Raw genomic sequence first — 276,270 nt, 5'->3', positions numbered from 1 at the left:
TGGGAGGATGGGTTAGCCTGGTGATGGGTATTGAGGAGGGCACGTTCTGCATGGAGCACTGGGTGTTATGCACAAACAATGAATCATGGAACACTATATCTAAAACTAATGATGTAATGTATGGGGATTAACATAACAATAAAAAAATTAAAAAAAAAAAAAGAGTGGATGAGAGTGAGATCATAAACAAAGATAGAAAATATAAAAACAATCAGATGAAGAATTCAGTAACAAGAACAAAGAACTAGAGGGAATCAAGCATATTAGAGGAGACAAAAGCACAGCTCACTGATCTGGAAGACAGGGTAATGGAAGAGAACCAAGCTGAACAGCAAAAGGTGAAAAATAATAGGTTAAGGGAACTCAGCAGCATCATCAAGCATATAAAATTCACATTGTAGGAATCCCAGAAGGAGATAAGAAAGGGGTGCAAAATTTATTTGAAGGTATAACTGAAAACTTCCCTAAACTGGAGAAGGAAACAGACATCCAGATCCAGGAAACAGAAATCCTAACAAGATGAATGCAAAGAGGGCCACATCAAGACACATGAATACCAAAAATGGCAAAATGGAATAAGAGGATTGTAAAAGCAGCAAAGGGAAATAGTTACATATAAGGGAAACCCCACAAAATCATCAGCTTATTTTCTAGCAGAAACTTTGTGGGTCAGAAGGGAATGGAATGGTCTATTCAAACTGCTAATAGGAAAAAACCTACAACCAAGAACACTCTACCCAGCAAGGTTATCATTCAGAATAGAAGAGATAAAGAGTTTCCTAGACAAAAGCTAAGGGTGTTCATCACCCCTAAACCAGCCTTATAAGAAAGGTTAAAGGGAATTATCTGAGTGGAAAGAAAAGGCCATAACTAGAAGAAAATTATAAGAGAAAAAAAATTCACAGTAAAAGTAATAATTAGGGTAGTAGATTCAACTATAAAGCCAGTTTGTTCGCACACAAAAATAGTAAAATCTGCTATATCTACAAAAAACCAGCCAAGGATATACAAAATAAGAAGATGCAAAATATGACACCATATACAGAAAATATGGAAGGGGGATGAAAAATTAGGTGCTTTTAGAATGTGTTCAAACTTAAGTGACTATCAACTTAATAAAAATTGCTATATACAAAAGATGACAAATGAACCTAATGGTAATCATAAATCAAAAACCTCTAATACACATACATAAAAAAAGAAAAAGGAATCCAAGCATAACCCTAAAGAATGCCTTCAAAGCACAAGGGACGAAAGCAGAAGATACAACACTACAAAAACAACTGGAAAAGAATTAACAAAATGTCAATACATACCTGCAATAATTACTTCAAATGCAAATGGACTATTTCCAATCATAGGGAAGATGGAGTGTAAGAGAACCCTAAGGTGACCTCATCCCACAGATAAAAATGGCAACAACAGCATAAATAACCCAGAAAACAACCTGAAGACTGGCACAACAAACTCCACAAAAGTATAAAAGAGGCCATATTGGAGAGGATAAGAAAGTCAGTGGGGAGCAAAACTGACTGTAGCCTTTCATGGGGGGTGGGGAGACCCAGAAATGGAGAGAAATCACACCAGGGATCCCACACAAAAAAGATGAATCCCCACAACAGCAGGGCACACACAACACACATATGGGATACCTCCTGAAGCACCAGGTTCTAGTGAAGAGGGGACCCTGCACTGCAGGATAATACAGAACGTTTCCTTCATAAGGCTTTTATTTTTAAGAGCAGGAGACATAGCTGACTTTCCAAACACAGAAACAGACACAGAATTAGACAAAATGAGACAGGAATGTCCCAAATGAAAGGACAGGTAAAGACCACAACAAAAGACATAAGCAAAGTGAATATAAGTAATATGCCTGATAAAAAAATTTAAAGTAATGATCATAAAGATACTCAATGCACTTAAGAGTGGAGGATATCAGAGAGAACATTAATGGAAAGATTTTAAAAAACAAACAAAAAAACCACCAGAGAGGCCCATGGGTAGTGCAGTTGGTTAAGCATCTGACTCTTGCTTTCAGCTCAGGTTGTGATCTCAGGCTTGTGAGATCAAGCCCTGCATTCGGCTTTGTGCTCAGCATGGACTCTGCTTGTGACTGTCTCTCCCTCTCTCTGCCCCTCCCCCCACTACATGCATGCACATGCACTCTAAAATAAATAAATCTTAAAAGACGAAAGAAGTGGAGATGAACATAATAAATGAAATTTAAAAATATACTAGATGGAATAACAGGCTAAAGAGAGGAGAGGAGCAAGTTAACATGGAAGACAGTAATAATGGAAAGTAATCAAGTTGAGCAGGTGAGAAAAAAATTAGGCAAAATAAGAACAGACTTAGGGAGCTCAGTAACCCCATAAAGCATAATATTCACATTAAGAGATCCCAGAAGGAGAAGAGAGAAAAGGGGGCAGAAAAGTCTATTTGAAGAAACCACTAAAAATTTCCCTAATCTGGGGAAGGTTTGAAACCTATCCAGATGGCAAGAGAGTTCCCAACAAAAATAAACCCAAGGAAGTCCACACCAAGATACATAGTAATTAAAATGGCAAAATGTAGTGATAGAGAATTTTAAGAGCAGCAAAATAGTTACATATATATCAAAAAAAACCCCATAAGGCTATAAGCTGATCTTAAGCAGAAACTTTTTAGGCCAGAAGAGAGTGGCATGATATATTCAAAGTGCTGAAAGGAAAAAATTTGCAACCAATGGTACTCTATCCAGCAAGGCCATCATTCAGAATAAGAGTTTCCCAACTATCATAATCAATAAACTGGCCCTACAAGAAATGATAAAGGGGACCCTGGAAAGAAAGACTCTAAGTAAGAATAAAAGAATGAAGCACAAAAGTAGTAAAAATAAGTATGCCTGAAAATCGGTCAAGGGGAGGTGGGCGGAGCAACATGGTGGAGGAGTAGGAGACCTGGATTTCGTCTGGTCCCAGGAATTCAGCTGGATAGGGATCAAACCATCCTGAACACCTACAAACTCAACAGGAGATAGAAGAAAGGAATAGCAACAACTCTCTGAACAGAAAAGCGACCACTTTCTGGAAGGTCTTTTCTGATTTGTTTCGAGTATATTTTCTGGGGACGTTGTTACCCTGTTAGCATTTTGTTCTCTCATTCATCTATTCTCCTCTGGACAAAATGATAAGATGGAAAAAATCACCTCGGCAAAAAGAACAAGAGGCAGTACTGACTGCCAGGGACCGACTCAATATGGATATTAGTAAGATGTGGAACTAGAGTTCAGAATGATGATTTTAAAGATACTAGCTGGGCTTGAAAAAAGCATGGAAGTTATTAGAGAAATCCTCTCTGGAGAAATAAAAGAACTAAAATCTAACCAAGTTGAAATCAAAAAGGCTATTAATGAGGTGCAATCAAAAATGGGGGCTCTATCTGCTAGGATAAACGAGGCAGAAGAGAGAATTAGTGATATAGAAGAACAAATGATGGAAAATAAAGAAGCTGAGAAAAAGAGAGATAAACAACTACTGGATCATGATGGCAGAATTCGAGAGATAAACGATACCATAAGACGAAACAACGTTAGAATAATTGGGATCCCAGAAGAAGAAGAAAGAGAGAGAGGGGCAGAAGGTATATTGGAGCAAATTATAGCAGAGAACTTCCCTAATTTGGGGAAGGAAACAGGCATCAAAATCCAGGAGGCACAGAGAACCCCTCTCAAAATCAATAAAAATAGGTCAACACCCCAACATCTAATAGTAAAACTTACGAGTCTCAGAGACAAAGAGAAAATCCTGAAAGCAGCTCGGGACAAGAGATCTGTAACCTACAATGGTAGAAACATTAGATTGGCAACAGACCTATCCACAGGGACCTGGCAGGCCAGAAAGGACTGGCATGATATATTCAGAGCACTAAATGAGAAAAATATGCAGTCAAGAATACTATATCCAGCTAGGCTATCATTGAAAATAGAAGGAGAGATAAAAAGCTTCCAGGACAAACAAAAACTAAAGGAATTTACAAACAAGAAACCAGCCCTACAGGAAATATTGAAAGGGGTCCTCTAAGCAAAGAGAGCCTAAAAGCAACATAGACTAGAAAGGAACACAGACAATATACAGTAACAGTCACCTTACAGGCAATACAATGGCAGTAAATTCATATCTTTCAATAGTTACCCTGAATGTAAATGGGCTAAATGCCCCAATCAAAAGACACAGGCTATCAGATTGGATAAAAAAACAAGGCCCATCGATATGCTGTCTGCAAGAGACTCATTTTAGACCCAAAGACACCCCCAGATTGAAAGTGAGGGGGTGGAAAACCATTTACCATGCTAATGGACACCAAAAGAAAGCTGGGGTGGCAATCCTTATATCAGACAAATCAGATTTTTTTTTTATTTTATTATGTTATGTTAGTCCCCATACAATACATCATTGGTTTTTGATGTGGAGATCCACGATCCATTGTTTTTATATAACACCCAGTGCTCCATGCAGTACATGCCCTCCTTAATACCCATCACTGGGCTAACCAATCCCCCCTACCCCCTCCCCTCTAAAACCCTGTTTGTTTCTCAGAGTCCATAGTCTCTCATGGTTCATCTCTCCCTCCAATTCCCCCTCCCCATTTTTCCCTTCCTTCTCCTAATGTCCTCCATGTTATTCCTTATGTTCCACAAATAAATGAAACCATATGATAATTGACTTTCTCTGCTTAACTTATTTCACTTAGCACAATCTCCTCCAGTCCCATCCATGTTGATGTAAAAGTTGGGTATTCATCTTTTCTGATGGCTGAGTAATATTCCATTGTATATAGGGACCACATCTTCTTTATCCATTCATCTGTTGAAGGGCATCTCGGCTCCTTCCACAGTTTGGTTATTGTGGACACTGCTGCTATGAACACTAGGGTGCATATGGCTCTTCTTTTCACTACATCTGTGTCTTTGGGGTAAATACCCAGGAGTGCAATTGCTGGGTCATAGGGTAGCTCTATTTTTAAATTTTTTTTTTTTTTAAGATTTATTTGCGAGAGAGAGAGAATGAGAAACAGAGAGCATGAGATGGGGGAGGGTCAGAGGGAGAAGCAGACTCCCTGCTGTGTAGGGAGCCCGATGTGGGACTCGATCCCGGGACTCCAGGATCATGACCTGAGCCGAAGGCAGTCGCTTAACCAACTGAGCCACCCAGGCGCCCTATTTTTAAATTTTTGAGGCACCTCCACACTGTTTTCCAAAGTGGCTGTACCAACTTGCATTCGCACCAACAGTGTAAGAGGGTTCCCCTTTCTCCACAACCTCTCCAACATTTGTGGTTTCTTTCCCTGTCCATTTTTGCCATTCTAACTGGTGTAAGGAGGTATCTCAATATGGTTTTGATTTGGATTTCCCTGATGGCTAATGATGATGAACATTTTTTCATGTGTCTGTTAGCCATTTGTATATCTTCTTCAGAGAAGTGTCTTTTCATATCTTCTGCCCACTTTTTGACTTGATTGTTTTTTGGGTGTTTAGTTTGAGAAGTTCTTTATAGATCTTGGATACCAGCCCTTTATCTGTAGTGTCATTTGCAAATATCTTCTCCCATTCTGTGGGTTGCCTCTTGGTTTTGTTGATGGTTTCCTTTGCTGTGCAGAAGCTTTTTATCTTGATGAAGTACCAAAAGTTCATTTTTGCTTTTGTTTCACTAGCTTTTGGAGATGTATCTTGAAAGAAATTGCTGTGGGCAATGTCAAAGAGGCTACTGCCTATGTTCTCCTCTAGGATTTTGATGGATTCCTGTCTCATATTGAGGTCTTTCATCCACTTTGAGTTTATCTTTGTGAATGGTGTTAGAGAATGGTCGAGTTTCATTCTTCTGCATGTGGCTGTCCAATTTTCCCAGCACCATTTATTGAAGAGACTGTCTTTTTTCCATTGCATGTTTTTTCCTGCTTTGTCAAAGATTATTTAACCATAGAGTTGAGGGTCCATACCTGGGTTCTCTATTCTGTTCCATTGGTCTATATGTCTGTTTTTGTGCCAGTACCATGCTGTCTTGGTGATTACTGATTTGTAATATAGCTTGAAATCAGGCAACGTGATGCCCCCAGCTTTTTCTTTTTCAACATTTCCTTGGCGATTCGGGGTCTTTTCTGATTCCATACAAATTTTAGGATTGTTTGTTCCAGCACTTTGAAAAATGTCATTGGAATTTTGATTGGGATGGCATTGAAGGTATAGATTGCTCTGGGTAGCATAGACGTTTTAACAATGTTTATTCTTCCAATCCATGAGCATGGAATATTTTTCCATCTTTTTGTGTCTTCTTCAATTTCTTTCATGAGTGTTTTGTAGTTCCTAGAGTATAGATCCTTTACCTCTTTGGATAGGTTTATTCCAAGGTATCTTATGGTTTTTGGTGCTATTGTAAATGGAATCATTTCTCTAATTTCTCCTTCTACAGTTGCATTGTTAGTGTATAAGAAAGCAACTGATTTCTGTGCATTGATTTTGTATCCTGCCACATTACTGAATTTCTGGATGAGTTCTAGTAATTTGGGGGTGGAGTCTTTTGGGTTTTACACATAAAGTATCATGTCATCTGCGAAAAGAGAGAGTTTGACGACTTCTTTGCCAATTTGAATACCTTTTATTTCTTTTTGTTGTCTGATTGCTGTTGCTAGGACTTCTAGTACTATGTTGAACAATAGTGGCAAGAGTGGGCATCCTTGGGGGCGCCTGGGTGCGCTCAGTCATTGAGCGTCTGCCTTCGGCTCGGGTCACGATCCCAGGGTCCTGGGATTGAGCCCCGCATCGGGCTCCCTGCTCGGCGGGAAGCCTGCTTCTCCCTCTCCCACTCCCCCTGCTTGTGTTCCCTCTCTCGCTGTGTCTCTGTCAAATAAATAAATAAAATCTTTAAAAAAAAAAAAAAAAAAGAGTGGGCATCCTTGATGTGTTCCCGATCTTAAGGGAAAGGTTCTCAGCTTTTCCCCATTGAGGATGATATTCGTTGTGGGTTTTTCATAGATGCATTTTAAGAACTTGAGGAATGTTCCCTCTATCCCTATACTCTGGAGAGTTTTTATCAGGAAAGGATGTTGTATTTTGTCAAATGCTTTTTCTACATCAATTGAGAGGATGATATGGTTCTTTTTCCTCTTCTTATTAATGTGTTCTATCACATTGATTGATTTGCGAATGTTGAACCACCCTTGCATCCTGGGGATAAATCCCACTTGGTCGTGGTGGATGATCCTTTTAATGTACTGTTGGATCCTATTAGTTAGGATTTTGTTGAGGATTTTGGAATCCATATTCATCAGGGATATCGGTCTGAAATTCTCCTTTTTGACGGGGTCTTTGCCTGGTTTGGGGATTAAGGTAATGCTGGCCTCATAGAATGAGTCTGGAAGTTTTCCTGTTTCTATTTTTTGAAACAGCTTCAGTAGAATAGGTATTATTTCTTCTTTGAATGTTTGGTAGAATTCCCCAGGCAATCCATCAGGCCCTGGACTCTTGTTTTTTGGGAGGTTTTTGATCACTACTTCAATCTCTTTACTGGTTATTGGTCTATTCAGGTTGTCAATTTCTTCCTGTTTCAGTCTTGGCAGCTTATAGGTTTCCAGGAAGGCCTCCATTTCATCCAGATTGCTCAGTTTATTGGCATATAGTTGTTGATAATAATTTCTAATAATTGTTTCTATTTCCTTGGTGTTAGTCGTGATCTCTCCCCTTTCATTCATAATTTTATTAATTTGGGTCCTTTCTCTTTTCTTTTGGATAAGTCTGGCCAGTGGTTTATCGATCTTATTAATTCTTTCAAAGAACCAACTTCTAGTTTCGTTGATCTGATCTACTGTGTTTCTGGTTTCTAATTCATTGATTTCTGCTTTAATTTTAATTATTTCTCTTCTAATGCATGGCTTAGGCATCGTTTGTTGCTTTTTCTCGAGTTTTTTAAGGTGTAGAGTTAGTTGGTGAATTCGGGATTTTTCTATTTTTTTTTGAGTGAGGCTTGGATGGCTATGTATTTCCCCCTTAGGACCGCCTTTGCAGTATCCCATAGGTTTTGGACAATGTGTTTTCGTTGTCATTTGTTTCCATGAATTGTTTAAGTTCTTCTTTGATTTCCTGGTTGACCCAAACATTCTTGAGCAGAGTGGTCTTTAGCTTCCAAGTGTTTGAATTTCTGCCAAATTTTTTCTTGTGATTGAGTTCCAGTTTTAGAGCATTGTAGTCTGAGAATATGCAGGGAATAATCTCAATCTTTTGGTATCGGTTGAGACCTGATTTGTGACCCAGTATGTGGTCTATTCTGGAGAAAGTTCCATGTGCGCTCGAGAAGAATGAGTATTCTGTTGTTTTAGGGTGGAATGTTCTGTATATATCTATGAGGTCCATCTGGTCCAATGTATCATTCAAAGCTCTTGTTTTCTTGTTGATTTTCTGCTTAGATGATCTGTCCATTGCTGAGAGTGGAGTATTGAGGTCTCCTACAATTAACGTATTGTTATCAATAGGACTCTTTATTTTTAATAAGTTGGCTTTTTAATAATTAAGTTGGCTTATGTAGATGGCTGCTCCCATGTTTGGGGCATAGATATTTACAATTGTTAGATCTTCTTGTTGGATAGACCCTTTAAGAATGATATAGTATCCTGGGGCGCCTGGGTGGCTCAGATGGTTAAGCGTCTGCCTTTGGCTCAGGTCATGATCCCAGGGTTCTGGGATCGAGTCCCGCATCGGGCTCCCTGCTAGGCGGGGAGCCTGCTTCTTCCTCTGCCTCTGCCTCTCTCTCTGACTTTCATGAATAAATAAATAAAACATTAAAAAAAAAAAAAAAAAGAATGATATAGTATCCTTCCGTGTCTCTAATTACAGACTTTAGTTTAAAATCTAATTTGTCTGATATAAGAATTGCTACCCCAGCTTTCTTTTGAGGTCTGCTGGCATGGAAGATGGATCTCCATCCTTTCACTTTCAGTCTGGATGTATCTTTAGGTTCAAAATGAGTCTCTTGTAGACAGCATATGGATGGGTCCTGTCTTTTTATCCAATCTGCAACCCTCTGCCGTTTTATGGGAGCATTTAGGCCATTCACGTTGAGAGCGATTATTGGAAAATATGAATTCACTGTCATCATGTTGCCTGTGAAGATGTTTTTATAGATTGTCCCTGTAAATTTCTGTTGTATATCACTCTTGGGGTCTTTCTCCTTTTATAGAAACCCCCCCCCTTAATATTTCTTTCAGGGCCGGCTTAGTGGTCACATATTCTTTCATTTTCTGCCGGTCTTGGAAGCTCTGCATCTCTCCATCCATTCTAAATGACAGCCTTGCCAGATAAAGTATTCTTGGCTGCATGTTCTTCCCGTTTAGTACCCTGAATACGTCTTGCCAGGCCTTTCTGGCTTGCCAGGTCTCTGTGGATAGGTCTGACGTTATTCTGATGTTCCTCCCTCTGTACGTAAGGAATCTCTTCCCCCTAACTGCCCTTAAGATGGTTTCCTTGGTTCTAAGATTTGCAAGTTTTACTATTACATGCCAGGGTGTTGGCCTGTTTTCCTTGATCTTGGGAGGGGTCCTCTCTGCCTCTAGGACACGAATGTTTGTTTCATTCCCCAGATTAGGGAAGTTCTCAGCTACGATTTGCTCAAATACATCTTCTAGTCCTCTCTCCACTCCCTCTGGGATTCCAATTATTCTGACACTGGAATGCGTCATGGTGTCACTTATTTCTCTGATTCTATTTTCATGGATTCTGAGTTGTTTTTCCCCTGGCCTCCTCTTTTCCCTTTTTATCTATTAAATTGTCTTCCAGGTCGCTTATTCTCTCTTCTGCCTCAGTTACCCTAGCCGTTAGATTATCTAGATTGGATTGGATCTCACTGATAGCATTTTTAAGTTCTGCCAATTCAGCTTTTATTTCTGCCCTTAGAGACTCTATGTTGCCATTGATTGATTTCTCCATTCTTGCTATTGTCTTCACAATTGCTAGCCTGAATTCCATCTCCGACATCTTGGTTATAGCTGCATCCATTTGTAAATCTGCAGCATAAGTCATAATCTGAGTCTTTTCTATTTTGGGGGCTCGTCCTCCTAGTCATTCTGTTGATGGGTGTTTGAGGGAATGTATAGAGTCCAAATTATTGACCAGAACCCAAGCAAGATGCACCTGTTTTCTTGGGACCTTAGGGTTGCTGGCCTCTTGTTTTCCCAGCCTGTCTTCTGCGGGAGGGGCCTGCCATGCTGTTACTCAGGCAACCCTGTTTGGGGGGGAGTTGCCCTGCCCCCCTGTGGCGGGGGATGGGCTCAGCGGGAATCAGTTTTGGGGGCTTTTGTTCTCTGGCAGCTTTCCCTGTCGGCTTTCCGCGTCTCTTCCACGAGTCAGAGCAGAAGAGACCATTTCCAATCCTCTGCCTCAGAGCAGAGAGATTGCAGTCTGTTCTTCAGTGAGCTCTCCAGGCCACACAGTCTCCGTTTCTGTCCGTGCTGCTATAAACTGCAGCGGCCTGGGTTGTGTGCCCCTCCGCAGTGCCCCCAGTCCTGCCTCCAGGTCAGGGCACATCTCTGCCCTTTGTGTTTTTTTTTTTTTTTTTTTAAAGATTTTCTTTATTTGCAAGAGAGAGAGAATGAGAGACAGAGAGCATGAGAGAGAGGAGGGTCAGAGGGAGAAGCAGACTCCCCGCTGAGCAGGGAGCCCAATGTGGGACTCGATCCTGGAACTCCAGGATCACGACCCGAGCCGAAGGCAGTCACTCAACCAACTGAGCCACCCAGGCGCCCTGCCCTTTGTGCTTCTAAAACCGCCAGCCACTCCCAGTTCGTGCGCGCGACCCCGCCGCTCTGGGTTTCCACCCTGGGGGCTGCAGTTCGCAGGCGTGACCCCGCCACTCTGGGTTTCCGCCCCGGGGGCTGCCCTAGAGTCCTTTCCCTGCCGCTACCAGTCTGCGAGTCTGAGCCCCGTCCACAGCGCACGAGGCTGTCGCACACCAGCAGTGTAGGATCCCATGGCCAGGCACCCTCCTGCTGCCGTTTATCCTATCTGCCCGCAGAATCACAGCTCCCTGCTTCGTACCTCAAAACCAACCACCTACAATATTCTGTTTGTAGAGATCCAGATCTTCTTACATCTCAGGCTGGTTTTGTGGGTGCTCAGAGTGGTCTGGTAAATATCCAGCTCAATTCCGGGGACCAGTTGAAATAGGGTCCCCTACTCCTCCACCATCTTTCCCCCCCTCCCTGACAAATTAGATTTTAAACCAAAGACTGTAATAAGAGATGAGGAAGGACACTATATCCTACTTAAAGGGTCTATCCAACAAGAAGATCTAACAATTGTAAGTATCTATGCCCCTAACATGGGAGCAGCCAATTATATAAGCCAATTAATAATAAAAGCAAAGAAACACATCAACAACAATACAATAATAGTGGGGGACTTTAACACCCCCCTCACTGAAATGGACAGATCATCTAAGCAAAAGATCAACAAGGAAATAAAGACTTTAAATGACACACTGGACCAAATGGACTTCACAGACATATTCAGAACATTCCATCCCAAAGCAACAGAATACATATTCTTCTCTAGTGCCCATGGAACATTCTCCAGAATAGATCACATCCTAGGTCCCAAATCCGGTCTCAACCAGTACCAAAAGTTTGCGATAATTCCCTGCATATTTTCAGACCACAATGCTGACCACAAAACTAGAACTCAATCACAAGAGGAAAGTCGGAAAAACTCAAATACATGGAGGCTAAAGAGTGTCCTACTAAAGAATGAATGGGTCAACCAGGAAATTAAGGAAGAATTAAAATTCGTGGAAACAAATGAAAATGAAAACACAACTGTTCAAAATATTTGGGATACAGAAAAGGCAGTCCTAAGAGGAAAGTATATAGCAGTACAAGCCTTTCTCAAGAAACAAGAAAGGTCTCAAATACACAACTTAACCCTACACCTAAATGAGCTGGAGAAAGAACAGCAAATAAAGCCTAAACCCAGCAGGAGAAGAGAATAAAGATCAGAGCAGAAATCAATGAAATAGAAACCAAAAGAACAGTAGAACAGATCAATGAACCTAGGAGCTGGTTCTCTGAAAGAATTAACAGGATTGATAAACCCCTGGCCAGACTTATCAAAAAGAAAAGAGAAATGACCCAAATCAACAAAATCATGAATGAAAGAGGAGAGATCACAACACCAAAGAAATACAGCAACTCTATGCCAGCAAATTAGATAACCTGGAAGAAATGGATGCATTCCTAGAGATGTATCGACTACCAAAACTAAACCAGGAAGAAATAGAAAACCTGAACAGACCTATAACCACTAAGGAAATTGAAGCACTCATCAAAAATCTCCCAACAAGGGCGCCTGGGTGGCTCAGTTGGTTAAGCGACTGCCTTCGGCTCAGGTCATGATCCTGGAGTCCCTGGATCGAGTCCCGCATCGGGCTCCCTGCTCGGCAGGGAGTCTGCTTCTCCCTCTGACCCTCCCCCCTCTCATATGCTCTCTCTCATTCTCTCTCTCATAAATAAATAAAATCTTTAAAAAAAAAAAAAAAAAAATCTCCCAACAAAAGCCCAGGGCCAGATGGTTTCCCAGGGGAATTCTACCAAACATTTAAAGAAGAATTAATACCTATTCTTCTGAAACTGTTCCAAAACTAGAAATGGAAGGAAAACTTCCAAACTCGTTTTATGAGGCCACCATTACCTTGATCCCAAAACCAGACAAAGACCCCATCAAAAAGGAGAATTACAGACCAATATCCTTGATGAACATGGATGCAAAAATTCTCACCAAAATACTAGCCAATAGGATCCACACTACATTAAAAGGATTATTCATCACGACCAAGTGGGATTTATCCCTGGGCTGCAAGGTTGGTTCAACATCCGCAAATCAATGTGATACAATACATTAACAAAAGAAAGAACAAGGATCATATGATCCTCTCAATAGATGCAGAAAAAGCATTTGACAAAGTACAGCATCCTTTCTTGATCAAAACTCTTCAGAGTATAGGGATAGAGGGTACATACCTCAATACCATAAAAGCCATCTATGAAAAACCCACAACAAATATCATTCTCAATAGGGAAAAACTGAGAGCTTTCCTCCAACAGCAGCGATGTCCACTATCACCAATGCTATTCAACACAGTATTAGAAGTCCTAGCCACAGCAATCAGACAACAAAAAGAAATCAAAAGCATCCAAATCAGCAAAGAAGAAGTCAAACTCTCACTCTTTGCAGATGATATGATACTTTATGTGGAAAACCCAAAAGACTCCACCCCAAAACTGCTAGAACTCATACAGGAATTCAGTAAAGTGGCAGGATATAAAAATCAATGCACAGAAATCAGTGACATTCCTATACACCAACAACAAGACAGAAGAAAGAGAAATTAAGGAGTCAATTCCATTTACAATTGCACCCCAAACCATAAGATACCTAGGAATAAGCCTAACCAAAGAGGCAAAGGATCTGTACTCAGAAAACTGTAATACTCATGAAAGAAATTGAGGAAGACACAAAGAAATGGAAAAACGTTCCATGCTCATGGATTGGAAGAACAAATATTGTGAAGATGTCAATGCTACGTAGAGCAATCTACACATTCAATAAAATCTCCATCAAAATACCATCCACTTTTTTCAAAGAAATGGAACAAATAATCCTAAAATTTGTATGGAACCAGAAAAGACCCTATTTCAAATAGCCAGAGGAATGTTGAAAAAGAAAAGCAAAGCAAAGCTGGCGGCATCACAATTCTGGACTTCCAGCTCTATTACAAAGCTGTCATCATCAAGACAGTATGGTACTGGCACAAAAACAGACACACAGATCAATGGAACAGAATAGAGAGCCCAGAAATGGACCCTCAACTCCATGGTCAACTAATCTTTTATAAAGCAGGAAAGAACGTCCAATGGAAAAAAGACAGTCTCTTCAACAAATGGTGTTCGGAAAATTGGACAGCCACATGAAGAATGAAACTGGACCATTTCCTTACACCACACACAAAAATAGACTCAAAATGTTTGAAAGACATAAATGTAAGACAGGAGTCCATCAAAATCCTAAAGGAGAACACAGGCAGCAACCTCTTCGACCTCAGCCACAGCAACTTCTTCCTAGAAACATTGCCAAAGGCAAGGGAAGCAAGGGCAAAAATGAACTATTGGGATTTCATCAAGATAAAAAGCTTTTGCACAGCAAAAGAAACAGTCAACAAAACCAAAAGACAACCGACAGAATGGGAGAAGATATCTGCAAATGACATATCAGATAAAGGGCTAGTATCCAAAATCTATAAGGAACTTCTTAAACTCAACACCCAAAGAACAAATGATCCAATCAAGAAATGGGCAGAAGACATGAACAGACATTTTCCAAAGAAGACATCCAAATGGCCAACAGACAGATGAAAAAGTGCTCAACATCACTCGGCATCAGGGAAATCCAAATCAAAACCTCAATGAGATATCACCTCACACCAGTCAGAATGGCTAAAATTAACAAGTCAGGAAACGACAGATGTTGGCGGGGATGCGGAGAAAAGGGAACCCTCCTACACTGTTGGTGGGAATGCAAGCTGGTGCAGCCACTCTGGAAAACAGTATGGAGGTTCCTCAAAAAGTTGAAAATAGAGCTACCCTATGACCCAGCAATTGCACTACTGGGTATTTACTCCAAAGATACAAATGTAGGGATCCAAAGGGGTACATGCACCCTGATGTTTATAGCAGCAATGTCCACAATAGCCAAACTGTGGAAATAGCCAAGATGTCCATCGACAGATGAATGGATAAAGAAGATGTGGTATATATATACAATGGAATATTGTGCAGCCATCAAAAGGAATGAGCTCTTGCCATTTGCAACAACATGGATAGAACTGGAGGGTATTATGCTGAGCAAAATAAGTCAATCAGAGAAAGACATGTATCATATGACCTCACTGATATGAGGAATTCTTAATCTCAGGAAACAAACTGAGGGTTGCTGGAGTGGTGGGGGGTGGGAGGGATGGGGTGGCTGGGTGACAGACATTGGGGAGGGTATGTGCTATGGTGAGCACTGTGAATTGTGCAAGACTGTTGAATCACAGATCTGTACTTCTGAAACAAATACTACAATATACATTGAGAAAAAAAAAGAAGATAGCAGGAGGGTAAGAATGAAGGGGGGGAAATCAGAGGGGGAGACAAACCATGAGAGACAATGGACTCAAAAACAAACTGAGGGTTCTAGAGGGGAGGGGGGTGGTAGGATGGGTTAGCCTGGTGATGGGTATTAAAGAGGGCACGTTATGCACGGAGCACTGGGTGTTATACACAAACAATGAATCATGGAACACTACATCAAAAACTAATGATGTAATGTATGGTGATTAACATAACAATAAAAAATTTTTAAAAATGTCAAGGGATTCACAAAAGGATGTAAAATACGACATAGCAGGGGTGGGAGGAAAGAAATAAAGAATGGGTTCAAACTTAAGTGACCATCAACTTAAAATAGACCATTGTATGCAGAAGATGTTATATACAAACCTAATGGAAACCACAAATCAAAACCTAGTAATAAATATACTTAGATTCCTTTCTAGTTTTGACATATCACTAAAGACAACTAATTGTGAGAGAAGAAAGCAAGAAAGAACACAGAAAAACCATAGAAATCACCATAACAAGTAACAAAATAGGAATAAATACATACCTATCAATAATTACTTTGGACTGTCTAGTCCATTTATATTCAATGAAAAGACACAGGGTGATGGAATGGATAAAAAAAAAAAAAACAAGACCCATCTATATGCTGCCAACAAGACACTCATTTCAGACCTAAAGACACCTGCAGATTGAAAGTGAGGGGATGGAGAAATATTTATCATGCAAGTGGATGTAAAAAGATGGGCTAGCACTACTTATATAGGAAAAACTTTAAAACAAAAGCTAATAAGAAACCAAGAAGGACACTATATAATCATAAAAGAAACTATCCAACAAGAAAATATAACAATTGTAAATATTTATACACCCAACATGGTATAACCCAAATACATAAGTCAGTTAATAACAAGCATAAGGGAAGTAATCAATAATACAATAGTAGGGGACTTAACAGCCCACTTACATCAATGGACAGATCATCAAAACAGAAAAAAACAAGAAAATAGTGGCTTTGAATGACACACTGGACCAGATAGACTTAACAGGTATATTCAGAACATTCTATCCTGGAACGCTTGGGTGGCTCAGTTGGTTAAGCATCTGCCTTTGGCTCAGGTCATGATATCCAGGTCCTGGGGTCAAGTTGTGCATTGGGCTCCTTGCTCAGCAGGGAGCCTGCTTCTCCCTCTGCCTGCCACTCCCCCCTGCTTGTGCTCTCTGACAAAATCTTAAGAAAAAAAGAACATTCTATCCTAAAACAGTGGAATATGTATTCTTTAATGCACACAGGACATTCTCCAGAATAGATCACATATTAGGCCACAAAACAATCCTCAACAAATTCGAAGAGACTAAAGTCCTACCATGCACCTTATCTGAAACTAGAAATTGGCCACAAGAAAAAAAAAAATCTGTAAAGAGCACAAATACATGGAGGTTAAACAACGTGCTACTGAACAATGAATGAGTCAACCAATAAATCAAAGAAATAAAGACAAATGAAAATGAAAACATAATGGTCCAAAATCTTTGGGATGCAGCAAAAGCTGTTCTGAGAGAGAAGTTTATAGCAATACAGGCCTACCTCAAGAAGAAAAATCTCAGACATAACCTTATATCTAAAGGAGCTAAGGAAAAAACCCAAAACAAACCTAAAACCAGCAGAAGAATAAATATTAGAGCAGAAATAAAATGGAAACTAAAAAATAGGGCAGATCAATGAAACCAAGAGCTGGTTCTTTGAAGAGATCAACAAAATTGATAAACCTCTAGCTAAACTCACAATAACAGCAACAAAAACCCAAATAAACAAAATCACAAGTGAAATAAACAGCACAGAAATACAAACAATGGTAAGAGATTATTAAAAAAATATGCCAACAAACTGAACAACCTGGAAGAAATATATAATTCCTAAAAACCTAACCTTCCAAAACTGAATCGGGAAGAAATACAAAATTTGAACAGACCAATTACCAGCAATGAAATTGAAGCAGTGATCAAAAAAAATTCCCCCCAAAAAACCAAAATTCCACGACCAGTGGCCTCACAGGAGAATCTACCAAACATTTAAAGAAGAGTTAATACTGGGGCGCCTGGTCAGGTGGTTAAGCATCTGACTTGATTTAGCTCAGGTCATGATCTCAGGGTCCTGAGATCAAGCCTGGTGATGGGCTCTGTACTGGGCATAGAGCTTGCTTAAGATTATCTCTCCCCCATCTCTCTTCCCAACCCCCAACCCCCGCCACCGACTCACGCTAAAAAGGAGGGGGAAAAAAAAAAAAAAGAAGTGTTTACACCTATTCTTCTCAAACTATTCCAAATAACAGAAGAGGAAGGAAAACTTCCAAGTTCATTCTAGGAGGCCAACATTCCCCTGATACCAAAACCAGATAAAGATACCACATATACCCACAAGTGTAAACAAGCCAATTATCTCTCATGAACATGGACACAAAAATCTTCAAAACAATATCAGCAAAGAGAAAGCAATATTAAAAAAAAAAAGGTCACTCACCGTGATCAAGTGAGATTTATTCCTGGAATAAAAGGGTGGTTCACTCTTTTACAAATAAATGGGAAATAAAAACATTTTAATAGATGTAGAAAAAGCATTTGACAAAGTACAACATCCATTCATGATAAAAAAAAAAAAAAAAAAAAAAAAAACCCTCAAGAAAGTAGGTTTAGAGGGAAAACACTGCAACATAATAAAGGCCTTTTATGAAACACCCACAGCTAACATCATACTCAATGGGGGAAAACAGAGCTTTTCCCCTAAGCTCAGGAAAAAGACAAGGATGTCCACTTTCACCTTTTATTTAACATAGTACGGGAGTCCTAGCCACAGCAATTAGACAACATAAAAAAATAAAAGGCATCCAAATTGGAAAGGAAGAACTAAAACACAGTATTTGCAGATGACAATACTCTATATAGAAAACTCTGAAGGCTCCACCAAAAAACTAGAACTGATAAATCAACTCAGTAAAGTTGCAAAATACCAAAAAAAAAAAAAAAAAAAATCAATGTACAGAAATCCATACATTTCTATATAATAATGAAGCAACAAAAAAGAAACATTAACAATCCTATTGACAACTGCCCCAAACAAAATACTTAGGACTAAACTTAAGTGGTGAAAGACACATACTCTGAAAACTAAAAAACACTGATGAAAGAAATTGAAGAGGACAAGAACATATGGAAAGGTATTCCATGCTCATAGATTGGAAGACTCCTAAAATGTCCATAGTACCCAAAGCAATCTACAGATTTCTGCAATCCTTATCAAAATACCAACAGCATTTTTCACAGAACTAGAACAATTCTAAAATTTGTATTGAACCACATGAGATCCCAAATCGCCAAAGCTATCTAGAAAAAGCTAGAGGCTTCACAATTCCAGTTTAAGTTATACTACAAAACTGTAATAAACAAAACAGTAGGTATTGGCACAAAAATAGACACACAGATCAATAGAACAGAGTAGAAAGTCTACAAACCCACAATCATATGGTTAATCTTTGACAAAGGAGGCAAGACTATGCAATGGGAAAAAGATAGTCTAGTCTTTTCAGCACATAGTGCTAGGAAAACTGGACAGCTACATGTAAAAGAATGAAACTGGATGACTTTGTTTCACCATACACAAAAATAAACTCAAGATGGATTCAAGACCTAAATAGGAGATGTGTAATGATAAAAACCCTGGAAAAGAGCATGTGTGGTAAGGCCTCTGACATCAGCCATAACATTTTTCTAGATAGTTCCCCTGAGGCAAGGGAAACAAAAGCAAAAATAAACTACTGGGACTTCATCAACATAAAAAGCTTCTGCACAGTGAAGGAAACAACCAATGAAACTAAAAGACAACCTACTGAATGGAAGAGATTTGCAAATGACATATCCAGTAAAGGGTTAGTGTCCAAAATATATAAAGAACTTATACAACTCAACACCCAAGAAATAATCCAAAGCCAGTCATAGGAAGACAAATACCATATGATCTCACTCCTATGTGGAATTTAAGAAAACAAAGGAAAAAAAGACAAACTAAAAAAACAAACTCTTAACTGCAGAGAACAGGGTAGGTGGGCAGGGGGATGGGTGAAATGGGTGAAGGGGATTACGAGTATACTTATGGTGAGCACTGAATCATGTAAAGAATTGTTGAATCACTATATTGTACACCTAAAACTAATATAACACTGTATGTTAACTATACTGAATTTTTTTTTTTAAGAAGGGCAGAAAAGCTGAAAAAAAAAAAACTATCAAAAAACAAATTCACAAATTTTCAGGCTACAAAAAAAAATATGTAGACGTCTGTTGTGTTTCTATACACTAATAATGAGCTAACAAAGGCAAATTAAGAAAATAATCCCATTTATAATTGCATTAAAACACTTAGGAATAAATTTAACCAAGGAGGTGATAGACCTGTACTCTAAGAACAGTAAGATATTAATGGGAAAAAAAAAAAACTGAAGACACAAATAAATGGATATACTGTGCTCATGGACTGGAAGAATATTGTTTAAATGGCCATACTACCCAAAGCAATCTACAAATTCAACGCAATTCCTAGCAAAATACCAATGGTATTTTTCATAGAACTAGAACAAATAATCAAAGTTTGTATGGAACAAAAAAAAAAAAAAAAAAAAGATACCAAATAGCCAAAGCAATCTTAAGAAGATGGAGAGATCATGCTTCCAGATTTAAAACCATATTACAAAGCTACAGTAATCAAAGCAGTATGGTACTAGCACAAAAATAGATGCATAGTGCAAAGAAGAGAACACAGAGCCCAGGGATAACTCCCACTCATCTAGTCAATCTACAACAAAGGATGCAGGAATACACAAGGTGGATGTTGGTGAGGATTTGGAGAAAAGGGAACGCTTGTGCACGGTTGGTGGGAATGCAAGCTGGTACAGCCACTCTGGAGAACAGTATGGAGGTTCCTCAAAGAATTACAAATACCACATGATCTAGTCATTTCACTACTAGGTATTTACTCGAAGAAAATGAAAACACTAATTTGAAAAGATATATGCACCCCTATGTTTATAGCAGCATTATTTATAACAGCCATGCAATGGAAGCAACTCAAGGGTCCATCAGTAGATGAATGGATAAAGAAGATATGGTATATACTATGGAATATAACTCAAACATAAAAAAAAAAGTGAGATCTTGCCCTTTACGACACGGATGGACCTAGAGAGTATTATGTTAAGTGAAATAAATCAGAAATACCGTATGATTTCACTTCTATGTGGAATCCAGAAAACAAAATAAATGAACAACAGCAACAACAAAAACACAAAAACACCAGATTCTTAAATGCAAAGAACAAAGGTGGTTGCCAGAGGGGAGGTGGGTGGGGGGATGGGCAAAACAGATAAAGAGGATCAAGGGTTACAAAGTTTCTGTCACAAGTCACAGAGATGAGAAGTGCAACTGTAGGAGTGCTGACAATAGTAACAGCATCTTGGCCTTCCCTCTTGCTCCTATCCACACAATGACCTGCCTCGGGGCCCCATGCTCCCTGCCCCATGGAGGATAAGCTGTGTCCTGGCTGGAATGCGCACAGTCTCGTTCTGACCATCCCTGAAGTAACGCACAGAAGGCCCCGCTGCAGAGAACTAGTACAGATCCTCTGGCAAACAGATGGCACCACTTGAGGTAACTAGCCTGAGACCTCACCACCATGCCCCTCACTCTATACAGGCTGGGGATTAAGGTCCGGACTTGGAAGCGAATAGCTGCATAGCTCCGGGATCCTTTGTCTGCCCGATCCCACCCCCCACCCCCATCAGTAAGTTATCCTGAATAAAACTGTGTCAACAGTAGGGAGTGCTTGCTTTGTTTTTGGTCTCTGAGTGCCTTCTCAGACTGGAGGATATAAACCATACTGCAGTAATGTTCTGTGATGACAGAGCGGCTACACTCATTGTAGAGAGCATTAAGGGATGTACATAATTGTCAAATCGCTATGTTGTACACCTGAAACTATAGATCAACTGTACTTATATTAAAAATATTTTTCTAAGGCTTTATTTGACAGAGTGCTCACAAGAAGGGGGGAGTGGGAGAGCGCATGCTGAGCAGGGAGCCCCATGTGGAAATCAATTCCAGGACCCTGGGATCATGATCTGAGCCCAAGGCAGACACTTAACCAACTGAGCCACACAGGCGTCCCTCATTAAAAATATTTAAGACAAAATAAAATGGACCTCAGACAAACCAAGACATACTTTACAACAAAATCTCTACGTGGCCATAGGACTACCCTGAGATGGTGAATAAAGCCAAATACTGAAACCTGTTTTACTTTTATATGTCATTTAGACAAATATTTATATCAGAATATTCTAATGAAGAGTAAATAGTCAATTAGTGGTAAATAATATACTTACCTTTACTACTACTCCTGGAAATAATCTAGAAGAAAAAGTAAAGCTTGTATTATTTTTAAAAACCATTATCAACTCTAACATTAATTCATTAGTGCTGATAGTTCTCTAACAGGCAGGAGTCGACTTTCCTTAGTAGAAAAAAACTGAGAAATCCTATTTGACCTTCAGTCACTATTAAAATCAGCTTATCGCCCTTAAACAGTTGAATGACGTATGCATGAAAATAAACCACTTCATTTTTCTATAGCATTGGCTAGATATGGTTTCTACTTCATATAATGTTCTAATAAAATAGGAGAGTCTTGGTAAAACCCACATCTTAGAAAACATAAGTTTTATAAATAACTTGAAGATTCCTACAAATAATCAATGGTATCTGTTCAGTGAAGCATCCATCCTCATCCTTACCAAGGCTGTGTCAAAGAAGTCTTCCGTAACATCAGTCAGGGATGTGTCGGACACTAGATCTGCCATGGTCAGAAATTCTGTTGTTTTCTCAAACCAGGAAACCATGTACATAAGAGAAAAAACACTGATGGAAAATTCTATGACCATATAACAACTGCCTATTCGATAAAGTTTCATAAATCTTTTACCAGAGCAAAATATTTTTAAAGACTGGTTTCTCTAACATTTCAATTAGACCTAGCTCTAAGGCCTCCATCTAGAACTCTCCAGAATGAAGTCCTACTGCTATGAAGTTGTACTAGTAAGTTCTCAGATACCAGCAAGAGTTGGCCAAGATTGATGCCAGAAAGTCCTATATAGGGGCTAGTGATTAAAGATTAAGAGGTACATGAGCCTCCCCAACACTGCAACAATTCTTGTCATCTGGGAGGCTGTAGAAAACAAACTAATCAAAGGAGATGCAGAATTTGGAAAGCGCTCCAGAAGTATGTTAGTACAATATATGTCTCAAGCCTTTCTTTTGTCAAAAGCTTCCAGCTAATTGGAGATTTGTTTTCCTGTAGGAACGTATATCCACATTCATATTAAGTTGCTAGGATTGATAGGATTTAAAATAAACTCATATAAACCCTCCAAGAACATTTATTCAAAAAAGCAAAGGCCATCTTTGGACCATTTTTTGCTTATAAAAAGAAAAAAAATTCTGCATGCATAGTTTGAAATTATCAGTTGAACATGTAGTAAGAGGAGTTTGTAATGAAAAACGCTTACAGGAGTGAGCCTTGGAAACTTGGTCCACTTTGGAGCCAAGAACCCAAAGCACCCCACTGGGGACCATGGACAAACCAATCTATTCACAACCTTGACTGCACATTAGGAAAACCTGGGGAGCTTTGAAACACCCTGACGCCCAGGACCCATCACAGACCCAGTATGTAGCAATCTCTGGTGGTGGGACCCAGAGAGTGCTTGTTAAAGCTCTCCAGGGGATTCTAACGCACAGCAAGGGTGGCGGGCCACTATTAAGTTCCAAGTGATGTTTCTTTGATCTCAAATGAGGCAAAGATTTGTGCTAGATTGCATCATCCACTTTCTGAGGCAAACTATTCTCCAACAGCCTAAGGGGAAAAAAAAAAAAATCCTTCTATACAACGGAACTCACCGCTAAGGTGATATCCCCCCCCTTCCTATATTCATACTCTGAATTTTACACTTTTAAGTAAATTTTTGTCACTATTCCATTTACCACCCCAAATCCTATCCCCCCCCTCTCAGCATACCAAAATATATTGAGCATAGGTACAGAGGAGTGAGGGCAATGCCACATTTGATCAAGACTTGGGACTAGAAAGTCACTCTGGACCTACTTATGTGCCATGAGCCTACATGTCCCCACAGCTGTGTGATTACCAGAAGCCAGACAAAATAGTTATTTACAGATATAATAGGTACTACTCATTATGTATATCTTATAGGACAAGTTGCTTAATCCTCCAGGATCTTATAAATACGTTCCTTTCCATAGGAAATTCTTACTCTGGGGAGAATAAGTTCCCAGTACATTTTGTGTTGACCTGCAAAAATGATCGACTTTACAAGTATAGAATCTAGTATCCCATCACTTTGATAGTATCAAAGTATTTTTCTTGGCCAAAACCTACATGAAACAGAACATGCTTTAGAATGTGCCTAAGTTCTGGTTCTGAAATTTCCATCACCAACTGGAATTCCAATGGAATATGGAAATTCCCATTTGATTTCAAAACTCCGGTGGAAATTTGATCTGACCCTTTAAATCTTGGAAGGGTATTTTAAAATCTAAATAGAAAATTCAGGTTGGGTCAGATCCCAACTCACCTCGGGGCCCCCCCACCCCCAAAACAACCACCACCACCACCACCACCACCACCAGCTTAAGGTTCCAAATTACCCCTGGGACATCCTGTTCCATTTCCTTTGAAATGGTTTTACCTCCTCTTCCCGATTTCCTGTTAACTGCATATGTATACGAGGGAGTTCACGCAAAATGAAATATATACAGTTTGCCTAAGCAAAATCCTTAGCTCTACCCCCCACCCTGCAAACAGTTTTAAAGTCCCTGAGAGGAGTTAGGGAAAGCCTGGTATTTATTTGTTCTCCCCAACCCCCCAAGAGGGGCCACATAGTTAGAGGCATTTTACAGTTAAAAAAAAAGGGGACAAACAGATCTCCCTGAGTCAACCTGGTCTTAACAAACTTCAGGTACTAGAGTCCAGGGGGTGGGGGGGAAAAAAAAAAAGGTTTTAGAACCAGCCAGATCACTCTCCTGCCCCTCTATCTTCCCTCATCTCCTCACCAACAAATCCAGCATCTAAGGGCTGAAAATCTCCTTGTGAAAAGAGGGGTATAACAAGAGATTACGTAAACTCTGCTTTGCTTTCAGATGCCATTGTCAAGGCACTCATAATATTACCCTGTGGCTAACCCCTAACAGGATAAAATGTCACAACCGCATAAATTAGAATAAGCAAAAAATGTTTTGCTTTTTCAGGTTCAACTGAGAGTTTCAAAATGGAAAAATGGGCTGTGCACTCTGAAACACAGTATGGAGGTTCCTCAAAAAGTTGAAAATAGAGCTACCCTACAACCCAGCAATTGCACTACCAGGTATTTACCCCAAAGATACAAATCCGAAGGGGTACATGCACCCCAATGTTTATCGCAGCAATGTCCACAATAGCCAAACTATGGAAAGAGCCAAGATGTCCATCAATAGATGAATGGATAAAGAACATGTGGTATATGTATGTATATGTATATATGCACGCACAAGCGCGCGCACGCACCCATATGTGCATGTGCGTATATATGCTTACATATGCATATGCACATATATGCATATACATATACATACAATGGAATATTATGCAGCCATCAAAAAACCGGAAATCTTGCCACTTGCAATGATGTAGATGGAACTAGAGGGTATTATGCTAAGCGAAATAAGTCAATCAGAGAAAAACAATTATCATAGGATTTCACTGACAGGAGGAATTTGAGAACCAAGAGAGAGGACCATAGGGGAAGGAAGGAAAAAAATGAAACATGACGAAACCAGAGAGGGAGACAAACCATAAGAGACTCTTAATCTCAGGAAACAAACTGAGGGTTGCTGGAGTGGAGGGGGGTGGGAGGGATGGGGTGGCTGGGTGATGGACATTGGGGAGGGTGTGTGCTATGGTGAGCGCTGTGAATTGTGTAAGACTGTTGAATCACAGACCTGTACTCCTGAAACAAATAATTCATTAGATGTTAATAAAAAAGAAGATAGTAGGAAGGGAAAAATGAAGGTGGGGGGGAAATTGGAGAGATGAACCATGAGAGACTATGGACTCTGAGAAACAAACTGGGGGTTTTTAGAGGGGAGGGGGTGGTGGGATGGGTTAGCCCGGTGATGGGTATTAAGGAGGGCATGTATTGCATGGAACACTGGGTGTTATACACAAACAATGAATCATGGAACACTACATCAAAAACTAATGATGTAGGGCATGGTGACTAACGTAACATAATAAACTTTAAAAAAAGTAAAGAAAAAAAAATTGGCGGTGGCAAGGGGAAGTATTTGATCATTTATCTAGATTCAATCTTGTTACTAATGTCTATTAAAAGAGTTTTAGAGCCTTTGGTGGGGGTTGTGAGGGTGGAGGGGGTATATAATAATTTATTCCCTACTCATTCTCTATTCCCAAGTTAAATTCACTAAAATAATTAAAACATGTGATTACAGCATTGTCTTGTCAAGGGGAGAAGAGGGTAAGTCTGATTCATTCCTGCACACTCCCAAAGTGCTCAGCACATACCAGGAAACCTATACTGAACTTCATCTTTGACTGATATAGGCAATAAGCATCGTGACCAATTTCTTTTCAAATTCGGTTTCAAAGGAAAAGAAACTATCAAACTAGATAACTAGTTTCATTCCAGTTCTTTAAATGACCCAAAGCCATACAAAATTAAAACAAGACACTTATCTTTGGGATCAGTCCCTGCTGAATTAGCAAAGGTTCATCTTCTTTGAGGCCATCCATGAAGAATCGCTGAATACATTTCAGCAACAGTGAAACATACCGAAACTCCTTTTTCTCCAGTTCCTGGGTATTAGACCACACTAAGTTAAAGCCTTACAATGAAAGTTATTAAGGGAGTGGATCCTAAAAGTTCTCATCACAGGAAAAAAAAATTTTTTTTTTTTTTTTAGGTTTAAGTAATCTCTATACCCGATGTGGGGCTCGAACTCGCGACCCCTTGCTTTTCTGCCTAATCCAGCCAGGTGCCCTTCATCACAAGGAAATCTTTTCTCTATTTTTATCTATAGGAGATGATGGATGTTAACTTATTGTGGTGATCATTTCATAATACACGTAAGTCAAATCACTATACTGTACACCTTAAAGTTACAGTGCTGTGTGTCAATTATACCTCAATAAAACTTGGGGGCAGGGAGAGGGGGGACCTTCCAAATAATTACACATTGGTATTCTCCCCACAAAAACAAAACAACTTTACTTGCCTTATTTATTGATCTGTCAAGATGAGAGAATACAAGATGATTGTATTTTTGAGGAATGTGGCTTGCTCTCTGTTGAAAATATTCTTCTATTTTCTGAAATCCTTTATCATGGAATGTATCAATAATAAGTGATTGAACCTGGAAAGTTAATAGTTTGCAGATTATTTTCCCCTAAGAACATTTACTTCATAGTAATATTTCTACCATCAATAATTCAGTGTGGAATTAATAGAGGATAAATAGTTATATCTTGAACAGATCATTTAGCCAATGATTGAGCTTGTTGGATTAAGACAGTTTGCAAAATGTGGTGTGTGGACCACCAGCAGCATGGGCATCACCTGGGGACTGATTAGGAATCAGAAACACTGGGGGGGGGGGGGTGGCCCGCGGGTAGCCTTCAGGGGGTTCTCTTGTATGCTAAGTTGGAGAGCCACTGACTTGGGGAGAACTACATTTGAAGTACAGATATCTGGAGAAGAGACTTTATCCTCAGTAATGTTAGAAACTCTAAGACACTAAAAAAATGCAAACCTATTATAAGTGACATAAATGATCAGAACTGAAGAAAATGAATTCCACAATTACAGATAGTTAAGTATGCAAATTGTCATAACAAATGAAATTTTTTCCACCTGAACATCAGCCAAGACCTATTTCTAAACACATTTGAACAGACACTTAAGTATCTGTACTAAAAAGACAGGATTTTTTTCATTTTTAAAAATTCAGTTCATTCCTACAGGCTAAATTACCAATATACAATATTATTTTAATGAGGCATTTTACTGTATACAGCTCCAAATTCCACATATTCTTAGTACTGATTTAAATGGAAAGATAGCATTTGAAGTTAAACACGTGAACAGAATATTTTTAAGTTAGCACATTTTTAAGTGAACCTTTTTGTGCTAAGAGTGTTGAGTGTTCCACAGATGTTCTCATGTGATCCTTACCACCACCCTGACAGGACAGATTCTTTATCTGGGGAGAATAGCAAGGCTGGGAAAGGTTAAGTACTTGCATGAGATCACCCAGGTGAGATTTACACTCAGATTCTCTGACTCAGAAGCTCAGGCCTCTGCCTGCTTAAAACTCCACTTGGCTTCCCTGCACTCAGAATAATTCCAAACCCTTTGCCTTGGTCTTCAGGGCTCTGCATGATTTGATCTGTCAACTTCTTCTGACTTCCCTACTAATAAGTTAAAAACAACAACAAAAAACCAAAGTTAAATTACATTAAAATTTTTAAAAAACCATAAATCAAATTCTGCCTTGCCTCAGGGCCTTTGCACTGACTGTTCTATGCCTAGACTGCTTCTTCCCTCCACTTTCTACCTGGCTGGCTCCTCATCATCCTCCGATCTCAGCTTCAATGTCACCTTTTTAGGTCGGTCTTCCAGGACTACTTCAAGTAAGGCAAGTGCCTCTCTCTGCTCGCAATTCTCCATGATGATACCCTCTTCCTTTTCTTCCTACTCCTTCCCTTTGGTTGGTAACCTGTTTCTTTGGCTCTGCACCAGGCTGTAAGCTCCATGTGGGCAGGAATTGTATCTGTTTTGTTCAATACTGTCTACCTAGAATAGTATGTGGCCCAAGAAAATTTAGACTAAGATATTGGTAGGATACTCAAAGGCATGGTGATAAACTGAATGCAGATTAGGGAAGGAGAAGGAGCAAAGATTTCTCTGCCTCTGGCTTGAGCAACTGAGGAACAATTGTGCTGATAGCCCAGCAAACACAGAACTAGAAAGAGGGTGCACACACACCCTCTCCCTCCCCACCCCCCAAAAATAAGCTTGATCTTTACATAGAAAGCATCCAGAGCAATTCCACTCCCAGCGTCTTCCTTAACAGACTGCAAAGGATCTTCCTCTTCCTGTGTACAAAAAGATTGTTTAAAAAAAGGTCTCAAAGAAATGCATCTCAACTTTTAAAAATAAAAGGAATGAAGCTTCATATTGTCATCCTGAACAAAAACGTTTTGTTTGCTCATGCTGCTGATTATAGGTCTAAGTAACATACTAGTTAGAAATAATTTTTCTAACTTTCTTCAGTACTATGACAAAGACAGACTATCACAAGAAGCAAAGCAAACATCGGTGTAATCAGCAATCACACAAAATAGACAAACTCTATAGTGACAACTATAAAATAGAAGGCTTTGGATTAATGAACCATTTTTAGAATGAGAGTTTGTAAAATGAAATTTTGGAAAGTGTGTTTCAAGCCCAGTCATGAGATTGAGCTTTAGGTTTCTGACTTTGGTGAGTTTTAAATACTCCTCTGGGACTTCTACCGCAGCTTCAAGGATCAAATATTAACAACCACCACAAGAGAATTCACAAGACATTTAGTAGTGGATTGTTGCACCTTTTCCTCAAGAGTAATCCCTGGGTCTGCCACGTTGGTTTTCACAACACATTATGCTACATTAAATAACAGCACTTCATCTGCTCACTTCATCCCAACAATTATTTAAAAGTACAATACACCAAAAAATAGACTTCAAATATCTTCTAGAGAGGTTTTTAAAAAATCTAGCTTGGGCTCACAGTCTTACTTCTATATGTACTTGACCAAGATCTTTGAACGTCAGCATATGATACAATATTATCATGATTATTTAGAAATACGAAAAGTTGGGTGAATTCAAAGACCCAAATCCAGACTTGTTTATCTATTTTTTTCACCAGCAGTGATTTGGGTTAAACGAATGTTGAGAGGAGGAAGCACTGGCGGTACTAATCCACCCCCAAATCCGGGGCCGCGGGCGTTTTAAGGACCTTTATCTACAGTGCAAGCTGCCCAAGTCCCCGCACTTGGGACCGTAGGTCTGAGGCCCAGATGGGTTAATGTCACTGCAAGGTCTACGCAGCAACAGGGGCTGGGAAAACATCCGGAGCAAATCGAGAACGATCTCATTGCCTTCTAAACATTAATTCTCCAGTTTCCTCTTCTCTGAGCAAGGGATCAGAGGCTTCTATCCTGCCTGGTTGCCTCACTGAAAGCTCCCAATAAACTCCAAGCAAACCTAAGGAGGTTGAAGGGTTCAAGAGGCCCCCCCAACACGCTCTCCCTCCCACCCCACCCCCGCATCCCCACCCCCGGCGTCAGGGCATGGTAGCAGGTGCCGCGTCTCTGGGGGAACACACCAGCCTCTGCACCCAGAGCCCGACGGACCACGCGCCCTTGGGCCCCCCTCGAACCGCGGAGAAAGGGCCCGGACTAAACCCGGGCCCTCCCAGGCTCACTCACCGCCTGCATCCCGAGGCTCCCGGCCCAAAGCGCGCCTCGCAAGTGCGCCGCGTTCCGCCTCCTGCAGTTGTGCTGCCGGAAACCCGGGTGGGGTGGGGTGGGGTGGGGTGGGCTGCGCTGCGCTGAGACTAGGGCCGGGGTAGCCCCGCGGCTTTTGAGTTCCAATCCTCGCCCGGAACGCTAATCAATTAATCCGCACCTGAATTTTACTAAACCCCTATTTGAGACGCAAGATACCCTTGCAAGTAATTAGCAATCCTGGTCAGGCCACCTGGGCGCACGCACGCACAGCTTAAAGCGATTTCTCAGAGTCTGTGAACAACGTCATGTAAACATTCTTTATTTGCGGAATTCGAAACTGATAGATATGCCCTTTGAGGAGCCGGCCGTTTTCTCTCCACCTTTAACAGCTGGGTGAGCGGTCTTTGGTCTATTGATATTGATATAGACTAAAACTGGATTTTCCCCTAGGAAGCATATATGTACCTGAAATTGTGAGAATATTCCTGAATTCACAAAAGGTTTTTTTGTTTGTCTGCTTGTTTCATTAACCTGGTGTACTCAGTCAAAAACCAAACCAAACAAAACGGGGGCGGGGGGAAGCAAACAAATAATTCCATCCACTCTGCTTGTTTTCTACCTACTTCTTTTAATCCAACTAGAGTGTGTACTAATGGCCAGGTTTCCGCCGCTAAGTAGCCTGTTTATGTGAACACTGTGGCAAAAATAAATTGGATTGGCGTTTTCTTAAAAACAAACAGAAGGACCCCTCAGATCTAAGCTTTCCTTGTGTAAAAATCAGTTTGTGTTCTGATTACAAACTATGGCTATTTCATGTCAAGACATTTACAGAAGATACCTGTTTACATCAAAGCAAGACCCAATAGAACCAGAATCTCTGCTAGGTCAGCCCAGGTCAGCGCATACACCTGCGGTCCATTCAAAATGATACTTACTTCAAAGACCATGATGTCTGTTTCCTGGCCAATACGATGTAAATATCCTTACATTAATTTCCTGATTTTCATCTAAACCTAGCAAATGCAAAGGCTTCTTCCTTTGCTTTTGAATTAATGAGCCTTTAGTATATCAAAATAGTAATGAAGGCAGAGCCAGCCGTGAATATAAAGTGTTCTGAATCAATGAAAATACTAGTGCAGAAAAAAAAAATGGAAGGATAGTAACAAACAATAATCAAAATACAGTTTAAGTGCATTTGATTTTACAGAATAAAATAATATGAGAATATAATAAACAATATAATAAAATTACAGTTTGCTTAATAATAGGCAAAAGCTTTATAATCAGTTATTTACAGAGTTTGGGGGGAAAACCTATCCTTCCAAACCAACCCTTCCAAGGGTTGCTAATGCATTCAAATTTTCTGGAGAAATGTAAGACGACGCAATAGACAACACCACTACTTATTTATTTTTATTTTCAAATTTTCACTTCAATCAGCTTTTTAATTTTTTTTTAAGTAGGCTCCATACCCAATGTGTGGCTTAATTAAACTAACAAGGCTGAGATCAAGACCTTAGCTGAGATTGAACCAGATGCTCAACCAATTGACCCACCTAGGCACCCCTCGATTAGCTTTTTTTACTAAGATGTTTTACTGAAACATACTTTTAGAGCAACTTGGAATAAAGATTTTAATTCTTCTGAAACTGAATATGGCAGAGTCTGTGACATTTCTTTGGACACCAGAATCCATTTAGAAAAAAAAGTATATAATTAATTGATTTGGCTTTAACGTTAAAAAATTGTATGCATTTGTATTTTTAAAGGTTAAAGACTCCTTAGGAACATTCCAAGATTATAGAGACAAGAAAGATTCTAATAATCTGTACAATAAGACCCGAAATTAACGTCTATATCGTCTCAGAGGTGATTTTGAATTATTTCTGACGTTATGTTAAACATTTTAAAGTATACATTATCTTAACCTATCACAATTAACGAAATATGTACGTAAAAGAAAAGTGTGAATAAGTTTAACGTTTGGAAGACAAACAGCACAAAAACAACTGAAGGGCAGGAGTGGCCAGACCTTCGGCAGTCAGTTAATAACGATGAAAATCTGCCGACAAAACTCCTGGGGGAAGAGTGGACACTCTCTTCGTTTCCTCCCCGACCCTCGTGGCGACTACGCGAGAGTGATTTTAGTCGGAAACCCTGACCTACACGATCTTTCAGAAAAGAGAACTTTGGGGGAAGAGAGGCAGGAGGATGACCAAGTCACTTTTTTTCTGCGTGGACTTTCCGCCTCTGGTTGGGAGGAGCAGCCAGCTTGAAACTAGAGAAAGAAGAAAATTCGTGAAACTGCCCAAAGCTGGCATTTTCCGTCACCGGAGTTCTCCGCTGCCCGTAGCTGGCGGCTCTGAAAAGCATCTCACTATTGGATTGACTTTCCTAACAAACCTGACTGTGCCCTTGACCGGAGGTGAGAGAACAGCGAGCGCGGACAATTTATTTAGCGCAAGTTGTGGGTTTAAGGAGCATCTGCTTTCCCCGCCTTTGGCCAAAGGGAGAGACTGGTCCGGCAAGAGGCGCTGGCCTGGGCGCACTCCCGGCCAGGTCCCTCGCAGCATCAGTCGGTGCGCCCGGAGCCTGCTGGGCGGCGCCCAGGTCCCTCGCGCGCCGGCTTCGGGGTTTGGAGGGATAGAGGTCCGAGCATCCCCCTCTAACAATGATTGGCCTTCGGGGGCGGCTCTTCTCTGGATGCGGCTGGGAACCGAAGCGTGCTGCCTGCAGAACAAAGGCACGAGAAAAAACTCCGGGAAAACACTTCCCTCGCCGCTCAGACTGACTACAAAGAGATTGAAGTCATTTCAAACGATTTCTTTTATTGGACGCCTCCAGGTACCGGAATCACCCTAATGAGTTGGAAGAACAGACGAGGACTTGGTGTCGGTCCCGGGGGATCGATAGCATCCTGCGGATGGCTCCTCCAGGCTCCAGAAAAACTCCCCAGATGGAATGGGGTATTTCCACGACAATACCGATAAAGTCGATCTTTAAAACGTTGTTTCCGGTGGGTGGCTACTGAGAATTCACTGAGTCCCAGTCCCCTTTTTAAGCAGATAAGGAAACTGATGCCCAGAGGGAGTTGAGACGAGAGAGAGAGAAAGAGCGAGCGAGCTAAGTGTCCTGCTTACGCGCCTGGGGCCCGCAGAGCCCACCCACCCGCTCCTCGTCCAGCTACCCTTAGGTCACCTCCCCCCTCCTTCTCCAGGTTCACTTTCAGGGACTTTCGTCCCACTGGGCCACGTCCCTTGCACAGCCCCTCCGGAGCAGAGGTACACCTAGGCCCGCGAGCTCACGGGGACCTCCGGCATTCCTTCGGACGCCACTCCTCCACCCCCACCCCCACCCCATCCCCCCGGAAAAAAACACAGACAGCTCTGACAAAGCCCGAGAGCAGAAGCCCAAAGCTAGTTGGCGCGGGCGCAGTTACCCAGACTAGGGCGCGCGACGGCCAGGGTCCTACAAACGGTGCCTAGGAATTGAGGGTCGGTTCTCGGGGGACTTTGCTGGAAAGCCTCTGTCTCAAAACCTTCCGTCTAAATGCAATCCGAAACCCCAGAGGCGAGGCGAGGTTAGGAAAGAAAAAAAAAAAAAAAGATTTCAACTTAAATGAGACATTCCAACTCCCCACCCCCCACCCTCCCCCTTGACATCTTGCCTTCTGTTTCCCGAGGGCTCGGGTCAACTTCCCCCTCCGTTCCTAGGTCTGTCCGGGTGGGGGTGACCCGCCTTGCTGGTGCCGGGAGGGTGGGAGCGGGCGAGGGGCGAGGAAAGGCGGAGCCTGGGCAGGTGTGTCATTATAAACGTGCGGGCGCCGCCGCGCGCCGCCGCTGCGGTTTTCAGCACCCGGGCTGAGAACAGAGCTCTTAACCCTCGTCCACCACCTCTGGATTACTAAGTAAATTCTCTCTCTCTCTCTCTCTCTGTCTCTCTGTGGCTCTCTGTCTCTCCATCTCCGTCCAGTTCATTGTTAGAGGGAAAACATCACCTTGCCCATCTAGGTTTTTTCCTTCTATCTTTCAGGATCGTTGGCGGAGAGCGCAGGCAAGGTGGGGCAGATGGTGGCGGAAGTGGGGCAGAAGGCAGACCGCGTGTGCTCCTACGGGATGAAGCTCAGCTGGGACATCAACGATCCGCAGATGCCTCAGGTGCGTGAAACCGGGTGTGCGCGCACACATGGCTCTGTCCATCCAAAGAAGGGCTGGTGGCATTCAAGTTCTTGCAGAGACTGAGGAGAGACCTCTTCCCCACACCCCCACATCCCTAAGAGTCCTCGATTGTTAGAGGGATGCCACAAACGGCAGAGTTGGGTTTAGTGATGTGTCTTCTCCTTGCACTTGTCTGAAACACACCAATAGTCCCGAGAACTGTCGATTAGGCTGCAAGTTCCCAGTCATCTGGTGAGAGCAGGACACCTGTCCTTCGCTTTCCTTTATCCAAGGTGGAAATCAGGTGATTCTCTCGTCCATTCTTTGAAATCTATGAGAAGGGTAGTACAGCGAATGTAGATACCACTGCTTTTTACGCAGCAAAACTGTAAGATACAACTATAAATCACGGTGACCCGAATTTTAACAAATAGCATGACTTGGGTGATTTATGCAGACGCCCACGGCTTGCCTGGATGGTCATGCTAACCAGACCATAGGCGACAAGAGAGCCTCTGGAATCTGGATTTTGGATCTAACTTCTGATCTTACTTCTCTAACTTCTGATCTTACTTTTGATCTTACTTCTCCTTTTAGGGTGATTTTGTTTTGTTTTGTTTTGTTTTAATGGAACAGAGTAGTTTAGAGCCGAGTCCAGGGAATGAGCTGGACAGTTATGCTTGGTCATACTGGTTTGGGGCAGAAACTGAGGAGTGATTTTGAAGTCCTGGGTGTAGGTAGAAGGTGAGAGGAGTGGCTTCCCAAGTATTTGCAAAGGTGGGCTTCCAGCAATGTTGTGGCCCAGGGAAAGAGACTATCACGTGCCATATAGATTTTCAGACAGATAGCAATTCATTACCAGGGTCACGCACCCTCTCAAAGAGATCAGTACTTTTTTTTTTTTGGATATACATATGTGTAGTAATTTGTTCTACTTGTTTGTTTTAAAGTCTGCTACTTTACAGTCACCCGGTACCATTTGTGGGAAAGTGGACCATAGCACAGCAAGGACACCTCATTCGCACTGACTTCCATCCAGAAAATCTTCATAAGAAAATAATCTTGCATATTAGAAAAGAGCCACTTCCAAATAATGGAAATATGGGTCTTCTTTCATGCCTTTTCTAGATTTCCTGTGCAAATGTGAACTATTTTTCCTTTGCAAGACTGGTTCTTAAGCAGGGAATGTGTGTAATATCTCAAAAAGGCAGGTGCGCTGGGAAACAGAAGTGGAGAAACAGGATCCTAGCCTTGCTCCAGCTGACTGAAGGAGAAAGAGCTAAACTGGCTGCATGACCTTGAGATAGTTCCTGAATTTGCCTTAGTTTCAGGCTAAGATGATCTGTCATCGAGTGGTGGAACTAGATAACAATCTTAAACTATCAGCCAGATTTTCTGTCATGTTCAGTGTGTGCATGCTTGTCTGAATGTGGACATGTGCGCATTGGAATAGAAGCAACCCAATCCTTGAGTCCTCCATTTCTGTTTTGATTTAAAAATAGGGTCTCGGTGGCTTCATTTTCAGTGTTGCTGCTTTAGTAGCTGGTATGAGACATGGAGGGTGATTCTCTACCCTTACAGGGGGACACTAATGGAATACTCTCCTCTGGAAAATTGTCTAAGATCCTTAGATTGAAATGTTCACTTTAAAAGCAAAGATATTAGCATTTAGCACAAACTTGGAGTTAATAGTACCTCATTATATATTTCATTTGTGCCTTACCTTAAGTCAATGTATTAATTTATGGCAATTATAATATTTCTGAGAAAAGATAAATGATATCTATTAGTAATAACAATGATTTCAACAATATCCCTGTGGTTTTAGAAACAAAAGTGTCCATTTACCTATTATTGTTAGAATGCATAATACTAACTGATGTATCCAAGTCTGAATTGCCCGACTGAGAATGTTCGATCTAATGTCCCTGGGGTGGTGGGAGGGAGAGAAGGTGCAAATGGCTTATTACTGTGATAATACTCTTCTGAGCCTCTATCATAGCAGGAAAGCCAGTGGAAACTGGCTGCCACAGATCTGTTTGAATCCCAGGTAATGCCAGTCTAGAAGGTTCTCTCTCTAACTTCCACTTCCTTATCTATGAAATAAGAGTAGGGATGCCCATCATGGAAGGTTGTCGTGAGGATTACTGATACTCCATAATGTGGCTTTGTGGCCATGCTGTCTCTGTGCCAAAAGCCCAGTTCTGCCGTAGAGAGAAAACAGCCGTAGCCAGTATTTAGACAGATGTGCTTGGCCATGTCCCAATACAACTGTATTTATGCATCTTGAAATTTGAATTTTAGATAATTTCCATTATGTCATGAAATCTAATTCTTTGGATTTTCCCCCAACCATTAAAAAATATAAAAGTCACTCTTAGCTTGTAGACTGTACTAAAACAAGTGACACGCTGGATTGGGCCCGGGATTCCTAGTGTGCTGACCCCTGCCCTGGAGAGTACCTGCTAAATATTAAGTGCTTAGTAGAGGGCAATTTTATATTAAACTTCTATACAAGAAAGACATTGCAGTATAGATAATGCATATCATGGGCAAAGACCACCAATGATGGATATTGAAGCAGTGCTCAGTTTTTTAGATATAACTTATTATTTCAGCCAGGTGGCTCTTTGTTGAGAACAGCAACAATCCACATTGCTCTGGGGAGAGGTCCAGGGCTCAGCAGGTTCCACCCCATGCTTGGGTTTACCTTTATAGCCAGGTCCTTCATCACCGTGCCCTATAAACTGGGAGAGCTAAGTTGGGAGGAGCAAGGGAAGCTGTTCTTGTCTCTCTAATGTTGCTTTGGGTATCACTGCTGATGTAACTCACAGGTTTGGGGTAGAGGCAAGAGCTTTAGAAGAAAAAGCATTGGATCAAAGTGGAGATATTTACAGACTGAATTGCATTTCAGTGATAGAGCATTGCAATCACTTTTTGCCCAGGCACGTTGATGCTTAATTTGAAAATGTTTTCATTTGTAACTTAACATTTAAACATACCCAGAAGGGGTCTACCACCATGGTAAGGAAAACAGGCTCTGGAGTCAAACTGCTAGGGCTCAAATCCTAGAGCCAGGTGTTAACTAGCTGTGTGACCTTGGGCAAGTCATTTAACCTCTCTGACCTCTGTGTCCTATTGGATTAACTACAGATTATAATAGTACCTATTATCTGTGTGAGGTATGAAGGCTAGATGAACGAGTACATATACAGCATTTAGAAGATAAGAACTTTATAAACATCAATGAATGGCCAGTTGTCAGAACAGCACGCACAGACAGGATGGGTGACGTTTTGTGATGGCACAGTTTGTGGGTCTTAGGACACTTCTGGAATTAAAAAGAACCAGTTTTTATTCGAATGTGCTTGGGAAAAATGAAAAGCGTGATGTGCCCGGCTGGGGCTTGATCCGCTCGCCCATCCTTCCCTTTCGTGCGCCCTCCCAGGAGCCGGCCCACTTCGACCACTTCTGTGAGTGGCCCGACGGCTACGTGCGCTTCATCTACCGCAGCGACGAGAAGAAGGCCCAGCGCCACCTGAGCGGCTGGGCCATGCGCAACACCAACAACCACAACGGCCACATCCTCAAGAAGTCGTGCCTGGGCGTGGTGGTGTGCGCTCAGGCCTGCGCCCTGCCCGACGGCTCCCGCCTGCAGCTGCGGCCCGCCATCTGCGACAAGGCCCGCCTGAAGCAGCAGAGTGAGCGCCCCAGGCCGGGACCCGGGGCGGGGGAGGGGGCTGGGGGGGTGGGAGGGGTAGCTTGTGGCCCCGAGTTCCCTTTTCCCCAGGAATTGTTTTCCCTTTCTTCCTTCAAAAGCACCTGGGGTCCTAGTTGTTATTAATACTTCTCTCTCCCGCTGGCTTGGCAGAGAAAGCATGCCCCAACTGTCATTCCGCTTTGGAGTTGATTCCCTGTCGAGGGCACAGCGGATACCCTGTAACCAACTTCTGGCGGCTTGATGGCAACGCGATATTTTTCCAAGTAGGTGGAGGGGACATCACAGTTTGCGGTGGGTATTTTCATCATGCCATACGGTCCAGACCACCTGCCGTGTGCCTTAGGAACTCTGGACTCACCAAATAGAGCTTCGTGGTCAGAACCCGGGGCTGGGGCTCCCAGAGCCTTACCGGGCTCCGAGGAATAAGCTCTGCTTCCCTATGCTCTGTAAGGGTGAGAGATGGTAAACCAAATTATAGTTAATATGGGGAAAGGATTGTTAGGTAATCTTTTAAGATTTCTATTATCCATGCTGTTTTATTAGTTCAATAATTTTTTCTCTGTCATTTTGGAAAAACAAAAACAACCTGAGATCTTGGGAAAGAGAATTTATTTTTGACAAACATCACCAGCTTCCTTCAGCAGGATAAATATATGATTTATTTCCTTATTAATGCAGGCCAAGGGAGTTCATGATCACCCAAGACCAGAGAGCAAATCAGAGACAGAAGCTAGAAGAAGTGCCATCAAGAGACAAATGGCCTCTTTTTACCAACCCCAGAAAAAGAGAATTCGAGAACCAGAGGTAATGGGGAGCTGACATGACACTGTGGTCTGTGTTCATTTTCATCACAAAATACACTGCTGATTATGTAAAATATGAATGTCATAAATTAGAAAGGTTTTATGTGAAAATTATATCTCCAAAAAAATGGCATTGAATCCACATTTTGGATACGGTTCCTAATTTCTTCTTCTTAAAAAAAAAAAAGCAAACTCTCTCTATAGTCAATGATAGGGTGAGGGTGTGTGCTGACAGCCTGATACAAGGGCAGCTATCCAGTTTTAATAAAGAGAGAAACAGGTGCATACCAACAGTGAACTAATTAGCAGTACATCCTTGAGAGCATCCTTTGCATTATTTACACAGAACAAATAAAACTTCTTGGGGCAACTTGATCCAGTTTGGCTTTTCAACCAAAGCATGCCAAGCAGACAGTGCTAGTCCGGAGATAAGAGAAACTGGTATTCAAGCGCTTTCTACATGCCAGGCACATAGGAGCTAAGAGTTTTGCACATGAAACGGTCACAAAGACCTTAAGAAGAGGTGGTTGTTATTGTAATGTTTACAATTAGGAATCTGAGGTTCAGAGAGGTTAAGTAACTTGTTCCATTCATGAGGGACAGAGTCAGGACTTGAACCCAGGTCTGTCAGGCTCCTTGGCTCCGGTATTATGAACATAGGATGAGGAAACACAGAGCCATCTGCCACTCAGACCCACCCTGCCTGGCTGCCATGAACTCTCTTTGTTTGGCAGTGTGGTATTCATGCCTGAGCAAGCTCAAGTTCTGCAGCCCTTGGACCCTGCGCCTAAAATCACATACCTGAGCAGTGCAGTGTTCACAACACACAATCAACCCATTGGAAGTCTGTCTTTATTTGGTTGGTTGGCTACTGTTACTAATGAGGGCACCCATGTGATTTACATTTTTATTTACAAATAAAAATTTACATCATCTTTTTTTAGGCCGGAGAGAATCAAGACAACAGTGGACATTTCAACAACATGCCTCCCTTGGAAAATCCAGAAGAGTTTGATCTAATTGCTGACACCGGCTTCCCCATCCCAGGGCAGGCTTGCTTTTCCTTCCCAAGCTCCGAGGCTTACAAAGCTACCTGTGACCTAGCCACCTTCCAAGGAGACGTAATGCCACCCTTTCAGAAATACCCAAACCCAAGGATTTTTTTGCCTAGGCCACCTTGCAGCTATGAATTGGCAGGTCCTAGTTACACAAATTCAAGCTCACATCCCACCCTTTATACAAATTCCAGCACCATCCCTAATGACACGGACTGGGTTCATCTGAATGCACTACAATATAACGTCAATTCCTACAGCAGCTTTGAGAGAAGCTTTGATTTCACCAGTAAACAACACGGCTGGAAACCAGCTCTTGGAGCACCTGGCCTTGGGGAGAGGCCAGACCATGGACAGTTCCAGGCCGTGGCCGCTCACCCTTATTATAACCCAGAGCTTCCCTGCAGGTACCTCACGGCTCCCCCAGCAGGTCCCCCAGCCCTACAGACTGTGATCACCACCACCACCAAAGTGTCCTACCAGGCCTACCAGCCCCCTGCTCTGAAATACTGCGACAGCATACAAGAAGTGAAGAGCCTTTCAGGGTGCAACTATGCTTCTGAAAACATCCCCCTGTCCATCTATCCAGAAGGCTTGGACTTCCCAGCCACGGTAGCTAGGGCAGCCTCGCCAGCTGGGTCACTTCCTTTGAAAATTCCAGGCGATTGCCGAGCCATCAGACCCACGCTGGCCTTTCCTCAGGAGTCCGCTCCCTCCAGGACAGATGGAGCAGAGACTTGGGATGTGTGTCCATCGAGGTCGGGGTCTGCAATCAGTTATCCAGATGGGGTTAGTCCGTTCTTTAGCTATGACAATGAGGACTTTTGAACAACAGTCCTGGGCACGACGTAATAGTGGTGTCCATGCATGCAGTGAAATGTGGAATAGAAGCTATCTCTTGTTTGAGCTGGGGGATTGATCTAGCGGACATATGTAATAATAATAATGCTGATCAGTTGAGAAAATTATGGGTTGGAAATGTTTAGATAGTATAGGGAAGTTTTTGCACAGCATTTTAAAACCTACTACACTACAGGGGCGCCTGGGTGGCTCAGTGTGTCAAGCCTCCAACGTGATTTTGGCTCAGGTCAGGATCGCAGGGTTGTGAGATCAAGCCCCATGTCGGCCTCCACACTCGGTGCAGAGTCTGCTTGAGATTCTCTCTCCCTCTCCCTCTGCCCCTCTCCCTGCTCCCTCTCTCTCTCTCAAATAAATAAATAAATAAATAAATAAATAAATAAATAAAATCTTCAAGAAAAAAACAAACAAACTACCACACTATATAGGATTAGGTCTGAAATGTGACTCTCCCAAATGAACAAATAAGCAAGTTGGATACCATGATGAGTAATAAGCTAAATTCACTGGAGTAGAAGCCAAGAATTCTGGTTCTCATTCTAAGCCCTTTCCCATTTGACCATAGGGAATTTTACAAATCCTTATCTGGCCTTTAGAGGTTGTCAAAATAGTTTCAGGAAGAAGTCTTTACAATCTTATCTCCTGAGTCGTTTCTTAAAATTTTTATTTAGCATTTACCATCTATTACAAGAGCTTCAGGAAATAAATTTGACCATTTTATCTCCAAGTATATAACTACAACTTTAAAAAAAAATCTACAATATTGCAATGATAATGTGCAATTGTTTTTAAGAGAATTTTGTTTTCCAGTGTCAGCTGAATACCTTTTCTTAACATCAATGAATAATGTTTTCATAACAGAAACAGCGTAACAATGATGTGTATTTAAGATTATTATTGTGCTAAAATATGTTTTTTCTGATTAAGTTTCAGAATTAGAATTGAGATGTTTTATTCAAATACAGGTTTACTGTTTGTTACTCCTTATAAATGTAATTGATAATATTTGGTTGAATGTAATAAAGAAGTTTTAAGGTAATGTTGCTGATGCTTGAGTTATTTCAAAAAGGAGACAGGAAAAAATTGTGTTCATATTATGACCTGCAAAACTGTTGCTATAATATACAAAAACATACTAGTTCATTTAACAGTTTTATAGTTTATTTCATTTTATTTTTTGTACCTTTTGACCCCCTTGACCCATTCACCCATTCTGCTCACTCCCCTCCCCCACCTCTGGCAACCACCAATCTGTTCTCTGTATCTATGAACTCCCGTTTTTTGTTATTTTAGATTCCACGTGTGAGTGAGACCATATGGCATTTGTCTTTCCCTGTCTTATTTTACTTAGCATAATGCCCCAAGATCCATCCACGGTGTCACAAATAGCAAGACTTCACTCCATTGTATCTATATGCCACATTTTCTTTATCCATTCATCCCTAGGGAGACGACTACTTAGGTTGTTTCTGGGACTTGGCTACTGTAAATGATGCTACAATGAACATGGGGGTGCATATAGCTTTTCAAATTAGTGTTTTCATTTTCTTAGGATAGATACCCAGCAGAGGAATTGCTGGATCACATGGTAGATCTATTTTTAATTTTTTGAGGAAACTCCATGCTGTTTTCCACAGCAATTGTACCAATTTGCATTCCCCCCAACAGTGCACAAGGGTTCCCTTTTATCCACATCCTCACCAGCACTTATTTCTTGTCTTCTTAATAATAGCCATTCTAAAGGTGTGAGGTGATATCTCATTGTGGTTCTGATTTCTATTTCCCTGATGATGGGTGATGCTGAGCATCTTTTCATTTACCTATTGGTCATCTGTGTGTCTTCTTTAGAAATGTCCATTCAGATCCTCTGCCCATTTTTTAATTGGATTTTTTTTTTTTTTTTTGCTATTGACTTGTATGAGTTTTTTTATGTATTTTGGGTATTAACCCCTTATTAGATATATGATTCGTAAATATTTTCTCCCATTCAGTAAGTTGCCTTTTCCTTATGTTGATGATTTCCCTCGCTGCACAAAAACCTTTTAGTTTGATGTCATTTCACTTGTTTATTTTTGTTTTTGGTGTCAAATCCAAAAAATTATCACCAAGACCAATGTCAAGGAGTTTATTGCCTCTGTTTTTTTTTCTAGGAATTTTATAGTTTCAGGTCTTATATTTAAGTTCTGAATCCACTTGAGTAAATTTTTGTGTATGGTCTAAGACAGTGGTCCAGTTTCATTCTTTTGGATCTAGCTGTCCCAGTGTGATTTATTGAAGAAACTGTCCTTTCCCCATTGTATATTCTTGGCTCCTTTGTTATAAGTTAATTGCCCATATATGTATGGATTTATTTCTGGGCTCTCTGTTCTGTTCCATTGATTTATGTGTCTGTTTTTATGCCACTACCATACTGTTTGTTTACTATAGCTTTGAAATATAGTTTGAAATCAGAGAGCATAATGCCTTCAGCTTTGTTCTTTTTCAAGATTGCTTTGGCTTTTGAGGTCTCTTGTGGTTCCACACAAATTTTAGAGTTGTTTTTTCTATTTCCGTGGAAAATGCCATTGGAATGTTGGTAGGAATTTTGCACTGAATCTGTAGATTGCTTTGAGTAATATGGATATTTTAACAATATGAATTCTTCTGATTCATGAGCTTGGAATATCCACTTATTTGTGTCTTCTTCAATTTCTTTCATTAATGCCTTATAGTTTTCAGTGTGCAGGTCAGGTCTTTTACTTTCTCAGTTAAATTTATTTCTAGGTATTTCAGTAGTTTATTTTAGAAAGAATTATTTGCCATACTGATAACAAAAAGCCTATTCAAAACATTCAGAATGCATGCACACACACACACACACACACACACGCACATTTTGCACAGCTCATATTTACTAAAATCATTCAGTTTTCAAATTAATACAAAGTACATAAATTTCTTTTGAGAATGGAAAGGAATGAAATGGAATTTGCATAGAATACTCAATTTGCATAACTAAATGACAGCAAGTCAGATAGATGCCATTTTAAATTATTGAGTGTTATATATTTTTTACCTGATTCATAAAGCCCTGATGTAATAAATACATGGAGTCCTGGCCTCCAGATTAAATAAATATGAGTACACTCCTATGATTCCCTAGCCAACTCTTTCTCCAAGGAAAGGATGCCTAGCACACTCACAGACTACTTTTTTCTTTCCACTTCTGTTGCCTGAACTCACAGCTTATAATAATGTCTAATATTTATATGGCACTTCCAGGGACCAGACACTGTTCCAAGCTCTAAACATATGCCAATGTGTTTAATCCTCACATCAGTTCTCTGAGCTACCTGAGAGACACGCAGTGACTTACATAGTAAGTAGCAGCTGGGATTTGAATTCAGGTCACCTCCAGAATTTATGCTCTGAACCACCACATGACGTTAGCTTTGACTGGAGTCATCTATCAGTGAAATTCCATTTGTACTTAGCACATGTGTAGTTGGCATCGAGCAGGGAGTCCTAAGTACAAATGTCCCAACACAGGACCTGCGGCATCCATGTAGGACAGGCAGAAAGGGGCAGGGCAGGGGTGGGAGTGAACACACTCGGGGTGGAGGCCCTGAGGCAGACATTTCTCAAAGTGTGGTACAAGGGTGCCTTGGTTCCGGGGCAATTCTAAATAGTCTGCAGATACTTTATGTGAATAGTTGTGGATTTATCTTAATGTGTAATAGGGAAAGATATAAGGAACACTTCAAATCTATGATTTCAAAATATTTTTGCCTAGGCAAAGCAAGATAGTATGGGGGATGTTTGCTTGTTTGTTTGTTTGTTTGTTTGAAGGCAAGGCAACTTACGAAGAGATATTACACAACCAATAGTGCAGATATTGCAAGGAAATGCCAAAGAGTGATTAAAATGGATCACAATGAGTGAGAACTACTGACTAGTGAGACACATTTTCCTGGAGCAAGGGGACAGTGGGTGGCTCAGGTAGAAAGGGTCAGTGGTGATGACAATGAGATTGTAGAAAGCGGGAGCCAATGAGGAAAACAAACACATACGTGACTTTTGGCATCTGGAAGTTTAACCACAGTGCTGAAGAGTCTAGACAGTGGGCAGTACTCAGGAGCCAGGATGTGGGAGTTGATCCCAGGAGAGGTGGGTGAAGAAACATACCTCAATTGTCAGCCAGGGCCCCCCAGCCATGCCACCCTCCAAGGAGCCAGGATATAGGGCAGGGTGGCTGTATAGCACAGATCAGTTCTTGTGAACTGGGCCAACTGAGGAAGGCACAAGAAGGTTTAGACTCTGGGTCATATTTACTGCTTAGAAAAACCGACTGGTTAGCGAGCAACAAGTTTTGTGGAAAATGCATGGAAGTAGGAAACTTACAAAGGCCTAGCTGCCATACTGTTATTAATATGAAATATTAATTATGAATGCTAGTTATTAATAACTCTTTGCTTACAAATTTATTATCAGTTTTCAAATACGGGGAGTATCAGTTAGAGCAGCCAAAGTTTCTGACACACTTTGCTCTGCTCAGCTGATGAACCAGGAGGGGCCCAAGCCTGCAGCTAGACCCATGACAACATCAGCTGTTGAGCACAGAGGGAGACAAAGCAAAGGAGGTGAGGCCAGGCTGGTAGCTGACACCTTTGATCAAGGCAGAGGACAGCAATTAGACTTAACCAGAGCCAAGGGACACTAAACAGAAACATGACTTATTCACTTGCTAATCATTCATTCCTCTTCATGAATAGTGCATAGGCTGGAAGTGGACTTACCTGGAAGAATCTTAGATATTGAATCCAACCTCTGACAGTTTCAATGGAACATTTGTCAGAAAAGCTAATGGGCTTTTCTCATAATTAAAAATCTTATAAAACTCTATTAGCTAATCTGTGAGACGTTGCACTAAGAACAGCATAGCAAATAGAATTCACAACTGACAAAATAATTTGACAAACAGTTTCTCCCCGCATCCATCCTTCTTTGGTCCACAACTTTGCTCTGTGATATGCAACGTGGCTACACGTTAGAATCTCCTGGGCAGCTATAACAGTCCTAGCATGCAGGATGCACCTCAGACCAATTAAATCTATGGGGATGAGACCCAGCCAGCATATTTTAAAGCTTCCCCGATAATTCCAAAATGCAATCCTTGTCTATAATTTACCAGAAAAGTACTGGAAACCTCTTTAGTGTCTCACTAGGAAGCTGAAAGCAATATGGTCCTGTGGAGACTTGAAAGACACTATTCTCAGTGTAATTAATCTTTTATTACCTCTGACTTTTCCCTGGATGCCATCGTTGTGTTCATTGAATGAAAATGGGAAGATGTTGGCAGGAGCCAAGTCATCCACTTGTTGCCATTTAAAATACAAATTAAAAACTGGATTTTGAAAACAATAAAATAAGATATAATACCCTGTGTATAAGTCAAAGCATGAGCTCATTCATTCATTCATTCATTCATCATTCAACAAATATTTATCGAGTTCTACTATGCATCAGTGATGTGCTACTATTAGATAGATGCAGGGAGTTACATAGAAGCCTCTGCCCTCTTGGAGCTCATAGGCTGGTGTGCTACATAGACATTAAAGAGACAAGCACACAATGTAAAGGAGAAAACAGTCTCTATGCTGACGTGGAGAATAAGGAAATGGAAGTGAACCCATTGGGATAAGTGGTTAGGGGAGAGCTCCCTGAAGTACTGAGTTAAGAACCAAAGAGTAAGAAAAGGCTGTCCAGGTAAATAGCTGGGGAAGACACTGCAGGTGAGAAATAGCAAGTGCAAAGGCCCTGGGGCAGCAGAGCATACGTTGTCCCAGAAGGTCTAGTGCAAAGGGACAAGAAGAAACTCAGAATAAGGGTTGGAAGGGAAAGCAGGGCCCAGATTCTTGAAGTCCAAAACAAGGAATTGACATTTTATTCCAAAAGCAATGGCAAAACATGCAAGAATCATAAGCAGAAAAGTGACATGATCTAACTCACATTTTGAGAGGATTATACTGAAACTATGTAGATAGTGGGCTGAAGGGGGGGTTCAAGAGGCAGGGAGACAATTGCGAGTCATCCAGGCAGGATATAATGATGGTTTGGATGGGTGGTAGCAGTAGAGATGAAGGGAAATGGACAGATTCAAAACGCAAGTTGGAGGTAGACTCAATAGAAGTTACTTACAGTTTGGACGTGAGATAGTAAGGAAAAGGAAAAAAATCAAGAACAACTCTCATTTTCTAGGTTCAACAAACCGAGTGCCATTGGTGCCATTGTCTGAATAGCGGCAGCTGAGGAAAGAACAGTTATGATCAGTCAGTGCTTGTGAGTCATCCGAGTTATCAGATGAATATAACCCTGCAGCTCTGTGGGGAGATCTGAGCTACAGATAAAACCCAGGAACTTGCAAGTCTAAAGCTGTTTTTTAATAGCTCACCTTGTAAGATAGCCTGGAGTTGTGCTGTCCAGTATGGTAGCCACTGGCTTTATGGGGCAATATAAATTAATTAAATAAAATTAAAAATTAGTTCCTGAGTCATACTAACTGCATTTCCTCAGCAGCCACGTTTAGCTAGCCGCTGCTGCGTGGATAAGTGCATATATAGAATATTTCCATCCTCACAGAAATTTCTATTGGACAGTGTTGGTATAGAAGGAGAAGAAAGGGGAATCTGGTATGGACCATAAGGAATTCCCAATTTGTAGTTAGAGTAAGAGGATCTGACAGAGGAATGAGAATTAGTGGTCAGATAGGGAGAAAACCAGGACAGAGAAGGGGGTCACAGAAGCCAAAGATGAGGACAGAAAAGTGTTCATTGGATCTGACAATATGCAAATCATTGGTGACCATGACAAAAGCCATTTCTGGGGTGTGATGGGGCTCAATGAGGTGGATTGGAATGGGCTGTGAGCCAATGAGATGCAAGGAGTCGGACACCTCTACTCCATGGATCACATAAAGTTGATTTCACAGTGTAAATAAAAGCCAATGTGTTTTATTAAAAGCTATGTTGAGGGGCACCTGGGTGGCTCAGTCATTTAAGCATCCAGCTCTTGGTTTCGGCTCAGGTCATGATCTCAGGATCGTGAGATCAGGGCCCACAGGCTTCTCGGTCAGCGTGGAGTCTGCTTGTCCCTCTCTCTCTGCTCCTCTCCCTGCTCGCTCTACCTCTCAAATAAATAAAAAAATAAAATCTTTTCGAAAAAAAAGAAAAAAAGAAAAAATATAAGTAAAAGCTATGTTGATAGCTTCAAATTTCTTCCAGAAAAATTTGCCTTGGTGATAGGGTTGCCAGAGTTAACAAATAATATAAAAGATTCCCTGTTAAATTGGAAATAAGACAAATAACAAGTACATTTTGAATAAAAGTATATCCCAAATATTGCATGGACCTACAGGAAATATTCACTATTTATCTAAAATTCAGATTTAACTGGGTATCCTTTATCTGGCACTCCTACTTAGTGGGGATATTTTAATTTCATTGTTGTTCAAAATATGGTAAATGAGATTTGATGAACTAGGAAATTAAAAATGTCTTTACGGGGCACCTAGGTGGCTCAGTCAGTTAAACGTCTGCCTTTAGCTCAGGTCATGATCCTGGGGTCCTGGGAGCGAACCCTACATCAGGCTTCCTGCTCAGCGGAGAGCCTGCTTCTCTCTCTTCCCTCTGCCTGCCATTCATTTCCTCTTGCTTGCGCTCTTTCCTTCTGTCTCTCTCTCAAATAAATAAATAAAATATTTTTAAAAATAAAAATGTCTTTACATAAAATGATTTCGTTGTTGAACTTCTACAAGGAAAAAAATATTTATTTTAACTGTGTAGTCTACTTAATGGGAGAGGATGTATTTTTTATTATCTTTTTTTAAAAGAATTTATTTATTTGAGAGAGAGAGATAGTGAGAAAGAGCATAAGTTGGTGGGGGCGGGGGAGAGGGAGAAGCAGGCTCCCTGGGAGCCCATCCTGGGGCTCCATCCCAGAACCCCGGGATCATGACCTGAGCCAAATGCAGCTACATAACCAACTGAGCCACCCAGGTGCCCCATATTTTTATTATCTTTTAAAGTATAAATATCATAAATAAACTTAGTAAACACTTCAAAAACCAAAAATCACCCTTTAACATTTCTATTTACAAACCACACAGAACAGACAACCAGAGTTCTTACCACTAACTTCTTCTGCTGATAGTCACCCTATTTATTCATATTTCCATACCACTTGGTTAAAGCAAAAAAATATTCTTCTTATCCTACATCAGTAATGGATTTTCCATTAATCAGCCCATTAGAGCTGGATCTTCTGATCCTCTCTCAGACAGCTGAGCTACCCGTATAACTTTGTGTTTTACAATTGGTCTGATAAGTCTTTTGAAACATGAGGCATTCTGGGGCCATGGAGGGGAGAGAAGAGGTTGAAGAAGCCTCTTTCTGACCATAGCCACCTGTGACTCTCCTGACTGATGCACCAGAAGGGCACTACTGAGTAAAAATGCCACCTGGCTGCCTGTGGGGACCGCTGCATGTGGAAAATAAACATTCTCTTTCCTAATGCTTCTTAAGGGTGAGGTTTTAAAAACCCCAATTGAAAAAGCCTTGTGTCCCCAGATGGCCTATTTAATAAACTATACTACTGATCCAGGTTTCCAAAAGCCATGTGAATTCCTTCTCTTAACCACCCTAAGCACTAGGCTTTTAAAGATCTTTTCTGGCGATGGCCAAGATGGAGCAATAAAACCCCTTAATTCAAGGGCACTCAGAATTACGACACCAGAAAGGGATGTACAGAAGCCATCTATGGAGGTCTCTGTCTTCAGGCTCGAGTGCTGGCCCTGCGGGCTTCTGAACAGAGACCCATCATCCATTTCTGCTTTGGGTGTCACTATCCTTGTTGCAAGAATATCACAATCATCATGGAACTCTAACAGAGCCTTTTAAAATAAAGGTACAACCTTAAGTTTTGATTTTGTGATTTAAAAAAAAAATGAAGTTCATCTTAGAGAACATATTTGCCAAAATGATTGAAAAAAATAGTGACATATTCAACAGAATATATTCTTTCACCAGCTATATGCTAAGTGCTCAGTATAGGAATTATACAAAGAAGCACAAAATGTAGTCTCTGCCTTCAAGAAATTTCTAGTAAGCAAGAGAAGTAAGACATGCCAAATCTCATGTTACATAGCAGTGAAGGCTCTCCATTATCACATGCATTTATAATATTTTAGAAATTTAAACATATAATGATGTCTATAAGAATTTTCCCTTGCTAATTTTAGAGTGGACACCCACTGGGCACCCACCCCTGGTTGAAGCTGAGACACTTGAGAACTTGTATTGCAAAAAGGAGAAGAGAAAGGAGACCACTAAAGGCTGCCCACGGTCAGTCTGGAAGTAGAGGAGAGCCTTTCAACCATGCTGTTGGATTTGGTTAAGGGGATCTTAGCCTGCTGCCCATGTGCCAAGGTCTTACACAGCTTCAGGAGACAGCTCTCCTCCACTTCCAGGTGGACAAGACGAGCCTGGAGCATTTCGTGGTGGTAGAAAGTAAGTGCTAAACTAACAAACCAACCAAGAACAACAAAACTCCACAACAATGGGATCATGTCAAAAGGACACAAAAGTCAACTGAAAGAGGTCCCAATGGCCAAAGCTGGAACAATTTTTTTAAAAAATAGTCTTGTATTGGGTGCCTGGGTGGCTCAGTTGGTTGGGCGACTGCCTTCGGCTCAGGTCATGATCCCGGAGTCCTGGGATCGAGTCCCACATCTGGCTCCCTGCTCGGTGGGGAGTCTGCTTCTTCCTCTGACCCTCTCTCCTCTCATGCTCTCTCACTCTCTCTCTCTCTCTCAAATAAATAAAATCTTTAATAAATAAATAAATAAATAAATAAATAAATAAATAAAAATAAAAAATAGTCTTGTATTATAATGCAAAATATTTTTACAAATCCATGAGTCCATCCTGATATAAATATGATCGAATAAATAAATAAACTAACAAATGGGAGAAGAGACAAATGCCCAGAATAATTCCAAATAATTTATGTAGATACTCCACCCTCAAGAAGATGGAGCATAACTCCCCATTCTTAACTGTGGGCTGTGCACTGTGATTTCCTTCCAAATAATGCTATACAGAAAGGGAAAAAGAGTAACTTTATAGTGGAAAAGTCTGACAAGCTCTCCCTCAGCCAGGTGAGCAAGGCTAAAATCAACAATGAGCAGTCATGTTGATAGTATGTGCTCTTGATATGATGTGATGAAAATGTCACTTCACCTCTGTGCTTTTCCTCCCCTCCAAAATCAGAATCCCAATCTAATCATGAGAAAAACAACAGATGAGGGGCATTGTACAAAATACCTGACCAGTCTTCCTAAAAACTATCAAGGTCATCAAAACAAGGACAGTTTGAGAAGCTCACCATCTGGAAGAGTCTAAAGAGAAATGACAAGTAAACATAATATGGTAATCTGGATGGCATCCTGGAAAAAAAAAACAACAACAGGACACTGGGTAAATATTAAGGAAGTCTGAATAAAGTATGAACTTTAATTAACAATAATGTATCAATTAATTATAACAAATGTACCACACTAATGTAAGATGGTAATAATCCAGGAAACTGAGGATGCCTGGGTAGCTCAGTCGTTAAGCGTCTGCCTTCGGTTCAGGTCATGGTCCCAGGGTCCTGAGATCGAGCCCCGCATCGGGCTCCCTGCTCAGTGGGAAGCCTGCTTCTCCTGCTCCCTCTGCCTCACCCCCCCACCCCCCACTCATCATGCTCTCTCTCTCAAATAAATAAATAAAATCTTTAAAATAAAAATAGGGGAAGCTGGGTGCTGGCATATGTGAACTTTATACTATTTTCTCAATAATTTTGTAACTCTAAAGCTGTTCTAAAAACTAAGGTCTATATAAAGTAAAATATAAACATTCCTCCTTCCTGGATCCCAACTTTGATAGCAGAATCTCATGCACAAAGGAATGATAGAGCAGAGCCTTTCACTAGAAGGGCAAAAATGTCCTTTGCTATGTGCCTAAAACCTTATTATTTCCCACTTCAGTGTCTATTTGAAGGCATTTTCCCATCTAGGATTTTGATCAGACTAGGGCACTGGACCAAATTTAGCAAGATGAAATTTAATGTGGTACAAGTCTTACCCGGCTATTTGGGTGGGGGTCCAACAAACAGACGAATGCAGGTTGGAATTGGTGGGTCATCAGCAGCCCCTGTGCAAAGAACTCTGGGGTTTAGCAGGCACTGTGATTCAACAGTGTAACAAGGCTACTCGCCGACAGCATGCTTGTGAAGCAGACAGGAGCATGGCTGGACAAGATGTGGCCACGGTTACAATGAGCCCCTATTGTCCCGATCATCCTCCTTGGGGGACGTTCCTCTATCTTGTCACCTCCAGGCCCAGTTGCATGTCGGTCATGCCCCAGATATGCCCATTTTGTGTGGGGGTGCTCCAGACAACCAAAATGTCATTCCCAGGCTGACAGCCTTTGTTATCGAAAAAGCCAGAGCAACCTTAGAGGACACGAATAGAATTACACACTCAAGATAACAGCTAACATTTCTTAAGTGATTATTCTATGCCAGGCACTATGCTAAATACTTTTCACATATGACCCAATTTTATCCTCTGTCAAAAGGTATGACCACTCATCATGGAATGTGCTTGAGATTTTTCTCTTCCTCTCCCCGACTCTCCTGCTATGCTCTCTCCTTCTGTCTTTCTCTCTCTCTCTCAAATAAATAAATAAATCTTAAAAAAAAAAAAAAAAAGACATGACCACTGCTCAATGCCTGAAACAAAAAGCTGAAATTACTGCTGAACAAGGGATAGCTGTGCTTACAAACCGCACAGTCTCTGAGCAAGGCTATGAGCTGCACTTGCATAGGGTTTGGGCAAATGTCAAGTTCAGGGACAGCGCGTGTTCAGAAGCAGAGGTCTTAGGAATGGGTTGTTATTTAGCTCTGGAGACAGAGTAATTCAAGTAAGACAGTTGTTGGTTGGCTGACCTTCAGAAGTATGGTCTGTGCTGTGAGGCTGTTGCTAGTTGGCTGTTTTGGAGAACTGTGATCTGTCACTGATTGGTTTACTGGTTATTGTAGCAAGTTGTCATTGATCAATTAGGATTACCTGTTGCTAAAGCCACAGAATGACTGGTACTTCCCTTAAAGTGGAGTTATCTTTTTTATTCTCACACCACAAAATACCATGATGCAGTTCCATTATCATCCTCTTCCAGAGATTTAAGAAACTGAGACTAAAAGAAGTTAAGTAACTTGTTTCAGTCACAGAATTATAAGATGGAGGCTTAAATCCAGCTCTCTCAATTGCCAAGGCTCTGTTCTTCTTTTTTTTTAAGATTTTTTAAATTTATTTGACAGAGAGAGACACAGTGAGAGAGAGAACACAAGCAGGGGGAGTGGGAGAGGGAGAAGCAGTCTCCCTGCTGAGCAGGGAGCCCGATGTGGGGCTCGATCCCAGGACCCTGGGATCCTGACCCAAGCCGAAGGCAGACGCTTAACAACTGAGCCACCCAGGGGCCCCAAGGCTCTGTTCTTAAGCAGTAAGTTATATACACTAACTGATACCAGAGCTAGGATAAGGTGGAAAAGATACTGCTCTACCTGGCACTCATCATACCTTGAGTATACTAGAGGAGGTAATAGTAACCTGGATCATATTCAGAAAATAATGAGGAAGGATGGGAAAATGAAAATAGTTTGTTGTTTGGTGTATTAGCCAGGGTTCTTCAGAGAGAAAGAACCAATAGATAAATTTCTAGAAATATATAAGAGAGAGAATGAGAGAGAGAGAGAGAATGAAAGGGAGATATTTTAGGGAATTGGCCAACATGATTGCAGGGCCTGGCAAATCAGAAATCTGTCAAGCAGGCCCACAGGCTGGAAGTTCTGGCAAGAGTTGATGTTGGAATCGTCTTGAGTCCAAATTCCACAGGGCAGCAGGCTGAAAACTCAGGCAGGGTTTCTATGCTACAATTTTGAGGCAGACTTGCATCTTCAGGCAACTTTAGTCTTTCCTCTTAAGGCCTTCACCTGACTGGTTGAGGCTCATTCACCTGATGGAGGGTAATGTGCTTTACTCGAAGTCTACTGATTTAATGTTAATCACATCTATGAATACCTTCACAGAAACATCTAGAATAATTTTTGACCGAACAACTAGGGACCATAGCCTAGCCAAGTTACTCATAAAATTAACCGTCACCCTTGATAAAGGTGGATTCAAGGGACCAGGGATATTTAGCTAGAAGAAAAGACTTAGATGGGACATGATAAAGTCTAGAAATATTTAGATGTAATCTCACCCAGAGATGGGATTAAGTACTATAGTGCGGAGTTTAGGGGCATGGTCTTCACACAAAACTGCAAATAGTGAGCATAAGAAAGGATGCTGCCCATGCCTGCACAGCTGTTTAGTGGGGGCTGGTGTTTGGGCCCAGCACTTTTGTGCACTGTGAACATGGGGCAGGCAGCTCCTTTTGTGGGAAGACTGGAGGGCTACAGCCCCTTTCCCTCAGGGTATCTCGAATCTCTCCTTCTTGCTTATGGACAAATGTCCTAAATTACTTGGAAGACTTGTATGGCAACATAGGAAATATATGCTTTACAATCTGAAATAAGTAAGAGTGAAGGTGGGACAGAAAACAGGATGTCTTCTAGAAGTTTCCTCAGAAGCAACCCATTGAAGGTAAAGAGGAAAAGACTGGAGAAAAATGCATCAGACTAAGCAAAAGTATTTTGTTATCAAAGAGCCTTTTCCATGGGCCTTGGAATCCATGAGTCAAGCTAAGCCCTCTGAAACTCAGCACACATCCTTAGAAGGAAGATAGGAGGTGAGACTCCAACATTTCAAATATCGATTTCCATCACACACCCCCTGTTTTGTATTCCTTCATGACTCATTCAGTACAAGAGCTCAGCTCCAACTTACAAACTGCCTATCCATAAAACACAGCTTAAAATACTTACACTTTGAAGTTTGGATATATTTTGACAAAATTTAATTAGCATAACATAAGATTAGATAAGATTATGCATTGTAAAAACTAAAACATTTTATACGGAGAAGAAAAGAGGACTAATAATATGCAAAGGTAATATAGAAGACTTTGTCTACTCATCAAAATGGTAAGTTTACTGTAGTTATCTGTAATTCTTACTCTGCTACTAGCAGTCTGGTAGCCAATGACATTCTTCTACACTCTGCACTGCTGGTGGAAATATTGGAGATACATCTGTGATTGTCAGCTACGGCCAGGAGGCCCCTGATGTTCGGTTCTCTGGTGAGAAAGTTGCCTTGAGTCTGAAATGAGCCATTTGCTGAGTTTGAAGGGAGCAGCAAGTGGTGACAGAATACCAAATGCTATCGGCGACCTGTATCAGTTGTGCAAATGCCAGGAAAATAATTTCAAGCTGATTTCTCAGGTATTTGTAATAGATTATAAATCAAAAATGGCTGCTGGCTGATAACATCATGCACTTCACCTTGAGCGTGTAGGGTATTCTTTGGACTGTAGATATGGAAGCTCTCAAAAGACATAAACATGTCTATTTTAATCCAGCAAAGAATGGAAAAATCTAATTTGAACTTCTATAACTACCTCTTCTTCTTTAAACTGTTCTCCAAGGGAAATTCTAAAGCAAGAAACCAATTCTAAAATGTAAAAATAGAGTAAGAGATGAAATCTCCATTCTTTTACTGGATATTTGCAATGGTAGGTGACTCTGCTACACTGCAGGATTCAATAGACAGCAAGGGATATCTGTGAAGTAGGAACACTTTCTAAAAGTTGCATTCACAGCTTTTTGGTTCCCTAAATAATTCTGGCATCGTAACCTGTTAGAGTCTCCTCTCCTCTCCCACTCAATCGGCTGTGGAATCACAGATTCTTCATGCCAGGTTATGCAGAAGCTCCCAGAAAGAGGTCTGTGAAAGTCAGGGTTCTCCAGAGAAACAGAACCACGAGGATGTGGACATAGGTATATATGTGTGTATATATGGATGCGGGTACTACACACACACACACACACACACACACACACATACACACATACACATACACACACATACACACACATACACACACACACACACATACACACACACATACACACACACATACACACACATACACATACACACACACATACACACATACACATACACACACACACATACACACACATACACACATACACACACACATACACATACACACACACACATACACATACACACACAGATTTACTTTGAGGAATTGCCTTGTGTGAGGTGGGGGCTGGCAAGTCTGAAATCTGTAGAGTAGGCTGGCAGGCTGGAAACTCAGCAGGATTTGATTCTACCTCAGTAGTCTTGAGGTAGAACTCCTTCTCAGAGAAACTTGTTTTTCCTCTTAAGGCGTTCAACTGATTAGATGAGACCCACTCACTTTTGGAGGGTAATCTCCTTCAAGGTTAACTGATTGTGAATGTTATTCACATAGACAAACTATCTTCACAGCACATCCAGGTTAGTGTTTGACTAAACAACTGGGCATCAGAGCCTAGCCCAGTGGACACACACTTCAAATGTGACCCCATCACAGGATCATTGGCTGAGGGTGCTCCAGCGTCCACTCTTGTACCAACTGCCTGGAATACCCTTCCCTGAGATACTCACATGGCTGGTTCTTCTGGTCATTTCATTCTCAGCTCAAATGTTGTCTTCACAGGAGCTTCCATGACCACCTATTCTTATCCAGCTCCCTTTCCACCTCCCTTCTTTCTATCCCCATGCCGTTTCATTTTCTTCGTGGAGTTTTTTTTTTAATTGTTTCTTAATTACACCAGAATGTAAGGTCTATTACAGCAGGTCCATGACTATCTCATTCATCATTTGCTCATGTCCAGAACAGTCCTGGCATAGAACAGGGACTCACTCAGTCAATATCTGTACAATTAATCAATAGAGCCAACGAGGCACGTAACTCATTCTATTGTTAAATAGCTAATTTACAAGAAACTTATGAAAATGTTGTTACTTATGCTAACCTGAAATCGCCTCTAGATGAAAAGCCATCCCTTTGTCCTAGATTTATCTTTTGGACCACCCAAAATTATTCTGTTTCTCATTCTGTATCTTTAAGCATTTGGATACAGTATTCTTGGCTCCTATTAATTGTTTCCTATCCAGGCTAAATGCCTTCAATACCTCCTATATTATGGTTTCCAGAGTCTCCCCTGATTTGTTTGTATCCAAATGAAAGACTGCTCTCTTAAGGCAAGCCTGCCAGAGTGGGACACATTATTCTGGGCATGTTGTGAGCAGCACAAGTAGTAAGATTGCTACTTCCAAGACCTGAGCATTATAGCTCTATTAATCTGACCTAATGGATCATTATCATTTCTAGGAGTCATATCACACTCCTAAATACACAGAAACATGCCTCTTGATGGTGACTAGAAATCTACTGAACACCTGTCTGTGCTGAGCACAGTACATTGTGGGATTTTAAAATATATGTATCTGTCTCAAGAAGTTTATAATCCAAGAAGAAGAAAAAACTACTACACATAATCAGAATTTTCAGAGCTGGAAGAAAGTTTCAAGGACATCTAGTCTCATCCTCTCTGTTGATGGAAAAGGCAGTGGGGCTCCAGGGCAGCCAGTGATGAAATGATAATGAGCAAGACAGAAGAGAATGTAATTGAGTGATCAATCATGTGGTGTAGACAATAAAAGCAGTAAAAGAAATTCAGAGGGGTAAGAAAATCAGTGGCACTTTGAGTTGCTGGTAAGAAAGAACCTCACAGAAGAAGGAAGCCTGGGCCTTGGGGTATGGAGAGAATTTGACAGATGGAGGACAGAGAAAGCTTTTGGGAAAAGTGAGCCCCTGAGAGGCCACCAAACAGGACAGAGCATGGCATGTTCTTGAGACAAACTCACAAGAATAGACGGTATATTTATATAAAATACCAATATGTTATATAATATGTAATTAATTAAATTATAAAAATAGACTTTGTAAATGTAATATTAAAGTTTTACAGAAAGCCTACAGACTAGGGAGAACCCTTAGCAGACACCAGATAATATGAACTAAACTCTATGGATAATTCTAATATAAGTATCAAGAAGAAGCTGTGAACAGTAATAACTAACCACATATAAAAAATGCGTGTATCACTGTGTTATTTATATGATATTTTTCTTCTAAAACCCTAAGAGTACTAGAGAGTAGCAATAGTCCAGTGAACATGGTAGAAAAATAACAGTGTTTAGAAAAGAAGAAACTGATTCACAGAAAAGAATTTGGGTTCTCTAAGTTTTCTTCTGACTTTATTCTCTACAATTGTCATAGCACAATCTGAAAAAAGAAAGAGAGAAAGAGAGAGGAGAGGAGGAAGGAAGGAAGGGGGAGGAAGGGAAAGAGGGAAGGAAAGAAGGATTTAAATCCTGTATTCTAGAGGTGGTTGCACAACAATGTGAACGTATTAAGTGCCACTGAACCATTGTTCATTTTAAAATAGCTAATTTATATTATGTAAATATCAGTTCAATTTTTTAAAAATCTGTGTTACAAGTTCAGAGGAGGTATTATAATAATAAGGAAATAGAGACACCTAAAATTTTTTCTCTTATTGGTTTATAAAAACAATGCCTACATTTACTCATTGGATTCAGATGATTCAGTAGTACACTGGTCTCGAATTTGGGGTGGAGCAGTATAGTGCTATGGAAATACCTCTGAATCCAGAATTTTTAAAAAAAAAACCTGTATATAATTATGGTCTTGAAATTGGCTATGTACCTTAGATTGAGTCATGTAATCACCTTGAATGTACTTTCTGCATTAGTACAATGGAGATAGAACTGTTGTAAGGATCAGCTCTGGCAATGCTATGTATACTCATTCAACAAATGTTTGGAGCTCCTACTGTGTGCTAGACATTGCCTTGACACTGGAGATAGAGCCGTGGACAACTGGCTCAAATCCCTGCCCTCACTGAGTTTACATGCCAGTCATGGAGATTGATGATGCACAAGATCTCAATACGAAAATATATAGTATGGCATCTAGTGATAACTGCTAAATAAGGAAACAGGGCAGACAAGGGAGATTGAAAAGTATGTGTTAGTAGGAGGTGTGCACATTTAGATGGAGAGGCCACTAAGAATGAGCCCTTTGGGTTAAGATCTGAAGAAAATGCTAAAGCTGGCTGTGTAGATAAATGGGGTAAGAGCATTCCAGCAGAGAGAATAGCCAGTGTTCAGCATGTTTGGAACAGCGGTGCTGAGACGTGGTCAAGTTCAGGGCATATCACCAAGGTAAAGCCTTTCGATTTTGCTGTAAAGAGGAGGAGAGAGAAGATTCGAGGATGACACACCAAATATTTAATCTGACAACTGAAATCATGGGGTTGCCATTAGCTGAGATGGGGAAGGCTGATGGAGGAACACTTTGGGTAAATGCAGAAGGAGAGAGTATCAGGAGCTCAGTTTTGAACATGTTAAGCTCAAGCTATTAGATTTCTAAGTGAAGCATTGAAGAGGCAGTTGGGTATATGAACCTAGAGTTCCGGACAGAGGCACAGGCTGGAGACACAAATTTGGGAATTGTTGGCATATAATGATACTTGGCATTCATAGATTGTAAAATGCTATTCCCAATATACAGCATTGTTACCTAGCCATTACTCATGAATATAACACAACAGCAATCACTGCCCTGCTGACCCCTCTGTTGGATCACCAAAGACACTTTTTAAAAGATTATTTTTTCTTTCTGGAAAACAGGGCATATGCAAGTGTTAAGTTTTTCTTGTTCTCCTTCTCAACTACTTTATTGCTGATCTTAAATACTAAGAAGTTCAGAGGTTCATAATTAGCTTTAGGCTTGCAAAGTATTATCAATTGGAAGTTCTGAAAAGGCCCTGTAATGTCATCCTCTTCAAGAATGCTTATCTTCCTAGGGACTGAAAAGCTCAAATGTGAAATGCACAGTCTTAAAGAAGCATTAAGCTGCTAGATCAGCCATTGTCTTGATAGTAATCATGTACCGAAGGATATACTACCAATCTTTGATAAGAAATATGCTGGTAGTAGAGGGGAGGGGGGTGGGAGGATGGGTTAGCCTGGTGATGGGTATTAAAGAGGGCACGTTCTGCATGGAGCACTGGGTGTTATACGCAAACAATGAATCATGGAACACTACCAAAAAAAAAAAAAAAGTACACACTTTTGAACATTCTATCCCATAAAAAGAATTGAAAGAAACCTCTGCTAAGATTTAACCACTGAAAAAATGATGATTTGAGTATGAAACAAAAATGTAAAACACAAGGATGAGAGTATATGGGGGAATTCCAAGAATACTGATTCTATTAAACCACTGAAATCTTGATTTATGTTGAGAATCAGAATATATATTTTGCCATTTTGCTATTATAGATCTACATGTCAATTCATAAAAATACAAATAGAAATATTTGGGGATCAGAAAATACAATATTGTTCTGAAATTGTTGAAGTATCACTACTTAAAAAGCAAATTCTTGAATTTCTTGTTCTGGAAATGGTGGAGTGGCTTGTATTGGACTCACTCTCTTTCAGGTAACAGTTCAAAACTCTGGGCAAATACAAAGTTTAATTATGTGAAGGTCCTGGAAAGTCACCAACGTTAGGCAGATATCGGAGGGCATTGGAGCCTGGAGAGAAAGGACCCACGCTGGCTGTAGTTCTTGTTAATACAGCTCCTCTCCTGAGAGCACACCCTAGTCCACACGACGAGAAGCAGCTAGAACCAGAGCATGACGCTGTGATGTTTTTGGCTTGTCAGAGGATGGAGTGTGGGGCTGGCAAAGCAGCTGGAAATTGAGGGCGGAGTCTTGGAAACTCAGGAGCCACAGAGAGTATACCCCAAATCTGTATAAACTCACACTGAATTCTTGCCTGAACCCTGAACTGTGCTTGCCTAGATGAGACACCAAGTAGACCAGCATAAAGCAACAGATGGAAACTTGTAAAAAGCTGAGCAAAGAATCCTCTGCTGCCCACTGCACGGGAGACCAAATTCGGAGTTTGCATCTGAGCAAGTTGGAAGGATCTCATAAACACTGTATGCTTTCCAACAAAACCCTACAAGGGCCACAACGAGTAAAGGTTATAACCTAGTTCTAAAGAATTTACCCTAAAACTAATGGCAAAACTAAAACAAACCCATCTTTGGCTTCAAGGATAAATTAAGTCCATATGTACAAAGCGAACGTGGAAATGAAGCAATGGGTGATAGAATTCAAGTTGCCCCAAAGTTAAAAATCTGGAACTGTGTTTGTCAAGGAGGGGTAGTGGGGAGCTGTTGAATTGGTTGCTCTCTTCACTTCTAGTAAAAATAACAGCAACATGCTTTCAGAACTGTCATTTCTCATAAGTAATTGTGGGCCATCTTTGCTTTATTGTATAATCATGGTTAGCTAGCAGAAGCAGCTTAGTCTTAGCTCAGCAGCAAATATTTCCAGTTTTCAAACTCTAAACATATTTCAGCTGGCTCTAAGATGATTCACTAAGAAGCCAGAAACATAAAGAATTCCTTAGAATTAGTATTTTGACATAACCAAATCCCCACTGCAATAGGCAATGTGACCAGGAAGCCATTACATTTTGAAAGCTTTTAATTTATTTTCTAAAAGTACTTTTTTCTTTATATATCCTATATAAAATATATGTATTTTATGTAGGTCTTAAAACTTAAATAAACACATATCAAAATAAATACTTCTAAAATCTCTGCATGAAGCTGATTAAAAACTATGCTTACCAATCAAAGACTTGTGTGGTATTTTTAAAATATGAATTTACCTCCTGTGCCTAAAAAAGCTGCATTGATTTCTTGAGGGTTTTTTTGACATAATCTGCCCCAAATATGACCCAAATCAAGAAGTATGCTTCTTAAGAAATCAAAAAAAGCTAGGAATAAATTTGGAATTTCAATAGTCACTTGTCTTGATGATGTCCCACTAGCATTTTTAAGATTTTATTTCAGAGGTTTTAAACTTCTTTTTGGGCAAGACCTTGATGACATATCATATTACAGTAAAATCGTCTAAGTCAGTGAATAAAACATATAAACAAAGTTGCTGGACCTAGAAACATACTGATAAAGATCTGTTCCACGAATCTGTTTGACAGAAGCAAACATACTTGAGGTGATATAATTTATTACTTCCTCCGAAGCAGGACAGTCTCTAGACTTTTTGTGACAGAAACAAAGTGAACTGAAGAGTCTGTTTAAAACATAGCGCAGTGAAGTGGTGCTTCTTGACAGATAGGCCAGATCTCAGGTTCCCATCCCTGCCCTGTGGCCCTTCAAGGCAGTTATGGTCATCCACAGGGATGTTTTGTGCCTGAAGCTCCAATCAAGTGTTGTGGGTTTAATGTCTTTTGATCTCCTAGATATGGGCCCCCCTGGAAACCTCTGGGACCTCCCTGAGGAGGGTGCAAAGGGTCCCAGTCCTGCAATGGCGCTTAACCAAGATGCTGTTGTGTATCACTGAGTGACACTGATATCCTTGGTAAAAACCAACACTTCCAAAAAAACCAAACCAAACCAAACAACAACAAAAACAAAACAAAAAAACACAACACACTCACACATATTCTTGCTTTTGGGGAAAATCTACTTACATGGTGACATAGAGTGGTTTTCTTTGTTTAGAGTGGAAAACTGTTTGTTTAAGGAACTGGGTTTCTTCAGTGATACCAGCTTTTATTTTATAATAAAATTTTTGTTTTAAAAATAAAGTGGAAAGGGGTGCCTGGGTGTCTCAGTCGGTTAAGCGACTGCCTTTGGCTCAGGTCATGATCCTGGAGTCCCAGGATCCAGTCCTGAATCAGGCTCCCCGCTAACTGGGCAGTCTGCTTCTCCCTCTGACCCTCCCCCTTCTTGTGCTCTCTCTCTCTCAATCACATAAGTAAATAAATAAATAAATAAAATCTTAAAAAAAAAAAATAAAGTGGAAAGAAATCCAGCAAAATTAACTGTAAACACAGGAAGATAATATTTATTTTCTCCTTTTAAACTTGCCTGTGTTTTCCAATTAGTTTATATTTGAAAAAGTGAAAATAAATGTTAATTTTTTAAATAAAATTTTAAGTGCTTCTAATGCAAAGCAGTTGCTCAGAAAAACAAATCCAAGAAGGAATTTGTTAAGAATATCTCTATAAAAACATAAGTGAATCAAACCTAAAAGATGTAGCACTTACTAAACTGTACATTTCTCCAGAAAAATGCAAATTCCTTTTCTAGAACATGAGCTGCTAAAGGACAGAATCTGTATCATTCATTCATTCATTCAACAAATGTTTATTAAGTACGTACTATGTGCCAGGCACTGTTCTAGATGTTATAAAAACAACAATGAACAAATCACATGAAATCCCTGCCCTCTGAGATTATAATCTGGTGGGGATGGAGGGGAAAACAAACCATAAGCAAAATGAAGAATTAATTATATAGTATATTATAAAGTGGTACGTGGTAAGAAGAAAAATAAAGCAAGTAGGGTCATTCTTAAAATTATGACCATGTAAAATTTGCTTTGAGTTTAGCTAAAATTTGACCATGCTCTTATATAGTTGATAAATTTCTGTAGAAAATAATTTAATTTAAATTCAAATCATTTGAGGTTAGCTGGGTCAGAGTTGGGAGCTGAGGAAAAAGTTAAAGAGGACAGCATGGTAAAAAGTGTATTAAACCAGGAACATTCTGAGCCCTCAGTCACTAACTGAACTTCAGGTCGCGTATTTGGCACTGAGACTGAGGGAAGAATTGAATGGTGGGGGGAGGGCTGGACTGACTGGATGGCCCTACATCCTGCATTCCGGGGTGCTAGGGGAAGGCATGGAAAGATGGGGCAGCTAACTTCAAACACTGGAAAGGTTAACATGTGAGAGAAAATGTAAGTCTTTTCTATGGTCCTGTATAAGTCAGGAACACTTGGAACTGTAAGTGGAAATGAAAATCAAATGACTAAGCAATAGGAGGAATTTTCTGGCTCTTAACAGTTGAAAAGACCAACAGATTCAGGCATGACTCTCTGCAGGTGCTTAAATGCTGTCGTCTGGAGGCTGTCTCATTCCCTCAGAGCCCTGCATTCTGCTGTGTTCGTTCTCAGCAAGGACATGAGCAAAGATGGCCCCCAGCCAGTCTGCCCTCATTTTATGCTAAGGATCTGTAGCAGAAAAGGAATACCTTTTCCCCAGTATCTCACAATCCCGTGCCCATCTACATAATCCAATCTCTGAGAGTGAGTAGCTCACATGTCATCCCTAAAGCTGAACCACACAGACAAGAGTCAGAGGTGTCTCCCCAGGAAGACCTGATGGGGAGAAGTAAATGCTAGACAGGCAAAAACAAGGGATCCACTGCAGATCATACAGGGTGAAATTCAGAGTAAGCTCAGGATCTACAAAGTAACGTGCTGCCATTCAATAAAAGGACAATGTAAGCCATCAGAACCCACCCAAATTCAGACTAGAGGAGACAGTGAGTTCTGTCAGAGGAAGTTCAGTCAAAGACTTCATTTCTAAGATTGCTAAGGTTTCACTCAGTCCACTGACTCAATCAACCTATCAATGGACCACTTTGTGATTGGACACCGCAACACCTACCTGTCTCTACTGCTGTTACCCTTCTCCATCCTAGCATCATATCTTACTGCAAATGTCTCCTGGCCAGCCTCCCTATTCCCCGCTTGTCCCCCTACAATTCATTCTCCACAGGGCAGCCAGAGGTAACATCCTTTTATTCACTCAACAAATATTTATCGAGCGCCCGGTGTGTGTCCGGTACTGCTCACGGGAAAAGTACATTCGTGACCAAATACATAAACCTCTGTCTTCAGGGAGTTTCTGTTCCAGCGGGGGAGGCAGAAAGAAAACAACATAAGCCAGTAACATATATGATATATTAAATGGTGAGAAGTGCTAAGAAGAAAAAATAGTGGCGCCTGGGTGGCTCAGTCGGTTAAGCATCCGACTCTTGATTTCAGCTCAGGTCATGATCTCAGGGTTGTGGAACTGAGCTCCTCATCGGGCTCCACACTCAGCATGGAATATACTTCTCCCTCCCCCTCTGCTCCTCCCCCAGCTTGTATTCTCTCTCTCTCTCTCAAGTAAATAAATAAAAATAAATGAATGAATGAATGAATGAATGAATAAATAAATAAATAAATAAATAAATAAATAAATAAATAAAATAGAAAAAAGAGAGCAAATGGGTGTGCATGAAGTATTAGCAGTGGGTAGTAAGGATGGTCAGAGGAGACTTCACCGAGAAAGCTATTTTTTAAACAAAGACTAAAAGGAAGTGGGGGACTGAGCCACACAGAAATCTGCGGGACGAGGATTCCATGCAGGGGGAAAGCCAGAGCACACACCCAGAGGCAGGAGCTTTATAAGCAACAGTGAGAAGGGCAGTGTGGTGAAGCAGAGCAAATAAAGGGAGACTATGAAGAGATGAAGTCACCCAGGAAAAAAGGTGGCCAGAGAAACTTTAAGGTTTTAGAAGTCATGATAAGGACCACAAAACGGAGAGGGGAGCTGTCACAGGGTTTTAAACAAAGTGATGAAATCTGTCTTGTGTTTTAACAGGAGCACTTGACTCCTGTGAGAATAAACTGGAAATGAGCAAGGGTGGAAACTGATGTCCAGTTAGGAGACTATTGCAATAATCCAGGTAAGGGCTGAGGTTGGCTTGAATTAGGACAGTGACAGTTGGCAGGGAGGGGAGGGGGCTGGTGTTTAAAATGTAAATCTGATTCTATCACACCCTACTTAATTCCCTGCAAAATGAATTTATCTTATGACACACACAAAAAATCTAAACTCTTCTCCAGACCCACAAGGCTCTATGTCATATAGGTCTTGCCTCCTTTTCCAACCACGTCCCCTACCGTTCTCCCCGCTCTAGCAGATGCCCTTCCTGTCCTTTCCTCTGCCATACCCTTCCCCCTAGTCTGTCTCCTTCTGTCCTGCAGGTCTTGCCTTACGTGTTTGTCTCAGACAGGACTTTGAGAGTAAACTTCTTGGAGTCTTGTTCAATATTGTACTCCCAGTACCTAGAACAGTGCCCGACACATAGTAGATGCTCAATGAGGTCTTGTTAAATAATTGTAGATGGATAACTTTATTTTCCCTTTAGCTTCTCAAGAAATAGCACATAGGGAGGTAGACAGATAGATAGAGAGATAGACAAGGAGGAAATGACATCACGGAGGATGCTTCCATAGGAGACAGAACACAGCTGTACGTACTGCAAACTGTGAATTTATAAAATGCAAACACAATCAGGACCATAATAAATGCCAAGTTCTCCACACTTACTTCAGAGGAGAGTTGTTTTTCCCCCTGTCCAAGGCTAATTCTTCCTCCAGCCCCAGTTCATCTCCACAGCCCCACTCCCTACTCCAGGTTCTTGCTCAGTTATTCTTCCCCCTCATATGCCTCCATTGTCTCTCTCTACCAGTTATGCTCCCAACCTTCTAAACATCCTGAAATCTTTCTTTTTGAAGAAGAGTGTCTTTTCTCCCCTTTACTGACCAATTCATCCCTTTTCCCTTTCTTCACAACAAAACTATTTTCAACTCCTCGTACCTTGTATACTACCCAACCCACTCCAGTCTCGCCTCCATATCATTAAAATAATGAATGAATGAATGAATGAATGAATAATAATTAACGATGATGATGGTGATGTTAACTGTAAGAGTCATGATAGATATTAAGGTCTGACTAGTATGAGCTGGGCAGTATTCGAGTTCCTCTCACAACTTTCAAAGTTATGCATCATTAGCCCATTTCACAGAAAAGAACATGGAGCATCAGAGATACTAAGTACTTTGCCCAGAGAAAAACAATAACTATAGTCAGTAAAAGGCAGTAGAGAGATTAAAACAAAAGTCTACATACCTTCAACCAAACCATCTGTCCCCACTGAAATTTTCATCCCTGAGGTCATCAACAAATTCTAGATAACAATTCTAATGAACACATTTTATTCTGTTTGCAAGCTGTGTCCTAAAGTATCAGGAAAGTCTAAGAAAGCCTATTTTTTTTTGGGCTGGGAATGTTTAAAAATTTTCCATATAAATTAATGGTAATTGTTTCTTTGCTTTATGCCATTTCGGTTTACAAAAGCTTCATAGGAATGCTCTACTTTTGGATAGCAGGCGAAACCTGTATTGTGGTTCATATTATTAACTCCATACGTTATTTTTTTTTATACTTTATTTTTTTTAAATTTTATTATGTTATGTTAGTCACCATACAATACATCATTGATTTTTGATGTGGTCATCCACGATCCATTGTTTTCGTATAACACCCAGTGCTCCATGCAGTATGTGCCCTCCTTAATACCCATCACCAGGCTAACCCATTCCCCCTCCCCCCACCCTTCTAAAACCCTGTTTGTTTCTCAGAATCCATAGTCTCTCATGGTTCATCTCTCCCTCCAATTCCCCCTCCATACGTTATTTTTAATAATAGTTATTAATAACTTGTTTTACACCAAGAATATTTTTACATTTATACATGTATCGGTTTCTTTGCTCATACTATCTTTTTGCAGCTCAGCCCTTCCTTCTGGGATTACATGCCTTCTTCCTAAAGTACAGTTTCCCTCTTCCTAAGGTACAGTTTCTCTTTCAGAGTAAGTCTGTTATAGAAGGTCTCATTTTTTTTGTTTAATCTGAAAATGTGTCTATTTGCTGTTGCTCTTGAAAAATAGTTTTCTTAGGTACAATTCTAGTTTGACAGCTATTTCTTCTCATTACTTTGAAGGAAAGTGTTCATTATTTTCATTTTCATTTGAGGGGGAATTTTTTTAAAGATTTATTTATTTAATTTTAGAGACAGCAAGAGCACAAGCAGGGGGAGGGACAGAAGGAGAGAGAGAATCAAGAAATCAAGAATGGGACAGAGCCACCCAGGCACCCCATGAGGCGGAATTTTCATGTCATCTTCCAGCTTTCATTTTTAATATGGACAGGTCTGCTTGTCAGTCTATTGCTCTTCCTTTCTAGGTCATTTCTCTTTTCTTCCAGGCTGCTTTTAAGTTTGCTTTGTCTTTGGCATTCTCTAGTTTTGCTACTTTGTGACTCAATGTGACTATCTTTTAACTTGCCCTGCTTGGCATTCATTGTGACTTCTTTATCTGTGGATTCGTATCTTTAATTGATTGTAGAAAGTACTCAGCCATAATTTTGCAAAAATTGCCTCTCCTCTGATCTCGTTATTCTCTACTTCTTAGACTCTACTTAGATATGTATTAGACTTTCTTGTTCTTTCCATCATATCTCTTAGCCTGTCATTAACATCTCCTATCTCGTCTTTGTGCTACATTCTGAGTGATTTTTGCCGATTTTGTTCCAGTTTCCCAACTCTTTCTTTGGTTCTAATACACTGTTTAACTAATTTGCTTTTTAAAAAATGTATGTTAATAACTATTATGTTCATTTTCAACAGTTTTTTCTAATATTCCTGGTCAATCTTTTTCCATTTTTGTGATTCTGTATGCTTTCCTGTATACTTTTCACAATTATTTTATATTCAAGCTGATATCTCCAATTTCTGAAACCCTCAAAAGTCTAAACATATTATTGCCTTTTCTGCTAATTCTCATTTGAGGGGGTTCATTTTTCATGTGGTTATAAGCTGATACTTCGTGAAAAATCTGGGTGCCTAAATTGAAGATGCTTTCTCCAGAGATGATTTGTGTTCTTCTGGGATTTAGATGGCACTACTGCCCTGAGACCATTTTGACCCCTTCCCAGTTTCTCTGGTTAATTTTCTAGTTTCTGGTTCAGCTCAGCCCCATGGCCACTGGTCCAGGGCTTCATCTTCCATGTTGCTGAAAGTAGATTTGCCTTTGGGCCAGTTTAGCCTTTCACATATGTTTATTGTTCCTACTCGAGTATCAGGGACCTCTTAGAAGGAGTTGGGAGTGCTTGGAGATCTGTTCTTCCTATTGCAACAACGAGTTTAAAACCCGTGCCTTAAGCACAATGGCCTTGTTTCAAATCAAGAAGGCTCTTCAAATGATCTAGTCTACCATCATATCCTCTTCTTGCTTTCCTCCTGGCTTCTTTTTTTTTTTTTTTAACCTACCTGTTTTCATTCTGAAATACTTTTTTTTTTTCAGGACTCTGCTACTTCTCTGAATTTTCTTTTTCAGTCCTTCTCTCTCCCACATCTCCATTTTTCTTTCCCACCCTTTACAGTATTTTTAAAATATTTAAAGAGTTTTCCAGAATCCCAGTTCTCCTTTCTTCTTAGCTTATCTCATCCACACCCTTGGACTTCAGCTATAGTTTCAGCTCTTCCAACTCTAAATTATAAATATGTTTCAAATTACCCTCTTGTAACCTCCATTTGGATTTTCCTCAAACTCAAAATTTTCACAACTGGCCTTATGATCTCTCCCATACAGTACCTACAAATCTGCTTCTCTTCCAACATTTCTAAACTCAGTTTTGGACACCACTGTCCACCACTCACCTAAGCTGGATGGGCCTGTTGATTTTAACACCTAAATATCCCTTAAATTCTGTCCCTTTCTCTTCTGTTTCCATCATCCCTGCTGCAGTCGGATCGTCATCATTTCTTCCTGATCAACTGACATAACCTGCTTTTCTTTCTCTTGCCTCCAGACTCACAGCTGAAATTTGCCCTACCCACTGCTGCTTTTGTGATCTTTCTGAAATGCAGATATGAACACATCACTCCTCTGTGGAAAATTTTTCATTAGTTCCCCCATTAATGCATGGTAAGTCCTAGGCTTCATACTTGGGCATATAAGACCTCCATGATGTAACTTTAAAAGCTTTTTACTTTTCTGCCTATTTTTTCTTTATACTGCAAGAGGGCGGAGAGCATATCTGTCTTGTTTACTGTGGCATTATTCTAGTGCAAGCCCAGGGCCGACACCTCAGAGATAATTATTAAATGGATACATCACTGCCTCATCTCTCATGCTTCTGATTCATGGACCCTTCTTGCTAGCCAATCTGGACGTTTTTTTGCAGTAACACAAGTTTGTCCTCTTCTCACAACTCTAGACTAGTTACTATTTACTCATTTATTTACACAAACACATTAGTTTATCTTGGAATTACCACTAACACTCTAACTGGTACTTACTAGGCTCTCTGAATGAATATATGAGAACAAACTTAGAAGTGTGGCCTAGGAGGTGACATACCTGAACAGTTGACTGATACAGGGGACTGCAATCCAAGAGCAATTTTCCCCCAGGTGGTATACGCATAAGCAAATACAAGTGTAGGCCAACATGTATCTTTCTTCTGCCCTTTCCAAATCTGCAAACCAGATTTAACGAATCAAATTCTTTTGTAGAATGAATCCAAGCAAAACCAAAACAGAATAAAGGGCAAACAAACCAACTTTCTACAAAAAAACCTGTAAAGGTAACCAAGACTTTCCGAAGCCCCAATTACAGAGAGCACTAGCTCTAGAGGTGCCCAGGTGTTAACGGAAGCCCTGCCCCGAGAGAGGCGGGGCTCGCGGGACAGGGCGGGGTTTGTCCGGGCTGACCACGCCCCCTGTGAGCGGGGCGTAAGCAGGCAGAAAGCTCAGAAGCCCGCGCACGCCCCCGCCGTTTCCTGGGAGACGAAACACACAAGACGCCTGAGCTTCACACCGGAGCGAAAGAGGTAAGCGGCCGGTGCCGGGCAGGTCATCCCGAGCGGGCTGCGGGGCCGCCACCCTCTGTCCGACCCAGCCCGACTCTGTCCTGCGAGGCCCGCCCGGCATGTCCCCTCGGCGCCCCGTCCTACCTGGGCCAACCTCCGCCGAGAGAAGTGGCCTGGACACTGGTAGGGGGAGGGACGGGAGGGAGAAGGACCCGGGGGACGAGGGCGAAGCGGGGGAGGGTCCTTCTGCGCCTACTTCGTTCCTTGCTCTCCAAGGTCCCCTGGACCACTTTTCCGCGCTCCTTGACCGCGGGCTAGATTCCGGGTGGGAGGAAGACGGCAGGCATCCCTCAGTGTGAGGACCCCGGCCCCGGAACCTCTCCGTTTTGATCCCCTACGCCCCCGATCCCCCGCCTCCACCACTCGCTCTACTGCTGGGGCTGGAGGGGAAACTACTTTAGGAGTGAGAATAGGAGTGAGAAGCGAGATCGCGTCTCGGGAAGGCAGCGGAATTGAGTTCAGAACTACTACAAAATAAAAAAGGAAGAAGGAAGAAAACGGTCTAAATTCCGTGCTCATTCGTGCATCCCAAATGACTCCCAGCAGAATCCCGGCGCAGGGTGGCCCTGGGGGGCGGCTAGCAGTGGCCCGCCAGACCGGCTGCGGGGATGCTGGGGGATCACCCGCCGTCGGCGGCCGGACACACAGGGCCCGGGGGACGACCCCTTTCCGGCACACCGGCAGGACCAGGACCCCAGGAGTCTTTTAAAGGGCGCTAGTTTGCGAAAAAGGATGGGAGAGTGGGCGTGATGAAAACTTTCTTACCGCAGATAAGACATTTTAATTTAGGGACAGAGGAGGGGGCAGGGAAGTGGGGAGCAATAAAACTGGTATTAGGGGCTTGTAATTTCAATTCTAAAGGAGATTAATTATATTTAGATAATCATTTTAAATGAGCAGACATCTGTCCTAATGATAACGATGTTCTTTGAGCCAAAGTAACACATTACTGTCCAGCCTTCTGACTTTCCTTTACGTCCGCCGTCTCCCAATTCACTGCAGCGTCGGGGGAAGGGAGAACCCCCACCCCAAGGCGGCCACTTAACTGCTTATGCAAAGTTAGCCTTGCGCAAGGATGTTTGACCTCTTCGTTGGGGTGGTTTTTTATTTTGTTTAGTTTTAGAATAATGTGTGAATGTTAGCACAAAGCACAATGCTGTTATTTTTTTAAACACGGAATCTTTGTTGTCCCACTGTAAAAGCTCTCCTTTCAATTTCTGTAAACATATGTCTTGGTTACTTTGAGATCTTTTTTTGTTTTGCTCTTAAACAACTTAGTGATTCTTAAAACGTTATTTTTTAAACAAACGTTAATGTCAGCGTTGGAGTGATATGGTTACAGTAGGTTCTGCAAAAACAAGTTGAAGATTTCCAAACATTATCTGTTCAGTGATTGGCAGACACAAGTTTACCCTCCATTTGCCCTCTGTGTTTAATCTTCTTTAACCCAGTCTAAATCCCTTTTAGCTGGCAGAAGCTACTGAGAATACAGCTTAAGTTTACAGTAATTGTGCACTTAGATAAAAACAAGAAAACTATAATGGGAGAGAAATTATAAGGGTATTTGTTTAATGTAGGTCTATAATTGAGTCTCTAAATCTCTTCCTTTAAATCAAAATATAAGGTTTGTTTAGCCGTAGGAAAGTCACTACATATTGTAACTTAATTGTAGAAAATTCCAAGTTCCTAATAGTTCTGCTAAATTAAGGATCATAGGTGTATTACATTTACTTGTGTCCTGCCTTGTTGCATGTATATACATATATATGGAAATATATATACAGTTGACCCTTGAACAATGCAGGGATTAGGGGTGTGAACCTCCTCACAGTCAAAAATTCTAGTATAATTTTTGACTCACCAAAAACCTAATAGCCCACTGTCCTCCAGAAACCTTACTGATGACATAAACAGTTAACACACATTTTGTATATGTATTATGTACTGTATTCTTCCAATAAAGTAAGCTAGACAAAAGAACATGTTATTAAGAAAATCGGAAAGAAAATACATTTACAGTACTGTATGGTATTGATCAGAAAAAAATCTGCATATAAGTGGAGTACAGTTCAAACCCATGTTGTTCAAGAGTCAACTGTAGAGATGGAAATATTCACATACATAAGAAGTCATGCTAACACATCTCTATTCGGCAGAATTTGTTTTCTGTAGATCGACAGAGAAGAATAAATGTAACCTGTAGAGACATATTATTGTGTGTGAACTGGGGACCCGTAGGCAGCCTATGTTTTCTTAACTTAAATCTATTGCTTTTAACTAGTAATTTGTTTAGGAGCTTGCTGTGGTACATCGATTAAAGTAGTTGTTCATGTGCCATCAGTGAGTAGAAACATGGGAATAATGATTTAAAAAAAAACAAAACTCTTCACCTTGATATCTGTGCCTCTTTACACGAGGCCATTCTCTTTATATTTTCAAGGAGGATTTCAAGGAAATGGTTGGCTTCTAACCCTGGAAAACGATCTGTTTTGTAATTAATACGTCTCAAAAGAGGCCTCTCTAAGGTTTTTGTTTGGGAGCATAGTATAGTAAAACAAAACAAGTTTTTGTTTTACTTAAAGGTTAGGTAGGGCTTAAACTGGACAGATTCTCTGAGAACCACAAATCAGACCTTTTTAAAATCTATGTCATGTCCATTATCTTCATCACTCCACCCCTTAAATGATAGAAGCTGAGAAATGGCTGTGTCCCCTGTTTATTCTTCCCTGAATGTAAGTAGACCCTATGCTGTAGCCACCCTGACTTGAAACAAACTGTGTTTCCAGTGTTTATTTGGAAAGTGGTTGGTTAGACTTGGCATAAAGTTTCTACAATTTCCACTCCAAAAATGGTTGGGTTTCCAGGCCAATGCAGAAAGTCATCAATGAGTGAAGATCTGTAGTGCTAATAATACTGGTGATGGTGGTGGTTGATGGTCTTAATGGTGGAAGATAAAGAGGCAATTAATTCCACTTTTGGAGGTTAAGTCACTGCAAGGTAAAATTTTGACTATTGTTTCTTGCACCCTGTCACCTCTGCATATATATATTCTCTATATTGTCACTTAACCAGAAGGGATCAGTAAACCTACAGAGAGCAAAAAGGCAGGTGTATGTCACCTCAAGTAAGATAAGCTAGAAAAGATGTCAAACAATTTAACATGTTGATAACAAACTGCAAAATACTGATTTAATAAAATTCTAAATGATAAGAATAAATACATTTTAGTCCGTGTTTTGTTTAATCATAACACATAGTACAAAACAAACAACCCAGAGGTGCCCAGCTGGCTCAGTTGGAAGAGCATGCGACTCAAGAGTCGTGGGGTTATGAGTTCAAGCCCCATGTTGGATGTAGAGATTACTTAAATATAAAATCTTAAAAAAAAAAAACCCAAAAGATCTTTCAAAAATATTTCCTTATGCAGATAAAGGAAAAAATTAAGAAAAGCCAATTCATGTGTGGGTCAGGAACCATGCAGAAGGAGTGATGACTTCCTTTCTATAAATGCCTTAATATTTCGATTCCATGTATATGTATAATGTAAAGACCACTTTCAAAAAATTCTATTTCCAGGCAAAGGGGGAATCATTTGCTGGCATCTGTTAAGACCATTTGCTCAGACTTAAGCTGAAAAAGAATACCTAAATAGATACGGAATCTACTACTGTGATCTCTTTTTTAAGATCCTGGCCACAGTTAGCACAGCCTAAATTAATTCATACATGACTTTCAAAGGGGTATTATCTATGTGAAGTAAAATAAATGATACCCTAATGCACCCCCACCCTGACTTAAAAGTCCCACAGGGCTCTTCCCATCTTTCCTATGGACAAATACATTCCCGTAATAGGAATAAACATAGTTTTATTGTCCTTCCCTGCACTTTTGCTTCTTCCTCCTGAAAGCCTGCTTTTGGAAGTCTTAGGTACTTTGATGACCACGTCATAACCTGTGGGTCCTAAATTTCTGCATAGAATAGAGAAACAATTTCTATGATTTTATTTTGTGGAAATGAAACAGTACTACAGTGAAAGAAATCTTTGAATGAAGCATCAAATTATAAAGGCATTTTAAAACGAACTATTTTAACTGTGCCAAGCATTTTGTTACCATCTGCAACTCAGCATAAAGCCTTGTAACAGAATGACAGAGATTTTTAAAAGCGATCTAAGAATGAAATGAGAAGCAGTTCCTTGAAACAGAACTAAGACGGAAGTGAGGAAACTATTGAATGTCATAATGGGGTACACAGTAAAGCCAGCACTTCGTTCTGTTTTTCTTTAACTGCAGTAATAAAATCAGAACCTGCTGAAACCTGTACCCTTCTAATATATACAGATCCACAGTCCCTCATCTGTAGTTTCAAAATTCACAAAGCTCTGAAAAATGAACATTTTAAAATAAATTTATACAACATTGCAACGTAACACGACCTGAATGATGTGATGCCAGTGTAGCCTTCATTTATGTTACTTAGTGGACTTTCGTGCTCTTTTCTGCAGCCATATTAAGATGCTGCTTGGGAGAAATGGGCAGAAGACATGAACAGACATTTTCCAAAGAAGACATCCAAATGGCCAACAGACACATGAAAAAGTGCTCAACATCGCTCGGCATCAGGGAAATCCAAATCAAAACCTCAATGAGATACCACCTCACACCAGTCAGAATGGCTAAAATTAACAAGTCAGGAAACGACAGATGTTGGCGGGGATGCGGAGAAAGGGGAACCCTCCTACACTGTTGGTGGGAATGCGAGCTGGTGCAGCCACTCTGGAAAACAGTATGGAGGTTCCTCAAAAAGTTGAAAATAGAGCTACCCTATGACCCAGCAATTGCACTACTGGGTATTTACCCCAAAGATACAAATGTAGGGACCCGAAGGGGTACGTGCACCCCAATGTTTATAGCAGCAATGTCCACAATAGCTAAACTGTGGAAAGAGCCAAGATGTCCATCGACAGATGAATGGATAAAGAAGATGTGTGTATATATACAATGGAATATTATGCAGCCATCAAAAGGAATGAGATCTTGCCATTTGCAATGACGTGGCTGGAACTGGAGGGTATTACACTGAGCGAAATAAGTCAATCAGAGAAAGGCATGTATCATCTGATCTCACTGATATGAGGAATTCTTAATCTCAGGAACAAACTGAGAGTTGCTGGAGTGGTGGGGGGGTGGGAGGGATGGGTGGCTAGGTGATAGACACTGGGGAGGGTATGTGCTATTGTGAATTGTGTAAGACTGTTGAATCACAGACCTGTACCTCTGAAACAAATCATACATTATATGTTAAAAAAAAAAAAAAGAAGAAGATAGCAGGAGGGGAAGAATGAAGGGGGAGAAATCAGAGGGGGAGACGAAACATGAGAGACGATGGACTCTGAAAAACAAACTGAGGGTTCTAGAGGGGAGGGGGGTGGGAGGATGGGTTAGCCTGGTGATGGGTATTAAAGAGGGCACGTACTGCATGGAGCACTGGGTGTTATACACAAACAACGAATCATGGAACACTACATCAAAAACTAATGATGTAATGTATGGTGATTAACATTACATAATAAAATTTTTAAAAAATCTTTAAAATAAAAAAAAAGATGCTGCTTGGGAGGTGTTACATAATGTATGCTATATCCACCATATTACTTTTCTAAAATGCACAGATTCCTGGATTCCAAACACATCTGGCCCAGGAGTTTCACATAAGGGATCATGGGCCAAATTAAATGTAATGCAAAAAGTGATTCAAAGAATGGATATAGTATAGTTGTCTGACTTTCCAGTGTCTGATTTGGAATAATACAGATTATATTCAGTATAAAAGGAATCCTACAAATCATTAAGCCAGTATTTACTGAATATAATGGGATAAATAGCACAGCACCATGTAAATGAAGCAGTCATAAATGAATATTATCAGTCTGTTACATGTGAACCCCATTCCACATAGCACAAACGACTTACTGACAAATGTTTAGCCCACCAGTATTTATAATTCTTCCCCGTGCTTAGGTTACCAGTAAATTTTTTGAAGAGATTCTTCAATGAGAATTTTTTATTCTTGTTGTTTGTTTGTTTATAGGGTGTTCATAGGAATGGAAGCACTGTTTCCTTGCCAGATTCCTTATCGCTATATCTCATGAACCTACGTAATCCTGGGGAAGAGCCTGCGTCTAATGATGACAAACCTGTCACCGGTGTAGCAACAACAGTCTGAGGGGAAAAAAACAAAAATAAAGAAGCATTTAAGTTTATATTCAACAAAGAAGTCATTTCAACCAACAACTTCTGTTGCACTATTTTTCCAAGATGAACCGATACACAACCATGAAACAGTTGGGGGACGGCACCTATGGGAGTGTGCTGATGGGCAAGAGTAACGAATCTGGGGAGCTGGTGGCCATCAAAAGGTACGGTGTGCGACACTGCAAGGTTTGAAGCTCTGATCTTTCTTTTCCCTTTCTTTAGAAAGACGTTGAGTATAGACCCTGCGCTTGTTTGGCTCATGGGGAATGCCATTCTGGAGAAACACTGCCAGAAAGGAGGTCTGCTTCTCCCCACATATATTGTTACCGTGTTTTCTGGTTTGTCCAGCTACATTGATACATCAAAAACTATAAGTGCTCTGCTTTTTATGCATAACAAATTGGAGCCGAAACTGAAGGCCATGTTTGAAAATGTTTTAGAATTTAAAGTTGAGTGCAGAGTAGAATTTATTATTTCCTTAAAACAACGGACCTCAGAATCAGATGGTGCTCCTAAGATCAAATTGAGTTCTGACTGGTATGTGCTATTCTCCTAAGCTTACCAGTGAAATAGAATTATTATTAACTTGATTGTTTCTTCTGAATCTACAGTATTTGTTATCTATGACACATAAACAAATTACCCCAACGCTTAGTGATTTAAAACAAGAACAAAGAGTTATGAATTCACCGTTTCCGGGGGTCAGGGATTTAGGAGTAGCTCAGCTGGATAGCTCTGGCTGCAGGTGTCTCCGGGGGGGGGGGGGGGGTGGTCAGCAGAAGGCCGGCCCGGGACGGCAGCATCCCCCTTCGAAGGTGGCTCATTGGGTCAGTGGGCTAGGGCTGCTGTAACAAAGTACCACAGACCGGATGGCCCAAACAGAGATTGCTTTCCTCACAGTTCTGGCAGGTGCGTCATCAGAGATTAAGCTTTCAGCAGGGGTGGTTTCTTCTGCAGCCTCGCTCCGTGGCTTGTAGACGGCTCTGTTCTCCCGGTGTCCTCACAGGATCTTCCCTCTGTGCACGTCTGCGTCCTAATCTTTTCTTATAAGGACACTAGTAATATCGTATTAGGACCCACCCTAAAGACCTCATTGAACCTTAATTAATTCTTTAAAGTCTATCTCTAAATACAGTCACACTCAGATATTTACGACGTCAACATATGGATTGGGTGGGGGAAATTTAGCCGAGACGAGGATGCTGTAACAAAATGTAAGCCACAGACTGTGTGGCTTCAACAAGGGAAACTTACAGATTTACAATTCTGGAGGCTAGAAGTCTAAAATCAAGGTGTCAGCGGGGTGGGTTCCTCCTGAGGTTCTATTCTAGGTCTCTCTCCTTGGCTTATGGATGCCATTTTCTCCCCCCGTCTCTTCCACATGGTCTTCCCTCTGTGCCTATCTCTGAATCCAAATTTCCCCTTTTTTTAAGAACATCAGTCATTTTGGATTAAGGATCACCCTAATGATTTCATTTTAACTTCACTGCCTCTGTAAAGACCCTACCTCCAAATAAGGTCCCATCCTGAGGTACTGGGGGTTAAGACTTCAGCATATGAATTTGTGTGTGGGGGGCACAGTTTAGCCCACAACACAGCACTCAAGCACGTGGTTGACAAGTGGCCTGTTCACGTGGGCCTCTACAGAGGGTTTCGTGAGTCCTCTGGTGACACAGCAGTCGGCTTCCTCCAGAATGAGTCCTGGAGACCGATGACCACATCAACCAAATGATGACAATCTAAAATTTAAAATGCTTTAACAAATGCTCATCAAATGTTAAAAACTTTGAAATAGCATGATCCAAAGCATTACATTTATAAGGAAATAACTTTATAAAATATTGTCAAGAGCCATTATTGTCAAATAAACATACAGTGTGCAATAACTGAAATGAAGTATTTACCGAATGGGCTTAGTAAAATTCAATATCCACTCATGACTGGGAGAAAAAAGCTCTTAGCAAATAGGAATAAAAAGAAACTTCCCTAACCTGATGAGACTTATACAATTCATCATCTTTATGCTGAAACATGAGAAGTACTGCTAGTAAAGTTGGTTTTAAGGCCAGACTGCCTGTGTATCCCTACTAATTAAGGTTGCTTTGGTGATACTAATTAATGCAATAAGAGGGGAAAAAAAATGACTCCCCCTTACATCTTATTGGCTAGAAATGGATCACACAGTCTCCCTTATGTACAAGAGGGGCTGAGAGGGAAGAATCTACTCTTCCAGCTTCTATACTAGGAGGCAAAGCGGGGGGAGCTAGAAATGGCTTTCTGGTATCCAAACAGATACTGGTGTTCTTTGGATTTGGAGAACATGGCATAATTAGTGGCTGTGGTGAGAGGTGTTCTAGTGAAATAGAAGAGGAGATAAGCCAGATTGCAGTAGGGCAAGGAGTAGTAAAAAAGTGGGGTAGTGGGGCGCCTGGGTGGCTCAGTCATTAAGCGTCTGCCTTCGGCTCGGGTCATGATCCCGGGGGTCCTGGGATCGAGCCCCGCATCAGGCTCCCTGCTCGGCGGGAAGCCTGCTTCTCCCTCTCCCACTCCCCCTGCTTGTGTTCCCTCTCTCGCTGTGTCTCTCTCTCTGTCAAATAAATAAAACCTTTAAAAAAAAAAAAGTGGGGTAGTGGAGGCATTGAACTTTGAATAGTCATGGAGTACATGTCTCTTAGTTGCTAAAAAAGTCATAGAAGGCTTTCTTAGTACTGTCAGAATCTGCTCTCAGAATCCCAGAGTACATGGGATGAATACTAAAGTGGAGCTTCTGGCGGTGTGTACATGACTTTGTACAGAGTCTTCATGGATTTGTACAGAGAGCAGAGACTGAAGGATGGCAGGGCAGCAGTGGTAGAAGGTTGGGAGAGGGGGACATCAGAATATATAGGTACTCTTGAGGGGGACAGTGGTGGGAAGGCTGACATGGGATCCAAGCTGGAGGAGGCAGGCAAAGCCAAGTGTTGAATAAGTGGACGTATACAGTACATCCAATGGTAATGATGGTAAAAAAGAGAGGAGGATGTGGTCAGAGTGAAGCGTTAAAGGTTGAGATCTTAGAAGGGTAGAACAATTCCTCATGAGAGCAAGGTGCTTATGAGTGACCACGGCATCATAGAAGGGAGCAGCTCTTTGGAATGAAGAACTGTGTAGCCAAGCTACTGGCAGGATTATCAATATGAATGTTCACTCATCACTCCTAAAATTCTGGACAAAACATAATCTTAGGATGGTTTTTGACCTGCAAGAGTCATGCAGAAGGCAATGCCATTTCTCTCAAGCCTGATGAAAAGCCATAAACTTGGCTTGAGGTAGCAGACCCCTTATTCTCCATTCTCAGTGTATCCCTATTTGTTACCAGAACAACCTACATTCCATAATATCCAATCAGGACCATCATCTTATGCTTCATGGCGTAAAACTTTAGGCACTGCAAATTCAGGCCACAAATACTGTAGGCATAACACTTTAAATCCATCCATGTTGGATTAAAAATTCTAAATAAATTCCATGTTCAATAATTTTCTGTAGCAGATGAAGAGCTGCCTATCTTTAATCTTCAAAGTGGGCAATAAGCATGTCCTCTTGAAGGGAAACAAATTATCTGGAAGAAGGTATTTTTCATTCTGAAAGCCTTTTAAGCAGAAGAATCAGGAGTCGGATGCTGGGGATGGCTATTAGATTAGACAATTAAGAATGATGGTTGAGGAGTGAAGTGGAGAAGAGTCTGAGCACTAGCACAGTAGGGAGTAACCAGGGTGTGGCATGGCAGCTGGTAGATGTCAGATAGAGTGGTATAATTTGAGACGTGAACATGGGAAGGAAGTCTGTACTTGGTTCAGTAAGCAGTGGGCAAGGCTTTTGAGCAGTCTTGAAATGCCATCAAACTGGCTAGGATAAATTGGTGGATGAGTGCTTAGAAGTTGGGAGAACACTATAATGAACAAGATAAAAGGTACTTTTTTGAAAATTTCCTTTGGGAAATTTTAATTTACATCACTGGCAAGAAACCTTTTATTATCTGCTGCCGTTAAAAAAGAAAAAAAAGCTGTAACACAATTCATTCTAGTGGATGGTAGTATGATCCCCTTAACTCATTAAATTTAAAATATTTATTAAGCTCTCTTCTTTTTAAGAACTTGGAAGGCAATTCTATTTTGGAGGGTCTCCTGTTTGTGGGATAGTTCCTCATGAGCCCATCTGTGAGTATAGAAATTCATCTAGTCATTTAGTAAATATTTATTGAGCACTTACTGTATGCCAACAACTGATCTAGGCATGTGGGGGTGTCCTCAAGGAGCTTACATTTGAGGAGGGGGAGGACTGTATAGTATGTTAAAGGTGGTAAGTGCTATGGAGAAAAAGCAGAGCAAAAACAGTTACCTAGTAATAGTGCTATCTTTTTCTTTAGATGACTAGCTGGGAATAGATAGGAAAATTAGCTCACGGCACGTTAATAATAAGGATCGGCCTGAAATGGTCTTTTATTTCCTTTGACCAGCCAGTTCTTTCTAGCTCTGTCTGGCTGGTTGAAACTTCTGTTTTTTCAGTCTTGAGGTTTTTCACCTGCTGGTACCTTCTGTCTTTCAGGTCTCAGCTGACATACTGCCTTATCAAAAAGGCCAGGCCATTAAATTTTTTAAAAGAGTCCCTTTATCTCATGGTCCTTGTAACTACTTTGTCTGTTTCGTGTTCACTAGTCTAAAGCCTATTTCGTGTTAGATGGGAGGCACCATGGTAACCGTCGCTGGTTCTCGTTCGTGCATTGCCCTGGCACATAGTAGGTGTTGAATAAATGAATAAATGAAAGAGAAAATGGCAGGGAATCTAAAAGGAGGTGCCTTTTCTTATCATTCTAACAAATTGGCTTAATTTCTTAAAATTAAAATAAGTTCTTCACATTGGTTGAGGAAAATAAGAACATCCGGTATTTACTGAGCACTGAACTAAGCAGTTTGCAATAGGGTTTTCATATGCAGTAATTTCTACTTTGTAACTATGGAATTTGAGGCACAGAATGGTCAACGGGGAACCTGTGCAAGGTCACACATCAGTGAGTCACTGAGCAAGGATTTGAATCCAGTAGGGGAGTTCCACAGCCCATATTCTTAACTACCATGGCGTGCTGCCAGTTCTTTGTGCTGCCATTCCTTTACTCATTTCCTAACCCTTGTGTATTACACTCTTGTAGGGACTCTGAATACTTCTTCTAGAAATTAGTTTAATCAATAAAGATAACTTTAAGCTTCCTGAGAATCTTCTAGAACATCTCAATAGATTATACTACTAAATGAAAACAGTAGGGCATATACGGTCTTCATTTTTTAAAAAAAAGACTTATTTACTCATTTGGGAGAGAGAGAGTGTGTACATGAGTGGGGGAAAGGGGAAGAAGGAGAGGGAGAGAATTTCGAGCAGACTCCTGCTGAGCATGCAGCCTGAGGCAGGGCTAGATCCCACTATCCTGAAATCATGACCTGAGCAGAAATCACGAGTCAGATGCTTTACTGACTGAGCCACCCAGGTGCTCATAGGGCCCTTATTTTCATAATCCAGCTTTGTAATTTCTATACTTGAAGAAATATTTTTTAGAATATAAATCCTCTTTTTTCTTGTCTCTCATTTTGCGTGGTGACTAAAAATCTGTTCATAAAAAAATACAACCTGTATCTGTGGTGTTTACGGTGGAATTATTTTGTTACCTTTATTACTTTTGGTATATTTATCTCTAATGGTAACACTGGGATGGAAAAGGGAAAATAGAGAATAAAATGCAAGAAAGCAACCTTCTAAATGGGAGAAGATATTTGCAAATAATATATCTGATGAGGGATTAATATCCAAAATATATAAAGAACTTACACAACTCAACACCAAAAAAACCCCCAAAATAACCCGATTAAAAAATGGATGAGGACCTGAATAGACATTTTTCCAAAGAAGAAATGCAGATGGCCAACAGATACATGAAAAGATGCTCAGTGTCACTAATCATCAGGGAAATGCAAATCAAATACACAATGAGATATCACCTCACATTTGTCAGAATGACTAAAATCAAAAAGACAAGAAATAACGTGTTGGTGAGGATGTGGATAAAAGGGAACCCTTGTGTACTGTTGGTGGGGATGTAAATTGGTACAACCATTACGGAAGACAGTATGGAGGTTCCTCAAAAAATAAAAATAGAACTGCCATATAATCTAGGAATTCCATTACTGGGTATTTACCCCCCAAAAATGAAAAACACTAATTTGACTAATTTGACAAGATATATGCACCCCTGTTTACTGCAGCATTATTTACAATAACCAAGATATGAAAGCAACCTAAGTATCCACTGATAGATGAATGGGTAAAGAAGATGTGGTGTGTGTATATATATGTAAAGGAATATTACTCAGCTATAAAAAAGAATGAAATCTTGCCATTTGCAATGACATGGGTGGAGCTAGAGAGTATTATGCTAAGTGAAATAAGTCAGAGAAAGAGAAATACCATATGATTTCACTCATATGTGGAATTTAAGAAACAGAACAAACAAGCAATGGGAAAAAGAGAGAGAGAGAGAGGCAAACCAAGAAACAGACTCTTAACTATAGAGAGCAAACTAACGGTTACCAGAGGGGAGGTGGGTGGGGGATGGGTGAAACAGGTGATGGGGGGATTAAGGAGTGCACTTTTTGTGATGAGCACCGGGTGATGTATGACAGTGTTGAATCACTGTATTTTACACCTGAAACTAATATTACACTGTATGTAATTTAAATAAAAACTAAAAAAAAAATGAAGATGAAGATCTGGTATATATACATAATGGAATATTACTCAGCTATAAAAAAGAATGAAATCTTGCCATTTATGATAACATGCATGGGCCTAGAGAGTACTATGTTAAGTGAAACAAGTCAGAGAAGAACAAATACCATATGCTTTCATGTATATGTGGAATCTAAAAGAAAATGAAACAACTGAACAAAAAAACAGACTCACAAATATAGGGAACAAACTAGTGGTTGCAGGGTGGGGGGGCGGAATGAGAGAAATAGGTGAAGGGGATTAAGAGGTGCAAACTTCCAGTTATAAAATAAATAAGTTACAGAGATGAAAAGTAGAGCAAGGGGAATATAGTTAACAATACTGTAATAATGTCAGATGGTGACTACAATTACCATGGTGAGCATTTCACAGCGTACATAATTGTTGAATCACTATCTTATATACCTAAAACTAATGTAACATTGTATGACAACTAAACTTTAAAAATAAAAATTAAGAAAAAAATTTTTAAAAGAAAGCTATTTCTAAAGTTTGGTTGCTTCTAAATTTTTGTTGACCTGAATCACTTAACTTTATGTGCTTCTTGTTTAAAGCAGAGGTAATGATATAGAAGTTGTCAGATAGAATTATATCACTAAATTCGCTACCAAAATTTGTGATTTTCTTCTCCTCTCCACCTTAGTGTTTCATATTTTTCTGTTTAGTTCTAGAAAGAGGAAATTTGGAAGGGGACCCTTTTAGAAAAGCACAATTAAACTGATCAGGGAAATAAGAGAAGGCACCCAGAAAGGAAGATTAATGATAATCCTTTCACCATTGCGTTTAAAGCAGAATTTCAGATATAACGTAATTGTGAACCTGTACCAAACAGCCTTGAGATACACAGAAGAGAGGTGACTTCCTTATAAGGAGGAGGGAGAGATCACAGCTTACCCAAAGGGAATACTAGAGTAAGAAAGTCAACAGCGTAATTTGTGTTTCAAATCCTCTGTCCCTGTACACTAAACTTTTCTTGTTTGATTTCAGAATGAAAAGAAAGTTCTATTCCTGGGATGAATGTATGAACTTGAGAGAAGTTAAGGTAAAATCCTACATATGAAAAGAACTCAAGGAGGCTTTCGCTCTGCCTCACCTCTCTCATTTCTGAGGACGGTAGCTAAAGGATTGTTCTGTTCTTTGTGGGAAGCATTCCAAAGATAATTATATTTCTTTTTTTTTTTTCTTTATCTTCCTAAGTAATTTCTCATTTCTCATCTGAATGTCAGTGGAGAACAGAAAAAAACTATACCCTCATATGTGAATGTATACGCTCACTTTTAAAAGAACATTTTAATTCATGTTATCAAAGGAAAGGCAACTTTTAATTACTACATACTATTTCTATTTTATGCTATATGATTTGTATAAATTTTTGCATACCTTTGTATGGAATTTCACATAGTTAAGTCAGAAAAAACTTAGGCCTATTGAATAGAATGAGAAAAAAAGTAACAGACTGAAATGTTCGGTAGGTATTATTGACTTGGTTTATTTTTGTACTCACATTCATTACTTAAAACAATTACCACTTATTATAAATTGTGTCCTAAGATGTTCTTAGTCATGTAAAATATTATAGACATTAAGACTTAATTCACTCATGAATTCAGAAGAAATGTAAGATTATTTAAGGTAATTATCATAGAGATTGATGAGATTTTGCCAACTTCTATAACTTTGCCTTAAGAATTTTAATGCTTATTTGTTGTGTTACAGTCTCTGAAGAAACTTAATCATGCCAATGTGATTAAACTAAAAGAAGTTATCAGAGAAAATGACCATCTCTATTTTATATTTGAATATATGAAAGAAAACCTCTATCAATTAATGAAAGACAGGTATGTCTTTATTTTATAAAAACCATAATGTTTTCCCTGTTATCTCCTCTATGAGTTCTTTGGATCCCTTTAATATGTCACACTTTTTGGTGAACAGATTTTTCACTCCAAGAGGTGGATCTAAATTAATTAGCTGTTACCTTTATAACCTTGAAGAAGAACCAGCTATGACATAGTCACCATTTTTCTGATGTAAACACACACACTATCTATCTATACTTTTTGAAACAAAATCTATCTATAGTTTGGCTTATTCGTTTGTTTTTTAAGTAAGCTCCACGCCCAGCATGGAGCCCAACATGGGGCTTGAACTCACGACCCTGAGATCAAGAACTGAGCTGAGATCAAGAGTCGGACCCTTAACCGACTGGCCACCCAGGCACCCCCAAAATCTTTCTAGAGTTTTAATACTAATAAAGCTGGCCTTGAACAAAATTGAGATTACCTTCATTGCTCTTGCAAGCATTTTGTGAAAGGTTAATGGAAAAAGGGAGGAGGGAATGAGGCAGTTTTCATGAAAGAATCTAATAAATTCATTCATTACAATGTTTAAGTGAATGATAAAACATAATGTGTTACCAAACCCAAAGAAATTCTCATTTTCATTTTTAAACCCATGAACAGAATCTCTAAAGAGGGAAAGCTTCAGTCATCTGCCTTGAGCTTGGGGAGGTTAATATTTTGGTGGTAGCTGTCGGTCATACGTGGGAGATTAATGTCCATTTTACCTGTTTTTAAAGCCAGAGTTGTTCAACAAAAGCTTCTAAAGTACTTTAGAAATAGATTTCCCAGTGGAATGATGACTGCTCTCTCTGTATTTCTTTCATACACATACATGTACACACTCAAGGTAATCCTTAGGGATGTCTGAGTGAATTTTTCTTTAATCGTATTTTTCCTTCTTTCAAAAAGTACTTATTGAATGCCTGTTAGGTTCCACAGGCTGATATCATTATAACATTAATAGCAATTAAAATAAAAGTAAAGAAAATTTCTGCCCCTCAAATCAGTGTTTATTTTTCTAGAGTTCTTTCTAGCCCTTGGATCCAGCCCTGCCTGTTTTTTATATAGTTGCAATTTTAATGGTGATGATTTTTTTTATTGATTCACTTACAAGCATTTTGTTATGCTGATATATAATCTTCACAGTTACTATAGTTAGTATGTTCTGTTAAATGACTATAGCACGCTTCACTTATCTCTTTAAAATACTTAAAAGAAATAACTATCAGGACAATTTTTGGTAATGATAGTTTATAATATTGATGGGATTATTTTGTAGCCATTAAAAGTGATAATTATGAAGATTATGAAAAATGCCTATGAGTGGATAAAAAACAGAAATCAAAATTGTAATTATGTGACATTGATACCTAATATAAAAGTTATACATGTAAATGGATTAGGACTGAATTAGAATACTGAAAAATCTGAATAGCTTCTTATTTAGGTGATGGGCAATCTTAAATTTTTGGCTTCTAATAATTGTGCTCTTTAAAATGTATGAAGTGATAAACCTATGCCTGATGTATTAAGATATAGGTGTTAAAAATAAATTAAGTAAATATAAATATTTGAAATGTTATACTTTTATCTGATTTAAAAAATATATATATATGGGGCACCTGGCTGGCTCAGTAGGTAGAGTGTGTGACTCTTGATCTCGGGGCTGTGAGTTGGAGCCCTACATTGAATGTAGAGATTACTTAAAAATAAAATCTTAAGAAAAATATATATACATATATATATAAATCTGTTATTGGAAGTGATTAATGCAACAGCAAATGAACACTAAAAAGAATCGACTTTGGAATTTCATGATTCAATTCCGGATTTCTAAATTAAGTGGAAATAAAAATGATATTGCTTGAATATTATTCAATGTCAAAGGTTTAAATTTAACAATTAACAATTATACATGGTAAAGAGCTATCTGAGGTTAAGTGGTATTTTTACACTTTGTTTTTGGTAGCTTAACTTCCTGAACATTGTTTTGAGGATGAAGATTAATTTAAAAGTCTTTTTTATTCAAAACTTTTTTTCTATTTTAACTGAAGGCCAGTATACATAAACCTCTGCTACAATGCTATACCTATACCTTTAATTTATAGCATTCCGTTTATAAAGTTAAATTGTTGGCTAAATATAGGATAAAAATATTTTGTTTCTTTTAAAATTTATTTTATAGTTTATGAAAATGAGTTTTAAAAATATTTCAATAATATGTAATCAATACTATTTTCAAATTTGCTATAAGACCAGTGTTTGTCTGTTGTGTGTTCTTAGCCCATTTGGTGGGGTATCTTAAAACATTACATAAGCATATGATATAGTTAACAATATTCAAAAATAAGCCATTTTCTACATGTTGAGAACATTCTGAATAAACACCGTAATCTAATCAATCATGCTGTAATAAAGATGTTAGAAAATGTTGAAATTATGATGAGCTTTCAAAGTTTAAAATGATTACTTCCAAAACAGCATGTTTCAGGGTCAAAGAATTAATTCAGGGTCAAAAAATTAATGTGCTGGTCACATTAATTTGTGGCATGTTAGCAATTAATGTTTGTCTTAATTTAGTCCTTATTAGGATCTTACTTTAGACTTTATGTAAATTCCACATAAAGCCGCTCTGTCTAGTAGAGTAGCTACTAATCACATGTGACTCTTGAAGTCTTAAAAATGTGGCTAGTCTGGATTGAGATGTGCTTTAAATGTAAAATAAAAATACACACCAGACTTTGAAAACTTGGTGCAAAAAAGGAAATTCATTAATAATTTTTATATTGATCACATGTTGAAATAATATCTGGTATATATTAAATAAAATATATTGTTAAAAATTAACTTCACGTGCTTCATTTGCTTCTTTAATGTGGCTACTAGAAAAAATTTAAATACATAAGTGGTACTCATTTGTGGCTCTTACTATATTTCCATTGGACAGTACCAGCAGACAATATAGAACTGAAGCAGTTATGCCCCTAAAACTCTTAAAGCCTACATGATACAGATTTGCACACTTGGCTTATCTGATGGCTATCAGTTTTCCAATTTACTTTGCTCCTCTCGGGACAGCTTAAAATTTAGCTGTTTGAATATTTGTGCAATATGTTCATTATTGGATTTGAGTTTTTACCAAACATCAAAACAGACAAAAATTCTAATTGTCACATTTTAAATTTATAACCTTTAACAACTATAAAGCTATAAATCACACCTTCAACCATTATCATGAAGCCAACAGGGGCTCCAAGGGAGGAGGAATATCTGCTGTCTTGTTTTGATTGGTTGGTTAACAGAATTACATGACTGTTTATTTGTTCCTGTCTTCACAGAAACAAGCTGTTCCCTGAGTCAGTCATCAGAAATATTATGTATCAAATATTGCAGGGGCTGGCATTTATCCATAAACATGGTAGGTTTAAATTTCCTTTCCCTGCCTCTTTAGATTACTGTCAAGGTCATACACAGGAATTATATATAAGCAGTTAGATAATGTTATACTGAATAACTACAAATTTGGAGTATGGGGCTACACACCCTGACATTTTCATTTTAAAAACTTAGAATTTCTGGGGGCGCCTGGGTGGCTCAGTTGGTTAAGCGACTGCCTTCGGCTCAGGTCATGATCCTGGAGTCCCTGGATCGAGTCCCGCATCGGGCTTCCTGCTCAGCAGGGAGTCTGCTTCTCCCTCTGACCCTCCCGACCCTCCCCGCTCTCATGTGCTCTCTCTCTCAGTCTCTCTCTCTCAAATAAATAAATAAAATCTTAAAAAAAAAAAAAAAACTTAGAATTTCTGTAATTCTCTATAATGCAATTTCTGTAATCTATAACTGTCTTCCTCTATAGCGAATTTGTTAACACTTTGACCATCAGCCTTTACTCTCAGTTATCATAAACCCATCCTACAACCTCATTCCCCGATTTTACCATGGAAATGAAAACAAAACAAACAAAATGCCCTTCTTTTGAAAAAGATCGGAATGCTTTGATCACATGACCACTTATTAACATTTAAATAGTTTAAAGCACCAGTGCTATGGTATTTTATAGTTTTCTTAGTATGTACCTTTAGTTGTTTCTATTCTTTGAGTGGAATTAAATAAAGTGCTTATTCCTATTTTTATGAATTTCTTATTTATGTGATCCACACTTCTAGTTTTTTATGTATCTATCAAACCAAAATAACTTGTCCAAAAAGTTAACGTGATTATTATGAAAATTTTTGGCAAACATTTGTCTAGAATCCCTAGATGTTTAGATATTAAATTGGAAGAGTTTGTGCCAGACCACTGCTGCATTATGAACAGAGGCAGTTGGAAATCACCATTGTTAGCGTCTTTTCATATTTCATCCCATATTTTATATTTTCTCCTTTTCCCTTTAACTGTCATGGGAAATAATTTATTTTCTAAAAATGCTATTTATCGTTTATTCCATACAAGCATTGTCAGAACATTCCTGAATCCCACTTTTTTTGTCCTTTAAAAGTCTAAAGCCTAATTAAGGAGGGCACGAGATGTGATGAGCACTGGGTGTTACATGCAACTGATGAATTATTGAACTCTACGTCTGAAACTAATGATGTACTAGATGTTGGCTAACTGAATTTAAATTAAAAAAAAGAAAAAGAAGATGTTAAAAATAAAAAGTCTACAGCCTATGATAATATACTACAATCCATTGATAAAAGTCAGTCATTTATTAATTACATGGAAACAAAGGATATATGCTATTTTAATTGTTCATAATGGATTTCTGATCTTCAACCCATTTTTAAACACTGGCCAGCATGGTAACTCATGATATTTGCCTGAGTTCATTTATGCCAGTAGAAACAAGTGTGGTATGGAAAAATCAAAAGTATTATGACTTATTTGACTTTTGGAAACAGCTTTGTGATTTATTGATATTTTTTAGGCTAGTAATAAAACTGATTTCTATTCCTTGGATATAGATGAACTACCAGCAACTTCAGAGCATAAGTGGTTGAAGGAAGAAGTTAGTTAAAAGTTGCTATTAAAAGTAAATAATACGAATAATGTACAGTTGGTTATACAAGTGATGACAGTGATTTGGGACACCAGACTCCAAAAACAATAGACATTTTTACAAAGGCTACATTATTCTTGCTATAGTGGATAAGATCTCAGATGTAATACTTTGAGTAAATATTTTTAAAATAGTAGCTGTCAAAAAAAAAAGACTAATATTTTAGTTAAGATAGGACCAAGTTACCGATATATTTATATTAGTGAGAATGGGGAAAATCTCAACTGTACAAATATGCAATTGGTTTCATTTTGTACGATTTTATGGATTATGTCGCTTTACTCACCACGACATGTGCTCCTGTTCCTGTCTTCATGTTACAGAAGTGCAGTGTATTTCCCTTAAAAGTTCATGAAATGGATCTCAACAACTAGTTTGAGTAAGAAGTGCCAGATAAGGGACGCCTGGGTGTCTCAGTTGGTTAAGCAACTGCCTTCAGCTCAGGTCATGATCCTGGAGTCCCTGGATCGAGTCCCGCATGGCATTGGGCTCCCGGCTCAGCTGGGAGTCTGCTTCTCCCTCTGACCCTCCTGCCTCTCATGCTATCTGTCTCTCATTCTCTCAAATAAATAAATAAAATCTTAAAAAAAAAAATCAAAAGAAGTGCCAGATAAACTGAGTACAAAACTGTTGTAGATGTCACAAACGTAGAGCCCACACTGGTTAGAAGGAATCAAAAAGCTCAGGCTTAAAATTTGGCTTAAAAAGTTTAGGCTACAGCTACATGAAAGTCCCCTCACGATGATCACCTACAACAGATGACCAGGCCCCTTCTGGATTCTCCCACCTTGCAAGATCATTAGAAAACAGGCCATCTGTTTACCAGCCAGTGAGCTTTAGATCCCCCTTAGAAATGTACGAAGAGGGCTTTCATGTTCTTCTTGCTGGGTTTTCTGCCTCATTTTCATTGACCTGCCTCTTAGCTTCAGTAAACACTTATTTTACATACTGAATTGGTAAGTAACCATGATAATTATTGGGTTTTTCAATAAAGCAGCTACCAGGGGAGAACTGAGCTGTTAAATAAAATAATTGTAAATGAAAGAATTGGCTAAAATGTGTGCAATTCCATTTTTGTTTAATGGACTTTTCAAATAAGTGACATAAGCCTGATTATGCAGCTTTCTTCAAGCTTTCACTAGGCTCCTTCGCTCCCGGCCTCTACCTCCTCATTTACTACACAATAGTGACCATAATATCTCCTTAAAGTTGTGCAAATTACTGGAGATAATCCTAATGCAGCAGTATCTAGCCCAAGTGCTTGAACTTCCTGGATTCACAAATAGAAATGTGTTAAGTGGGTATTTTTAATGACCTCATATACTGTGTGAACTTTCTTATCAAATTATTTTGAAAGCAGGGTCCCTACCTCCATCACTTTTTACACAAGAAATACAGATTTTTTTCCCCCTAAGTTCACATCCCTAATTACAACAGAGAGGATCGGTTATAGTTTGTTGAGAAGTCAAATGTGTTTAAACATAATGCTCAATTACTGTTTTTCCTCTGTTACCAAGGTTTTTTTCATAGGGATATGAAACCAGAAAACTTGCTTTGTATGGGTCCAGAACTTGTAAAAATTGCTGATTTTGGACTTGCCAGAGAATTAAGATCACAGCCACCATATACTGATTATGTATCTACCAGATGGTGAGTAGTTTTATGCAACTCTGTAGAGGTAGAAGTAGGTCTGTGTTGAAGTTTTACTACAGTGGATCGTTACATAGCTTTCTGGAGGTTCCATTTGAGTATTTAAAACAAAATATAGAACTGAATTTTGCATTCTGTGGAGAGAGAAGGATTGGGTCATGACTATTCTGAAGGAAAAGGGATTTCATTCATTCATTCATTCAACAAACACTTGTGGAAACCTACTATGTGCTAGATACTATTTCAGGCATGGGGAACACAGAAGTGAACGAAACAGAAAAACAATCTGTCTCCTGCCACTTACACGACATCCAAAATACAAATAAGCAAGATGTTTAAACTTTGTTTTTACTAACAGAAAGACATACATGTGTTCATCAAAAGATATGTAATAGTCCCAAACTGCAAACTACCCAAATGTCCATCACATGCAGCATAATATATTCACCCAGTGGGATGCTTTACAGCAATGAGAACAAAAGTCTACAACTACACGCAACAATATGATTGAGTCTCACAGATACAATGAGGAGAGCAAAAGGCCAAACAGAAAAAAAGTGCATATGGTATGATTCCATTTCTACAAAGTGCAAAAATAGAGAAAACTAATCTCTGCTGTTAGAAGTCAGGGTAGCCGTTACTTGAGTAGTGACTGCAAGAGTGCAGGAGAGGGGCCTCCTGGGATGCTGATAACACCCAGTTTCTTGATCTTGGCACTGGGTCAATGGGTGTATTCTATTTGTGACAATTCATCAAGCTGTCCTCTTACAATATGTGCATTTTTCTGCATGTGTATTACATTCCAACAAAAACAAGAATATTTGTATATCAGGTGGTGATACATTATTATGGAGAAGAATAAAATATGGAAAGTGACAGGGAGTGGGGGGGGGGCTGGAGGAGGGAAAGGGCATGCTGCTATTTTAAATAGAGGGTCTCGCTGAGAAGGAGATGCCAAGGCAAGAAGGAGCTTTCAGGCAGAGAAAATGCTGAGTGTAGAGGCCTTGAGACAGGAAAGCCATGTGTGAATTCTGCAGAGAGCAGAATAAATCAGGAGGGCTGTAGTAGGAAATGGGGCTGGAGAGTTAATGGAGGGCAAGATCTCAGGTCCTTATAGGTCATCATAAGGACTGTGGTGAACTGGGGAGCCCCTAGAGGATGTTGAGAAGAGGTGCAATGTGATCTGCCAGATCTTAAAAGTATCACTCTCACTGCAATGTTAAAAATAGATTTTAGAAAAGCAAGGGAAGAAGCAGGGAGACCAGGTAGGAGACTGTTACACAATACAGTGACTTGGATCTGGTGGCTGTGGAGGTGGTATTTTTAAAAGTAGAGCAACCATGATTTCCTGATGAATCAGATGTGGGGTATAAGATAAAGGAGTCAAAGATTCTAAGGGGGGTTTCGTTTTGTTTTGTTTTGTTTCTTGAGGAACTGGAAGGATGGTGTCAGCACTAACTGAGATGGGGAATACTGGGGAGCTTTTGCGGGGGAAGAAGCACAGTTCCATTTTTGGTTGAGTATTTTCAACTGGGTAAATTTAGATGCTATACTGAAATGGAATGCAATTAAGAAGACTTGTTTTCAACATCTAAACTTGGCAAGACATTCGAAACTATTAATTTTATCTCATAAAAGTATCAAAACATAGTAACAAGTATTGGCAAGGATGCAGAGAAACTGGATCCATCATACATCTCTGGGGTGAATGTAAAATGGCACAGAAGAGTCAACAGTTCCTCTGGTTAAACATATAGTTACCATGGGATCTGGAATTCCATACCTTGGTATATGTGCCCCAGAGAAAGGAAAACACACATCCACATAAAAACTTATACATGAATGTTCAGAACAGCATTACTTACAATAGCCAAAAACTGGAAACAAGCCAAATGCCCATCCACTGATGAATAGATAACTAAAGTGTGCTATAGCCATATAATGGAATATTATTTGGCAGTAAAAAGAATGAAGTACTGATAGGTGCTACAACTTGGATGAACCTAGAAAACACGTTAAGTGAAAGAAGCCAGTCCACAAGGACTGGATAGAATATGGTTCCACTGGTATGAAGTACACACAATAGACAAATCTCTAGAGACAGAAAGTAGACTAGCGCTGGGGATACAGGGATATTGGAGAGGTGTGAGGTTTCTTTTGGGGGCAATGAAAATGTTCAAAATTGATTGTGATAATGGATTACACACTCCACGAATATATTTAAAGCCCTTGAGTCATACACTTTTAAACGGATGAGTTGTATGTTATTCTAATTATATCTCAATAAACCTGTCAAAGAAAGGTACTCAGAATAGAAGCAAAAAGACAATACTGTGAAATATTTGGGCTGATAAATCTACACATTTCAATGTGAAAAAAAAAAGTTAGAATTGAGAATATTTTCCACCAGGTACCTTTGCTCTCATAAATAGGGTATTTTTGGGGCACCTGGGTGGCTCAGTCATTAAGCGTCTGCCTTTGGCTCAGGTCATGATCCTAGGGTCCTGGGATCGAGCCCTGCATCGGGCTCCCTGCTCCGCGGGAAGCCTGCTTCTCTCCCACTCCCCCTGCTTGTGTTCCCTCTCACTCTCTGTCAAATAAATAAATAAAATCTTTAAAATAAATAAATAAATAAATAAATAGGGTCTTTTTCTCCATTAAAGATATTGTCAGTTGGGGGAACTGAGTCCACTGAAGGAATCAGCACTTTCAATCTGATAAGTAAAAAGAAGAAGAAAACCCCACTACTTAGGGATAGTGTTTGTTAATCTTTTGTTTTCTATCCTTCATATACATATATCATGGATATAATGCTTTGTAAAATTATACAACCGTTCTCATTCAGAATATCTCTGCTTCCGCTCAGAGCTCCCCCCGCAACCCTGTCTTATAGTACTTATTTCCATATTTATTCATTTGAGTTCCTAACTTAGGCCACTTGGACATTTCATTTATATTTGTCTCCAACTCCACCGTTTGTGGTCAGGGAAAATGTGTTACATCCGATTGAGCCCCCAACACGCTGTGCAAATGTGGGACACGTAGAAGGCACTTAATACTGGTTCCTTGATTGAAATGTATGACCAAACCCCACCGCCTCTCTATCTTTCCAACTCCAACCAAAATGGCCTGTTTTGTTTTTTGTTTTGTTTTCTATTTTCATAGGTATCGTGCCCCTGAAGTTTTATTAAGATCTTCGGTTTATAGCTCTCCCATTGATGTGTGGGCTGTTGGAAGCATAATGGCTGAACTATATACATTAAGACCACTTTTCCCAGGGACAAGTGAGGTCGATGAAATCTTTAAGATTTGCCAAGTTTTAGGGACTCCCAAAAAAGTGAGTATTCTTGTCCTTAAGTTGTTATAACTTTTGATTATTTATAACTTTTACCTAGCTATCTGATATTTTTGTTTTCAAATAGGCTTACGCTTTAATGGTTATTTTTCTTATCTTTTTTTTTTTTTAATTGGGTGGGATGAGAAGCCAGAATCCCTACAAGACTGAAGAAAAAAGGGTTCTTGCCTTTAAGAACTTAAGGGAACATTCTCTATATTTAGAATTTTGTATATTTAACTTTGGGTTGATGACCAGCTGATGACCTCGTAGCCATCCTTGCTTAGACTCTTTCCCATTTGCTCTGGTAATGTTCATTGGCATCAACTCTTGAATCCCAGGTGTCCTGGGCCATTTCCTCTTAACCTTTCCTGTTTCCTTTTACATACCTCTGCCATGGATATTTGATCCCTTGAACTGAATACTTCTCATTAACTACTGCATTCAGCCAGACCTTACTTTCTGATACGTACTTAATAAGTACATATAATTACATCCTAATTATGTTAGTATGTGCCTTGTAGTTAAAATTAGACAAGTAAACATAGTTATTAAAGCTTCATGTAATTTGTTATTTCCTAGCTATATACAGTTTTTAACAGTGGATGCAATGTCTAACATAATGAGGGTCTTTGTAATGATCAGCTGCTTTGTATACACCATTTGTGCTTATTTATTCAAAGTCAGCTGGGTGTCATCATCAAAATCCAAAAAATGGACAAGAGTTTAATATTCTTTCTACACTATTTATAGCACTGAGTTGTATATGTGGTCTGGTATTTCATTCTGCTTATATGAATCAACACTAAAATTTTCACCACCAGTGATTTTTATATTATACCCGTGTTTTTAAATTGATTACTAAATTGATTACATTTTCTTTTTGTTCTTCCGTCCCACCCACTTATATATTCCTTAAACAGAGTGACTGGCCAGAAGGGTACCAGCTTGCATCCTCTATGAACTTCCGTTTTCCCCAGTGTGTTCCTACAAACTTAAAAACTCTTATTCCCAATGCCAGTAATGAAGCTATTCAGCTTATGACTGAAATGTTGAATTGGGATCCAAAGAAGCGACCAACAGCAAGTCAGGTAAGATGAATCTCCCTGGTAGAGTGGTTTTTTCTTTTTCTTTTTTTTTTTTTTTTTTTTTTGCTTTTGAGATTTTACAATACCCCAAGAATATTTTCATTTACAAAGCAAGTCTGTTCTCAACCAGGGTTTTACCAACCTGTAAGTAAGCTCAAAGCGTGAGGCATCCAATATGTAATGAATTCATTTCTAGGCCTATAACATCCCTGGGAGGATTGAGAAAACAGCCACTCCAATGATTTTCTGTGTCTTGTGGTTCAAATGAGGTTGAGGCTGCAAGGAATTAATTCCTTTAATGATAAAAATTCAGGCATGTGACAGCTAATTAGGACGAAACTTGTCACTGGTAGTAAAAGGGCAGCTCTTCAGTTGTGCAACATAGGAGACTTTCTATGCCTTCCTATGGTTTAGAGGTGGGTTCTTGTTCACTCCACGCAAGGGCATCACGCCTCCACAGGACTGGAGTATTGTTCACTCTCCAGCTCCCACAAGAGGCCAGCAGGTGGCACCCTTGCTCAGCTGCTTTGTGACCAGCCCTTAGACATCTACAGATACTCAGGTCATGATCCCAGGGTCCTGGGATTGAGCCCCGCATCGGGCTCCCTACTTGGCGGGAAGCCTGCTTCTCCCTTGTGTTCCCTCTCTCGCTGTGTCTCTCTCTGTCAAATAAATAAATAAAATCTTAAAAAAAAAAAGAGTAGACAGAGAACCCGACTTGCAGAAGCTGTAAGTCAGCCGTAGGTAAACATGGCATCACAAATTGGGGGGAGGGGACTGTCACGGGCACAATTAGTTAATTCTCAGGAAAAAAGTAAATTTAGGTTATTTCTTACCATACTTTTCAAGTAAATCACAGAAGGTTTAAAAAGTAAGAAGGACGAACTAAACTATTGAGAACTAAAGAAAAGTATAGGTGAGTAATCTCAAGCTAAGAAATAGATGAGTATAAAAGTAACAGAAGAAACCACAAAGGGAAAACTCAGATTTTTTTTTTCATCATAAGTGCACTCCTCAGGCCCCATCGCCTATTTCCCCCATACTCCCACCTATCTCACCTCTGGTAACCATCAGTTTGTTCTCTGTAGGGAAAACTCAGATTTGATCACACAAAAATTAAATTTTTTTCTCTTATAAAAATCTTTTTATTTTTAAAGATTTTATTTATTATTTATTTAACAGAGAGACACAGCAAGAGAGGAAACACAAGCAGAGGGAGTGGGAGAGGGAGAAGCAGGCTTCCTGTGAGCAGGGAGCCTGATGTGGGGCTCGATCCCAGGACCCTGGGATCATGACCTGAGCCGAAGGCAGACGCTTAACGATTGAGCCACCCAGGCACCCCTTCTCTTATAAAAATCTTAAGGTTGGAAGACAAACAGCAAGAGTTCTTTTTAACAAATGAGACAGTATATTTTCTAATGTTTCTAAATATTTGTTAACTTTTGTAATAAAAATATAATAAAAGTCTTTAACTCTTACATAAAGAAGAAAAGTGGGCATGAGACATTTAAAAAAATCAGAAAAAGAAATTAAAATTACCAAAAAATATTTTTTTAATGTGCAGCCATTTTTCATTATGGTAAATGCAAAAACAACAATAACAACAACAAGAAACCAACAAAAAACAGCTGAAAGGCTATTTCTCTAAGTAATGGAAAATAGTTTTGCAATGTAGTATATCAAGAACATTGAAAACATTCATAAAGTTGGATAAAGATTTATGCCCACAGATGTTCAAAGCTAATTAAAAACTGCCCATTGGAGGTATAAACCTAATGTTCTAGGGAACATTTAAAGTATATATATCCTTAATATAGACTACTTTGCCCCCATTAAAAATGGAATTTTTAAAATAAAGTAACCATTTTGGAGAATTCTCAAGCCCAAATGCTAAGTTTAAAAGTAGGCTAGAATATTATACACACAATATGATTTTATTTAAATATGTATATATATTAATTTACATGACTAGAAAGAAGTACAAAAAAGCAAAACATCAAAATGTGAGCAATAGTTTTCTCCTGGTGTTGGCATTGGGGATTATTTTAATTTCTTCTTGAGAACTTTCCATACATCCTTATTCTATGCAATGATCAAATATTCCCCAAATAAACACGAAAAAACAAATTCTTTCTTAAAGACTCACCTCTTCTTGAAGGATGGTAACTGATATCTTGAAGAGGAAGAATTGTTATAGATGAAGCCTTGAAATTGCAAATCACATTTATAAAGGTTCTAGCTCCAAAATATAGTACGTTTTTAATTTAGGAGTATTGGCATACTAATTAATAGGACTTAATTAAGAAGTTGAGGGCTTTCTGTGCATCAGGTACTGATGTATTTAAATTGCCTGTATTTGTAGAGCTCCACTTAGCAATATCAGTGTAATTAACACATACGTCAGTTGTGGTAGGGGACATCTCACAATAAAGATTCTTCCTACCTCTGCGGAAATATACCTCCCTGCCCTTACCCTCTTTCTTGTCCACTATTTCATCGTCCTGCTTTTTAGTGGAAGCTGGGGACCGAGTTAGGGAGAGGTGAATTTATAGGATACGGGATCCATGTACAGAGCTACTTCTGTCCCTCCAAAAACTGCCCTTGCATACCTGAGAAGTTAACTGTGGGTCAGAGCTGTGTTCACACATCGGTGGGTACCGGCTTAGGGCAGGATGTGCAGGGTAATAGGGCTTGGCTACCTTAAGGTGCCCTCCCAACCTCCCCCCCTCCATACACACAAACCGCAGAACGGGGAACTTTCCTCCTTAATCCAGGCATATGATTACTGGTAAAGGGATCAGCATCCACAGCTGAGCTGCACAGAAGGCTTCAGACATTCTCTAGACCAATTTTCATCAACCTCGACACTTGTGACATTTGGATCGGATCATTCTTTGTTGTGAGGACCATCCTGTTATCGTAGGATGTTTAGCAGCATCCCTGGCAACATGCCTAGATGCCAGTCACACCTCCCACCCCCAGGTTGTGACAATAAAAATGATGTCTCCAGAGGGGACAGATCGCTCCCAGTGCAGAACCACTACTGTAGACTGTGTCACCCATCAGTCATCAGGCCTCCGCTCCAGCCCCCCACCTCCACGCAGCAGCAGCTACTGGTTGACTGATACAGTTAACCAGTGATCATGATAAAAAGGATCAGTGATCATTTTTTATTATTTTTATATTTTCTTCCCATAAATATCTTCTCTTTGCTGGTATATTGCTATAATAAGCTCTAACACATATATATTTGTAATCTCCTTTCTTAGAATTATTTTTATTGCTAGTAGGTATGTAGCTATCCTTAGGCTAAGAGTAGCCCTGAATTTTATATAATGTTCAAGTTAATCATTTAAAATGAACTCCATAAAAGGTTTTCTTAACTCATTTCCTAATGGATGGACTCTAAACCATGATCAGTACCTAGCATTTTAGTTTGAATTAATCACATCAAATTTAGCCCATGTTTATAAGCTAGGTTTTGTTTTCATACAGAATCTTTAAATACAACAGTTGCTTTGCCTGGACGTTACACATGAGTTTTACATTCTTCCTACTATGTTGTACCTATTTTTTAAAAGAAATTTATGTCCTAAATCATTATTTCCTGGTTACCTTTTTGAAGGTACCACATAAGGGGAAAACTGGACGCTTTCTAAGTCTTTGAAGCTGATCTAGGCTAGTGCTGTACGCCGAGCCCACTGCTAGTCAGTCTTTTATGTGCAATAAATTTAGGCGCAACCATTTTAATAAGCATTTCTTATTTCCATGCTTTTGTAGGCATTGAAACACCCGTATTTTCAAGTTGGTCAAGTATTAGGCCCTTCCTCACATCATCTGGAATCGAAACAATCTTTAAATAAGCAGGTGCAACCACTAGAATCAAAGCCATCTTTAGGGGATCTAGAATCTAAGCCTCTGCCGGACATAAACGATCAGACGGTCAGACAGCCCCAGCCGAAAAACCGCCACCAGCCACTGCAGTCCATCCAGCCTCCACAGAACACGAGTGTCCATCCAGTGCCAAAGCAGCCGGGTCAACAGAAAGAGCCACAAACACTGTTTCCAAGTATCGTCAGAAACATGCCAACCGTAAGTAGCCCGTAACGGCACTTTAGATGCAATAGTTTGGCTCAGTTAGGATTTTATTTTCTAGGCATTCCTAAAAATGCGGGGGAAGATATAAAAGACTATTTATGTTACAGTCCCTGCTTCCTTTGGCAGGAGCTTAGCAAGAGATAACCTAAAATTTTCATATGGGTTATAAAAAGAAAAACAGCCAAAATGAATGCAATAAAGTTTGGATGCTACATACTTTCTTTAACAGTTACTTAAATGCAGAAGAACTCAAAGAATTTAATAGAATCTGGGACTCAAGAGAGCTGATCCTAAATCTTAAGGATTTTAACATTAATTTAATACTGTTTTTAAATACTAATGAACATGAACAGAATGGGTTTTTTAAGTATCAGGCATAGTCTAAGACTTTCTCTTCCTACTTTTGTTCAGTTCGGGGAGCTTGTCAGGGGCCGTATTAGCTGTCTCCTCAAGATGTATACTCACAAATGCATTTGCATGGTGGGCATTTTAAGGACTGAGAGATCTCAACAAATACTGTCTAATTCCTTATCCATTCCTGCCATCCTTATATAAGCAAGCCCTGCTCCCAATAGCACTAATCCTATCCTACCATACTATTAATTACCTGGTTCTTATGTGTATTGTTTATTATCTGGCTCTTCCTATAGAATGTAGGCTCCGTGAGGTCAGGGATGTTTGTCTGTTTATCAGTACAGGCCCTGAACCCAGAATGGTGCCTGGCACATGGCTGAATTCTCAGTTTATCTGTTGAACAAATGAATTAATAGTTCATACTACAACTAGGAGTCTATATCATCTAGGGGCATTTCTTTATTTTTTTTATAAGATTTATTTATTTTAGAGAGAGAGAGAGAGCACATGAGCAGGAAGGGCAGAGGGAGCGAGAATCTCAGATTCCACGCTGAGTGTAGAGCCCAACACAGGCCCAATCCCACAACCGTGAGATCACTACCTGAACCCATACCAAGAGTTGGACGCTTAACCAACTGCACCACCCAGGCGTCCCCTCTTTGGGACATTTCTGACTGTTCAGAAGTTCTTTCTTATACTGAGCTAAAAATCTGGTTTTCTGTAGCTTTTTTTTTTTTTTTTAAAGATTTTATTTATTTATTTGAGAGAGAGAACACGCAAGCATGAGGGAGAGGAAGAGGGAGAAGCAGACACCCCACTGAGCAGGGAGACCAATGCGGGGCTCGATCCCAGAACCCTGAGATCATGACCTGAGCCACACAAGCACTCCTTCTGTAGCTTTTAATAAGTTAATTACTCTTCAAGAAAGGAAGCCATTCAGATATTTGAAAATAGCCCTTATATTACCTGTCCTCTTCTCTAGGAGAAACATCCCCAGATCCCTCACACTTCACACATGACATCATTCACCAATGACTGAGTAATCCTTGATTCCTGTGTAGGAAGGAGACTTTGAGTCCCCTGCTTCCCATTTAGCATGAGGCTGCCAGAACTAGAGGCAAACCACGGGCAGGGAGTATAAACCATGGTAAATCACCTCCAACATTCCAGAACCATATGTGTTCTCATGTCACCAAAGATTATATTTTTGTTTTTTTGTTTTTTTCTTGGAAGGCACATCAAATGTTGACTCATACTGAGAGGAAAAGAAAAGAAATGAATATTTATTGAGTATCTACTAAGTGCCATGTACTATGCTAAGGCCTTGTATGCATTCACTAAGTTAAAGTACCCAGTATCCTAGCACTAAATTTTTAGATAGCTAATAGGTTCCAGAGATGGGATTAAATATTGTCAACTAAAATTCCTAAGTCTATTTTTTACAAGTGCTTTTGCTAAATCACATATTCTTTACTTCTTTCTTGTGCATTTGATCTCTAGGATTCAAAAAATCGCAAGACCTTACTTTTACCTCTCCAGTTTCTAAATTATTTTTGTCTTGTCAGTTTAACCATTCTGCCTAGCATGTCACTAACTATGCATTGGTTTAGTTGTTCAGTTGCTTTTTTTCTCCTCTACCTTCATGATGAACAGAATGGCAATGAGCCCTTGGGCAGGGCACTAGGATCTTCTTGTAGGATGACTCTGATCCACTGAGAGTACTCTTGGTCAGACTATTGAACAATGTATTTCATCTGCTTGGGCTGCTATAACAAAATACCAGGGGCTGGGTGGCTTTAAGCCAGAAATTTATTTTCTAGATGCTGGGGAGTCCAAGATCAGAGTGTTAGCCAATTTGATTCCTAGTGAGGGCCTTCTTCCCGGTTTGTAGAAAGTGCCTTCTCGCTTTGTCCTCTCATGGCAGAGAGAGAAAGCAAGCTCTCCAGAGTCTCTTTCATGAGGGCACTAAGCCCATCATGAGGGTCTCATCCTCATGACCTTGTCTAATCTCTAGTTACCTCCCAAAGGCCCCTTGTCCAAATACCATCACATTAGACACAGGGTATAAATTTGGGGGGAGGGGCGTACAAATTTCAACATATACATTTTGGGGGGAAATAAACATTGAGTCCGTAACAGTACTGACCCACATTTGTTGTCCTTTCATCACTTCACTTCACTGACAGCCCCAAAGACTCTGCCCCCTACTTTGTTGAAGGCCACAGAGACCACGTGTATTCATTGTTTTTTATAAAAAATGGTGGCCTATACTATCTACCCACATTTTTTCCCTCGGTGCTCAAACTTTCCCTTTAATAACTGATTCTAGAATCTTTGCCCTCATCCTATACCAAACGTATTAAAGTGGAGTTTGCGAAAATCCACCTTCTACTTTATACACATTATTTATATTTGCCCTTTTCCCATCTTCTCAGACATAGACTACTTGATATTACTGACATTGCTCAGCAGCATAGAGCATTAGCACCCTAAAAAAACAATTCAGCTGAAACTCAGCTACATATAACCCTTGATTAGCTCTACTTATCTGGGATCTTAGATCGTTTTATTCTCCTTACTCTAGAGTTAGTTCTCCCTGGCAAAGAAAACAGCGGTCTAACAGAGGTTGGCAAACACCATTTCTGCCATCAGCTGCCACTAAGACCCACGGGCTCCAAGCAATAGCATATCCATTCTTTAAACATCTTCTTGCCCCAAACACAGCTGCGTTTGCTTCCAAATTCCCTGGTTTTCAATTGCCTTTGGATTTTTCAGTTTACGTACCCCAGACCGCCCCAGATCGATTTGAATAAAACCCCGGTCTGGTCCAGGCCAGGTCTTCTTCCTCATTCCTTATTTTTATCAACAGAGCCACCATCCTGACACAAGCAGGCTGAAACCTTCAAAGTCATCCCTGCCCTTCCTTGTCTGCATCCATTAGGATTACATTCTGTGACTTATGATGGAGACCTGACCACGGAGGTCAAACAATAACGGGTTGTTTTCTGACACAACAAGAAGTCAGGTGGTGGGCCAAACCAGGGCTGGTGCAGATTGTAGAAGGAACCAGACTGCTTCTGTCCTCCTGTCCTGCCATGCTTAGTGGGTGACTTTCATTCCTGTGGCCACCAGATGGCTGCCACTCCTCTGGGGTGGCTTCTGCATTCTAGAAGAGGAGTGAAAGCCACTGGCATGCCAAGGGAGTCCAAAAATAGCTCTCCTGGAAGTCCCTCCAGTAAACTTACACCGACAACTCATTGGCTAGATCGTGTCACACGGCTACATACAGCCGCGAAGGAGGCCGAGATTTCAGGTATTTTAAGTAGGCATATTGCTGCACAGCACCAAGTCTATTAGTAAGGAAGACAGGAAGAATGACTACTGAGTGGACACCTCACAGGGTGTGCCACACTGGCCTCTGACCTCTGTTCAGGGAGATGCGAAGTCCAGGCCTTTTATTCCTTGTTAAGAGCAAATGTATTCTTTCATGAGCATTCCAGTATAACTGCAAAGGCCTCCTATCTGAAGAGCCTGGCCTTCTAGAATGCTACCTTTATCTTCCCACTTTTTAGCTCAAAGACATCCGATGTTCTTCACTGGCCATGGGAGAGCTGCAACTCGTTAGACAGACACACTAAAGGCCTTCAAACGCTGGCACCAGTCTGTCTTCGCAACCCTATCCTCCACTACTTCTAGTAGCAACCATCTGCTTTGATAAGCTAGGTCCACACTTTCTTGCTGGAACAAACTTTGGCACTTTTCTTTTTTTTTTTTTTTTAAGTAGGCTCCATGCCCAGGATGGAGCCCAACATGGGGCTCGAACTCACAACCCTGAGATCAAGACCTGAGCTGAGCTGAGAGTCAGACGTTAACTGACTGAGCCACCCAGGCTCTTTTCTACTAAAAGTCGTACTCTGTATATTTCCTCTTCCAAACTCTGGAACAACAACAATAATAGTAATAACTGTACCACCTAACCTTAGTAACTCCTGTTATGTGTTAGGCCTTATCCTAAGGACTTTCAAGGTATTTTACTATTAAATTCAGAAACACTAATTAGAGAAATACTGCTTATCTCCATTTGAGGAGGAGGAAACCAAGGCTCTGAGAAGTTAATTCAATTGCCCAAAGAGACACAGTCACACATGACAGTTTTCCAAATTATACATCAGTGAGGTGTCCATTCTGATTCTCACCCCAACCCAAATCCAGAGATCTCTCCTCCCTCTGAACTCCTATCATATTTTAACATGGGCTACCTGTTTTTGTTAGTACTTTTCAATGTGTATATATGTATCTTCTCAACTATATGGAAGGCTCCTTGAGAATGGGCACTCTTAGTACCAAGTAGAATAGCTTGTGCATAAAAGGCAGTCAGCAAACGATTACACATGATGACGACAACCGATCTCCCACCACAGAAGCCAAATGGCGCACTGGGTCATAAGAGTTCAAGGAGGCGCTGGGGTCAGACTCTGTTCAAGTCTGGAGATAGCTGGGAAGAGCTGGAGGACTGTGACCTTGGAGCCTCCCATTCCAAGAAGCCAAGCATGAGCGTATTCAAAGAAAAGAGGAAAAAAGATTCTCCATTTCGGTAAGATTTCACATTCCAGGAAAATATATTTTTATCATGCATCAACTTTGTATTACTCATTATATATAAATGAATGAAGGTGTTAAAAGACCGTAAGTAGCTTACTATTGTTTTCTTCCACACACCCCAGATCTCTACGCATACCTCTGGGAAGGTAAGATTCTTGACTTCTTGCAGTAATGATTCTCAGTATTAACGGCTGAGTGTTGTGTGTGTGTGTTGGGCGGGGGGGGGGGGGTTCTTGTGAAGTTTTCAGTGTGCCCTACTGAATTATGATCACCATCATTCCCATTTGAAATCCGCATGCCTATTTGAAGAAAAGCAAAGCACAATCTACAAAGGTAATGGTTTCCTCTGATGGTGTTCAGATGCACTAATTTGTTTGCTATTCTAAACTTTTTGATCATTTCCTAAACTTTTTCTGGAAGTTTCGTTATCTCCAGCAGTCCCTTTTCTTTCATAAGTTAAGTCATCATTAGTGCACTATTCAACTTTGAAGTGAGGGTGGGTTAAATCTTATGAAAAAAAGCTTGGAAAAATATTGTCTTCCTTTTTCTCTTTGGAACAGAAGAGGGAGAAAAATATTGGCAGGAGGCAGGGCATTTTATCTAATAGCTGTCTGGCATTTACTTTGGGACACACATGTCTCTGAAGGTACATGGAAGATTCTGTTAGGAGGACTTATGCTTGGATAATTCTTAGTCAATAGGTTTCCAGGTCCTCAAGTTCCATAGGTACTCTTCCCTAAAGTACACGAACTTGAGAACAAACATGCTTAACCCCCCTCCCACTTTATGCCAGAAGGTCACACTCTCAGCGTTTTCAAATCTGGAGTGGCATAAAGGCCTAACAACCTTTGAGATGCCAAACAAAGGGAGAAGTCAGAAGACTGCCACCTTCAGCTCAGAAGGCTTTGCTGTCCTATACGTATTTCTCTTACGGGAAAAAGAAAAAAAAACCCACATTAGAAATAGGGTATTTTAGCCTGTGTTGGAAAGCACAGGGATTCAGAACCACTAAAGCACCAGAGCCTAATGATGCTTATTCTTTTAAATGTACTAGAATGTTCTGTGAAACTGTTTTTTTTCAAAACCTATGGATATATGTTGTACATAATTTTTTGAAGATTCAGTGTTTGTGGAATAAAGTGGTTAAAACTTTATCAAGTCATACCATGAAATACTCCAATTATAGTTAATCCTCATATTTCATCTTAAAATTATTTACTGTTTTCTATCTACTATTAAGAAACAAGAAATAAAATGATTTAATTTATGATAAAAAATTATAGATGTTAACTTAAAGATAATATAGAGAGCTATGTAGTTGCTTTTTTAAAACAAATAATTCTTTGTATCTGCATTAGTGTACTATGTAGATGACTTGAAAACTTTTTTTTTTAAACCCATTTCATCCTAATTCCAGCTGAATTTTATCATGTGTTTTTAGGTGGAAGAGATTTATTTATTTTTATTTTTTTTTAAAAGGAACCAGGGCTCCTTTTTTTTTTTTTAAAGATTTTATTTATTTGAGAGAGAGAGGATGAGAGACAGAGAGCACGAGAGGGAAGAGGGTCAGAGGGAGAAGCAGAGCCCCTGCTGAGCAGGGAGCCCGATGCGGGACTCGATCCCAGGACTCCAGGATCATGACCCGAGCCGAAGGCAGTCACTTAACCAACTGAGCCACCCAGGCGCCCGGTGGAAGAGATTTAAATCAAAATCTATAGTTAAAATCAAGTTTGTAGTCCATATACTTAAATTCTGGCAAGTGAACAACTGGTAAATGTCTTTAATATCATTTATTCCTTTTCTCCTGAAATTCTTTAGAAAAACTGTATGACAATGAATTCTTAATGTTTATTTCTTCCATTTTTATTTTTTAGTATCTTCAAATGGCTTTATACAATTTAGACATATAATTATTATTATTATTAATATACTTCCATATATTAAGCACCTACCTAAATTTTAATTTATAATCTTCATACTTCAGTAAAAATAGCGTAGCACAGAATACTGAGAGTCAGATAGGTTGGATAAACAGGTTGCCTAAAGTCAGGTGAGGCCTAATTCAAAACTGTCTAGATCTCTGCCTCTCTTCTGTCCCGCACTATTTCTTAAGCAATAGGAGCCCAAATACTTGGTGGACTGAATGCACTCTGCTATGCTTTGCTCAGTTTCGCAGGCAGCCTAGGCTGCCTCGTAAAGAATACAACAGACCAAATACTAAAATGTAAAACTTTCACTTATTAGATTGTCTTTTTTTTTAGCGAACAAAACAAAAGCAAGATATTTATACTTATACTTGTATGCATGCCCGGTAGACAGTTACCAAATACCTAGACGGTATTAAGCAAAGGTATGAACAGGATGTAGTCTGTCTTCATCCCATCAAATGTACAGCAGTGGAAATAAGACCTTCAAGTCAGTATAACACAAGATCAGAGAGTGTATTAGGTTCTGCTAATAAAGGAGCTCTAAGGAGCTCAAGAGTTCTGCTTATGGGCAGATCACTTTGAGGAGGAGAGCAAAGTCTTTTTGGAATGAGCCATTTTGAAAACCGGTAGGATTCTGGCAGTTGGTAGGACTACAGTGGGCTGAGGGAGAGGGAAAGAAGCCAGAAATGGGTGGGGCTCTTTCTAATGGAAGGGTCCCACCTGTGTCGAGGACTACCCCAGAGCAGGTGGGGGTAGCAAGAAGTTCAAAGGGCCAACCAAGTCAGTGTCGGTCTCTGAGGGGGTCCCAGGCAACCTTACTGATCAGACATTACTTTCATAGGTGAATGTGGCTATGATTATCTTCCCTTTCACCGTGTCACCCTCCACTCATAAATCCACAACTGTAGCTGTGGCCGGAAAGCTAGAAACATTATACACAGGCAATTTGCTCCTCAGTTATAAAGCTTTCTGTCACATAACGTCTAGTATTAAAAATGATTGTGTGGACGGCCCAATATCTGTTGGGGGAGAAGTTGTCATTTAGCATCCCTATCAGCAAAAGGACTCTGATGGAAACCATTTAAGTGAGCTGACCTTGCCCTTGAAAAGATGAGCAGGGGGTGGGTGAGAACACAGTAGCTGTCATCTTCACATTTTTTCACATTGTAATGCCGCCTTCTGTTGACTTTTAAGGCTTCCAGAGTCCGTACCCTCAGGCTCCAACCACTCCGCAGCAGGGGAAAATAAGAGCTTACCTGCTGCTTTTCCCCTAAAATCTGATTCTGAACTGTCAACTGCCTCAACAGCCAAACAGTACTACTTGAAGCAATCAAGATACCTTCCAGGTAAGCAGAGAAAATAAAATGTTTGCTGCCAACTAGAGTAGAGGTCAGGCTCAAGTGCCTTGGAATCTTTGCAGGAAGGGCACCCTAAGACAAAAAGCATAATCACGGTGCTCTTTACTGGCTCAGCCCGGTCACTACTTGTTCCCAAGGACTTTTCTGAGTCTCCTGCTTCTGTGAAGTGTGCTCAAGAAATGCCTTGTCAAAAATCAAGATGAGAATAGGCTTCCAAAAAATACCACTCTCGCCCACCAAAGCTATGCCTGTAAGTGTTAAATTTTGTTAAAATAATTCTGCACCCCCATTACACCGTTTCATAAAACGTGAGATTTTACACTGTGTCCTAAATGATCTGGATTATGGTTTTGAAAGATCATGGTGGGTAGAGCATACTAGGCGCTCAAGAGGGGCAAGGAGGCTGGTGGAGAGCCCACTGCGTATGTCTGGATAGAGAGGGTAATGGCTTGCTCCAGAGTGGTGAATGTGGAGACAGAAATGGGTAAAATCTCAGCGTATTTCAATAGTGGGAAGATAGGACTTGCTGATAGATCAGCATGGATAATGGTAAAGAACAGAAGGAATTAGTGTTGGGTTCTGGGTTTTTGACTTGGCGATGACTGGGGGGAATGGTGGTAACTTTAGCTGAGAAAGGGAAGATTAGGAGAGGACAGGAGGTGTGGAAGTGGAGAAACGGGAGTTGAGGTTGGGATGCCTAGCAAACATCTGAGTTGCTCTATCTAGGACGACTGATGGTGGGGAGTTTATGTTGTGCCTGTAAGCAGCATTTTCTCCTCAAAATCCACTTTAAAAAGTTTAAATTCAATGGAGTCTAAAAGGAAATCAATTTTTAAGTGACTGTGTATCTATACAGATCTATCTTTAGTCCAAAAAGAGGGAGAGATGAAGTTTTTCTTTTGTGAGCATGGCCGTTTACAGCTTTCTGAACATAGTAAACAGGCCACTGGGTTCACATGAGGAAGTATCCAGAAGCAGGCCATGGTTTTTATCTCCCAGGAGTTTGTTTGGGAAGGAGGAATAAGGAAGACAAGAGACAAGGTTGAAACTGGACTGTTAGCAAGAGATTGCTGCATGACATTTTTCTGTATACCTTTTGGGCAACCATTTAAATTTCAGTTCTAGGAATCCAGTAGAGATCCATTCCTACTGTCAATAATTGAAAGGAAAAAATGAAATTACAGAAGTCTTTAGAAATGAACAGGAGAGAAATAGGAGGCACAGCAGCTGCACAGGTTCAGCCACACATGTTGAAGAAGTTGAAGTAACAGGGAGAAGGGAGAACAAAGCCAGGCTTCTGGACTGCACTTCTCTGCTGAGTAGTAAGAAGGAAGATACTGTCCTGTCCAAGGTAGACTGAAGAGATTGGCATGAAGTTATCCAGGAAGGAGCTAAAACTATAATCCTGGGTATTTGGAGATCTGTGGATTCAGTGTTTGTTTTGTTTTAGCCTTTAGAGAGAAGGTGACCCAGCTGGTCCTTAGTGGATGAGCAGCATGTCTCTGTGCAGATGGAAGGGCAAGACATTGTGGGACCCCTGGATAGGATACACATTCATTTGAGGAGGCTGTTGATTCCTTTGTTTTATTCATTCACTCAGTAACACATATTAAGCACTTAATATGTGCAAGGTACTTAATGATCTAGGCATTGAGATATCTATGTAGCACTGAACAAGACACACAAGGTCCCTGCTCTCCAGGAGCTTCCATTCTAGTGGACAGAGAAAAGGCAAATTCACAGGTGGTGATGAGTGTTGTGGAAGCAGAGAGACGACCTGGAGTGTGGCTGCGGGGGGGCACTCCCCCATCCCCTCACCTTTGACCTGATACCAGAAGGATGAGGAGGAGGCAGGCAAGTGGGGAGCTGAGAGAAGAGGTTTTAGGTGGAGGGAACGACACTGGCTTGAGAAGTAGATCAACAGGCTGCAGATCTGGAGCTTAAAGAGTTTAGGGGAGAGAAACCAAAGGGGAGGAGGGGGAAAGCCCGCAGGGTTCAGATGATGCAGCACCTTGAGGGCAGGGGAAGGAATCTGGGGTTCTTTCCAGGTCTGACGGAGGCCTTTGAAGGAACCTCAGGAGGTAAGTGACACATGACACATGCATGAAAAAGACTCTGTGTAAAGGATGGATTGCAGCAGGGCAAGGCTGGATGCAGGGAGGCCAGCTGGAAGTGACCGGAGTCCTCCAGGGGAAAGATGATGATGACCTAGAGGGAGCTGGGCTCTTGACAGATTTTGGAAGTGGACCTGCTGATAGATGTTGGTAGAAAATAAGGGAAAAGCGAGTTTGGAGCTTGAATCCGAGCTGGATGGTGGTGCCATGCTCTGAGTTGGGGAAGAGTGGGGGGGAACAGGATTGGGTGGGAAAGAGGTGGACAGTCCTGTGCGTGGGCTGTTCTATTTGAGATGCTTGTGAAACATGTCAGTGTGGAGAGGCCACGTGGGCGGAAGGAGGGAAGAGCCAGGAACGCTGAGGAGGGACCGGGGCCAAGGAGAACAGATGTAGGAGTCCTCAGCGACTCCCAGACAGTATTTAAGTCCATGGATTGAATAGGATCACCTCCAGAGAGATTGTGAGCGGCAGACGAGGAGGAGCTGAGAAAGAGGAAAGGAAGGAGCCTGGCAGATGAGGGGGAGACCAGGCACAGGTGGTTTCCAGAGGCCAAGGGAGAGTTTACCTGAAAGAGTTTACTGCTGAGCAGTTATAAGAAGGGAGAGAAATGCCTGATAAAATTTGTCAGTGGAGAAGTTCCTGATGACCCTGGGAGTTCAGTTTCAGTCTGGAATGGTGAGGGAGAACTAGGCTGGAGTGGGTTGAAAAGTGATGAGAAGTGAGAAGTTAGCGACTGAACAGGCAGACTACTCTTAGGAGACGTTGTGCTGTGAAGAGGAGCTTAGAAACAGAGCCATACTGGAGCGGGCTCGGAGCACATCAGTGGTAGGGATTCTGGGTCTTTGGAGCTCGTTCACATATGGACAGGAATGATCGCCTACAGAAGGAGGGATTAGTCATGCAGGAGGGGAGGTGGATGCCTGAGGGAGTGAAGTCCTTAGGAAGGTGAGGAGAGTTGGAATTAAGATGATAAGAGATGGGGGGCACTTTTGAGGAAAGCAGCAAAGACACTTCCCTTGTAATCTCGATCTAGATACCTGTAGGTTTGTAAATATTTGTGTTCATACTATGAGGGAGTTCTGATCTGACTGCAAAAGCAGGGATGTAGCAAAGTTCCCAAAACACAGATTCATGGGGGATACTTTTCCCTGTTTAAAAAAAAAAAAAAAAAAAGCAGCAAATTGATATTTTCTTATCTGTACAAGGGAGCCCTCTGGTGGTGGGAAAGGCAACTGTAAATTTTTGTTAGGCTAAATGGATCCAAGGTACCCTGTTTTCGTATTTCTGCTCCCTAATGTGGTTTTCGGGGACATATTTTAGGGTATCTGAGATTGGTCTGGTCATTTCCTTTTTAAGAGAGATCTAACAGATTCTGCAAATTACTCTGGGTCAGAAGCATAGCTATAATTGAAACTTAATAAACAGACTTGAAATTAGAATTACCGTTCCCCTGTTGGCATTTTTTGTCTTGAGGATGCCCCTCTAGAGCTGGATGAGATTTGAAACTAGAATTGAGCTCAGTTCAGTCACCTGGACAAACATTTACTGAGCACCTATCATGAGCCAGCAACTACAGAGGACAGAAACCATAATAAGAAGTGATCCTTGACATTTGTGATCCAAAGTTATTTTTATAATTGAGTATTTTTAGGAAGAAAAAAAAAAGAGAATAATATCTTTGGGGGCCCTCTTTTTTTTTTTTTACCATAAATCCAAGCATAAAAGGTCTTATTAAACATCAACCTTTAGGATCATGGGAGCTCCAGAAATGTACCATATACTTTCAGGGCAGCATGACATTATACTACAAGAACTGGCAGATCTGTGACACTGGCCGTCAGGGAGAGACGCGAGAGTCATAGTTATTGACCTGCTACTGACCGGCTGTATACTGGAGCAAGACTTTGAGATTCTGTTTTCTGTTACTTACAATGGGACTGCAGTCATCTCCCGGCTCACCCTGTAAGCCTTAGGTACTTAAGTATAGCAAGGTAGTTGCAAGTAGAGCGTGCGATGCAAGTGCAAAGCATCTCTCAGAGGTGTCCTCTGGTCTCACGCCCTGCTCCTGGCACCCCGACCCCAGCGCGCACGGGAGCCGCCACGTTGGCAGGGAGAGCGGCTCCCTCCACAGCACTTTTGAAACCCTGCTCCTTCTCAAGTCCCCTTTATCACTTCTGTCCTTCCTTCCCCCACCCTGTGTCTTCAATGTCCCATGTCATTTCTACACTTGCCTTTCCTACCATATTTTCTTTTTTTTCTGTTTTGTTTTTTAAGATTTTATTTATTTGACAGAGGGAGACACAGCGAGAGAGGGAACACAAGCAGGGGGAGTGGGAGAGGGAGAAGCAGGCTTCCCGCCGAGCAGGGAGCCCGATGCGGGGCTCGATCCCAGGACCCTGGAATCATGACCTGAGCCGAAGGCAGATGCTTAATGACTGAGCCACCCAGGCGCGCCTCCTACCGTGTTTTAAATTTCTTCACAGGACACACACATCCCTACGTGATTTGACCCCTACTCCCCTCTCCAGCCTCATTTTGTGCCAGTCCCTGTTCTTTCTCTGTCTGTGGACTGTCTCCCAGGGCATCCCTACCCCGGGGCCCTGGCCTACATGCGGTCTCTTCCAGGAACACACCTTCCACCCCCTCCCGACCCCTAATCAGATTCACAGTTCAGCTTGAAATTACTATTTTTTAAAGAAAGAGTGGTGGAACTTTAAAAAAAACTTGCTTCTGTTATTTGCCTGCCCCCTCAGCACCAGATTCTTTAAACAGTTTACACAGCGCTCATTACCTATTTATAACTTTTAATGTCTCCCTTCCCATTAGAGTAGATTATAAGAGCCAAAAGAGTAGAAACTAGTCTGCTGTGGTCACCACTTTTTGTCCAACGCCACTCACACTACCTGGCATGTGATAGGTGCTCAGTAAATATTTGCTAACTGATTTAATCTCCTCTGAGGCAAGGGATGATGGATATTCATTTCTACCTCTATCTATCACAGTGTTTGCTATATAGAAGGTGCCCAGTAAACACTTGTAAACTAACATGTAAATGACTTAACAGTCTAGATTGTGTCTATCTCCAACAAATCTGGAATCTTTAAAAAGACAGAATTAAAGCAATTATCTTTGCTAATGGATATATTTACTTAAAAAAACTGTTTAGGGATATCACAAGGCTAACTGGATTAACAAAATAATTTAGGTACTCAAGAGCCCATTCTTTGTTGAACTACACTTATGAAAACAGTTCATTTAAGTGATTTTTAGTTTGTCCCCCTACCTTGCCCTTTCTTTTGGGGGTAAGGGATTTTTTTTTTGGTGAAGATTTTTTCATATGAGTTATTGCTGTCTTCTTTAGTAAGTGCATCTTCTTTATTGTCAGGTAATTGCCTACTATAGTTCAATTTGTAAGTGTTTTATCAGAAACCAAAATCCGTAAGGAGCTATATGGCATAAGAAAGGCAAATTATTTACCTGGAGGAGTGTTTCACTAGAGAACTGGTGACCAGTAACCTTGAGTTACAGAACAACCTGGCTTTTGTCTGGCTTCAAAACGAGGGATATTATTATATGTCTCATAAATGGGAAACTTTGCTAAGGAGTTCACTCTGTGAAAAGCAAGAGCTCATCCCACCTGGAAAGAATTGCTAACTTCCTACATTAATGGTAGTCCTCAGTGAGGATTTTCCTTGTATTAGCTTAAGAAAACACTCCATGTACAACCCAGAGGCTTCCACTGTGTGATGTCTTTACCATCCTGTATGTTGCATCCAATTTATTGTCAGTAAAAAGAAAGCAAGTTCAGGAAGTTTTCAAATCTCTTAAAAAGTAAGTTAAAACACCACCCTTTGACCACTAGTACCAAAGTTCAAAGTTGACTCCATGTGTCACAGATTTCAGAAAATCATAAATACTTTGTTTAGACTTTCCTATGTCTTATTTACAAATAAGCTTCACAGATAGATCTTGACACATCTACTTCCAAACTCTCAGTTCCCCTGAGTTCTTGGTCACACGTCTGTTTTCCTGGCCACAGTAAGTGTTCCTCCAGGGTCTGCCCCAGAGTTCATACTGAAAACAAGTAAATGACAAGGAAATATCTTTTTGAAGAAAATTTGGGTACCACCTCCATTTTTACAAGACATTTAGCAAGAAATGTCCAATGTTTAACTATTATTACTTGTATGATAGAAAACACCTTATGTTTATAAAATACACTGTGAGGATTCCAGGTTATTGGAAGTATTCCAGGTGAAAGCAGTTATCTGCTATATTGCAACATAAATTTATTTCCATTCTCCTCCTCCATGTTATTTCTGATCCTCATTTGAATGTATTATATATTTTTCCTTCAAGTTAATGACCACACGCTAACCTCTGAAATGACTGTTTTGCTCTTCTAAGGTGTAAATCCCAAGAATGTGTCCTTGGTAGCCAGTGGAAAGGATATAAACTCATATACATGGAGTAATCAGTTATTTCCTAAGTCATTGGGACCCATGGGGGCAGAACTTGCTTTCAAAAGGAGTAATGCAGGTAAAGCAAAAATACATTTAAAGTATAAATTTACATTGTTTTCCTTCTGCAGATTTTTACTTTTAACTACATTGCAGCTGCCTCTTCCAACTGAGATAACTTTGAGGGTACACAAAAGTCTTCTAACTGGTACTTGAGCACAGATAATTTTAAGGCAATCAATTTGCCAGATCTCAACTTCCATATGGATTCTGTCCTAATAAATGCATCTCCCTGAGCAATGGGTCTCTATTCTCCTACTTTACAAAAGAAAAGACAAATTCTGTTTATTAGGGTGTGTTTCCTGTTCCCCAAAATATAAAAATCTCTGGGGTGCCAGTCAGAGAGACAGTTTCATATGTTGGGATCAATGTCGAGAACGTGAGTAACTCTGATGATTGGGGAACAGAGCCTGTTTAAGTCGCGTGGTTTCCAGTTCTTAGCCTTCAAAAAATTGAAGGAGAGCCTAATTGAATTATTAGCTGACAGATAATGAAAACTCATTTTCAAACTCACTGTATGATTTTTGATCTAGAACTCTGAAAAGAGTTCAAAGCCTGTTGTGACAAAGCTGTAACAGAACACCTTTCGTTAACCAAGGTTTCTCAGTGCTCCAAAAAGGAACAAGAGAAAAAAGGAATAGGATTGGTGCTGAAACTTGATTTTAGCAATAAGCAATACTCATTTGTGGATACATGGGCAGCCTGAAAAGGTGCCATCTTTCTCAGTGAGATAAATTTCTCTAAAAAACAATGCCTTTTAATGTTCAGTAATCAAAATTTATAGTACTCATCTGTTTTGATTAATTATATACAATGAATTGTTGTAATTATAACTAAACTAATCTAGAAAAAAAAGTATTTTAACATACTTATGGTTATAAGAAATTTTTTTAAAGGTTTCAACTTAAACATACTTTTCAGCGGTCAACTTAAAGACTTTTAAGCCTAAAATTATATTTGGATAAAATTTGGGAGTTGACATGAATGAAAATAAAATTTTAGAGAGAAATGAGATTAATGTGAAATTTCCAACTGTTAGAAAGGAATATATTCATGTGTATTTTGTAAGTCAGTATTGGTAGGCATAAAACCACCATGGTATTTAGATTCCATGGCTTATAGTTAAAGCAGAGATGTTAACAGTTTTATTTTTAAATGTCTATGATTACAATATGCTACAAATGACAACTTTACAAACTATAAAACTTATAATGAAAAATTTTACATATCAGTTTAAAGTGTGTGAAGAAGTAAAGAGTTCTTTTAAAAAAATAGATAGATAGATGGATGGTATTGGTCCAAAAAAAATGTGAGATCACAGATGTAGCAAGTGAGTAGTCTACTGGGGTATTCTGATGTGACACTAACACACTCTGGACATTTTAAGTTTTCCAGATGCTCTGAGGATTCAATTTATCTATTTAATAGTGCTGAGGTATCAAACACTGCAGCACTGTAATTTATTTACTTATTTTTTCCACTATTTTAAAGTAATAGTCACTGAACCAGCTGGTTAAGTACAAATAAGTTTAAATGATCACACTACAACTTTGCGTCTCGGGGGAATGTATAATTGACTGGCATCAAATGAAAGCTGTGACCACACATGAGAACAGTTTCTCATGTTAAGGGTTCTTCCTGATTTTTTCATGAATCATCTAACCATTGTTTCTCTGCTTTTCCTAAAACATTCTTCTTATTCATTCTTTCTTTCCACTTGCCTTCTCTTCAGAGGAAAGCATAATTAAACCAATTGAAAAACTATCATGCAATGAAAGTTTTCCTGAAAAATTAGAGGACCCACAAGGTAATTTCTGGGCATTCTAGATGAGTACAACTTGTTCTTTGAATATCTTCTCCAATTTTCTTTTCCACATTTGCCCTGAATCCTGTCATACAAGGCCACTATGAAGGCCAACCAAGGTCACCTGCTTTTAGAAGTCAGACCAGGGCTGGGAGATAGAGAAGCATTCCACGACATCAAAAACACCTTTCTTCAGTAGTCGGGATTCTAAGACTAACTTGCTCTCAAAAAGCCCTAGGTTCATCTTCTTAAGTCAATATTGACAATTTATATAAATGAAGCAAATCTACTGAGAATAAGAATTAAAAGAATATTTTCTAATTTTGTAATCAATATTCCTGGAAAACCTTTTTTAAAGTTCTGAAACTCATTTCTTACGCAGTAACCATCATTTAAAATTTAATCAGGTTAATAGAGATGGTGGCTTTCCTAGAGTTTCATTGTTGCTGGTTTAAACAGTGCTAACTATTGGCTCCAGCCTAAAAATTCACAGCTCACAAGGTACTTCAAAAATAGTAAGCCAAAATAATGCATTTTCTGTGCATTTTTCCTTAGCAACCTTCTCCCTGCAGCCTATGAACTGCTCAGCACATGGCTTTTACAATCTGATATATCTCCATTCCCCATTCTGTCACTCAGTAGCCTTGGGACTGTGGACAAGTCGGTTAGGCTCCCTAAGTCAGTTTCCCCATCTAGAAAATGGAGGACGTGATATTTACCAGGGTATTATTATATAATCGTCCCTAGGACTTCTGTCACAGTAAGCACGTAGCGTCTGCTCTGAGGAGGAGGAGGAGGGCTACAGCAATGTTCTGACGCTGCCATTGAATGTGATCACTGCATGAACTTCCTTTCAAAACTCTTTTGACGTAAAGGGCTGATTAGTGATTCAGAAATGGGTACTCGGGGCTAAAAGAAAGGTCAAATTAGGCAGCTATGCTTATGCAGAATTCGATAGTGCTAAAAACTGCAGCAACTGATGTGTTCACCGTATAAAGTCTCACTTCTGTGATGACACTGCTGTTTGGCATTTGCTTGTTCAAGAGCACACACTTACTGAGGGCCTCCTGTGCACAGCGCTGTGAGAGACATCAGGGACAAGAAGTTCAGAGGCCAGACTTGTGAACCAGTAACACTGGAAGAACTGCTTCAGTCATAGCTGCCAAACAAGCAGTTCTTCGAAACCACCATCATGATCAGAGCCCTGTTCCACCTCCTTGCTGACTAACGTGTCTCCTTTCCTGCACAGTGAGGCTCCTTGAAAGAAATTATATTCCTTTTCCTCTTATTTCCAGTTTGCTCCTCAACGCACTGTGGTCTGTCCTCAGCTGGCCTCAGGCCACTGAAACCGCTCCTGCCAGGTCCTGACATGATCTAGTGGCCAGATCCCACAGCCATGCTAATCCCATCAGATCTCTGCCACCTTTGGTTTTCCTTCTTTCTTCACACACTGTGTTCTCCTGGATGTTCAGACCCTGCTCCTGTGATCTACCCTCTCTATCCCCTCTCCTCCATGGGGTCCTTTTCTTTCCTGTCCCTGAATGCTGGTGTTCCCTGGGCCTCTGTTCCGGATCTTTGCACATCCCACAATCCCTCTGAGCCCCTCCATACCTTGCTAATTCCCTATCTCCAGGCCGGCTCGACCACTACAACTCCAATATCCCACAGGTACGATGTCTTTCCAACAAACCAGTTGCTGTTCTTAGTCACCTAAGATACAAACTGAGGGGTTTATATTCCTCTTTCCCTACCCCTCCTACCCTATACACCCACTCAGTTCTCTTCTCCATTGCCTCCGTGACTCCCTTAGTTCACTCTCATACTCTCATTTCAGCTCTAGCAATGACCTTTAGTTTTTCCCCCTTTAGCCCATCACTCTATTGGCCCCAGGTTGATCATTCACTAACAGTGATGAGGATGAGGATGATGAGAGCTGACATTTACTGAACACCAGATTCTATGCTAAGTACTTGCATGCATTTCATTAAATCTCTACAGCAACCCCATGAGAACAGGTGCAGTTACTATAGTGATTTTGCAGAACGAAGAAAAGCCCAGAGAGCACTGCAGGGATGGGGGCTTCCTGGCAGGAAACACACTTAGATTAAGAGTGGGAGTCATAAAAAAAAACTGGTATGTTCAGGGCCAACAGCCTTGGGTTCACATTCTAGCTTGGTCACTTACCGTGATCATTTAGGCAAGTTCTAAGAGCCACAAGGTGTGGATAAAATAGGCATCTAAAAGGGTTGTTATATGGCCTGAATAGGATTATCTGCAAAGCTATAATGCAGCACTTGAAATAGAGTCGATACTCGAAAAACAGAATCTGGAATTAGGAGGGGTGTAATATTCGTTACTCTGTGGTGCTTTAAAATATTCACCTTCTGACTATGCAACTTTATGATACCTCACTAGGAAATCTTGGAAGTTATGCTACTTACAACCAGTCGGGATATATTCCTTCCTTTCTCAAAAAAGAAGTGGGGTCAGCTGGCCAGAGGATACACTTCGCGCCTCTTGGTGCAACAACCTCAGGTAAGGACAACTTTATAGTTTTTGAGATTTCTGATCAGAAAGGAGCTCTAAATTTATACCATCACTTTCCCCAAGTGAAGACTTTTAAATTAGCCTCACCTTATTAACACAGTGCTGATCATTTTTGGCAAAATGTCCTTTCTTCTTCTGAAGATATGGTTTGAGGGTCTGTCATAAGAGCTACCTCTAGTTAAGTGGTTCCTCTCTGCCAGGCACACATTACGCCATTTAATCTTCGCAGGACTGGATGAGGTAGCCCTTCTACGGAGGAGGAAACTGACATGAAGTGGTTTAGTTAGGGTCACACAGCTGGTAAACGGTGGGGCTGGGAGAGCAACTGGGTCTGTGTAATTCCAAGGACCATGCCGTGCTAGCCAGCAAGATGGAAGATGGCATTCTTCAGAGCTTCCCACCTAGCACAGAGGGAAAGGTTAATAAATGCTGAGACACTGTCCGTGTGCCACTTCACAGGCAGTCCCTCTGCAGTTCCCTTGTATTGAACTGAATGGTGGCGGGACTTCCACACCCTGTGCTTGCTTTGCAACAGTAGTAGGTGGTGAAGGGCTGATTCCTCCGCCCTCCAGTGATGACCAGTGAGGGTGCTTCCTCTGCGGTAGTGTGGCATGACAGCCACGTTCAGGGGTGTGCTCTTGAAAATCAGAGTCATGATTCTGTACTTGAGCTTGACTAGATCTGGCTATGAACGTTCTGGAAATTATTCTAACCTAAAATAGAGGTCCTCATGAAAGCACCTAAAGTTAAAGGCTAAGGCAGATAGTCAGAAGTTTGGTAAGATACAAAGCTGTAGTGTAATATCAAAGTCCATTCAAAAAGTAATCTTGCAACATGTCCTAGCCAGGAGCTCAACTTAAAACTCCTGACTTGAGCTGCCAGTTTTTAAAGTTCACACTGTTGGAGCTAAAACTGTAAAAAGCACTGGACTTCTATAATTTACAATCTCTTACCACAGAGTAGAACTGGTAAGTAGTACTCAGTTACCTTATCTGTGAAAAGAATTGCTTCCTTATCCCTCTGCTGCAACAAAATATGTAAGCGAACACTTGATATACAGCAATGATTTTTTTTTTTTAAGCCTCAAGTATTTTAATCCAGCCTTAGAGTAAGTCACCAGCCATGGCTTAGGAGCAATTTTTAAAATAAAAGCGGAAAATCATAATGTTTCAAATTATTTTGTTATCTGAGTACCTGCTCTGACAAAGTGAAAGTGGGTATTTTTAAAACTATTTTTGTAAGATATTGAAGACCTTTACATATTAAGTATTGTCAGATTAGCATGCATAGTCCTGTTTACATTTTTTTAGTAAATGCTTTCTCCTAACTTTTCATCTCTTCATTTACCCTGCTCATCAGATTTTCCAACAGATGGTGATAGGAGGAAGGGTAGAAAAAAGAAGTAAATATTAATCACTCTCAAGTGGTCAGTGCAAATCCTTAGGAAAACACTGTTCTGTACGAGATGTGTCTTCCAGTACTCCCACTTGTGTGGCAGTTCCCCACAAGAAAATAAAACCAGGTCATTACCGTATTTACTCAACTATTTCCCCTTCTCTTGTAGCCTGCCTCCCTCTCTGCTCCTCCTTGTCCTTACCCTTATGTTTTGAGAAAAAAAATCAAATTAATTTCTTCCAGCTTTCCCATGTAATCTCTCATCCCAGACTTCCTAACACCTCCTTCTCCCCTTGCTCTGATGGTAACAAGGACTTTGAGGAGGGACTTCTTTCCTAGATAGCCACCCTTCACCAGGGCAGGGAGGGCCCTGATCTAAGTGCGCTACATTCATGAACTCGACTGCAGAAGGTACTATTATCATCTCTGTTTTATAGAGGTTTTATTTCTTGCTAAAAGTGACACAGTGGTGGCACTGATTAAATTCTTAACTAAAGAACACCTTTCCTTTAGCAAACATTTTCTACAAGAAGTCAAATGCCGATAGGACACATGTGGCTTTTAAAATAAATGCACAGCAAATCTTAGAGGGCTGTCTGCCCCATGCTCAGGAGGTATGGGGCCTGGTCTGGCTAAGACACAAAAGCATTTCTTGCTCTGCCACGAGATCTCAGCTCCTTTGTGGGCTACTAAGTTCTTCACCAAGGGTGCTTGAAACCTAAAACTATTATCTCTCAGACAGGAATCCTAAATGCCAGCACTATACCCTTCTTGGCAAAATGATTCCCTCTTCAAAGAAGGTTTTAAAAGTATTTGCCTGGACAAGGTTTCTCTCAAATGCATTTAGGACTTGATGGAGCTATGTCATCACCTGGAGAAAAGCTGTTACTCCCCAAATCCCTCATTTTGTACCCCAAGGGCCTCACCCTATTAGCTGAAGGGGTTCTCTGAATCACCAGGGCTTATGGCCTCTCCCATCTCCCTCCCCTCCCACCCTCCCACATGCGCTCTCCTCCACGCCCGGTACCATTCTGGCCTGCAGACCTCAGGTGTGGGTTCACAAATTTAACACACTGGTGCTTTTCTACACTCCCATGGGTTAGAACTAAAGGGCCATTCCTGGAAAACTTGGTTAGCGGTTTAACCGGTTTTTCCTTAACAGTTAAGGGCTGACTGGCTCTTCTAAACACTTTGTCCCTGCCTCATTAGGTAGCTTTTTATTGGCTTTAACCTGGAGAATTTTAAACCTGGTAAGAGTGAAAGGATAGGACAGGGTGACTGTCCCCAGGGCAGTTCCTCACTTAAGGCTATGTTCCCGTTAGGCTGAGGTCAGCAGCACACTGGACCCACACTGCTCCTGTAATTTCCCCTCCGCTCCCAGTTTTACAGAGAAAGTATATATATAAACACCACCACCACCACCACCACCACCACCACCCAGGGAAACCACACAAGTGAATACAGTATAGTGCTAGGTGTACAAAACGGCTAGACTCGTTTCAAAATTGAAACTTAAGAGTTTAATCCAAGAGTGACAGCCACCACACAGTGTGGAAGGATGGAAAGATCAAACATCCCTCTTTAGAAAGAATACCTGATAATCAGCTGTAAATGTGAAGTGAGGGCGAGTGAGGAAGGACTGGAGAAGAGATTGAAGTTCTCTGTAAAATGATTTACTGCTTTGTCATTTGAGATGTTTAAGCAAGTTTGGCTTGTAAATTGTCTAGATAACAACAAATATTTAACAAATTAAAATTTCACAAATATTTAATCAGCCAAATGTATGAATAAAACAAACCTTATGAAGAAAGGTTTGGAATCTTAGGAATGGCTCACCTTTTAAAGGAATTCTGTTTTCACCCATCATTTTCCCACTTAAAATAATGAAGTTTCCTACCTCTAAAAACCCCATTTTCATGTAAGAAATCTATGATGGGATCCCATCCGTGCAGCTCCATAAAGCCGAACCTATAAGATTCATAATTACAAATAAATTTTCTGTAGTGGGTTTTACACTTGAACATTAGTCAGATGTAACCACTGTGTGATTTTACAAAGTCACTGACACTGCGGGTATTGCCTGCTGAACCTGAACCAAGAATTTTCTTGGTCACCCTGGTCGATGTTGCCTACCTAAATGTGTTAAAGGCATTTGAGTGAACCCAAAAAAGAAACAGTAGCAGTATCAGAACTGTAAACCAGAAATATTGGCTCTTAAGCTACTGAGAATTCTGTATCAACATGAATTTTTCATTTTAATATTTAAAAAAAAAATCTTAGAAACCACTGAACTAATCTTTTAAAAATAAACTCTAGACTTCCCCATAAAATAAAAAGATAAATTGCTTGATTTTAAATCTGATAATCAAATGAATAAAATTCTATCTTCCAATTCTCATTTCTTCCAGAACATACCTGGAACACAAAACCTGGTCGGGGGCAGTTTTCAGGACCTACTTACAATCCTACAGCCAAGAATCTAAATATTGTGAACCGTGCACAGCCAGTTCATTCGGTGCATGGAAGGACAGACTGGGTGGCCAAGTACGGCGGCCACCGGTAGGAGTCTCGTGTGAAGCCCCACAGCATTGCTCCATGGAATCCGTGCAAGTCCCCTGACCCTGGGAAATGTCTACAGATGTCTATTTCTACTGAGTTCTGGAAGAAATATGCAGTAGTGGGTACTCTGAAGAGCAAAAACCATCTCCTTTTTCTTTCCTAGAAATGAAATGCATTTTCTTAACATCAATTGCCCACAGTGCTGATATATGGGTAGGACTTTACAAAGTATTGAATAAATTATTTGCCAAAGCATCAAGTATTTGATCTACAAATTAATAGTTACTAAGTATGATAAGAATCTTTTTTTAAAAAGGCCTTCAAAAAGTGTTTAGAGTGTTTTAGTTTTCATCTGTTATTTGCAAAATTAATTTAACATTTCATCAGCTGGCCTCAAAGGTTTGTTTTTTATAGCAATTAGGTAGACTTCTGTAGGCTGTCAGTTACGGTTCTTATTTGGCTAAGGCTCTACCCTACCAGTTTGGCAATGGCAAAATATGCTCATTTGTCATATGCTTTTCTAATTATGGAAGCGACGGTAATTCCATCTTGAGCAGGATATCTTTCTTAGGAATAAATTTATCTTTAACATAAAGATCTCAATATTATGTCACCCAATTTTAGTGGAGAGTCTGTTGTTTGATTTTGACCAACACAAATCCCGTGAATTCATGGTGACTGTCAAACCCAATGGCCTGAAGACTCCTAAATCAACCAAGTCAAGGTTCTCTCATCTTCACATCATTAAGAAAATTCTTGAAACTGTGACGTGTGTTCATCAGACTTCCAAAATACTTTGCTTCCATGTTCCTACTAGACACAAAAATGAGGTGTGCCAGCTTGTGCCCCAAAGCAAACTCTTGCTGCTGCAGATCACTGACCTGGCTCTGACCTTGACATTTACTCTGAAGAGCAAATGCATTCAGTTGCTATAGCAGTGATTTCACTTAGTACAATTTTTTTTGTTTTAATTTCTAAACTGGTACCTAAAATATTTTGACATTTGAACTTGGGACTACTCTATTTAAACCTGCCATTTTATGGACTGGACATTAGTACCATATATTCTTTTTAAAGAATAATAATGTTATCAACTGCTATTTTTATGTATTTTCTGACTTTGTAACAAATGCTAATGTAATTGGTGGACATCTTGTATCTTGTGGACATTATCCAAAGACATCATAAAATGATAGTAATATGGTATTTTTGTATAGAAGATTCAGCTCACCTTGTTGAAAAATGTTAAAATCTGAAGTTATTTATGTTGATGGTAATGGTTATATATATTTGTACAGTTTTCATTAATGTCTTAAAGCTAAAAACTTATTTTGTGTTGCTAGGAAGCTTTTATACTTCTCAATAGATATTAAAATAAATATGGTTAATTGGTGTGTTTTCTTTATACTTTTAAACTTTATACTTATACTCTGAGGGCTATTTGTCGTTTTCATTATAGACTTTTGTTTTTCTAGCAGTTTTAGGTTTATGGAAAAATTCATTGGAAAAGTACAGTTTCCATATACCCCCCTTCAGACCCCTTCCCCAAGTTTCCCTATTATTAACATCTTACACTAGAATTGAACACTTGCTGTAACTGATGAGCCAGGATCAGTACTTTAGTCCACAGTTTACATTAGGGTTCATGCTTTGTGTTGTATATTCTGTGGGTTTTGACAAAATACATAAGGGCATGTATCCACCATTACAGTATCCTAGAGATTAGTTTCATTGCCCTAAAAATCCTGTGTTCTACCCATTTATCCTTCTCTCCCGCCCCCCAAACCTCTGGCAAACGCCAATCTTTTCATCACCACCACCGTGCTCAGGTTCCAGAATGTCATGTAGCTGGAATCATACACCGGCTTCTTTCACTTACCAAGATGCATTTTAAGTTTCTTCCATGTCTTTTCTTAGCGCAATAGCTCATGTCTGTTTATTGCTAACTAATATTTCATTGTATACATGCACCACAGTTTATTTATCCATTCACCTACTGAAGAATATCTTGTTTTCAAGTCTGGGCAATTATGAATAAAGCTGCTCACCCCAGTAGCAATAAGCATATCTAGCATCCAGATCTTGATTTCTAATACCATTGTCCAGTAAAGGAACCAGGGCTTTCTGGAGAGATGGCAGATTCCAGTACTGAGCATGAAATACACAAGCTGATACTAGAGATCTTAAGAGTGCTAGAAAGTAACAAAGTATTAAAAAAAAAAAAAAAAAAGCAAAAGCCAACAAGCAGAAGCAACCCACATTGATGGGCTTGGTGAAAGAGACACAGGAGCTAAATGAAAGAGCTCCTAATGGCCAAAGCTGCAACAATTTGAGAAAGAAAATTAATAAAGAAGTAATTGTATTATAACCCAAAGTGGGAAATACATATCCTGGAGTCCATACTGATATACATAAGTGAATGAATAAGTAGGGGAAAGGAGACAAATCTCCCATGCAGAATCCCAAATAATTTATGTAGATACACTCTGCCCTCAAGGAGGAAGAGTACAACTCCCCAATCCTTAAATACAGAATGTGCACAGTGACTTCCTTTCAAAGAATACAGTATGGGAAGGGGGAAAAAGGAATAACTTCACAGTGGAGAAGCCTGACTGAATACTACCTCAAGCCAGATGATTAAGGTCAACATCAACAATAATACCACATTCATATATGTGACCTTAATATTATGTGATGAAAACAGCACTTTACCTCTGTGGTCTTCCTCCTAAAATTTCATAACTCCATTCTAACCATAAGGAAAACACAAGACAAATTCTAACAGAAGAGCATTCTATAAAACACTTGGTCAATACTCCTCAAAATCATCAGTCACTGAAAACAAGGCAAATCTGAGAAACAGTCATAGCCAAGAGGAGCTTAAAGAGACATGACAACTAAATGTAATGTGGGATCCTAGGTGAGATCCTAGAATAGAAAAACAATATTAGTTTTTAAAAACTTAGAAAATCTGAATAAAATATGGACTTTAATTAACCAATATTGACTCATAAGTTCTAACAAATATTTCATGCTAACCTAAGATATTAATAATAGGGAAAACTAGGTGTGGGATATGTGGGAGCTCTGTACTGTCTTCTCAAAACGGTCCTAAAAAGTCAACTGTATTTTTAAAAAGTAGATTTGATCAATCTATAAATTCAGCAAATATTTACTAAGTGCCTACTAAGTATATTATATATGGTAGTGACAAAACAGTCGTTTTCCCTGACCTCATAGAACATACATTCTGGAGGCAGACATTAAATAAACACACATGAAATTGTATACTGGCAAACTATGATGGGGCTAAGAAAAAGAACAGGACATTAAGGAGACTAAAGAAGAAATCTAAATGTTGAGAGACAACTGAATGGTTTTAAGTGTAGGAGTCAAAATATACGTGAAGTATGCCTCTCTCACCTGCTGGGTAGAGAAAGAATTGTTGAGCCAAATGATGAAAACAAGGAGTCCTATTAGAAGATTAAAAGATGGTGAGGCTTAGACTTGGGTACTGGTAACAATATGGAAGAGAATTAAGTATGACTGTTAATAGAAAGCTACTGGATTTTAGTATTATTCTTTCTTGCTGCTTTATAGAACTTTCTCATTAGTTCAATATGGTTTTGGTTACTTGTCTTGGATTTTCAAGATAGACAAATATATTAACTGTTTAAAATGTTTAATTTTCTTTTTCCAGTATTTATACCTTATTTATTTCTCATGTTTTATTGTTTTGTCTGGTGTCTCTAGAACAATGTTGATCTTGTCAGTAACAGCAAATATATTATTTCTAATTTTAACATAAAGCCACAAGACTAAATAAATGGTAACTAATAAAAACCTAAGGCACATAATGTGCTCGAGTGAGTCAAAAAGCACTTATATTAGTGTCAATTCATTTTGTTTAGATTGCTACCTAATTTAAAAATACATATGAAAAAGTTCCCATTCATCATCATAACAAAAGCATAAAATATCCTACAACAATCTTAATAGAAATTCAAAGAACTAAATGACTACTAAGACATTAAAATATTAAAAACAAAACTAAACAACCAGAAAACAATGTACAAAATGGTAATAAGTATGTATCAATAATTATTTTAAGTTACTTTAATTGGTCTTAATGCTCCAATCAAAACACAAAGGGTGGCTGAATGGATTAAAAAAATAAGATCCGTCTATATGCTGTCTACAAGAGACTCACTTCAGAGCTAAAGACACATGCAGACTGAAAGTGAAGAGAGATGGAAAAAGATTCCATGCAAATGGAAACAAAAAGCTAGAGTAGCAATACTCATCAGACAAAACTTTTAAAACAAAGACTGCAACAGAAGACGAAGGCATTATTACATAATGATAAAAGGGTCAATCCAAGAAGAGGATAGAACATTTGCAAATATTTACATACCTAACAGAGGAGTACCTAAATACATAAAGCAAATATTAACAGAAATAAAGATGGAAATTGACAATAATACAGTAATAATGGGAGACTTTAAAACCCCACTTACATTAATGGACAGATTAGCAAGACAAAAAAGTCAATAAGGAAACACTGTCCTTAAATGACAGATCAAACCAGATAGACTTATTAGATATACACAGAACATTTAATCTCTAAACTGCAGAATACACATTCTTTTCAAGTGCACATTGAACATTCTCCAGGATCACAATAGGATCACATTAGGCCACAAAACAAGTCTCAATAAATTTAATAAGACTTAAATCAAATAAAACATCTTTTCCAAGCACAACAGTATGAAGCTAGAAATCAATTACAAAAGTAAAACTGAAAAAAACCCCACAACACATTGAGACTAAACATTATGCTACTAAGCAACCAACAGGTCAACAAAAAAAGAGAAAAATCAAAAAATACCTTAAGACAAATGAAAATGGAAACAAGACTTTCAAAATCTATGGGACACAGTAAAAGCAGTTTTAAGAGAAAAGTTTACAGCAATAAGCAAGAAACAAGAAAAATCTCAAATAAATAATCTAACTTTACACCTAAAGGAACTAGAAAAAGAACAACAAAAAAGCCCAAAGTTAGTAGAAGGAGGGAAATAATAAAGATCAGAATGGAAATAAATGATCTAGGGAGGGAGGAAGGGAAGGAAGGAAGGGAGGGAAGGAAGGAAGGAAGGGGAGGGGAGGGGAGGGGAGAAGAAAAAAGAATTATGAAGCTAAAAGCTGGTTCTCTGAAAAGACAAACAAAATTGATAAACCTCCAGACTCATCAAGAAAAGATGAGAGAGACCAAATAAATAAAATCAGAACTGGAAGAGAAGTTAAACTGACACTACAGAAATACAAAAGATCATAAGAGAGTGCTACAATTATACACTAACAAACTGGAAAGCCTAGAAGAAATGGATAAATTCCCAGAAACACACAACCTCCCAAGACTGATAATGAAGAAATAGAAAATATGAACAGACCAATTACAAATAATGAAATCAAAACATTTAAAAAACCACCCAAAGCAAAAGTCCAGGACCAGACAGCTTCACAGATGTATCCTACCAAACATTTAAAGAAGAGTTAGTAACTATCCTTCTCAAATTATTCCAAAACATTGAAGAGGAAGGAACACTTCCAAACTCATTTTATGAGGCCAGCATTACCCTATTACTTAATAGTACTTAATAACAGACAAAGACATTACAAAAAAAGAAAATTGTAGGCCAACAGCCCTGATGAACAAGGATGAAAAAAATCCTCAAAAAAATATCATCAAACTGAATTCAGTAATACAATGGATCATACACCATGATCAAATAGGATTTGTGCCAGGGATGCAAGAATGGTTTCAACATCCTCAAATCAATCAACATGATACACATTAACAAAACAAAGGGTAAAAATCATATAATCATCTCAACAGATGCAGAAAAACCATTTGACAAAATTCAACATCCACTCATGATAAAAACTCTCAACAAAGTGGGTACAGAAGGAACACACCTCAACATAATAAAGTCCATATATGACAACCCACAGCTAACACCATGTTCAACAGCAAAAAGCTAAAAGCTTTTCCTCTAAGACGAGAAATAAGACAAGAATGCCCACTCTCACCGTTTTTATTCAACATAGTACTGCAAGCCCTACCCACAGCCATTAGGCAAAAAGAAGAAATAAAAAGCATCCAAATTGGAAAGGAAGAAGTAAAACTATCACTAGTTGCAGATGACATGATAATATACATAGAAAACCTGAAGACTCCACCAAAAAACTATTAGAACTAACAAATGAATTTCAGTTAAGTTGCTGGATACTAAATTAACACACAAAAATCAGCTGTGCTTTTTACACACTAATAACAAGTTATCAGAAAGAAACTTAGAAAACAATCCCATTTACAACTGCATCAAAAAGAATAAAATATCTACGAATAAATCCAAGGAAGCTAAAGACCTGTAGTCTGAAAACTATGAGACACTGATGAAAGAAACTGAAAATGACACAAATAAATAAAAACATATACTGGGCTCACAGATTGGAAGAATTATATTGTTAAAATGTCCTTACTACCCAAAGCAATCTTAGAGATTCAACGCAATCCCCATCATAATATCAAATGCATTTTTCACAGAACTAGAACAAAGAATCCTAAAATTTGTATGGAACTACAAAAGACCCCAAACAGCCGAGGCAATCTTGAGAATGAAGAACAAAGCTGGAGGTATGTTCCCTGATTTCAAACTATACCACAAAGCTACAGTAACCCAAACAGTATGGTACTGGCACAAAAACAAATACATAAATCAACGGAAGAGAGAGCCCAGAAACAAACCCACACATATATGGTCAATCTAGGACAAACGAGGCAAGAACAGACAATGGGTAAAGGACAGTCTCTTCAAAAAATTGTGCTGGGAAAACTGGATAGCTACATGCGAAACAAAACTGGACTACTATCTTATACCATATACAAAATGAATTCAAGATAGATTAAAGACAAACATAAGACCTGAAACCATAAAACTCCTAGAAGAAAACCTAGGCAGTAAGCTCTTTGACATCAGTCTTAGCAATATTTTTTGGACCAGTTTCCTATTCAAGGGCAACAAAAGCTAACACAAATAAATGGGATTACATCAAACTAAAAATCTTTTTGCACAGAGAAGGAAACCAACAAAATGAAAAGGCAATCTAATGGAGGAAGATATTTGCAGCAAATCATATATCTGATTAACGCGTTGATATCTAAAACATATAAAAAACTTACACAGCTTAATATCAAAACAACAAATAACCTGATTAAAAAACAGGCAGAACTTGAATAGACATTTTTCCAAAGACATACAGATGGCCAACAGACACATGAAAAGATGCTCAACGTCAATAATCATCAGGGCAATGCAAATCGAAATCACAATGAAATATCGTACCAGTCAGGATGGCTGGTATCAAAAAGAAAAAAATAACAAGTGTTGGCAAGGATGTAGAAAAAGAGAACTCTTGAACACTGATGGTCAGAATGTAAATTGGTGCAGCCACTATGAAAAACAGTATGGAGGTCCCTCAAAAAATTAAAACTAGAACTACCATATAATCCTGCAATTCCACTTCTGGGTACTTACACAAAAAACCCCAATCTAAAGAGATATGTGTACCCTTATGTTCACTGCACCATTATTTATAATAGCTAAGATATGGAAGCAACCTGTCAAGATGATCACAGAAAGGCTAGCTTAGAATCCAAGATGTATCTGATCAATTAATATACAAGTATTGCTTTTTTCTTTAATCTTTTTCTGTGCCTCTGCTCTTATAGTTCATATGATTGAAACACCTGGGGAACAAGAAGTCAGAACTAATGTTCACTTTTTTTTTTATATATATTTTTTAATATTTTATTTATTTGACAGAGAGAGACACAGCGAGAGAGGGAACACAAGCAGGGGGAGTAGGAAAGGGAGAAGCAGGCTTCCCGCAGAGCAGAGAGCCCGATGCGGGGCTCAGTCCCAGGACCCTGGGATCATGACCTGAGCCAAAGGCAGACGCTTAACGACTAAGCCACCCAGGTGCCCCTAATGTTCACTTCTACCTGGCCCTCACACAGCAGGTTTGGGGAAAAAGCATAAAGGTTAGCTCTGTGAACAAAGATAATACAGACTGCTCCTCACTGCTCGAGAGAACACCCAGGCCACCTGTGGCGTTCTGACCTTTGTAACACTAACTATAACCAGTTGTTTTTTTCCCAAACACATTTCCATAAAAATCAGTTTTTAAAATATCAGAAAGATAATGCAGTGCTCTGCCTACTTGATTTTCTTTGTCCGTTTTCCTTCGGACTGCACAGGACTAACGTTTGAGAAGTTCACAATCATCTGATTCACCAGAGCATGAAGTCATACCACAGACCAATGAGCTATTTGTAAATGGATTTGTCCTTATAATTTAAACCATGAATTTGGTGCAACTACATTATAAAAGGCAATTACTGACTATGCCAGGAACTACGGAACATTTTTAATTTAATCAAGTATTTGTAAGTATGTGACATCAAGTACCAACCCTTTCCTATTTAGGAGTAGTCATTATTAATAATGTGTACAAGAAAAAGACCTGAAGTCTCAGTAGCCCAAAAGTTTAATGAGTCATTGCTGTAATAAGACTATCCAAAAGTCTGATTTTGATCCCAGCTGTATTAACAGAAATGCATGGTCTAGAATACACTACCCTGGTCACACCCAACTTGTGCAGAGCTCTGGACATTACCGTTTTTTTGGGTTTTTTTGTTTTATTAAAGATTTTATTTATTTATTTGACAGAGAGAGACAGCGAGAGCAGAACACAAGCAGGGGGAGTGGGAGAGGGAGAGCAGGCTTCCCGCCAAGCAGGGAGCCTGATATGGGACTGGATCCCAGGACCCTGGGATCATGACCTGAGCCGAAGGCAGACAGACGCTTAACGACTGAGCCACTCAGGTGCCCCTGGGCATTACCGTTTAAGAATGGGCCCTGGCAGACATGTCAAAACCACATCACATAAAACAAGGATGAGAAAACCAGGACTCCTTTCAAAGAGTTTAAGAAAACATATAAATTTGATTAATAAGTGCTTGAATTATACTATAAATCCAACCGATACCAGTTAGGGAGAAGGTAAGTAGCCAATAACCTTTTTCTTTTGAAATAGGAGGAAACTAAAGTAAGGACTACCAGAATGAGTTAATGCTCAGGGCTGAAAACAAAAGAAAGTGAGGTGGAAATGTGTCAGTGTCCAGTTAAAGTGTACAGAGACCAAACCTGGTAATTCAAGTTTCAGACAGGTCTTTTAGTTTCACATTTATAGATTAGCTAGTTAACCACATTTTCATTTTTTATTTCTTTTTTTTTGTTACACAGTCCTAATTTTAGAAATCCTCACTAAGGGATCATTTCTAAAACGAGCTTTGGTGCAATATATAATCAAATCATAAATAACTTTCTTTGGTCCTTATTCAAAATTGGTAATTACTAAATAAAATATTAACAGAAGACTTTCACATTCCTATAGCTTCCTGCTATTCACATCTCATTCTACATTCTAGACAGCTCTGGCAACGAAGACACCATAGAAAATATTACTTACAGTAAACTTTATTTTCATTGATATTTCATTTGACATAATTTCAAAGTAGGTCTGTGCTCTAGGATAAGCCAAAGAAAAGAAATCCTAAAGTTCCTAAGAGACTTTTTTCACACTGTTCTGAGTAGGGCATGGGGTTTCAAGGCCCTCAATGTTGATACCTAACATTTTACCCCTTGAGACTTTACCCATAGATACAGAAAGAAGAGAGAACAACACGTACAAGAATCAAACTGTATGAGAATATATAAGAAGCTCATGGGTTACATACCACCCACCTCTTTAAGGCTGTAATGATAATGACTGATTTCTTCTGGAAAGTTCAATGTTATTTTTGTTCTGTTTTGTTAAGTAAAATGTCAGAATATGTGAGAATGCTGCACTTGTTTCTCTTAATACACTAAAAATAGTGGAAGTTTTTAAATTCTTCATGAGTCCAAGCGGAACATGACTACTATTGATGGGGTCTATTCAACACACTAAGTCCAAGTTTGGCGACCATCAGCAAACTGTTCAAAAGAAACACATAAACAAAAAACATCAGGTAAAGGACAGAATAGGCGCTCGACTATTTTTTCAAAGAAACTAAAACTGCAGGTCCTTCACAACTACATGGTGAGGAGATGCCAAAGCAGAGCAGGCACAGGTGAACCCCCATCCCTGGAAGTACCAAAGGAATAACATGCCAAGGGGCAGTCTCGCACCCCAATTGCCTTAAAATAGTACATATGAATCGGGAGTTCCTAATCTAACAGCCAATAATTCAAAGAGATGAGCAAACTGAAGGCTGGGAAGAGCAAGGTCTCTCCAGGGTCACAGAGCTAGTTAATGGTACATTTCCAGCCTCCCAGTTCACTGCTCTTGACCTTGGTCTACGCTGACTATAAAGCATTATGCTTGACAGCATCATAACTATGATCAAAGTCAGTAAGGGATCTTCTTCCAGATGTTTAAAAATTCTGTCCTCGGAATACGTTTTTAAAATAATCTGGTTCGAGTTTCATAACCAAAGTTCATTGGACAGCAGGATTTAATCAAAATTCCCTTTTAGGAAAATGTTCATAATAAAGGGTGCCCACACAACTCAGAAATATGGAACTCATGCTGAAAGTCACAGAAAGAGCTGCAGTCATGGCTTTGCATGAAGCTCCTTCCATTGTAGGCAGGAGAGGGGATGGACCAGACCGCAAATGTGAGAGCAAAATCATGAATGCACTTACTTCATTTTGCAGCCTTTCCTATTTGTGTGTAAATTACATCACTTCAGTTGATGTCCAGCACCAGGCATACCAGAACAAGTAAATTTTTGAATGTACAAAGTCTAGGGGGGGGGGCATGAAACTAAACTCCATATTGGTGAAGAACAGCAAGAGAAAAGAAAATACCTGGCACCAGCGATTAAGCCCGCAGGCATAAATTTTCCAGAGTGGTAGAATCTCATTCCCATAATGCCAGCTAACGTTCCAGATGTAGCTGATGAGGATGAGAAAAAGAAAAAGAATCAAAGATCATTGCATCTTATATGCGGGAGAACCAAAGTCCCAGCCATCTTTCAAGGGCCAGACCCCATCTCCTATGATCATTTCCTTCCCCATGGCCACCCACGCTCTATGGGGCTAAGAACAAACACTGGAATGTAAGGCCCTCACAGTCTGGGCCAAACGGCCTTCCTGGCCTCACCTCCTACCACTCTTCAGCCATAGTTTTCTCCAAATTTGCCGCAGGTCTTTTTTTCCTATACCTTGCTGATGTATTTACGCCGTATGCTCTTCTCTTCAACATCAGTTACAATACCTATTATATGTCATGCACTGCACTAGGGGCTGGAGGACAAAACTATCATCAAAAAAGGTCTTTAAACAGGGGTGCCTGGGTGGCTCAGGTCATGATCCCGGAGTCCCAGGATCGAGCCCCCCCCATTAGGCTCCCTGCTCAGCGGGAGTCTGCTTCTCCCTCTGCCCCTCATCCCGCTCGTGCTCTCTCAAATAAATAAATAAAATCTTAAAAAAACAAAAACAAAAAAGGTCTCTAAACAGCGGATGCAGCCTATTCAGGAAAATCAGAAAAGGATTTGCAGATTAAGTGTGAAGATCAAGCCAAGATCTAAAAAGTAGGAGTGAATGAGCTAAAGGGTTAAGAAAGCACATTCCAAGCGGAGGGAATAATACACGCAGGGCCTTGTGGTGAGAGGGAACTGAAGGCTAAGATATGGCTAGCGAGGAAGAGGGGCCAGACCACAGAGCCTTGACAGCAATACTAGGGACTGTGGTCTTCATCCTCAGAGCAATGAGAAGCCATTAAAAGATATCAAGCAGAGGGATCATGAGAAGAACAGAACTGTAAAAACAAAATTCTAGCTGTTCTATGGAAAACAAACTGCAGCGAAACTAGAGCATGTAGGGATACCAATTTAGAGACTTCCTCAGGAATGCAGGCAAAATACAGGGATAACTGGGATGAGGATGGTGGCCTTGGAGACAGAGGAGACAATCTAGGCTATGGGCTGGAGGTAGTGTCAATAGGACTTACTGGTGAAAGAGATATAAAGATGGAGGGGAGGAGACCAAGACCCAAATGGATGGAGAACACCAGAAGACCAATGTTGTGAGGACAAGAGGTCAGGTTTGGGCAGATGCCTTGAGACAACTAATAAAAGATTTCAAGCACGCAACTGTATATAGAAGAGTAAAGCCTGGAGGAGAAATCTGTTTGTGAATCAGTGACCTGTTTCAACGGTAATTTAAGGCCTGGGCTCCAATGAGCCAAGAGGGTTAAAAAGAATATAAAAAGAGCCAGGTCTTGGGGCACCTGGGTGACTCAGTCAATTAAGCAGCCAACTCTTGATTTCAGCTCAGGTCATGATCTCAGGGTCCTGAGATTGAGCCCTACATCAAGCTCCATGCTCAGTGGGAAGTCTGCTTGGGATTCTCTCCCTCTCCTTTTGCCCCTCCCCCTACTCACCCGAGCTCTCAAAAAAAAAAGTCTTAAAAAAAAAAAAAAAAAAAGCCAAGGAAGATGGGTCAACAAAAGAGAACAAGAAAATAAAAAAGAAAACAGGAGAGTGGAAAATGGATTGGTCCACTATGCTGAGAAAGCTAACAGGCTACTAGAATGAGGATTAAAAAATGTACACTGCAGGGGCGCCTGGGTGATTCAGTCAGTTAAGCACCCAACTCGATTTCGACTCAGGTCACGATCTCAGGGTCCTGGCATTGAGCCCCACATCAGGCTCCTCCGTGCTCAGCGGGGAGTGTGCTTGAGATTCTCTCTCCCTCTGCCCCGCCCCCTGTGCGTGTGCATGCGCCCTCTCTCTCTCAAATAAATAAACAGATCTTAAAAAAAAAAAACACACACACACACACACTGGATTCTGAAAAATCCAGGTCACTAGCACAATCAGGGAAAGCTATTTCCATGGACAAAGGAGACAAAAACAGAGACTGAAGTGGGTGGAGAATGCGAAAGGGGAGGAAATAAAAACAAGCAGTATAACAGATTGTTGTAGAGAAGTTTCTGAAGGGGAAGAAGGGGAGCAGGTGGAGAAGGAAGTGGGGTCACAAGAGGTCTTTTTTTCTTTACTGGGTGAGAGAAGACATGTAAACATGAGCAGGAGGGATCTATCTGCACGGTGGAATCCAAGTTAAGAGATGGCATCTTTGGCAGAATAACACTCCAGAAGGTGGGGGACATAGAGACCCAAAGCCTGGATGGAGGGACCAGCGTGGAGAGGAGAGAAACAGCACAGCAGAAGGCATGGATGCTGACAGCATGGTGGAGCCCCCATGTGATGACTGTTGCTGTTCTTTAAGTAGGCACTGAGGTCATTTGCTGAGAGTGGAGGAGTGGAATCAGAAATGGGAAAAAAGAACTCTGAAAGCCTTTCAGGAACTTGAGTGAGGGAGCCGTGAGGCAGAGCTGAGAGCTGGGTACCTCCTCCTTCCGCAGCACACCCCACATCAGCCATTGCTGCCCTCTCCCGCCCAGCCCGCGGCAACTCGTGCAAACCACTGTTATAAAGGCCAGAACTATAGGTTTTCCGACTCTGCGGGTTTGTGGAGACAGTGAGATGCCCACACTCCTAGCACAGCGTCTGATACATGGGTGGAGCTCAATAAATATGCACCCAAAGCCACCCTGATAAGTAGTAATCTTCCCTTCCTGGCGCTTCTCACTGTCCGTGCAGCTCCCAGGACACTTCAGCAGCCCCACAGACTCATGTTTCATGTCAGTCAAGGTAAAGGCTCCTTGAAGGCAAGGCCTATGCCATACATTTACCTTAGTGCTAAAGGGCTAATAAATGATTTTCAAATGTGAAAAATGCAAACCTAAGCCTGACATGTGATCCTATGCTCAAGCATACGGTCTTCAGTGGGCAATCATAATGATTAAGAGACATATACTTGCCTTGCACAGGTTTATTATTAATTTCATTGGCTAAATCTAAATTCATGAGGCATGAAAACCTTTCCATATTCTGTACACAGAAAATAAACAGAAGCCAGCACAACTCCCCCCACCCCCAATTTTAAAACCTCCCTAGCACTTGGCAGAAGTAGTAGAACTGTCTTCATGTGAAGAACCTGCCATATTCCACCAATCCAGAGCCTCCTGGTAGAGCATTCGGGATACATAACTGTAGGAGGGAGATAGTGACGTTGACATACCTAGAAATACCCAGATGTTCCTCGGATCGTGAGACAGCTGATAAGCACCCAGGCCTGCTAAACTACCAAAAAGCAGCCCAGCAGCCAGTGACGGGACACTACCTGTAGGGAAGCAAACAGTTCTGCATTATAATGTCAGACACTCATTTTCTTAACAGAATTCACAAGATTTCCTTTTCTCACAGAGGAAAACCGCAAAGAAAATTTCTCTCAACACAGCTCATAACCAAGGAGCTCTCAAGCAGGAAAATGTTTTGGGGAGGTTGCTATTTTACAGAGAAGGCACGGTAATATCACACTAATCCTCTCTTTTTTAATAGACAGATACTTCCACCTGGGGCGAAAAGAAGGGCTCCTAACCAGGCCTGACTAACCTGTCAAGGGCTGGAACTGTATATAGGCAGGAACTCAGGCAAACCCCCAAAGGAGAGGGAAATAAGGGCAGTGAGTTAAAAAAAAAAAAAAAAATGGAGAGTAAGAATTCTGGTGTGTGTGTGTGTGTGTGTTGGGGTGGGGATGCAGGCTAGAAAGGAGGGAGAAACAGCACATTTACTGCCAGATCTACGTTTAAAGAGGAGACTTCAAAAAATGAGCATGGAAAGAAAAGAGGTTTCTTCCTACTGAGAGAGCACAGAGATGACACTCTGGGGTCAAGGCTAATGTGTGGTAGTCAGTGATAATAACAATCTACTACCACCCCTGCCCCGCAGCTTTAGATAAAGAAGCCAAGAACAAGTGAGTAGACAAGAAGCCTGACTTTTAGGTGAACCAGATAACGGAAAAGCAAGTGCAGGGGCAGCCACGGGACTGAAATAAGCCTGCACTCAAGCTAGAGGGCTTAAAGCAAACTTGACTCAAACGAGATTGCACTCTGGGGAACCTGGGGACTCACTCTTTACCAGCAACAATGTGAAAATCTTAGGAGATTAAGTCGCTACAAACCATACCTGCTTTTGCATAGCCAATGATCCCACCAGAAGCAACGAGTGCTGCATAGCCAAAGCCAATCCAATGTAAAGGTACTCTGAAAATGAAAGCGCAAGAAATCAGTGCCAACCACGGCTAAAAAAATTTAAAGAACCAATCACAGGATGGGACTAAAACATCATCATTCCAGAACAGTCTTATCACGGTACAAATGAACATAACTCCCAGAGGTTAGACGACTTGCCCTAGTCGGTGATGGAGTTGGGACTCAAACCCAGGTCCCTGGCCTACATGTCCATCCTTCCATACCCTGTGCTGCCCAGCAGTCTACTCTTAGGGCCCTTTCCAGATAAGGAAAGAAGCCCTGGTTTTGAGAAGTTGCTGGCAATTCCTCTCCCATTCACTGTACTTACAGTGGGCCAGAGTCCTTCTGCATTGTTCTCTTTCACTCTGACCAGACGGAAGAGTACACCAGGCCTGCACCTGCAGAGGAGGGGCTGGATAGGAGACAATTAATTGCACGGCTCTCCAGCAGTCAGAAGGAAGTGGACCCAAGTTCTAACTCCACCTCTTAGTAGCTAAGAAGTAACAGGCAAGCTACCAACCTCTATTAGCCTAAGCCTCCTTCACTGTACCACGAGGGTAAGAATGGTACAAATTTCCTAGGGCTCCTGTGAGAATTAAAAGCGGTAACAAGTAAAAGTGCTTAGCACGTAGTAAATGCTGAGCAGACACCAACCGTTTTGGTAATAACCTCCATTCTAGTAACACAGGCCTACAGAAACTGAATGCAATTCACTGACGAGCTCTGTACAGGTAATGAGTTTACCTTTTCATCAGCTAACCAACTTATTACTAAATCGGAAACTAAGTATCTCCTGGGCCCTTAATTCAACTATTTTAATTGCCCCTTTCTACCCTTGCCCAAAGAATTCAATTATTGCAATACTCAACATCTGCAAAACTTTTAGATGGCATTTACTTTTGCATCCAAACAGCTCGTTAGACTGAGGTCTGGGAGGGGGTAAAATACTGGAAAGCCCAAGTCATAATTAACGTGGGACACTTCGCTCTTGGCGAAGTAGGGTATAACTCCTACTTTCTTATAGATGGATCCAATTTAGTATCCAATTAGGTTTAAAGCTTGAAACAATTCATACCTGTTTGGGGCGGGGGGGGGGGGGGCGGTGCTCGGAATTGTGCCTGTTATTAATTCCAAGTAGCACCGAGTTACTGGGACTTTCAAGGAGCTGGAGCAATAAAATCCACAGGAAACTAATCACCACTACGCTACATCAGTAAGCATTTGTCTCAAAAGCACAGGGATTCTGCAAGATTCACAATCTATTTTAAGGAAAGCACAAAATGCGCGACTAGAAAGGCAACTATGACGCAGCCTAACGCTCCTGCCTGGATCTGAGGGACGAAGAGTGGGCGGCAGCAAAGCCTCTTATGTAACCCCCAAAAGTCAAAAAGGTATAGAAAAATAATTCCCAAGTACCGAACCGCTTTGCCGTAGGTCTGCACCGGTCGACAAGGGCACGCAAGCCGTGAGGCGGGCCGTCGGGGTCCCGCCGGAAACGTCGCCGCGCGCTCTGCGCCCCGAGGGCAAGGCGGAACGTGGTGCGGGGCGAGGCCGGGAGCCGGGCTTGAGGGGTGGAGTCGCGCCGCGCGCAGGCGTCTCGGAAACGGTAGACGTATGGGGCGGGGCTTGAGGGGAGGAGTCACGGCGCGCACAGGCGTCCCGGGGAAGGGAGACGCATGGGGCGGGGCTTGAGGGGAGGAGTAAGGGCGCGCGCATGCGTCCCGGGGAAGGGAGACGCATGGGGCGGGGCTTGAGGGTAGGAGTCGAGGCGCGCGCATTGGGTCGCGGAGACGGGGCGGGGCGGGGAGTCGCGCTACGCCCCCCTGGATCCCTATGCAGCCGCGCCGAAAGGGCAGTTGACCTTCGAAGCTCGGGTTTCCGAAAGCTTGCCTGCAACCCAGAATTTGAGTCGGGTCCTGCAAGAGGCATTGGGGGGTGGTCCCGGCCTGAGGTGGGGACCACGGATACGAGAGAAGGGCTTCTGAGGATGGACTCCGAAAGACCCTATTAATGGAGGGACTTGTGGTTACCTGGTGTAAACCGGAGGCATGCCAACCGGGAGGATTGTCACTCTAACCAGATCACGTTTTTTGCCTACAATGGTAATAACTACTTTCTCCCTGCAGAGATGGTGACTGCAAGCCAGGGTGTTTACTTTAGGGTGTTTACTTGAGCAGTATCTTAAAGGAGGAGAGAGGGTAAGTTAAATATAATTTCCTGCTACCTCTGTATGCCCCAGTGTCCACAAAACATTATCTCCATTCCCTCTACAGATCTGCTTCTCCTCCTTGCGTTTCCTGCAGGACCACTCAATTGCTGTACACCAAAATTTGTGTGTTTATCCTTGAAGTCTTTCTCTTCTTAATCTCCTACAAGAATCAACACAGATAAATCTTATAAATACAGTCTTGAGTGAAAGAAGGAAATTGCAGCTCATACATAACTCCCAAACAAAAACTTTCCAGTTGCAGCAGCTCCTGCCTTTGAGATACCAAAACTGAAGCCTGTGTTTACCATAACTGATTCTAACCAGGGAAAGCAGATAAGGACTAAGAAGAACTTGAGTAATTCCAGTATGCCAGACCCTCACCGAATTACTGCAAGATGCTGAACAACTAACAATGGGACTTAACTTAAATCCAGCTCCGAATGGATTTAGGGATGTGTTCCTCCCTATTCAGGTGTAAACTTAAACCTTAGTTATAACCACCGTGATCTGACCCCTGCCCTTTAGACTTAAAGAAATTGAACCACAGAGAATTAAGTAAATTACCTATGATCCTAGTCCTTGCTGGAGCTGTTATTTGAAGTAAGGTCTATCTTTCAAAATCTATACCCTTAACTTCACATTATGTTGCCTCTGTGTCATTCCTCAACCAAAACACACAGCATTTCTGTGTGTGCAGTTTCAGTTACCGTAAAATAAATTGATCTCTGCCCTGTTTCAGTTACAGAGTAAACCAAGTCAATGATTTGTGTTCAGTAATGTTTCTAGTTGGCTTTAACATATTTTAGGAAATAGCTCAGCTCCAAACTAGGAGCCCACTGGATTAATTACTGGAACCCTGAACCACAAATGCATCAGTGGAGTGTGACCAAGATTGTGTAAGGGGCAAGATTTTAGTCTCTGGCTAATCAGTAGGTTGTTTTGTTTGTTTGGGTTCTTGTTTGTTTCACAGAGGCCTAGAGTCAGGATTATGTTTGGTAGACACAAATGTATACACACTAATAACCAGAGCAGTAAAGACCATCTGCCACAACAGCTTGTGAAAAAGGAATAGTGCTTCAATTTCAGCATTATTCTATCATTTTTGGAACCTTGTATGTGTGACTTTACACACTAAGAAACCCCCAAACAAAAATGTCAAACAAATTCCTGGTTGCAGTGTTTCACCTAATGTCTACTGAGTGTCCACAATACCAATTTCTAGGTCTTTAGGATAGATTTTATAGCTTTGAAGAGCAACATCATCTATTCAATAAATCTTTCTCCAAGCTCCATTAATAAATTTCTCCAGCTCAATTAATAAATGAGATGAAAAAATACTGCCTGTGTTCTCAACCAACCCTATCTGCCACATCTTCTGGGACCTCATATGTTAGAGCCATAACAATAGCAGAAAAAACATGAAGTGTACTAATTATATGCCAAACACTGTATGAAGTGCTTTACATAGATGAACCCATTTAATCTTCATACTAACCCTAAGCACTAGAGACTATTATTATCTCTTGCTTTTACACAGAGAGGAATTAAGGGAGAAAGAGGTTATCTAACAGGGATAAGGCCACACAGTTAATACACAATAGAGCTGCCCTTTAGTCTGTTCTCAATACAGTAACCAGAACATTTCTGTTAAAGTCAATGGTGTCATTCCTATGCTCAAAACTCTCCAGTGGCCCCCTTTCTCATGCAATGGCCTATAAAGTCCTACATTACATGTTTCATGAACCAGACTACACATCTACCTCCCAGCTTTCAGCTCACTTTCATCTCCGCTTTGCTCATGCTGCTTCAGCCTCCTTGTTTCCACCTCTGAGCACTTGCACCTGTTGCTTCATCTGCCCAGAATTTCCCAGATAATCTCCCAGGTCACTACCTCATCTCCTTTATGTCTTTATTCAAATGTCACTTTCTCAGTGAGGCCTTCCTGGATCATCTTGTTTAAAATTGCAACACACAGGGGCGCCTGGGTGGCTCAGTTGGTGAAGCGTCTGACTTTGGCTCAGGTTGTGATCTCAGGGTGCTGGGATCGACCCCTGCATCGGGCTCCCTCCTCAGCGGGGAGTTTGCTTGTCCCTCTCCCTCTGCCTCCTGCTTGTGCTCTCTCTCAAATAAATAAATAAAATCTTCAAAAATAAAATAAAATAAAATTGTAATGCATATGCACTTCACAGCTTATTTTTCTCCATGGCACTTACCTCCATATTTAGTGCTATATAACTTACTAATTGTAAAATCATCTTCCCAACCTAGCATGTAAGTTCCTAGAGAATGAGGTTATTGTTTATGCAGCACTTAGAATAGTGCTTGGCACACAGTGGATGCTCAATAAGCATGTGTTGAATGAATGAGCAGATGTGGAATAAGAGAGGCTGGTCTGCAGAAAGAAGAACGAAGACAATATGCAGAGAGGAGACAAGAGGGAGGGATTGCCCTGACCGCACCCTGTCCCTATCTGAGCTCTGGTTCTCTTCCTACCCCAGCTTCTGTCAGATGTACTTATGTCTGTTATAAAACCATCCCCATGCCCTCTGTTGAAGTTTGGAATAACCAGAGTTGCTTTTTGTTTCTTGCAATCAAAAGTCTCTCTTAGCTGAGATAGCACCCAATTTCTTCTTCCAGAAATACCTTTTTATCCTTGCCTAAAAAATCTCATTTTTTTATTAAAGTCATCAGTCAAGCTGCCCCTGACTATCCCAGGTCATTGCATGTGTTCTGTGAGAGGGAGGTGTATGCAAAAGGACCTCCTATGTAAAGGAGTCATAAGACCAAAGAGAAAGGCTGACAAGTCTAGCTTGACAAGAAATGGCTTATTAGGGGGACAGAGTGTTTCTTTGGCTGCCACAATACAAGTAGACTTGCATGTGTCTCCTATTTCCTGGGCAGATCAAGGATGTTATACCCCAAGGGTATACTTAAGGAAAGAATGGGGGACCGGTGCTCAAGAAGGTTCACGTCACAGAACAGTCATCATGGCAGATTTGTCCAAGATAGAATTAGTCTGGTTCATGAAACATGTAATTATTTACCAAAACTTTTGTCTTTTGGGTAGGGATCACACTTTCCTTTCAGTCCCCAGAATCTAAGGTAGTGCCTGGCACATGGTGAACACTGAATACACGGCTACTGAATAAACAAAGGAGTGGGGACATCTAGGTAACATGGCACAGTCTGAATTGGGAAAGAGTGAATTTGTCATGAGAATCTGCTCAGACGCAAGTATCAAAGTAGATAATCCAACATTTAGATGGTGAAGACTATGCAGACTATACATGTCTATGTGGAAAAAAGAAACAACATGAACACGAATCCCCCCAAATAAATTATATAGTTTTATATGACCAATTGTCAATGTAATGGCTTCCAAGGATACTACCAGGTAAGTTCTGCCAGAGGTCACTGAGCAGAGAGGCTCATAGACTGACCTAAAATGCTTGAATCACATGGTTTATTAAATCAATTTAAAAGATGAGGAGGAGAGAGGTGGTTCAAGATGGTGGCATAGGAAGACCCTGCACTCATCTTCTCCCATGGACACACTGAATCTACACCTACATATAGAGAATGACTTCTGAAGAACTAATGTTGATTGAATAGCCTCTGCACAACAAATAAAGGGACCACATAGAGAAGGGTGGAAGAGACAGAGACATGGTAACAGTGACCCACCACCAAAGCAACAACACGCGGCAGGGAGTAATATCACTGAGGAACCCACATGTGGATTTCCTCATCCCTGGGGCACAGCAAAAAAACCCAGCAATTTGGGCGCTTGGGTGGCTTAGTTGGTTAAGTGTCTGCCTTTGGCTCAAGTCATGATCCCAGGGTCCCAGGACCGAGCCCCACATCGGGCTCCCCACTCTCTCCCTCTTCCTCTGCCCTTCCCCTCCTCCCCGTGCCTGTACTCACACTCTCTCCCACACACTCTCTCTCTCAAATAAATAAAATCTAAAAAAGAACCAGCAATTTAAAGGCAACTAAACTATTAAGTAAAGGAAATTCATTTATTAACCCTAGAGTGTCTACCAAATGGTGGGAGAACTACTAGAACTCCCTGGGGTTGGAGGTGCCAGTGAGAGCCATGGTTTACATTCCCCCTCCACCCGGATAGCACAGAAGGGAGCAGAGTCCAGGTGCTCTAGCCAGCCTGCTTGGGCTCTCCAGTGAGCCCTGGACTCCTAACACACCAACTCCAGCTGTCCACCAAGGTGGTCCCAGCACAGGGTGCTCTGGGACCCCACAGGCCTGCACCCGACTCAGCATTTCACCAGGAATGCCCTGATACCTCATGCACTGGGACTCTCCCAACCAGCACCCGCTCCAGCTCAGCCATCCCACCAGGGAGGTCGAGGCACAGGGCATCCCAGCATTCCCAACCCTTGCCAGATACAGCTCCAGCCATCCACCACAGCAACCCCAGCACAAAACACTTTGGGATCCTCTGTTGCATACCTGTTCCAGGTCCAGCAATCCTGCCAGTGCAGTCTGCACTCACTATAGCCCCAGCTGTCCTGCCAGGGTAGCAGCGACACAGAGTGCCCCAGGATCCCCTGGCCTGCACCTGCTCCAGCCAAGCTACCAAGCACATGCAGCCTAGAGGGGACACTGCCACACACAAAGCCACTCCTTCAAGACCAAGATAAGTAGCTGTTTTGCCTAATTCATAGAAACACAGAAAGTCAAAATGAGGAGACAGAAGAAAACGTTCCACTAAAAGATGATAAAACCCCCAAAGGGGAAAACCCTCATGAAATAGAGATAATTTACCTAATAAAGAGTTCAAAGTAATGGTCATAAAGATGCTCACTGAACTTGGGAGAAGAATGGAGGAACACAGTGAAAACGTCAACAAAGACAAAATATAGGAAAGAACCAAAGAGAAGTCACAGAAGTGAAGGTTACAATAACAGAACTGAAAAATACACTATAGGGAATCAACAGCAAATTAAAAGATGCAGATCAGCAATCCGGAACACAGAATAATGGAAATCACCCAATCGGAACTGCAAAAAGAAAAGAATTTTTAAAAATGAGAATAAGGGACCTCTGGGACAACATCACATGGACTAACATTCACATTATAGTGGTCCTAGAAAAAGGAGAGAAAGGGGTAGAAACTGATTTGAAGAAATAATGGTTGAAAATTTCCCTAACACTTGGGGAACTAACACCAAAGTAGAGGAATCTCAGAGAGTCCCAAACAAGATGAACCCAAAGAGATCCATGCCAGGATATATTATAATTAAAATGGCAAAATGCTAAAGAGAAAATCTTAAAAGCAACAAGAGAAAAACAAAGAGTCACATACAAAGAAAACCTGTATGAGGCTATCAGCTGCTTTTTCAGCAGAAACTTTGCAGGCCAGAAGAATGTGGCATGATATATTCAAATTGTTAAAAGGAAAAAAAAAAACAAAAACCCTACAACCAAGAATACTCTATCCCGCAAGATTATCATTCAGAACTGAAGGAGAGATAAAGAGTTTCCCAGACAAGCAAAAGCTAAAGGAGTTCATCACCACTAAACTGGTGTTACAAGAAATGTTAAAGGGTCTTAAGGGGAAAAGTAGTGGTTATAACTAGAAGTAAGAAAATATATGAATGAAAACAATCTCACTGATAATGGTAAATATATAGTAAAGGCAGTAAATCAGCCACTTAAAAAGTAAGAAGGTTAAAAGAAAAAAATAGTAAAATCAACTATAACCACAAGAGTTAAGGGATACACAAAATAAAAAGATGTAAAATAAGGCATCAAAAACATAAAATGGGTGAGGGGAGTAAAAATGTAGTGCTTTTAGAATGTGTTAGAACTTATCAGCTTAAAATAGACAGATACATATATATATATATCAATATCTGTATCTATCTATATTTATATATATGTATATATCAATATATAGGAATTTCATAGTAACCACAAACCAAAAACCTACGATACACAAAAAATAAAGAGAAAGGAACCCAAACATAACACTAAAGAAAACCATCAAACCACAAAAGCAGTAAGATAACAAAGGAACAGAGAACATGGGGAAAAAAACAAAACAATTCACAAAATAGCACTCATATCAATATTTACTTTCATTAATTACTTTAAATGTAAATGGTCTAAATACTAAATATTGAAGCAGAACAAAATTGGAGAACTGATGCTACACAACCTCAAGACTTACCTTCCTACTGTAATCAGGACACTAAGGTGTTGGCAAAAAACAAAACAAAACAACAAACCCACAACAGATCATTGGAACAGAATAGAGAGCCCAGAAAAAGACCACCATAAATATAGATGACTCTTAAACAGCGCATTAGGGATGCCGACCCTCCACGCAGTCAAAAATCTGCGTATTAACTTTTCACTCCCCTCAAAGTTAGCTAAAAGTCTACTACTGACCAGAAGCCTTACTGATAACACAGTTAACACATATTTTGTAATGTGTGTTATATACCGTGTTCTTACAATAAAGTAAGCTAGAGAGAAAATGTTAAGAAAATCATAAGAGAAAATACATTTACAATACTGTACTGTATTTATATAGAAAAAAAAATCTGTAAGTGGACCTCTACAGTTCAAACCCATGTTGTCCAAGGGTCAACTCTACAGTCAACTGATCTTTGACGAAGGAAGAGGCAATAAAACAAAGCAAAGATATTCTCTTCAACAAATGGTGCTGGAACAACTGAATATCCACACGCAAAAAAAAAAAAAAAAGTATCTGGACACAGACCCATAACACCTATCACAAAAATTAACTCAGGATGGATCATAGACCTAAATGTAAAATGCAAAACTAGAAAACTCCTGCAAAGAAACCTAAGAGAAAACTGAGATGATATTTGGATATAACGAAGCCTTTTAAGATAGATCAAACACATGACCCATGAAAGAAATAATTGACAAGCTAGACTTCATTAAAATTAAAAACTTCTGCAAAAGATATTATCAAGAGAATGAGAAGACAAGCCAGACAGGAAAAAAAATATTTGCAAAAGACATCTGATAAAGGACTGCTATCGAAAATACAAACTCTTAAAACTCAATAGTAAGAAAACAATTTTATTAAAAAGCCAGATACCTTGACACCTCACCAAAGATAGACAGATGGCACATAAGCATATGAAAAGATGTTCTCTAGTAGGCGAAGGGTAAATACTGTGGTACATATAGACAATGGAATACTGTTGAGCTTTAAAAAGAAACGAGCCATCGAGCCATGAAAAGACACAGAAGAAACTTAAATGCAGGTTACGAGGGAAAGAAGCCACAATACTGAAAAGGCTACAATACAGATTCTAACATGTACATTCTGGAAAAGGTGAAACTATGGAGGCAATAAAAAGATCAGTGATTATGGGAAGTCGGGTAGGGGAGATATGAATAGACAGAACACAAGAGTTGTTTCAGGGCAGTGGGGATATTCTGTGGATTGTATTAATATGTCATTGCACATTTGTCCCCTACAGTGTACAACACGGAGTGATCCCTAAGGTAAATTACGAACTTTGGGCGATTAGGATACATTGATGTAGGTTCATCCTTGGTAAAAAGTGTACCATTCTTGGGAGTGATGTTGATCGTGGGGGAGGCTATGCATGTGTAGAGGCAGGGGATATATGGGACATCTCTGTGCATTCCTCTGTTTTGTTATAAACCTCAAACTGCTCTAAAAAATACTAAAAACGTAACAAAAAACCCCAAACCATATGCATCTTTGCTTGTAGGCCTGAAGTTAACAAAGAGGTGGACTGACATGTCGGGACACAGTAGTTGACTCATTTCCTAGATGGTTTCCTTCCTGTGAAGGGGCAATGGCAATTCCAGCGCCCAGATGTGAGAGGTCTCAATCTGCCTGAACGGGAGGGATTCCCTGTCGGCCTCAGGTATTTGACATCCGGTCAGCTAACTCAAATCTACGAATCCTCTATTAAGGTGTCTTTTCAAAACACCCAGGAAATCTACTGAGGAATAAAATGAGAGATGACAAGATTATAATCAACAGGCTGAATTTAAGACTCTTTGTTAGATTAAGTGAATTTTTGTTGACCTGAAACAGATGAAAAAAACCTTGGAGGGCACCTGGGTGGCTCAGTCGTTAAGCGTCTGCCTTCGGCTCAGGTCATGATCCCAGGGTCCTGGGATCGAGCCCCACATCGGGCTCCCTGCTCTGCGGGAAGCCTGCTTCTCCCTCTCCCACTCCCCCTGCTTGTGTGCCCTCTCTCGCTGTGTCTCTGTCAAATAAATAAATAAAATCTTTAAAAAAACAAAAACAAAACAAAAAAAAACTGTATATTTTAGGGGCGCCTGGGTGGCTCAGTCAGTTAAGCATCTGCCTTCAGCTCAGGTCATGATCTCAGGGTCCTGGGATCAAGCCCCGCGCCGGGCTCCCTGCTCAGTAGGAAGCCTGCTTCTCCCTCCCCCTACTCGTGCTTGCTTGCTCTCTCTCAAGTGAATACATAAAATCTTAAAAAAAAAAAAAAACTGTATATTTTAAACTACAATATTTTGAAAAGATCTTTATTTGCTTTATACAACAGTAAAAATTAATATATTACACATTAACATAGTATATATCACCATGATACATAATTAATAAAATGTTGCCTAACCAAAAATAGTTTCACCACTGTTAAAAAAAATAAACACAAAAAAGTGGTTTTTTTTTTAAGCTATACATTTTCTCCAAAAGAAGAAATTTCTAGCTTTTACTTGGGGGGGAGGGGGGTAAAGGGTACATGTGAAAAGAATGATTCCATCTAAGAAGTTTTTCTCATAGGAGAAATGTGGGATTCACTGTGTCATTCACATTTTCTTCTCTTTTCTCTTTTTTTCCAACATTTCTACCATTTTCCTCTTCTTAGTTGACACCGAGGTATTTCCTTTCGTTGGCTTATTACTATCACCAGTTAAATCACATTTCTTTGCGTTATGTATGGACTGCCTTTTTTCTTCCTGCACTACATCGCCAGCTTCCTTTTTGTTGATTTTGGACTGTTCTTTACTCACTAAAACACAAGAGACGGTACATTTAAAGACCGCTTTTCCCCTCTTGAAATAAACAAGGCTGACAATAAAGTGAAGTTACCCGAATCTCCTCCATTTCAACAATTCAAGAGCTAATAAATTTTCTAAAAATGATGACTTTCACTTACCAGGAGAAGGCTCTGCAGCTGAAGGCAGGCTTTCTTGTGTGTCTGTCACTCTGTCTAGCCACACCCCAAGACATGTCAGTCTGGCATTAGTTTTTATTTCACAAAGCAAAGATGGGGGAACTTTCTAAAACAAAAGAAAAATTGATGATAACATAGGGGAATTTTCAATAATTTCTTTTTCCTTAATCAAGTGAACTTATTATTTTTTTAAGAGTTTATTTTTTTAAGTAATCTCTACACCCAACATGGGGCTCAAACTTACAACCCCAAGATCAAAAGTTGCATACTTTTCTGACTGAGTCAGGCAGTTGGAATTTTAAGTTTTTGATTTAAAAGTTATATTATTTTCTTGAGAATAAAACATGCTGCTTAGAAGAAATCTAATATCTTGATTCATGTTTGGTTTGACTATGTCCTTCACAGAGCTTGTTTCTGAGTATTCAGAAACTGTAAATTCATTAAGGAAAAGGACCATCATTTCTAGGTTTTAACACAGAACCTTGCATAGACACTCAACAAACCACATTCACAGAATTGTCTATAAATAGACAATCAAGAATAATAAACCAAGAGGGTCTGTAAGAGTGAGACTACTGAAGGGAATTTAATTTTCCAAGTATCTGGTTCAAAACTATTGTTAGTTCCATTAACAATCAGTAATTTTCTCAAATTTTTAGTAATGGCAGTATTTTTATCTAACAAAATCTTACAGAGAACATCTATATACAAACAAAAGAGAAGAAAGCAGCGCTTCTCTGATTGAAAAAGCAGGAGTTCTGGGACCCTGCCAGCTCAGACTCACCAATACCAACCCCCAAGGTAGCTCTTGGAAGCCTAACTTTAAAACTACGAATATCAACCATGCATGGAAGAGACTTTAAGTTTATTTAAAGATTTCTGCCTTGAAAAACAGTCCACCTCCCTTAACTCAAAGCAATACTGGTAGTAAGACGTGCATTAAAGTACATTTATATTGTGTTAAGACACTGACCTTATCCTGCTTAAGCTTCCACATTTTGATGAAACCATCACTCGATGCTGTAATAATAACATGATGCTCTGGAACTTCAAAACTGAACATGTCTTTTATCCTAGAATAGAAATATGAACACCATAAAGGCTCCTTTCTCCCAGATAGTATGATATTGTCATAAAGCTTCTATGCACACAGTCTCTTGATTTTTCAATGTTCCAAGTGCTTCCAAACTGCTTAAGGAACAGTGCTAAAATCTAACTATGCTTCACATTCCCATGAGTCAGTGAGTCCTTTTCAGGGTCCAAATTCCAAGATATCAACCACTACTATCACCACTGCTGTTCAACATAGTACTACAAGTCCTAGCCTCAGCAATCAGACAACAAAAAGAAATAAAAGGCATCTGAATCGGCAAAGAAGTCAAATTCTCACTCTTAGCAGATGACATGATACTATGTGGAAAATCCAAAAGACTCCACCCCAAAATTGCTAGAACTCATATAGGAATTCAGCAAAGTGGCAGGATATAAAATCAATGCACAGAAATCAGTTGCATTCCTACACATTAACAATGAAACAGAAGAAAGAGAAATTAAGGAGCCGATCCCATTTACAACTGCACCCAAAACCATTAAGACACCTAGGAATAAACCTAACCAAAGAGGCAAAGGATCTGTACTCAGAAAACTATAGAACACTCATGAAAGAAACTGAGGAAGACACAAAGAAATGGAAAAACATTCCATGCTCATGGATTGGTAGAACAAAATATTGCTAAAATGTCTATGCTACCTAGAGGCGCCTGGGTGGCTCAGTTGGTTAAGCGTCTGCCTTCAGCTCAGGTCATGATCCCAGGGTCCTGGGATCAAGCCCCACATTGGGCTCCCTGCTCTGCGGGGAGCCTGCTTCTCCCTCTTACTCTGTCTGCTGCTCCCCGCTTGTGCTCGCACTCTCTGTCAAATAAATAAATAAAATCTTAAACAAACAAACAAAAAACCCCTATGCTACCCAGAGCAATCTACACATTCAATGCAATCCCTATCAAAATACCATCAACCTTTTTCACAGAGTTGGAACAAATAATCCTAAAATTTGTATGGAACCAGAAGAGACCCAAATAGCCAGCGGAATGTTGAAAAAGAAAAGCAAAGCTGGTGACATAATTCCAGACTTCAAGCTCTATTACAAAGCTGTTATCATCACGACAGTATGGTACTGGCACAAAAACAGACACATAGATCAGTGGAACAGAATAGAAAACCAAGAAATGGACCTGAACTCTACGGTCAACTAATCTTTGACAAAGCAGGAAAGAATATCAGTGGAAAAAAGACAGTCTCTTCAACAAATGGTGTTGGGAAAATTGGACAGCCACATGCAGAAGAATGAAACTGGACCATTTCCTTATAGCGTACACAAAAACAGACTCAAAATGGATGAAAGACCTGAATGTGAGACAGGAATCCATCAAAATCCTAGAGGAGAACACAGGCAGCAACCTTTTCAACCTTGGCCGCAGCAACTTCTTGCTAGACATGTCTCCAAAGGCAAGAGAAACAAGGGCAAAAATGAACTATTGGGACTTCATCAAGATAAAGCACAGCAAAGGAAATAGTCAACAAAGCCCAAAGACAACCGACAGAATGGAAGAAGATATTTGCAAATGACAAATCAGATAAAGGGCTAATATCCAAAATCTATAAAGAACTTATCAAACTCAACACCCAAAGAACAAATAATCCAATCAAGAAACGGGCAGAAGACATGAACAGACATTTCTCCAAAGACATCCAAATGGCTAACAGACACATGAAAAAATGCTCCACACCACCTGTCATCAGGGAAATACAAATCAAAACCACAATGCGATACCACCTCACACCAGTCAGAATTGCTAAAATTAACAAGTCAGGAAATGACAGATGTTGGTGAGGATGTAGAGAAAGGGGAACCCTCCTACCCTCCTGTTGGTGGGAATGCAAGCTGGCGCAGCCACTCTGGAAAACAGTATGGAGGTTCCTGAAAAAGTTGAAAACTGAGCTACCCTACGACCCAGCAATTGCACTACTGGGTGTTTACCCCAAAGATACAAATGTAGTGATCTGAGGGGGCACCTACACCCCAACGTTTATAGCAGCAATGTCCACAATAGCCAAACTATGGAAAGAGCCCAGATGTCCATCCACAGATGAATGGATAAAGAAGATGTGGTATATATAATATACAGTGGAATATTACGCAGCCATCAAAAAATTGAAATCTTGCCATTTGCAATGACATGGATGGAACTAGAGGGTATTACGGTAAGCGAAATAAGTCAATCACAGAAAGACAATTATATGATCTCACTGATATGTGGAATTTAAGAAACAAGGCAGAGAATCATAAGGGAAGAGAGGAAAAAACGAAACAAGATGAAACCAGAGAGGGAGACCAATAAGAAACTCTTAAGCATAGGAAACAAACTGAGGGTTGCTGCAGGGGAGGGGGGTGGAGGGATGGGGTAACTGGGTGATGCACATTAAGGAGGGCATGTAATGTAATGAAGCACTGGGTGTTATATATATAAGACTGATGAATCACAGGCCTGGACCTCTGAAACCAATAATACATTAGATGTTAATTGAATTTAAATTTAAAAAACATTAAAAAAAAAAAGGTCAAAAGAATGATCATGATAACTATAATTAGGTTATCATAAAGGAAATAAAGATACTTAAGTCCCTAATCTCAAGAGACTCCAAGTTCAGGATGAAGAGACAAATAGAACAGAGATGAACCATGGCTTCCACCTACACACCCATTTCTCTCACCTCCAGTGCCACCACCTTCGTCCAAGCTACTGCCATTGTTCTTCTAGACTACCGAGTAGCCTAAGTGGCTAAAATTATGAATCAAATCATGTTACTCCCAGGCTTAAAATCCTACAAAACAGGATCCTTCTAAAAGTAACACAGGACAGGAGGAAGGGGCTGAGGACGTATATAAAGCAAGTCTGGCTATAAACGGACAACTGCTGAAGCTGGGTGGTGGGTCTATGGGGGTTGCCTCCTTAAACTGGTCTGTATGCCTTTAAATTTTTCCATAGTAAGAAATAAACAAAACAAAATCTACAAAGGCCCTCAGTGTAAAATCTAAACTCCTCACCAGTTTACAAGGCCATGCACCGTTTGGCTCACTCTGCACAAAGCTCTTTCATTTGTTGCTAAAATACACCCAGCTCCTTCCTCCCTTAGGTGCACTATGCCTGCCGTTCTCTCCTCTCTTTAGAAACAGCTCTCTTCATCTGTGAAGTCCCACCCTCCCCCCTCCCTGAACATACTAAGTTACCACTGTCATTCTCAAGGCACACCTGTTTCCTTCCAAATTATCTGCTTACATGTTTATCATCTGTCTGTTGCTCCACTAACAAGAAACACAAATGCAAGCCCTTGTCTTTTTTGTTCATCATTTAAAAACTTAGTGCAGTTCTTAATGGATTCTCATGAATACCTGTTAAATGAATGGATGAACGGCAAAATATATGAAGTGTTATCTTAAGTGTTCCAGTTTTACTAGTACATTTGAAATGACCTTGAATGAACACTTCCCAATGCAGGAAAAAACCAGGGCCTGTACACTGGTAGTACTCAGACCATTCAAAGAGAATTATTTAGAAAATAAAAACTAGGACTTATTTAAGACATAGAAGAGGGGCGCCTGGGTGGCTCAGTCGTTAAGCGTCTGCCTTTGGCTCAGGTCATGATCCCAGGGTCCTGGGATCGAGCCCCGCATCGGGCTCCCTGCTCAGCAGGAAGCCTGCTTCTCCCTCTCCCACTCCCCCTGCTTGTGTTCCCTCTCTTGCTGTGTCTCTCTCTGTCAAATAAATAAGTAAAATCTTAAAAAAAAAAAAAAAAGACATAGAAGAACACGCAAATGAAGCATATTAAAGTGTAACTGTACATTATCACCTTTTCCAAAACAGTAGAAAAAGCAGAGGCAGATAGAACTGGATTTGGGTCCCAGTTCCCTCACCCAACAGTGGGTTAATCTTGGCCAAGTCACTTAGCCGTTTACTCTGAGAATCAGTGTCTACCCCTAGAAATACAGTGAGCAGTAACAGGTTAAGAAAGACTGGCACAAAACAGAAGTCAATCCTGTCACATATTTCTCCTGTAGGAAAAACAACTAGTGTACAAAGAGGGAAGAAGTGGACAAGGGGCATAGAGTAAAAGGACAAGAGAGGTCCTGGCAAAGCTCAATTGTTTAATTTCTTTGTTCCTCTTCAAATTTGGTTGATTTCAGGCCCCAAGTTTAATAGTATTACTGGAAAAATATCTTGTGCAATCACTAGTCCTGATGCCAACTTCCCCACTTTTGCACTAGTTAAGGCCAAGAAGACATTTCCACCATCCTCTCACACTCCAGAAATCATATATATGTAGAAATGTCTATCTCTGCAGTTGTTCATGAGAAAACATGTACCCTGCTTTATGAAACTACTGCATATGTAACATTTATTGAAGACTCTACACATACATACACATAGAGACTGGCAAAAAAAAAAAAAAAAAAAGTACCTGTTTTCATGAGCTTTAAATTCACAGAGGCACATTAGTGAATCACAGTCAAAAAACCTTACAACTTCTTCATCTCCAGCCACTGCAAGGACAGACTCCTAGCAGAGAGAAAAAGAATATCCAGAATGTCATCAACAATTCCAACCATCATCAAAGACACTAAGATTCCACCACTGATTTCTGGCCACTTACTGAAAGAAACGTAACAGAAGATATTCTCTTTTCATTTGTGATGGTGCCACTAACAGACGCAGTGTTAAGTTGGTAGACATCTATTTTATTCAGTATGACAACTATGTATTTCTCTCCTCTTGGGGACCATTCCACTATGTGAGCATCTGTAAGTTAAAAACACAAAGCTTTTCTATTTCATAAACAAGAAATGAAATGATCAGAGTAGTAATAAAAAGAACAAATAGTTGCACCATGCATTTTCACATCCAAGACCCTATTTAACCTTCACAACGAACTTTTGGTACATATTTTGCAAGTTAAGTTTTAAAAAACAAACCGATTCAAAAGCATCATTAAGTCATGGACCTGGTAGGTGACACAGTCATGATAAGAATTCCAGTCTAAAATGGGAAAGGAAAGGGGCACCTGGGTGGCTCAGTCAGTTAAACGTCTGCCTTCAACTAAGGTTATGATCCCGGGGTCCTGGGATCGGGCCCCGCATGGGGTTCCCTGCTCAGCAGGGAGCCTTGCTTCTCCCTCTCCCTCTGCCAGCCACTCCCCCTGCTTGTGCTCTCTCAAATAAATAATCTTTAAAATTAAATAAAATAAAAATGGGAAAATAACCTAAATCACTGCCCTAGGAGGTAACCACCATCATGCAGAGAAATAAAGGTGTATATGTATGTATATATATTCATATTCCATCAAGTTATAAAAAACATTCCAAATAAAGTACTCACTTTGTTTTATATTTTTTATGAATGCTGATCTTCCTTCTACAAGATTCCACGTTCTGCAAAACACAGGAAGTTCACTTATGGCATGATCACTAACTTTTACTAGGTGTAAAGGGAAGCATAATGAAGACCTACTCAAACGACAATTTACTACATTAGGCAGCTAGTTAGAATGATCATGTTTCTTACAGCAACACTGGAAATATTTACTATCAAGCAAGATCAACTCATCCATTCCTAGACCCCTTTCGCATACTTAAAATGTTTAATATATTCTCCAAATATTTCACTTCCTAAAACATTTGTTTTTAGGACCACCATCCTCTTCACTTCACAGTTTACAATGACTGGGATGTACGGTGTACATGTGAACACAAAGCTTGTCATTTTTTCTCTGCCACTGTGAAAAGGTTCACTAGCTTTCCATCTTTTCTTACACTGCAATACCTTTAAATAGCTGACAGCCATGAGATGAGACAGAAAATGAATCTAATTATTGTACTAAAATATACCCTGATGGTAGCTTCCTGTTGTCCCTGGAGAACAAAGACCACAACTTAGAAAAGATGCTCTCAGCATTAACGACTTACCTTAACGTCTTATCCGTACCCACGGACAGGGCCAACTTGCCAGATGGGTGAATGGAAAGGAAGGTCACATGTCCTCTAAAAGGAAACCAACAGTTAGCCCCCAACTTGACTGGCACCTAGAGACCCCCAACAGGAAAGGGCTACACTCACTTGTGAGCTTTAATGGACTTCAGGCACTCCCATTTCTTTGCATCCCACACACAAATGAGTCCATCTTCTGCCCCACTGATTAAGTGCCTGTTGCCATAGAATTTTAGGCAAGTTATTGTGCCTGTGGAAAAACCAAGACAGGCAAACTTAATATTCATTTTGAATGCAAACCCCATTTCTGGTTTGAAGGTTCTGCTGTGGCAGGTAAACATCTAAGGTCTTAGTATTACTGAAATATACCTTAAAGTCTTAGGTGAAGAGATTCATTTTTTTCACATTAGAACATACAGTTTCAGGGCTATGCAAATATTTTCAGCAGAATTTCTCTAGCTGTAGACACAGAGCTAATCAGTTCACCTTCTGGCTCTGTATCTCCACAATCATAAATTTAGGAGATGGCTGGCTAGGATTGAGTAGAAGTCAAACAAAACCAACCAGAAAACCAGCTGATCTGGGGAACAAACCAAGATGTACAGCCATATGACTTCTACTTTCGAAACAGTGAGTTAGTGACCCAATCATCCACAATCCAATTATTATCACTCCAGACCTGCTTTTGATTTGTACACAGTTCTCATTCACTGTCATAAGAATTTATTAGAGGGGCGCCTGGTTAGTAGAGCATATTGACTCTTGATCTCGGGGTTGCGAGTTCAAGCCCACACTGGGTGTAGAGATTACTTAAAAATAAAATTTAAAAAAAACTTAATTTAAAAAAATTTAAAATCTTTAAAAATTTATTAGAACAACTTTATAATTTGTTCCACTATTCAACTATGCCCTCTGTAATCTCCCTTCCATGGTTCACACATTTTCCTGTATCTTTTCAACTTCACAAAACACTCCACTTCCCTCTGCCCAAACTAAAGCCTGACTCTCCCATGAATTTCTCCTACAGCTCTTGGGATGGGGAAACATAACATATTCACTGTCCTCAAATATAAACCTCGCTGTAAGGAGGTAAGGTGGTAGAAGAACCCAGCATTCTTTTAACTCCCAAAAGCAACGCACAGCATTATACATTTACCCTCAAGTAAAATTCCCTATCCTTTGAAGCCTGTCACCCAACTTAACTGCCCTATAGCTCAGCGGTCAACAGACTACTGTCTGTAAGCCACACCTGGTGGCCTGTTTTCATAAATGCAGTTTTACTGGAATACAGACTCCCTTGTTCAGTTCCAAAATGTCTATGGCTGTTTTTACACCACAAAAGCAGAGCTGAGTAATCAAAACCGAAAACATACAGACATAAAGCCTAAATGTTTACTATTTTGTCCTTTTCAGAATAAGGGTATGAACCCTGGGTTCACTGCTGTTCACGTGCCACGTCCTACTCAACCCTTCACATTGTCCTTTATATTGAAAGAGTCAAAGATCTTTGATGAATAATTTTGCACCCCCCTACCCCAAAAAGCACTAATAATATATGTGGTTACATACGACTTTATCAAAGTGGGAGTTTTCAGCCATCTTTGCCCGTTTTCCTCTTTCCTATTATCCTATTTCCTACTCTGGAAAAGAGCTTATCTATTACCAACTGTTAGAAAAACAGGAGTTAGGGGCGCCTGGGTGGCTCAGTTGGTTAAGCATCTGCCTTCAGCTCAGGTCATGATCTCAGGGTCCTGGGATCGAGCCCCACATCGGGCTCCCCGCTCGGAGGCGGGGGGATGGGGGGGAGTCTGCTTCTCCCTTTCCCTCTGCCCCTCCCCCACCTTACGTGCTAATAAATAAATAAAATCTTGAAAAAACCCAAACAAACAGGAGTTAAACAAGGAATGAAGGAAATTAGGAACCACACTTCATCCCCATCCAAACTCCTTCTCAGTCAGTCCTTTTCCTGCTGGGGAACACCTGAACCAGTGGCTCTAGGCAGACAATATTTGTTTAACTTATTTCTGCCATGCCCAAGGGAGAGAGAAGACTTTCTTGTATGAACTGGGATCAGGAGACAGAATGGAAAAGGAATGTATGTTGAATCCACTTAAAGCCTAGCTTCTGTTGAAAAGGAAAATGCTTGTCAAAGTAGCTAAAGGACCTAAAAAAGACACTGACCACTCCAAATTTACTGCCAGAACCAATGCATGGTGGTCTCATCTGCCTTTAATTGCAGGAAACCAACATCCTTAGCAGTGTCCCTGGGAAAATACAATAAAAACACCATAATGTTCAATACTGGAAAAAAACTCACCTCTTTAGTCTCCCTACTTGTTGATCCTACCACTATCCTGGACAACTTCACTATCACTGTGGAAAACCCAGGCATGACTTGAGAATCACCAGTCCCGACCTCCTCAACTCAAGTGGCCTTTGCCTCCTCTCTGGTTTAGTCCCTCACACCTACACCCCAGACACAGTTACCACCTAGAGCTGCTCCACATTACAACTCTTGAACTCTTAAGAGCCTCACCCCTGCCCACAACCTCACCACTCACCAGCCCATTCATGCCCCCCTTCATTCACAGTCCATCTGCTCTTTTATTTCAGAGATCTGTAGACTCTTCACACCCCATTTTCTCTAGACCAACAAGCTCTTCTTTCACCAAAATCCTGAATTCCTTTGTATATCAATCCACCTATTGCACACACCAACTAGCTTTCTGCTCCCCATAAAAATGCCGGTAGCTTACTGCAAACGGATGTTACTCGATCCAGAGCCTCCAACTTCAATCAGGCAGACTCTCATCAGTCTTTGGCTTGTTCTTGGTCAGCATCTCTCTCATATCCCGGATGCCAGCACTGTCCTCAAGCCCGCACAGCCCCTCCCTCCCATTCAATCCCTAACCTCTTCTTCTCAAGGACCACCCAGGACCCGGCCCATCTACTTCTCCAGTCACCCCAACCTCCGTTTTAACCTTCTCATAATACCGACTTGCTTACAGTTCCCTATGCACATAGTGGTTAAAAACATGGGCTCTAGACCTAGGTTTGAGTCTAGTTCCATTGTTTTGTAACCGTGGGTAAGTCAAGTTAACATCACTGATTCTCAGTTTTCTCTTCTATGAACTGAAGGTACAAGTGTAGTTTCTTGGCACACTGCTGGGCACGTGGTACTCCCTCAATAAAGTTAGCTATCAACATGAGGCTGTTCCTGTGCTCCTCATGCTTCCTGCTCTTCCTGGAATGCCCTTTCTCCTGCCTAGCTAACAACTGGTACTTCCCTTTCAAGACAATTCAGTCAGATGTCATTTTGGGGAAGTTTTCAGTGAAAAGTCGCTTCCTCCCACTGCCCCCAGAGTGAGTGAAGTGCCTCCCTTCTGTCTCCCAATATGGACTATGAAGAACTTAAGGATAAAAAAAATCACACTTTTCTCATTTCTGTATTCCCTAGCACAGAACCTGCTACATAATAGACACCTAATGAATTATTCAACTGAAGTCAAATTGTAAAGTAATGATACCTCAACATTATCTTAAAGGATAGAATTTTCTCACCATTGTGATGCACTAGAGCCCCATGGTCTATCTTCTTTTTCATGTCATATATGTGAATTGTTTCATCTTTGCTCCCAGTGACTACAAAACGACTATTCACAGCCACCGCCGACAAGGAGGCAGTGTGGGCGTGGTGAGTGAAGTCAGCCACAGGAGTCCATTTTTGCTGAAGAGTAAAACACACAATCAATGTCACAATCATATCACAGTTCTCTAGAAACACATAAGCGATTCCACAACTCATGAAAACTACCAGTAGATACTTACGAACGGAGAAAAAATTATGCAATGATAGCAGATTAAGAAAAACAAAGAACCTGAGAAATAAGGCAGGCAGCAAGGAAATCAGAAGGCAATGCTGGGTATCATGACTCCAAAACAATTATGGAGACCAGACTACTTTAAGGTCCTATCCAAATCCTTAACTGCTTAATATTTACTTATATGTGAGACTTGCAATCCGTTCATTCATTCACATGTTCAGATTTTGAATTGAATTTATTCATTCAAATACTAAATGACTACTATGCGCTTGGCACCATTTTAGACAGTTGATACAAAGCAGTGAAGAAAAGAAAGTCCTTATTCTAATAGAACTGCCATCCCTGTGGGAGAGACAAACAGTAAACAAATATGTCACATACAGATGAGTATAATGACAAGTCTTTTTTTTAAGATTTTATTTATTTATTTGTCAGAGAAAGAGCAAGCACAAGGGGGGGGAGCGGCAGGCAGATCCTGGGATCATGACCTGAGCCAAAGGCAGACGCTTAACGACTGAGCCACCCAGGCGCCCCTAATGACAAGTCTCATAAAGAAAAATAAACAGGATGAAGAGTATGTTTCCTTCCATTAGTACCAATATAAGCCCTAGAGAATGACCAATGATGAGGTCTCAAGAACTCTATGCTTATTGATAATGCAACTTTTGATTGAGTAAGTGAGATTGGTTGAGTGCAAAGAATGACTGACAGCTGAATACATATACATACCTCAAAGTGAAGGAGATGCATCAAGACGTATTAGCAAAACAAACACACCAAAGAAGAAGAAAAAAAAAACCCATCACACCTCTCTGAACACACTTAAGATGTGTTACTGCAAAGTAATTTCTTTTTTTTTTTAAGATTTTATTTATTTATTTGACAGACACAGACACAGCGAGAGAGGGAATACAAGCAGGGGGAGTGGGAGAGGGAGAAGCAGGCTTCCCGCAGAGCAGGGAGCCCGATGCGGGGCTCGATCCCAGGACCCTGGGATCATGACCTAAGCCAATGGCAGACGCTTAACGAGCCACCCAGGCGCCCCTGCAAAGTAATTTTTAAATAACTACACCAGCAGACACTGCTTCCCTCAACCAGGATCAAGAGAGCCTCTTCTGAGTAAAGGCACAATATTCCTTAGGGGCTGCTATGGCCATAAATCAAAAATAACCTTTGCCTATATCTAAAACTAATGATGTAATGTATGGGGATTAACATAACAATAAAAAAATTAAAAAAAAAAAATAACCTTTGCTTGTGCGTATTACAGAAGGAATGTTGATTATCTGAGCTACTGTCTGTCTAGGTTTAGCAGTAGTAGTGGACAGTTTAAGAGCTTCGTGTTTCAGAGACACCTGGGGACTTGAGTCCCAGGTCTCCCAATTATTAGCTGTGTGACCTTGAGCAGGTCACTTACGGGATCTCAACTTCAGGCTCCTCATCTGTAAAACAGGGATAACGGTATCTGCCTCAGGGGGTTGCTGTGAGAACTACTATGTGTCTGGAACAACGAGCAACTTTTTTAGAATGAGTAACACAATCAATAGCATCATCTTTAAGCATACAAGAGATGTCACCTTTCAGCCAAAAGCAGATAGAAACAAAATAAACAAAACTAATTAGTCAAGTTATATACTTCCAGTTTTCTGGTTCATTCAAGACTGACACCTCGACTTCATAGAGAAGTACTGATAAAAATAGGTTTCTAAAAGATTTGTAGATTTGCTTAGGGAAAAATTTAGCGGGTTAAAAGTTAAATCTTATTTCTAGTCCTGGATATGTCCTAACTACCTGTTTCACTAACGGAAATTTACTTAACCTTTTTGCTCACACATCTAGTAAAAATACTTTATTTTGTTGTAATTTTCTCCATGCATTTGTCTCCTCTGCTCTCCTCATGTTGGCAAGCTGTCTAGCACTGGATCCATTCCTTTGGCTTCTCTGTAACTCCACTGCCAATTAACGGCCCCATGGTAAAGGGTCCAAAAATACCGAATGAATCGGGACACTTTTTTTCCCCCTTTTTATCAATGAGGAGTTTATCCTGATCCAGCTCTAATATTTTGTAAAATTCCAAGACAAAACTCAGTAAGAGGGCGAACTGTTCTTTCATTAAATCCTGAACACGGAAAACTGGCTGTCAACTTACCGGAGCGAGGCTTAAATCCATAACCTAGGACTCATTTGCCTGTTGGCAGGAATGCCAGCTTCCTTCCTGTAAAGTGGTCAGGATGTCTACTAAAACCAACAGACATGATCTCATTTTATGAAATGCCTACTCTCTGTTTTAAAAAAACTAAATTATAAGTTTGATTCATCAATTAATCCCTAAGAGATCAATGTGTTTACTTACCTCTAATGATGTGCCTACTTCCGCCGTGTGGGAACCCGACCAGACTTACCCGCGCACCCTCTTACCTCTTCGTGGTCGCCGCCTGCATCCGGCTCCGGGTGTATAGCGAACCCAAAAAGGACCTGTTCGTAGCAACCAGCTACCAGCTCCATTCAGCAGCGCACGTGCCTCTTCAACTACCCCGCTCAGCTGAGAATGACAAAAGCGGATGCCAGAGGAAGTAGGGTCCTTCCTGCGTCGGCGCTCAAATTTACGTCACGAGCGCAGGCTGCCTTTTGGGCGCCTGCCTCCGTGAAAACGGTTTCAGAGCTCGAAGATCACGCGGAGCTTCCAAGAGGAGAATAAAGAAGAACGCCACATGAGGAAGTGCTCATGACGAGGAGAAAAAAGTTAGGGGCAAGCAGGCATATCCTAGGTGGCTGCGAGCTAGGCACGTCTAAGGGGAGTAGGGCGGGACATCCTCTGCGGAAGCCCCCTCGTTTGTGTGACGTCACGGAGAGGCGGGGCCTCTTTCAGCCTGGGCGGGGCTTCTGGCGGTATCGTGGGTTTAGTGTGGAGGCGGCTCGCTTGTGGGTTGTGAGACGGGGGACAGGTATTGGGTTTCCTTTTTGTGCAGGAAGCACAAACGAGCCTTTCTCTCTCACGTTCTCTCTTAATAGGGCAAAGAGGGGGTGGCGTTCAGGGTTAGCGGTTTCTAGAGCCGACCGCGAAGAGGCCCTGGAGCTCCGCTTCCCGCGCTTCTATCTGCCCGCCGGGTAATCCTGCCTCGCGCACCTTTCCTTCCAGCTGGATTCGCTTGTCTGATTTTGGGGTCGCATGGCCAACGTTGCCGCACACCCCGGGGAGGGAGGAGGACGCTTTACTTGAAAGGGGTAAAGACGGACTGATTGAGGAAGAAGGGCGCAGTCATCCTACATGAACATTCCAGAAGGAAATCTCACATTTCACTTTTCACCACCTCCCGGTTCAGGTGCAAAATGAAACATTCATGAAAGCAAAGATTGCCTTGATTGACGTTTTAGGTTTTCATAAGGTGTGGAGATTCAGAAATGGCAGCTTTGTACAAACCTAATGGAATACATTCTGGAGCGTCATAATTTGTCTCATAAAGGCCACGGCAGGTGGATTTGACAAGCAGGAGGTAGATGGCACCCGTCGGTGTCAGTTCTTCAACCCCCGTTTATCGCTGATCCCTGTAGCACTTTGACCCTTTTGTTTTCAAGAATATTTGTTCTCTGGGATTGTGGATTGTCACCACGTATCTAACTCGGGTTTATTTTCATTTACACTGGTTTGAGTCTTGTAGAAATGATTCTGCATGCTTTAGTTGTCATTGCAACCCGAGGAAGGCCTTGTCTTCTGCGCACTTCGGCGACTCCACCTGAAGCCCTTCTCAGGCACTGAAAATGCTGTAGTCAAACTCTCGGTCTTGGAAACGCGTGTAGTCGTTCACTGTTTTATCCTAATTCCTTCACTTTGTGCTAATTACCTACAAAAAGTCAAGTTATTTTACTATTTATTTTCTGTTGACTGCTTCTTGACTGTTTCCACTGGAGAACCACTCAAGTGAGAAAAGTGTGAATTCCTGCAGTGGGTGTCCCCTGGGCATGGGACAAAGAATAAGCAAGACATTTCTTTGAAGTCTCATATTTTATCTTGAAAAATATGACTTACTGCATTTTACTTAATGATAAATCCATTTATTTTAATGTAAAAGTGATATCCTCTCATCCAAAAAGAAATCTTCGAACAAACCTGTTTCAAGGGTCACCTGCGTGGCTTAGTTAAGTGTCTCCTTCGGCTCAGGTCATGATCTTGGGGTCCTGGGCTGGAGTCCACATGGGGCTCCCGGCTCAGCGGGGAGTCTGCTTCTCCTTCTGCCTCCCCTCCCCCCGCTGTGCTCTCTTTCTCTGACAAATATATAAAAAAAAAATTTTTTTTTAAATCTTTTTCTATGTATTTTTGTCTCTGGAAAGCCCCTGGTGCTCTTCTTCTTTACTGCCAGGGAAATCTCAACTACTGTTTGATAAGAATTAGTACTCATTCAGTACGTTTTTTGAAATTAATTTTAGCACTGTAACAGGGTAATTTACTATATTCAGCATCTACTACCAGATTGTCACATTTTTACCAGCTTGTCACATTTTAACGAAGAACACTATGGCTTGAAAAAGTCTTTTGCTCCAACCAGGAATCTTTTAGAATATAGCTGGTTCTAGAATGAAAGCCATAGTGTAAACAACATAAACATAACTCAAAGTGGTGTACTTTTTCTTTTTTTTAACTGTTAGAAATTACTGGAACCAATTAGAGCTTGAAAGACCTTAAAGAGCATTTATCCAGGTAATCCCAATCTAAGGGAGTTTATGGATAAGTCTTGGAGGCTTTGAATCCCCTGAAATTATATGCAAAATTGTGTATGTACATTTTTGGAGGAGAGCACTGATAAAAGTTCATTACATTTTCAGAAGGATTAGTGTCTCTACAGTTAAAATGCACTCATCCAGTATGAGGTTATAAATGTGAAATTGGTCTAGAAAAGTAACTTTCAAAACCACACAGCTAAGTAACAGGCCTAGTGCTGCTGCTTTTTATATTTCCTTGGGCTCAAACTTTCTTTTTAAGAGAGAAGAAAACAGTTTTTCACTCTCTAAAGAAAAGCAATACAAAATTACATACTTGTTCAACTGGATTCAAACTGAGCATACTTCCTGCAAACCTCCTGTTCTCTTAAGGCAGGATGCAAAGAGCCATTTAATCTCATTCTTCTGAAAACTACAGTTGCCAAGAAACAACCGTTAAAAGTTCATTAACGCTAAAGCACAACAGGATTTTGTTGTTGTTGTTTTGCTTTTAAATTATTGATTGAAAAGCCTTCTACACTTGAGCCATGCATTGATTTATTCATTCATTCAACAAATATTTATTGAGTGCCTGGCTTTGGTTGGCTAAAGAAAAAACAGTTTGTTTTGGGAGTGGGGGGAGGCAGCAGTTGGTAAGGTGGATATACTGGGCTAAAAGCAGGATATAGCAGAGAAAATCAGCCTTGTTAGAAATATGAGAGTCTAATACTCCTCCTCAATTACCCTCCTTTCTCACTGTGGCAGGTAGCAAGTCTCCACTTTTAGGAAGACAGAGGTCATGTGCATATTCCCAGAGGATTTTGGTCTCTTTTTCATGTAGAGCTAAGGGAAGCTAAGAGTGGGTTACCTCCTCTGGACACTGGCCAATTGTCTGCCCTGGGATAAATTTGCTTCACCTGCTTCATGGGAATAATGCAGGTGAAATATGATAAGTCGGCATTTGGGGCTTTTAAGAGAACAAAACAGTATTTATGAACCCTTCCTTGTCACTGTCATCAACAAAGCCCCTGAATGTCCATCTTCTCTGGACCTTTGCTCAGGGTCCTCTGTACCCAGCTCCCACCATCATGCTGGGTGATTTCAACATGCATCATCGACATCCCTTCCTCAGCCTCCTTACCACCTTCTTATCAACGTCTAGCCTCTGCTTTCCTTTCTAACTATAGCTTGATCTCTCACCCATTCAGAGCAAAAATTGTGATTTTCCTTTTATAAAATACAGCTCTAAAATAAGAGAAGGAACAAAAAACTCATTAAAGTTTTACAAAAAGAATCCTTAACTGGTATGTTTTATTTGATGGCCAAGCTGCTATAGTAGTTAGGAATTGAGTTTAACTTCATACAGTAACCTAAAACAGCTGTGGCTTAACCAAGACATTGATCTCTTAGGTAAGAGAAATCTAGAGGTAGCCAGGCTAGTGCTGGCACAAGGAGTCCACAGTCACCAGAGACCTAGACCCGTTTTCTCTTTCAGATCCTATGTTCTTGTGCATGACTTCCTCCATGATGTCACCTCATAGGCCAAAATATGTGCAGAGTTTGGGTTCCAGCCATCATATCTATGATCTCAGCACTCTGTCTGGGGAAAGGGTGGAGGACAATAGGCCTCCTTCCAGCTAAACAAACTCCCTTGGCCCACACAGCTTTCCTCAACCCCCTTATAATGTTCTATTTACATCTTACTAGCCAGACTTTGGCCAGTTGAGCGCATCTACCTGTGCAGGGAAAGCTAGGAAATGTCTTTTAGTGAAGCCTATCTCTGCCCCCCAAATAAAGTCAGGGTTCTGTTATTAAGGAAGAAAAAGAAACTGAATAGTGGGTGGTGCCTAGCAATGTGTTCCACAGCTGTTCATCAATACCATCTCCCAGGAAGCTAGGGGAGATCTAGAGTAGGGACTCCACCCTGCTTTGTGTAAGGAGGCGTTCAATAAATAATGGTGAATGAATGATTTGAATCCATGCTGATTATTTTTTACATTCCAGGTAAATACAGACTACATACATCAAGCACTTTTTTTTAAGATTTTATTTATTTGACAGAGAGAGCAAGAGAGGGAACACAAGCAGGGTGTAGGGGCAGAGGGAGAAGCAGGCTCCCCACTGAGCAGGGAGCCCGATGAAGGGCTCGATCCCAGGACCCTGAGATCATGACCTGAGCCAAAGGCAGACGCTTAACGACTGAGCCACCCAGGCACAAGCACTTATTAATACATACATCAAGCACTTATTAATAAGCTGCAGGGAAATGGCCAGACCCGAAGTGCCCCTATTTGGACTCAAAAGTTACCTTCTTACATTTTGACACGTTGCATAGGCTTGCTACTTAGAAAAACAGAATCTGAGTGAGGTCTAATCCAAATCTACTGAATCGGGACCTACCTTTTAAACAACATGCCGAAGTAATTCTTCCACACGTTGAAATTTGGGAAGGCATGCTTTATTGTGTTTTTAAAAATGATACTGAACCACAGAAAAATTTCTTTAAAATATTTTCTTGTACCGGCTTTAAGTGGGGGGTGGGTGGGACGGGTGCACGTGTTTGTGTGTTTTCCTTCAACTTCTTTCCACCAGCTGGTCAGCGTAATAATTTCAACCTGTAGAGGCTATAAAAAAGAGTCCATTAATTGCTGGTTCGAATAGTTAGCAGATAACTGAACTGAGGAAGGAAACGTCAACTTGTGGTTTCTGTCTTAAGGTTTTAGTTATTACAAGTGACTCAATTATTGTAGGGGGTGGGATGGAAACTTCAGTCAGTCCCTCAAACACATACTCCTCTCTGTCCCCACTGGCTTCCGGCTACCTTCCCTGGGGCCAGCATTTGGTAGAGGGGGGCTAGCAGGCTTAAAGCCAGCTCCTTAGTTTGCAGAAGTCCCCCCAGGTGACCCCTATGGACTCCTGCTCCAACCACACCTTAACCCCATTGTAATGAAAGTCAAGCAATTCATTGCCTAGCAGGAATTGTCACTAAGTGTAATTACTATTCTCAGGCAGTTGTGAGAGGTATTTGCTGGCGTGAGAGGTGTTAGCCCCCTTACCTGGAATTTCCGATACAGGAATAAAAACTGTGGAGACCTGGTCTCATTCTGCCAAGTTTCTGGATAAATGGCGGGGCAGGAGAATTTTGCAGGTTTTGGCAGAGCTCAACAAAATCATTATTACTGGTACTGGCAAAGGTAAGCTGTTTTTTTCCTACTCTGAATGAAAATGAAGGCCATCCGTGCTCTATTTCTTACATGATTTTTGGCAATTTACCAACTATTGCTTTGGAAATAGGTGTTCTTAAACAGTTAACGCAGAAATCATCCTTACCCTTACCCCTTAGCCTCCGGGGAAAGAAGAAAGAGTCCTGGGGTTCTGAATGATTCTGCCTTGGTTGGTGAGGTCATTCCTGTTGTCTCCTCTCCACTACTAGGGGGAAGCCAGTGTTCCAACCCTGCCAAGCTTACCACTCCGGCAACTGGTTTGAACAACAGCACAGCGGTTACTCCCTTTCTGTCTCCACCTGTGGCTGTGCAGCAGATGGAAATGGACTCGACCTTTCTGTGCGGGAGACCTCTGGACCCCCAGCTGAAACTCTGGTCCTGCCTAAGGTATCCCTCCCTGAAATGATTCCTAGACCATCCGTGTGCCCAACATAGAAGCATCTTTTTCCTGTCTTCACGCCTCCAGATGCTCTCATTCCAATTCCCACAGCCGTGGCTTTTGCTCCGCATTTTAATACCAGAGAGTAAAAGCTGATGACTGAAGAAATTCGGCGAACAATTTAAGTCATTACTATCTTCCAAAAACAAAATCCTAGGCTGATGACGTCTGTGCCTAAATTCTTACTACTAAATTTTAGATGACCATTCAATTGATTTTACTCTTAAAATAGGACTAGAGGTAGTTTTGCAGTAGCAGAAAACATTAACACGCTTTTCAAAGATATTCTAATATTTTGGTTACTAAAGTAAGCTATTTCTGAATCACACAGAGGGACTAGAGTAAGGGAAAGCTTTCTCCATCCTTTTCCCCATCCCTTCCCTCTTCCCCATCTCCTCCCCATTTAGAAGAAAGTCCTGTTCAAGTACATCTACGTCCTCTAGATTTTTCCCTTCTACTCTTCGTAAATCAGCGTGATTGGGCTTTATTTTTGTTTAGGGAGTTGGGGGAGACTTGAGTAAGAACAGACTGAGTAGTACATACTGGTTTACTCTTTGCTTCTGCTTATAGGTTGCATTAGATGTCCCTCCCCCCCCCCACCCACCCAGTTCACCCTTTTAATAAAGAGCTTTCTTTAAAAGTTGCCCATTTGGATGTGCTGTGATATTAGCTCATCCCTTATTGACTAACATTTTGAATGTTCTCAGTGCTTTAAAAACTTTTACCTATCTCCAAGTAGTTGAGTGGTTTTTGGCTAAGAATAAATTTCTAGAGGGGTGCCTGGTGGCTTAGTCTGTTAAGCGTCCTGACTCTTGATTTCCGCTCAGGTCATGATCTCAGGGTCGTGAGACCGAGCCCCGGGTTGGGCTCTGGGCTCAGCGAGGAGTCTGCTTGAGATGTCCTCTCCCTCTCCCCTCCCCCTGCTTTCACACTCGCTCATGCACACACTCTCTCTCAAATCTTAAAAAATTCTGGAAGTGGAAGGTCTGGATCAAAGGATATAACATTTAAAATTTCAGACAGCAAATTACCAAAAAGCTTGCCTAAATTTATACTTTTCATGGCTGCTGTGGGTATGCTTGCCTCTCTCTGTTTCTGTGTGTGATTAACCAATGTGACAGGTGAGGAAGCCATATGTCTATTATTGAGGGCAAATACCTTTTAAACTGTTTCTTGGTATCTGTGTTCTGTGACCTCATTGATGTCCTTTGTCCACCTTTTTTTCTGTTGGTTGTGCCCCTTTCTCTGACTGTGTAGATACTTACATATTATGGAAATGAGCCCTTAGTCAAAGTGTTAGTTTTCTCTCCAGTCTGTTTGGTAATGTCCTCCTTGTGGGATGGCCTGTGCCTTAAACCCAGAATTAGATTTAATGTTTAAGCCCTCAGTTTTTAAAACTTGCATTTGTTTTTTTGGGTTTTTTTTTTTGCCCAAACTTTTCATTTTCAGTTTCTCAAGTCTGTTTGAGGTGTGCCTTCTTCTATATAAAATATCTTGTTAGATTTCTTGGCTTTTTCTTTTTAAACCCAAATCGGCCTTTTAGCAGATGTTTGATATTGCATCACTTACAAAAAAATAAAAATCTTTTGCTACATTGCCTGAGGTTTTAGCACATTTTTTTCTTCTACCCCTTCCCTTTTTTGACCTTTTGGAAAATGGTCTATGTGTCTTCTGGTGGTCCTCTATCTTAAATAGAGAAGTGTAGGTTTGAGTATATTAACAACTTTGGGAATGAAAGTGATTCCTGATTTCTGTGTACTAGTGAGAAAATGAAGAAATTAACACTGGACAAAGAAATAAGACAGACACAACAACAAAAGAACAAAGAAACATAAGTAACATTTTAAAAAGAAATTAATACCCCTTTTTCTCTTCTTGTCCCCACCCCCCTTCTTTTCTCCATTTTTGTTGACACCTTCTGGGATTTTCATCCCACTCTCCAGGCATATTATTACTATAACATGCAGTTTCAAGAATTATAAATATATTCTTGTGCCACCTGCCTGCTTTCCTGGCGGGAGTTTGGTTATGAAGCTGATCATCAAAATTCCAGATGGTAAGGCTGTGCCGGGCATCTTTTGCTCACATGCCCTTGCTTTAGTCTTGCCTAAGGAAGTGTGACCTCTGCCAGATGTCACAGTTTATTGCCCGTTTCCCCTACCATAGCACGCCTGTGTTCTTAGCTCTTATTTCTCCAAGAGCTTAGCCTCCTGAGAGCCCTCTGCATTTTGACATTGTGTCTTAAGATCAGGGGATGTGAATATCTTCAAAATGATTCTCAGGTCTTTGGGCTCCATCAGCGCATCTGTCCCAAACTCCCACTAGCAGAGGAAAACAGTTACTAGATGTGCCCTTCTTCAAGGACACCAGCACTGCCCAGGTGCCCCTCACACAAAGAGAAACCTCCATCTCCAGAGAGCATCTGTTCCCTGAACCCTGGTAATGTAGGATCCACATTTACCAGAACACATGTTGAAAAGGAGGAAATGTGAAGTTATTTGGAAACTGTATTATACGAAATGCCTCATTCAAGCACAGACTCTGGCTGTCTTAACCCTTTCTAAATAGGAAAAACATGCCAATGGTGAAATTAAATTTATGATAACCATATAATTTATTTTCGAAACCAGGATCTATTTCTGACGGAAAGGGAGGCATACTTTCAGATAGATTGAAAAGAAGAGCTAGGGGTTCTTTGGCTTTCAATATAATCTCAACCTTCTTAGCAAGGGAGGCTTAATTGAGTTCATTGGTGCCAGGAACTACCAGGGCTCTTCCTGGATTGGTTGGTTCCTTGGAACAGCTGTACATCCTTAACAAAGACAGTTCCCAACAGGTACCTATGGAGAGGAGTCATAGAAACTTACACTGTCCCAGGACAGCCAATAGGGTCTGGGTTAACCAACCAAGATTTATTTGGGGAGTGCTTCTGGAATTTACTTCTTCGATTGACTGGTTTGCTTTTCTATAGTCTCTGCATCTGCTTAAGCACCTATTGTCCTGGTCCTTATCTGAGCCATGGGCTTGGGGTATGATTAGAAGGCCACAGAGAGAATGTGCTCATGAAGATTTTGCAAGTTGTCATCTGGAAGGAAGGGTAGACCACCAGGTAGAGAATTGAGCATTTATTTAATGCAGGGACTGTGGAGTCTGGATACCTGGGTCCCTGGTGTCTGGTTCATATTTGAGGCCCCAGGAGGCCAGTTAGTTCCCAGAAGCTTCAGAGAGCCCTGAGGTCTTTGTCAGGCATGTTCCTCCTTTATGATTTTTTCTTCTGTTGACTTCACCTATTTTATAATTATAGTCCTTCATCATTTTGACAGCTAATGTTTTCTTTAAAAGCATGTGTTGATAATAAACCTTTAAGAAAAAAATTTTTTCTTAACATCCTGATTTCCTTATAGGAAAGCAGAGCTCTGGCAGAGAAGCAAGATGAAGACCCACTGGAAGGTAACAGAAACCCTATGTGGCCATGGTCGAAAACAAAACTAACCCATTCCAGGTTACTCATTACTCAGCTGGCTAGAAGCTGAGAGATTCTACTGGAAAATTCCTACATAGGTCACATAAGCAGTTTTCTTCAGCAATTTGTCTGGTCTTGGGAAACTGCTTCTGTGGGAAGCTTGAGTAAAGCCACCTGTTTGGGTCTTTCTGAAGGACTAGGAAATGGGTACGTTTCCAAACAATAAGACAATAACTTGTTTTTAAGATCTATTTCTTCCATAAATGTAAACATTGGGATTAATTCTGCTTTATTTTTTATTTTTTTTAAGATTTTTATTCTATTTATTTATTTATCTAATTTATTTTATTTATTTATTTATTTGATAGAGCGAGAGCAAGCGAGCACACAAGCAGGGGGAGGGGCAGAGGAAGAGGGAGAAGCAGGGTCCACACTGAGCAGGGAGTCTGACATGGGGCTCAGTCCCAGAACCCTGAGCTGAAGGCAGACGTTTAACTGACTGAGTCACCCCGGTGCCCCTTAATTCTGCTTTAATTTTGATTGTTAAGGGGAAAAGTATCAGGTGATCACTGTGGCCTGGCCTCCTAGCTTCCTTCGGGGTTATTTGTTCCTGGAGGACATCACAGGCCCTGTCTGTGGTGTCAGGCAGTGCTCCTTGTAGTTCTTGATCTGTTTTGAAAAGAACAAAGTGCATCTGCCCAGAGCAGGACCTGTTTCTGACTGTGTCTTCTTCGAGGAAGGGAAGAAAGTGTCTGGCCTGTTTTACTTAAGTTATGGGAAAGAGAAGTGGGACAGACAGGCAGAGATAAGACCGTTGCCTACTTCTTATCACTTCCCCCACCTCCAGGGTTCCCCCACCAGACCAAACCCACCCACTGCCTTGTGACTTTGTAGTCCCAGTGACTAAGTCAGCAGGTTAACAGGTGCTCAGTGTTCAAATGAAATGCAACTGATGTTTAAAAGAAATCTTTAAATGCTATGGGGTAGTTCTAGTTTTATTGAAATATATTTGGCTGACACATAAATAAAAGGTGCCTATTCCAGCTCTCAGGGGGATTTCATTCTGGTTAAAGCATGAGTCAAATCTCCCTGCTTTCATCAGTCCTGCAGACATTATAAAGATTAGAGGAAAACCTACAAAGAGTGTGCTTTCTGGATGCAGACTGCCAGGGTTCAGATCTCACTTATGAGTTCTGTAATTCCAGACAAATTCATCTCCAGGGCATCAGCCTATAAAATGGGATGTTAAAACCGACCTCGTAGAAAGTGTGAGGACAATAGCTCTAAAGTGCTTTTAAGTGTTTTAACAGCATCTGGCAGGTAATAGCCACTTCAGCGGTTAGTATAAGCTCTTCGTAGAGCTGGAGCAGCTCTGTCCAGGGGAAATGTGATTCGAAACACAAATCCACCCACGTAGACAGTTTTAAATTTTCTAGTAGCCAAATTAAAAAAAAACAAAAACAAAAACTAAAAAGAGATAGACAGATGAAATTTCAATATTTGTAAACTAATATACCCAAAATATTTCATTTAAACATATAATGAATATGAAAGTGAGATTTTTAAAAATCTTAATAGTAAGTGTTCAAAATGCAGTGTGTATTTACGTCACATCTCCATGAGGACTAGCCTTATTTCGAGTGCTCAGTAAGCACATGTGGTCAGTGCCTACTGTGGTGGACAGCGTGGTCTCGAGGGCCCACAGGTTTAGGGAAGATGTAATTAGTTTGTCTTTTGTGGGTTTCTTTACCACTAGGGCCAACGTCACTGGAAGGGCCTAGATCATTAATCTGGGGTTCATAGCTGACCACAGTGTGTCTGTTTTCTAGGCCGTAGATGACAGGCAGTGGTCTGCTCATAAGCATGGTGGTGCTGACACCTTTCCTGCCACCAGGAACCTGCAAAGCCAGGAGCCTTTTAGCAAACAACTGCGCATAGCAGTGAAGGAAAGGACCCTGGGGCTTGACCTTAAGAAAGAATTTCACGGGGCGCCTGGGTGGCTTAGTCAGTTAAGCGTTGGACTCTTGATTTGGCTCAGGTCATGATCTCAGGGTTGTCAGATGGAGTCCTGCCTTCAGCTCCATGCTCAGTGGGGAGTCTGCTTCCCCCTCTCCCTCTACCCCTCCCCCTGCTTGAGCACTCTCTGTCTCTCTCTCAAAATAAATAATCTTAAAAAACTTTTTTAGAAAGTTAAGGAAAAAAAAAACAAAGCAATAGAAGCATCTAATTTTATGACCAGAAGCTCTCAAAAGAAATGTAGTTCAAAAGAGATGGGAAGCTCTAAAGAATAAGAATTGGACAGCATAGTCATGAATGACTCCAGAGAAGAAAGTAGGAAGTAGCTCATGAAACCTATATGATGCATTAAGCCTACTTGGTGATCTTGGTTCTAAAATAAGTATAGAAGGATATTAGTCAGCTTAGGCTGCTATAACAAAATGCCACAGACTGGGTGGCTTGAATAACAAAGTTATTTCTCATAGCTCTGGACACTGAGAAGTCCAAAATCAAGGTGCTAGCTGATTCAGTGCCTGGTGAGAGGTCTCTGCCTGGCTTGAAGATGGCCACCTTCTCATTATATCCTCACCAGGCAGGGGGAGAGAGCGCACCAGTACTGGTATCCTTTTTTGTAAGGGCACTAATCCCATCAGACTAGGGCCCAACCCTCATGAGCTCAACCAACCCTAATTATCTCCCAAAGTCCCCATCTCCAAATACCATCACATTGGAAGTAAGTGTTTCAACCTATGAATCTGGGGGGGACACAAACATTTAGCCTATAATAGGCATACAAATACAAAGGAGTAGCATGATCCCATGTATTAGGAAGTAAAAAAATTACAGTCCTGAATGAGCTAAGGCTTGCAAAAATTACAAAGGAAGAGAGGGCTTCTTTGGTTACATTCAGTACAGGGAGAGAAAATAAGGGATGGCATTAAAAACCTTGGAAACCCGGCAACTTGGAAGTAATATCTAGGTCTGATGCTTTCATGATAACTTAACACCACCTCATCATAGGGTTCCAGGTTTTAAAGAAGAAAGGCCAGGCCTCCCTCTGTTTCTGAATTAATTGCTCTATATAGTTTGCATCACTTACATCAATCTGTTAATTAAGCAAATAAAGCAACATGTTTATTGTTTCAAAGCCCCATCCTATGGGTTTGGTCTGGGCTCCCTTGCACTGTGTCCACCCAGGTGCTCATGCTAGAAACTCTGGGCTCGTCCTTGACCCTCCGTTTCTCTTTAGCCCCAAAGTGAGTCCATTTCCAAATACTGTCCATTCATCTCCCAAACCTCTCTTGAGTCCATCCATCTCCTCCATCTCTTCCACCACAGAGATGCTCGTTGAGTCTGGTAGTGGTGCTTTTCCAGCTTTAATTTCTATTTTCAAATCTTATTGAAAGGAAACATGCAATTTAAAAATTCTAACATGAAATGTCTGCAATATTTTCCTGCTCATTTTTTTTGAAACTCTGATTTTAAGCCATTGCCAATATGTGTCCTATAAAACATATTTTTTTCATATGCATTAATTGGCTCCTGCAGATCCAAACCTTCATGTGAATATTGAGGAATTAAACAAGGAGTTTATGATGAAAAGTGAGGAACTCTACGACTCTCTCATGAGTTGCCACTGGCAGCCTTTGGATACGGTTCACTCTGAAATCCCAGATGAGCCCCCAGAGAAGCATGATGTTCATTAAGCTACCCCACTGTTCTATTGATTGCCTCCTGTTTTGTTTTTGTTTTTGCAAAAAAAAAAAAAAATTCTCCCAGGAATGTACTGGATGCTATATGTAAATGCAGATCTCCAGGTCTTGATTGTGACTGACATGATAAAATGTGATGTAAATAAACTTTACCAGCACATCCATTTCTGGAAGTGTGTTATATTAAATAAATGCCAGAAGAGATCACATAACTATCATGGTAGACCAAGCTGAACTATAAGACATTTGAAAATAGGTCTAATAGGAAAATGGGCCTGACGTGAACTGGTTGGGGCATTAATGGATAGACGTGTAAATATATAAAGAGTATGGTAGCACATAATCTGTCTTGATGGGAATTCATAGCCAGAAGTTGGCAGGTGAACAATGATCCTTTAAAGTTTGGGGCAGCTTTGTAATGAAACTCAGCTTGGTGGGGCAATATATATCCTAACATGCAGAAATTGAGAATATTTGATTAAGAAGGCCTAGATTTAGAATAAGAGAATTGAGTGAAAGATAAAATGAAACTATCAGCATAAATGTATATATTGGAAAGGCTCCTGCCCTGTTGCTGGAATAGCCCACACTGCCTCTGATCTCCTGCTTATCGCTATTAATCCTATGAAAGGATAAACATCCGGCTTAAGCATGAGGATGTCTTTACATCCTCTATTACCAAATGGGACGAGGGTACAATGGGAGGTAGCAAATGCTGGGTTGTGGGGCAGAGAAGGCAAGAACGACCACATATCTCTATTGGAGATCAATGATTCTTCAGAATTTTCAGGTTAGCGATGATGGGGACAAATTCGAATGTGAGCAGAGGACTCCTCGTGATAGAAACCAGATAGTGGCAAATGCAGTATGAAAAGCAATGATTACTGCCAATTGGGACCAATGATAGCTGCAAAAAGGGGCAGGAGCTCTCCATTCTAAACAAGAGAGAAATGGACAAAAACACAGATGTTTACACTGTTGACATTGGTGTAGTTGGATGCCTCTAGTAAATTTCTGGGTAACGGGTCATCTGTCACTGGCTGGTGTGGCCCTGTGAAGTCCTCAGACCTATTCAAGTCCTTCTGTTGAGAGTTAACAGTGACCTGATTGGTTGTGATAACCCCCATTGGGCCTATGTTGTGGATCAATGTGGGTCATAGATAACAGTGACTTTGCAGTTCTGTTTGTGGTTCTTGTGTCCATGCAGATGAGCACCCGAGAGCAAGGGCAGGAAGTATTTCTGTGCTGCAAGCAGAGAGCTAAGAAAACCAAAGATGGAACCTTGTGCTCACCACTGACTGATGACCACTACTTGGAAAAATGTTTTAATTTCTGGTACTACGATGTTTTGCTGAAGAACAAGAAAACCATTGGGCCGATAAGATGGATCCCCAGTGTCTGATGAGGCAACTTTAGGATTGTGTGGACCTATGGACCCTTGCTTCTGATCGAGTAGCCTTCGTGGAGATGGGGACTGGGAGGATTAGGCTCTTCCTTATGATGGAAGTGCTGTGAACTGACTGCGGGGTGGGCCTGTGGTACTGTACATTGATTGTTGTAGGGTGCTTTGAGACCTAATGGTGTGCTTCAGTTTTCCTTGAGTGAACTCCATTGGGGTTTCAGCAGGAATCTGCAGGCCAGCAAGAGTCCTAGAGTTACTGAGATGTGACCTGTCTTAAAAACAAGAGGGAGAGGGGATGTGGCTGGCATCACTACTTCCTTTATCCACTGTGCCTTCGGTAAACAGGCTTCTGCCTCAACAGTCTGCATGTTGTATAGTTGGCACTTGGTTTTGTCTGTCAGCCTATCTTTTCTAGGAGATGCTTTTCTGACTCAAATCTTGGGATTCTTCTTTTTTTTTTTAAGATTTATTTATTTATTTGAGAGAAAGAGAACAAAAGAGAGAGAGAGCGTGCATGAGCGGGAGGGGCAGAGGGAGAAGAAGAAAGAATCTCAAGCAGACTCCATACTGAGCGCAGAGCCCAACACAGGGCTCAGTCCCACGATCCTGAGATCATGTCCTGAGGTGAAACCAAGAGTCAGATGCTTAACGGACTGCACTAGTCAGTTGGTATTCAAATCTTGGGATTCTGGTGAGGTCTTTTCTATCCTCAATGGCCCTTCTTTTTTTTAATATTAATATATAATGTATTATTTGTTTCAGGGGTACAGGTGTGTGATTCATCAGTCTTACATAACACACAACACTCACCACAACACATACCCTCCCTAGTGTCCATCACTCAGCCACCCTGTCCCCCCTCCAGCAGCCCTCAGTTTGTTTCCTGAGATTAAGAGTCTCTTATGGTTTGTCTCCCTCTCTGGTTTCATCTTGTTTCATTTTTTCCTCTCTTCCCCTATGATCCTCTGCCTTGTTTCTTAAATTCCACATGTCAGTGAGATCATATGATAATTGTCTTTCTCTGATTGACTTATTTCGCTTAGTATAATACCCTCTAGTTCCATCCATGTCATTGCAAATGTCAAGATTTCATTTTTTGATGGCTGTGTAATATTCCATTGTACATATATATACACACACCACATCTTCTTTATCCAGTCATCTGTGGATGGACATCTGGGCTCTTCCCATAGTTTGGCTATTGTGGACACTCAGTGACCCTTCTTCTTGATCACAGCTGATGACTGTTCTATTCCTGGGCTCTGATACAGCCTAAGCCACAGTACCTGCCTCAGTAGATTGGCCAGAATGATCTCATGACCTAGTTGAACCATCAAATCTTCGCTCAAATTTTCGAAGACACTCAGCCCTCTGGTGGTGAAGCTAGGAGAGATGGGGCCCAGGAGCTGCTGCAGCAATGTCTCCTATTCTGGGATAAAAATTTACAGAGAGAAGCAAGTAGTCATGCTAGCGGGAGAGAGTCAGGTGGTGTGTACTCTCTAGTTTTTGATTTTTGTACCCTATCATTTTCAGGAATCATTAAGTTTCCCATACAATTCCATTGTTGGTTCAGTTTCCCTCATTGCAACCCAGTGTGTCCAAATTTAAATCAAGTTCTTAATTTGGTCATCCCATGTGGGCAGGTTAGAAAGACTTGGGTGGTGGTCTCCATTTTCATTCTGCTAGTTAACAACCTCCGAGGGCTGCATGTTCTGTCTTACATTTTTCTCAGGGTAAACTCATCCACTCCTATTCCACTCTATGCATTCTGGGCAAGAAGCCACATTTATGTTTGCAGCACAGACCTTTCTTTTGAGCTCCACATTACGTGTATCTTTATCTTACTGCTTACTTGATTATTCACCTTGCATGCCAAATAGGTGTTCCAAAATTACCAAATTTGTAATGGACTGTTCTTAGTTTTACCTCTATTAATAAATGCCACGTTCAATCAAGCAATGCTTGAGCCCCATGTACTTCCCCTGGAGGGATTTAGAGGTGGGAGAGGGGAGATGGATAACTATATGAATTTACTGCTATTACTGGAGGGTAAATTTTGGGCTCTCAACTCCAGAGAAAGGTAAAGATTTGGGTTGCAGGGTGGCAAAGCACCCACCCACACTAGTGAAGATCTGGCCCAGGTGGGGTGGTGGGAGCTGACCTTCCTGCAGTGGCTGCCCTCACAGGTGCTGGAATAGAACACTTTTGCAGCAGGGTTAAAAAAAAAAATTTTTTTTTTTGCTGGTAAAATACACATAATGTAAAATTTACTATCATAACCATTTTTAAGGTACAGTTCAGTGATATTAAATACATTCATATTGATGTGCCACCATCACCACCATTTGTCTCCAGAACTCTTTCAACCTGCAAAACTGACATTCTGTACCCAGTGAACAATACCTCCACATTTCCTACTCCTTCCAGCCCCCCAGAAACCATGGTTCTACTTTCCGTCTCTGTGGATTTGCCTCTTTTGGGTATTTCATATAAATGGAATCATATAATATGTCATCTTTTGTGTCTCGCTTATTTCCCTTAGCATAATGCCCTCAGGGTCCATCCATGTTGTTGCAAATGGCAAGATCTTTCTTTTTTATGGCTGAGAAATATTCCATTGTTATGTATACACCAGAGTTTGTTTATCCCTTCATCCATCAATGGACACTTGGGTTGCTTCCATGTTTTGGCCATTGCAGATAATGCTTATATGAATGCAGCAGGTTCTGAAGGCTGGGAGTTACATTCTGTTACCAGGGCATCTTGTACAAAGAGGCCTGAGCTCCAAGTAATAGGGCTTTTGGCAATCAGTGTTCTTAGCTCACTAGCACATTCCCCAAGGTGCCATCTGGCCAGGGAGGACAAAGACCACTGCCACCTCAAAAGCCAGTTCCACTGTCTTTCTTCTTGGTAACCAATGCTTCCGCTAAGAAGTGAGACCAATTTTCACAAAGCTCACAAAATTCAAGGGGTTTGGTTGCACCTTTCTCCTGGGAGAACAATGCTCTTGGCCTATAATTCCATGCATGTTTAATCCTTTAATGATTTTTGGCACAAGAAGGATCTTGCTTAGCTTTACGGTGACTTTCTATGTATGAAATAGCTGGACCCTCCTCTCGGAAAGATGGGGAAAGGTACTTAGTTTTATCTCCTTCATTGGGGCAACCCACAAAATGCGTAAGGACTTTGATTAAATGGACTAGGAAACGGCCACTTGCGACAAGGTGCCAAGTGCAGAAGATTGAAATTTGTTCCAATGTCATCTGCCTTCAGAGTGACTTGAGGATATTCTTACTGCAAGTTCACAGACTGGTCATAGGTCTGCAATATGTTTTAGGCAAGATCTAGGATGAAAATAGGGCATGTATTCCAAAATGAGAATTATTGGTTTTCCTATTGCAGTATATTCTAGTATATTCTTATTTGTAGGATATTCTTTAAAGTAGCTCATAATTTAGGAGCAAATACCAATCTGGTTCCACTGGGACTTCACTATGATTTAGGGCTCTCATGAATCCTCAATTCTAGGCATTCCTATGGATATGACTCCAGCTCAAACTTGTTAGCAAACATGCTGGAAGATTTATAGATCCTGTAAGTAACCGGGTCCATAGACACTCATATCTTAACAGTGACCACGAATGAACAAGACATCAAGAAACACAAAGTAAGGGATGCCTGGGCGGTTCAGTCAGTTAAGTGTCTGCCTTTGGCTCAGGTCATGATCCCAGGGTCCTGGGATTGAGTCTCACATTGGGCTCCTTGCTCAGCAGGGAGCCTGCTTCTCCCTCTATCTGCCGCTGCTCTAGCTTGTGCGATCACTCTCTCTCTCTCTCTCTGACAAAATATTTAAAAAACACAAAAGAAAACAATAACCCAAAGGAAAACATTTTACATTCCTGAGAAGGAAACCATTTTAGATTCTTTGGACTCTCTAAAATGAGTGCTTATTATGTAAGATATGCTCTTTCTTCGCTTTTCAATGAAAAGGTCATTGCAAGGGAATCTATCAACTGCATTCATTTGCATGAGCAACAGGGTTGAATCTGAAAGAGAATTTTGTGGGAGAATGCAAGTTTCAAACTGAGAAGTTACAGAAACTTATAGCACTAATTTATTCAATAAACAAATATTAGACATCCCACTTCAGATTTGCAGCATGAATCAGGCATCTGGTCATACCTGGAGAGGCTCATAAACTTAAAGAAACTTCCCAAACTGCTAAAATACAAGATAAAATATAATGCATGTCCCAGAGACGTACAGAGTACTATGGAAGTTATAATGAGATCAAGATGTAGAAATAAATCTCTATGCAAGGTGGTGGATTTTATTTTTTATGGTCTCAAATTGTACCTTTTTTTTTTTTTTCTGCACCTAACCATCTTTGTATAGTCAAGAAACAAGGGTTTGGATGACTCAGTTCATTGTGAGGGGATTTCCTTAAAGTCATCCATAGCTTCATGGCCGCTATGACCATCCTTCATGACCTCACTACAGTTATGCTATGTGTATCATTAGAAGTTTTGGAAGTGAAGGATTTCCCTTCTCCCAGTGGATCTGCAGTCAATACATCCTTCCCAAGGAACCTACTCCTTTTCTTCTTGTCCCTTCTTGTTGAGTACCTCCTCTGTCCAAGCTAGAACTTTAGAAGCCACACATTCCTTTCTTCCTCCCCACAACTGTTCACCTTGACAGAAACCTAGGGTACCCCACAGGTCATGCTGCCAGTCCCTTGAGAAGCCTGATCTCACAATGTCCTGTTCTCCTCCAGCCTTTTTTCAACTCTCTTACTCCTTTAGCTGCCATCCTACCCTATGGGAAAACATGCCTGAAGCGCTCCCGGGTTCTGAGCACACAGTGGCTGTGGGGGCGGTGGTGGTGGTTCAGGGTTGGGAGGCACAGGGCTAGGATGCTCTCGTCCCTTGTCACAGGACTCTACTGAGAAGGTAGGGAAGAGTTGTAAGCAGAGGCGTGGCATGCTTGGATTTGTGGCTTTAAAAGAAGGCTCTGGCGACAGGGTAAAGGAAGAATTTGAAGGATAAAGATGGCTTTACCTGCAAACCAAGTGGTGAATTCACGGGCATAGGAGGAAAGGATGAGGGAAAACGGCTACAGGAAGGGGCTAGTTGAGCTAATTAAAGAAAGGCGAAAGGTACTGATAAGGAAAATCTGTGTCCTAAGATGGCCAACCCAGCCAGCAAGAGAGTCCCAGTCCTTGCCCCGGGGCTCTTCCGGGTTCTTCTCCCTGCCCCGCTTTGCGCACATGCGGAAAGTGCCAAGTATGCGGAAGTAGAAGTGTATAAATTACCCACCTTGTGCTCGCGGCTCAGACCTTTGGATACCACTCTTCTCTGAGCCCGCCGGCGTTAAATAAACCTCCTGTCCTCCAAGATCTCCGAGTGCCATGTGGTTCTTCCGTCGGGCGATCCAGTCCAGTTCTGTAACAGTATCAAGGCTCAGGAGTTTCACTGAAACAGCAGGTGGAGGTCATAGGAATGAGGCAAGGTTCAGAAGTGATATCCGTTGGCACAGGGAGAGGAAAACACTGGACTAATTTTGCTTCTTAATGAAGTGCAGTCATGGGAAGAAGTGTGGGTACACCAACACATCCACACATTTCCAGTATGGCTCATTTCGGAGTTCCAAATGGAAAGTTAGCATGAGGAAGGTGACATTAGTGGTCTCTTCCAAGTCACGGACATATGCTGTGTTTCAGAGCACTACTTCCCAAACTGTGATCTATGGAACAGTAGAGTTAAGAGAAAGACATTGAAAAAGATACTTGGGGCACCTGTCTGGCTCAATCAGAAGAGCATGGCACTCTTGATCTAGAGATCGTGAGTTCGAGCCCCATGTTGGAGGTGAGAATGTACAGTGGTGCAATCCCTTTGGAAAACTGTTTGGCAGTTTCTTAAAAAATTAAATATAATTTTAAAAACAATAAAAATAAAATCTTAAAAAAAAAAAAGATGAACTACCAAAAAAGGGAATGGTGGTTCTGTGGCCAAATAAGTTCAAGAAATACTGGGACGCCTGGGTAGCTCATTAGGTTAAGCATCTGCCTTCAGCTTGGGTCATGATTCCGGGGTCCTGGGATCAAGTCCCGCATCGGGCTCCCTGCTCATCGGGGAGCCTGCTTCTCCCTCTGCCCCTCCCCCTGCTTGTGTGCTCTCTCTCTCTCTCTGACTAATAAATAAATAAAATCTTAAAAAAAAAAAAGATAAAGAAATACTGCAATACTATTCCCCATATAACCAGATGAAAGACGCTGAACATTTCCTGAATGGATTGGACCATAGAACCCCTTAGCCCATCACACCTTTGCAGGGCGTGGTGTTGGAAAGAGTGTGATGTTGTAAATGAAACATTTAGTGTCCTGAAAATGTGCTCTGCAGACTGGAGCTGGTCTGCTGATGCTTCATCAGTCTGCTGCAAGGTTAATGAAGAAAATGAGCAGCTTTTGAAACTCGTATAACAATCTGATATCTCTGTGGCATCCAAGCAGCATTTTATTTTTCTAATTTATTCATTGTCTTTTATAAAGACATCACTCCACAGCTGGTTGGAGAGGAAAAAAAACTGGCTTTTCATCACAGATGGTTAACAAGCACTTTTTTTTAAAGATAGATAGGTTTGTTTGTTTGTTTATTTATTTATTTATTTATTTATTTATTTATTTATTTAGAGTGAGAACATGGGGGGCGGCAGGGAAGGGCAAAGGGCGGCGGCGGAGAGAGTTCCAAGTAGACTCCACACTGAGCACAGAACCTAAGGCGGGGCTTGATCCCACGACCCTGAGGTCACAACCTGAACCAAAACCAAGAGTTTGACACCTAACTGACTTTGCCAACCAGGCTCTCCAATGAGCACTTTGGAAAAGAGCAATGGCCTAGAGACGTTGTTCTCACAGCCATTTTGATTTCATGGATTAAAAGAATGTTTTTAAAGTGAAATCTATAATGGCCAACTTTTTGTTTTATTATTTATTTGTTTGCCGGTTTTATTACTTTTGGATTTTCCATCATCCGTTCCCATCACTTCGTTTTTAAATAGAGCATCTTAGTATAAAAATGAAAGAGGAAGAACTTAATTTCAAAGAAAGGATAGTACTTCATAGCTAAGAAATCTAGCTTTAAGAAAAACTTGCTACACTGGTTTTTTTTCTTCTCATTAAGGACCAGTGAGACCTTGTCACACGGTGGCATTCTGTGTAGACTAAGCTGTGAAAAACACTGACAGAGATGGGTTCCGTGTTCTGGCACAGAGAGGAAAAGGGAGGGGGGAGGAAGGGCTTTCCACAGACTGTTGCCTTGAAGGTGACTGAGAACAAAACCAGAGTGAATCTCTGTTGTGGTTCACAAATAGAAGGTCATTCTCATACCTGCATGTACATTAAGGATGATGCATGAGCCAAGAAGACAAAACATGCCAAAGAATTTTGTAAATGGTCCTGCATCAAACAAATACGTATGTGAGTGGGGAAGGCTGGTCAAATGTTAACACTTAAAGTGATCTCCTAGAACCTCTAGGATTTCTAGATTCTATGTAGTTATCACTACAAAAAACTAGAGGAAGCGGGTGATAGGGACAAAACCCTAGACTCAAAGTTAGGATGGCCACATTCTGTTCCCAGTTCTGCCTCTCACTGGCTTGTCATTTAGTCTCTCTGTTCCCATGTCTATAAAATGAGGGAGATTAGAGGATTTCCAAAGCTCCTTAGAGTCCTAAAACTCTAAATCTCTAAGACGAAATAATTACTGCAGATCTGCGGGCATGTTTTCAGAGCTATTAATTTTTGACCACTCACTCTGTGACCCAGACACAATTACTCTAGCTAGACACTCTCTTTCTAAATGCCATTCCATCCCCTCCCTTCATTCTAATGGCAAAAATGTAGTCCCAATGAGGGACAAAAAAAAAAAAAAAAGAGAGAGAGAGAGAGAGAAAGTGTTCCCATGGCAACCTTTATGAATATTTTCCTGGAAAATCCACTTCATGGGTCTAAGACTCATATCTGAGATGCCTTGGGCCATGGGTCCAGGGACACCTGGAGAGTCAGTGAAGAGAAAGACAGAGGGACTGAAATAAGTCACTGGAACTTGTGGAGTTTCCCTGAACAAACCATGTTTTGGGGGACCTTTTATGAATTGGCATGTTTTCTCGCTTTGTTGTTTGCCCTTCCATGGGCTCTTTTTCTTTAAAAAACAAACAGACTCACCAACCAACCCAGAACCACTCTCTCCTTGATCCACCTCTGTTCATCTTTTACTTAATGAATTACTGAAATTTAGTACATTAGAGATTTCGTTTGTAGATGTAATATGTTACTAGCATTTTAACAAATATGACAACATCCACAATATGGATTGAAACACATAAGCTATTTGTTTGAATTTCTCATGAAACAATAAAGGAAAATGTTAGCCATGACAGCAGTTCTCAGAGGTCAGCATGCATCATAGTATCACCTGGCTGGCTAGGTAAACAAACATGGCTCTCCTCATACCCCTAGGGTCTCTAATTCTATAAATCTAGGATGGAACCTGAGAATTTGCATTTCCAGTAAGTTCCCAGGTGGGTGCTGATGCTTTTCCAGGGAACATACATACTCTGAGAATTGCTGGGGTATAAAAAACCCTACATCTCGATGAATTCTTATAAAACGTGTTGTACACACTTATTTTGTAGAGGAAGAGAGATGATCCCAACAATACCCCCCCCCCCCCCCCCGCACTGGAAACACACCGTCTTTCTAAGACAAAGAATGTTTGAGGAGTTGGGGAGATTGGGTCTTGTCAAGTTCCCTTTTAACTAGGGAGTTTCACACATAATACTAAATCTGTCACTGCACCATCTTCTTTCTCTCTCCTGGTATTTCTATGGCAGCAACGGTGAAGTGGTCTGTCCTCAACTCCAACTCCCCTACCCATCCTCCTCTCCCTCTTTTGTAAACTGCCTCTCATCGATTTATAATTGCCCTCTTCATATAAAAGAGAATATTAAACCTTAGTCACACAGGCTAAAACTGTTTTTCCCACCTTGCATTTTATCTTGAACATTTCTCATTCAGATTATCATGTGTACTTCATGTTAGTGGGAGCTTCCCCCATTATATTTCTTAGAGATATTCCGAGAAAATGATTGAATTTCTTATGTTTTAGTTGGTTAATTTGGCCAACTTCACAAACTCTCTTTTTATTTCTAAGGCAGTTAACTTAGCCCAGTAAGATGTACTACTATCCATCTTTATAGGAAGTCATGTAAGGGTGGGAAGAAATCAGTAGTCACTGGGGTTCCAGGTAACTCAGAGATTGCCCAGCCCTCTGACCAGTTCTAACACAACCATTTGCTCAGCCTCAGCTCTGCTAAAAAAAAATGAGTATTCAGTGGACAGTATGCAAAGGAGTCCAAGCTTGAAGAAGAGGGAATTTGTATCATAATACCCTGGTGTGTTGTGATAGCTTACTAATGTTCAGCCAGAAGGAAGGCCATTGACAGCATTTCTATATCTAGTCCCTGCGTGTTACTACTATCTGTGAATGAATTGCTGGTCTTTCTGAAAGCTCCCTAGACTACACGGTCCCCAGGTTTAAGGAAGATATAATTGGTGTGTCTCTTATTGGCTTCTCCATTTGTGGTCACTGTGTGTGACCAACATTACCAGAATGGAAGGATTCAGGTCATTAATCAGGGGTTCATAGCTGACCACACTGTCTGTTTTCTAGGTTACAGGTTACAGGAAAGAGAGTGCTCATCATCATGTGGTCCTCACATCTTTCCTGCGACCAGAAGCACACAGAGTCTGAGGCCTTTTAGCAAACCGCTGCGCACAACAGTGAAGGAAAGGACCCTAGGGCATGACTTCAGGATAGAAAATTTCAAAAAAGTTCAAGGAAAAAAAAACAAACGTCTAATTTTTTTTTTTTAAGATTTTATTTATCTATTTGACAGAGAGATACACAACGAGAGAGGGAACACAAGCGGGGGCAGAGGGAGAGGGAGAAGCAGACTCCCTACTGAGCAGGAAGCCCAACGCAGGGCTCGATCCTAGGGCCCTGGGATCATGACCCAAGCCGAAGGCAGACGCTTAACGACTGAGCCACCCAGGCGCCCCTAGAAACATCTAATTCTATCACCAGAAGCTCTCAAAGGAAAGATGATTCAAAAGGGTATGGGGAGTTCTAAAGAACAAGAGTCAGACAACATGGTCATGAATGACTCCAGTGAAGAAGAGTGAGAAGTAGCTCATGAAACTTGGATAAGGTCCATTTGATGATCCGGTTCTAAAATGATAGGTATAGAAGGGCATACAAATAAAGGTGAATTGTGTGAGCCCATGCGAGCATTGGGAAAACAAATTTTGATCCTGAATAAGCTAAGGCTTGTAGAAATTTGAAGAAAAACAGAAAGGGCTTCTTTAATTTTGTTTAGTTCAAGGAGAGAAAGAAAGGAATAGATTAAGCTTAAAAGGCCAATGATTCCAGAATAGCCAAAACAATCTTTAAAAAGAAGAACAATAACATCAGAGGACTTATACTTCCTAATTTCAAAATTTACTACAAAGTGACAGTAATCAAGATGATGTCATATTGGCACAGAGTAGACATATAGATCAATGGAAAAGAATCACCAGTCCAGAGATAAACCCTTATAATTATGGTCAATTAATTTTCAATAAGGTTGCCATGATAATTTGATGGGAAAGAATAATCTTTTTTTACAAATGACACTAGAATTGGGGCACCTGGGTGGCTCAGTTGGATAACTGTCTGACTCTTGATTCCAGCTCAGGTCATGATCTCAGGGTCATGAGATCAAGCCCTTTGTCCGGGCTCCACACTGGGTGTGGAGCCTGCTTAAGATTCTCTCTCTCTCTCTCTCTCTGCCTCTCCCCTCTCTAAAAAAAAATACTAGAATAACCTAATATTTACATGTAAAAGAATGAATTCAGACTCCTACCTCACATCACTAATCACAAATTAAGTCACTTCTTGATAAAATTTTACATCTTCATGGTCAAAGGCAAAATCCTAAGATTCTGTATAGAGAAAGAGAGAGAACAGATTACCTATGAAGGTAAAGATCTCATTGGTAACAGATTCCTCATTAGTGACACTTGACGCTAAAAGTGATCAAAGCAAAGCTCCAAGGGAAATTATTTTAAATTTAAAATTATCTATCCAACTAATTTGTCATTCAAGAGTGAAATCAGTGCAGTAACTCAAATAGTGTATGCCACTTTCAGAACATTTATTAAAAAATTGCCCAGGGATATACTCCAACTCAATAAAATATTAATCTAAGAAAAATGGGGGGGCCCTGGCTGGCACAGTTGGAGGAGCATGGGACTCTTTTTTTTTTTTTTTTTTAAGATTTATTTATTATTTGAGAGAAAGCGCATGGGGAGGGGCGGAAGGAGAGAGAGAAGCAGACTCCCCTAAGTGCAGAGCCCTATGTGGGGCTCCATCACATGACCCTGAGATCACAACCTGAGCTGAAATCAAGAGTCAGTTGCTCAACCCTTCAACCGACTGAGCCACCCAGGTGCCCCAGAATGGGGGACTGTTGATCTCAGGGTCGTGAGTTCAAGCCCCACGCTGGGTGTAGAGATTACTAAAAATAAATTAATTAACTTTAAAAAATAAGAGAGAAATGGCATTTAGGGAAAAAAATAGCAGAGACATTAAACTCGTAGTTAAGTCTAAGTAGTTGCTAATGACGTTGCTTTGAGGCTCAGGGCAATTCTGAAGAAAATTTTCCTAGAAAGTAGTAAAGATTGGATAAACATGTGGATCCTCCCCTTCTGCCCTAAATCCTACCCATGACAGAAAAGATTTCTTTCTTTCTTAGAAAAGATATATATTTTCAGATATAATTAGTTATTGACAGCACTGTTAAATAATAAGGGTACCATCAGGATGTCGTTTGGAAGACAGAGAGCAGTAAATCAAGTTCAAAGCTTATAGAACAGATGTGTTCTGGTTGGAGTAGGAAGGGTCCTGGGATGGCATCAGGCACAGAAACAGGAGGAGTGCTCAAGAAGAAGAAGGTAGGGCCCTGGGCAAAAGCCAGAGTAATTGCTTGGAAAACTGAATTAGGAGGTACCTGATAAGTAAGTCCTCTCTTTCATCTCCACTTAGGTTAAGCAACAGGAAATAGGGATTTGTCTCAGGTTAGGGGAACGAGGGTAGAATTAGAGCAAAGGCCAGCAAAAACCATGGTCCACAGGCCAAATCCACCTGTGGCCTATTTTGTATTTTGGATTGTCTGCAAGCTAGCTATGGTTTTTCCATTTTCCATTTTTACATTTAAAACATTTTTTAAAAAGCAAAAAATACATGACAGAGACCCTGGTGGCCTGCAAAGCCTAAAATATTTACTACTGAGAATTTTACAGTTTGCTGGCCCTTGGTGTAGATGTCTGGGAAAAAGTTGTGTTATTATCTGAATGACTAATGATGCTCAGGAGGAGTAAGAGCAAAGACTTAAGTGAAAGCGTACAATGTCCTCTAGCTTCAAGCTCATCCTGCCATCCCATAATCACAGGCCATGATGACTATAACCAATGTGCACAGACAGGAGGAAAGAATCTTTAAAATAAGGAAGGAGACATACCAACAAATATAAAAAACAATTGAAGAAAATGGAAACATAAAGAATCCCCAAGTTCAAAAAACAAAAGCACTAACACCTAAGAAGAACAGCTAATAAAGAAAAGACAACTAGAGAGACATTCAGTTTGGGGTTCTTTTATTTGCAAATTAGTAGTAGTAACAGCTTATAAAGTTCTGTTAGGAATCCTGCTGTGATTTTTATTGGAACTGCCTGGAACTTGGAAATTAGGGGAATTGCCCTCCTTAAAATACTGAGTCTTTCAATCTATGAAAATTGTATATCACTCCTTTAAAAAAATTTTTTTTAAGATTTTATTTATTTATTTGACAGAGAGAGAGAGACACAGTGAGAGAGGGAACACAAGCAGGAGTAGTGGGAGAAGGAGAAGCAGGCTTCCCGCCGAGCAGGGAGCCTGATGCGGGGGCGGGGGGGGGGGGGGGGGGGGGGGGGCCTCGATCCCAGGACCCTGGGATCATGACCTGAGCCGAAGGCAGACGCTTAACGACTGAGTCACCCAGGCGCCCCTCCTTTTAAAAATTTTAATAAAATTTATAAATTTATCTGTTAAGGTCTTGTACATCTTTTGTTAGATTTATCCTTAATGACCTATGGTTCTTATTGCTCTGAATATTCTTTGCTGGCATATATGAACACCATTCACTTACATATAATGATCTTTATGTGCAGCAAAGTACTGACCTTGCTTATGGATTCTAAAAGCTTTTTTGTAGATTCTTAGTATCTATGTATTATATTTTCTTTATTCATCCATTACTGGACACTTGGGTTGTTTCCATATTTTAGCTATTGTGAATAATGCTACAATAAACATGTGAGTGCAGATATCTCTTTGATACCCTGTTTTCATTTCCTCTGAGTATATAGACAGACGTGGAATTCCTGGGTCATATGGTAGATCTATTTTTAATTTTTTGAAGAACCGCCATATTGTTTTCCGTAGTGGTTGAACAAATTTACATTCCCATCACCAGTGTAAAAGGGTTTCCTCTTCTCCACATCCTCACCAGCACTAATCTCATCTTCTTTGTGATAGTCATTTTAATAGGTGTGAAGTGACATCCCATTGTGGTTTTGATTTGCATTGCCCTGAGGATCAGTGATATGGAGTGTCTTTTCGGGTACCCGCTGGCAATTATATTCAGCTGATCTAGGGTAACTCTAGTTTCTCTCTGAATATGACCATGAACTTTGTGGAGTTCTATGGGCCTTAGAGTTAATTGTAGTGTAAGAGCTTGACATAAGCTTTTTGATTGTGAAGTAAGTGCCTGACATTAAGCTTTTGGTTGCTGAGGCAACCATTTCAAAAAGCATCCATATTGAATATTGCCATATATTGCCAGTTAGATAAACAATCAAGTAAGGAATTAGCTGTCCCCATTCATGAAGTTTCTTCTTTCAGAAAGCCCTGGATAACCTAGATAACTGACTTCTTGAGTGACCCTGCTTCTCCCTTCCTATACCCTAATTCCTGCTTTTATACTTTAAAGTAGCTAATGAAGAGTGAACTCACAAAACCCTAGATACCCCACCCTTGGATCCTAATAAAGGCAGCTCCCCGGGCCCTCTGTGTATTTGTGTGTGTGTGTGTCTCTCTCTCCATGACCTTGCTCTGTGCCCCTCAGATGTACCATGTACCATGAACCTATGAGTAATAAATCTTGTTCCTCACTGTTTAAAATGACATGGATGGAACTAGAGAGTATAATGCTTAGAGAAATAAGTTAGTCAGAGAAAGGGAAATACAGATGATTTCACTCGTATGTGGAATTTAAGAAACAAAACAGACGAGCATAAGGAAAAAGAGAGAGAGAGAGGCAAACCAAGAAACAGACAGACTCTTCACTATAGAGAACAAATTGTTGGTTACCAGAGGGGAGGGGGTGGGGGGATGGGCTAAATAGGTGATAGGGATTAAGGCATGCACTTATTGAATGAGCACCAGGTCATGTATAGAAGTGTTAAATGACTATATTGTACACCTGAAAATAATATAACACTGTATGTTACTAACTGGAATTAAAATAAAAACTAAAAACAAAATCTTGTTCCTCAAAGTTCCCTGATGGCTTTTGCTGAAGTGCATCCTGTAATCATAATAAGAATCACAAGGGCGGGGCGACTGGGTGGCTCAGATGGTTAAGCATCTGCCTTGGGCTCAGGTCATGATCCCAGAGTTCTGGGATCGAGCCCCACATCGGGCTCCTGGCTCAGCTGGGAGCCTGCTTCTCCCTCTCCCTCTGCCTCCCTCCCTGCTCATTCTCTCTCTCTCTCTCTCTCTCTCTGTGTATCTCAAGTGAATAAATAAAATCTTTAAAAAAAAAAAAATAAGAATCACAAGGGCTAGTGGGGCTTCTGGGTGGCACCTGGGGGGCTCAGCATCTGCCTTCAGCTCAGGTCGTGATCCCAGGGTCCTGGAATGGAGCTCCATGTTGTCCGTCTCTCTGCTCAGCAGGGAGCCTGCTTCTCCCTCTCCCTCTGCTGTTCCCTCTGCTAGTGCTCTCTCTCTCTCTGTCAAATAAATAAATAAAATCTTAAAAAAAAAAAGAATCACAAGGGCTGGTCCAGACACAACATTGGCCCTGTGAGTAATACAGTTGGGTGAGTGGCTCAGGCATTACTAGCCGATAGCATCGTTATCAGTAGACTGGGACCCACACCACATTAACACTCCAAATGTGGCCCCACATCTTCCTGAGCATCCTTGTTCTAGTCTGTAAAATATTAGGTTGTAAATTTTTTCCTACATCTTACATCAGGCTAAGATTACTAGCATAAAACTGAATTTAATATTTTAAACATTTAAACATAGTTTAATATCTAACAAAAAGAGCTGGAAAATATGCCACTTATTCAAATACTTATACTACTTATTCAAATGTTAGTATTGCCTGTAAGGGAAACATTCATTCAATGGTGACCATTTAATGTAACCAGGTATAAGGAATTTAGGGCATTGAATAAAATTTAGTTTCCTCTAAAAGGATTTCTACCCTGGATATGAAGAGAAATAGACATTATATATATATAATGGGATAAATCCAATCACAGAGGAATAACAAAAGTGCTGTGGAAATAGAGAAGGATGATGATTATCCTGTCTGGGAGAATCAGAGGAATGAATCTGTGTCCTTAGTTCTACTTATTTCAAGCCTACTCAAATATCTCCGTTCTGGAACCTTCTCCAGCTAAGGCAGTGTGGTGTACATAGAGAAGAATCTGATATAAGAAATGCTCCTTGTTTAGAAACTAACTGGAATGTGAGAACCAGTGGAAAGGGAAGAATGCTAGATGTCTCAGAACATTTTGCCTTGAAGATGAATAAAGGAGGAAGAACAGTTTGCGGGGGGGGGGGGGGGGGGGTGGTGGATTCTCCTGGGGATATGTTCGTGGGGCAGTTAAAGGAAGTGAATCTTCCTGAAGTCACTTGTGAATTTTTGCATCCCTAAAATGGATCCAACCAGACATTATATGTATCCTGATTCCATGCAAGAGGATCCCCTTGCACTTCTGGACAAGCTAACCTTAATTTAATCAAGCTTTTAGATCTAACTTCCAGTCTGTAAGAAATGCGTGGCATAGAGAAACAAATGAAAATCAAAACAAGAAAGCAATCAGTCAAATCTAGAATGTGGGATGTTCTACATAACTAAAGATCTGTTCTAGAAGAAAAGAAACTTAAAAGAGCTTTGGTGGGTGAAACTTGTTCAGATCCTTATTTCAACAAACTAAGAGTATGAACTTTTTTAGACAATTAGGAAACTTGAATTTGAATTGGGTATTCAGTTACATTGAAGAATTATTGCTAATTTTCTTGTATGTGTTAATGGCATTATGTTGAATAAGAAAATGGTGGGGTTTTTTTTCTTTTGAGTTGCATACTGAAGTTTTTAGAGGTGAAAAGACATAATGGCCTGGGATTTGTTTTCAAATATTGAAGTTAAGGAAAATGTGGAGGAAAATAACTGAATCAAGTATAGATAGCATTATATGGATGGATCATTCTTTTCTCTTTTTTTTTAAGGATCTTATTTATTTGAGAAAGAGAGAGTGTATGTGTGAGGGAGCCGGGGGGGCAGAAGGGGGGGAGAGGGGCAAACAGACTCCTCGCTGAGTGCAGAGCCATTGTGGGGCTCAATCTAACGACCCTGAGATCATGACCTGAGCTGAAATCAAGAGCCAGACCCTTAACCGACTGAGCCACCCAGGAGCCCCTGGATCATTCTTAAAGCTGATTGATACGATTTATGGGGTTCATCATACTCTATATTTAAAGTATGTTTGGACACTTTTATATTAAAACATTAAAGATAAATTGTACCAGAAAAAAGGCTGGACGTGGAGCTGAGTAGAGAGGTGGGGCCAGTAATAGAAATACAGGGCAGGGTTGCACCACTTAAAGTGGACAGCTTCAGCTTTATAGTACTAGTCAAGGGTGACCCTGAAGGATAGTGCTAATGGGAAATCCTCCAATAGGCAGAACTTTGAGTACATTTGGTAGTTCGCTTTGTCTGGAGGGAGAGATGGCCAGAAGTATGGATCTATACTCATTACATCGGCAGTTGCATAGTTGGGCTGGATGTTAGGGATTGGGAGAAAAAGGATGGATGATTGGTGATGAAAAGTCTGGGGAAGACGTATGTGGATGGGTCTCTCACAATGGGAAAAGACTATGAAGATATTTGTGTCTAATGTGAATGCCCACCAAACGGCATAGACTACAGAGGAGGCTCTTAATTATCAGGTGAAGCAAATGACACATTCTGTGTATATTAGCACACCACTTTCCCCTGTCATCCAATCCTTCGTTGGGCCCATGAACAAAGTGGCTCTGGTGGCAGGAATGGAAGCTAAGCATGGGCTCAACAATATGGATTTTCCATTAGCAAGGCTGACCTGGCCAATGCCACTGCTGAATGCCTAATCTACTAACTACAGAGTCCAACACTGAGCCCTGAAATGGTACTCCTCTCTAAAGGGCCAGCCAGCTATCAGGTGTCGAGGTGATTACACTGGACCTCTTTCATCACTGAAGGAGTAAAAATGTGCCCTCACTGGAATAGACATGGAATATGGATTTGCTTTCCTGCCTGTAATGCTTCTGCTAGCACCACAATCCATAGACTCATAGGATGACATATCTATCATCATGTCATTTTGTATAAATAATCAAGGAACTCATTTTAGAGCAAAAGAAGTTTAGCAATTCGCTCATGTCCATGGAACTAACTGGTCTCACCACATACCTCATCAAGTACAAGTGTCTGGCCTAATTTAAATCTGTAATGGCTTTCTGAAAATTCAGTACTAAATTTCCCTTGCCTTTGGAGATGTGTCTTGAAAGAAGTTGCTGTGGCCAATGTCGAAGAGTTTACTGCCTATGTTCTCCTCTAGGATTTTGATGGATTCCTATCTCACATTGAGGTCTTTCATCCATTTTGAGTTTATCTCTGTGTATAGTGTAAGAGAATGGTCGAGTTTCATTCTTCTGCGTATAGCTGTCCAATTTTCCCAGCACCATTTATTGAAGAGACTGTCTTTTTTCCATTGCATATTTTTTCCTGCTTTGTCAAAGATTATTTGACTATAGAGTTGAGGGTCCATATCTGGGCTCTCTATTCTGTTCCATTGATCTATGTGTCTGTTTTTGTGCTGGTACCATGCTGTCTTGGCGATTACAACTTTGTAATATGGAATTCTCCTATACAGGATGCCACAAATACTTTGAATCAGAGACTATTGTATGGCAGTCTTCTCCATAGCCAGAATACATGGGTCTGGGAATCAAGGACTGAGTTGAATTCTGTGATTTGGAAGTCTTGATTTCTAAAGTGGAATGTTCCCTCTAAGGGGCACAACAATGGTTCCACTGAATGCAAAGATGAGATTTCTACTTGGTCATCCTGGATTCCTTATGCCACTGAACCAACAGAGAGAAAAAAGTATCACTCTAAGAAAGAAAGAAAAAAAGCACATCACTGTACTGGCTGGAGTGATTACCATTTTCAAAGGTAATTGCATCACACTACCCATAGGGGCAAGGTGGATACTTTCGGGAACCAAGGAAATTCTCTGGAGGTTGCCCCTTAATATTTCTATGCCCAATAGTAAAGGTTAATGGAAAACTACAGCAACCAAAAGAGGTAAGGTGATAAAGGACTCATACCTTTCAGAATTGAAGATTTGGATCACCCCACCAGGTAAAGAACCCTGACCACCTGAAGTTCTAGCTGAGAACATGAGAAATATGGAATGGGTAGTGGAAGAAGAAAGTCATAGCTATAATGTGCAAATTTATAACTGATTATAAAAGTGAGGACTGTAGTTGGGAATGTAAAATGGTATAGTCACTATGGAAAACAATATGGAGTTTCCTCAAAAAAATTAAAAATAGAATTATTGTGTAATCCAGCAATCCCACTTATGGGATTCAAAAGAATTAAAAGTAGGATCTTGAAGAAGTATTTTCATACCCTTGTTCTTTTTAGCATTACTATTCATAATAGCCAAGAGGTGGAAGCAATTCAAATGTCCATCAATGGACATATCCAATGCTACAACATGGATGGACCTTGAGGATATTATGCTAAGTGAAATAAGCCAGTCACAAAAGGGCAAACACTGTATGACTCTACTTATATGAGGAATCTCTAAAGTAGTGAACTCATAGAAAGAGGAAATAGGATGTTGGTTGCCAGAGGCCAGCAGAAAGGGAAATGCAGAATTGTTGTTCAATGGGTATAGAGTTTCAGTTTTACAAGATGAAAAAGTTCTAGAGCTCTGTTTCACAATAATGTGAATATACTTAACACAATAGAACTGTACACTGAAAAAATGGTTATGATGGTAAATTTTATGTCATAGATGTATTTTTAAAGATTTTTTATTGATTTACTCATGAGAGAGAGAGAGAGGGGCAGAGGGAGAAGCAGGCCCCCCACAGAGCAGGGAGCCTGATGCGGAACTCTATCCTGGGACCCTGAGATTATGACCTGAGCCGAAGGCAGACGCTTAACTGACTGAGCCACGCAGGCGCCCTATATTTTTATTTTTTTTTAAAGACTTTATTTATTAGAGAGAGGGAGAGAGAGTGTAAACACGCACAAGCGGGGGGGGGCAAAGTGAGAGGGAGAGAATCTCATGCAGACTCCACGCTCAATGCAGAGCCCGACGTGGGGCTCGATCTCATGACCCTGAGACCATGACCTGAGCTGAAATCAAGAGTCGGACGCTTAACCAACTGAGCCAGCCAGGTGCTCCTGTTATATATTTTTAAACACAATTTAAATAAATGATAAAAACATTGAGGATGCGGGCACCTGGGTGGCTCAGTTGGTTAAGTGACTGCCTTCAGCTCAGGTCATGATCCTAGAGTCCCAGGATCGAGTCCCGCGTCGGGCTCCCTGCTCAGCAAAGAGTCTGCTTCTCCCTCTCACCCTCCCCCCTCTCATGCTTTCTCTCTCTATCTCAGTCTCTCTCTCAAATAAATAAATAAAATCTTAAAAAATAAAACAAAATTGAGGACTATGGTAGCTTTGCATGTTTTCTTATTGCTTGTGTTTATTTGTACGTACTAACCAGTTTTTCTCATTCTTCCCACTATTTTTATTATTGTACATATTTTTATGTATACAAGTTATTTGAAAGTTAACTTTGCAGTGTTTTCCTTAGGCAATGGAATATTCAGTGGGACTATGACTGCACTTGAGGAGTAATTAATGTAGCCAGTGATGGACTGTTTACACTGTGTCTCCCGATTTTGGAGAAGTGTGAGGTCCTCTTACACAAAGCGTAGCCAGATCTTGTTGGGTGGAAGCATAGAGTTATTTCATTGTTATAGGGAAGTTCAAATGTGTGTAGAAAAAATTGCCTCTAAGCTCCAAATGCATCCTTTGTGATCCTAGAGCTGGACCCTCACTTTCTCTCATCATTTAGCTAATTCAGCTCTGACTGAAGACTTGAATAGTTCACCTAAGAATATAAAGAAGAGGCAGATTTTCCTTCATAGATGTGTGTGCCTGTGTGTCTGTGTAGGTGAGAGTGTGTGTTCCAATTTCTTGACACTGGCATGGGTAGCCAAAAAGACTAACTACATAGACTCCAGATTAGTGAGGTGTTACTCTACATGGATATTTAGTTTTCAAATAGTCTCAACCCCAGGATATCTTTTCCTCCCAGCAATCATGGCTCCCAAGTCTACTGCTTTACCTCTCCCTTTCTTCTCATAACAGAGTCCTTATTAAATAGCACTTTGAGCAGATTCCAGAACTTCCAGGTTACCCTCAGTGATGAAAAATCCATTCCCTTTAAAGCCACAATCTCATTCCAATCTAAGGCTTTCCTTCCCCTGCCATTGAAAAGGTCCCCAAACTGAGGGAAGCTGAAGTGTGGAGGAAGGCAAGGTCTGTTCTTTGAGCCCCCTTCACTCCTCCTCACCTCTGAGTGTGTGGTTTGGTAGGGAAGAGAGGACATGTGCTCTTGTCCTCTCTCTTCTTGGGAACAGATGAGTGTCTCCTACAGATTTAGCTAATGGTGTGGCCTTTTGTTGGCTGTGGCTACTTCTCTTTTTCACTCCAACTGGTTGTGGATAACTATTTCATGGCAGGTCACCAACCACTCTCCCTTTGTGGCATCGCGTGCATTCTTGGGAAAGCCTGGAAGCCTCCCTATTGACCAGATTCTCTGACCTGGGAAGTCTGGTCCCTGCTCAAACTCTTTCACAACTGATTGGGTCATCTTTGGGCCAGGATGCAAGTTCTTTTAGATAAAATTAGGGCAAAACCAATCAAATCCAGTTTCCTTCCATCATGACCCCTGGAATTAAGGGAATCTTACACGTCTTTGTTACAGCAGATTGTTGCTCCTTCCTCTGCTATACTCCCTCTCTCTGCCCTGCCAATTCTCTCCAGTTCATTTCCTTGTTTAGCTAGATGAAGTTCAGAGCTGTAAGTTCACTCTTTGGAAATAGATCTAACTAGAGTAGAAGATGCCAGTCTTCTCTTTGGGCATAACTTGTATTTTCAAGTGATTCTCTTGTCTTCCTCACTTTGCTTAGAAATAGGAGGTGGGGGGCAACAGCATTCCTGTTGGGCTGATAATTCCACGTTTATGATGATGCTCTTTCTCCTTCATCAGTCTTAGCCTGATATTAGGGAAGAGGGAATGTTTAGATCAGGAGTCGGCAAACTACAGCTCATAGGACAAATCAGGCCCACTGCCTGTTTTTGTAAATAAAGTTTTATTGGAACACAGGCACGTTCACATATTGTCTATGGTTGCTTTTGCACTACAATGCAGAGTTTCATAGTTTTAACAGAAACCATACCCACAAAGCCTGAACTATTTACTATCTAGCCCTTCACAGAAAGATTGCTGACCTCTGAGTTAGAGAATCATGGTTCATAGTAATAAGACTGGTTTTGGGGGTACCTAAGTGGCTCAGTTAAACGTCTGCCTTCAGCTCAGGTCATGATCTCAGGGTCCTGGAATCTGGCTGGCATCGGTCTCTCCGTTCAGCGGGGAGTCTGCTTGTCCCTCTCACTCTCCCTCTGTGATGTCTCTCACTCTCTCTCAAATAAATAAAATAAAATAAAATAAAATAAAATAAAATAAAAAAGACTTGTTTTGCCATGTCTTAAGAATCTCTGATGGGGATTTATGACCCCAGTAATGTGGAACTTAACGCCCCTTTGACCTCAGTTCTGGCTCTTGTCACTAATTCCATGGACAAGAAACTAAATCCTATTTAATATTTTGTTACAGTTGCTTAGACACACACACACACACACACACACACACACACCCCATTTGAAGTTTGACTCTTTGCTTAATACTTTATTCTTTGGCTCATAGACTAAAGTGCCCCATTTAAATAATATTAGTTGAATTTTTTTTTTAAAGATTTTATTTATTTATTTGAGAGAGAGAGAGAGAGAAACAGCATGAGAGGGGATAGGGTCAGAGGGAGAAGCAGGCTCCCCGCTGAGCCGGGAGCCTGATGTGGGACTCCATCCCAGGACTCCGGGATCATGACCTGAGCCGAAGGCAGTCGCTTAACAAACTGAGCCACCCAGGCGCCCTAGTTGAATTTTTTTTAAGATTTTATTTTTAAGTAATCTCTACACCCAATGTGGGGCTGAAACTCACAACCCCGAGATCAAGAGTCACGTGCTCTACCAACTGAACCAGCCAAGTGCCCCTAGTTGAATTATTTATAGCCAAGATTCAAAGTGAGTTTCAGAGACAGAGAGAAATAGAATTATTTCTCACTTTGTTCCTCTATCCACTCTATCTAAACTTATGTCTGAGATCTCTGAATAACAAAGAATTAGCCCCTGATTTTGTTGACTGTCTTTATTGTATATTGTTTCCTATTTCATTAATTTCTGCTACCTTTATAATTAAATTTTCAGGTACTTATCTTTTCTAATATTTGCATATATTCCTTATAAATTTCCCCCTTAGCACACTTTAACTACACTCACATTTTATTTACATTATCAAAATATTAAAAATATTTTCTAATTTTCATTTTGATATTGTCTTTGACCCATGGGTTATTTAAAAATGAATTGTTTAATTTCAGAACATATGAGGATCACCTAGTTACTTTTCAAACATTTCTTGCTTCATTGCTTTTTTGGCCAGAATATATACTTTGTATATTTCTAATTCTTTGAAATTTGTTGATTCTTATTATATGAGAGATAAATTATTGTAAATGTTTCATTGTATGTATATATCACATTTTGCTCATCCATTTATCTGCCAATGGACACTGAGTTGCTTTCCCCTCTCAGCTATTATGAGTAGTGCTACTATTAACATGGGTGTGTGCAAATATCTCTACTGCTTTTGTTCTATAATGGCAGAGTTGAATAATTATGACAGAGAACCAGAGACTATATGGTCTGCAACCCTAAAATATTTAACATCTGCACTTTTAAGAAAAGTTTTCAGACCCCCGTCCCAAGCCAATCAGACTGTCAATGGTGCCGTTCAGCCTCTCGGCTGTTTCTCCCAGATCAGAAATCTTTGGATTTCCATTTCTCTGGTATCTTGGCTTAATCCTGCCTCACTATCTTGCTGTCTCTTTGATGCTGTTAGGAAGGACATATTTATATTTCATCCAGCTTTCTTAGTTGTTTTCAGCAGAAGGGTTGGTCTGAATGCCCAGTCCATTAAATGTAAAAGTCAGGGGCGCCTGGGTGGCTCAGTCGGTTAAGCATCCAACTCTTGGTTTCAGCTCAGGTTATGATCTGAGGGTTCTGGGATTAAACCACATCAGGCCCTGGTGCTTAATGGGAAGTCCGCTTCCCCTTTCTCTCTCCCTCTGCCCCTCCCCCAACTCGTGTACACACACTCTCTCTCTAAAATAAATAAATACAACTTTAAAAAAAAAAAGTAAAAGTCAGCTTTTAAAAAACTACTTTTCTATTTAAATCAGCCAGAATCAGTTTCTGTTGATTGCTGGTAAGAACCTTGTGTGATAAACACTTTTTCTACTGGAGATGTAAAAACAATTATACTGAGAACAATACCCAGCTATTTTGGATTTTTTTTTTTTAAGGGGTTTTATTTATTTATTTATTTATTTATTTAAATTTATTTTATTTTTTAAATTCAAATTCAATTAATTAACCTATAGTGTATTATTGGTTTCAGAGGTAGAGTTCAGTGATTCATCAATCTAATATAAACACCCAGTGCTCATTACATCACATGGCCTCCTTAATGCCCATCACCCAATTACCCCATCCCTCCCCCCACCTCCCCTCCAGCAACCCTCAGTTTGTTTCCTATGATTAATAGTCTCTTATGGTTTGTCTCCCTCTCTGGTTTTGTCTTGTTTTATTTTTCCCTCTCTTCCCCTATGATCCTGTTTTGTTTCTTAAATTCCACATATCAGTGAGATTATATGATAATTGTATTTCTCTGATTGACTTATTTCGCTTAGCATAATACCCTCTAGTTCATCCACATCATTGCAAATGGCAAGATTTCATTTTCTTTTTTTTTTGATGGCTGATACTTTGGATGTTTTATGCCACTGGGAAAACAGGCCAAAAAAAAAAAAAAAGATTATGGTTTTGGCTAGATTGATAAACACTGATTACAAAGTATAAATAAGGTTTCTGCTGCAAGTGAAGGGCTGAAAAGATTATACTTGGAACTTGGCTTCTGGTACTACCGTGTCCAGGGGGATGAGTTAATAGGAATTCACTTCCATCTTATACTGCTGTGCAATTAATTGTCAGAATTCCTGCAGGAATGATAACTTCAATCGTACCACCAGATGAAGCAGCTTAACTAACTGCGGTTTGGGGTGTGTTCGGTTGGTTGGTTAGTTGGTTGGATTTTTGGCAACTTTTCGTATTGATATATTTTCATACTTACAGAAAAACTGAAATAATAGTACAAGGAACTCCCTTATACCATTTACCCAGATCCACTAAATGTTTGCATCCATCCCATTTACCATTCTGTGTGTATACATTTTTTTTTTGAAACTTTTGAGAATATGTTGGAGACATCATGCTACTTTATACTCTAGACACTTTGGTACAAAGTACAAAGAAAAATTTTTTTATATAATCAGGAAATTTAACATTGATGCAATAGTATTATCTGATTCATAATCCACATACTATTTTTCTCTATGGTCCCAGGAATGTCCTTCATACCTTTTCTTTATCCTTCCAGTTGAAAATCCAATCCAGGATCGTACATTGCATTGATTTTCATTTCTCATTAATCTCCTTTAGTCTAGAAAAATTCATCAGTTTTTCTTTATATCTTTGAAGAGTACAGGCCAGTTATTTTGTACAGTGTCAATCAATTTTTGTTTGTTTGATGTTTTCTCATGACTACAACTTCAGTTTATATACTTTGGTAGGAATACCAACCACCACAGGGATGTCATGTTCAACTCTGCTTTCTTCCAGGAGGTCTGTGAGTTGACTTGTCCCAGTGTTACTGATGTAACTTCACTCACTTGACTGGGGGATATCTCCAATTTTTTTTCACTGTAAAGTTACAATTGTACCTTTACAACTAATAAATAATCTGTGGGAAGATATTTTGAAACTGTAAATATTCTGTTCCTTATCAAACTTTTGCCCACTAGTTGTAGCAACCATTAATGATGTCCTAACTCCATCATTCATTCTGTATTTATTAGTTGGCCTTTTACTGTAAGAGCTTTCCTTCCTCCTCCATTCATGTATGTATATATACATGTAGGGGTTCATGAACTCATTTTATTAATTGGGTTACAATCTATTACTTTCTGGGGCGCCTGGGTGGCTCAGTTGGTTAAGCAACTGCCTTCGGCTCAGGTCATGATCCTGGAGTCCCGGGATCGAGTCCCGCATTGGGCTCCCTGCTCAGCGGGGAGTCTGCTTCTCCCTCTGACCCTCTTCCCTCTCGTGCTCTCTATCTCTCATTCTCTCTCTCTCAAATAAATAAATAAAATCTTTAAAACAAACAAACAAACAAACAAAAAACAATCTATTACTTTCTAAATATTTATTTCGATGCTCAGAGTGTCCCATGTTAGCTGGTAGGAGCCCCTTCAAGGTGACTCTGGTGCTTTTGATTTGTTCTCATCGTTCTTTGAGTACTATCTACTTTCTGGTACCACGTTATGGTGCAGACTCATACTTTCCCTGCCCAAGCTCCGGATCCAGTCTTTTCTCCAAGGAGCACTTGACTGTGAAATTTTAGCAAAGCCAAGGAATACATGGGTAAAATCGAGTCCTAGCATCCAGCTACAGCCTTGGTGATCAACTGCAGATAGCGAAACTCTCATCTCAAAAAGTCCCCTCTTGAGGAGAGGCCTTGCCTGACAGCCTAATGTTTTGTTTTGTTTTGTTTTTAACAGGGTCTTTTTCTTACTTGAAGTATAGTTTATATACAATAGTATATTAGTTTCAGGTGTACAGCAGAGTAATTCCACATTTCTATGTGTCACTAAGTGACCACCATGATAAGTCTAGCTAGTCAGCGTACAAATATATTACAATATTTTGATTATATTCCCTACATTATACTTTATATCCCTGTGACTTATGTATTTCATGACTGGAAGTTTGTACCTCTTAAACCCCTTTACCTGTTTCACCCATCCTCCACCGCCCTCCTCTCTGGCAACCACGATTTTATTCTCTGTATTTAGGACTTTGTTTCTGTTTTGTTTGTTCATTTGTTTTACATTTTGGATTTCACAGGCAAGTGAAATCATGGTATTTGTCTTTCTCAGTCTGACTTATTTCACTTATAATACCTTCTAGGTTTATCCATGTTGTCAAAAATGGAAAGATTTCACTTTTTTATTGCTGAGTAATATTCCATTGTATTTATATACATATACATCTTCTTTATCCATTCATCTATCAATGAACACTTAGGTAGCTTCCATATATTGGCCATAGTAAATAATGCTGCAATAAGCATAGGGGTGCATATATCCTTTCGAATTAGTGTTTTTGTTTTCTTTGGATAAATACCCAGAAGTGGAATTGCTTGATTATATGGTATTTCTATTTTTAGTGTTTTGAGGAACCTCCATACTGTTTCCCCATAGATCCTGCACCAATTTACATTCCTACCAATAGTGCACAAGAGTTTCCTTTTCTTGGTGTTACGCTGAGCGAAATAAGTCAATCAGAGAAAGACATGTATCATATGACCTCACTGATATGAGGAATTCTTAATCTCAGGAAACAAACTGAGGGTTGCTGGAGTAGGGGGTGGGGTGGGAGGGATGGGGTGGCTGGGTGATAGACACTGGGGAGGGTATGTGCTCTGGTGAGTGCTGTGAATTGTGCAAGACTGTTGAATCACAGATCTGTACCTCTGAAACAAATAATGCAATATATGTTAAGAAAAGAAAAAAAAGAAGATAGTAGGAGGGAAAGAATGAAGGGAGGGAAATCGGAGGGGGAGACGAACCATGAGAGAGGATGGACTCTGAAAAACAAACTGAGGGTTCTAGAGGGGAGGGGGGTGGGAGGATGGGTTAGCCTGGTGATGGGTATTAAAGAGGGCACGTTCTGCATGGAGCACTGGGTGTTATGCACAAACAATGAATCATGGAACACTACATCAAAAACTAATGATGTAATGTATGGTGATTAACATAACAATTAAAAAAGTAGAAAAAAAAAGTTTCCTTTTCTCAACATCTTCACCAACACTTGTTATTTCTTATCTTTTTGATACTAGCTACTTTGACTGGTATGAGGTGATACTTCATTGTGGTTTAGATTTGCATTTCCCTGATGATGAGTGATGCTGAGCATATTTTCACACATATGTTGGCTATCTGTATTTCTTCTTTGGAAAAAATGTCTATTCAGGTCCTCTGCCCACTTTTTAATTAGATTGTGGTGGGGTTTTTGGTGGGGGGGGGGGGTTGTTTAATTTGTTTGGTGTTGAGTCATATGGGTTCTTTATATATTTTGGATATTAACCCCTTATCAGATACATCACTTGTAAATATCTTCTCCCATCCAGTAGGTTGCCTATTTCATTTTATTGATGGTTTCCTTAGCTGTGCAAAATTTTTTTAGTTTGCTGTAGTCCCAACTGTTTGTTTTTGCTTTTGTTGCCCTTGCCTGAGGAGATGATCCAAAAAAAAAAAATATAGCTAAGACTCATGTGTAAGAGTTTACTGCCTGTTTTCCTTTAGGACTGACAGCCTAATCCAAAGGAGCCCCTCTCTCTCTATGTCTGTTGATCTCTATCACCTCACTTTGTTTTCTTTTCTTCACAGAACTTAATCACTATCTCAAATTATCTTGTTTGTTGATATATTCTTGTAACTTTTCTATCTCTTCAACTTGAATATGAAAGATCTATCAGTCTTAATACCTAGATATATTACCAGAAACTGAACCTGGCACAATTTCTTTGTTAAATATATATGAACAAATGGAATCTTCCTACTTAAAAATCCTATGAAAACACAACATATTTCTTTACCTTTATTTTATATAATGAAAGTTTTTCAAATGACATTTGCCCTGATTCCCACCTTTCCTTAGAAAAGTTTCCTAATTACATATCCAGATAGGAAAATTTTGATGTATGATAATGACTACCACATTAGTATTTTAAATTTCCTACATTTTCATATATTTGTCTACCAGTCCATAATGTATTTAAAGTCACTCTGTTGCTTTTTGTAACTGTATCCCCAAAGAATCCCATGCTATTACTGTGGTTACTCTTTAAACCATTCTTCTTCCACTGGGTCATCTCTGATACACAGCCATGCAGGTGGAAAATCTAATTTAAATACTTCTTGCTGAGTCCTCTGTAAAGGCCACCACATGAATGCTAATTGTGGAGCTTCCATGCCTGGCCCACTCAGAGGTATGCAGAAGGGGATCACCAAAGGTGTTAAACGTCAGAGTTTAAATGTGTAGACATGGCAGTAATCAGTGCTTTTCCTCTTAGCTCTTCATGACCCATTAAATCTATTTAGTGAAATCCTGAGAAAATGAATCTAAATTAGAGTTTTCCAACCAGTGAACTGTAAGATACAAGATACATTTTAACCACCATACACCTGTTTTCTTCTCCACCATTTTCTTAGTGATATGACTATGGATCTACTCTTCTTTTTCTTTTATCTCACTTCCATAGTCTGGAATAGAGAATGTACAGAATTTTCCCCTCCATAGTACAATTTTCATCGGGAAATATCACTTGAGACCGGTCCCTCGCTTTCATTTGGTCTAATATGATGGTACTACATGTTATTGGGACTCACGACATACCATCTGGTCTGTCCTGTGCAAAGGTAAAAGTCAGCTGGCCACAACTCTCAATACACAGCTGGCGCAGAGTTAAAAACCAAACCGGTTTTGATCATTAAACTTTGATTATGTAAGATGTTAGCATTGGAAGTAGCAGGTTGAAGGATATACAAGAACTCTTTGTCATTTTTGTAACTTTTTCTCTAAGTTTAACCTTATTTCAAAGTAAAAAATTTTAAGGAAGCCCTCTAAAACCCTACATTTTTGCCTTGTGTACCTGGCCTGAAGTTCATTAATAATTCACTTTAGCTGAAATAAATGGCCTGAATTTCATAAATAATTCACTTTAATCTTGCACTAACTTTCTTAACTGTTTCTCCTCATATCCTCAGCTCCTGATGACAGTTATGCCCGAGATTCCCTCCTACCGTTTGACACTTGATGCTGTGCATCGGTTTCTGAATTCTGTCCTCTTTTCTTAAGAATCATTTATTTTTGGATCATTCAGCCCACTTATCTGATATAGACCCCAGGATCCTTCCCAAGATATAGGTTAGGCTTCCTGGGCTCACAACAGGACTTGCCAAGTTAGTCTTCCAGATAGCTACGGTGGGTACCCCACTTTCTAAGTTTGTGGATGTTCCTCATGGAAAAGTGAGCATGGGCAACTTCACCTCTTACCCTCCTCCTCTCAGACATATTGCTGTTAGTTCTCTTGCCAAAGTCAGAACTTGGCTCTGAGAGGTTGACCTCTGGTCTATTTCCCATTGGCGCTTAATCCCTAAGCCATCCTGACCAGAAGAGGGAGTAGTTACAACAAGGAATCTTCCAGCTCAGTCATTAGTAGTCTTCTCAAACTTCAACTGTTTGCTTAGTCTGTTCAAATGGATCCCTGCTCCAGTTTCCCACTTGACATCAACTACTATACTAAATTCTTACTGTTTAAAAAGTTTAGGAGTAGTGACTTTTTATCCTCATTTTTTGAAGTAATATATGCAAAGAAAATTTTAAAAACCAGTCACCCGTAATTGTATCATGCAACAAAAAAAGAGATAACAACTGGGATATATATATATATTAGAGTCATAATATATTTCAATGTATCTTTATTTTCTGGTATTCTTTTTAATAAAGAGTATCTACCAGAAACCTATATCAAACCTCCAACATCATGCACAAGAGTTAACATGCCCTTTAATGTTGGGAACAACTCAAGGGTACCTGCTATCACTGCTACCCTTTAAAATTGTGTTGCAAATTTCTGCCAATGTAAGAAGACAAAAATAAAAAAGAAACAAGATGATTTAATTTAGGGAAGGAAGAGGCAAAACTGGTATTTATAGATAATTTTCAGAAAATGTGAGGTATAATAGATTGAGAAACTATTAGAGAACACATTTTGATGACTTTAACAATTTTGACGGGGTACTAGTGGGCTATTTTGTAAAGTGCCCCACTGGTTTTGTCTCATGTTTTGCTCATGATTAGATTGGACTTCTGGGTTTGGAAGAGGAAGACCACAGGGTGGCTCAGTTGGTTGGGTGTCCAATTCTTGATTTCAGCTCAGGTCTTGATCTCGGGGTTGTGAGTTCAAGCCCTACATTGGGCTCCATTCTGGGTGTTGAGCCTACTTAAAAAGAAAAGAAGAAAAGAAAACACAATGAGAAACTATTAGGAATAATGAAAAAGTTTAATAAAATCCACGTACATGATCAAAATCAATTGTTTTTCTTTATGCTACCAACAACAAAACAAATATATTTTAAAGCTCCCATTCCCCCAAAAAATAAAAAATAAAAAATAAAAAACCCATCCCAGTAAGCACAAAGAACTCTTTAAAATACAGGCAATTAAGGGCACCTGGGTGGCTCAGTCGTTAAGCGTCTGCCTTTGGCTCAGGTCATGATCCCAGGGTCCTGGGATTGAGCTCCGCATTGGGCTCCCTGCTCCGCAGGGAGCCTGCTTTCCCTCTCCCACTCCCCCTGCTTGTGTTCTCTCTCTCTCTGTGTCTCTCTCTGTCAAATAAATAAATAAAATATTTTTTAAAAATACAGGCAATTAATAATAACATGATATGTGCAAGACTTGCATAAGAAAACTGTATGAGTAAAATACACAACAGGGGACCTGAATAAATAGACATATTACAGATCAATATTGTCAAGGTATAATTACCTCAAAATTAATCAATATGAATTCTGTGCAAATTCCATTAAAATCCTGATAGGATTTTTCAAGGAATTTGATAAGCTGTTTCTGACATTTGCCTGAAAGTAAATGAGCAAAAATTACCATGAAAATGTTGAAAAAGAGCAGTAAGGGATTCTTTGTCTTGCCACAGAGCAGAGATTTACTGTAATTTTTGAAATACAATTTTGCCATGTGGATCGACAAAAAAATCAGTAGAGCAGAATAGATTCCAGAAAAAGACTCCCAAATATATGAGAATTTAATACATAATCATATTGGCATTTCCAAGCAATGGGGGAAAGGTATTGGGATAACTGGTTTTCCTTAGCAGAATAAGAATTTAGGTGCCTACCTGAAATCATATGACAAAATAAATTCTAGATGGCTAAAATCCTTAACAGTTAAACATAGAAGAAAAAAAAACAACTATGAAAGTTAAAAAAGAAAATATAGGTACAGTTTTGTATCATCTTTTGTGTGGGGAACATGTTACAGGTGAGGTTCTCCAAAAATCAGGCTCTAAAACGATTAGTGTGCAAGGGAGCTCTTCACATTCAGTATTTATGGAGGAAGAGAAGGGATTAGGATTAAGGAAAGAAGCTGGGCTGTGACACAATAAAAATAAGGCCTCATTCCACCCCAGAGAGCTCATCAGGTGCTATGGGCCCAAGTTAAGGTGAGAGCATTGGGCCTTTATAGCCCCACACCCTCCTGGCATTGGGTGTAGGCTGACCCCAGATGAGAGTAATTTCCAGGGAAGGCTGACAGCTTCAGTCCTGAGAAGATCGCATTTGTCCAGTGCACCATCCACACTTGAGCAGCTTGGATCAATTTCGTCCTATAAACTGAGAGAGCAGCTCCTCCAAATCCTGTGAGTGTCTTTTCTTGGGGAAAACTTATAAAGGGAAGATTAGTGGAATGACCTACAGCTTCCAGCACTGCAGCTGGTCTTGAAGTCATAACAGATACCCAGTGTCTCCTTCTTCTCTTTCCCATTTCAGATTCCCCATATCCTTCACTAGCACCTCTGCTAGTCTGTATGGCTTACTTGGTGAGGTGACCCAGACCCTCATCTGAGAGTCTGAGCCTCTGATCACCATGTACTTCTCATGCCATGGCTATTATACTTGTCATTTATCCTCAAAACTGAATAAGGGAATAGTAAGAGAGGCTTGACTGGAGCATCTTGCAATGCCAGAAAATAAGAAAGTGTTCAAGGAAAAACCCACAGTGATGGGGATGTGTCAAAGACTTGGAGCCGACTGAAAGAACTACCTATGGCCATAGCTGGAACAATTGGAGAAAAAAAGGTAGTACTGGATTATTTATTTTTTTTAACATTTTATTTATTTGAGAGTGAGGGAGAGTGAGAGAGAGGCCACGAGCAGAGGGGAAGCAGGGAGCCTGACGCAGCACTCGATCCCAGAACCCTGGGACCATGACCTGAGCCAAAGGTAGACACTTAACTGACTGAGCCACCCAGGCGACCAAGGTAGTATTGGATTATAACCTGAAGTTTAAAATAAACATCTATGAGCCCACGTTGATGTAAATAGATTTTTTAATAAGTAAATTGGGGGAAAGAGACAAATCTCCTTTATAGAAGAATTCTAAATAATTTATGTAGGTATTCTACTCTAAAGAAGGTGGAGCATAACTCCCTATTCCTTATATACAGGTTGCAAATAGTGACTTCCTTCCAAAGAGTACTGTATGGAAAGGGGAAAAAAGAGTAGCTTTTCAGTGGAGAAAACTGACAAACAGTACTTAAGTCAGGTGATCAAGGTTAGCCTCAACTCTGATAAGTCATGTAGAAAGAATGGACCCTGGCTCTTCACCTCTGTGGTCTTCCTCTTCCAAACCCAAAAGTCCAATCTAATAATGAGCACAACATGAGACAAAATTGGGGGGGCACTTTACAAAAGAGCCAACTGGTACCCCTCAAAACTGTCAGGGTCATCAAAACAAGAGAAGTCTGAGAAACAGTCATAGCCCAGTGAAGTCTGTTGACTAAACATGATGTGGCATTCTAGATGGGATCTTGGAACCAAAAAAGGACATTAGGTAAAAATTTAGGAAATCTAAATAAAATGTGCCATACTAATGTACTATGTTGATAATGGGAAACTGAGTGGGGTGTATATGCGAACTTTCAGTACTATCTGCAATTTTTCTGAAAGTTTCTATAAAACTAAAGCTATTCTAAAATTAGAAGTTTAATTATTTTTATGTATGTATGTATTTATTTATTTGTCAGAGAGAGTGAGACAAGCAGTGGGAGTGGCAGGCAGAGGGAAAAGCAGACTCCCTGCTGAGCAAGGAGCCCAATGTGGGGACTCGATCCCAGGACCCTGGGATCATGACCTGAGCTGAAGGCAGATGCTTAACCTACTGAGCCACCCAGGTGTCCCTATGTATTTTTTTTTTTTAAAGATTTTATTTATTTATTTGACAGAGAGAGACACAGTGAGAGAGGGAATACAAGCAGGGGGTGTGGGAGAGGGAGAAGCAGGCTTCCCACCGAGCAAGGAGCCCAATGTGGGGCTCAATCCTAGGACCCTGCGGTCATGACCTGAGCCGAAGGCAGAAGCTTAACGACTGAGCCACCCAGGCGCCCCTGTACTTTTTTTTTTTAAGATTTTATTTTTAAGTAATCTCTACACCCGACATGGGGCTCAGACTTACAACCTTGAGGTCAAGAGTCAGGTGCTCCACTGACTGAGCCAGCCAGGCACCCCTCTGTTTGTATTTTTTTTGTAAAAATGCTCGAAGAATTACCTTGTTAAACATGGTCTTTAGTGGATATTAACCAACCATCAGATAAAAATACACAATAGCCCCAAAGGTGAAAACAATATATTAATTTATTTCCAAGATAACAACATGGACCATCATTGCAAACAAGGACGGATTTAGTAGTTTCAGCCATCCCCATGGGCTAGCGGAAACCCACTTGCCCAAACACTACAATCTTCCAATATTAAAGTATTTAAGACACAGAGATGACCAGCAACAGACATGTAAACATCTTCTATTCCAAAAGAGTTCTCGTTCTAGATGAGAAAGATCCAGTGTAAAACATTTCTTCTCAGGTGGGGTCATTTAAAGAAGTTGAAAAAAAAAGAAGATGATTCTTAGACTCCACCATTAGCTCTGGGTGTGTTCCCTACGCTTCAAGCCTTTACCACTCTGTACAGCTCCATCTTTTTCAGTAGCAGGGAAAAAAGGCTTTATTTCAAAGGCATTCCCTTAAATACGATTAACATTCAACAGGCACAGTCACAGAAAAAAAATAATAAAAATAGTGTGAATTAAAGGTATCATTAGTTGTAGTAACTTTTTTTTTTGTTAGAATAAATAAATATTAAGGAACTCAATGGATTTAGGAGTACAAAAGTAGACTTCACATTTTTCTGAGGTGACAGCACATTTTCTCATATTAACACTGAGACCATTCTTAAAACCTACCCTCTCTGTTATACTAAATATGGCTTTATTTCACGTTCTCTAAATATTCTCAGGAAACTGAACTAAGGAGACCAGTAAGAACATCCCAATCCTCAGAGAACTCGTTTTCTCACGCTTATTAACAACTTCTCTAAGCCTCACTTACTTCATCTGCAAAATGGAGGTAATCATGTGAGCCTCCCAAGAGTGTTGTAAGGTGTTAATGCAAGGAGCCATAAGGGAGCTATTCGGATGCCTACAACACAACAGGATTTAGCTTCTGTCTATTCCTTCCTTTCTCCCTTTGGAATGATCTCTGATTTAGACCTTGATTTCTTTTTTTTTTTCTTAAGATTTTATTTATTTATTTGAGAGAGAGAGAACGAGTGGGGGGGGGGGCAGAGAGATAGAGGAGAAGTGGACTCCGCAGTGAGCAGGGAGCCCGACATGGGGCTCAATCCCAAGACTCCAGGATTATAACCTGAGCCGAGCACAGACGCTTAACTGAGCCACCCAGGCGCCCCTAGACCTCGACTTCTAATTACTCATATTCTTGGCCTGATATCCCAGTCTATAACTCTGCATATGAATGCATTAAAATACAAGCAATCCGTGAGATTCTCTAGAGCAGCCTTTCCAACGTTGATGCTATTACCAAGAATTTTAGAGTGAAAAAGCTTCTCTCTTCATTTTCTCCTTGTGTCAAACGGGTCTGGTATACAATAGGCACTCAAGAAATATTTACTGACTGCATGCTGAGTGAATGAATTGGATAAAGGATAAGGGGTAAGTGTAAGCACAAGGGATAAGTGACACAGATGCTCACTCACAATGGAAAGCTCTTAAAAATCTAGGCACTCTGATCAGCACTAAGCATTGTAAAGCTACTCAGAGAATACTCTCTTGAGAATAAGCTACTCAAAATCCTCTGGAGTCCTTAAAGCCTTCATGGTGTAGAATTTGGACTCCATTTTGCAGGTAAGATCACTTTGGTGGGGGTGGAGGGTGGTGACCGAAGAGTAAAGTGATTCATTCTGAGGTTAGAGACCTGGGACAAGATTCATGCAATAGCACCTCTCTTCTAGAAATATCTTCATTCTGTGGGAACGTTTCAGCGTTCTCCATGGAAAGCAATGGCAGAGGGACTAGTGAACATTCTGACACACCACAAGAAATGTCCTGTTTCCCTGGGATTCCTTTGCAGAAACAGGAGGTAGTGGCCGCTGTTGGAAAGCATATCCCGCCTCCTGTCAATGACTTCACATTCTATACAGGACTTCAGACACAGTAAACTGGAAAGGCTAGTGTTGAAACCCGGGAACAAGATCTAGTTCTCCCTTCTGGTAGCTCAAGTTTTAAAGGAGATTGCTGAGTTGCCCAGAAAGTTGTTTCTATGCCTACGTGTGGCTGAGCAAAGAGGAGTGGTGTCCACGGATGTGTGGCTATAGATCTGTCATAAAAGATTCCTTCAAAGAAACACAATTCCTATTTTCCTAAACAGTATTATCTACAGTTCTCCTTTTCATGAGAACATTTCTCTATAATGAGTATCCGGTGCAAAGGTCTGACATCAGTTCAGTTGATCACTGATCAGAGAGTTAGCCTGACGCAGAAGGAGCATCAGGAGGCCGCCATTGTGGCCAAAATGCCGGTGTGGCCCTGTGCAGCCGTCCCGATAGCGGAGTTCACAGGGTCCAGTGGATGGTTGCACACAGAATAACATGGCCAGGTCCTGCAGCCGTAACCTCATTCTGGCAACTATTCACATAAGCAAGGCAAAGTTCTCTCACAAAGAAAGGCTCTTCTTCCCAGCTGCGAGCGCCCGTCGAGCCCGTGTTACAGTGGATCAGAAATACCAGCTGGGCTGTATTACTGTTTCACTCTGATTTAGGGTTCTTTCTCGAAGCCTCAGTTCGAGGCATTCCACGGTGAGGGGGTACGTGGAAAGCTCAAACTTGTTAGCAAAGAGGCTGGGTGAATTAATCAACCACTTCAAGTCTCCGTTTCCATAGATACAGATGCCGTGGACATAGCGGCCTGCAGAGGAGAGAACAAGAGACAGTCAGAACATGCTGGTTTTCCAAAGTTGGGGTTAGTGAGGCTGCCCAGCCGTAGAGTCTTGCCTGCCTACAGAGTAGCTAAAAGTGTGCCACGTGCTACAGGATTCGAATGAAACAGGATCGTGTAGGCCCAGCCCACAAGGAAGTTAAGCTCTTTATAGGAAGACAAAGGGAACACATAGGTACTTAAATAACAGGAGAGTGAAATAATACAAAGCGAGAACATAATAGGTGTCACGGGACAATTCGTGTATTATCAAGTGAGCGTGATGGATGAGAGAGGTTCTAGAAGTACACAGATGGGACAGGTCTTGATGGGTTGAACTGCTCAGGCCTGTTCTGTGAGCCTCTCCAAGTGCCTACTTTTATCTCCACTTAGATGAGAATGAACCTCACTGATAGGACATGTCAAGACTCAACTCCTCACCCACCTCCAAGTCCCCCTGGGTACTTCTCCTCCTTTCTCTCACACCCCACATCCAATCTGTCAGCAACTCTGTCAGCTCAACCTTCAAAATACTAACAGAATTTGACCTCTTTCCACCGCCTCCACCACTACCATCCTGGCCCACACCACCTCCACCATCCTGTCTGACTTGTTACAGTAATAACTGGGTTCCACTGCCTCTACCTTGGTCTGTTAGTATATTCTCAGCACAACAGCCAGAGCGATTGTTCTAAATGTTAAGCACATCGTGATGTCTCCTCTGCTCAAAACCCTCGAAGGGTTTCTCATCTCATGTGGAGGAAGAGCCAAAATGTGAGCAATGGCATTGAAAACTCCTCAGAGTCTGGCCTTTACCTCCCACCACTTGCTCATTCACTTACAACCCTTGCTCACTCGCTTCGGCCACACTGGCTTCCTCGATGGACCCGAGCACACCACGCATGCTGTACCTGAGAATCCACGTTGCTCTTCCTCCCCCCGCCAGCCCCCTTCCACCAGACATCCTGGAGGCTCCCTCTCACACCACACCCCAGGATATCTGCCTCAAGGCTGTGTTCTCAGTGAGGCCTCCTCTGACCTCTCTTTCCTCCTTCCCTGATTCATCTTCCTCTTGGCTCTCATTACAAACAGATAGCTATGTGTGTCAGTGCCACGGAGACAAATATTTTGTTTATTGACTTTCTTTCCAGATAATTGTTTGTCTTTCTCCCAGGACTAGAACATAAGGTCCAGAAGAGCTGGAACTTGAGACCATTTTGTTCCCCTCTGTGTCTTCTGCATCTGGGACAGTACCTGGTAAATATTAGGAGTTACATTAATAGCTACTGAGTGAATGGATAGAGAAGGATGAGTGGAGAGTTAGTGGAAGCACAGAACTGGCGGGGGGGCGGGCATCAGGGGCACAGACGGTGGCTTCATTTGGGGACAATGCCTCTGGAAAAAATGTGCAAAGGTGTGAATTCTCTGCTAGAATCTGGAGTTTGGTTGGGAAGTGGGTTAGAAGAAAAATGGTAGGAAGTTGAACCTCTTTTCTAGAGGTTTCTTGGCATAGAGTAGAATGACTACAGTTGACTGACCTAAAACAAACTAAAGGGCTGGGCCTTTTTTTTATCCCATAAATAGGCAAAGTCTTTGAAGATTTTTGAATGGAAGAATCAAATGGTGAAACGAATTTTAGCAAGATTGATTTTGCAGAGCTTTGCAGGGTACATTAGAAATCAATCATGAGGCCACACTAACAACTTAATGTAAACCAGAGAACTGGTTCAAAGTTAATGGTTGCCATGAGTGGGGAAGGAAGGTTATTAGAAACAGAACAGAGAAGGGCTGACAGGACTTGTGATTAATTTAATGTGCCTGGGAGGAAGTACAACAGAGAGTGGAAACCATGGGGCACAGAAGCCAGAGTTGTGGGAAGTCAGAGGAGAACCCAGGGGGGAGGTGGTGAGAAGTGAATGCACAAGCAGCGCGTCCATGCTTAAGAGAATGAAGTGAACAGGAGCGACTGTTTCACGTGGATGGAGTAGAGGCTACACAGACAACTTGGTCTTCTGGCTAGAGGCAATCACTACACACTTGAGAGAGAAGAGAATCACTCCCCACCAGCACAGAGGGCAATGCAGGACGGCAAGAGAGCAAGGGGATCATTTAGGGGAACCTGCACAAAGCTGAGACCCCCAGACCCAGGTTGTGAGGATGGGTAGCTTTTCCTCTCAGAACAGGAAGGAACAATGAGAGTGTGTCCAAAGTACCCTGAGATGGAGGAATGGAAATGGCATGACAAACTGGTAAGGGGATTTTGATGGAATGTCTTCAAAGTTCTTCCTCAAGTTGAAATTGTTACCTTTTGAGGGTGGAAAGGCTGTAAGATTAAGAGGTTAAAGCAAGCAGGAAAGATGAAAAGGACACCAGGAAGATAATGAGGTGAATAAAAGAATAAATTGGCAGCCAGGAGGGTCTAGCCTCCCTATCGGGGGTGAGTTTGGGACAGTTCTGTAAGAGTCTCCAGTGATGCTCTGCTCAGGGAAACACAAATGGCATAAAGCACATGCTGGTAATCGTTATGCATAGGAATGGACCTTGTAGGGTCAAATGGCAGAGGAATCTGGAATGTTGAGTGAGAACAGCATGGGACGGCTGACCCAGTACACAGGCTGGACAGGAAGTCCTCAGAAGGAAGCTAGTAGAAGGAAGAAGCTGAGACAGTTGAAACCTTGGCAATCCCAATTTTAAAAAAGCAACCCCGTTTCAAACAACAACAACAACTTATTTTAGGTGTGGGGATACAGCAATGAACAAATTGGTCAAAAATCCTAGCCCTCTTGGGAGCTTCTATTCTGCTCTGGGGAGAAAGACAGGAAGATATAAAGTATGTAAGCTGGTGAAGAAAACTAGTAGAGTGACAAAGAGACTGTAATCAAAGGTGGAAGCTCCAAGTTCAAGACCACATCTAGGTGGTCCCGTGATTCTAAGTGCTAACAGGGCCTTATAGAGTGTGTACACATCCACGGGTTTAGGACAAATCCTATTACTCACAACCAAGGGGAAAAGGTCCAGATTGGACTCCTGACTTGCTGGTTTGGCATGCACTGTTCTGCATCCTCTGGGTTCTTTTTCTTTTCCCTATCTAGTGGTTTGGGGGACAAACTATTTTTCTGCTCTGCACAGTACAAGGCTTTTAGATATTCATGGCATAACAGGTGCTAAGAGAAGAAAAATGAGACATTTGTCTGAGAGGCTTGGGCTGCCCAAGCTTTGTACCCTAGGTAGGTCCCTGGCTTGGGGATACTCTCATGGGCCCACCTGTCATGTGATAAGTAAAGATCCCTCTAAAAATGCAAACCTGACTAGCCTATATCTTCTCTATGGGGTAGGGCCTGGACACAGGTGAAGACAAGGAGACTGAGGGTAAGGCTCTACGGAGGGGCGGGGGTTTGGTGACTGATGCAATGGGACAGAAGCTTCTGTGGGGGGGGCTGGAGCCACAAAGTAATGATGTCACATGGGTCCCTGCTGTGGAGGCTGAAGTTCTCCGGAGTTACAGCTGGAAAGGAGGTGGAGAAGCAGATCAGAGGATGACCACGGTGGTCCTAGAGGGAGGGTGACAGGGTTATGGGAGGACTTTGGGGAAGGCAACACATCTCAAATATTGAGACCCCGACTGATGGTGATGGTCTCTTTTCTAAAGAAGACTTAGGACATCCAAAAGCAAAGCAACCTCCTCTCCACCTTCCTCCTTCCACCAGGAGGTCAGGCCACAACGAAATGCAGGCAGGTGGCACGGGCTGTCCTCTGGGGACAATATGTTGGCTGATTAAGGTAAAGACATGAATACGCTGAAGAGCAGACTGTACAGTGACATGAGGATATTGCCATCTGCAGCAGAAGGGGATGGAGTGTCATGGAGAGCTGCAAAGAGGCAGCCATTTGGAGGTTTTCCTCTGAAATATTAAGTGTCAATGGGATGGGCCAGAGAGGGAAGCCAGAGACTGTAGGTGGACGGACTGATGGACAAGTGGAGGAAGCAAAGCTTTGTCACCACAGGGAACAAAGGTGAAACCCTCACACTTGCTCTTTCACTTAACCACTCGCCCACCTCCTGTTATGGGCTGAATTGTCCCCCTCCCCAAATTCATATGTTGAAGTCCTAGCCCCCCATACCTCAGACTGTGACCATATTTGAGACAGAGCTATTCAAGTTAAAATGAGGTCATACAGGATGGGCTGTAATCCAGTATGAGTGGTGTGGGTATAAAAAGAGGAGATCGAGAACTCAGACGCACACAGAAGGAAGACCATGTGAGGCCACGGGAAGAAGGTGGCCATCTGTGAGCCTCTCAGGAGAAACCAAATCTGTAGCCACCTTGCTCTCCAACTTCTAGCCTATAGGAGTATGAGGAAATAAATTTCTGTTGTTGAAGTCACCCAGTCTCTTGTACTTGGTTATGTTAGCCCTAGTGAATGAATACCATGCTCACTACGTACCAGGCAAGAATCTCAATGGAATGTAGAGCAGGGCTGATGAAAGCCCTTCTTTATAAAGTTCTATAGAAATGAAAACTACTGGGGCGCCTGGGTGGCTCCGTCGGTTAAGCGTCTGCCTTCAGCTCAGGTCATGATCCCAGGGTCCTGGGATCGAGTCCCGCATCGGGCTCCCTGCTCAGCAGGGAGTCTGCTTCTCCCTCTGCCTCTGCCCTCCCCCCCATTCATGCACGAGCACTCTCTCAAATACATAAAGAAAGAAAGGAACTATCTCATTCTTGTCCGTCTGGAGGAGAAATATCTTGTTAGTGTTGCCTGCCATCATGCCAGAGCTGCAGCAAATACTTCTAAGCCAGCTGGAAGCTTGTCTGCGGGGGGGTGGGGGGGGGCCAGAGGCTGGTGTGAGGGGCAGGGGTGGAGGTCCAGCTTGCTCCGTGGTGAGAACATGACATCACGTCTCATCCTGACCACTTTCCCCTCCTAACCACTGCACTCCCAAAAGGAACAGAAAGAGGAATAAGTAAGAAGAAAGCAGAAACTAGCAAGAAAGTATCATCCTAAGTTGAGCCCACCCACTCGGTAGTCAAGAGTCGGAGAACATCAGTGAGATAACTTCATGTCATGTCATTTCTCTTCTTCCTTTCTTTCTCTCTCTCTCTCTCTCTTTCTTTTCCTTCCATCCTTCCTTCCTTCCTTTCTTTTTTAGCAGGTTCCATGTCCAGTGTGGGGCCCAGTGTTGGGCTTGAACTCATGACCAAGAGCTGAGCTAGGATCAAGAGTCGGATGCTTAACCAACTGAGCCACCCAGGCACCCCCCCTCCTAAATTTACAATGTCTTGAAGCCTCTAGCTACTCCAAGAACTCACAGATTGTTCTAAATACACCAGCAGTTCTCTCCATGAGAACCCCTGTATTTCACAACGACCTTCATGCCAACACCAACAAGCACTGTGGCCTCAAAGTATGGAATCAATGGCTCACCATGGCAGCCTCCATGTTTATCTTCCATGTCAATCCACTTGACAGCCCTGAGATTACCGGTCCACGATGCGTTTGGCATGGAGCCAGGGACACCTGTAATGTTGATAAAGAAGAAAAACAGAAATGAGAACCAAGAAAGAAGGGTGTCATTTCATCAATGAAGGCTCCAAGTTATGCTTATGTTTTTGGTAGATTATCTTTCATGTTAGATTTTCCATCGTCGGTGTGCAAAACCTCAAAAGCTTACGGTGTGAATAGTTGGTGGTTATGAACCCTGCCTTGCCACCATTAAAAAAAAATATATGCATAATTTTTTTGGTCATAATGTGTGCCCAAGCCTGCAAAATAGAGTTTAAGAGATATCACAGCATGAAATCATAATGCAGATGGAAAAGTTGGGAGATTTGAGGTTATCTCTCAATGGCCTTCAACTGAATTTACTTTCAATCCTAATATTACAGCTTTTTAAGACTTCAGATGACTTGTAACTTAAAATGAAGCTCAGAAAACCAGCTACTCTATGTGCTAAGCACTAATAAGTGAGAGCCCTTTATATGAAGTTGCAATATTCAGCATACAGAAGGGAAATATCTTGTTCACTACTTATAAACTCAAACAAATCCCTTAACACTCTATCCTTTTTTAAATTATTTTTTATTTTTTATAAGCAATCTCTATACCCAACATGGGGCTCAAACTTATGATGCCAAGATCAAGAGTCCCACACTCCATTGACTGAGCCAGCCAGGCCCCCCTGACACACTATCCTTTTTGTTAAAGTGCTTCTTGAGCATTTGGTGTTGCCAAGCATTGTGCTGGGCCCTGGGGGGAGAGAGAGAAACAAGATGATTCTCCAACACCCAGTGAGGATAAACTGTTGACCCCAAGCAGTAAGTTTGATCTTTGAGTTTCTCGGAGGAAGATTGGCGTGCACTGACCTACCCATCTTCTCTATTTCTTTCAGCTGTTCTTTGGCCCAAAGTTTAGTGGCTGATCCATTAACTAATTAGTTACCTAATTCACCTTTGAAATGTAAAGAGCCTTTAAGAAGGGGAGGAGGGCTTTAGGTTGCCACTAAGCTAGGGCTTTTCCACCTTGGCATTACTGACACTTTATTTATTTTTGCATATTTTAAATATTTATTTATATACATTTATATTTTTATTTTATTTTAAAATTATCTCATTTTATTTTATTTACATTCAAATAATTAACATATAGGGCATTCTTGACACTTTAGACTGGATAATTCCTTGTGGCAGGGCCTGTCCTATCCTGTTGTTGATATTTAGCAGCATGCCTGGACTCCACCTACCAGATGCCAGTAGTACATAGCCCTCAGCTGTGATAATCAAAAACATCTTCAGGTGTGGCCAAATGTCCCCAGGAGGGAGGGTGGTTGGGCAAAACTGCCCCATTTGAGAAACGCTGCGCTAAACTATTTTTTTTAAGATTTATTTTAAGATTTTACTTATTTATTTATTTGAGAGAGAGAGAGAGAAGAAACAGCATGAGAGGGGAGAGGGTCAGAGGGAGAAGCAGGCTTCCCACTCGATCCCAGGACTCCGGGATCATGACCTGCGCCGAAGGCAGTCGCTTAACCAACTGAGCCACCCAGGCGCCCCTAAAATTTATTTATTTTAGTGAGAGAGAATGAGAGAAAGAGAGAGAGAGCATGGGCGGGAAGGGTAGAGGGAGAGGGAGAGAGAATCTCAAGCAGATTCCCTGCTGACATGGAGCAAGATGTGGGGATTGATCCCAGGACCCTGAGATCATGACCTGAGCCAAAATCAAGAGTCAGACATTCAACCAACCCAAGCCATCCAGACACCCCTGTGCTAAACCATTTCAAATAACCCTCTCCATCTCAATAAATTTTGGATAAGTCAGAGATTAAAGGGTCCATTTAATCCTATAGAGTAGAGTAGTTTTACGCCAAGATTTCCATTACTGGAAAGTAGGTATATGGGAATCAAAGGTAAATGCAACAAAAGAACTATTTTGTTTTATAAGAGCTCCAACAATTTTCACCAGTGAGCAATACAATCTGAACATAATTTTGATGTAATGGCACCACGCTCATGACATCTGCACCCAGACTGTAATAGTCCTTTCTCAGAAGATCCAGTAGGCAGAATAACGCCCCTCCCAATGACATATATTCAAAGAAGTCTGGATTCTAATCTCTGGAACCTGAAATTATGTTACAGGGCAAAATGGAATTCAGTTTGCTAATCAGCTAACCTTAAAATAGGGAAATTATCCTTAATTATCCAGGCCGGACCAATGCAATCACAAGGGTCTTTAACAGTGGAAGAGGGAGGTGATGAGCTGGTCTTTTTTTTTTTTTTTTTTTACCATTTGAAGGTAGAGGAAGGGGCTAAGGAACATGGGTGGCCATTAGAAATGGCCCAGATCCTACAGAAAGAAACAGAGCCCAGCCAACTCTGGTTTTAGTCTGGTGAGACCCGTGTCAGACTTCTGTCCTACAGAATTGTAAGATAATACATTTATGTTGTTTAAGCTGCTAAGTCTGTGGTAGTTACCATGGCAAACAAAAAACTAATATACATACTAATGAGAAAAAAAATTACCTAGGATGATAGATATTTTTTAATAAGAAAAAAAAAACTGGACAAGACCAATACTTTTCAAAAATTTTAACTGGATTAGGCACATAAACATGTTTCCTCTTTAAGAACATTAATAAAAATATGCATTTTCAGAAGAAAAAAGCTCTGTTCTTTTTCCCTGATGTCACATGACAATTATATGATGATCTAAATCAAGAATTGTACCAAGGTCTCCCAACTAAAATTAAATTTTGCACAGCCTTTCCTGTAAATGGCATGAATTCTTACCCCTAAGGGCTTGCTATAAGACAGATTCTTTTTTTCTTCTCGCTGCCAAACTTGAAAAGTTTGCTTATAAATATTGAGTAGTCCCCAAGAAAAATACCATTTATTAAGCGATATTTCTTCCTATTGCTTTGATTTGCATTTATTACTTTAAAAATTACTTTAGCGCTTGCTTTCCAAAGAGAAGCTTCTTTATTTTGTTCTTGGTATACATTTTAAAAGAATTTAGAATAAAACTTGCCTTGGTTAAGTTGGGGGTGGGGGGGAGGGCAGTCCAGAAAACAAAGAGATAATTTGGTATATTTACTTGTGTCTACAAGATTAGCTGACATGGATGTAATTTTTACAAGTCTATTTTGATGAAGAGCTACAGCAGAAGAGTGTGAAGAACATATTGCCATAACAAAATGTCCCTACCCTCCTTTACATGAGTACATTTTTTAAAGGACAAGATATTTTTTTTCTCTTTCATTCTGCACCAGAATCGGCATGTTCACAAGATCCCCAGAGCATCCCGGCACGTGATCAAGTCTGAGAAGCTCTGGGCTGTAACCAGCATTGCAAAGAGGACATAGCTTCTGTCTCCTCTCTCCTTGAAGTCCCTCCCTCGGCCTTCATCAGGTTTCAGGTTACCTTTTCTTTCTCCTTTCCCTACATTTCGCCCTGATGAAGAAATCTGGTACTATGTACCTTCCATCCTTTGATTAATTTTACAAATCTGTCCGCACAGCAGGGAATACAGGCATTTGAGTAGACCTCTCAAATCACCTTCTTGAAGACCATCAGCCCACCTGGCGTGGGGAAAAGCCGTGTTGAGCAGAAGACCGGTCCTCAGGGCGCCTTGAACTCACAGCACTGGGCCCACGGGGGATTCCCAGTCAATGTTAATGGAGTGAATGGGTGTGGCGTGCAAGGGTTGCCCAGCAACTCAGTCTTCAGGGGTGATGGTAGGACCACTTAGATTGTGTGTGGCTAAGACAGGCCTGCTTGCCACCCTGGTTTCCCAACAGGTCACTGTACTTGCAGGTGTAATCATGCTCTACCTCTCAGTATGAAAAGTATTTATTCTCCTCTCTTAGCCAAGGCCAACCTGTTTCAGTTTGCCCTACAGCAATTGCTTAAGCGGCCATCAATCACCTATTTGCCACATCGGTCCTGCCTGGTACAACTAGCCCTCAACAAGACTTCTGGAGACAGCTCAAATATCAACTCAATATGAATACTTTGCAGGCATCGCTTGATTATTATTGTGAGGGGATAATGGCAAGCAAGAGATTGAATGTTCTAAATGTACCGTGTGCCCACTATGCAGTAATTTAATGTGGCTTGAGTTAAAACACACGTGGAGACCCCAAAGCTACTGATCCCATCCCAACCTGGATGCCCCTTCTACTTCCTAAAAGTATCTACTAAGCATAATTTTCTCCCAGAGATTGACCTGCGGCACACGCTACCCTCACCCCACCTCACCCCCATGCCCCCGTGGAACACACTGGCCTTTCCCCTGGGATTGGGGAACTTGGTTCTTACCCTAGCTTTGTCACTAACCAGCTCTGTATCCTGGAACCATCATTTAAGGCCACACAGACTCACCTTTCAAATGAAGTGTAGAACAGATCAGTGGTTTCTCAACCTTTTAGACTGCAATCCACAGAAAAACAATTTACGCCATTGTAGGAGCGCACACATACATAAAGCCAACAAAAGTTTTACAAACGCCTTAGGCTTATTACGTATGATGCACTTGTTTATTTTGTGTTATTTTCTCATATTAAAAATACTGGTCAAAGCCTACTAAAGTGATTTCTGGATCCACTCGTGGGAAAGAGTGCTCTTTTAAAAATACTGGACTGGATGACTGTGTTTTTTTTATTGCTGTTATGATTATGATTATTCTTACTTGTCAGGATTCTAGGAGGGTAGTTATGGGGTATACGGATAAAGTCTACCCTCAATTCACAGTGTCCTAGGAAGGGTCTCTTTTGCATTATTTCTAGGATGGGGCAAAAAGAAGACACTAATATTACTGGAGAAACTATTTTAAACTATAAACTCCAATTCTCTCATTTGCTCTTCATAGGCTTATTTAAACAAAAGATTTGAGATAAGTTTACAGAGTAACCAAGAATGTTTTTCTTGGAGCTTAGCCATTATTAGTCAAATAACTGCATTTGTTGAATTAATGAATACGGTTCTTTGAAATGCAAGCTTTATTTATATTGACTTGACTTTCTTCTTACTGTTCTCACACAGTGTAGTCCTCATTTTGGGAGACCTACATGTGGTAACGAAGTCCAGCAATTGCTTATTATTGAAGCTCAGATATATACTTTTTAATTTATTGAATAAACAAGGGATTTTGTTTTTAAGTGTCAAAAGCCAATGCTGAGGCTCACAATGCTCACAAATTAATGGTGGTGCCGTAAATTGGTATAACTCTGGAAAATCAATTTGGAAATATGCAGGAAAAGCCTCTATAACCCCCAATTCCCTCTGGCCCTTTAAACCAATAGCTTCAAAATGAGCTAAGCTAAAGCGTAAGTATCTGTATGTGAAGATGTTCCTTTTGACATTATTTATACATGATTAACAGCACAGGCTTTGAGGTCAGAGTCCACATTTCAAATCCTTATCTCAGCTATTACTGGTTGTGTGACCTTGAACAGTTATGTAATCTCTTTAAGATATCACATACTAACCTTCAAAACCTTAGAGGGTTTTGTTCATGTGAAATAAGATAACGGATGTCTTGTGCTTAGCACGGTGCCTGGCACACTTCCCTAAATAAATGGTTGCAAACATAATCCCTCTATTAAAGTCCTGGGGACAGCTGTAGCTGTGGAAGACACTGCGTCTTTACTATAACCAGAAGCAAGTTTACCAGCCTCGATCGCTTCTCGGCCTTTTGGCTAAGATCAAGTTTACCAGCTTTGGCAGTACTGACATTTGGGAGGCAATGACATTCTCATTGCTGGGGGTGCTGACCTGAGCCTTGGAGGATGTGGAGCCTTTATCCACTAGATGCTAGTAGCAGTCCCCATACCTGTCCCATCCTCCTACCTCCTACCCCCCCATACCCCATGACAACCCAAAAATGTTTTCAGATGTAGCCAAATGTTCCCTGGGGAGCAAAACTGCCCTGATTGAGAACATTAAATTGTACATTATTAATAAAATCATGTGCAAATATTTGCATGTAAAATGAACATTTTTTTTTTTTTTAGTTTGCAAAAACTTCTTTAATGTTACTGCTTTTATATTTTTCATACGTTTATTTATGTACCTCTGAGGCTTACTGGCTTTGCTGACTTAGTCATTGTACTTGTGAATATTCTAAGAATAATTCAACAAAAGACATAGAAATGCACAATGTTCAGTGGTGACTGGCTTTACCAACCAGAAAAAAAAAGGAAAATTACCTAGTAAGTGGGAAATGCGGTGTGAAGTAACTTGTAGCCCTTTTTTCTCATTGTAATTGGGGTCATGTTTAGCAATAAAAAGGCCTATTTTTGTTTTTACCTACAAAGTTGTTCATTAATCACTTAGGATTTTTAACGCATGAAATTTACTAAAAGAGATCCTGTCTTGTTTCTTATGGATGTTTTCTAGAGTTCTGAGTCTTTGCGATCATGGCATAGTATCCTTAAAAACGACACCCCTGCATTTACCTCCAGTAATTGTCAACAAATTGATTCTTCTTTGGTTGTAAAAGGAAAAGATGAAATGAGTAAAGGAAGAAAAACCCAGAATTTTAGACTCAAAGGGATTTTAGAAATTTTAATATGCTTTACTATTTTAATATATTCCTTCTCATTGGCATGCTGTGTAAATTTAAGTGAATTGCCCAGGAGTGTGCACGTCCTTAATAATTTACTGATTTTGTTTCAAGATAATTTACTCAATTATTCAAACAGTTTTCTTGAATGTTTCCTATGTTCTAGAGTAGATGTTGAGGGTAAAGCTATGAATGAGATGTTCTTGGAGCTTTTGGCCTAGTGTATCCAGAAGGGTTTATATTTATTAATATTTCTATTAGCAGCCCAGACACCTCTACTCAAGTCTTTCCCTGACAGTCTTCTAGTGAAGAACAGGGAAGGTCAGTGACACGTTTAGAAAGGTGGAAAATCTCTGACCCAGAACAGTTCAGATTTCAATACAATCCTGACCTAAAGGCTGACCTTGACCCATTGACCAGGTGCCTACATTTCTCTTTGGCTGCTTATCACCTTTAACTCTTCTCAAACACTCCTTTATTCATGGCACATTTTTCTGAGATGGTGAAGCCCTTCAGTTTTACCACTTCCAGGCTTGGAGGTTGTCAACTTGCCTTCCTTTCTTCCACTAAACCATGACAGTTTTCAAAATCCTTCACCTTTGCAAGGAACCCAAATCCACTCATTAATCGCTTCCAGCTACGACTTCACCATTTTGTGCAGTATGGGAGCCCCCAACTGATTTCCAATCTACCAGGGTTCTCCCTGGCTTATAATGATGTTGCTTCCCTTTGCTGGCATGGTCCTAATTCAGGGGCTTCACATCTCTCGCCAGAGACTGCTCTGACTGCCTCCAATCTGTCCACTTTATTGGCGATACCACTAGATGGCTTTTTCTATAATCAGGGTTGACCTTGTTTACCTCCTATTTGGGGGGGTGTGCAGGATTACTTTGAACTGTCTGCCGCATGTCTGTTTCTTCAAGCCACTTCGAGATGCTTACCCATCAACCACTCATCCCCCAACAAATGAAAGCAAATTCTGACTTGCCATCATCTCAAACCTCTCCCAAGGGGGCCCATTCTGCCTTTTACTGGAATTCTCACTCCTCACACCATTGCTCATTTTACATTGCTGCTTCTGATCCCCCTGGACCCAGTTTAACACTTATCTCCTCCCTCAAAAGCTTGACTCTCAACCGGCATTTTTAACTTTTGGCTTCAGACTGTCACTAATCAAGCAGCTGGCCCCAGCTACCTCCTCAGAATGGAAACCCTGGCTGAGACCAGCAGTTCACTGCTAGAGTTCACATTCTGGCCAGGAAGGTACCAAAATACTGACCATGATAACAAAAGGATCGTTGCAATCTTGTCCCCCAGGCTACAAACAGAAGACGGGCAGCTCATAAACCACATCTGATCGCAGGCTTATTTGGTTCGACCCTTATCAAAATGGGGGTTGAACACTGAAAAAAAACAGAAGGTTCCCCACAGAACTTTGGACTGCCAGTGTCCAAATAATTTGGACACTTGACAACAATTCACTGGGGCTTTAAGAAGCCAGGAACTCTCCTGACGCCCTGATCCCCATCATACTTCACTCATTCATCTTGTCTACCTGGCCCGGATCAACACATCATGTGTAATACTCGGTTTCAAGACCTCATCTTTCACACTGCCCACCTCATCATGCATCACTGTCCACACATACCCGGCTGTCCTGCCACCCTTTTGGGAATTCCTGAATTGGTCTTCCATTTTCACTGGTCATTGGTTAAGGCCCAGATACTGATGGTTTTCAAAATGCCCATATATAATCGTACTGGGTAGCCAGGGTTGAGAACACCTGTTCTTCACAGAATATTTTATGGAACATCCCTTCATAAGGATAATACTTTTTAGCTTCTCAAACAGCAAGCATTGTGCCTCAGTAAGGAGAGATTTTATTTTTCACCAAATAAAGCAATTTTAAGTGTTAGAGGTTTTAAAAGCACAGAAAAGTGCAAAGAGACCAGTTGTTTATTTTCCAACTCCCCCAAATTAACCAGTGTCAAGCACTATGGTACATCTGCCTTGTGAATCTTTCCTTTTTCTCTTTCTAAAAAATATTATTCTATAATTCGTGAAAAACTGAACCCTGGTTATTAGAATGGATTCAAAAAATGCATAACACTACAAAGAACAAAAATGAAAGTTAAAAAAAAAAAAACATTACAAAATCTTACACGTACAGATAACAATCATTAAGAGAAGATTATTTCATAAGAAACAAGTACTGAGGACGTGGAGAAAAAGGAATCCTTGTGTACTGTTGGTGGGAATGCAAACTGGTGCACCCACTGTGGAGAATAGTATGGAGCTTCCTCAGTAAGTTAAAAATAGAACTACCCTACAGTCCAATAATTGTGCTACTGGGTATTTACCCCAAAACCACAAAAACGCTAATTTATGCACCCTGATGTTTCTAGCAGCATTGTTCACAATAGCCAAATTATGGAAGCAGCCCAAGTGCCATCAATAGAAGAATGGATAAAGAAGATATGGTGTACATATACAATGGAATATTATTCAGCCATAAAAAAGAATAAAATCTTACCATTTGCAATGATACGGATGGAGCTAGAGGGTATTATGCTAAGTGAAATAAGTCAGTCAGAGAAAGACAAATATATGATTTCACTCATATGTGGAATTTAAGAAACAAACAAAAATATGGGCAGAGAGAGAGAGAAACCAAGAAACAGACTCTTGACTACAGAGAACAAACAGATGGTTACCAGAGGGGAGGTGGGTGGGGGGATGGGTGAAATAGGTGATGGGGATTGAGGAGGGTACTTGTTGTGATAGGGTGATATATGGAAGTGCTGAATCACTATATTGTACACCTGAAACAAATACAGCACTGTATGTTAACTACACTAGAATTAAAAAAAAAGAATAAAAAATTTTTTTTCATAAAGCATCTTCTTATACAAATAAATACTTCCATGTCCCCTTAGGACTTCAACATAGCTATTAACTAGTTGACTCACCTATATTGGATATAGATTGCAAATAACCTTTCACAAGCAGCTTTTATCATTGAGATATATGGGTTGTTGGGGCGCCTGAGTGCCTCAGTTCGTCAAGCGTCTGACTGTTGATTTCAGCTCAGGTCATGATCTCAGGGTCATGAGATCAAGCCCTGGGACAGGCTCCACGCTGCTGAGTGTGGAGTCTGCTTAAGATTCTCCCTCTCTCTCTCTCTCCCTCTGCCTCTCCCCTGCTCACGTGCATGCTTTCTCTCTCTCGTTCTCTTTCTCTCTTAAAAAAAAAAGAGAGAGATGGATTGGGTTTCTTTAAATGAGTCTGGGCACTCCATATGTACAAGTTTACCACTTTCATAGCTTTATCAAGTCAAAAACTGTTTCCTTAGGACTTATGTTTTTATAGATTCTAGAAACGGGAGATTCTGTTGTTATTTGGAGCACGTGAACATCAAGTACTGTAATTTTCTCTTGATCTGTTTAGATGTGTTTGTTTACAGCTTCAATTAAGTATATGCACTTCAAGTGGCATTTCCTAGATTTTACGTGACTGTTTCAAATAAAAGCATTTACCAGATTGACTCCCCTTCTCACTCCATTACAAGATAAGGGATTTCATGTCAGGATCATTCCCTATTGGAGGTAAGAGAACATTGCATGCCCTGTACTACTTTGTTGGTTGTCTGGAAAAAGGTTCTTAACAAATCCATTAGACAAATTTTTATCTTGCCCAGTACACAGTGCCTTCTTCACCTTCAAAACAAGGCACCAGGCTACAGCCAGTTGGACGTAAATCAAGAATTCATTCGCAAGTTGTAAAACATTCCCTCCAATTCCACATAGAAGCAGCCAAATAAAAACCATACTTGCTTAGGACTCTTGTCTAATTTTAATCCCTATTTTCAACCCAAGACAGGTCCAAAAGAGTTAAAGGTCAGTGGTAAGTTCCATTTGTTGCTGCATGTACTGGGGTATATATAAAGGTTGCTAATTCTGGGAACTAAGTGCCTATCTATAGCAAGCAATCTTTTATACAAAACTGGAGAAGTAGTTCTTCTGTTTACACTCTTCTTCTGCAAAATATGAGAAACATCTAAATAAACTTTCAAAAGAGAAGAAACACAGGAGAAAGAGTCTTGGGATGTGCCCCTGGTATATGGGTATCCCCCACCCCCAACGCCATGGAGTTTGCAGCAGTTTTTAGAAATACAGAAAGTCACAGGGTAGGCCTAGCATTTCTTCTGGAAACATCTCCTGAATCTGAACATTTGGATAAAAAGCACAGGGCTACAGTTAGGAGTCACAATAACAACACAAAGACAGGCAAAAGTAATTTTCGGGTGGGGATGATCGTCACTCTTGGAAGTGACTGGAGGGGTTTCCTGTGTATTAGCAGTAACATATTTTCTTGTGCAGGTTACTCAGGTCAGAATCAGTGCAAAATTCAGTGCTCAATTCCAATAAGTGCAGTTTTATGTTTATGTAGTATTTCTTTTTTTTTTTTTTTTTAAAGATTTTATTTTATTTATTCATGAGAGACAGAGACAGAGACAGAGAGGCAGAGGGAGAAGCAGGCTCCCAAGGAGCAGGGAGCCCAATGTGGGACTCGATCCCAGGACCCTGGGATCATGACCTGAGCCGAAGGCAGACACTTAACCATCTGAGCCACCCAGGCGCCCTTATGTAGTATTTCAATAGAAGTTTAAGTTATAGATGTATGTTTTTTTAAAGATTTTATTTATTTATTTGAGAGAGAGAGCACATGAGACAGGGGAGGGTCAGAAGGAGAAGCAGACTCCCTGCTGAGCAGGGAGCCTGATGCGGGACTCGATCCAGGGACTCCAGGATCATGACCTGAGCCGAAGGCAGTCGCTTAACCAACTGAGCCACCCAGGCGCCCAGGAATGTGTATTTTTATAAATTTGTAAAATAAAACATGAGACTTCAAAGAAACGTTGGCCCCTTCAGTTCCTTGCCCCCGCCCCTTTTCTTCTGCCTAGGGTCATCCTTGGGATCACGGTGCTGGTTTTGGGTCTCCAGCTTTCAGGTTTCCGGGCCCTGATTCTGAATTACTTGATATTGGTGTTCTCATTTGTATGATAGTTATTTCAATATTTTAGAAACTCTGAATTATGGACATTTTTAGATCAAGACCAATGACTAATACATTTAATTTATAGTAAAAGATAAACTCTTAAGCCACCTACAAACCTAGACAACTCTTCTTCTGTATGAGTCTTTTGTTTTTTAAGTAGGCTCCACACCCAATGTGGGGCTTGAACGCACAACCCTGAGGTTAAGAGTCGCATCCTCTACCGACTGAACCAGCTGGCGCCCCCCAAATGAGTTCTAATAAGAGGTCATATTGGGATGTTGGGATGTGCTCATTATGATGCTCTCGTATGACTGAGTGAAAGGACTCACGATGGAAGTTTTGTGAATCTGTCACATGTGTTTCTGGAATAAAAGTGAAATTAAGCTTGTGATGTTCCTACTGTTTACAGATCTTCCTTGACTTCCACTGGGGTTAAGTCCCAATAAACCCACTGTTAGTTGAAAATACATTTAACACACCTAACCTACCAAACATCAACACTTAGTCTAGCCTACCTCAAATATGTTCAGAATACCCATATTGCCTTTGGTTGGGCAATATCATCTAACACAAAGCCTATTTGATAATACGGTATTGACTACCTCATGTAATTTAACTGAACACTGCATTGAAAGCGAAAAACAGAATGGCTGTCTGCGTACAGAATTTATCAGCGCCTCAGGGTGATGGGCTTGTGATGGCAGGGCTCACTGGGATCTGCAGCTGGCTGCTAAGTCCCACGAGAGGGGGCAGCATATCACTAGCCCAGGAAAAGGTCAAAATTCAAAATTCAAAGTACAGTCTCCACCCAATGCAAATTACATTCACACCATCTAAAAATTGAAAAATAGGGAGTAGAACCAGACCCATCCTAAGTCGGGGACTGTCTGTATTCGGAATCACAGTTACCATCAAATCAAAGCTAACAAAAGCTTACCAAATTGAAGCTTAGTAATGATATAACTACATACTGTATTTACTTTTAGTTTATTACCCCAGTGAATAATATTACTAAAAATGACCATGCTTTTTTTTTTTAATAATAAAAGCTCCAACTGATTCTATTATTTATGGAAAATAATACATAAATAATATGGGGAAAGTCTGCTAAACGGAACCAATTATCAACAGCTATTAAGACGCCAGAGGGTCTATAAGAAACTATCATATTCACCTTGGAACTCACAACATTTATTCCAGGCAGAGGGAGAAGCAGGCTCCCTGAAGAGCAGGGAGCCCAATGCAGAACTCGATCCCAGGACCCTGGGATCATGACCTGAGCCGAAGGCACACACTTAACTGACTGAGCCACCCAGGCACTCCATATTCATTAAGATTTTTAAGGAGGCTGAATAAGAAGCTGCTTTTCCAGACCCCAAAGGCTACATATTCTAAGATTCCATTTTTATGACATTCTGGAAAAGGCAAAACCATAGGAGAGAGAACAGGTCAGGATTTGCCAACGTGGTAGTGGATGTATGACACTATGCAATGGTCAGAGCACATGGGACTCTGTGAAAAGTGCATATGAATTTAAAAATAAAAAAGGAAGCTTCTCCAAATTCAACAATATTGTATAACAGAATAGGTCTCCTTCATGGTAAATGGATATATTGAAAAATTCCATTTTGTAGTATACCAATAAAAAATTTTCATTTGAGGAATATGAATATTCACTACCTTTTTTGATGAATTTGGAACACATTTATAGAATCTCATCATTAAAACTTATCTTTCAGTATTGGATAACATACATACCAAAATGTTACTGCCCTTTTCCTCCAAAATCTAGAGTATTTCAGAAATAAATTGTGAGAAGCACTAAATAGACCGACTATTGTATTATGACTTAGAAGTCCCATCATCGTGACCCAATTCAGCTGCTAAATCAGGTGACCCAAACAAATCACTTCACCTTCCTGGGCTTGGTTTCTCTAAACCTAAATGATGCGAATATCCCTTCCAACTCCAAAACGAAATTACCCATTTCACTTCACAAAGTCATTTTGTTCTTCTTGAAGTAGCCATTCCAAGTTTTTACTCTTTCTTACATGGTCCACTTAAAACAAAAACAAAAACAAAACCTATCCCCAAAACCACATTCAGTGAGCACCTTCTGTGAGTCAGGAGTGGCATTATGGGCCTTAGAGTCCTGGCTGGAGTTATAAGTTACTAATTATAGAGTCACGGTACAGTTAAGAGTTACCACTTGATTCATCTTAACAACACGTGCTTCCTTTCCCATCACCACCATGAGATTAGCAGTATCATTCCTAGGCTGAGGAAATGGAGTTTGAAGAATTGAAGGGATCTGCCCAAATCACGAGCTAGAAGAAGCCATGGTTTGAACCCCCTCCCCTTTGAGGGAAGGGGGCCCACATTCCTCATTCTACCACGGTTCTCAATTCCATGTGGGCCACTGGAGGGCTCTGAAGGTAAATGAGGCCATGTCTTTCATCTGGCACACTCCTCACTCCACGTGTCCTTCTTGGGACACAATGGATGGAAGCGGACAGGGAGATGGACCAGATGCTTCCTGAGATACCGTTTCAACCTGGTTCAGGTGCCCCCTCATTCTGGTGGAAACAATACTGCATTTTTTTTTCAATTGGCGCAGAGAGGAGATTCAGGTTATCTGGAAATTGTAGGTATCCTCAAGAGTCAAGATGCCAACATTGACACAGGATTGTTGTTGAACACCTGTGTTTCTTCGTATCTAAGCATGAACTTGCCCACCAAAAAATGATGCACGTGAGACAAATACTCTCACTAACCAGTGTCATACTACAGTTACTCTTTTCCTCTCATTTCCCCACAAGGAGAGTAGTATTGGAAGCTGGCGGGGAGAGGGAAATTCAAGCTGATTTTGTCTGAGATCCAGAAATCTTCCAGATCCTTTGTAGTAATCTCAGAAGCCTTTGCATCATGGAAAAATTGTGTTTTCCCAGTTCCTGTTGTCTCTTAATGAGGACAATTGGGTGGAATAAAAACAAAAACAAAAACCTAGCAGTTATTAATACTTACCAGGCACTATGCACGATTTTTGGCATTTGATATGTATTACTACACATAATTCACTTACAATAGTAGGTACTATTATTGTCCCCATTTTACAAATACAGAAACTGAGATTCAGAGTGATTACATCGTTTGCCTCAAATTGTATACACTAGAAATCTGCAAAACTGCATTTGAAGCCAAGTCGTCTGGCTCCAGAGGGCCTCCTCCCCTCCCCCACAGTTATATATTACACTAGCCTTCATCTAGCTCAGTATTTATGGGCGTGCCCAGAAAATACTCTCCAGAAACAAGGAGAAATGTGCTATATTAAGACAGCCAGGCAAATGGGGTTATTGTGTTAGTACTCAGTAACTAACATCCTCATTTGGTTAGAATTTTACAGCACAAAAATCACCCACACCCACTGCCTATGATGATTGGCCTGAGTTTTATTAAGTCCTGGCAGGAGTGGCGGTTGGCATCTAAACACAGACATAGTGACTGTGACAAGGAGAGAAATTCATTGTTCCAGTAGGCCTATTGTTCCAGTAATCCTATACTGGAAAAAAGGCAGGATGGAAATGGTCATACAATCAACAAAGGCTGAACTGGGAACTACCTTCTCCATCATCTTATAAATTGCTAGTATTGTCTCCATTTTATAGATGAGTCAACTGTGGCCCACATAGGATAGGTTAACTGCTCAAGATCAGCCAGCAGGTAAATGAATGTGTAAAATTTTTGCTCCTTCCACTGCATGCTCCAGAGTTAAAGCAAATTAATGCAGGAGAATTTTTTTGAGATCACCCAGCCCACCTTTTTTTTCATTTTACTGAGGAGGAACCTGAGGCCCAGAGAAGTTAGGTGACTTACCTAGGGTCATACAAGGACAGAGGCTAGAACAGAGGCTAGAAGATAATTTTGCAGTGTGCATATCTAGGTCATTGGCCCTTCTTATGTGGTCACTGCAGTGGTTGGAGTGTGAAGAACTTATAAAAAGGAAAATAAAACATTCACACCAGGCTCGTAACACTTACGGTCCATTTGTTTAGTATTCTACTGTTTTTAGATGTGCAGTGTGAAGTGTTTAAAAAACTCAAGGTCCACAAACTGCTGTTCTAATTCTTTTTTTTTTTTTTTAAGATTTACTTATTTATTTTAGCGAAAGAGAGAGAGAGGGTGAGAGAGAGTGAGGGGCAGAGGAGAGAGAGAATCTCAAGCAGACTCCCCGCCAAGCTCGGAGCCTGACATGGGGCTCGATCCCATGACCCCAAGATCATGACCTGAGCCAAAATCAAGAGTTAGAAGCTCAACCAACTGAGCCACCCACATGCCCCTGCTGTTCTAATTCTTGAGTGTCCTTTGGGGTCATCCAAAACTCTCCTCCTTAGAGCCACCTCAAGATTCTTCTGGCTCTTTTACAAGCATCTTTGAAAAGAAATACTAGCAAGTCAGAGCCACTGCTGTGAAATGCATTATTCTACATATTTATATATTGGGGAGTGAAATTGAATCAGAACTGCCCAATACACCATCTTACTTTTTAATAAATTCCCAAATACCTTCCAAACTTTCTCTAAATTCCTAAAACCAAAAATTAACTGGGGCTCAGGTTGGTAAAGTAAACTTGCCCAGTGTCAGACCAGCTGTTAAGTGATGAGGCTGGGATGCCAACGTTGAAATTTGTCCCTCCACACAGTCCTGCAAGATGAGAGGAGCCTCGTGCAAAGCTCGGAAGCTTGAAACCTGGGGAATCTCAGATGAAATCACACATGTGAAAAATTAACAAGATGACTGAACCCAGCAGAGAAGGCTTGGGGCGCCTGGGTGGCTCAGTCGGTTAAGCATCTGCCTTCGGCTCAAGTCATGATCCCAGGGTCCCGGGATCGAGCGCCGCATCGGACTCCCTGCTCAGCGGAGACCCTGCTCCTCCCTCTCCCTCTGCCTGTGCCCCCTGCTTATGCTCTCTCTCTCGCTCACTCTCTCTCTCTCAAATAAATAAATAAAATCTTTAAAAAGAAAAAAAGAGAAGGCTCTGCGAGAACCAGTGGTCATGTTAAATACATTAATATATAGCTGAAAGTGAAATATCCTTGTGTCATTTCCAAGTCAACATACAAGGACTCTTAAAATCAGAAGACCGTGTATTTGTCCTTTTTTTGTTTTGTTGTGTTTTTCTTAAATAGAGGAAGTGGATATTCAGTAGCAACAAGAGATGAACAAAAGTATCTCTAAACACTGCAGGTGGAAGGGTCTATCCCACTAAATGAGTTTTACTATCCTAATGACATAACAAGCATCATTCTGACTCTTGCTTTCTAAGGCTTAAAGAGTTTGTAGATTCAGCTTTGTCCATTAAAAAAGGGGGGGGGGAGAAGAAAACACAATCTGGTTGATGTAATAGATCCTAAAAGTTTAGGTTGGATAAAAAGATTTGCACTTTTCAGCAAAACACTATCGTGGGATACGCAGAAAGCCTCAGCCTGGACTACTGGAATTTTGTATTTCCTTTGAAAAGAGGAAGCTACTCATGTCTGAAAATTATAGAGTCAATTCAAAGATTTTTCATAAATTTTGTTTTCTGGCTTTGGGTTTGTGTAGTATGTTGGCAGTTGGAGAAACTGGTTGATGGGCACAAGAGGGTTATGGAGCTGCGTGTTGGTGAATTTCGTATTAGGGTTTATAAATTATCCCTGTGTGAGTAGCTAGGAGGGGTAACGTTTGTTTTAACTTTGAGGAAGTTGAACACCCAAAATGGGAAGGATGTGGCTGCGCCAGCAAAAACCTGTATAGAATGATTGTGAAAAAGCTCTCGTTTCTTTCAGGTCCTGGCTGTGCTGATTTCCTTTTCTGAGAAATTATATTATATTCTAAACAAATACCACGTAAGTCCCTTCTGGGGCACGATATGCTTTCAGCAAACAAAGCAACCTATGAATCCCAATTCCTGTTCCTTTCACCTGATGTGTTCACAAAAATAAAGTCCTGAAGACAATACTGACATCCTTTGGATTTTTAAGGAAACACTTCTTATGGATAATACACACCCAGCAATATTCGTGTGAGGACCAAGTGAGCTGTTTTAGTAGTTTCAAAAATTACACCGATTACACTAAGGGAAATCAAAATTACAAAGAATAAGTGCCCATCCCAACATGTGAAACTTGCTTACATTTTCCTATACTTCCTCCTGGTTTTCTCTGGGTATATCTACATCCAGTTGTACTTGGTGGTGGAGCCATAGTGTAGACATACTTTTATAGTAAAAAGATATTTAAATTAATTGTATTTAACACCTTGAGGATCTAGTTAGTTTAGGAACTCTAGACCACATTAAGGTTTTCTTTATACATATTCATATTACTAAGTGGATAAAGACTTATCCTGTCACTCATGACACTCAACTTTTTCATTTAATTCTCAGAACTTATTTTTTTTTTTAATTCTTGGGTAAGCTTTATTTATTTAAGTCATCTCTACACCCAACATAGGGCTCAAACTCACAACCCCGAGATCAAGAGTCCTGTACTTGACCAACTGGGTCAGCCAGGTGCCCCTCTCAGAACAACTTATTAAGTAGCTGTTGTTATCAGGACCGTATAGATGAGGTGTCTGAGGTCAGAGCTACCCACGGTCACCAAGCTAATAAGGACCAAGCTAAAACTCATCAGCGGGTTTGCCTCATTCCTGAGCCCAGGGGATATTTGCTCAATAGGAATACTTTCCCACCAGCCCTTTGCACACCACCTTTACAACACCTTCTATATGCAACCACCACCGGTCCAGCTTTTCCTATTTATACACCCTCAGTTTCCTTTGTCCTGGTGGCTGCCTTTTTTTCTCAGTCAAGGAGAGTCTCTGATGGAAATCAACAGAACCAACATTTGCTGCAAATCTATACATGGGCCAGTCTCCATAAGAGAGGGTCTAGATCAGCGGTTCTCCTAGACAAGGAGCATCAGGATCCCCTGGGAGCTTGTTAGAAATACAGATGTTGGGGCTTGCTCCAGACCTGCTGAATCAGAAACTCTGAGGGGACGGCCCAGCAATCTGTGTCAACAGGCCCTGTTGGTTCTGGGGCTCTGTCTGAGAACCACTGCACTATATGCATTATCTTACTTAATACTTATAACTTCTCTGGGAACTAAGTGCTATTTATTATTCCCATCATCATAGATGGGTAAACTGAGGGTCAGCATACACTAAGGCCAATACCACATAGTTCGCAAATAATAGGATCCGGGACTTCAACTTTGTCTGGCTCCCAAGTCCTTTTCATAGTATTGTGTGGACTCAAAGGCAGATGGAAGGAGATGCTGTTGTAATGGTTCAGAGAAACAGAGTAGAGATATTTATGTTAAAGAGATCATTCTGACATTGATTATACATTTATTAGGGCTTTGATATACAAAATATTTTATGTTGTTGCTTAAAGAGTCACTGAAATGCAATATTATGCTTTTGTTTAAAAAAAAGGCAACTAAGGCTTCTAGAAAATATTTGTCTTATACAATTTGTAGACAGTGATGGCAGGTTGAAAGAATGTTGGACAAATGGTCTTGCCAGTTCTGAAATGGTAGCTACATTAATCCTTTCCGCCAGAATTCAAGTCATGGTAAGCTCAGTGAATATTTACCAATCATAATGGTATTTATATTTAATTAAATCTTCATATATACTTTAATCCAATTTTTTGTCTTGCATAATGTTGTTCTAGAGATTAGGAATTAAAAGCTAATTAAGAGCAGTGTTTCCGGACTTTTTCCTTCACAGGGGTGGGGAGCAAAGAATGTTTGGGCATAGATTCTCCAGGAAAGATGATCCAAATATTACAGCACAGCCAATGCCTGGAGACATCATAAATGATCCTTCAACTGCCTACGGCTTCAGCAGAACTTAATTATCTAAATAGTAGGCAACCTGCCTAAGGTTTCTCTACCAGAGCTCACCATTTTATGATATAAACTTATCAGTCTAGGTACTCAAGAGCCAGGATAAATTGTAAATCATAAATCTTCCCCAAATTACTGGCCCGAGAAGAGCCTTGAGCCCTTTTCTAATGGAGGAAAAACAGGGCAAAAGGCCCAAATCACTGACATAATATTTTAAAAATCATGTCCAAATTTATTATGTGTATTTGGTATTATCTGGCTATACAAAAGTGGCATCATTTTATTTATTTTTTTGAGAGAGAGAGAGAAAGAACATGCATGGTGGGGGGTGCAGAGGGAGAGAGACAGAGAGAGAATCTTAAGCATGCTCCACGCCCAGCCTGATGAGGGGCTCAATCTCATGACGCCGAAATCATGACCTGAGTTGAAATCAAGACTCGGATGTTCAACCAACTGAGCCACCCAGGTGCCCCTAAAGTGGTATCATTTTAAAACTGTTAAATGGATAAGGACCCATGGAAGTTTCTGTTTTATATAATTTCTCCTTCAACCAGAATTTATCTCCACATCCAGTGTGGATTATCATCTGGACACACACACAAACTCAGCTTTCTGGTAGACCTGACTGTTCTAATGACATTCATGAGGACAGGACTCCACCAGGCCATCAATGTTTCTAATTCTCGGTCATTGGTACAGTCGGCATGATTGAATGCATCCTTTGTGGTTCTCCAAACTGACTTCTAAATTTAGGCTGATGTACAGAGCATACAATACATACTTTGAAAAGAACTGGGACTGAGCCAGCCCTGCCCAGATTTAAGGGCCTGGTAACCTTTCCGTGGAGAACACATAGCTTCTCAACAGCTCACTGTTTACATTTGCTGGGAGCTACACCTGGAGAAATGTTTCAAGTTTTCTTTCTATTATTGTCTTTTCCTAGCCTTTCATTTCCTTACACTCAGGGTTTTTGTTTTGTTTTGTTTTGTTTTTCCTAATCCATTAGCTAAGAAGCAGCCTAGATCAAATTACGGCAGTAGAAGCCCACTGCAGGAACGTTGAGTAGGTCAGGAAGAAGTACCACCGGCAGGGTTGGGTGGGTGCCAGGTTGCGGGAGAAATTCAAACCAGGTGCAAGTAAGGTGGGAACTAACTGGAGGCACCCACATGGGGTACCAGTGCTTTCTCCTGGAATCAGATGCGAATGCATGATGGGCCCAGAGTGGCTACCTGGAAACCAGATTTTTTTAAGGAGGAACTTTGCCCTATTAACATTTCAGCTGGAACTCTGGGGCTTGCCAATTCTACAACGTCTTTCTGGTATCTTTCTCTTTCTCTTTACTGATACCATTTGTGGGACTTCGTTATTGTGGAATGACACCTCCAAGCAGTATCTTACCTCCTCTTTCTCCAATCCTTACTCAAAAATTTGCCCCACCCCACCCAGAGACAGGACACTTTTATACATCCTTCCAAGCTTCTCATAACTATCTAGCCCCTCCCCACACCTTCCCCACAGCCATCCAGCAAGCTACAAATCCTCAAGTCAGGCACGGTGGTAGGTGGTAGTGTGGGGTAGTGATGGGGAAGACAAAGATGGTCGTCCTATTTCTTACCCTTAAGGAACCCAAACACTGAGGGGGTAGGGCAGAGGAGATACGCACTTAGCAGGAAATTATAATCCAATGCTGGGAGCAGTGCACGGAGTAGAGGAGAACCCAGAGTTGGAGTACCAATTATCTGGGAGGTGGGTGATTGGAGATGGCTTCCAGAGGTGCCATCCAAGGTGGATTATAAAGGATGAATCGGAGTTAGACAGAGATGGTAGGAGGGATATCCCAAAGACCGCCGCCCCCAAATTAAGTGAAAATTGGGAAAGTGTGTAGGGCTAAGGAGTTGCTGGAACATGAAGTCTGAAGCATCAAGTAAAAAGAAAGAGAGATGGGTCAGGGAAGGGTAAGGGGGAGGAGAAGTCAGGTCATGGAGGTCATGTCACAATAAGAACTTCAACCTGATCCTCAAGATAATGAAAAGCCACTGCAAAGCTTGACGCAAGGAAACAAGCATTGTACTAACCTATCTGAGAGTTGCGTGCACTTGCCATTGTTGGGTTCTGGGAAGCAAAGATCCCTGGAGACTTAGTTCCACCAAACGGTTTGGGTCCAGATTATAAAATGCTTCCAAATAAGAAAAACTTAAGCATTTAAATTAAAATTAGCTTCCTAAATATCTGCATATGATCTATGTAAATAAATAACATATCCAGTAGTCCTTTGTTTCTCACGAACAATAGGGTGCCTAAAATAAAGATCATTTTTCTTTTTCTCTGTATTTTTGTGGTAAACTTAAAAACAGTGTATGTAAAATGAACAAGAGGCGCCCGGCTGGCTCTGTCGGTAGAACATGTGACTCTTGATCTCGGGGGTTGTAAAGTTCGAGCTCCAGGTTGGGTGTAGAGATTACTTAAGAAAAAAAAAAAAAATCTTTAAAAGAAAAGAAAAAGAAAGACTTCTACTCATTGTAAAGACAAAGTCCTCAAGATACTTCACAGTGATTAGGTTCAGAGTCTCAGCCTGGTTGCTTCTCCCCTCACCAGCCTTTTGTAAGAACATTAACTGAAGAACACCTCCCATTCCCACTGGCTCACAGAAGGAAGGGCCAGACCAAAGCCTGTTGCAGATGGGGACCGAGGAAACTGGCACAGAAGCCTGTGTGGGGCTGGCAATCAGTTCTGGCAAGGACACCTTCCCATGACTCCAGCTAGCACAGTGGCCCTGCTAAGCCTCAGCATGTTCACTGTGTTCCAACACACACACACACACACACACACACACACACACACACACACACTAGCACTCCATATTCCTGCTAACCTTATTTCCAGCTTAAAGTGGTCAGGTGGAGCTTACTTCCACTGTTCTTCCCCCCCTCCCCCATCCTTACCCTATCCCCTTTCGGGAATTCTGCAGGCGATTTGCTTTACTTTTTTTTTTTTTTAAAGATTTTATTGATTATTTGAGAAAGAGAGAGAGAGTGCGTGTGAGTGCGTGAGAACAAGCAGGGGGAACGGAGAGGGACAAGCAGACTCCACACTGAGCTTGGAGCCCAATGCAGGGCTTGATCTTAGGATCCTGAGATCATGACCTGAGCTGAAATCGAGAGTAGGACGCTTAACCGACTGAGCCACCCAGGCGCCCCGGGAATTTGCTTTAGATATAGGAAAGAAAAAATGATTATTCCTTCCTTTCCTGGTGCAAGTTCAAACTTCAGGTCACACGAATCCAGGATTAGATCCCAGCTTTGCTTGGACAAGCTGTGTAAAGAGGAGCATATTACTTCAATCTCTCTAAGCCTCCTTTTCTTCCTCTGTACATGAGGATAACAATGATTATTTCTTATCCTTGAAAGAAATGATGTAGAACATACATCTGGAGCAAACTATATTAACCAAAACAGTATTAGATGCCACCTAGTGCATATTTACATGTGTTTAAAATAGTCATTTGTAAACAGTAAGAATGAACACTCACTACACTCTGGTAAGCGTTGGTTTACTCCCGCTCCTACAAGTCTTTGTGATCTGACAATTCAGTAGCCCACAGGATAGAACATGTCTCTGTTCCCAGTCACCTTGCCTGTCCTCTTTCTGCCCTGAGTAGACTTTGTGACCACCACTCCCACTTGGCTCTTAGGAATGCTGAATAATTGAGAAAAGAGTCACAGCTATGAATCTTTCAGCTACGAAGGTAGCTTGAAACCTCACTCAAATGTGTCCTTGATAACAATAGTCCACGTAAGAGCAGGGATAGGGCCACCCTCACGAGGGTTGATAACCACAGCCATGCTGTCACAACAGTGGAAACTCGTTTATTGGGACATCACCAGGAACAGGTGCTACGGGCACACAGGTGTCCTCAGACAACATACGGAAAACAGAATTTTGAAAAGAAACTCAGTCCTGAATCAAAGAGGGAATTTGGAGCTGTTTTCCGCCTTCAGTGGCCTGGCATACCTCGGACCCCTTTCCAAATGATCATAAACAACAGAAAAGGCTTCCCAGTCTATGAAATCAAGAGACTGCAAAGTGGAATTTCCAGCAATCTGTGACTTCGAAATTGAGAATTTACTTTGGATCACCTCCAGCTGTTGATCAACTCTGGGGATTCCAATTCATTTTACCCATTCTTCTCGACAACAAAATATCAGACTGTTTTTGTTGAACCAAGTTAGTTGAGACCTGGGTACTTGGTCAGGTCTTAGATTAGAGACATTTAACTGAAGAGACAATTTATCAACTTCCAAAGAAGATTCACAGATTCTAAAAACAGCCCCACCGACTTTGAGCAATGACTTTGAGGATGAATGGGATACTGTGTGACATGCTCTGAAAGAAACACTACCTATTTCAAGTCATAAATTCTAGAATGCTTATTAAAAATCAATTTCAACACGTTATGGCTGTGCTTATCAAGGACATGAAAAGCATTCATTCACAAGACTGAGCTAGTATATGTCAATTACACCTCAATTAAAAAACACACACACACACACACACAAACAAAAGACTGAGCTACATGATACAAGATCAAAGACAGCTTTGCCAGAGCTCAGGCAGCTCTTGCATACTTCTTAGATCACTATACCGCACAGAGTTACAAGACAGTTGGCACTAAGCTGGTCACTAAAAAGCAACCAGACTAATAGTTTTCTAAGCATTAAATTTTTTTTTTCAAATAATTTCAAACAAGTCTGTTCTCTAGAAGCGTTGGATGTTAGTGAACTCAATCTATGAATAAGAAAAAATTGGAATGGAAATCAGCACATACCTGGAATCCTATTAAGTGTCACCCAGAAATGTTCATCGGGGCTGTAAGTATCTTTTGACCAGTGTAGTAGATCAATGGCCCTTTTGTCATGGAGGACAAAGTTGACAAACTCTCTGGTAAGGGCCACATAGGCAGTGCCAAAGTAGATGGTCAGCTGATGTGGAGGTGAGGTTTTCAAAATATTAGTATTTTTCACAAAGGAGCCATCTTTGCCTATATGCTCCCGGTGGACGAATTTAGTCCGCTTGATTGCGTGAGCTGGGGGCAGCACCCCTGGGGTAATGTTTTTCCCTTTAAAGCCTTTCAGATACCGAATTATCTCCTTGTTGGTTTTCAGGGGGAAGTCTTGCCCGCACGTGTTGATGGCGTACTTCCACGGCACCTTGGACGCCGCGAGGTCTTTTAGGCAGTTCAGGTCAGCCTGGAGCCTGGAGATCCCCCCATAGACCACTGGCTCCATCTTGGAAGCAACAAAAGCATTTGGGAAGCAGCTCAGTAACTGCCACACAGATTCCTTAAACTCAGCTGTGGCTTTCTCATCCACGTGAACGCAGTAGACATTTTGGGGCATATAGATAGCCCTGAAGAGCCTTTCAAAAGTATCAAAGTCCTTATGGATGACCATGACATAAGCCAAAGGAAAAGCAGCTTCTTCTTCCGACAGGGGGCTGGTGATGTAGTGATTTTGGATCAGGTAGTCCTTACACGGGACACTCCCCAAAGGTGATGGCAAGGTCTTTCCCCACAAAAAAGTGGACTTATCTTCTAAGGCGTTATGACAGGCATGTATTCTAAAATACCTGTGACTGGAGCTATTCAGCGTCCCGAAATTCTTTGACAGGTGTAACGGGCTATTATAAAATATCACAAAAATAACCCCACTGAACACAGTGAAAGCAAAAAAGCAGTACCTCCAAAAGTTCATTATTTTCACTTCCTTGGGGAAGGAATCTCTCTCCAGGGATTGAGAAATGACCAGTCCCTTAACCCGCAAGTGTGAAGAGGTTGAACCGCCTGTCTTCCCAGTCTTGAATTTCGGCAAGCTTCTCCAGAGGGCTTGAGTCCTTCAATCCTCATTTATTGTCCGCTCCAGCGTGGCGTCCATCCTCTGTGGCGCGGGCCGGACGAGAGATGCTGCCCTAGCTCGCACCGCTCTTCTCGGACCCCGGGTGCTGAATCCCGAGCAGCCAGCAGCGCGGCGCTCAGCCCAGCCCCGCTTCCGGGAAACCCTCCTCATATGCATACGAAATGCAAGTGGCGGATCTTAGCAAATTACGTTCTGGAAAGGACTGACGGGTCCTTTTCACTGGGGCTGAGTTTCCCTCGCCTCACCCCGCCCCCCTTCCTTCCCATCAACTTGGATCTGATCTCCCGGCTCTTCTGCAGCATTCTCCTCCTCGCCTTTTAGAGTAAGTGCTTCTACTTTTTCTGCTTCGCCCCCGCAAGCTGCCAGCCCGCCTTGCAAACCACAACATTTAAGACTTCTGCCCCTCGGCTTTATTCGTCTTCCCGTTTCTCTGCCCCTCTTTTGCATTTCAGTGTTATTTCTACCTCTGGGCACACAGACACAGAGAAGAAAAAAAAAATGCACTTGTAATGGGCGTAGGTAAAAGATTATCAACGGCCAAAGAGTCTGTGGCGAGCTGGGTTAAATCCGTTTCCAGTGGTGTTACATAGCATATACATGTTTGTGTAGGCTATGTATGGGAAGAGAGGAAAAAAGAATTACACTCTTGGGGCATGGGATGAGGGCAGAAGGAACCTAGCAGTGACTTGTAACATTAAAGGGTCGGTGTGGATGACATAAATGAAAGAAACACACTTTCGTTTGCACGCGAGAGGGAAAGGTGATAGTCATTGCTCCCAGAAAGTTGGTTCCCATTTTCACACAGAGCTTCAGATATCTTGAACTCCTGACATGGCAGTATCTACAATATGTGGAGTCACTTGCCACTGGTCTTTGGAAAAGTCTGACATCTTCCGATCTGAGGTCATTTCATACAAATCAAAGAAGTCTCTTTCCCACCCAGCCCCCTCTCTCCCACTTCCTTACTCTGAAGAAAGAACAAAGGCTTCAGGGCTGCTGCAAAATTCCTGGAAGTACCAGTCAGTGTAATTCAGGGGAGGCAGGACTGGACGCCCAGCAGGTCTGGTCACATTACAGAGCGGTCGTCATAGCTCACCTGTGCAGGTGCCTGGAGCACTCAGCAAATGTGGAGTGCGCTGTAGACTTAGGAGGGTGGTAAGGATGCTTCTGGGGGAAAGTAACTCGTCCAGCTAAAAAAAAAAAATCAATTGTGGCAGCCACAGTGGTAGCTGAAAGTGGCCTGCCCCCCTCTCAGCCTGCAGTCACCCAACCTTCCTACCTGTCTGGGCACCGTGTGGCCATTGGAGCAGTTGTCTCCGTTAGGAAAGTGTTTGGTGTATAACGCGGCAATCTCCCTGCCCCCCTTCCTATCCCACACCCCCCTTAGCTTACTATAATCCACGGAGCTAATGAATGACAACAGTGGCCTGGAGGTGACGGGTATTGATTTGGAAACAGACTCAAAGATCATCTAATACGACCCTTTATTTTACAGATGAGGAAATGGAAGGCAAGAAGAATATTTTTTTTCCAAAATCATTCAGCTGGACTGAAGCCAGAAACCTTCACTCTGCAGCTCCCTTGTCCAGATGCTGAAGCCGGTCTATTTGGCTTCAAATCGCCTCTGGTCAGTGACCAGCTGAGAGACCAGGCTGAAGTTACTTAACCTCTCTTAGCCCCAGTTCTTCCTCTGTGAGATGGAAAAATCACAGCGGTTCCCATTTCTCGCGGTTGTGAAGAACAGTAAATGAGATGACTCTTGTTGAGGGTTTGGGTATACGATCACGTGTTCAATACGCATTACCAGTTACTGTTGTCATTTCTCTTTTGAAAAATATCCAACATTTCTTACCGTGTGAATGAACTGATATTTTGACTTCTGTTCTTAGTAATGGAAAAGAGAAACATTTCCACTGGGTTGATTTATTCCCACTGAACACGAGGGGAGGTTAAATCCCATTCTTTTTCTTCCCCATCGCTAGCCCCCTTTGGCCCAGACAAAAAGTAGAAATACGGCTATGGGAAGGGAGGAACTGAACTGTCCGTTTGGATGCCTTCACTTCCCTTCATTCTAGTTAGAGCCACACCCTTTTCTGAAAAATACATCCTTGGTCAGACTTGTGGAGAGCAGGAGGGAAAGAGCCAAAGGGGGGAGGGGAGGCACGGGGCTCTCATCACAGATTCTGTGGGTTCTTCCTTCTTTTTGCCTTGAGCCTTGGCCCCACAAGAGGGAGCCCCGCTGGAATGCCCATCCAAAGCAAACCCAACAAATCTTTAATCATGATTTAGTCAAAGCAGATTGCAAATGGGGTGGGGAGTGGTGTGAGGTGATTTACAGTTCAAAACACCAGTATCCCAGAAACCCTTCTATAGTCTGTCCCGCCTTATTTACAGTGCTTTGGATGAACAACCTAACTTGAAAATGGGATGCCTGCTAAGCACTTAGCCCAGCGGGTAGGTTTGTTTTGCTTGGTATCTGGGGCAACTGAACAGGCATTTTCTTCTAGCAAATCACTGGGCGGGCTAAGCTATCAACTTCCAACCAGTACGTTATTTCTGCTCTGTTCACTCTAGCTGGCTTCACAAACTGAACACTGTCGTCATGTGGACATTTTGTATCACACTCCCTGCCTCTCTCTGTCCCAGGATAATCTTGAACATCACCAACAAGGAGACAGCACCCGGACAGCGGCTAACTGTGCATAATCCCCTCAGCTCAACATGGAAGCAAAAGGCGAGGCTCTGGGGGGCTTTCTGAGAACACTGTGGGATCTTTTTTCCCTCACAGGCCCGTAGTTCTCATGAACATTCTAGGAGCTCTGGGCCGCGAGAGGTAACCGCGAATGCTGGTGCGGTGGTCACAGGGGCAGGGGAGGAATCCGAGCCTGACTCCTTCCCACATGCTCATAGTTCTCCTTGACCTCAGATCGCTCCTCCCAGTTTAATTATCGCTACAGAATCAAGGTGATGCTTTTTGATGGGCCCCCTCAACTCTGCCAAGGGTACACCATTGGCTGTCAGTCTGACAACCCGAAAGACTTTGGCTGCACGGGAGATCCAGAAAGTAAACAAGATCTCCCAGCAACCAAAACAACGATCACAACGCCGCAGACTGGACTCACACACTGGAACGTACAGAGGACCGTAAATGAAAAAAGGAAGTGAAGCTGGTGGAGGAAGGGAAAGACAGGGCTAGTAAGTTCACGAGTGGCAGCGAACACTTGGCCAAGGTGTCATGGACACCTTGAGGGTGAGGGGAGGGTGGGGACTGCAGCGAAGAGCCTGGGTCCCACCTAAAGCAAGCAGCAGCTCCAGCTCAGCGCCAGCTATTAATGCCATGCTGGTCATAGGGCCAGTGCTGCCAACTCTTCAGATATTTTAAGAGAAGTGAGAAAGCTGAATTTTATATATATATATATATATAAATCCCAAACTCTTTAAATGTTACCAAGTCACTAACACATTTTGTAAGACACAAGTGCATGCATGCATATGCACCCCCAAAGACTGCATTTGGCCCTAAAGATGCCAGTTTATCATCTTTGCTTTAAGCATTAAAGGTCATGTACTTTGAATCCCCCTTGAGACTTAGCCTCTGGACTCTTTGTTTAGACACAATCGTAACAAACTGACTCGGAACTGAACAGATAAGAAGTCACAGATTAAAAGAGGGACGTAGCACTGGGGAACGGGGCACCCTCGTCAAGAGGTGGCAGACAGAGGATGAAGTAGGTTCCAGAAAAACTCCAGGAGCAGAGCAGTGCACGATCATTCAATAAAAGAATGGCTGGCATTCATACAGCTCGGTGACTATTTTATTACTGTCGATCAGGACCTCCAGTATTTGTAAATTATCAAATAAGTTAATGTCACCATGCAAGGGCTTGACAACCGTAAAGATCACTGCAAACATTGGGCAAACCAGACTTTCTTTGAAAACAAGCAGAGTACTAACATCTAGCAAATAGAAATATAAATGTATTTCTATATCTTATGCATACATGCTGCAGATGCTATTTAAAAAGTCATTTGTGGGGGCACCTGGGTGGCTCAGTGGGTTAAGCGTCTGCCTTCGGCTCAGGTCATGATCGCAGGATCCTGGGATCGAGCCCCGCATCGGTCTCCCTGCTCAGCGGGGTGTCTGCTTCTCCCTCTCCCTCTGTCACTCCCTCTGCTTGAGCTTTCTCTCTCTCTCTCTCAAATAAATAAAATCTTAAAAAAAAAAAGTCTTTTGTGAAATATGTTTATTCAGAATCTTTTTTTAATAAATCTTTTTCTACACAAAAGGGGAGGCTTTTGGTTAATAAACTCACAATTATGACAAAAATTTTTCCCTGAAAATATTAGGCAATTATGTTGACCACATGATCCTCTATCAGGCATCAGCATTTCTTTTATAAAGGGCCACGTAGTAAATATTTTAGGCTTGTGGGACTTTTGGTCTCTGATGCAACCACTGAGTGCTGTTACCACAGCATGAAAGTAGCCATAACCATATTGCCTGTGTCTTGCTAAATCTTAATTTATGGATACTGACAGCTCAAGTTCATGTAATTTCCATGACACCAAATCGTCTTCTTTTGATTTTTTTCCCCAACCATTTATTTTTTATTTTTTAATTTTTTTTAAAGATTTTATTTATTTATTTGAGAGAGAGAGAATGAGAGAGAGCGCATGAGAGGGGGGAGGGTCAGAGGGAGAAGCAGACCCCCCACCCAGCAGGGAGCCCGATGCGGGACTCGATGCCGGGACTCCAGGATCATGACCTGAGCCGAAGGCAGTCGCTTAACCAACTGAGCCACCCAGGCGCCCTTCCCCAACCATTTAAAAATGTAAAGTCACTCTTAGTTTGTGGACAGTACAGGAACGGGCCAGATTTAGCCCAGGGGCTGTCTGTAGTTTGCTGATCTCTGTTCTAGATTGCAATCGTGATCCTCCAGGCCCACATTTTGCAGTATTGGAGTCTTTGCCATCACCTAGAATTTCTGTATCTTTGCAGATAAAGGAATGTGAAATGAGGGCAAATAGTGATGTTGGTCATCCTTAGACCCGCATGGAGGCCCTTACACACACCGTCTGGGCTAGAGTGCAGGGCACTGGATTATATGACTCAGTGTCCTTCTTTTTCTAGAAAAGGGAGGTGCTAAGAAGACTGACCTCATAGGGTTTTAAAGAGACTTATTTATTTATTTATCTATTTTAAGATTTTATTTATTTATTTGATAGAGAGAGAGAGTGCGCGTGCACAAGCAGGGGGAGCGGCAGAGGGAGTAGGAGAAGCCGGCTCCCCACGGAGCAAGGAGCCCAAAGCGGGGCCTCGATGCAGGGCTCCATCCCAGGACCCTGGGATCATGACCTGAGCCAAAGGCAGTTGCTTAACCGACTGAACCGCCCAGGAGCCCTGGGTTCTAAAGAGATTTAAATAGGTCGGGACATAAAAAGAGCTTAGAACGATGCCTTGCACCGAAGAATGACTCAACACATCTTCAGGCATCTCTCTGATGGCAAACTTGGCTCACCTAGGAAACTACCTGCCCCATCTGCCTTCCTAGCTACGTTTAGTGAAGCAGAACAGCTGTGCTTGAGAGGTCATTCTGCCACCTAAAAGATCCCGAAGGATAGGCAGGAGCTCTCAAGGCCACTGTTATCATGGGTGGCATTGGCCCCTTCTGCCCTGTCCCCCTGCCTCAGGGTGGGGCAACTACTCTTCATTCCCAACTGCAGCCCCTTCAGACTCTTTTTTCAAACCACATCCAAATGGTTACCTCTTCAGAGTGCCAGCCTGCTGGTGGACCCCACAAAAAGGTTATAATAGAGACAAATACAACCCCATAAAAAGGTTATGATAGAGACAAATACACAGCACAGTGGGGAAGACTGAGGCTTTGGAGCAGGGTTTAAACAAGGCTCTGCTGGGGGGAGGTGTGGCTGGGTCGTCCAGTCGGTTAAGCAACAGACTCTTGGTTTCGGCTCAGGTCATGATCTCAGGGTCGTGAAATCGAGCCCGGCATCAGGCTCCACGCTCAGTGTGGAATCTGCTTGTGATTCTCTCTCCCTCTGCCCCTTCCACTTGTGCTCTCTCTCTAAAATACATAAATAAATCTTAAAAAAAAAAAAAATATCCAAGGCTCTGCTGTTTCCTACATGACCCTGAAAAAGTCTCTTGGGATCACTTTACCTTAGTTTCCCAATTTTTAAAAAAGGAGTAGTCTATCCAAGTGGTGGAAAGTAAATCTGGCTAAGAAGGCTTCTTCTGCATTTTCTCCACCTGCTATGCCACGCAGCACAACCTCATTCTTCTGGGGTCCCACTCCTTTTCCTATTTCCCTAGAAGTAGTATTCTTCGGGGAGCAAAGTTCTCTCCCTTCTGGGGTGAACTGCCCAGATTTAATTCTAATTGCCCACACAAAAACAAAAGTAAAAACCAAACACAAAACACAAACAAAAATTTTTATCTTTGGTTATATTCTGTTAAATTGCAAGAACAGAATAGGTGACTGTCTTTCTATGCAACTTTTCTAAATGTCTCCTTTGAGAAAAAAAAGATTGCAGATTCATGAAGAGAACTTGCATGTCCAAGGTCTGTCCAGATCTGGGATAGTCTTCTGCCACCTTTCTGACACCAACTACCTCCAAACTCCTCCATCTCCGTATTTTTGATCATCGAACTGACATTGCAAGGGGATAGTATTTCTATTAAGAGACAGTATTTTTTTTTAATTTGGCAGTTTCATTTATTAAATAAACCATAAACCTTTTACCAACAGATAGCATTACTCAGCAAGGCGATGGCTAATTTACAATCATTAATTGTACTGGAAGAGGGCTTGAAGCAAGCATCTCCACTTTTTTTTTTTTTAAGATATATTCACTGGGGTACTTAGGTGGCTCAGTCAGTTGAGCATTCCACTCTTCTGTTTTGGCTCAGGTCATGATCCTAGGGTCATGGGATTGAGCCCTGTGTCGGGATCTGCACTCAGCAGGGTGTCTGTTGGAGATTCTAAGAGACAGTATTTTATCATTCAGCAGCTGCCAGAGAACTGTATCTTGAAGATACTCCTTATCTTTTGAACATTTTCAAATAAGTGGAAGCAAAACCGTCTTAAAATAGAGATAAGCAGTGGCTCCCTCCAACTTCTACTTTTAATAGCCCTATTAAATTCTTGACTCGTGTTCAGTTTATTCAATCCACTCTCCTACTAACATCTTTCCCACAGAACCTGTCATTAACTTGAGTTTAGACAGTTTATTAGGGCAGAGGGCTTGGATCAATCCCAAAAAGCAGACACTTCTTCTTTCCTAGACGTTAAAATGCTGGAACAAATTTTTCTCCAAGATATGTCCTGTGTTTGCACTTCATTGAAGATCTTTGCATTTGATTTCTCCCACTGGTTAAAGTGGTTTTAGATTCAGATTTTATGTGTACTGATTTATCCTTTTAAATGACTTCCTTAAACTCTATCCTCTCTCCTCAAAAACAATGGAAAAATTGTTATAAATAGAGTAGGCTTGGCCCCAGTCTGCTTTGGTTAGGGCCCTCGTGACTGATAGTGCAGTTTCAATCACTACCCATCAACCAGTCTTCAGTATGATGAACCTGCATAACTGAGTGGTTTGATTATAACCTGTTTCCAGTTTATTGATCAGTGCTGTTCTATGGAACATAAATATCTTGATCCTGAGATGACCTGGGCATTGGGAAGTGAGTAGGAATGTGCTGGGGCAGCGCTTAGGGTAACCATCTGTCCAGTTTGCCCAAGATGGAGAAATTTCTGGGGAATGTAGGATTTTCAGTGTTAAAACTGGGAAAGTCCTGGGCACACCAGGATGAATTGGTAACCCTAGACACCAGCAGTCCTACCCACTCACAGCTGAGAGGTATTTACTTAGAGTATTCAGTAACTGATCAGTGTGTGGGGCATCTGGGTGGTTCAGTCGGTTAAGCCTCTGACTTTTGATTTCAGCTCAGGTCATGACCTCAAGGATGTGAGATCAAGGCCCCCCACCCTGCCCCATGCTGGGCGTGGAGCCTGATTAAGATTCTCTTCCCCTCTGCCCCTCCTCTCCCTCCCTCTCTCTCTCTCTCTCAAAAAAAAAAGAAAAGAAAAGAAAGGTTAAAAAAAAAAAAATACCAGGGGCACCTGGGTGGCTCAGTTAGTGAAGCATCTGACTCTTGATTTCAGCTCAGGTCATGATCTCAGGGTCATGAGATCAAGCCCCGCATTGGGCTCCTCACTCAGTGGGGCTCCATGCTCAGTGGGGAGTCTGCTGGAGATTCTTTCTCTCTGCCCTTCCCTCTGCTCGTGAGCTTGCACGTGCCCTCTTTCTCTCTCAAATAAATAAATCCTTAAAAAAAAAAAAACCGATCAGTGTGGAAGGGAAAGAAATGTTTAAGCCATTGATCTGGGTGGGGGAGCATGCAGACCATCAAAAGTCTGCAAACTGTAATGCATAAAAACTACATAACCCTTCCCTACATATCCCAAACCACTGAGGAATGGGGACAAAATGATTAGCATTTGTGGGATAGCTTCACAGTGAACCAAAAAGAACACACGTAAATTGTTCTACCTACACAGATGTTCCCCACTGGATATAAGAATGTCTTAATAACAACCTACATAATAAAGGGAGAACCCAAAAGGAAAATAACTGTTATTATAGTGTCAACGGATTCTGAAATCCCCTCCCCTCCACATCCCATGTGACTTGAGAGGTCTTCTTTCTGTTAACACAAGACTAATAGAAAAATATGGGGGTCTTATGAATGGAAACGCTTATTTTAACATTTGCAATAAATGAGGCAACAAAGCCAGAAAATGTTCACTTATTTACGGAGCAGCAGAGTCAACCAGCCATTTGAGCTCTCTGACTCTCATTTCCCAAATTTGTACAACCTTAGGATTGGAAGTAGACTCTCCCTCGGGCTTCTTTCAGCTCTAAATGCGGTGATTATTCTAAATTCTGCCCAGAATAAAGAGGAGGCTGTTTTTACAGGAAAACTGCACTGGGGAGTTTTGTTTGGATTCACTAAGTGCAGGGGAAAGTCCAAAATGTGGTAGGATAACTGACCCGTGATAAAATCAAGAAGACTTGGAGGCGGGTGGAGGGCAGTTAGCTCAGACAGACCAAAGTCCTGGGAGAGGAGAAGCCAGATGGGGGCGTGCAGCCTCTCCAAGAGACCACCGGACACCTAGCCAGGACTTCAGGGTCTAAGCTGCACAGTTTTCAGGTGGGATGTGGGAGAGCGTTTGGAGTCCCAGGCAGGAGGTCCTTCTTCTTGTAGTCCCAGGCAGGAGGTCCTTCTTCTTGTAGACCCCCAAGGAGCTCTGACTTGAAGCCAGAATTACAGATTTTCATGAAGGAGGAATCCTGTGAAGATTGGGGCTAAGGAAGGCGGTGGGGAAAGAGGAAGTGTCTAGAAGAGGGGACTTAGGATGGCAGGAAGCTAACTGCATTAGGATGATCTGAGTATCTTCAGTTTGCTTAAAAAAATAAAAAGGCAGTTTGGGGGCTCCTGGGTGGCTTAGACAGTTGAGAGTCCAACTCTTGATTTTGGCTCAGGTCATGATCTCAGGATGGTGGGATCAAGCCCTGCATTGGGCTCTGTGCTCAGTGGGGAGTCTGCTGGAGATTCTCTCTCTCCCTCTCCCTCTGCTCCTCCCCTGCTTGCATGCACACGGGCACTCATGCTCTCTCTCTCTCTCTTTAAAATAAATAAATCTATATAAAAATGGCAGTTTTACTCCCCAAATGTTCACAATTAAGTTCTGATCTTTTAAATCTGGCTGAAAAGAAAGATTATAGGGAATCAATATCATCCATCTATTCTCTGAAAACATGGCACTGACGTAGATACGGGATCAATATATTTTGGGGAAAACCTGACACTCATGGTTTTGTCCAGAAACATCTCAAGAAAGAATGTCAAATACTCTGCAGGTCGGAGGATGAGATAAAGACAGGCTTGTAAACAGCTCTGACATTGAGAAACCACACTAAGAAATGGTTAGTTAGGAAAGTAACTAATACATCTACTGCTTTGGATGTAATTTTCTAAGATTGCAAATTGTCTACTCTGAGTTTCAGAGAAAAAAAAAAAAAATCACCCAAGATCTTAACAAGGTCATTTCCCTAACCAACTGATGAGGTTTTTTTTCCATCAAAGAAGCAGCCTTATGGGGTGCCTGGGTGGCACAGTTGGTTGAATGTTCAACTCTTGGTTCGGCTCAGGTTGTGATCCCAGGGTCTGGGGATTGAGCCCTGCACTGGGCTCCCCACTCAGCTGGGAGTCTGCTTAAGACTCTCTCTGCCCCTCCCCACTGCATGCTCTCTCTCTCTCTCAAATAAATAAATAAATCTTTTTTTAAAAAGCAGCTTTATGAAAACCCAGGGGCCTCTACTGTTGGGCTGTTCTTTTTACTTCTTTGGTGCAGAATAAGGCACCGGTTTGGTAAACTCAAAGATGGAGACCTCAGATTGAAGCATAGTCTGGCTTGAACCCATACTGCTCCCAAAATAAGCTTGGCATTGGGAAGCATTCCCAAGGTGAGCAAGATGCTTTGGAAAAACTGAAGGAGAGAGACCAGTCCCATTGCTGTTTACCAGGAGCAGAAAGGACTTCAGGAAATGTCCCAGAAAGACTGCACATGGCTAGAAAATGCTGTCTTAAGTTGATCCCTCAGAACGTTGCAAAGTAATCTAGGTTGTGTGTGTGTGTGTGTGTGTGTGTGTGTGTGTGTGTGAGATGATGGGGGTGGGGGTGGAGGGGATGATTTGCAGCTGACTGAGCAGCAGGGCTGAGCGGCATATTAAAAATTATTTCTATTTCGAAAGAACAACACTGGAATTATCACAATCCTGGATTTCAAGATATACTACAAAGCTACAGTAACCAAAACAGTATGGTACTGGCACAAAAATAGACACATAGATCAATGGAACAGAGTAGAGTGTCAGAAATAAACCCACACTTATATGGTCAATTAATCCATGACTAAGGAGGCAATAATATACAACGGGGGAAAAGGTAGTCTCTACAACAAGTGGTGTTGGGAAAACTGGACAGCTACATGCAGAAGAATGAAATTGGCTTTCTTACACCATATACAAAAATAAACTCAAAATGGATTAAAGACCTATATGTGAGGCCTGAAATGGTAAAATTCCTAGAATAAAACATATTTCTTTGACATCAGCTGTAGAAACATTTTTTCTAGCTATGTCTCTTCAAATGAGAAACAAAAACAAAATTAAATAACTGGGACTACACCAAAATAATTTTGCACAGTGCAGGAAAGCAGCAAAAGACAACCTACTGAAAGGGAGAAGATAATTGCAAATGATATATCTGATAAGGGTTAATATCCAAAGTATACAAAGAACACATAAACTCATCACCAAAAAATCCTATCTGATTAAAAAATGGGCAGAGGACCTGAACAGACATTTTTCCAAAGAAAAAATACAGATGAACAATAGACACATGAAAAGATGCCCAACATCACTCATCATCAGGGAAATGCAAATCAAAACCACAATGAGATATCACCTCAGACCCATCAGAATGGCTAAAATAAAAAACATAAGAAATAACAAGTGTTGGTGAGGATGTGGAGAAAGGGAACCCTCGTGCACTGTCGGTGGGAATGCAAGCTGGTGCAGCCACTGTGGAAAACAGTATGGAGGAGCCTCAAAAAATTAAAAATAGACTTCCATACGATCCAGTAATTCCACACTGGGTATTTACCCAAAGAAAAAAAAACCACTAATTTGAAAAGAAAGACATATGCACCCTTATGTTTATTCCAGCATTATTTACAATAACCAAGATACAGACGCAATCCAAGTGTCCATCTATAGATGAATGGATAAAGATGTGGTATGTATATACAATGGGATATTACTCAGCCACAAGAAAGAGTGAAATCTTGCCATTTGTGACAATATGGATGGACCTACAGGGTATAAATCTAAGTGAAATAAGTCAGCCAGAGAAAGACAAATACCACAGGATTTCACTCACAAGTGGAATTTAAGGAGAAAAAAAAAAGTACAAAGAAAACAGAGACAAACAAAAACCCAGACTCTTAAATACAGAGAACAAACTGGTGGTTGCCAGAGGGAAGGTTTGGGGGGAAGGGGGAATGTTAATAGATCAAGGGGATTAAGAGTACACTTATCTTGATGAACACTGAGCAATGTATAGAATTGTTAAATCATTATATTGTACACCTGAAACTAATATAACACTGCATGACAATTATACCTGAATAAAAAATTATTTCCTTTTAAATCAATTCAGTAACTATTCTTATCCCACTGGATGCTCACTATGTTGGGCTGCCAAAAATATAAAAGACCCAAAAAGAGATTAGATAGTTCAGTCAGGGTAATATGATAGTCACATTCAAAATGTAGAGAAGATTACAAAATGACATGAAAGAGTTATGACAAAGGTTTACAAAGTGTATAATTGAAAAAAAGAATCAGGGGAAGCTTCCTAAATGAAAGCCATTGAATGCGGTCATATTAAAACCATTATTTAAATGTGAGAGATGGAGGAGAATGGCCCATGTAGAGAGAATGACCTGAAGAAGAAAAATGCCAAAGGCAGGAACACAAGGCACGGTGGTTTTTCTGGGAAAGCAGCAGTGGGAACTGACAATGAGGTGAGAGTTACTAGGAATATGCTGATAGGCAACATGCCACATTGAGATGTCTGTACAGAGTAATTTAATAAGCTGCAGGAACTCCTTAAAGCACTTGGGATTGAGAAGTTATTCTTAGAGCCATGCCTTCATGAGAAAAATATGTCAAGAGTGTTAGAATGGTTTGAAGAGAGAGACCTGGGCTAGAGAGTGCACTTGGGACGGGTCTAACGACTTATTAGAGTGGCGTGATGGGCTGGGGTTATAGTGCTAGCGATGGGAACAGGGCGGGTGATACTCGCTAGAAACCATCCCAGACAGAATGTACAGAATGTGCTGATTAGATATGGGGTGGAAAGCCATTGGCTAGCAGGAGAGAATGGAGGTGGCAGTCACAGAGATTCTCGAGAAGTGGGTTTGTGGGGAGTAGGGAGGTGGAAGGGGGAGCATGTCAGTGGGAGCCTCAGGAAGAGATAGCCAATAGATAGGTGGAAATGTCTGGGAGGGCCTGGGGGGCACGATGCAGGATTATGATTCATCAGTACCCAAGCAGTGATGAGCTGCAGACATAAATTAGAATCACCAAGGGAGAGAGAACATTAAGAGCCAAAAAAGCAAGCTGAGGAAAGACCCCAGGGGGATGCTTATTGAAAATTCAAATTTCCCTAATTCTGAATTTCTCTGAGAATAGTGACTCTAAAATCAACTATTAACGAAGTCTCAACTCAATAGTCGGTAACCAAGAGTAAGAAAAGAACAAAATTATCCATTTAAATACAAGTTTCTCAAAGAGGGATTATAAAAGCAATGCCCTTTAACACATTTGGCAACATGAGAGCTTTTACTGAATCATAGCTGAAAAAGTTAAAAATAGAACTACCCCATGATCCAGCAATTGCACTGCTAGGTATTTACCCAAAGAATACAAAAATACTAATTCAAAGGGTACATGCACCCCGATGTTTATAGCAGCATAATCTACAATGGCTAAAGTATGGAAATAGCCGAAGTGTCCACTGACTGATGCATGGATAAAGAAGAGGTAGTATCTATATATGATGGAATATTACTCAGCTATAAAAAGAAAAAAAAAATTTGCAATGGCATGGATGGAGTTAGAGTTAAGAGAAATAAGTCAGAGAAAGACAAATACCATATGATTTCATTCATAGGTGGAATTAAGAAACAAAACAAATGAGCAAAGGGAAAAAAAAAAAGAGAGAGAGAGGCAAACCAAGAAACAGACTCTTAACTCTAGAGAACAAACAGATGGTTAAGGGAGGGAATGGGGTGGAGGGGGGAGGGATGGGTGAAACAGGTGAAGGGGATTAAGGAGGGCACTTGTGATGAGCACCAGGTGATGTATGGAAGTGTTGAATGACTATATTGTACACCTGAAACTAATATTATACTGTATGTTAACTAACTGGAATTTAAATAAAACTTAAAAAGATAGGGGCGCCTGGGTGGCTCAGTCGTTGGGCGTCTGCCTTCGGCTCAGGTCATGATCCCAGAGTCCTGGGATCGAGCCCCGCATCGGGCTCCCTGCTCGGCGGGAAGCCTGCTTCTCCCTCTCCCACTCCCCCTGCTTGTGTTCCCTCTCTCGCTGTGTCTCTCTCTTCAAATAAATAAATAAAAAATAAAATCTTAAAAAAAAAGATAATGTACCTCTTCAAGTATGTAACAAATTAAAAATAAATCAATAAATAAAACTAGATAGTCCTCAAGAAAAAACATTTCCATGACAAAGTATTGTTCAAAGACTACTGGCTTTAGTCTTTGATAATTATCTCTTTGCCGCTCTTACCCTATCTGCCTTTCTAAGTAAAAATGATTTTTATTATTTATTTTATTTGAGTGAGAGAGCGAGAGAGAGCACGAGCCAGTGGGGGAGCGGGGTAGCGGGGGGAGGGACAGAGGGAGAGGGAGAAGCAGACTCCCTGCTGAGCAAGGAGCCTGACACTCAACTCGATCCCAGGACCCTGGGATCATGACCTGAGCTGAAGGCAGACGCTAACCGACTGAGCGACCCAGGTGCCCCTAAAAATGACTTCTAGAGAAGAATGATTCTATACATTCACTGTCGGGAGGACAGAGAACACTGGATTAGCCCCAAAACAATCTGAATTCATGTTCTGAGTTTGCTGATTACTAGCCGTTCAATAAATTCAAGACATATTGAGAGAAAGATATGCATCCTACAGGGAGTTTAGGTTGCCAGGTCAGTGTATAAAGGGGAAACAACATACAGTCAAAATTCCCTTGGAGAAATCCCTTGGGAATGTGCCACATTAAGATGACAGGGAGTCTCCATAATTCTAACATGACCGATTTTCCCTTTAATCTTGGTCCAGATGGTGGTTTCTTCTAACAAGCACCAGATGAAGAAGTTGGCTCTAGTTGAGGAGCTATCTTATGAGATATACACAGTATCTTTAACATTAGGGAGCCATGGGAACCAAGGCCCATCATGGGAATAAGCAGAATCCACCTCATGTTCACTCTCCAGACAAATTGGGTAGAATGGAGGGCAGGGTGGGATGGCCAAATTTACACATTGTATGTGCATGCACGCACTCGCATGTGTGTGTGTGTTTGTGTGTATGTGTGAATACAGTTGAGTTTATGCAAGTTAAATGAATGTAAGTTGAGACTCCATTGTATTGAGCATTGCTCATGTACCAGGGATTGTGCTAGGTATAAAGAAAACAAAAATTAGCAGGTGCAGTTTCTACCTTTGAAGCTCAGTCTAGAAGGCCACTGGGAACACAAACACAGCATTCCAAGACTATTAATAGTACAGTATGATACAGGAGAAGTGAGTCCACAGGAGTGGGAATTACGAAAGTCTTTTTAGAGAGTGACTATAAGCTGAATCTTAAAAGAAAGGCATATGTCAGTCAAATGAGGGAGAGGGAGGAAAAGTCCAGAGCGTCCTGTCAGGGGGACTGGCATGAGTCAAGGCAGGGAGGGTGGGAGTGGCACATTTGGGACTCACAAGTCCTCCAGTAGAGCTGGATTACAGTATGGGATGCGGTGTGTAGCAAGAAAAGGTGCTAGAAAGGCTAAGAGTGCCCTGTGCCCAGTGAAGGGCTGGGATGTTATTTTGGAGGTGATGAGGATGCACTGAAGGTCGTCAAGGAGAGAGATGACTGCATGATCAATTTTTATAAAGGTCATCCTGCCACTATGGAGAATGGGTTAAAGCAGGTGAGAATGGAGTCAGAGAAAACACAGTTGACCGTTGAACAATGCAAGGGTTAGGGGTGCCCACCCCTGTGCAGGAGAAAATCTGCATACAGCAGCAGCTGGTGTTGCTGGCTCGTGTCATCCCCGTGGCCGTCCCACGAGGGCCTTGCCCACCTCATCCCAGCTCCAACCCTCACCGTCCTGCTCCCCTGGGACCTTTGCAAGCCCCGCCCCTCCACCTGGCACCTTTTTCTCAAGGGCATGGCTGGCTCGTTCTCATTTAGGAGGAACAGCTCATGTGCTCCTTTCTCCAAGAAGGCTTCCCTGACCCACCCCATTTTGAAGCAGGTCCCTTTCTGGATCAGCCTGTCTTTCCTTCATAGCACTTACCATAATCTCTAATTATCTTATCTGTCTGCTTATTCTTATCTGTTCCCCATCTAGAACATACGCTCCACGAGGCCAGGGGCCTTCTTTGTCTCACTCGCTACGATATCCCCATACCTAGCATGGTACCTAGGTGCTCAATAAATATTTATTAAGTGAATATGCATTTTATAGGTGAAGACAACAAGAACAATAATAAAAATTAACACTTAAACAGGGGCTGGGCACTAGTCCAGTTCATTTAAGCCTCATATATTTGATATAAATGTTATTATTTTCCCTATCTTATAGATGGCAGGTAACCTGTCCGAGGTCACACAACTTGTAAATGGCAAAGCAGGGATCCAGAGCCGGGCAGTCTGGCTACATGCTTTCAATACCTTTGCTCTATTACTCCAAGCTGGTGCTTTTTTATTAAGTGTCGGGCCGCGTGGCTGGGGATGGAGGAACTAGGATTCCAACCTGGGTCTCTCCAAGTCTTGGAATCCAAGCTCCAGGGAAAGCCAGATCCACAGTGATGGGGCAGTGAGAGAGCGAGAGAGTGGGAATCCAGCCTGTGGGGCGGAGCTAAGAGAGGACCGTGTGGGATTCAAGGGCACACAAAGGTGAGGGTGTAGGCTGAGGTCTGAGTGTGCAGGATTTGATGTTCTCGTTGTACCCATTCTCTCCTTCGCTGTGCCTTCTACTTTTGGAGCAAGGCACATTACTCAACTGTTCCGATTCCATCTTCTCGTTGGTAAAATGTGGGTTTAAGTACTGACCGGACAAGATTCTTGTGAAGATTAAACTAAGATAAGGCAGACCCATTGGCAGATGTACAGTAAACAGTCCCCTCGTTTTTCCTGTACCTCCCACTCACAGGAAAAAGCCCAAGTTCCAGGAAAATGGGCTAACTATCCAGATGACATAAGGAACAAGAGAGAACACTCTTGGGTGAGGGTCCAGACATCTAACCATTCCACAAACTTTTTTTTTTTAAAAAGATTATTTATTTATTTATTTGATAGAGAGAGACACAGCGAGAGAGGGAACACAAGCAGGGGGAGTGGGAGAGGGAGAAGCAGGCTTCCTGCTGAGCAGGGAGCCCGATGCGGAGCTCGATCCCAGGACCCTGGGATCATGACCCGAGCTGAAGGCAGACGCTTAACGACTGAGCCACCCAGGTGCCCCTAACCATTCCACAAACTTAACAAGACCTACAATGAGCCAAGTTTTGTCTTTGGAACACTTGCACTTTTTACAATAATTAAATGAAGAATTCATCAAACTAGGTACATTTTAATCTAAATGTATAACACAAGTCTCCCCTCTCCTTCTAGATGTTTCTTTTTATTCTTACTTCTTGCTAGGTATATGAGGTATTTATCTTTGGACAAGTCACATATTTTAGTCTTCAAGTTTCTCATCTGCAAAATGGGAATGGTAGTCCTTTTATAGGGATCTTACAAGGATTAAAGATTATGTGTAAGTACTTTTGCAAAATAAGTACTCTCCAACCATAACAAAGGAATGTTATTAAAAATGTTTTTATGGGGGTGCCTGGCTGGCTCAGTTGGTAGAGCACGTGACTCTTTTATTTTTATTATTATTTTTTAAAGATTTTATTTATTTATTTAACAGAGAGAGACACAGTGAGAGAGGGAACACAAGCAGGGGGAGTGGGAGACGGAGAAGCAGGCTTCCGGCCAAGCGGGGAGCGCGATGCAGGGCTCGATCCCAGGACCCTTGGATCACGACCTGAGCCGAAGGCAGACGCTTAATGACTGAGCCAACCAGGCGCCCCTATTTTTATTATTTTTTAAAGATTTTATTTATTTATTTTTGAGAGAGAGAGAAAGAAAGAGGGAGAGCACAAGTGGGCTGGGGAGGGACAGAAGGAGAAGCAGACCCCCTGCTGAGCAGTCCTGATGCAGGACTCGATCCCAGGACCCTGGGATCATGACCTGAGCTGAAGGCAGACGCTTAACTGACTGAGCCACACAGGTGCCCTGAGCATGTGACTCTTGATCTCGGGGTTGTGGGTTCGAGCCCCACGTTGGGTGTAGAGCTTACTTAAAAATAAAATCTTAAAAAAATATGTTTTTATGAGGCAGAAGGGATATGCTTCTTGAGATCATGCCACTTCCACAAAACTAATTTAATTAGTATTCTCCAGATTACAATTGCTCAAGGGCTTAAAGTTTTAGATCTCAGCTAAATCTTGCCCTTCTAATACCAGGTGGAGATAATCATTAACACCCTGCCCTCAGGACAAGGAACGATTTTGCTGTGTCTAAGGAACCACCTTCCACCATAGTCTGCCCCCTTGGGAAAGTGACCAAAGAAAGGCTGGTCAACATTCTTCACCCCTGCGCCCCAGTTTGGTTAGGGATAGGGATCTGGAACAAGCAGGACCAATATGAGGACTCCCCTACACTGTTGCTGGAACTCTCAGGAAAAAGATTTTCTTGTCCCCCAGGAGTGCCAGGGGTCAGAACCACATACCCGGAGCTACTTCTGGCCATTTCTGACACCATGTGGGGAGAACCTGCCTGAATGGGGCCAACACAGAGAGAGAGAGAAGGTCACCAGCTCGTCCCAGTTTGCCAGGACTTTTCTGATGATAGCACTGAGAGTCCCATACCTAGGACCTCCCTTTAGCTCTGGGCAAACAGAAACAGTTTTTCACCTCCTAGAGAGACCACCTGGCAAGAAAGAGTCCTGAATATATTGTTTCCACTCTCGATCCAGCTTTATTTGGAGCCTTTTGAGCATCTCATTTCTGTGACCCAGTGGGTTCTGGTGTCTATTTCAGGAACTTAGAGTTGTGTTTCTGCCATTTGCCACTTAAAGAGTCAGAGCACACTCCCAAAGAATGTGCACATATAAATAAAACTCGAAGTTAAAGAAGCAAAATAAATCGAAGTAGGAAACATGCTATTTTTAGATTTGAAAAATGCGGAAATGTGATCATGCAGTCACTTCTGAGGTTGAGATAATTTATTTGAAGTTGGGCTCTGAAAAAAAAAAACGTATACAAAATGGAAAAAGGAAGAGAGGCAAATGAAAACATTCTTATGGAAGAAAAAGCTCATGGCATGAGAAAGGTCAGAGTAATGCATGAGCAACAATTTAAAAGAACAAACTTACATAGTGAGGGGGGTTAAAAAAAAATAGCTGGGAAAAAAAGTAACAGCTTTGCTTTTCCATTGAAGATGGACAATTTGGTCAGGAATCTACCTGTAAAAAACAAGCCCAACAGCTGTTTCTGCAGATACTGATCAATTTCACAAGATTTAAAGCAAAAATCTAAATGGACTCTGGCTCTCCACCATGGGGCAGGGAGGCCAAAGACAGAGCTATAGGAATAACCAGAAAAGCTCGAGAACATGGTCTTTGGACTATGGCTAGGAGAACCTGGTGCTCTGTAGTGTCGGTCAGAGAAGTGTTGAAATCTGCGCTCCTGGAGGGTTTCCTCTGGGAATATGGCCAGAAGGGAGAGGTCTAGATAGTCTATCTCTGCAGGAGCCGCACAGAGTGGAATGACAGCCCCCTCTGTCTGGCTTCCCTTCCTGAAGAAGGATGAGAGACTGGGGCCTTTTTCCCCAAGGGACTCTTTCTGGCCTGTTTCGATACCATTTCTAATTCCAGTGCAGAATGGAAAAAGTCGAAGGGTTGAAAACCAAGAGTGAAATCATTTTCTCAATAGAAAGATAACATGGAAAAAAAAAAAAGCCAGTGAAGCTATGTGATTCGGGGCTACCTCTGTGAATATACTTTCCACTGAGTCTCACCAACTTTAAACTATTTTCACTTGGTTTTCTGATGTGATCTCATTAGAGGGAACTAGCCATTTTCGTGGTCCTGTTACTTTGGTGGGTGATTTGGGGAAACTGAAGTGCCCTGGCACGGTCTTTCTAACACAACCACTTTAATTGAGGATGGTAGGGGGAAGAGAGGAAGGAACTTTTGAGGGAGGAAAGGAGCAACACTATCTGTACTTGCACATTTTGCAAAAAAGATGTCAACACTGTACTTGCTGAAGGGCTTTTCCTCTTTTCACCTGACACTGAAAATAGAAGAGCTGGTATCATTCGAAGTTGTCTGGTAGCAAAGAACCAGATTCACACACTAAATCTTAAGTCACAAGGAATACTCAAGCTTAAAACCCGGGAGCTCCTTGAGTGTGTGACTGGATTTTACATTGCCTTTGAAGATGAAGACACCCAACATGGGCTAGAGCGTTTGATGATTTGGTTTTTTTAAAAATAACTTGCAATTCAGGAAGACCCCACCTACAAGCAGGATATCCTTCTGCTTTCTCCCTGAACCAGGATGCCATCCAGCGTCTAAGAAAGGAGTCAAAGCCGCAGGAGATGTCATGCTATCCTGAAAAGCATCCCTTGCAGAATCAGACCTGAGGGATCACTGATTCTGGGCTGTGCTTGCCTTCCTCCCTGGGGGCTGCTCATGCTGGAGCTCTCACCTCTGAAGGAAATGGAATGCATTCGCCAAGGCTAATGGGCAACTGAGAATCCTGACTCACCAACATTGATTTCTACCTTCCTACAGATTCCTGATAGCTGCGTGCCAGGTGTTTATACGGTGCTGGGCAATGTGTCTTCTGCAAGGAAAGGCACAGGTAGAGACAAAGGGGGTCTTCTTACCTGGGCCCTCATTTGGTAGTTGGGGAGATTTGAGGTTCCAAGAGGTTATGTGATTTACATGGAGTGATAGGGTCACTCCGAGAGGGCAGAAGCCAGCAAGCGTACCACACCACAAACCTATAGCAAAAATGGTCTCCTCTCCTGGGCTTATCTACATAACCATCTTGGTCTCCCACCTTGTCTATTTGACTATGGCTGGAAAGGAGAAGGAGACTAAGGGGAAGAAAAAGAAAAAGGAGGGAGGTGAAAGATTCTTTTTTCCCTTGGTTTTCTTCTATTGATTTGACATTGAGAAGACTGATCGTCCCCTGTCACAGTAACCACAGACATTTAACACCAGCCCCAATCCACATTTTTCTTCTTTTAAAAAGTGATGATTCAGGCTTTTGTTAAGTTAACGAAATGCCCTCACCTCAAACCATATGTAAGGAACCACATACATAGTACTGACTTTTAATAAATCAAAAGGGAATAGTGAGAATAGAAAGGGACTACATATTTAAATATGAAAATCAGCCTTGACGTACCTAACGCTCCCAAATTATATGCCAATGATGGAACAGCAGACAAGAGGTGAAAAGATGGGGCCAGACAGAGAGGGGAGGTCAGGAGAGCCAAAGCTCACAGTAAGAGCAAACCCTATTCACCAGGCCAGTCGCCCTGGGATTCACAGACCAAACACGGTATTTTCCAGAGAATGTTGGCATGTTTATCGCCCAGCAGGCTCTGCCCTGCAGCCTGAGAGCACCGACCAGTGTTTCCAAGTTGGCAGCCCCCCAAAACCAGAACAATGATTGCTTTTCTCTTGCTATAATAATGCTGTTGAGTTCATCAGAGATCCATTTTGTATTTTTCATTGAGTCCAAAGCATGTGATTTCCTTCAGAAGAAATCCTATCAAGGTTTATGTAGTTTTAAAAATAACTGATCTGGTCCATTGGTAAAGATAGAAATGTTTTGTTGAGAGAAGAAGGAGCTGCTCCTAGAATCTCATTATTGATCTGAAGTAAAATGTTTAAAAAAAAAAAACCCAACTCTACACATGTGATATAGTATATGCATGAGTCCAAATATTTCTCAACTCACTGGGTCTTAGGGAGGCAACTATGGTGTAAAGCCTTATGCTTGGTCATTTATTCATTCATTTCATTACTCAATCATTTATCGAATTTATCGACCATTTACTATGTGTTCTAAGCATTGAGGATGCAGCTGTTAACAAGATAGAAAATGACCCCAACATCATGGCGCTAATAATATAGAGAAGGCCAAGAACAAACCCGTGAAAATAAGTAAATATGATTATTCCAAATTTAAAAAAATGATTATTCCAAATTCCTTTGAAAGAAAAACAGGGTGGACTGGTCAGCTCAGCCTCTGTGAGCTGTAACATCCGGCTGACGAGGAGCCTGTGCAGGTCTGGGGGTAGGAAGGAGAATGGCTGAGGCAAAGACCCTGAGGTAAGAGCAAGTCTGACAAATTTGGGGGAAAGCAAGAACACCACCGGGGACCAAGAAAGTAATGCCTATTGTGGTAAAGATTTAATAAGATGAACGCAAAAGAACACGATCGGTTTTAAAGCAATACCACTCAAAGGTATTACTTGGCCATGCTAGACCATGATTCTGCATCTGGAAAGGATTAGAGGGAGAACCATGGATTTCACTTTTCAACTTCTATGTCCACTAAAAAGGAGCAGGCTCTGGAGAAGCCTTTCCAAGTACAGCACGTTGACGTCATGTGAAACACAGAACCACACATACCTGGGATCCTATTGAGCGTCACCCAGAAATGTTCATCAGGGCTGAAAGTGTCTTTGGACCAGTGGAGCAAGTCAACAGCCCGTGGGTCGTGGAGGACAAAGTCGGTGAACTCTCTGGATAGAGCAACATAGGCAGAGCCAAAGTAAATGGTGAGGTTATGGGGAGGAGGTTGTTTCAGCGCTGTGGTTCTGATCACATAGGAAAGCTCTTTGCCCAGGTGCTCCCGGTGGACGTATTTAGTCCGTCCAATAGCGTGAGCTGGGGGCAGCACCCCCGGGGTAATGTTTTTCCCTTTAAAGCCTTTCAGATACCGAACTATCTCCTTGTTGGTTTTCAGGGGGAAGTCTTGCCCACACGTGTTGATGGCGTACTTCCACGGCACCTTGGATGCCACGAGGTCTTTGACGCAGTTCAGGTCAGCCTGGAGCCTGGAGATCCCCCCATAGACAACTGGCTCCATCTTGGAAGCCAGGAAAGCATTTGGGAAGCAGCTCAGTAATTGCTCCACTGAATCTTTAAATTCAACGGTCGCCTTTTCATCCACATGAACACAGTAGACATTCTGAGGCATGTAAATAGCTCTAAAGAGCCTTGCAAAGGTATCGAAATTGTGATGGATGGCCATCATATATGCCAAAGGAAATTCAGCTTCTTCTTTAGATAAAGGGGCCGTGATGTAGTGGCTTTGGGTCAGGTAATCCTTGCAAGAAGACTTCTCGTACATTATCAGTTTGTTTCTCCACAGGAAAGGCGTTTTGCCTCTGACAAAGGATGCGCAAACTTGAGTCAGCATCAAAGTGTCTGAGTTATTCAGCCTCTGGAAGCTTTGCTCTCCCCCAAAACTGAGCACGTAGAACACAATAAAAATGATTACGCAAGAAACAGAAACTATAAAGAGGTAACGCATGGAAGGCATGCCTCACAGAGGAGCAAGATTTCAAAGACGGGCAAGATCTGGAAGTCCTTCCCCAAACTTACTTTTTCCTTTGAGTTCTTAGTTTGGTACATACTCCAGTAATTCCTAACCTGAAGGAGACGCTGGGAATTGATTCCGTTTCATGCCGGGAGTCCAGCTGCTGGCTCCGTCCGTCCCCCGTGCTGATATTAGCAACTGGTCCCGCCTCGTTCTCTGCTTCTCAGAGGCCCTTTGTCCAAAGCCCCGCGGCAGGTTCCCGAAGCCCGGCCTTTTCCCTCCCTCTGCCTCCCTGTCCGCATCTGCTCGCTGTGGCCCCCGATCTCTCCGGCAACTCCTTTCCGCTGCAGGATGAGCTTCTCAGATGTCTTTGAGTTCCCCCGCGTGTTTCCCCCACCCCCCATTCAGGGGATTAGCGCCGTGAAAGCCAAAGTTGAAATAATGTGTTCTGGCAGGCGTGCTGTTTCCTGCTAGTCACCCGCAGGCGGGGGCGCGCCCCCCCTCTGGCTGCTCATGGCAACACCTGGCCCCTCGGCCCTTCCAGTCCAATCCACGGGATGTAATGTGGCCTCCGTGTGCAAATGCTTTCATGAAAAACATGCTCTAATGACAAAAGTGACTGAAGAGACAAGATCTAAAAGAAAAAACAACAGCATACATCCCGGCTCCTTTGTCATGGTTTCGAGCCCTGCCCTACCCTTTACAAAAACAAGAGATTAAGGGACTCCCAGTCCTAGGGGACCTGAAAACGCAGGCTCCCTGGGGCCGTGACTTTGAGATCAGGTGCCAGCCCCTCTCCCCCGCCCTTATGGCATCCAGCATCCACGGTGGTGCTTGTCACACGAGCAAGTCCCAAGCTACAACCCCTGATTTACTTAAGGCTTTAAACTTTCCCTGGAAAGAACTTGAATCCTGGCCACAAGTGATGTTCAGATTAGGGGACCTGGGGGGCACTCAGCTCTTAAACACCCAGAGAACATCATCTAATACTCAGAGAAGTACTTTATACCTGCCCAGTCAGGCTTACTGACCACCTAGGAAAAGCACAGTTTCCCCCCACCTGTAAAGGGTAGTGTTTTGGCTAGAGTATCAAGCTCTTTGGGGCGCCTGGATGGAAAACCAATGTGAGCCCCCACCATTCGGGGCACCGTGCTCCAAGTGATAGACTTCCTGAGCACACTGTATTGTTGGTTTGTTTTTAAGTAAACTCTATGCCCAACACGGGGCTCGAACTCACAACCCCCCGAGATCAAGAGTCGCACGCTCCACTGACGGAGCCAGCCAGGCGCCCCTCTGTATCTTTTCTTTCTGCTAGTTTCCATTGTTCCTATTTTTTGTTCTTCCAACGCGTACCTTATTTTCCTCTCCCCTTCACTAAATCCTCCTCATTCTTTAAGACCTGTCACAAATAAACTCCATGTAGAACCCACCTTCAGATTTTTATGCAAAGTAGAGAAAAGAAAATGTAGCCATTATGTGGGTAAAACAGATAAATCTAATTCTTAGTGTCTTCCACAGAATAAAGCAAAGAAAATGACAGCAAAGTGCGTGATAATGGAAAAGTCAATCCCAAGCTTCTCTTTTTCCAAATTATACCTTTAAGTATTAGGTTATTGTGTATTTTATTTCAAAACAACGGACAGTCATTTGAGTATCTAGTTTGGCAAAGCCTTTTGGCTTAGAATGAATATTAATATATTTGCGGCCTGACAAAGTGTTCAGGGTGCAGATGCATGACTTAATTAGGCCAACAGAGGCTGTTTACTTTATTGTTTCCAACTGGCCATTAACACAGGGGTTCAGATCTACACAGGCTTGGGAACAGACATTATAATGCCATTATATTAAGAAATACACACCAGCCGAATTAGGGGCTATCCTAATGTTTCTGTATTCAATCTATTACTTCCAATGGCATTGTTTATCTGTTGAAAATATAGCTGTTTTCCCTCTCTGCCCTTTTGGTTGTCCTTGGGCCAACTTTCCCCACCCCTAGGTTCTGGTATTTAAAAACAAAAAAACAAACAAACAAAAAAACCCACAGGAGAACTTTTTAAGAAACCGCATGTCGAAACAGAAAAAGGCTGTAATTGTTACCTTTCCTTCTTAATAGGCCATAAGAGCTGCTTACCCAGAACAGACACCATGTGTTTTTTTGCTACTGAGACTGACCAGCTTAGCCTTCCCTCCCTCTCCACCTTTGACTGCAGGCAAGGACCAGCCGGGCACCTGTAGGCCTAGCAACTGAGCCTTGTCGCTCACTTTGGAAGCAGTTATTCCCCAGCTAGCCAATTAATCAGGCAAGCCGTGTTTACCCTCCCCTGGGGCCACCATCAGCACTTGCTCTTTATTCCATCCAGCTTTTATTTTTTGTACATCTGTAGATAATTCTTCCAGCTCTGGAGCTATCTTAGAACACAGCCCCCAAATGAAGAGAGTATCCTTTCTTGGAAATGATAGAAGACTCAGAATCTCTGTGAAATAAAGAAATCGTCAAGGGAACGGAAGAAGATCCTCTGACACCTCAGCACCCTTAGGCTCTCTGTGTGAAAGAGGACAGCGTCGAAGGGGGCGGCACCACACAAATCATGGCTCACAAGACTGTCGTAAAGGACCTCGCATGAGAAACTGGGCTTCCATCTTGCTGCAAAGGAGCACCATCCAGGACACTTTTAGGTGGAGGAGCGCTCCCAGGCCACCCGTGCCAGATGAGGGAGGACCAAGAGCAAAACAAATCGCGGTGAGGAAGTATTCATCAGCCGATACGTGCATACTGCACCCACTGATAATAATAACAAATAATAAATAAATCCATTATTTATGTATTCATTAACGATGTTTCCTAGAAACAACCCTGAGGCTTTAATGAGGCTTTAGTCATGTAAATACAGAATATCAGATGCTGCAGCTTTGGGGTTTTTTCTTAAATAAAAAAATACAGATAGAGGAAGGATTTAAAGTCCTAGGGTCACTAAGGAATTCATGGGCTGGGAATTAGTGGGAAGTCTAGACTTACTTTTCCATTCGCTCAACCTTGTAATGTAGAAATATGTATGTTACCATATTTATACTATTTATTTACCTGTTTGTATGTGTTCAATGAATGAATGAATGAATGAATGAAGGGAGTCCACATCCCCCACAGTTCCAGGTAGCCATAGGTAAATGCACTCTTAACTGGAATTGGGAACAGAGGAACTGGTATCTTTTATTTTGACAAACAAAAGCTCTGACCAGATTGATTTTATTTTCTTTCTTGTTTTTTTTTTCAATTAATTAACATCTAATGTATTATTGGTTTCAGAGGTACAGGCCTTTGATTTATCAGTCTTATATAACACCCAGTGCTCATTACATCATGTGCCCTCCTTAATGTCCATCACCTAGATACCCTATCCCTCCACCACTTTCCCCTCCAGCAACCCTCAGTTTGTTTCCTATGATTAAGAGTCTGACCAGATTGATTGACCCGGTAGATTAAATGACATTAAAAAACCCACAACTTTCAATCAAGTCTCTGGGAAACCATGCAAAATATGTTTTCACTTATGTGTCAAGAAGGGTTGTCCAGGGGTGCCTGGGTGACTCAGTTGGTTGCAGGTCATGATCCCGGGGTCCTGGGATCCAGCCCCCTGTCTGGCTCCCTGCTCAGCTGGGAGTCTGCTTCTCCCTCTCCCTCTGGCCCTCCCCTCTGCTCATGCTCTTACTCGCTCTCTCTTTCTCTCTCTGTCAAATGAATAAATAAAAAATCTTAAAAAAAACAAACAAACAAGGGTTGACTATTAACCCTCACAATATTACTAACAGGGCAATATTATTAACATGGTGCAAAAATCAGGACACTGGATCCTAGTCCCTTTTCTTTTTTTTTTTTTTAATTTTTTATTGTTATGTTAATCCCCATACATTACATCATTAGTTTTAGATGTAGTGTTCCATGATTCATTGTTTGTGCATAACACCCAGTGCTCCATGCAGAACGTGCCCTCCTCAATACCCATCACCAGGCTAACCCATCCTCCCAACCCCCTCCCCTCTAGAACCCTCAGTTTGTTTTTCAGAGTCCATCGTCTCTCATGGTTCTTCTCCCCCTCTGATTTCCCCCCCTTCATTCTTCCCCTCCTGCTACATTCTTCTTCTTCTTTTTTTTTTTTTCCTTAACATATATTGCATTATTTGTTTCAGAGGTACAGATCTGAGATTCAACAGTCTTGCACAATTCACAGTGCTTACCAGAGCACATACCCTCCCCAGTGTCTATCACCCAGTCACCCCATCCCTCCCACCCCACCCCCCACTCCAGCAACCCTCAGTTTGTTTCCTGAGATTAAGAATTCCTCATATCAGTGAGGTCATATGATACATATCTTTCTCTGACTTATTTCGCTCAGCATAATACCCTCCAGTTCCATCCACGTCGTTGCAAATGGCAAGATCTCATTCCTTTTGATGGCTGCATAATATTCCATTGTATATATATATACACGACATCTTCTTTATCCATTCATCTGTCGATGGACACCTTGGCTCTTTCCATAGTTTGGCTATTGTGGACATTGCTGCTATGCTAGTCCCTTTTCTAACTTTAACTGAGTATGTGGTCTTAGGTCCCTATTTGCTTCATCTTTAAAAAGGATGTTCTCTATAGTCCCTTTTAGCTAAAATGAGCTGTAATTCAGTATTTGTATGGTGAATCCACTAAGCAGCAGTGACAGAATGCAGGACGTTTGAGGAATGGCCCCTGTCCTGTAGGAAATTCCATCTTCACTAGGATTCAAAATACGGACAGCTGAAAATACATGACCAGCAAAACACAGGAGACTGTGGATCGGTTCCAAACAAAAGGACATCCAGTAAATGTGATGGAAGCTCAGAGGGGAAAAAAGCTCCCTTGGAACTGGGACGGTGAGAAAGGGCTTCCAGTGGGTAGATTCTGACCCTCAGAACATGGAGAAGGCATTCCAACTGGAGAGATTACAAGATCGAGCAAGAACAGAACAAGAAAGCCCAATGTGGAGAAATTTCCTGGGGCAGAGTTGTGAATCTGGAACTTCTCTGGCTTAGCAGCAGATAAAAACCTTCCTATCAGCTAACCCTGACCTCAGAGTACCAGTCACGGTTAGAGGATGAGCTCAGGAGAGTGGGGACATTTTCTCCCGGTTCCTATCATGGTCCAGCAACTCAAACAGCCTTCCCTCATGTTCTGGAAGGTGAGCCATTTGGCACACACTGTGTTCCATGCTTGTTGAACAGGTCCAGAATCATCTGGGCATTTGAAAAGTACAGTCTTCAGCGATGGAAGAAGGACTGTTGAAACCTGTATTTGCCCATTGTTCTAATTTGTAAATTAGAACAGCATAGGCTAGGAAAGCCCTCCATGATTTGTGATTTTACTGTTTCAGTATTCCTTTTTTCGCTCGTCTGTTTTGAGCATACACCTGCCGAGACCTATGAATGTACCACATTGGCCCTGAACTCTTTTGCACTTCCTCACATACCTTTTCTTTGTTTAATTGCATGTACTTATGCAAACTTCATTATGATTTCATAATTGTTCTGGGACTGGTTTTTCCATTCTCAATTAACTGCTGTCCTTTAGTTGGGAAAGAAATGGAGGGGACACAGGCTTGAGCAGGCATACAACATTTAAAATGTTAAATAACAGCAGAAAGGGCCCCGCAAGGACAGGGTCTGATGAAGTTTATCGAAGTAACATTGAGAGCTTAAGTCCCGTGGCAGAAAAGTTTGGGTGAATGAGGTGAGATGTTATCATTTCTTGGGCTCACTGATGGGTGTCCTTTGGAAGGTCATTTTTGTATGGTTTCCTTTGTTATTGAAGCAGGTCAAATGACTCAGGGATTTATTTTTAATTGAGCTAAGGGTAATTCACAGGAAAGTAAAGAATGGTGACAATCCAATTCACTTTGGACAGCCAACTACGTAATTCTGTCCTGGTGACCAGATAGTTTGTAAATGGAGGTTTTTGGTTTTCTTTTTCATGATGATGATCACGATGTTAAAGAGAAGAAAGAAGACATTTCCAAAACACATCTTCAACTAAAACAACAACTCCCATAACTGAGGAGTCCTCTGATGGGGTTCTCTGGGGAAAATCCACCTTCTCCTGAGACCCAATCATTTTGCTTTCTATACCATTCATCTAATTAGCAACAGAAGAATTTGTTGTCTAGATCCATGGAATCCAAAGCATTATTTCAAACTCTCACCTCAGAGGAAGGAAGAAGTTTAATATGCAGAATTTTAAGACCTAGAGAGCAGGTCCAGAGGATGGTTATGCTACACCGTATCACGGTGGTGTGAGCTGAACTGATCTACATCTGATTTTGATGGAGCAGAGGTATATGGAAATACTTCCTGGATGTTAAAGGATGCTATGCAAATACTTGCAAAAGATAGCATATACATATTCAAACAGGCAAATGCCCAAGCACGTGCAGATAGGCAGCAACGTTCTGATAGCATAAATGTACCAATTGGAAATAGGAAGAGCCTGAAATTTGGAGGCTTAGAAAATGAAAACGAAATTACCCCAAATAAGTCACAGCATATTAACATTCCAAGAGGAAACTTACCACTGAATTTATATGCGGAAGTGAACTGCTTAACCCTGGAAGAACCAAAACATTTGTTTCTAAAAGTATTCAGCCAGAGCGAAATAAGTCAAACAGAGAAAGACATGTATCATATGACCTCACTGATA

General features: G+C 41.0%; 7 protein-coding genes across 9 annotated transcripts in view; 3 read left to right on the top strand and 4 right to left on the bottom strand.

Moving 5' to 3' along the window:
• The window catches only part of SYCP2L (synaptonemal complex protein 2 like), a 130,378-nt gene extending 102,359 nt beyond the window's left edge, over positions 1–28,019 (bottom strand). Inside the window, exons 1-6 of the mRNA XM_032424736.1 lie at positions 27,907–28,019; positions 27,358–27,391; positions 26,569–26,706; positions 26,030–26,149; positions 22,017–22,121; positions 21,609–21,633 (exon numbers count right to left, since the gene is read on the bottom strand). Of these exons, the coding sequence (XP_032280627.1) occupies positions 21,609–21,633; positions 22,017–22,121; positions 26,030–26,149; positions 26,569–26,706; positions 27,358–27,391; positions 27,907–28,019 (535 nt within the window). The remainder of the gene's footprint in view (positions 1–21,608; positions 21,634–22,016; positions 22,122–26,029; positions 26,150–26,568; positions 26,707–27,357; positions 27,392–27,906) is intronic.
• Positions 28,020–32,058: 4,039 nt separating this feature from the next.
• On the top strand, positions 32,059–40,411 carry GCM2 (glial cells missing transcription factor 2). The gene is made up of 6 exons (XM_032424735.1): positions 32,059–32,272; positions 33,880–34,004; positions 37,453–37,705; positions 37,876–37,988; positions 38,404–38,529; positions 39,473–40,411. Exons 1-6 carry the CDS (start codon positions 32,059–32,061, stop codon positions 40,409–40,411), a joined length of 1,770 nt encoding a protein of 589 aa, XP_032280626.1.
• A 35,442-nt stretch (positions 40,412–75,853) lies between these two features.
• On the top strand, positions 75,854–125,737 carry MAK (male germ cell associated kinase). The gene is made up of 14 exons (XM_032424812.1): positions 75,854–76,644; positions 84,284–84,338; positions 85,013–85,134; positions 88,476–88,555; positions 91,711–91,843; positions 95,009–95,180; positions 96,101–96,268; positions 100,046–100,357; positions 105,139–105,311; positions 108,442–108,593; positions 115,127–115,258; positions 116,972–117,046; positions 119,459–119,578; positions 123,394–125,737. Exons 1-14 carry the CDS (start codon positions 76,544–76,546, stop codon positions 123,546–123,548), a joined length of 1,950 nt encoding a protein of 649 aa, XP_032280703.1. The 5' UTR covers positions 75,854–76,543; the 3' UTR covers positions 123,549–125,737.
• Positions 125,738–133,130: 7,393 nt separating this feature from the next.
• On the bottom strand, positions 133,131–140,397 carry LOC116645012 (transmembrane protein 14C). Its single transcript, XM_032424949.1, has 6 exons — positions 140,228–140,397; positions 139,140–139,223; positions 138,747–138,823; positions 137,800–137,901; positions 134,521–134,608; positions 133,131–133,644 (listed from the first exon to the last, which is right to left on the bottom strand). Exons 2-6 carry the CDS (start codon positions 139,160–139,162, stop codon positions 133,590–133,592), a joined length of 345 nt encoding a protein of 114 aa, XP_032280840.1. The 5' UTR covers positions 139,163–139,223; positions 140,228–140,397; the 3' UTR covers positions 133,131–133,589.
• A 9,220-nt stretch (positions 140,398–149,617) lies between these two features.
• Positions 149,618–163,637, bottom strand: PAK1IP1 (PAK1 interacting protein 1). Its single transcript, XM_032424966.1, has 10 exons — positions 163,487–163,637; positions 160,806–160,971; positions 157,374–157,494; positions 157,224–157,298; positions 156,637–156,689; positions 155,915–156,060; positions 155,723–155,820; positions 151,179–151,278; positions 150,188–150,311; positions 149,618–150,040 (listed from the first exon to the last, which is right to left on the bottom strand). The coding sequence occupies exons 1-10, from the start codon at positions 163,571–163,573 to the stop codon at positions 149,838–149,840; spliced, it is 1,173 nt and encodes a 390-aa protein (XP_032280857.1). The 5' UTR covers positions 163,574–163,637; the 3' UTR covers positions 149,618–149,837.
• A 1,263-nt stretch (positions 163,638–164,900) lies between these two features.
• On the top strand, positions 164,901–178,466 carry CUNH6orf52 (chromosome unknown C6orf52 homolog). 2 transcript variants are annotated; one of them, XM_032424977.1, is made up of 5 exons: positions 164,901–164,987; positions 168,838–168,957; positions 169,197–169,374; positions 172,831–172,876; positions 176,436–176,745. In XM_032424977.1, the coding sequence occupies exons 2-5, from the start codon at positions 168,887–168,889 to the stop codon at positions 176,591–176,593; spliced, it is 453 nt and encodes a 150-aa protein (XP_032280868.1). In that variant the 5' UTR covers positions 164,901–164,987; positions 168,838–168,886; the 3' UTR covers positions 176,594–176,745. The 2 variants fall into 2 exon arrangements, with proteins under 2 accessions (XP_032280868.1, XP_032280869.1); XM_032424978.1 differs by lacking the exons at positions 164,901–164,987; positions 176,436–176,745 and adding an exon at positions 177,807–178,466 and having other exon boundaries at positions 168,337–168,957.
• Positions 178,467–212,363: 33,897 nt separating this feature from the next.
• Positions 212,364–269,933, bottom strand: GCNT2 (glucosaminyl (N-acetyl) transferase 2 (I blood group)). Of its 2 annotated transcripts, none has more exons than XM_032424852.1 (3): positions 268,637–269,933; positions 220,508–220,600; positions 212,364–215,074 (listed from the first exon to the last, which is right to left on the bottom strand). In XM_032424852.1, the coding sequence occupies exons 1-3, from the start codon at positions 269,550–269,552 to the stop codon at positions 214,884–214,886; spliced, it is 1,200 nt and encodes a 399-aa protein (XP_032280743.1). In that variant the 5' UTR covers positions 269,553–269,933; the 3' UTR covers positions 212,364–214,883. The 2 variants fall into 2 exon arrangements, with proteins under 2 accessions (XP_032280743.1, XP_032280742.1); XM_032424851.1 differs by lacking the exon at positions 268,637–269,933 and adding an exon at positions 244,916–246,140.
• Between the last annotated feature and the right edge of the window lie 6,337 nt (positions 269,934–276,270).

Source organism: Phoca vitulina, unplaced genomic scaffold (genome assembly GCF_004348235.1).
Source record: "Phoca vitulina isolate PV1807 unplaced genomic scaffold, GSC_HSeal_1.0 scaffold31, whole genome shotgun sequence".
In the NCBI taxonomy this organism is placed as follows: Eukaryota; Metazoa; Chordata; class Mammalia; order Carnivora; family Phocidae; genus Phoca; species Phoca vitulina.
This window is presented reverse-complemented; position numbering and strand designations above follow the sequence as displayed.

Excerpts from the sequence above, each read along its gene's own strand:
- LOC116645012 (XM_032424949.1), bottom strand. The coding sequence starts at position 139,162 with ATGCAGAAGGACTCTGGCCCACT. Across the intron at positions 138,824-139,139 it reads CAGAAGGACTCTGGCCCACT|AGTACCTTTACATTGGATTG; the intron begins GTAAGTACAGTG and ends TTTCATTTTCAG. Across the intron at positions 134,609-137,799 it reads GAACATCTGGGTATTTCTAG|CTACATCTGGAACGTTAGCT; the intron begins GTATGTCAACGT and ends CATCCTCATCAG.
- CUNH6orf52 (XM_032424977.1), top strand. The coding sequence starts at position 168,887 with ATGGCGGGGCAGGAGAATTTTGCAGGTTTTGGCAGAGCTCAACAAAAT. Across the intron at positions 169,375-172,830 it reads AAACTCTGGTCCTGCCTAAG|GAAAGCAGAGCTCTGGCAGA; the intron begins GTATCCCTCCCT and ends ATTTCCTTATAG. Across the intron at positions 172,877-176,435 it reads AGATGAAGACCCACTGGAAG|ATCCAAACCTTCATGTGAAT; the intron begins GTAACAGAAACC and ends TGGCTCCTGCAG.
- PAK1IP1 (XM_032424966.1), bottom strand. The coding sequence starts at position 163,573 with ATGGAGCTGGTAGCTGGTTGCTACGAACAGGTCCTTTTTGGGTTCGCT. Across the intron at positions 157,495-160,805 it reads GGCTCTAGTGCATCACAATG|GCACAATAACTTGCCTAAAA; the intron begins GTGAGAAAATTC and ends GTTTTTCCACAG. Across the intron at positions 156,061-156,636 it reads CATAAAAAATATAAAACAAA|ATGCTCACATAGTGGAATGG; the intron begins GTGAGTACTTTA and ends TTTAACTTACAG.
- MAK (XM_032424812.1), top strand. The coding sequence starts at position 76,544 with ATGAACCGATACACAACCATGAAACAGTTGGGGGACGGCACCTATGGG. Across the intron at positions 85,135-88,475 it reads TATCAATTAATGAAAGACAG|AAACAAGCTGTTCCCTGAGT; the intron begins GTATGTCTTTAT and ends CTGTCTTCACAG. Across the intron at positions 117,047-119,458 it reads AAAATTAGAGGACCCACAAG|GAAATCTTGGAAGTTATGCT; the intron begins GTAATTTCTGGG and ends ATACCTCACTAG.
- GCM2 (XM_032424735.1), top strand. The coding sequence starts at position 32,059 with ATGACCAAGTCACTTTTTTTCTGCGTGGACTTTCCGCCTCTGGTTGGG. Across the intron at positions 37,989-38,403 it reads GCAACGCGATATTTTTCCAA|GCCAAGGGAGTTCATGATCA; the intron begins GTAGGTGGAGGG and ends TTATTAATGCAG. Across the intron at positions 38,530-39,472 it reads AGAGAATTCGAGAACCAGAG|GCCGGAGAGAATCAAGACAA; the intron begins GTAATGGGGAGC and ends ATCTTTTTTTAG.
- GCNT2 (XM_032424851.1), bottom strand. The coding sequence starts at position 245,840 with ATGAACTTTTGGAGGTACTGCTTTTTTGCTTTCACTGTGTTCAGTGGG. Across the intron at positions 220,601-244,915 it reads GACACTTAATAGGATTCCAG|GTGTCCCTGGCTCCATGCCA; the intron begins GTATGTGCTGAT and ends TCAACATTACAG. Across the intron at positions 215,075-220,507 it reads TAAACATGGAGGCTGCCATG|GCCGCTATGTCCACGGCATC; the intron begins GTGAGCCATTGA and ends TCTCCTCTGCAG.